Source organism: Arvicanthis niloticus, chromosome 5 (assembly GCF_011762505.2).
Source record: "Arvicanthis niloticus isolate mArvNil1 chromosome 5, mArvNil1.pat.X, whole genome shotgun sequence".
NCBI lineage: Eukaryota > Metazoa > Chordata > Mammalia > Rodentia > Muridae > Arvicanthis > Arvicanthis niloticus.
This window is the reverse complement of record NC_047662.1, coordinates 74,585,860-74,874,217: the sequence shown is the minus strand read 5'-3', so window position 1 is coordinate 74,874,217 and position 288,358 is coordinate 74,585,860. Positions and strand designations below refer to the sequence as shown.

The 288,358-nt window shown below is 37.7% G+C and overlaps 2 protein-coding genes, 1 long non-coding RNA gene and 1 pseudogene across 11 annotated transcripts; 1 reads left to right on the top strand and 3 right to left on the bottom strand.

The window, feature by feature from the left end:
* Positions 1 to 11,414: 11,414 nt before the first annotated feature.
* Positions 11,415 to 22,856, bottom strand: LOC117708750 (alpha-enolase pseudogene; annotated as a pseudogene). The gene is made up of 2 exons (XR_013110248.1): positions 22,805 to 22,856; positions 11,415 to 13,657 (listed from the first exon to the last, which is right to left on the bottom strand). The product of XR_013110248.1 is annotated as an alpha-enolase pseudogene (transcript).
* Positions 22,857 to 23,439: 583 nt separating this feature from the next.
* Positions 23,440 to 41,218, bottom strand: LOC117708906 (FERM domain-containing protein 3-like). 2 transcript variants are annotated; one of them, XM_034502891.2, is made up of 3 exons: positions 40,950 to 41,218; positions 26,705 to 27,160; positions 23,440 to 23,661 (listed from the first exon to the last, which is right to left on the bottom strand). In XM_034502891.2, the coding sequence occupies exons 1-3, from the start codon at positions 41,074 to 41,076 to the stop codon at positions 23,642 to 23,644; spliced, it is 603 nt and encodes a 200-aa protein (XP_034358782.1). In that variant the 5' UTR covers positions 41,077 to 41,218; the 3' UTR covers positions 23,440 to 23,641. The 2 variants fall into 2 exon arrangements, with proteins under 2 accessions (XP_034358782.1, XP_034358781.1); XM_034502890.2 differs by lacking the exon at positions 23,440 to 23,661 and having other exon boundaries at positions 25,505 to 27,160.
* Positions 41,219 to 80,406: 39,188 nt separating this feature from the next.
* Frmd3 (FERM domain containing 3) lies at positions 80,407 to 265,439 on the top strand. 7 transcript variants are annotated; one of them, XM_076934765.1, is made up of 16 exons: positions 80,407 to 80,987; positions 133,941 to 134,045; positions 148,174 to 148,216; positions 168,385 to 168,463; positions 173,668 to 173,765; positions 181,635 to 181,758; positions 199,431 to 199,518; positions 203,045 to 203,133; positions 207,881 to 207,944; positions 209,015 to 209,103; positions 217,587 to 217,661; positions 217,935 to 218,003; positions 226,249 to 226,373; positions 250,073 to 250,528; positions 255,321 to 255,409; positions 265,218 to 265,439. In XM_076934765.1, exons 1-16 carry the CDS (start codon positions 80,766 to 80,768, stop codon positions 265,383 to 265,385), a joined length of 1,983 nt encoding a protein of 660 aa, XP_076790880.1. In that variant the 5' UTR covers positions 80,407 to 80,765; the 3' UTR covers positions 265,386 to 265,439. The 7 variants fall into 7 exon arrangements, with proteins under 7 accessions (XP_076790880.1, XP_076790881.1, XP_076790882.1 ...); XM_076934766.1 differs by having other exon boundaries at positions 80,411 to 80,912; XM_034503056.2 differs by lacking the exon at positions 80,407 to 80,987 and adding an exon at positions 154,501 to 154,601 and having other exon boundaries at positions 133,950 to 134,045.
* LOC117709008 (uncharacterized) lies at positions 88,670 to 92,672 on the bottom strand. Its single transcript, XR_004606864.2, has 3 exons — positions 92,346 to 92,672; positions 91,215 to 91,369; positions 88,670 to 90,590 (listed from the first exon to the last, which is right to left on the bottom strand). It is a non-coding gene; the product is annotated as an uncharacterized LOC117709008 (long non-coding RNA).
* Positions 265,440 to 288,358: the final 22,919 nt, after the last annotated feature.

Genomic DNA, 288,358 nt, shown 5'->3' with positions numbered 1-288,358 from the left:
CATAAAGACGCATATACATCTTAATTAAAAACTTCCCATCTGTCAGAAGCTATCAGAAGAGATTTGAATATTTAATAAAAGTATCCAGCTTCCATTGGAATTCACAGATGAACAGTTTACAAGGACAGGGGCTATCTGTTCTCTGTTGACTTTCACAGGTCAATTGTTATGTAAATATTGAATTCTTGCCTACTCTGAGTCAAATGTAAACAAACCTACTCAGAAGAACAAAGTTATAAAATACTCAAGGTCTCTCTCTCTCTCTCTCTCTCTCTCTCTCTCTCTCTCTCTCTCTCTCTGTGTGTGTGTGTGTGTGTGTGTGTGTGTGTGTGTGTGTGTGTGTGTGTGTATGTCTTGGGTGTCTATGTGAAATGTTTTTACCCACAGAGATGTTGAAAAAAAAGCAGGGTCTCAGTTTTAAAAATGTACCTTGAATCCAGATAACAAATGCTTTTAAAGAGTTATTAAAGTTTTATATTTCCTTAACACCTAAATAATAAAATATTATTTTGTAGAATATTTGTAGAATATGTGTTATAATATATAGAAGCTGATCAATCTTTGTACTTATTTTTTATTACTTTTGTACTTATTTTGTTTTTATTACCTTTTTTTCCCTGTCTTTTCTTCTTTGCTTTTGCATTATTCAACTGGAAGCATTTTTTAGTTACATGAGATCATTTCCACATTGTTTAACAATCTTTCCTTGATACATTATTCATTGAATATTGTATTAGTTAAGTACTAGACAAATGTGACTTGGAAATTCTTCTGAGACACATTGAAATGAAAAAGTTTTTAGTTAGTCATAGTTATTTATCTAATAATGAAACAAATTGGAAGCTACAACAGAAAGGAAGACTACAAAATGTAGCATTTTCCTGAGCCCAGAAGTCTCTTAAACCAAATGTAAAACTTGTATTTTAATGCACTTTAGGAAATGTAAAATATCCTAACCAGTCATAGTAGCATAGACCATTACTCCAGCAACTGTAGAAGCTAATGCAGGAAGATCACAAGGTGAAGGACAGCTTGGGCTACAGAGTGAGTCTGAGGATAGTTTAAGCAATGTAGTGAGAGCACTGTGTCAAAATAAAAACCAAAAGGGTGGCAAGGGATGCACCTCAGTAGTAGAACTTGCTTACCATGCTCAGAGCCCTGGGTTCAGTTCTCAGACGCAATACTATTACTGCCACTAATAATAATAATTAATAGTGTCTTAAAATAGAATGTTAAGCACACAATTAATTTAAAATGCTGATAAGCAAGGCAGTATTACTGATGTGGATTATCAACACAGATATTATTTAGGTGTTAAGGTCATGGCATGACTTAGTCCAGGTATAATATTTGGTTTCATCTTCCTTTGAATTTTATAGTTCTTGTTAAAGACATCATTAGGATATACCTGTTGTGTGGCAATGTACTATAAGATAAAGCAGTTTACCTTGAATGGAGTTTCATTAAGATACAGGGTGTTACATAGGAGATGAAACAACAGGACCATCTAAAGCAGTGATTGTCCACTTTCCTAATGCTGGGACCCTTTAATATAGTACCTCATGTTGTAGTGACCCCCAACCATAAGATTATTTATGCTGCTACATCATATCTGTAATTTTGCTACTATTATAAGTTATAATATAATCATTCATATTTCTGATGGTCTTAGGTGACCCCTGTGAAAGTGTCTTTCAACATCCCCCCTCCCCCAAGAGGTTGTAAGCAATTAGTTGAGAACTACTAGCCTACGGGACAGTGAAGCATCCATACTTCATGGAAACTCATTAATCCTACAAGGTAAACAACACTAAATACCTTTAAGAAGTACTTGAAACTGACCAGATTATTTTAGGCTTTTCCCTTCCCATTCATATTAGCAGTAAGGACTGCTGAGAGACCCTCTCAAAGGAGCTGAGCTGCCTGGAAAAAGAAGAGATCAATTTTAGTGGTTTCAAATGAAAGTGGTCCCCATAGCCTCATATATTTGAGTGCTTGTTCCACAGTTCATAGAACTATTTAGGAAAGATAAGGGGATTCGGTTTTATTGGAGGAGGTGTGTCATTGTGAGGTTTCAAAATCCCAGGCCATCCCTAGTTATTTCTCTCTAAGCCTCACGCTTATTGGCTTAACATTTAAGCTTTCAGCTATTGTTTCAGCATCATGTATATCTGTCTGATGCAGTGAGTCTCATCATAATGGTCATAGTCTTACATTTCTGAAACTATGAGCAAACCAACAATTAACTATTTCTTTTATAAGCGGTCTTGGTTATAATGTTTCTTCATCGCAATAGTAAAGTAATTAAAACTTCAACCAAACTTCCTTGGAAGAAACAGAGAGCATCTGGACTTCCTGGACTGGACACTCTCAAATCCATTGATTTAACTGAAATCTTGTGTGAGCTTTCACCTACGTCTTAAGTGGGCTTTGGTGGGCAGCAATCTTTTATCACTTTTGCTCCATTGAATTACTCCAGTACAAGTCATTTGTTTACCAAGTGGGACATTGGTAGTAAGTGTACTTTGGCCTGTTGTCAATTTCCTTTCTAATGCTTTTAGATGTTCGTTTCCTGGAATAGTATTCCACAGTACTGACCAGTCTGTGGTTTAAACAGCCATTTAAGCTCCATGTTTTTTGTTTTTTGTTTTTTTTAAAAATAACTTTATTTTCTAGAAATCATAGGCCACCATTGTTCTCACTATTCACTATAGCTTCCCTGAGGCAGAAGCTGAGTAACATGAGTTGCATTAAGAATGAACAATGACAACTCATTTCAACAGAAACACACCTGAACTTCTTGCTTCTTCCTTAATTGGCCTGTTAATGAGGGCAACTGAATTGAGGGGACATACCATTGCAATTGTGTATCTCTGGATAATTCCAAGAAAAACTTTACAAGTCAAACGTCATGAAATCCATGTAGTTTTTTTTTTTTTTTAATTCAAAGATCCAACTGCCAGTGTAAACTAGCTATTGTGCACATCAAATCAGCACAATTGTTTATATGTCTAGAGCCGTGGAAAAAGCTACATCTTAATGCAGCATGGAACTTTGAGAGATCAATACATTCTATTAAATTTGTGTAAAAATTTCTTCCCCTTAGTGTTATGAGATTTACCTTTGGATAAGAAGGTTCAATGTATTTCTTTATTCTTTACAAGTAATCCACATGAATATGATTGTATGGCTTATAATACTGTCTACCCTGAAACAAAATTATTGCCAAAATAAGAGAATGAGCAACATTAAATTAATATTTTGTTAGGGACATGGTGAATTTATCAGTGCTGCATGTTCCAAATTTCTTTCATTCTAGAGGGTTTTTTTTTTTAATTTTTTATTTAATTAAAATATAATTACATATCTCTCTCCTTTCCTTTCTTCTACCCCTCACATATCCAGTGCTTCCTCCCTGTAAATTTATAGCCTTCTCCTTTTCAAAACAATTGTTGTTACATGTACATGTAAATGAATAACCTGCTAAGTCTCAGTAGTATTACCTGTACATATATGATTATAGGACTGATCACTCACTACTGAATAGTCAGTCAAGGATCTCATCCCTGGTGAAGACTAATTATCCCTTTCTCAGCAGGTTGTTAATTGCTAGTCACTATTCAATCAGCAGTGGGGTCCCTTGAGATTTCCCTCATCTGTATTGGGATGTTAGTTCTTTTTCAGTCAGACATACTGTTGGGATTTTATGAATGTAGCTTCCTTGCCATAGCTAAGAAAACCAGATTCCCTGGTTCTCTGGCTCTAATAACCATTCTGGCCTCTTTTCTGGAATGTTCCCTGAGCCTTGGATGCAGAAACTGTGCTTTAGATGTATCAGTTGAGGTTAAGTACCCGATAACCTGTTGTTTTCTGCAATTTGACTAGTTGTGGCATTTTGTAATATTCTCCTTGTACTACAAAAGATGATTTTTCTTTTGAGACTGGGTTTCTCTGTATAGCCCTAGCTATCCTGGAACTCACTCTGTAGACCAGGCTGGCCTCAAACTCAGAAATCAGCTTGCCTCTGCCTCCCAAGCACTGGGATTAGAGTGTGCCACCACTCCCCGGCACCGGTGGGCTATAATGAAAATCCAACAATGGATTTTGTGCATGCTAGGCCAGGCTCCCTTTATTGCTGATGCAAATTTTTATGAACTTCTTTTCACTTGGTTCTGGCAATTGACGACTTTAATATTATTCTTGCATTTCATATTAGCTGCACTTAAAAGACATTTTTCTTAATTTTTGGACGTCCTGCAGTTTTTGATAATAAAGTGCTTCTCAGTTTTTTTCTGATAACATCATATTAAGAATTATATTTTGTTTGCATAATGGAGTGATAAATATTTTACTTCTGAATACTGAATATACATAAAGTTTATGAATACTTCACCTTTTATAAGGAAGAGTGACATTTGCTAGCTCATAGGATCCATGTACTCTTGGACTCTCACTCTGTCTAGCAAAATATTATCAGAATTCAAGATAAAACCTGTAAGTGCAGTACATGTGCAGGTTCCCAGCTTTAAGTTATGTTTCAGAGACATTTTTCCAATTCAAAACTACTTTATTAAAAAAAAAAAAAACAAAAAAAAAAAAAAAAAAAAAACACTTGTCTGTCAGGTACTGTACTTAGAAGTATATGCTTTCAATTAGGATGTAACTCCCCCAGTGTGAGAAGCTGAGTGTGGGTCATGGCTGGCCCTAAAGGTCAGTGGTAGAGTATGGTGCTAATAGATATGAAACATAAAACTTGAAGAAAAAATCAAAACAAATTAACTATAGGAATAGAGCAGGTGTATATTTAAACTCTGAAGTATATTGTTTTCTGCTTCTGCTCTCCACTTGCAGATAACATGGTACTTGCCACTATTTCAGTATACAATGCTCTTGACTTCATGCTAAAGATCAGTGACTAGGTATTAAGGAACTCTGAAGAATTCTCAGGGTAAAAGAACACTGCAGGGGCAAATACTTAATGTCATACTACCTTCTTGTGGCTGTGTGGGTCTTAGATTCCCATAGATAGACTTGTTGACACACAAAAAAGATCCACAACTCAGTAAGTAACAATGAGGATAAGGCCTAGCTTATTCTGATGTCAGATATGAATGACCATGGCCCAGACATACAAATTCAAGTCAACCTCAAAATCAGGGTTTCAACATGATAACAGTTTGATGTTTTTAAAATGACAGAATGGAGAGGTCATAAGTTAAACACTGTAAAAATATGTTGATTGAAGCATAGTTGGATGAAAGCAAAGTAGAAGGCATTCTGCCATAGACCTCAGATGCCACCAGATACCATTCTTTCCCTTTGAATGGTGGAAGCTAGTGTTCTGTTAAATGACATCATCACAAAAGGTTTTATGTTTCAGCCACATAGATGTTAGTTTAGATACAGGGGTGAGCAAAGCATGGTTAATAGTGAGATGAAGGCAGACCAACATAAATTGAAATTAGATTGGACAATATTCCAACCTCTCCACTAACATTGATTTCTAATCATTTAATCATCAAGATATATTATATGAGAAAATTTTCTGTTTTTAATAAAAAGGGAAAAATGAGATGATGCAAATTTGGAAACATGTTTAATGCATAGTAACATTATATGAACATTATATGTTTAAAAAGAAATAAATTATATTTTTATCAAAACAAAAGTTCAGTGGAAAGTGCAGGATTTTGTATGAGGCATGGGCATAGGGAATTGATTCTAAAAGTGTGGTCACTGCTAATTATATGCCAATATGGCACAGTGGCATCAGAGTAAGACAGATATCTAAAAAGGTTAAAATAAATATGGGATCTAGAAAGAGAAGTAAAAGTGACCCGTCTTCAGGCCTGCTAACTAGAATTCAATTCCTGCAACCCATGCAAGAAGAGGAAAACCAACTTGTAAACATTGTCTTCTGGCCTCCCTACGCTGTACATATGTACATCACTCTTACATCCATCACATAAACATACACACAGAGACCTACACATTCACACACATATTAGGGAGATCGAGAAATCATTGATATAATTGACTTTCAGTCTTAGTTTCTATTGCTCCTTTGGTTTCTCCATTTATGGGCTTTAAAGTGGAAGGATGGAAATGACTCAATACTTTTCATATACATTTCAGAGAAGTCCACTTTCTACTCTGATTTGTATAAATAGAAATATTCTGGAATAATATGTGTTAGAGCTTTGATATCAATTTTTAGTGTATCATTTTTTTAGCTCCTCAAAGGTGAACAAATATCCCAGTGAGACTTCTAAAATGCATATACTGAATTTCTAGCAAGTTCCCAGGGATGATGACTGCTGTTATGAAGAGAGCAATGTTTGCAAAGGGTGTGTGCTGGTTCTATAAGTTGAAGTTCAGTTTGCTCTTTTTCTGATTGCTATTGAGAAAGCGTTAACGTAGTAACATGCTACAACACTGATGTTGCTTGGTACACTGAGAACCTTGTGCTTGTGAGGTCTGCCCTCAAAGCAGGAACTGTCACCCGGTGACTCTCTGGCAATAACTGTGTGTGACTTCATATTCAAATATGTATGGCTACTTTATCTAGGAGGATCTTGTTAGAGTAAGGAGGTGGCAACCATAGATAATGATAATGTTACAAACAGTTAAAACAAATGTTAGGGTCAAAACAGGGAGGTTAGGAACACTGAGTAAAGTAAGTAAGAAGGCTTCCAGCTGGGTATAAGATAACCAACCTGACCAGATAATGGCAAAGAGAGGGCATTGTGGTGACGAGGGGTCGGATGTGGGGGTGAGACAGCTGATATTAACAAGTAATAGCAGGTACCCAAGTATAATATATCATTGTCCTCCTTGACTGCCTGGACAGTTAAATCTTTATACATATGCTTGTATTTAATTGTAACAGACTATTTTGTAAATAAGGACAGATTCCATGAAATTCTCTTTGTCTTCCAGGAAGTAGATCACTCAGACAGACAGAGAAGATAAGTGGTAGACCAGACACTAGAGACAAGTCCCGCTGCTGCTCTTGAGTTTTATTCATCTTGCACTCGGGGGGTGGGGGGGTGTGGGGGGCTGTACTTCATTTTTTATTACTTCTTGATCAAAATGTACCTTGGTGTTCTGTCTGTTCTGCCTGTATCCTGCTGTGAATTCATCTCCTTCAGGAAGACAAAAACCAAAACTACTGCCAAGCTTGGAATCTGGTGGAAGAGAAGAAGAAGTGTCTTCTCATCCATTTCAATAAGACTTTCATCTCAGGACACAAGTCATAAAATAAGAGAGAAATGATTCTAAGGTTTGAAGTGAGGCTTGTAATTCAGATTATGTCTTAAATACCAAAAAGAGTGTTAAGACCGTGGATGTAGCAAGAGAGCAGAAAGCTTCACAACCAGATTTTTGAAAAGAGTGTTGTTTCACATTTTAAGAAAGCAGTCAAACTGATTAATACCAATAATCAGCCCTAAAATCATAATACAATAGCATTTTACAGAATGAGTATATTGTACTTAGGAATATGTGTGGACATACATGCATCCACTTATACAGCAAGTAATAGAAAAAAGCGGTCTTGAATTTGAAAGAGAACCAGGAAGAATATATGGGAAGGTTTTGAAAAAGAGAAAGAAAGGAGAAATGATTTAATTATACACATTTAACATTTTTTTGATTGTGAGTTTCATGTCATAAACCTCAGTCCCACTAGTTTCCCCATTTCCTTGTGCCTGTCCTCCACCCTTGTACCCTCTCTCCCAAATAAAAACCACACAAACAAAATAAAGAAAACAAAGCAAAACACAGAAAATGTCTCATCATGAAAGCTGTGGTATGTCACTGTGTGTCCCTCATATATGCCTTTTTCCCCATATCTTCACTTACAAATGCTCATTGCAATGAGTCATTGGTATGGCTTTTGGTCTCTGGTTTCTGTGACATCATCAATACTGGATCTTTAATGGGACTCCTCCCACTTATTCTGTTGTTGCCCTGTATCATGGAGATCCTGCAGCTTTGAAACAGCAGGACTGACTCTTTCACATGACCCAACAGTTCACAGATAATTTAGATTTTGGGGTGGGCCACCTTAGAGCCCTGGATCTGGGCACAGGTATTAGCTGAGCTGGTCAGCCAGTCAGCTCTCTCTTATCCTCACCACCAGGGCGAACTCTCCAACACTGTTCCAGCTAGGCTACCCAGATGCTACCACCACCATCAGGAGAAGGCAGGGTCAGCTCTCCTGATCTCACACCCTTGAGGCTGGCTCACCAGTGCCTCTCAATGTTAAGGCAAGCTGCAGTGTCTTGTCCAGACAAGGTACAGGGCACTTTCTCCCAGCCAGGGAGGGGTAGGGCTAGTTTTCTTGGTGTCACAACTTTGGGACCAGCTCTCCCAACTACTGCAGGCAGTGGGGGGTATGTGGGGATGGGGGAATCACCCCTCCTGCACCTACTCCACCTCACATCAGAAGAATGACAGGGCTAGCTCTCCCTCTCTCTTTCCCCCAGGACTGACTCCTCCACAGTCCCACCACTACTGTGCTGTCTAGGGAAAGTGTAGGGCCGAATGAGGCTTCAGGTGAGAGGTGGGATTCTGTGGCCAGTGAGGGAAGGTGCCAGTTCTGCTCATAATCTGGACACCCAAGTGGTCCCAGGTGGCTGCACATACCTGGGATGTCCCCATGGTCTCTAGTGGTAATAGGGGCTATGGATATTAACACCAACCACTGAGGCTGCATGACCACAGACCCAGACATGGCCCACTGACTAATTATTTTCTACTTCTGCACCAGTACCTCAATTATTTTAACACCCAGAATTGTCTTGAGAATTTCAGTTATCGATTCTCACAGATCTTCTGACCTCCACATGGTCACCATGTGTGTGAGGAAGGAGTATATGTACACACACACAAGCTCACAAGTATATTTAAAATTAAAAGAAAGGAAGAAAAAAAGAAAAGAGAGAGAGAGAGAGATAGATAGAGAGAGAGAGAGAGAGAGAGAGAGAGAGGAAGGAAGGAAGGAAGGAAGGAAGGAAGGAAGGAAGGAAGGAAGGAAGGAAGGAAGAAAAGAAGAAAGGTAAGTTGCCAGCATTGTTATAACAATAGATACAGGTAGCAGAAGAACATGCTAGAAAGCTTTACAAACTAGACATTTGAGGGAATATCCTACAAACTTACCCCACTTCTTTCCTACCATCTTCATTTGCATTAACTTCATGCATAGAAATCTGTATGGCTGACCACATTACCCAAACCTTCAGAAGTTGATTGGACTCAGCTTGTGTCTAAACAACCATTTTACAAAACAAAACAAAACAAAACAAAACAAAACCCTTTCAGTCCCATCCCTGACAAAGCTAATCCAGGTTCTAAGGTCAATAAACACACTTTTCAAAAACTTACTCCATCACTTTGACTCACTGATTTCCACTGAAAACATACTTGCTACTCTCTTACTTTTACTGGTTCTTAATCACTTTCTCAGATTTCTCTACTTTGCTGATTGCTGCTTAGTAATTATTTTCCACTATTACAGGATCTTTCTTTAATCTAATTTTAACCAGCAAAATTTTTCCAAGATTAATTTTTGATATTTCAAACAGTTGACTTCCTTTTCATCTTAATAATTTTAAGATAGTTTATTACATATTTATTGTCATATTATCCTATTTTGTCCTAAGGAACATATTCATCTACATATACAATTTTGATACAAAAGTATAATAACAACAATTTCTCAAAATTTACCTAAGCTTTTTCTATATATAATAAACTTGGCTACCTTAAGTCTTAAATTAACATAAACTAGCATTTCACATTTCTCATATTTATTTTTATTATTCTCTCATAAATTGCATCAAACCACAGTTTCCCTCCATCCCTTCCCCCAGTCTCTACCCCTTAACTTCCCTCTCCAGTAGATCCACCACCCTCAGATGGCCTTCCCTCACAAAAGAGCAGGCCTCCCAGTGACATCAACCAAACACAGCATAACAGGCTACAATATAACCAGGCAAATACCATCACATCAAGGATGGATAAGACAACTCTGTAGGAGGAAAAGAATCCCACAAGTAGGCAAAAAAGTCAGGAAGAGCCCTTACTTCCACTGTTAAGATCTCCACAAGGACACCAAGCTACACAAAATAACTTATATGTAGATGATCTAGGTCAGACCCCTACAGGCTCCCTGACCTCTGTGAGTCACATGAGTTCCTGATTGTTGAGTCTATGAGCCATGTTCTCCTGGTGTTCCTGATCTCTCTGGTTCCTCTGATCATTCCTACCCTACCCACAGCAAGACCCCAGAGAAAAATATACAATAAGAAAAAAGGCATAAAAAAAAAAAGAAAGAAAAAAGGCATCTGCAACAAATAGCTCTGATCTAACTGGAGGTACATATGTAGAAGAATGCAAATGGAGGATATCTATCACCTTGCACAAAAATCAAGTAGAAGTAGATCAATGACTTCAAGAGAAAAATGAGATGCACTTAACCGAAGAGAAAGTAGGAAATACCTTTGAACATGTTGGTGCAGTAAAACTTTCTGAAAAGAACACCAATAGTGTAGGCGTTAAGATAGACAATTAATAAATGGGACCTCATGAAACTTTAGAGCTTCAGTAAAAGGGAAAAAGGAAGCATACAGATTGGGAAAAGATTTTGGCCAACTCAACATCCAAGAAAGGGCTAATATCCAAAATATATAAACAACTCAAGACACTAGACATCAACAAACTAACTAATCCAATTAAAACATTGTGTACAGGTCTAAAGAGAATTCTCAACTGAGGGAATTTTACTGGCCAAGGAATTTTTTTTTTAATGATCAGTATGTTTAGCTATCAGGGAAATGCAAATCAAAACAACTTTGAACTTCTATTTTCTAACTGTCAGAATGGCTAAGGTCAAAAATACAAGTGACAGCTCATTTCAACAAGTATTTGGGGCAAGGGAACTTTCCTTCATTGGTGGGAGTGTAAATATGTACAACCACTTAAGAAGTCAATATGGCAGTTTTTCACAAAATTGAGAATTGATCTACCTCAAGACCCTAGACTGCTATACTACTCCTGGACATATACCCAAAGGATATTCTATTCTATCACAAAAACATTTGCTCAACTATGTTCACAGCATCTATATTCATAATAGCCAGACACTAGAAACAACCTTGATGTCACTCAATGGAAGAATGAATAAAGAAAATGTAGTACATTTTCACAATGTAGTATTACTCACCTGTTAAAAGAAATGACACAACTTAAACTTACTATTTTACAAACTTATTTTTAATTAACATAATTGAAAATGGAAACCCATCCTAAACAGTCAGCAATAACATTCAATTATGTTTAATTATGAGCATGATCATTCTACAAATATGACTGTTGTTGGAACGATTATGGTTTTGTATAGACTCCAGTGATATTAAGATAAATGTATGAAAATTATTTTGAACTATGAATTTTATTCCAACTAGAACTTGTGATTCTTATAGAATATTTTTTTCTTAAAAGGTCTAACATTATACATACAACTCAAATTTTAAATATTTGCTCATTTATTTTATGTATGTGAGAACACTGTCTCTTTCTTCAGACACACCAGGAGAGGGCATCATATCCCATTACAGATGGTTGTGAGCCACCATGTGGTTTCTGGGAATTGAACTCAGGACCTATGGAAGAGCAGACAGTGCTCTTAACTGCTGAGCCATCTCTCCAGCCCCACAACTCAAATCGTTATGTGTATGCATTTAGATTTAAATGTTCACCTATGTAAATGCAGCGTAGTATTTCCTTTGCCATTTTCTTGAAAGTTGTAAATGTTTGCAAAAAAGCTAATAATGGATGTTGAGAATACAGATCATTGGTATAATAACACTTACCATGTATGAGATCCTAAGTTCAAGTTCCAACAGCCTTCCTCTGAAAAACTTTTATAATTTGCATGTAATGTAAAATGTCTCTTTATGAGTTAATACCGTGACTTCAGGGTTTTTGTGTGTTTGTTTGTTGGGTTTTGTTGTTGTTGTTGTTGTTGTTGCTTTTTGGTTTTTGCGGCTTTTGTTTTTGCATGTAAACCACTGGGGGAGTCTTAATGTTGGGCACCCTAGAAGTTGATTGCACTGGAGTTCTGAGGGCTCCAGACACTAGCTGGGAAGTCAGGTGACAGAACAATGATTCAGACTAATCACATGATTACAAAGCTGGGGTCTCCAGCAGGGTTCTGATGGTCAGGTGTGGACGGCTAAGGAAGCAGTGACTTGGAAGGTGCAAGCACTGGGCCGGCCTTGAGCCACCTGATGACATCAGTGACCGAGGACCTAAGAACCTGGTGATTCCAGGGATCTCCAGTACATGCTTTCCTTGGCCAGGGTGGGTTCCTAAAGGACCTGCCAGCAAACTTGGCTTTGTTGCGCGGGTCCTCCTCGAGTCTAAGGATCTGATTGTGCTTGGCCAGCACTCAGATCGGCAAGGGACACCAGTCTTGATCTGCCCAGTGCAGAGACCCACCATCAGGATGTTGATGAAAGTGTCCTCAGTCTCCCCAGATCGATGGGACCCAGTGACTCCCCAGCCATTGCACTGGGCCAGCTTACATGCCTGCAGAGACTTGATCACTGAGCCGATCTGGTTCACTTTGAGCAGGACTTCTCCCCTGCAGCCTTTGGCAATCCGATTAGGGTTGGTCACTGTGAGGTCATCACATACCACCTGGATGCCTGCTCTAGCCACCTGGCTGCCTGGAAGCATCCCAGTCGTCCTGGTCAGAGGTCTTCAATAGACACCACTGGGTAGTCCTGGATGAAGGACTTGCACAGGTCAGCCAGCTGGTAGGCTGTGATGTACCTGTTGGGATCATCTGGAGACTTGAAGTCCAGGTCATACTTGCCAGACCTGCAGAACTCGGAGGCAACCACATCCATGCCGATGATAACCTGGTCAGTGTAGCTGGCCTTTGTAATTGCAGTCTTGAGCAGCTCCAGGGCTTCTTTGTTCTCCAGGATGTTAGGTGCAAATCCACCCTCATCACCCACATTGGTGACGTCCTGTCCTTCCCATTCTTCTTGATGGCGTTCTTCAGGTTGTGGTAAACCTCTGCTCCAATGCGCATGGCTTCCCGGAAAGAGGATACCCTCACAGGCAGGATCATGAACTCTTGCATGGCCAGCTTGTTGCCAGCATGAGAACCACTGTTGATCCCATTGAAAGCTGGGACAGGCAGGATAACTTCAGGGTTGCCGATCAAGTCAGCAATCTGACAATAAAGGGACACCCCCTTTTCCACAGCACCAGCTTTGCAGACAGCCAGGGACACTCCCAGGATGGCATTTGCACCAAATTTAGATTTATTCTCAGTGCTTTCCATATCAATCATCAGCTGGTCAATCTTCTCTTGCTCCACAACATTCACTTTCTTGCTAACCAGAGCAGGTGCAATAGTGTTATTGATGTTCGCAACAACCTGTGACTCACCCTTCCCCATGAAGCCGGGTCTTATTGTCTCGGAGTTTAGGGCTTCATAGACGCCAGTGGACGCACCGTTCGGCACTGCAGCTCAGAAGAGATATTTGCTGTGTACAGATCCACCTCAACAGTGGGATTCCCACGGGAGTCTGGCATGGATCTTGAGAATAGACATGATGAACTTCTGGCAGTCGGATAGCTGCGAAGGAAGGAAAGAGGGTTCTGTAGACACCGAAGAGAGCATTAAGGACAGACATGAGTGCGAAGCTGTACCGGAGCAACATTAGTGACTTCAGTTATAAGGAGAACATTTCATTTCAGAGGGATTCTCCTCTCACGGTACCACTAGCTATATGCTATTTAACTATAACTGTAAATGTAAATACAACTACTATAACAATAACCATAACTATGTATGTTGATAGCAATTGATTCACCCAGGTAATATTTTTTGCTCAAGGAAGAATTCACTGGGTACAGTTTTGGGTAAGATTTATAGTGCTCTTTTATCATGACATTCAAGGATTCAAAGTCCCGGTGTCTCTAACATCTTCAAATGGGTCTTACAGTTGCCTAAGGATGCTGTACTCAGTGATACTTGGTAGTTGATATCTAATACTGTATTTGGAAGCAATACATACAATTTGTCATTTAAATTAAATTAAACCATACCTCAATGATGTGACTACATGGAAACATGGAATCGTCATTGAATTGTGTACAAAATGAAGAAGAAATGGTTTGGATATTCATCTATAAGTTTCTACCTTAAAATAATATATTGTGACAATAGTAGATTTGGGACAAAGCATGTAAATTATGTCTCTAGCAATTCCTAGATGTAATTGTTTCTACAAACGGATAGCACTTGGTTAATTGCACCTTATATTTTGGGGAGGGAAATGTATGGAGCACCATAATTAAACTAGTGCCATCAAGCTTTGCAAGTCACGATACACATGATTAAGCTGATTTCTTATGAATATTAATCTAGGATGTCTTTATTATTAATCAGTTGTCCAAGGTTAAGCCAATCTATATAATTAATGTTGAATTTCAAACTATGGAGGTAAAGTCAGTCCTAAGCTCATTTTAATCCTCCCTCCTCATACTGAAGAAGAAATTAAGGAGCTAGAGATATGTCTCATCATATCTCCAATTTAAAGCATACACTACTATTGCAGAGGACCTGGGTTCACTTCTTAACACCCACTCCAGGATGTCTGTCACTCCAATATTAACTGCATACATTTGCACATACCTACACATAGAGAGAAACAAACATATAGTAATTGAAAATGAAAAGAAGGTAGCAGACCACTTGCTGCAGCCTATTCTTCCTCTCTGCCCCAGTTTGCAGTCCCTCTTTTGCAGCCTACCTTCCTTATCCTATCCCTTTGTCTCACCCAGCAACACCATAGACATTCTTCTCTTTAGCAACCCACTGGTCATATGGGCCAGCAAATCAAATCTTCATACTAAACTCAGCTTGCCATTTTAATGTGAACCCTCTTAGCTCCCTGTCCTTATCTATTCCCAATACCTAGAAAAAAATTTTACCCATTCTTCCAGAGTTTACAACTTGCAGGAATTAAAAAATGTTCTGTACCAGGGACCAAACCACTGCCTAAGATCCAGAAAGGGTAAAAAAAGGGGAGGGGGGAGAAAGAATAAAAAAAAAAACCACCATTTGGTAAAATTTAAAGAGATGACCACCTTTTGGCTGGGGCAGACACCTAGCTTGTCTGCTCCAGTGAAGACACCACATCCTGAGCCATCCTAGAGGAATCAGTGCACTCAGAGCAGCAGGATTTCAGGATCCCAGAGGCAGCCTGAGTCCCAGCAGTTCTTCTACCCAGGAGCTCAGGATCACAGAGACATCTGGACTCTGAGGAGTTCTGACATAAACAAGATAACTGGAAAGACAGTTTCTAGTCAGAGACAATGAGTGCAGGTAGCACTAGAGTTAACCAGATTGCAAAAGGCAAGCACAAGAACATAAGCAACAGAAACCAAAGTTACTTGGCATCATCAGAATCCAGTTCTCCCACCATAAAAAGCACTGGACACCCATCACACTGGAAAAGCAGGATTCAGATTTAAAATCACTTCTGATAATGATGATAGAGGACTTTAAGAGGGATGCAAATAAGTCCCTTAAAGAAGTACGGGAGAATACAGGTAAACAGGTAGAAGCCCTTAAAGAGGAAACACAAAAAAAAATCCCTTAAAGAACTCCAAGAAAACATAAACAGGTGAAAGAATTAAACAAAACCATCCAGGATCTAAAAATGGAAGTAGAAACAATAAAGAAATCTCAAAGGGATACTACCCTGGAGATAGAAAACCTAGGAAAGAAATCAGGAGTCATAGATGCAAGCATCGCCAACAGAATACAAGAGATAGAAGAGAAAATCTCAGGTGCAGAAGATACCATGGAAAACATTGACACAACTGTCAAAAAAAAAAAGGCAAAGTGAAAAAATCTCCTAACCCAAAACATCCAGGAAATCAAGAACATAATGAGAAGAACAAACCTAAGGATAATAGGAAAATGAGAGTGAAGATTCCAAACTTAAAGGTCCAGTAAACACTTTCAACAAAATTATAGAGGAAAATTTCCCTAACCTAAAGAAAGAGATGTCCATGGACATACAAGAAGCCTATAGAATGCCAAATAGACTAGACCAGAAAAGAAATTCCTCCCATCACATAATAATCAAAACATCAAATGCACAAAACAAAGAAAAGATACTAAAAGCAGTAAGGAAAAAAGGTCAAGTAACATATAAAGGCAGACCTATAGGAATTAGACCAGACTTCTCACCAGAGACTATAACAGCCAGAAGATCCTGGACTGATATCATACAGACCCTAAGAGAACACAAATACCAGCCCAGACTACTATACCCAGCAAAGCTCTCAATCATTATAGATGGAGAAACCAAGATATTCCATGACAAAACCAAATTTACACAATATCTTTCCACAAATCCAGAACTTCAAAGGATAATTTATGGAAAACTCCAACACAAGGAAGGAAACTAGAAAAGGCAAGAAAGTAATCTTCCAACAACCCTAAAAGAAGATAGATACACAAACATAATTCCACTTCTTATAACAAAAATAACAGAAAGCAACAATCATTTTTCTTTAATATCTCTTAACATCAATGGACTCAACTCCCCAGTAAAAAGACATAGACTATCAGACTGGATATATAAACAGGACCCAGAATTTTGCTGCATATAGGAAAGGCACCTCAGTGACAAAGACAGACACTACTTCACAGTAAAAGGATGGAAAACAATTTTTCAAGCAAATGGTCCCAAGAAACAAGCTGGAGTAGCCATTATAATATCAAATAAAATCTACTTTCAACCAAAAGTAATAAAAAAAGATAAGGAAGGACACTTTGTACTTATAAAAGGAAAAATCTACCAAGATGAACTCTCAATCTGAACATCTGTGCTCCAAATGCAAGGGCACCCATATACATAAAAGAAACTTTATTAAAGCTCAAAGCACACATTGCACCTCATACAATAATAGTGGAAGATTTCAACACTACACTCTCAACAATGGGCAAATCATGGAAACAGAAACTAAAGAGAGACACAATGATATTAACAGAACTTATGAAGCAAATGGATTTAACATATATCTATAGAATATTTCACCCTAAAACAAAAGAATATACCTTTTTCTCAGTACCTTATGGTACCTTCTCTGAAATTGACCATATAATTGGTCATAAAACAGGCCTCAACACATACAAAAAGATTGAAATAATCCCTTGCATTCCATCAGATCACCACAGACTAAGGCTGGTCTTTAATAATGACAAAAACAATGGGAAGCCCACATACACATGGAAACTGAACAATGTTCTACTCAATGATGACTTGGTCAAGAAAGAAATAAAGAAAGAAATTAAAGACTTTTTAGAATTTAATAAAAATGAGGACACATCCTACCAAAACTTGTGGGACTCCATGAAAGCAGTGCTAAGAGGAAAACTCATAGCTCTAAGTGCCTACAGAAAGAAACTGGAGAGAGCATACGCTAACAACTTGACAGCACACCTGAAAGCTCTAGAACAAAAAGAGGCAAATACATCCAAGAGGAGTAGATGGCAGGAAATAACCAAACTCAGGGCTGAAATCAACCAAGTAGAAAACAAAGAGAACTATACAAAATATCAACAAAATTACAGAAGACAAAATCACATTTTCTAGGTTGTGAATGTTATCTTCTTTCTCCAGTTTCAAGGAAACTATTCCAAACATAGACTGAGCACTTTCAGTAAGCAGGATTGTCACCATATACTGATATCAATTTGGTATATCCTTGCACAAATGTGATCTTTGATACACAATTGAGTTATAAAAATTGAATAATAAGAAATTGTAATAAAGTGAAGGTGGATTCTAATGAAGCTTGAGACCAAAACTAAGCTGTCCAAATCTATTGTTTATATGTGGACTTAATTTCACCAGGACTGCTTGCTCAGTTTAACATAAATCCAGGAGGGTAGAAAAGGCTACTTTCACATGAAGAAATATGAACTGAAATTCAGAGACACTGGAAGAAAAAGTATAACTCTAATGTTTCTACAAGAGAAAACTTATTTCATTAATGGTCTTTGTGATTCATAGCAACTACCCTGTGACAGGTTCAGGTGTAATATACAAAAGAATTTTCTTTATAGCAGAAGACGGCAAGAAAGTTGTTTTTTTTTTTTGTTTTTTTTTTTTTTTTTTGGTTTTGTTTTGTTTTTTCAGGCTGAAGAATGGCAACAGAATCACTGACATCTCCAAACATGGGATGCTACTGGGCTTGCAAGCATTCCTCCTGAATGTTCTTAGCACTCTGAGGCTGGAGGGTACAGTCACAGATTCAAAGTGTCCTCCAAAGACAGCAGGAGTGATGGGTTCTATGCTCTACTTTAGATCAATGGGTTCTCTGTTCACAGAGTACAAATGTGGCCTGGCGAGATAAGGCATTTGAAAAAGATACTGGGCATTATCTTCACAATGCCTGCCCTCCATTCTCCCCACCTATCTTTTCCTACTGCTCTAATGATTTGTAAAGATGAGAAAAACCTGGATCCATTCCTGGATCCTCTGTCAGTCCACACTGAACTACATACTTTTAGACCCTAACCAATTGTTTTGCAGTGTGTATGTTTCTTCTAGCTGTCAATAATCAGAATTCCAGAAGAACAGGATGGGAAAACATTATTTTCTCCTAATGCAGTCATTTCACTGGAATGTTCTACTGGAGCATCCTTCATTAGTGTGAGTTATAGCCTGCTTATAAGCTGGTGTCTAAGGAAAACCTTCACCCCCTACTGGTGAGTGTTTATCATATAGGTAGGTACTCTACATGCTACCAAAGGAGAAAGGTTAACAGCAACCCAGATACAAACCTTTTGATCTACGATGATGACCTGCATGTAAAATGTGCTAATGGAATAGAGGAATGAAGCTTTTGGTAGTGACCAAGCAAGATCTGGTTGGATTTAGTGTCCACTATGTAAGATGGAACCCAGCTCCTACACTGCTTGGATGGTAAAGATCCTGAGACTAGCTACAACAGGGACCAGAGGGAAAAACAAATATCACTGTTCTGATAAAATTCTGTAGTAATAAATTGGATCCCAATTCACATGTCACTGTCTTGCTTTGCCATCATCAGAGATGCTTCCTTCTGCAGAATAAGTACAGAGACTCACATCTGGACAATGTATACAGAGTGAGAAACCTTGAAATGCTTGGTCCTAAATGTGATGCCTGTCTGTTCATGGCTTAGGGAACTCTGTGAGAGAAGAGGCAGAGAATATAAGAGCGTGAGGAGATGAAGGACACTAAGAAATAAGGTCTTCTAGATACAACAGGACTGATGAAAATATGAACTCACAGAGTTTGTGATAGTATGCACAGGGCCTGCACAGGTCTAGAACAGATAGGCCAAAGCTGAGAGGGAAATAGACCCAAATCCCCATCTCTAGCCCAGAAGATATCTCCAACTGATAAAATCACTTGCAAATGAGAAGAGTCGCTCTTCCTCCATTCCCCTTTAGAAAAGAGTAGACCTCCAAAAGATAACAGCCAAACATGACGAAATAAGATACAGTAAGAGAAGGAAAAAATTCTCATATTGAGGCTGGACAAGGCAAACCCATAGAAGGAAGAGTCACAAAAGCAGATAAAATAGTCAAAAGACATACTTGTTCCCTTGGTAGGAGTCTCATGAAAACACCAAACTAACAATTTCAGCACATCCACAGAGGACCTAGCGCAGATCTTTACAGGCCTTGTTCTTGTTTTTTCAGTCTCCATGAGCCCATATGATCCCTGCATAGTTGATTCAAGCAGACATGTTCTCCTGCTATCCTCTATTCTCTCTGCCTCCTTCAGTCTCCCTGTCTTCATGAGTTTCCCTGAGCTCCAAGGAAAGGAACCCAATGGAGACCTCTAATGTAATTTCTTTCTGCATAATTTCTGGCTCTGGGTCTCTGCACCTGCTCCCATCTCCTACCTGAGGAAGCCTCTCTGGTGAGGACTGGACAAGCTATGATCTATAAATATAGCAGAATATCATTAGAAATAATTTCTTTTTCTTTTCCTTTTTTGTTTTTCTTCTCTTCCTTTTTTTGATTTTGATTTGTTTGATTCTGCCCTACATCTGTAGGTTATCTTGTTTCTAGTTCCTGGTCATGCAGGGAGCTTCCTTTCATGGTATGGGTCTCAAGTTAACCAAACATTGGTTGGCCACTCCCACAAGTTATATGTCACCATTGCCTCACCACAGCTTGCAAGAAGGACAGATTGCACACCAAATGTTGTGAGGCTGGGTTGTTGCCTGGGTTTCCTTGTCTGTAGCCTACAGAGTACCCTCCACACCAAAGAAACTAGAGTGGAGAATGAAAGAGTCCATGCATGATCCAGATCAACCTCTCTGTGTTCTATGGGCTACATGGATGTTGTGCTTGGCAATGGGGCCCAGCTGTGAGGTTTTGGAGAGGGACCTTCAGTTCTAACATCAGCTTGAGTTGTTTAGGGATCTTCACGGGACTCCCTCACCAACCATTCAAATGAATGCAACTGAGTCCCACCACTAGAAGCCCTACCAGGCTGCAAAAAAATATCCAGTTCAGAGTCTGCATCATCCATGACTAGCAGTCCTCACTAGAGTCATCATCACAGATTCCAGGCAGTTTCCACTGCACTAGATTTCCATACTGCATCCAAATGCTCACCAACTCCAGCACTCTCTCCCTGCATTCTTTCCCATCTTTCACCTGATCCCTCATCCCTATCCACCCCTAGTCCACCCATAAAATCTACTGTATTCCCCATTTCCTGGGAGATCCATGTTATCCAACCCAACTCCCTAGAGCCCTTTTCTTTACTTAACCTTTCTGGGTCTGTGGTTTGTAGCACGATTATCATTTAGTTAATAGCTACTATCCACGTATAAGTGAATACATATTATTATATCTGTTTTTTGGTGTCTGGGTTACCTCACCCAGGATAATTTTTTCTAGTTGCTTTTATTTGCCTACATATTTCTTGATGTAATTTTTTAACAGCTGAGTAATGCTCCACTGTATAAAAATACCATGTTTTCCTTATCCATTTTTTCACTTGAAGAACCACTGGGGGGTTTTTTCCAGTTAGTTTCTGGCTATTATGGGATGGAGGGGGTGGTTCTGATGCACTGATTGGAAATCTGCATGTGAATGCTGAAGGTCTTGTTCACCAATTGGTTCTTGATGGATCAATGAAGATTCCAGCAGCCAATGGCTGGGCAGAAGAAGCAGGACATCCAGATTCCTGTAAGCAGGCTAGGAGATATAGGAGGGGAAAGAGATTCTCTTGAGAGGGAGAGAGAGCCATCAGCCATTTGAGATCTTGGGTGGAGTGTCCATTGGTCACTTCCTCAGGTGGGCTATTAGAAACACAACTAGGCTGAGGGCAGATTTAGAGGTGTTAAGCTAAGAGTAAAGGTAACTGAGCAACTAAGCTGAGGGAAGAGTTAGAGGTGTGGATCTGGTAAGGGCATGTTAGCCATGGGAGGCTTAGAAGAGCCCAGCCACTGAGCCATAAGGCAAGTTTAAAATGAGCTCTCTCTCTCTCTCTCTATCTCTCTGTCTCTCTCTCTCTCTCTCTCTCTCTCTCTCTCTCTCTCTCTCTCTCTCTCTCTCTCATCTTTCATCTGGGTATCCAAGGGAATCAGGGCAGTGGTTGGTAACACACACTCCACTGGAGCTTAAAGTGGGGTAGTAGAAACCATACATTACAATGAATAAAGTTGCAATGAACATAGTTGAGCAAATGTCCTTGTGGTAGAATGAAACATTCTTTGGGTATATGTCCAAAAGCAGTACAGCTAAATCTTGAGGGGGATTGAGTTCTGATTTTTCTGAGGAACTGCCATGTTGCTTTCCATAGTGTTTGTACAGCACTCCCATCCGCAGTTTTCCCCTTATTTCACATCCTTGCCAGCATGAGCTATAACTTGTGTTACTGATCTTAGCCATACAAACAGGTATAGATGGAATTGGTTTGCTTTTATTTTTACAAGAGCCGATAGTTATGGGACCTTGGATATTTTAGAGTGTGTCAATTTTTAAACAGACTAAGTATTTTAAAGAGACTGAGCATTTGAAGACCTTGGATTTTTAAAGACTGGGATTTTTAAAAGCTGGAATGTGATATTATATAGTGATATTGACACTAATATGAAATCTTAGGGATAAACCAGAAAGAAAAGGCTATGTCTTAATAATATACTGGTGTGCCAAGTTGACAAAGGGTCAATTTTTCTAGTTAGTATTTTTGTTTTGGTCTGTTTTGGAGGGGGTTTGTTTGTTTGTTTGGTTTGGTTTTTTGTTTTGTTTTATCTTCTTGACATAAGCTAAAGTCATCTGAAAAGATGAAGCTTCAATTAAGGAAATAGGTCCACTGGCAAATCTGTCAGACATTTTCTTGATTAATAGTTAACATGAGAAGACATACCCCAGCATAGATGGTGCTCTCTCTGGGCAGGTGATGCTGGGTTGTATAACAAACCAGGCTGAGCAAGTTATGGGGAACAAGTCAATAAGCTACACTCCTCCATGGCCTCTGCATCTGTTCCTGTCTCCAGATGTCTGCTGTGATTTCTTGCATTGGCTCTCATGATGATGACTAAAGACAAATGAATCTTCCCCTCTCTAAGTTGTTTTTGTCCTACTGGTCTTAACACAATGAAAGAAACCCAAGTAGAACAAAAATGCTGTGTGTCAACTCTATGCCTAGATGCATTTACATGGGGAGACAGTGAACATTGGTCTTACCTGATTTGCCATTTGAAGAACCAGAAGGTCACCCATGCCAGGAAACTCAGGCTGACAAGGCAAGTTAGAGCTGTTTGATGTCAATAAAATTAGAGTAGAAAAGAACACAGAATATATTTAACTTCTGAAGAATGTAGCTGGCAAACATTTTTTTCTGATATTTTCTTTACTCTGAAAAGTTAATCTCTTAGGAAGTAAATGGTTAGAATCATAATTCTGTGGATAAGAAGAACCAATTTTATCTGGAGAAGGTGCTGGAACTTAAAAGACATGTTTTGATATGTACTAGCCACAGAAGATATCTTTTAATTCTATCAAGAATAGTTTTGTAAGCATAAAAATGGCTTTGGTGATCTTTCCAAAGAGATATTTGCAGTTACTAAAGGTGTAAAATTGAGTTGTACAGTTCCATTCAACATTCTATTATAAACTGATTCCTAGTTCCTTCTCTCATTGGTGGAGGCTGTGATGACTCTCGTGTATGACAAACAATTTTGATGTTCAAACCTCAGCAAAGATAAGCTTCTTTATTAGTTCTTTGTTATAAAATTGGAAGTTTAAAAACCTAAGTATTACCCAACATAAGGTCACCATTTCAATTGAGGTATATAAAAGACACACTACCAGAAGAGGATTCAAATTGGCTTTACTGAAGGATGGGTGAATATAGCTGAAGCCTGAGGCCCAAATGATGTTTCTTTCTTCCTCTCTGAAGTGATAACAATTGAGCTCCTCTGGGCTCACTCATGAACTTCTCTTTCCAGTCAGAGACTGAAGCTGGAATGTGGAAAACAAATCTTGGATGGGTCCAACATATGCAGGTCCTGCTGATTCTGGTTATGGCATAGAGACTGGAACTTCAAAAGCAGGTCCAAGACAGACAAGGAAAAAGAGAAGAAGCAAGAAGATAAGTAAGCAGAGACCTTCAGTAAGTATCATATCAAAGTCGAGAAAATTTCACCCAACGATGCTCAAGTCCCATCAGCTACAACAACCCCAGAAATCACTTCAGAGGTGAAAGCATTCAACTCAAAGGATAAAAAGAGAGGTTGCGTGAACAAAATGAGAGTTAACCGTCTGATAACTCATACTGACATAGAACGCCTCTGTTCTGCCTTACAGTGGTTTTATGTTTCTGTTTTATTTGTTTGTTGTAGTGGTAACTCCTGGCACTTGGAAATCATTTGACTACTTTTCTGCTTATTCTCTGCTTTTCTAAGTCTCTTGATATCATTAATTTGAACACACACTTTAATATTAGGATATTAGGATATATTTTTTTCTTTTCTTTGTGTGTGTGTGTGTGTGTGTGTGTGAGAGAGAGAGAGAGAGAGAGAGAGAGAACCACATGGGGGAGGGGGCAAGGTTTCTCCATATAGACCTGGCTTTTCAGTAACTTGCTTAGTAGACCAGGTTGGCCTCAAATGCTAAAATTAAAGGTATGTGCCACCATGCCTGGGCTGGAATATGTTTTGAATATTATAGTCAGTGCTCACAATTTTGGTTGTGCACAATTCAAAAACTCCCGACCTGACTGAACTAGACAGATTGAATTACCCACTTAGGAAATCAGTTACTGATATTGTCAGAACTTTATTAGAGGTATGGAACTATTATATAATTTTATAACTGAAGGCAATCAAATATTTTTGTATAGGTGAAAATCCTATATTCTTTAAACTCAGTATCTTTTCTTCCTCTGTTGGTAAGTACTCTTGACAGAAAGCACGAGGCCTTCTCATTCATGAATTAATGACACAGAGCAATGTACTGGAAGACTTCTTTCTTCACTTATCTTCTTTGCCTGAGCTGAATTTGCATCTGACGATCCTTTCACTCTTTTCTTTTTTTTTTTTTTGTTTTTTTGTTTTTTTTTTTTTTGTTTTTCGAGACAGGGTTTCTCTGTATAGCCTTGGCTGTCCTGGAACTCACTCTGTAGACCAGGCTGGCCTAGAACTCAGAAATCTGCCTGCCTCTGCCTCCCAAATGCTGGGATTAAAGGCGTGCGACATCACTGCCCGGCTCCTTTCACTCTTTTCAATAGAGGAACCAATTATAAATGCAATAAAATAAGATCTGAAGGAAACTCCAAAAGGTGGCATGTATTAGCCATCATAAAAGTCAAGAAAATAGCTTTTATTTCTCTCTCCCCTTCTACCTGTTTTTCTGTCTTGCTCCACCAACAGACACCCCCCCATACTCATATACACTGACACACAGACACAAACACACACATACACACATACATTCAAAGATATATACACATAATCAGGCACAGCATAAAAACATACAAAAACAAACATATCCATATATACATACACATATACATAGAGACATAGGTAGACACAGAGATATGTACATATGTACAGTTCCATATGCATATACACATACATACATACATACATAGATACATGTGCACACAAATACACATGCAGACATGCATAGCTATACACACACATACTCACAAACCACACAGATACACATATGTACAGACATGCATACACATAAGCACTGACATATATCCAAACACATACACTCAAAAATAAACACATAGAGATACACACATACCAACACTGACATGTATGCAAATATATACACTCATGGATATACACATACACATAAACATACATATAATAAACACATATCCACCAATACACACACACACACACACACACACATACTATTTTGAATTTTTTCACAGAATCACAACGAATGTTGCAAAGGATCAAAAATATTTTACTTTAAAATTTGTATACTGCCATTTAGAATCACTGAGGCGTGCTGCCATAGAGGTGAGGAGCAGGAGAGCAGCTCCTTACATTGTAGAATGTGCTGCATCACAATCATTTCCACATGAGAGGTCAACTGGCCACAGGTGTCATCAGAGTTCTTCTTTGGTACCTTCCATCTGTCCAACCTGTCATCTTTCACTCCAATTAGTGAACAATATGCAATTAACTAGTCTATCTTTCTTCAAATTTCACTTTATTGTCCAAACATTCTGCTTATCCAGGCTAAATATACGGACATAACAAAAATGAAAGTACTAGATTATCATGACTAAATGTTGAAAGATGGCCCTCACATGCCCACTAAGTGTTCTCTGTCTATACCTCCAATCCCAGCATCTGTTTGGACAACTTACTACAACTTGTTTCCACTAGGTTTACTATATCATTTGCAGATAGTTGTAAAGTTTAGATTTTTCAACCAAACATATATTTTATAAAAACTGGTGTCATAACATTAAAATAATTTCTGATACATCTTTGTGTATTAGTTTTACAATATGTATACTTTCAAAATTCAACAGGGCTTTTTTTGAAAGAAAAAGTTTACCAAAATTCTTCTAATATAAAAATATTCTTTAAAAACTGGAAAAAAAAACAGCATAAATTTAGTTGTATAAACATTTCTTAGAAAATACTTTTTTCACTAAGAATTATATTGAAATGTATTCCCTTGGACTCTGACTAAAATTCTAATCATTAAAATTCTCTTTCATAGTGATGACAATGACAAAGAAACAGGAAAAGTAAGTCACTTTGAGGTAAAATAAAAAGAAAGTCTACACTGCAATAAAAATAACATCTCTTTGGTTACTTAAATGCTGCATATAGCAAATAAAATTTGTTTTAAGCTGGTATTAAGTATATTAAAGCACAGAAAGCCAACTTTAGAGTTTGGCATATAGCTTTATGACCCAGGACCATTTGGAACATGGCATGTAATGAAAAAGATAATTTTAATATTGATCACAGCTCTTTTTCTTATCAGGGAAGCCCAACATGTAGAAAAAAAATGTTAACCTTCCCAGCCACCTACTCCTTTAGGGGACAGTAGCATTCATAATAAAACTGCTCAAATTCGTTTTTTTGAAAAAGAAGGAGACATCAATACCTGACTCCAAAAGAAGGAGGAGCAGGGGAAATACAAACAGAAGCAATCCCAGGCCCACCACAAGGAGCCGGGAGCAACGCTTGACCAGAGGGTTTAGCCAGATGCGGCCAGTCAGGATGGAATAGCTCCATGACAAAGCTTGGCGGGCTTCCTTCACCTTCTCTTCTTCAGCCATCAAAAAGGTATTTTCATCTGCTTCTAGTTCCTCAAATGAATCCGTGTCTTCTCTTTCTAACACAAACTTAGATGGACAGTCAAAGAGCATGTCTACTTCATCATCATCCTCTGGAGTAGGGAGCAGGCTGGCGCTGGGATTGTGTGCTAGTTCAGAGAGGGTTAAGGGGTCTTCTTTTACTCTATCTTCCTCTTCACTTGAACAATATTCACGCAGAGCTCCCTTCATTGGTGAGCTGCCAACCATGCCCTCAGAAACATCCACTTTAGACAATGGGGCACCTGGGAAGAAACATTATTTTATAAATTTTAAACTTCAGATTTTCTTCTTTCACATAAACCTGCATATATAAACAAATGGAATTCAAGGAATATGTAAAACTTTTCTAAAGAATATTGACATTAAGAAACAGCCATACACATTTGGATCAGGAATAGCATAAGGGCAAGATGTAGCTACTAGTGTCTCCCAGTTTCATGGTGGATCCGCCAGGATTCGTCACTGAAGGAATTAGATTTGTATGGATTACAAGTTTAGGATTCAGCTGTTGTGCCCATAAAGAGAGTTACCATTGTTTCTAAACTAAGTTTGTATGTTTTTCTTCTCCTCGTGACTCAACTGGATTCAAGAGAGAAAGGTATGGCAAAACATGTGTTTGCCTGATGTGCACCACAAAGGCCATGGGGGATTTGAAGCACAGACCAAGGGAAATTAGCCAGTCCAGTCGGGTGGAGATGTCTCGATGGCCCCAGGCCAAAGGGTCTGCCAAGATGAGAATACCCCATTGGAGCCATATGGCCTCACCGGTAATGGGCATAGCGCTGGAACAAGTCATTCTTTTTTATATTTCCCACAACAGGTGGAGAACCAACATGTTGGGGAAGAATCCACTAGAAATTTAAGATTTTTAGCCTGAGAGTTGGAGTTTTAATTTTTTTTTTTTTTTAAGTGAGTAGCTGGGTAGTGCTAAAACGAGTTGTCAAGGAACTGGAGTGCTAGAGTTGAAACAAAGAAAGCAGCTCTGAGGTCCCCTGCTGTGGGGAGCTGTGGGGAGTTGCAGGATGCTCTGAGTCAAGAGACAGGAGAATGAAAAAGCCTACTTCCTAGGGCAGATACTGATTTTTCTGTGAATTTATAATATTGGGATTATTTTGTATTAGGAAAGACTTATATAGAGATTTCAACAGAATCATGTGGGGAATTTCGCCACGGTATGGAACTAGGGGTAGGGAAAATGAGTCGCTGATTCCATTTAGAGAATGCAGTGATAATTATTGCCTGCTATGTACAGATATTAAATAAACGTCCGTGGCTCCAGGCCGACAGCCGAACAGATAGATGGTATAACAAGATGGTTGCTCTAGGCAGAGAGCCAAACAGTAAGATGATATGAAGATAGTTTGCTTTAATACGTCTTACAGGATGCTCAAATTTTGTCTAACATGGGCTCCATGGGAATTCTGGGTTTAAATCCTGCTTTGACAGACTGCCTGCTTATAAGCAGGTATAGATAGAAGTGTGAATCAATTGTCTGAAAGATGGTATAAAGATATATTGCTTTAATAAGCCTCACAGGATACTCAAATTCCATCTAACGTGGGCTCCACAGGAATCTTGAGTTTTTATCCTTCTTGGCAAAATAGACAAAGCCTAAGAATAGGCACATACAGTTAGCTTACTTCATTTGTTTTAGATTGTTCTAACTTTCAAAATGGGTGTAGTTTTTGAGCTTTGTGGTTTTATTATTCCTCTGGAAGAGAGAGCAAGATACAAGCTTTTCTGATTGCTGACTCAAGAATATGCTGATTAGGGAGAAAGAAAAAAAATTTGAAAAAAAGAGAAAAAAAAATTTGTCTTTGAGTTTTTACAAAAGGTGATTAATATATATGCACCTTCCATAGTTATATGGATCATATATGATGAAGGGAGACCCCCACTCCCAGAGGACTAGGTCCCAGAGAATCAAACAAAATATATATCTTGATAATACTAAAATTTTGAGATTTGTGTATTACAGAATATACAGCCTTGGTGACTATCCTCGTCAGACATGGTGAACTGACCTGCTTGATCTCCTGATGTCCTGGACTTTCAGCTGGATCCAGTCAAGACACAGACATCAGAGACTAAATCTTAAGTCTTCTTAAGGCCAATCAACTCCCCATTTTTCCTACCTTCCCTCCCTCTTCAAAAATATCTCAACGCCCATACTCAGCTTGATGAAGTTATGAAAAGTTGACATCCCAGTTTCCTTCGGGGCTGGAACTGGTTATTATAGGTTGTCTTTCTAGTGAATGTAGAAATGGGCATAATTGGAACAGGGAGGATATAGTTAGAATTGATTGCATAGCTGTAATCTCTTTTGGTAGAAATCTTTATAATTGCCACTAAGTTGAAGTCATAATTTCTTCCTTTGGTAAGGAATTTATTTTGATGCAAAATCTAGGTTTTCATTACTATAAATTTTTTCTATTGATACAAAAATTTTAAAACTACAGGACTTAGACCCAGTTTTCCTATAACTGTAATTATAAACTGATCTGAGACAATTAAACCTGTGAGTTAAGGGCCAAATAGAAAGTTCATGGCTCTGGGTTTATTGTTAGAGTGTTTTCAGATATTTTAATTAGAAATAGCTGAGAGTAGTTAACACAAAACAGTCCAGATTACTTTACATAGATAGTCAGTTTTCAAAAATATCAGAAATCCACAGAATGTGACATTTAATGTTATTTATTCACTTGTTGAGACAAGTCTGTTCCTGACAGCAATCCCTTTTTTGGATTCAAAGAAGAAATTGAGCATCAATGTTGCTCCTGTTGTGGCGAGACAGACAATTGGCAAGAATTGCCTCACTACATCTACAGACAAAATACTGTCCAGAAAAAGGACACAATTTACAGGTTAGGACAGCTTAGTTCTGCTGAGACAGAATAGGCTAGTCCTTAAAAACTCCTGTTTTTCAAAGGTCTGTCAGATGATCCTGGGCCAGAAGGCTGAAGACTGATGTTCCAACATCCTGACTTACTGGGCTTGTATAGGTAAGCAGCTATCTCTATAATTTATCTCAATTCTGCAAGCTATGTTAGGCTTCCTATATCTTCAGATATGTTGGTCATTCTTGGATTTCTGATGAGGTTGAAAAATTACTTATAGTCTCAGAGCCAACCCAGGCTATTTGGCATACAATCTAAAGCCAGGACATAAGTCAGGTGCAGGTATTTTAAGTTAGAATAGAGGACAGTGTTCTATTTTATTGACAAAATTGTTGGACTGCGTGTTAGGTCTATCTTGTACTCTATAAATTACAAAATGGTAATAGTTGTTCTCAATTTATATCTGAAATAAAAGTCTTTTAAGTGAACAGACAGGGGGAACCATTGTGAATGGGCCTGGTGCTATTTGTATTTTAATGTAAGTTCTGCTCTCATGGGAGGGGCTGCAGACAAGGAGTGAGTCACTTACTCAGGTGACTTGTGAACCATCCCCTAATCAATAAAGGAGCCAATCACTGGGCGAGTAGAGGGATTTCCGAGTTGGATACCGGATGGAAGGAAGACAAGAGAGATAGGCCATTTGGATTGGAGATAGTGTAAGGGCAAGATGTAGCTGATAGTGTCTCTCAGTTTCATAGCAGATCCACCAGAATTCTCCACTGCAGGATTTAGATTTATATAGTTTACAAGATTAGGATTCTAGTTGTTGTGCCCAGAGATTGAGTTACAATGTTTCAAAAAAAAAGAAAGAAAGAAAGAAAGAAAGAAAGAAAGAAAGAAAGAAAGAAAGGAAAAAAGAAAGAAAGAAAGGAAAGAAACAGCCATACATTATGAATATGAGTGAAGTCTTGTACTATTCAATACTATATAGCACAATAGAATATTTTAAAAGAGTACCCTAGTATTAATTTAACTATAGGATCTACTGCCTAAGAATAATCACATTATACTTCTGAGGCATATTTTATAGTCTTCATGCTAGACCCAATTTTATAATTTCTAGATGTTGTATCACAATTTTCTCCAAATTAAAACATTACGCATTGGAGAGAAGCTTATTAATGTTTATGGTGGTCTAAAGGGGTGCTCAGTAAGAATCAGTAACTAAGTCACTACAAACCTTCAGAAAGTGCCTGAAACTGACCAGGTCTGTGAATCCTCTCCTTCCCCAAGCCTATATGGCAGTAAAGACTGTTATAAGATGCTCCTGGTCAAGATGAGTTGCTTAGAAAAGTCTTAGACCAACTAAGTTTACTGGAAGAGAAGGATGAGTTAAGCTGTCTTGAAAAGACTCAGACTGAAGTAACTCAAAGAAATTTTTAATTTAACATTAAGTAGTTCTATATCCAAATTTCCAGTTACTTTTAACTAGTCCTATATTGAAATTTCCAATTGTATGTTAACTAATGCTGTATCAAAATTTCTAATTGAATATTAACTAGTCCAATATTGAAAATTCCAATTTAATATTAACTAGTCCTATAATAAAATCATTTTTGCTTTTTGCTTTCATCCTTCAAACACTAATAGATATTTTTGGTAGATCTGACATAAGAGGACCTCTCTATTAGTGAAATAAACCATTAGAAATAATACTTGAAAAATACATGTAAGTAATATTATACAGACTGAGTAGGAACACACATGCAGCAACAAACAAAGAAGTGGTCATAAATTTGAAAAAGATCAAGGGGTAGGTAGAAGATTTGGAGGGAGGAAATGGAAAGGATAAATGTTATAATTATATTATAATCTTAAAAATCTTAAAATCTTAAAATAGCACATATGCTAGTGACCACTAGGCATCAGAAAACATGTTCAACATCAGAAATCATCAGGGAATTACAAATCAAATCTACAACATTATAGAACACCAAGGTTACTAAGATAATAACATTTCTTAAAAAATACTTGTTGGTGATAATATAAAGAAATTAGAAATTTGTAAATTACAAAAAGGAATGTAATATGCTTAATCACTAGGAAGAAAATTTTGGTGATTTCTCAGAGTTAAATCTAAACTTATAAATCATATGGCCCAGTAATTCCACTCGTAAGTACATTCTCAAAACAAACAAAAATAACTGAAGTAAATACTGTAAAAATTCTTACAAACAAATGATTATAGAAATGCAATACAAATTTTTAAAAAGAAAAACTGCCCTAAATGATTTTCAGGGGATGCCTGTATGAAGAAAATGTGCTTTATCTAGTCAAAAAAAAAATATTATCAGACTTAGGAGAAAAGTGCTGATCAACAGTACAGCACAGAAGAACATCAGAACTATATGATAAGTGAAAGAAGCCATGTATAAAAGGTCACCTAGTGCATGTTTTTATTGAAATAGTGAATACATGAAAAGCCACAGAAACAGAAGACATTATGATGGGGAGTCAGCAGAAACTGTTGGAGAAAAGAAATGAACAGTAACTATAACAGTAACTGCTTAAGAGGTTCAGAATTTCCTTACAGGTGATGAAAATGTTGTGACCCTAGATAAAAGTATAAGTTGCCTGTCAGTGACTATGTCCTAAATAAGTGAATTGTTCTTTAAAATACTTCTAACCTTATTAAGTAAACTGCATCTTAGTGGAGAAAAAAGAAAGGATGTAAGTCATAAATTTTCTCCAAATTCATGATACATGGGATTAATTTTAAAATTCTCTTGAATGTCATTGACTTTCTCAATGAACATATTCACTTTCAATTGGACATTTCAGAATATATAATACTAGACATGCCTCCGAACATCCTCAAAATGTAGCTTGTTTATTCTAAGTTGAACCTACAAAAAATTATCCTTGTGGTTTCAAAAAGCATAAAAAATGGAAAGTTAGGCAAACGCCCTTCTTTGCACCCCCCAACCCCAATACACAAGAATATAGCAATCCTAGTCTTCCTTGTTTTGGTACCCACTGCTTCTTAGGAAGGTGGTGGTCTACTAATATCTCATCATTCTTTTTGTTCCCTCTCCAGTTCCAGGAAGCTTTACCTAGCAGAGATAGATCTCTTCTTGTGGCCACCACCTACCAACTGTATGGTTTCACCTGTGTTCTTACTACCCCCGCCCCCCACCTTTTTTTCTTTTTTAAGGGATTTTTTTTAAAGATTGTTGGATATTTTATTTATTTACATTTCAAATGTTATTCCCATTCCTAGATTCCCCACCTGAAACCCATAATCCCTTCCTATCTCCCCTTGCTTCTATGAGGGTGCCCCCCCACCCACTTACAAACTCCCACCTCTTTGCCCTGGCATTCCCCTAAATTGGGACATCAAACCTTCACAGGAATAAGGGCCTCTTTTCCCACTGAAGCCCAACAATGCTATCCTCTGTTACATATGCAGCTGGAGACATGGATTGTTCAATGTGTACTCTTCGGTGGGTGATATAGTTCATAGGAACTCTGGGGCATCTGGTTGGTTGATTCTGTTGTTCTTCCTAGAGGGTTGCAAATCCCTTCTGCTCCTTCAGTTCTTTCTCTAACTCCTCCAGTGGGAACCCCATGCTCAGTCCAATGGTTGGCTGCAATTATCCGCCTCTGTATTTGTCAGGCTCTGGCAGAGCCTCTCGGGAGACAGCTGTATCAGGCTCCTGTCAGCAAGCACTTCTTGGCATCCACAATAGTGTCTGGATTTGGTATCTGTTTATGGGATGAATCACCAGGTGGGGCAGACTCTGGATGGACCTTCCTTCAGTTTCTACTCCACACTTTGTCTCCCTACTTCCTCCCAAGAGTATTTTGTCCCCCCTTCTAAGAAGCACTGAAGCATCCACACTTTGGTCTTCTTCTTGATCTTCATGTGATCTATGAATTGTATCTTAGGTATTCTGAGCTTTTGGGATATTATCCACTTATCATTGAGTACATACCATGTATGTTCTATTGTGCCTGGGTTGCCTCACTCAGGATGATACTTTCTAGTTCCATTCATTTGCCAAAGAAATTCATAAAATCATTGTTTTTAATAGCTAAGTAGTACTCCATTGTATAAATTTACCACGTTTTCTGTATCTATTCCTCTGTTGAAGAACATCTGGGTTCTTTCCAGCTTCTGGCTATTAAAAATAAGGTTGCTATGAACATAATGGAGCATGTGTCCTTATATATTGGAGCATCTTTTTGGTATATGCCCAGGAGTGGTATAGCTGGGTCCTCAGGTAATACTATGTTCAATTTTCTGAGGAACTGACGAACTGATTTCCAGAGTGGTTGTACCAGTTTGCAATCCCACCATCAATGGAGGAGTGTTCCACTTTCTCCACATCCTCACCAACATCTGCTGTCACCCGAGTTTTTGATGTTAGCCATTCTGACTGGTGTGAGGTGGAATCTCAGGGTTGTTTTGATTTGCATTTCCCTGATGACTAAGGATGTTGAACATTTCTTTAGGTGCTTCTCAGCCATTCAGTATTTGTCAGTTGAGAATTCACTGTTTAGCTCTGAACCCCCTTTTAAATAGGGTTGTTTGTTTCTCTGGAGTCTAATTTCTTGAGTTCTTGGTATATATTGCATATTAGCCCTCTAAGATCTTTTCCCAATCTGTTGGTTGCTGTTTTGTCCTATTGACAGTGTCCTTTGCTTTACAGAAGCTTTGCAATTTTATGAGGTCCCATTTAACTATTGTTGATCTTAGAACATAAGCCTTTGGTGTTCTGTTCATGAAAGTTTCCCCATGTCCATGTGTTCAAGGCTCTTCCCCATTTTCTTTTCTATTAGATTCAGTGTATTTTTTTTTTATGTGAAGGTCCTTGATCTACTTGGACTTGAGCATTGTACCAGGAGATAAAAATGGATCGAGTTGCATTCTTCTACATGCTGACCTCCAGTTGAACCAGCACCATTTGCTGAAAATGCTGTCCTTTTTCCAATAGATGGTTTTAGCTCCTTTGTCAAAGATCAAGTGTCCATAGGTGTGTGGGTTCATTTCTGGGTCTTCAATTCTATTCCATTGATCTACTTACTTGTCTCTGTACCAATACCATTCCATTTTTTTTAATCACTATTGCTCTGTAATACAGCTTGAGGTCAGGGATAGTGATATCCCCGAGAAGGTCTTTTATTGTTGAGAATAGTTTTAACTGTCCTGGGTTTTTGTTATTGCAAACGAATTTGAAAATTGCTATTTTAAACTCTGTGAGGAATTGAGTTGGAATTTTTATGGTGATTGCATTGAATCTGTAGATTGCTTTCAGCAAGACAGCCATTTTTACTATAATAATCCTGTCAATCCATGAGCATGGGAGTTCTTTCCATCTTGAGATCTTCAATTTCTTTCTTCAGAGACTTGAAGTTCTTGTCATACAAATCTTTCACTTGCTTGGTTAGAGACACACCAAGGTATTTCATATTATTTGTGATTCACTGACTCTTCTAACACCTACAATAACACCATTTTTGTGACCAATGTCTAGAACTCATGAGGAGAACTCATGTAGTTCTTTCCCCTACAGTTCTCAATCTTTTTTCTGCACATTGCCTACTGAAATGACTGTCATCAAAGTTGCAATGACTACCAAATGGCTAAAGCCAATGTGAGTGTGTGTGTGTGTGTGTGTGTGTGTGTGTGTGTAAGTGTGTGTGTATGTGTGTGTGTTCATTCCTCTGTCCTTAACACTTAGCCTCTATGAACCCACAGTGATTTACTTTTCACTCACTGACTCCAGCTACCTTAGTACTCAGTCTTCTCAATCTTTGCTCTGTTCTTTTATGACCAATGTCTAGATCTCATATAATTCTTTTCCCTTCATTTCTCAATCATGTTTTCTGCATGTGGCCTAGTGAGATGGTTTTTAACAAAGTCTCCAGTGACTACCATATTGTTCAAGCCAGTGTGTGTGTGTGTGTGTCTGTGTGTGTGTGTGTGTGTTCATCCTCTCTCCCGATCACTCAGCCTCCATGAGTTCAAAGTTCCTTCCATTTCACTCACTTACTTAAGCTACCTCAGTCCCCACTCTATTCAATTTCAGGAATAACCTCAGTTCTCTTCTCTTTTCTCTCTACCTTCTTCCTGAAAGGCTCAACTGAATGTTTGGATCATTCTGGGGACAGCATACAATGACAGAGACTGCCTGCAGTAGGCCAAGATGGAGACATTTCAGTAGCCTGTGGCAGCTCTTGTTCCCATTCCTTCTAACCTTAGCTCTGGACAATGGCTGTTTAGATTTCATTTGTGTGTGACTGTTTTTCAGTTGGCCTTGGTGTGCATAATTATTCTATTATATCTGACTTTCCTACTTCTCCTTCTGCTCTGGTGAATTCTATGAAATTAGATGTTCCTTGATATAATGAATCTTAAACAATTAAAAATTGAGGCATGGGACACATAACACAGAACAGTCCTAATGGCCCAGGTACATCTATGTGTTCTCATCTTGGAAACAATGCAGTAACTGTACAATGATAGTTTCAGATTAATGCTTGACATGCAAAGAAAGTTTGAAGAAATTAGTTGAAACTGAAATAGAGCCAACATTGGACCCCAAGAAAGGAAAAAAAACTATTAAAGTTATCAAATAAGTTTTGCATAATATTTAAGAGTGGTTCCTGGATAAGCAAATATAGAATTCATAAAATTATATATTATTAAAACTAAGTAAAAAGCACTGGGACTCTTAGGAGAGTCATTGTATGCAATGTACAAAAGTAGAAAGCTAGCGGAACTACTGAGTTAAGGGTTAAAACTTGATTCTTTCTGGCCACAGCCTGGCAGCTTTGCCCATGTCATTTATCATTAGAGCTTCACAGGAAAATGCAAGTAGCTGACCTGGAAACTCTGAACTCTAAAGTACAATAAGTTAAAAGTTAAAGTTTAAACAATAAGTTCGCAATTATTATTATTTTGGTTACAGGCCTGGGAATAAGGAAGCTTGTAATTTAGGGGAACAACTGCAGTTCTTAACTCTTCGTGGGATGTGGTTCTTCTTTTCAATTTGATTTGGCAATGATTATACAATGTCCTTTTTTCTACCTGCTTTTGGAGTATCAGTAAAAGACCTGGGCAAGAGAAAGGCTAGTGAATGAGTAAGACAATGAATGAGAGGGTGAATGAAAGAGTATATGAGGTGAATGTGAAGAGCAAATGAGAGAGCAAGTGAGCAAGTAAGAGAGCATGAGAAAAAAGTGAGTGAAGAGAGCATGTGAAGAGTGAGTAGAGAGAGAATGTGAGGTGTGTATGGAGAGTGTGTGTGTGTGAGTAAAAGGAGAGTGCATGTGGTATGTTTGATGTGTATGTGAGATGTGTGTGAAGAGTGTGTGTGAGAGTGAAAGGGGAACACACAGAGGTGTGTAGGAGTGTGGGAGTTCAAGAAAGAAAAAGTGCACAGAAGAAAAGCAGAGCACGCAGGGGAATGCAGAGTGTGTGCAGCCTCAACTTGCGATCAAACAAGAGAGAGAGAAAGAAAGCAGAGAGTGAGAGAGAGAGAAACTTTAAGCCTTGAAGAACTGCCTGTCAGCTTGTACCCAAAAAAGTAGTCTGTGTATATTTATTATGCACCTTCCAGATATCCCTACTTCCGATTGAGAACTCAGATCCTGATTCCTGGACCCCAACAGGTTCCATTATGCTGATTAAGACTTTCTCAGCCTGGGACAACCAGTTACTAGTATCCTAGAAAATATTCCCAGCTTTTCTGCACAATGAAAGTTCTAGGTTTAAAAAGTTTGGAGTACTATGTACCCTTTACTACCCACTTTCATATTAACCTTGATTTTAAGCATACAAGTTCTGACATAACTTTGCTGGGCTCTTTTTGCTAACTTTAATGAACCAGTTCCATCAATTAATATGTTCTCACTTCGTATGGATATCAGATCATAATCAGAGAAACATATGTTAATGTACGTAAATTTCCTTTCATGTGGCAAGGACTAAATGCTATTACTATTAGCATATTAAAATACTTGAGAGGTCCATTTCCAGTCTCTGACTATATTTGTTTTGGAGAGAGATATTTAGTCGGCCCTAATAGAAATATAGAATTGTAGGACATCATGAAAACAGGGCATCTGAGAAAAGTGTTTTTCTTCTTAAAACATCCTGGAAAAATAGAAACTCTTACTAGCTAGGGCTTCTATTGTTTTGATAAAACACCAAGAGGAAAAGCACTTGGAAAGGAAAGGGTTTCTTTTGTTTTATAACTCTCAGATCACACTCTGTCACTGTGGGAACCCAGAATAGGAACTCAAGGCGGGAACTGAAGAAGAAACCAAGGGAAATTGCCAGTTAATGGCATATTACTCATTGCTTGCTCAGCCAGTGTACTTATACAACTCAGAATCACCAGCTCAGAGATAGAGGGCGCCACCTACAGGGTCTGGGTCCTCCCACATCAATCATTAATCAAGAAAATACCCAACAGTTACCTATTGGTCAATCTTCAAAAAAAAAAAATTTTTTTTTTTTTTTATGTTTATAGGTACTTTGCCTGAATGTATGTCTGTGTACCACATGCATGTCTGGGCTTACATAGACCAAAAGAGTGTCTTGGATTCCCTGGAACTGAAGTTATAGATGATAACGAGTGGTGTTAAGAGGTGAATCAGGGTCCTCTGGAAAACAAGGCGGTTCTCTTCAACAGCAAACCCCTACAGACCAGTCTTAAGAATATGTGTCCTAAATCGACCTGTCCTTCTAAAAGATCCTAGATGTGTCAAGTTTGCATAAAACTAACACAATTGACCCCTTGTCAAATTGGCACCCAAACACATCACTTCTAAATCATAAACTTTTCTTTTTCTTCCTAAGACGTCATATTAATATCATGATTATAATATGAAATATTTCAACTTTTAAACATGCCATAGTCTTTAAAAACTCAAACAGTTTTAAAGTTAAATCTCAATAAATAAAAGGTCTATTTAAAACTTCAGTCTCAATAATATCTAAAATCTCTCTAAATCTCCAAAGTCTCGTAAGTGTGAGCTTTTGGGTTCAGGGGGAAGAGGGAAGTCAAGCACTCTCATTTCAAAAGGACCAGGGAACAGTTATAATCAAATCAAATCAACAACAGCAAAAAGTTCAACAGTGCAAAGCTCAGTGTCAGATGTCTGTAACTTAGGATCCTCTGGTCTCCAAAAAGCCTGAGGATCTCTCCTCCTCTGGGTCTGCCACATAGCACAGGCACATGTCTAATAGGCTCAGGCCAGCTGCATGCCACATCTGCTATTGTCCTTGATGGTCATTCATGGTGTTAGTATGGAATGGTGATGATGGAAAAGTGACTACCAGTGTTTAGGAGAAAACGTTAATTGTAGAAGTAACAAAGAAGATTTTAGCTCAGTGAAATTTTTATTATGCAATACTGATACAAACTTGTTCAGATTCATAACATGTATCAGCTACACCAAGAGTGAACCCTCATATAAACTGTGGGTGTGAGGCAATCATTTTGTGTCATCTAAATAACATATCGCTCTGTCAAAAAATGCATACAGAAAATGACTGTACTCCTTTTGCTTTTAGGCAAAACAAAAAGCTGGAACATTTTTTATCCCTACATCATGGAAACTAGCACCTAGTACATAAGGAATGAGTCTACTACTGACCTACATCCACAGGCATTTTGCCTCCCAAATGCTAAGATCAGGATCCTAATAGATTTAGTAGTCATGTAGGGAGCAAACATTCTCATACTTATTTTGTTCATGTCTTTTAAAGATAATTGGACTATTTCCATAAAATTTGTATTGTATACCCTAACAAATATATTTTTAGGAATCATGAAGAAATAACTTATTTCTAAATTATTTTTATCACTATCCATTATGACCAAAACCCAAGAAATCCTGATTTACAATGATAATATTGTGATTTGTAATATATGAATTATTATTTCTCTACATTAAAATATATATTCTCTATATTATTGTCCAGTTTTGAAAAGATTTATATTAATATTTACTAATATAGAAATACCTTTGGTATAACTAGAACAATTCTTTTCATAAAAAAACTTTATATGGCATTTTTAGCTTTCCTAAACTTGTTACTGAGAGCATTAATGCACAAGAAAATTTTCTACACATTTGTGTTTTTAAAAATAAAATAAACATAATACTTGTATATATAAATCATACAAAATATGAGGGTACAGGAGGATTGTGACTTGCCAGCCACCTTTGTATGACACATTGACTTATAGGCTAGCCTAGTCATACAAGCCTTTCTCCAACAAAACAAAATATAATAATAAATGTCTAAGTTTTAAAACAATAACACATCACACATTACTCATATTATAATAAAAATTCTGAATTTCAACTAAGACATTAATTTTATGAATATTACTCAGCTATGACTAATTTTAGCTATTTTTTCAGAATAAATTTTGTTGTAACCAGTAGATATAAAACATACACAAACATAAGAACATATATAATTTCAGCAACATTGTGACTCATGATCTGACTTCAGAGTTGTGTATGCTACAACAGCATCATGACTGTGGCTGTGACTTTAAATTTCTAGTTCAGTTTCTATTTCAATTTCTCAAAACATAAAATACCATAAATATGATAATTGTTGGGAAGAGAAATGGGCTTAACATCAGCCTGACCGAAGTTATTTTTATTCCATTTTAATTTTACTAATGTGCATGTTTCTCTCTGTGTGTCATCCCTCTGAGACCAGAAGAAGGCCTAATATTTTAATAAAATTCTGCTTGGAAGATAAATAAGGGAGCTATGTCTCAGAAACAGACCTGAGATCAGAAACTCAGATAGTGAGAGGCAGAGTATTTTGATCGTGTTTGATCAACATCATCTCTCACTACTGAGCAATCTACACAACAGCCTTCCTCTTGTATCTGCTGAATAAAGAAGGTATCTTTATTATTTTATTGCACAATAGAACTCGGCTTCCCATTTCCCTTCTCACTTACTTGCTTACACTCCTCAGTACCCTTCTCTATTTCTCTCCTTCTCATTTTCTTCCTCTTTCTTCACTCTTTATACAAGAAACTGTATGCCACATTATCCTCAGCTTCTCTCTGGATCACCAATGGTAAACATGCAACTGGAAGCAATCACACTTAACTAGGCATAGAATGACAACCCGGGGAAAAGCACGTACCAGCATTTCGAGGTATGACCTTGGAGCCATGTTTCAGCAGTCGGACAAACACATTACTGCTGCAGTGGTTCAGCAGGTGCAAGTGGAGACTTCGTTGAGTCCTGATCTTGACCAAGCATTTTGCCATATTTAATATTGTGATCTTCCTAAGGGTCTCTTGTTAGCAGTGGCCCTGTACATATCCAACCAGCAACAACAGCTTTGACCTTTTGCTCACTGTCCATTCTGTTTCAAAGGACCAAGACAGGACACACTGTGAATGAATCAAATGTCAGGTTCTTAATGTAGCCAACAAAAATAACTCATGATGGATAGACATTGGGCAAGGAGGAGGGAGGGGATACTATTTATAAATTCTCACCCCTCCTCTGATGAACAATAAAATTTTACACGTAGTCCTCACTTAGTTTTTTTCTAGATCAGTGATCTCTAACAAATGTTAAAAGCCCTAGTATAAAAAGAAAAATTTTTTTCTTTTATGTTTTTTCAGACATGTTTACGAGGTCTCTGTTATGTTCTAGAGCAGATTTGCCAAATTAAAAATAATATAAGCCACAATCTTTTTAAGTGAAAAAATATTTAAGCAGTAAATCACAATTATTTTTAATAAGGTCTTCTATTTGAAAGTAGAATATTCTGGTCCTGATAGTATTGCTTCAACCTGAAGTGGTTTGTTAAGCAGTTCATATTTTTCAGTGATAATGGTGTGTGTTGCACGTGTATAGAAAGTTTCAATTGGGACAAGTAACACTGCTGGTGGTATTCAGCAGCCACATGGGGTAAGCATGTTGGACTGGACTGTTCTTACCAAAGTGATTTGCATGCTTCATCTCCATCCCCATCACAATAACAACACTTCATTTATTTTACAAGCAAAGCATATGGAGAATTGACCTAGACAAATTCATAAAATTAATAAATGGTAATCCATGCTGAACGTTGGCATTCAAATAATAACAGTTGACTAAAATATAAATGGCCATGTTGACAGCTGTTGGTGCTTGAATTGCAAGCTGTAATGTGTTTTAAATGCAGGAGTCAAGTATCACATTCTCTTTACACTTTGAAACCCTTGCACTTGTGCATCTGAAAGAAACATGCTTGGGATCTAGCATGCTCACTAAGTCTACAAACATTCTCATTTTTTAGTATATGCTATATAACTAAAATTTTTAGCTGATTAATAATAACACATAAAACACTTTTATTTATATGTTTTTGCTGGTATTTTTCATTCCCACCAATTTCAGAAGAAAATTCTGTGCATTATATCATCTTACATGAATACATTTTTTGGCTTTTAATAGGTATGTTACTTACAAAGATTTTATGATGACAGTAAATTTTCCTTTTCTTAGGAGACAAAGAGTTACATTTAAAACCATCATTTGTAACTCTGTATTGTTATATTTCTTTATGAGACTAAAATTAGCAGTGTTTACAAGAAGTTTAGCAAAACTTATGAAGTTTTACAGATATGGCATTCCTAAATACTAAAATTCATTTTTAGAAATTTGTGTTGAGAAGTACTGACAAAAAAATTTTCATCAAGGCATTGTTTATTACATCAATAAAAACATCAATCTAAATTTCCAATGAGAATATTACTCAATATATGTAACAATGTATAAACATTAAAATATATGTTTATAGGAACTTAATGATGTGAGAAAATGCCTGCAAAATACAAGTGAAGAAAACTGTGTTTATAACAGAAAAAAATCAACCATGTAATCATATAGTTCAGGATAAAATAAGAGGCAAGCATCAATCCTGAAAGAGAAGGCCACAGCACATTATAGTAGGAGGCAGAGGTGGTCACTCCTGCAAACATAGAAGAGATTCTATCTCATCGCATGAGTTGGTAGTTCCAGCCACAGCACAATATACCCATAGCGTGAGACAGTTTCAAACCATGAACCAAAATATTTTAAATTTTAAACCTAAAGTTGTCATACTATAAATGCATAAATCTTCCACCACTGTCAACTCCCCTTTAGATATAATTCCAAGTAAAATCCCCACATTCAAAATAGTCATATAACAAAAATGTAGGCTGTAAAACAGTGATGTAAATCCTCCCTCATTTATCATCAACAATAGTTCTTATAGATATCTTTTTAAAAATTACACACCATAAATAATTTTTGTTTACAATGTTTTATAATAAAATTTAATTTTAAAATAAAATGCATAATTAAAAAATTATAAGAAATATTTTAAAAATTAAAACTCAAGTTTGAAAACCAATTTTCAATGAATTTCTGGGTTTTGGTATAAGATATGAAGAATTTCAAAGGATTAATAAAGATTCAATTGAACAGTCATAGCTCAGTAATGAGAAATTATCCCGTTGACCTCTTTTGGTAAGAATTGATAAAGCAAAAACTGCATACATACATATTTTAAGTTGGGACTAAAATTCTGCTAAAAAGTGAGACCAAACTTGATAGTTTTTTGAAAACTCTTGAAAAAAGACTCGGGTCTCAGCAGATCACAAGCCAGCTGTTCCTTCCATGTTCAAATAAGACAGATATAAGCTGTAATCAGTCAAGTTGTCTCTATTCACTTCTATGTAGTGTATTCACTTCCTCTTCTGTACTGATAAAAATAGCCATCCTATGTAGTAAGCCAAAGAATTCTGAACTATTTTTGGTCCAGACTACCAGCTGATTATAGAGTCACAAAGCCAATTAAGATCTGCAAAACTAGCTTTGCTGTAATGTTGACTTATAATGTAGATTATTTATTTCTCATCCTATTAGAACAACATGTGGCCTGTTGGATCACATGAAAAAAGCAGAGTTTCCAAAAACAAAACCAGAAAGGAAGTAAAGAACCTAAAAAAAAAAATTGCCATACTTCTCTTTCCCCAATTCTCAAGCACAAAATCTCATCATAGTTTGCATATCTTGTCTCTTCATTATATTTGATTTTTTTATCATAAATTATGATTTTTAACTAAGGTGAATTACAATATTTACGACTCTCAAAATTGAAAAATCAATTCTCTGCTGTACTTTTTGGAGATTTTAAGTAGACTATTCTTAAGTAGAGTCCTCTGTGAAGCTTCTGCATCTATGGGGAAACGAACAAGGCTGACGTTCCACATTGTCCTTGCTACTTTTCTTCATCTTGTCTGACTCAAAGCAAATATGCAGCTGTCTTTTGGAGGAGGAAGAAAAGGGAGACAGAGATATGCAGCCCTTCCACAGACTCTGCACTCATCCTTGTTTGGAGTACAGTGCTTCAAAGAATAGTATAAATAGTAGAACACTCAGAGACCCTTGAAAAGAAAATTCCTATTTGATTCATTAATTTGAAAAATTTGGAATTCATGTTTAGACAGTGCAAAAATTCTGAGAGCAGTATGCTAATCTCTTCAGTGAGACAAAATATCCAACAAGAAGTAACTTGAGAGAAGAGAGTTTGTCTCATAGCTAAGAGAATACAGTCCATAATAGCTGGAGAAGGTGTGATGAGAAAGTACAGCAACTTATGCATATTTCTCAGTGAACCATGAAGCAGGATATGATGAGGCACTGGGAACGCCTTCCTCTTTCCACATAATTGTCCCATGAATCTTAATTACAACATTTTAGGTGTTGTATGGCTTCCTGAGGACACATGGAAAAAAACGTCTATTCATCAAGTCTACCTTTGTGAACTACTGAGTTTATTGGGATTGCTTGTAGTATGGTGATGAGTAACCTACAGAATGATATAAAGGACAGTTTCATCCCACTAAAGCACATCCGCACATCCTAGTGAGACAGTTGAAGGATTTTGATAAGGTACATCAACTCAGCCAGCTAAAGAACAAAAAGGCAGGAAAAAAAATCTCCAGTGCAACAGGAAGCAGCAGAGAGATTCCCCGGCACTGGAGACAGTAATAGGTGGAATTACCAGTTAGAGAAAGACTTTTCTTGGGGGTGAGGAAATACATATATGCTATAAGACACAGAGAAAAAATCTGCAAAGCAGAGGGAGACTCTGGAAGCCAAAACATCCAGTCTCTTCTCTTCTTGTTTGCTTGTTTTTCTATTTGGTTGGTTGGTTGGTTGGTTGGTTGGTTGGTTGGTTGATTGGTTGATTGGTTGGTTTTTGTTTTTCTTCCTCCTTTTTTTTTTTTTTTTTTTTATTTCAGGCTTTTGTCTCAGGTCAGTAGGTGAGGAAGAAGCTCATCAAGTCTTATCTAGCCATGGACTCTTTCCCTGTATATCTGCTTATCAGTGAACCTTTGTCTAGTCTTGATCTAGGAAGTATAATAACTCATAAAACTCAGCATTGCTGAAGATCCCTGCTGCTCAAAGATGCTTCTCTTTGAGAATTGTTACTGTTTATATAACATTGTGAAAAGGTCTTATGAATTTTGTAACTTTTAGGAGCCTCCTTGTAAATTTCATTTACTTCCTGAGTTCTGCATATTTTACTTAATTTCCAAGTCCTGTGAATGAATTTCCTTTGAGATGAAATAGCTCAAAGCAATAGCATTTGGCAAGTCCACAGCTCCAAACTCTTTCCTCACACAAAAGGGTTCCAAATGGTCATGTTTCTCACAGTGAAGCAAGAACTCGAATGTTTAGCAGCGATTTTGTGTTAGCTCTTTTTCATAGCATGGTGATTAACTACAGGCAAGAAACAATTTAAACAATTTAAAGAGTTTATGTTGATTAAGACTCAGGGAAAACAATCCCTCCAGGTTGGATATAGAGTCAGCTATAGAGTCAGTGATAGAAAGAAGTAACAGATTGCTCTCTTTTCAGTGGACAGTGAAGAAAAAAGATCAGAAAGGGAGCAAGTCAACCATCCATCCTTATATGCCTACATCCTGTAACTAGGCCTTCCTTTACCTTCATACAACGGTGTCACAATCTGATGCACCAAGGTGATGTACTCAAACACATGGGCTTATGAAGGACATTTTATATCCAAACCACATTGCAAAGGATATTCAAAAGAAAGAATCAATTTTTCCACAATATGAAGTAAAAAACACCTTTAAATAAGGAAGAAACAAAGAAGGAGGTATATAATCCAATGATGGGACTGAAAGTTGTTCATAGGCTGAATTCCATGTATACCTGAGCTATGAACTCTGTGATGTATACTTAGAGTAAGAATGTTTCTGCTCTGCTGATAACTCAAACTTACCAGGTACTTGGGAGTGCTGGTGCCTCCAATTAGAAAATGACAACTAAGGAGCCTTCTCCTGGTTTGTTAACAAGGAAATGAGGTAAATACTTTAGTGACAGTCATGTTGCTGCGTGATAAACCTTGCTAAATAGTTCTAGAAAATAATGCTTAAAGCACAGGCTCCAAAAACATTCTTGGCTGTCAATCTTGGCTTCTGGGGCATACTACATTTGTTTCCCTGTCAGCTTCTCTTTGCAATGCTGTAATATGAGCCTTAGACAAACAGTTTGTACCTCTAACGGTGGTTGTTAGGAATGAATAATATATGGGCATAATCTCTCAGATCACTATCAGACAGTAAATTATTAAATAAAGATAGAGATATTTTCTAAACACATTATTTATTTATCTCTTTTATTGACATAAGAGGAATATAGTGGTGATAAACAACTGTCTTCTTGTCCTGTTTTGGATGTTATTCTTTCTACCCAAATCATAGTGAAATAGTTTTCCTTATTTTTGTAGATTTACCTGACCTGTATGGTAACTTAGGAAATTTGTCTTATCTTGATTCTGTTCGCCAGTATTTTACCTGCAAATTGGTGCTGGTATTAGTACTTGCATTCATTGTATTAGGTATTCAGTAACTGATTTTGGAAGCTTAGTAGATTTATGCATTGATTAAAATAGTTATACTCACTGAAATTTTAACTTTGAATTATGAAATACTACATATATATATATACATATATATCATCTTCATTGCCACATATATTAAACAACAAAATGCTTTTTTATTTCTTCTTTACAAAACAAACAAAACACAAACAAAAATCCCACCTTCATAATATGCTAATAATTTACTCAAGAAGATAGGACCAAATAATCAAAGCTTTTTTGAGTGATTTAAATTACTAAGAGATAGAGCAAATATATGTAACATGTCATGTTATCAAATACCTTAGATAGACAGATGTTGCATCTATTGTAGGAATCTTAGAGTTTTGCATGAATACATAAGGAGACAGTTTTAATATTGTCAAATTCTCTAAGGAAGCAAAACAGAAAAATGAAATGAGGGATTAGATACTCATGGAATGCTTCCAAAGAGCTGAAGTTTGAGGAAGACTTAAAGAAAACAAAATAAACTACCAAAACCCTAGAGATAAAGCCTTCTAGTAAAGAAATAGTTTTTGCAAAGACCCTAAGGTATTACTTAGACTACTTAGACTACTCAAGGAAGATGGAGGAGGGAGAACACAGACTTAATCCAATTATGATTCAAAGATTTATTGGCTAGCTGCTAGTAAGATGGTAGCCATAAAGTTGAATCTCAGGCATGTTGTGAATGAGAGGTATGGGGAATGTTTTTGTTGTTGTTGTTGTTGTTGGTTTGTTTTGTTTTTAACATACACACACTCACAAACACACGAATGCCTTCAATGTCTATGAAATCAAGCAAAATTGTTTAATCTGACAAGTTTAAGTGGTTATAGGACTCAAAACAATCTTTGGGTATCTGCATAAGTTACAGAAGCTAAAAATGTGGTTAGTTTTATCATCTTACCATAATGGTTGTACACACCTGGGTAAAGGCCAATGAGTCAGCTTCATTTTCTATTAACTCATCTTTCTGAAACTGTTAGTCTAGGGCAAACAGTCAATAGGTACTGTGATGGAGGCCTAGAACAAAATTGAGTTTCTCTGGCCTGGCATTTTCAAGAATAGAAAAGCCATTTTGGGAGCAACCTTAAGAGCATATGACCAAATTACTTTATATCTGCAAAAATACAAAAACAAACAGTTAAATGAAATAAGGAGCACAATTTAAGACATAAACATAGAATTTCTCAAAGAGATAGTATCGCCAAAAAAAATTCAAACTGAAATAAAACAATGTCAGACAAAACCTCAACAGTAAGCCTCACAACAGATTATGAAACATGGAAGAAAGAATTTTAAGTATTGAAGACAAGGTAGAAAAAATAGATAACTCAAAGACAATATTAAATATAAAAATATCCAGTTCAGCCACAAAACACCGATGAAAAAATGAGGTATTATGAAAATTCCAGAGACAGGAAAAATAGCAGTAGAGGAAGGAAAACCCAGGGCAAAAAGGACAGAAATTATTTTTAACAAAATCAAAAAAGTAAAGTTTCCTAATCTAAGAAAGAAAACCAAATGGTTTCTATCAAAGTATAACAAATACACAGGACCAGAAATTCCCATGAACAATAATAATCAAAATAACAAATGTACAGAATAAAGACAGGATGTTAAGTGCTGCAAGGGAAAAAAAGAACAAGGCAAACTCATTAGAATAACACCCAACTTTTCAGTGCAGACTCTGAAACTGAGAACAGCCTGGAAGAATGTTCTACAGACTCTGAGAGATAACAAAATCAAGACCAGTCTACAGTACCCAAGAAAAATATCAATTTAAAATTAGCAGGAAAGAAAAATATTCTAGTATAAAACAAATTTGAATGATCTTTATCTACCAGTAAAGCTCTACAAACAGCACTGGATGGAAAAATTTGGTCTAAAAGGATAACCTCTAAAGAAGAAAGAAAGAAGAAATAATCCCAGATCAACAAACAAATGAAGGTAGGAAGCAAGTTCTCTGCCTTAGGTGATGTGGGTAAAGAAGGGATGTCCTCCGCCCACCCACCCCCAAACCGTGACCACCACCTCCAGCAGGAAGGAGAGCTGGCCCTAGGGTCATGAGAGCAGGAGAGAGAGAGGGGGGATGGAGGACACCAAGGAAACAAGGCCCTCTAAATAACAAGACTGAGATACATATAAACTCAGAGACTGATGAGCCATAAACAAGGCCTTTATGAATGTGCACCAGATAGAGTCCTAGAGCTGGTAGAAGATGTAGTCACATGCCTCCATCCCTAACCCAGAAGTTATCTCCAGTTGATAACTGCTTGTAAATAAAAATTTAGTTTTCTCCAAGGGTATCTCACTGGGAAAATGAACTACCCTTAAGGGTGGGATTCATGCCTAGCAGTCAATGGCCAACTGAAAATGAACTCAATGGGATCTTTGCAGGTTCTTGTCTCATAATGTTGTGTCTGGGCCTTTACTATTTTTTTTTTTTTTTTTACTTTTTGAATTTTTATTTATATTATTTTTCTCTTCTTTTACTCTCCAGTTTAGTGTTTTCCATAGATTCCTGAGTGTGCAGACAAGAGGTCTCTGCATCTATATCTGTTTCTTGTGCTTTTTTTTTGGACTCTTTTTCTTCTATTTATTTTTTTCCTTATTTCAATATTCTACTTTTTGTTTTATTTATTTTATTATTATCATCCATTAGAAGCCTGTTTGCTTTCGAATAAGAGGAGTCAATAAGGTGAAACTGGATTGGATGAGAGATAGGGGCAAATGGAAGGAGTGGATGGAGATGTAACTGTAATAGAAATATTTTATGTGAGGAAAAAAAAAACTATTGTCAATAAAACGGAAAAACAGACAACCAAAAAACCTCTCATATCAGGAATGGGATATATCTTGTTGAGTCATTGGACGTCTAAACTCACAGATTTCACAGGCTATTTCTAAAGGTTATCGGTTACTCTCCATAACTTGATGATAAAGCCCTATTGCTGAAGACAACACGTGCATCGTCGAACATGGATCAGTAAAAATGGTGTCCAAGTAGAAGCTTCACTACTACTGATGAATCTCATATTATTCAAAGGCACTCTTCACGTTACTGGAGGAGAAAGGTAATCATCAATATGTCCATGCTTCAAACCTTGGGACCTACCAGAGTGATCTGCCTGCAAGCTACACTGGTACAATAGTAGCACAAACGTTACAAGAGAAAACAAGTACTTTCTATTTGGACAGAGCCCATTCAAATGACTGGTAAAAGTGCCTGGTAAAATTCTCAACCTAAGAATTGATAGGTCATGGACCCTAGAAGAAAACCTATTACTATTACTATACTAAAATAACATAGCAATAAAATGATTCCTAATAATGTACTGATATACTCATAGATCAGAGCCTCAAGCAGCCCCAAGCAGAGAAGTTTCATTTTGCAGTAGAGAATAATTAACACACTGATAAACAATTGGACAATGTGCAAAGACGAAGAGACTTTGAAAAACTCATCCCTAAATGGAATTTTTTTTATCAAGTTCTTCTCTTCAGTGTTCAGAGGTCTAAGTGAAAGAGGAGGTAGAAATATTATAAGAGCAAGATATAGAGGCAATAGGGTGAATATACGTACAAACTCAAAGAAACTATGAACATATGCACAAAACCTGCACAGGTTGAAACCAGGTGAAGTCCTAGTACTGTGGAGGAAAAATAGACAGAATATCTCACCCATAACTAGGTTTTCTAAATAGAATATTACTGAACATACTAGCCACAATTAAGAACAGACTCCATGCCCAGGGTAGTTGGGTCAACACAAAATGAGCTCAATTTTATTTTTAAAGACTTTTTGTATCACTTTGCTTTGTTTTGTATTTTTTGTCATTTGCTTGCTTATTTTGGTTTCATTTTAGTGGTTTTGTGAGAGATTTTGTATGTATGTATGTATGTATGTATGTATGTGCTTATGTTTATTATTGGGGGGTTTAATTTGTTATTTTAAAAGATAAAGAAAACATAATACTGTGTAAGTAGGGAAATAGAACAGATCTAGAAAAAATTAGTATAAGGGAAAACATAATTAAAATATATTGTATATTTTTTCAATATTAAAATATATAAGAAATGGGCAAAGAAGATCAATGATTACAGTGACACATGAACCAAAATAAATAAATAATGTATTATTGTAGCTGGATCTGAGTTTCACTTGTAAAGAATCATCATGCTACTTTGTGTTAAATAATGGCCAGAAGAAAATGGGCACTATGCCAGTTGTAGAATCAGTTCTCATGATAGCAAAAGACAATAACTCAGGTAGGACGCAGCAACAGGGCAGGCTACTAAGTTAAATTATAACAAGCAATGAACCAACAATATACACTTTAGAACAAAAATGGGTTAAAAATTGCAGCAGTGGACCAATTCCAGAACCTTTGAAGCTAATATTTTTATTCTTCTCATTATCTTATCCATTATTTTTATGGGCATTTCCAAGTAAAGGAATGTGCTTTCTTGAAATCAGGTAGTCACATCCAGAGTCCAGAGTGGATAGAATGAATAAATGCTACTCGTATCTACATTTATATGATCCAAGATCCCCTATTGTTGGAATGGTGCCACTCCCAATGAACAAGGCTTCTCACTTCAACTAATACATTCAATATAGTCTTCCATAGATATACTCCCAGGCCAAAGTGATATTGACAATCACTTTCTGAAATTTCAGAGTTAACCTTACCATCACAGAGCTAAATGGTAAGTGCTTCTTGCTGAAGACATTACATGCACTTTGTAGTTGATGTAAATAGAGGTGTTATGCTGAAATTCATCTAAAATCTTCCTTCCTGGACATTAGCTTTCATAGTTCAGAAATATACTGTGTAGAATACTTAGGAAGAAAAGCCATCAACAGTTTAGTTTGACATAGATATGAATCATGTTACTTTCAAAACCAGCCTCTAAAGCAAGATGTGCTTAGAGGTGCTGTCAGGAATAGGACTTATGTCTTACTTCTTCTTATTATTTATTCATTCTCCATTTTTCCCAGGGTTGACCTTCCAGGAAGGAAGTATGCTTTTCTTCAAAGTCTATTCTGTGTAGAATTTTATTCTATGTTGATGTATAAGATCCAGGAATGTGCACAGGTATTTAACTATTCTTAATATTTAAAAGTGCAGTAGGGGAAATAACATACTGCATGTGCCCTTTAACAATGAAGTCTCTAAAGTTGGTTTGACACTCATAGTTAAAGTAACTACTTATATATTGTTTGTATTCTATTTGGGGAGCTCTGAACTGGCCCAGCTTGAAAGGCTACCACCACATTTTTTTTTTATTTGTTGTTTTGGAAGACTTGAGATGGCTTAGCCAAAAAGATGAGTACAACCACCTATTATGTACTATTCACAATCAACCCATTAGTCAGTCCTTGTTAGAATTGCTCTCCTGCCTCATACAGTTGGGTTGGCACAATGGTAGTGAACATGTGATAAATTTAGAAAACTAAAGTGAGTAGGATTTTGTGAATGAATTTGACAATTAAGCCCATAGCCAGTGGTCAATAAAAGGGCCTTAATCATGGGATTTCAAAATCTGAGTTCTCTTCATAATGGTCTGGACAGATTTGCTATATGAAGACAACATGCCCCTGAAAGACACAGAACAAAAGAGAGAGCTCGGTAAGCTATCTATCAATCACCAGAGAAGAGGCAAGTATCTGACAAAAGTTCAACATCAGGAGCAAAACCCAACCCAGGAACAAACAATTAGGTATTGGGACCCAGAACACCAGAGACCACAGATAAATTAGTTAGGAACAAAACTGGGGTGTTATGAGGGCTAGAAAACAGAACAGAGCAATAAGAAAAGCTTGACTGAGATCATAATCTAAAAAGGTTGGCTTGCCCAGTTTAGATCTTGACCTGTGAATGTATGATTCATTCACAGTTTGATGGTAGGCCAGATCTCTATTCAGAGAGCAAAAATAAATTCTACTACTGGTGATCTTTTTGTCACTAGACTTTTCTTGGTCACTGGCTAGTAAAGGACTCACGATATTCATAACTAATTTACTAAGATTTATGACTTTCTCACATAGATTATTTCGTATCACGAGGAAAAGCCAATTTATTTTCCCTTTAGGCAAAACAAAGATTTTAATAAAGTTGTCAACCAAATTTCATTTAAAAAGTTCCTTCAGATGTTAAAGCCAGAAAGTCATCAGTAGAACATCAGCCAGGCAGTAGAGCTGCTTTGATCAGTGTTTCAGTAATTATTATCCTCCACTAACACACTAGATACTATGCCACCAAACCCAGGCATCATTTGTCATTGTATAAAGGCACAAATCCAAACTATATATGTAGAGCACTTGTAGCCAAACCACACCATAACTATCATCTTGGATTTTCACTACATCAATATATTCTTTATTGGATCTACAAAATTCATGTCTTTATCAAATATGAATATACATCCATCCCATTAGCTCTAAAAGTTGTAGTTTATTCCAACATGAATTCAGAATATAAGAGTCTCACCTAAACATAATCTAAATGAGGTGTGTATGGAAAGCATACTTAAGGCAAATTCAACTTAAGGCAAACTGCTTTCTAGGTATAAGCATGTGAATCAGAACAAGTTTGTGCTCCTAAAGCAAACTGGTAGACCAGGCACAAAATGGTCTTCTCATGCCTGCTTCACATGAAGAAGAAAATAATCAATACCAAAGAAACTAAAACTCCAATATTAAATTTTGAGGCTCGTGATTAAGCTTCTTTGACTCCATGTACAGTCATCTAGATACACTAGCTGGCTTCAGGCAGCTTCAATGAATGGTCTTGTCGATATGTTAAATTAATGTGACAGTGACTCTTCCATGATATCAGTGCATATGCCAGTACAATTCCGACATTTCTGCATGGTCCCTCCTTGAGTTCAGTAGCTTTGTTCAAGTTCATTAGTACTACTTTGTGATTAGGATTTTCGATGGCATCTTTTAATACGTAGATGGAAGTATCCATGTGGTAAAATGTTCCCATAGAAATAGAACAATGTGAACACTGTCACACTGCCTATGCCCTCAGAAAAGTAAACTGAACTGCCCCTTGGCCCACTACCATTTTGTCAGAGGTGGCCAAGTAGTACTGTGTTGAATGAATAGAGCCAAGTTCTGATGTAGCACTGGCAGCAAACTCCAGAATGTTATGGAACCCTGCCCACGAAGCCTGGCATGTGAGTTGTCTGATGGAAGCAGAAGCTCCAAGGATCTCCAAATTGCTATTGGCATTAGTCTCTAACCATCTTGATAGATGATATGTTGCTTCTTTTTTTTTTTCATCTGATCTTGTCAAATGATTCTTGTCTCTGTCCTTAGTACTTTGTCAATTAGTTTAACACTGTCACATGACATTTTAACCATATCTAGTAACCTTTACATTTATTTTTCTTGTAGGTAAAATATTTAATATTTTCTACATGTCAAACCCCAGCTTTTTTTTTTCCATTCAGTGCCTCTTGGGTCAATAAACGTGTTCTTAATAAAGAATGACAAAGTTCCTTTCTTTTTCTCTTTATTTCCTCTCTGCAGAGATGACATACATGATAGAATGTCAAGATCTAAGCATGCCATACAAAACTTGCATTTGGCAAAGAAATCTCAGAATTTACTAGAAGTTCTCTACTGGCAATGTTTGATGAAGGAATTTGATGAGCTGTGTTTCAGAGATACCACCATCCTTATAGAGATTGTATGTTTATCTCTATTTGTGGGTTGCAATGACTTTAGTCATTCATTCTTCAGCTCCTTTTTTCAGGTAATCTCACAAGTGTTTTTCATTCTAAGATTCCTGCCTTATATGTGACAAATATTACACATAGAAAGCACTAGTGTGTCTCTTCATTCTTTCAGGTTCCAGAGAGGTGACAACTCATAGAGTATCCTGACTTCTGAGCTTGACTGAAGTCTTTCATTTTTAGACTTTTACACTATACTGAACTTCAATATGAGGTGGTTGACTTAATATAAGATCAATGCTTCCATCAAAGCAGCTGGTGTCTCCTTGGTCCACATCCTTGCCAGCATGTGCTGTCATTTTAGTTTTTGATTTCAGCCATTCTGATGGATGGAATCTCAGGCTCATTTTGATTTGTATATCCCTGATAACTAAGTATGTTAAACACATTTTCTCTTTTTTATTAATTTATATATTCACTTTACATCCCAATATCCATGCCTCCTTCTCTCAGTCCCCACCTCACACAGGTTTTCTCTCTATTGATTCTTGCCATTTGAGATTTCTTTGTTGAGAATTCTGTTTAGCTTTGTATCCCATTTTTAATTGGCTTATTTGGGTTGGTAGTGTCTAACTTCTTCAGTTCGTTATATATTTTTGATAGTAGCACTCTGTCAGATATTCCCTGCCATTGGATCCCCTTCCCTTTACCTGGACTGCCTGGTTGTACCTCAGTGGAAGAGGATGTGCCTTGTCCTGCCGGAACTAACTGTTCCAGAATGGGATGCTATCCTAGGGAGATGCTCCCTTCTCTAAGGAGAACAGGAGAGATTGGGGTGAGGAATTTGTAAAGGTGAGACTGGGAAGAAAAGAGGGAGGAGGGATGTAAAGTGAATTTAAAAATAAATTATTGGTTTAACAAGAAAAAGCAGCTGGTGTCCTGTTGAGTCTTTCTGGCCCAGATTGTTTGCAAAAGCTCTGGCTACTGTTAACATAAGGAGAGTCCTCTGCAGTGTAGGGACTGGTGGGTCCACTGTAGTAGCTGGAGCTCCAGCAGCAGGCAGTCCTGACTTTCTTTCTACTGCTGCTGCCCTACCTGAAGAGAAGAAATGTTAAAGCAAAGAATCTGAGGAGTCTGATGATGCTTCAGTCTTTTTTCATTAACCCCCACTTTACTAACATGTTAAATAAAAATGCCAAACCTGTTAGTCAGAGATAGACAGACAGACAGACAGACAGACAGACAGACAGACAGACAGACAATTTAGGGAAGAAAACTAAAGAGCAAACTCTAACAAAGAATCTGTTAACTATCTAAAACTAGTAAGAACAAGAATCAATTAAACCATGTCCTTAGCATTAGTAGTTATAACTTGAGAAAAATAGTAAAATACATGATCCTTTTGTAAAACAAACTATATACTAAAGTGCGTCTAGTGATGTTGATAGGAAAAAAGCATTTGAAAATTACTAGTTTTTTTTCTTAGTAATTCATTTTTTTTGTAATTAAAATATAGTTTCAGCATTTTGCCCCTTCACTTTCCTGCCTCTAAGACTTCCCAGGTCTTCTCCCTTAACCTTACCCATGTCCCAACAATTTTTTCTCAAATTCATGGCCTCTTTCCTTTGATTATTGTTACCTATATATGCATAAATATGTATATACAAGCTACTGAGTTCACTTAGTGTGGTTTGTGTGTGTTCAGTTGCAGGTCCGATAACTTGATATTGCAAAAACAATAAGAGGATCTTCATTACGGAAGACTATTTCTCCCTACCACAGCACTCATTAGTCAATTGTAGCTTTCTGACTATGGTTGGCTCGGGTATGATTTCGCCCTTCCATATTAGAACATCTATTACTGTTGTGACTGCTCAGATCCTGTTTAATCAGCCAAATCATTACAGTATTATGAGTATAGCTTGCCTGCAGTTTTTAGAAAACATGGTATCTCAATAGACTTCCTGGTCCTCTGTCATTTACAACTTTTCCACACATGACCCTGAGTTGTTCTCTGAGCCTTACAGACAGAAGCTGTGTTGTGCTGATTATGGTGTGCCCATTATGAGTGGGCATACCATAATCAGCTGTTCCGTGCTTGTTGACCAGTTATAGTTTTCTGTGATGGTCCCCATGTGGTGTGAGGTGGTAGCTTGAAGGAGCCCAATATAGGTAACTTTTCACCTTTTCTCACTCTTTTCTTTCAAGACTCGGTTGTGTCATGTGATATTTTCGTGGAAACTGTCTTATGTGAGGATGTTTTTGCTGAAGCAGACATGTGGGAGGATGTTTTGTTGAGAACAGACATATGATATTTTTCTAGAAGCTGCCTGGGAAAAAGCATGTGACTTTTTGCTAGAGTGAACGCTTGAAAGAACACAGGATGCTTGCAAAGGATATAAATATAACTGGTCAGGCAATAGATGATGCTGTGTGGTATTGGTACATCTTGCCATTCTTTGCTGGTCACCTTTGGGCTTTGCTGATGCTGGTCTTTGCTGACTACACTGTATTGTATTGCTTCACCTTGCCATTCCTTGCTGGTCATCATTTTTCATGACTTCATAGAAAGAAACACCACAAAACACTTCTGGTAGTGTTCTGACAGCCTCTTGTATCTTCCATAGACTTGGGATAATTGGCAGAGCCTCTTGTTTTCTTCTGGATAGAACTGCTGTTGGTGATTCGTGAATGCTGTTTAAGAGTGGATCTTAAGAGTGGATCGAGCTACCACTGCTGATTCGTGTGAACTGAATTGCTAATATCCTGACAATGCAGATTAGATACTCTGCAAAGGCCATTTGTAAACAAGTCCATTATCCTCCTTTGCCTTATTAACCTTTCCTTTCTACTACCTCTGGTGGTGATGCGCTAGAAGGGATGTTAAAACATTAAGTACCTTTATTAGGAGTAGGTTTTGAAAAATCAAGCCGACAGTTGTTGACCAGCATTGTCCAAGAAACTCCTAAAATATTATAAGCTATTGGTATTGCCCTTGCTTGGCCATCAGAGGTAGAAGATAAACCCCTATTTCTCAAGATACCATGTACTTCAGATACAGGGCCCATAAAGCCTCAGCTGTAACTTAACAAAACCTTTCTTCTGGAGTATTAGCTTTCCTGGTATCAAAAGGCACCATGAAACTCCTAAAGAACGAAAGAAGCCTACAGTTCTAGCCATCTATGAAGCACAACAATAACCTGCCCTGCACGATAACCCTAAGAATGCTGCAGTAGCATGCACACCATGGTGGAAAACAACTGTTCTTATTGGACTTAAGACCTGCTCAACAAGAGAGAAATTGTGGCTGGTACTGGAATCCTAGTCGACTAACCTGAACTAATGAAGTCATTGATCTTGGACTAAAGTCAGCAACTTTCACTTTACTAAACCAACACAATCCCCAAGTACATCCTGAATATTTATCTTTATATTCCCCACCCTGCATCATGGCACTTTATTTGAGGCAACTTGCTTTTGGTTCCAAGGCCACGTCAACTATCTTTGGCTCAAAATAAAATATCTTTTATTCCATTTGAGGTAAAGGCTTGCTTTGTATAAATACTTTGCATCCAGAGTGTGAAGCCATATGAATCATCCACTTAGACCAGGTGAGTTGCCTGGCACTAGTTAGTAGCACTAGTTAATTGGCTTTTTGCACCCAACCATTCGTGCTGCTTCCTTGGGTGTAAGTTGGTGAGTTTCTGCACGGAAGACAGGATACCATGCCTGTGTCTATATGTGTATTAAAAGTTGTATGTTTGCATAATATCACACTTTGGTGATATCCAAAGCATCATTTAATTAAATATTTCCTTTTATTTTAAGAACATTTGATTGTTTGGAAATATTTATTTATATACGTGAACATGTGTTTTTCAGACTGTATGGTTCATTTTTTTTTTTAATTTTCAAAGCATTCATGTATTTATGAAATAATATTAAATTGTTTTTCCTGCCTCATTCCCAGTGTGTAATTCTCCTTTCCTATTATTTCTCTGGCTATTTGAAACTGTTTCTCTTAGCTGTAAAACCTTTGAGTGGCTGGTCCTAAATATACTTAAAAAAAAATAAAGAAGACTTGTTCTCATCTGCCCAATAGAATGCCAGGATATGAAATGTTGTCATAAGAAAGTCCCCCAAAATAAAAATACTCCATTTATGAATTAAAGAGAAACTTATTGACTCATTAAGAAAGGTCACATACAAGGTTTGGTCAATGAATATCTTGAGATCCCACGACTTTCCACTTAGTAAGTAGAATAAACACAAAATACCAGAAAAGACCAAATTTCAAGTGTGGGTTTAGGGAGATATTCTTTCCCATTGGCAGCACACAAATGTGACTCGAAACATAAATCCCTAGGTATAATGAAGAAGCTTGATATTTTCAAGAGAAATAAGTAATAGAAATTCAAGTACAGATAAAATATTTGGGAGAAAATTTCATTTAGTACTCCAGATGGTTTTATAATTAATAATTACAACTTATTAACATTAAAGATGTTTAATGTCAAATATGTCCCATATATACACGTGTTTGAACAGATGGGCTACAGCTTGTATTGCTGTTTTGAAAAACATGGAAGTTTTAAGAGCTCGAGTTTTACTTGCTGAAAGAAGTGAGTCGATTGACATGACCCTGTTGGTTTGATAGCCTGGCACACTTTCTGTTCACTCTTTTTATGTATTGCATGGTAAAGCAATTTTCCTTGGCATGCCTAAATTAAGATGCATATGTAAATATATGTGAACATTTTACAAATTATTTTTGAATTTGTAATCATGGCGTCGTATACAGGAGCCTATCTTCCTACCTGGCCTTGCCATTGTCTTTTAGTAAAAAAACAAGTATTTAATGGTCCTTATCATAGGCAGGTCCTTTAAGGGTTGACCTTGGAATTTTGGACTAAAAGTGTTAAATTGGTTACATTTAGAAAAAAATGGTTATTATTACATGTTTTAATGCTTATAAAAGGCATCTTGAAGATTTCTCATGTAGACAGATAATTCTAGTACGTTGTCTGCAGAGGAGTCCAATGTTATGTTGTTGCCCATGTTCCAGTGGATGACCAACATCCATGCACATACAGGTAGCATTAATTGGACGGTACCAGTTAAAAATATAAATTTGAACAAAGGACCTGAAGTAAAGAAGATATGTTGAGAGAAGTTCTAATGAGATGAAAAGGGGTGGGGTGAGAGTTAAGTGTAGATATGACCAAGAAACATTGGTTACATGTGTGAAATTTTCAAAAAATTAGTTAAGAATAGTAATTTTATTATGGAGTAAATTTTAAAATGCAAAACTGAAGTGTCTACAGATTTTGTTACTCAGTTATTTTCAGGAATTACACAAGCATATTAAATCTTGGCTCAAGATGTTTGAGAGATATGGCCCATAAAAACAGTAAAACTATTTCAGAAAGGATTCAGTAGAAAGTAGGAATTTCTATATCTGAGACTTTCCTTAAATGAAAAAAGTAAGCATTTTAAATTATTCATAATTTATCTACTAAATGAGAAGAAATACAGAGACCCATACTAGATAACATGTCAAAAGTGAAATTTTTCAGACAACTCAATACTAAATATCTCCATCAAATCTCTTATGGAATCACAGAAATCTATAGAAAAGGAGACATGGGGAGACAACATGAAGAAAATAAGGCCTTCTAAAAACAACAGGACTGATGCAAATATGAATCACAGAGACTGTGGCAGCATGCATAAGAGGGTCATCATAGGTTTAAGCGAGATTGGGTTCCAGAGATGAGAGAGGAAGAAAATACAAGCTCCCTTCCCTGGCCCAGAGGCTGTCTCTTTCATCTTCCTAGTTCTCAGGGTAAAATATGTAAACTTGCAAGGGCCTCAGGTGTTATGGATTTTTTTTTATTTATCATCTTGACACAAAATAGATACTCTTGGAAAGGAATATCAAATGAAACAATATCAGCCCCATCAGATTGCAGGAAATTCTGCGAGACATTGTAGTGACAATTTTGAAATTAAAAAAAAAGAAGTATTATAAGAATATGTTTTTGTTTTAATCCCAGGTGTGGGATTAAAAACATATTCTTAAACCGGGCAGTGGTGGTGCACACCTTTAATCCCAGCACTTGGGAGGCAGAGGCAGGTAGATTTCTGAGTTCGAGGCCAGCCTGGTCTACAGAGTGAGTCCAGGACAGCCAGGACTACACAGAGAAACCCTGTCTCGAAACAAAACAAAACAAAACAAAACAAAACATATTTTTATATGCTTTTATTTATATTCTTATATGCTGGGGCTGCTCCAGCCACAGCAGCTATGATTTGACTTGTGCTCTGTTGAGGGCATGATTTTGGCAGCTGCAGACAGTTTCTGTGATTATATGATGTTTGGAATTCTGGGAACTCTTTAGAGGGTATATAAGTGATCAGACTTGCCAAGGAACTTGATGCTCCAGTCAGCAGTAAGTTGACTAATGATAAAGTTGCCTTCTTTTCTACCCATGACTTTATTCAGGGATGTCTTTCCTTTCTTCTCTATTCCCCCCTTATCTAGTTTTAGGGCTTTCAAAGGGTGGGAAAAGGGTGACAAAAAGAAAAATCCAAAAAGTAGCCAAAAATCTAGCTACAAGGTGTTTGTTTGTTTTTGTTATTTGAGACAGGGTTTCTCTGTGTGGTCCTGGCTGTCCTGGAACTCACTTTGTAGACCAGGTTGGCCTGGAACTCAGAAATCTGCCTGCCTCTGCCTCCCAACTGCTAGGATCAAAGGCGTGCATCAACATTGGCCAACAGGGCATTTTCTTAATGACAGTACCACACTTAGAAAAATGGCCCTGGAGATCTTGGGTGGCAGCTTTGCCCCCAACCTCCAAGAACCCAGAGGAAGCGGGGATCCCAGGTGCTCTAACTCAGGCAGTATCTTAGGTAAGCAGACAGCAGGGCCCGCTCTAAACAGGGAGAAACTAGGAACCAAAAGGACCCAGGAAGTCACTCCCGGACCTGAACACTGGTTCCTTCCAGTCTGGGCCAGAGCACTGAGCAGATCTTGGGGGGCAGCTCTGCCCCCCATCCTCCAAGAACCCAGAGGAAGCAGGGATCCCAGGCGTTCTAACTTGGACAGTGTCTTAGAAACTAGTTCTCAGATCTGAGGCCTGGATCAGAATTCTGCCGGGTCTGCTGTTGTGTGGACCCCAGATTCCACCTGAGACATACTGGAAGGTCCACGCAACCCAGAGCCACAGAGGAATGACTGAACTCAGAGCGTCAGATAACATATCCTGAGATATTCTGGAGGAGACACTGCACCCAGAACAGCAGACACCTAGCTGGACTGCTACCTTGGAGGCACCATATCCTGAGGTATGCTAGAGGTACCACTGTAATCAGTGCAGCTGGAAAAGATCACAGAGACATCTGGACCCCTAGGAGATCAGACACAAGCTAGATAACTGGAAAGACAGGCTTCGGTCAGAGACAGCAAGTACAGGCAGCACTAGAGTTAACCAGATGGCAAAAAGCAAGAGCAAGAACGTAAGCAACAGAAACCAAAGTTACATGGCATCATCAGAACCCAGCTCCCCCATCAGAGCAAGCCCGGAACACCCCATCACACCAGAAAAGCAGGAATCAGAATTAAAATCACTTCTCATGATGATGATAGAGGGCTTTAAGAAAGACATAAATAACACTCTCAAAGAACTTAAGGAGAGCACTGGTAGACAGATAGAAACCCTTAAAGAGGAAACACAAAAATCCCTTAAGGAATTGCAAGAAAATGCAACCAAATGGGAAAAGGAATTAAACAGAACCATGCAAAATCTAAAAATGGAAGTAGAAACAATAAAGAAATCACAAAGGGACAATACCCTGGAGATAGAAAACCAGAAGAAAAAAAAAAGATCAGGAGTCATAGACACAAGTATTACCAACAGAATACAAGAGATAGAAGAGAGAATCTCATGTGCAGAAGATACCATGGAAAACATTGACACAACTGTCAAAGAAAATACAAAATGCAAAAAGCTACTAACCCAAAATATACAAGAAATCCAAGACACAATGAGAAGGCCAAACCTAAGGATAATAGGTATAGATGAGGGGGAAGACACCCAACTTAAAGGCCCAGTAAATATCCTCAACAAAATTATAGAGGAAAACTTTCCTAACCTAAAGAAAGAGATGTCCATAAATATACAAGAAGCCTACAGAACTCCAAATAGTTTAGACCAGAAAAGAAATACTTCCCGCCATATAATAGTCAAAACATCAAATGTACAAAACAAAGAAAAAATACTAAAAGCAGTAACGGAAAAAGGCAAAGTAACATATAAAGGCAGACCTATAAGAATTACACCAGACTTCTCACCAGAGACCATAAAAGCCAGAAGATCCTGGACTGATATCATACAGACCCTAAGAGAACACAAATGCCAGCCCAGACTACTATACCCAGCAAAACTGTCAATCATTATTGATGGAGAAACCAAAATATTCCATGACAAATCCAAATTTACACAGTATCTCAACACAAATCCAGCACTTCAAAGAATAATTGGTGGAAAGCTCCAACACAAGGAGGGAAACTACAACCTAGAAAAAGCAAGAAAGTAATCTTCCAAAAACCCCAAAAGAAGATAGTTACACAAACATATCTCCAAGGATGTTAGCCCAAAAGCTAGGATTAGCGAAGACCCAACCAGCAGACCACATGAAGCTCATGAAGAAGGAAGACCAAGAGGGGATGCCTCAGTTCTACTTAGAACGAGAAACAAAAATGCTCAAGGGAGCACATAAGGAAACAAAACATGGAACAGAAACTGAAGGAGGGACCATCAGGAGACCATTCCACCTGGGTATTCACCCCATGTACAGCCACCTAAGCTAAACACTGTTGTGGATGGCTGGAAGTGCATAATGTGAGGAACATGATATAGCTGTCTCCTTAGAGGTCTGCCAAAGACTAAAACACTCAGAGGATGATGCTCACAGTTAACCACTGATAGGATCAGGGGTTTCCCAATGGATAACTTAGTGAGAGGACTGAAGGAGCAGAAAGGGTTAGTGACCCCAGGTGGAAAGCAACAATACCAAACAACCAGAGCCCCCCAGGGTCTAAACCACTAGCCTGGGAACACATAGGGAGGGACCCAAGACTCCAGAGGTATATGTAGGGGAGGATGGCCTTGTCAGACATAGGTGGGAGAGGAGTTTCTTGATCCCATAAAGAAAATGAACACACGGGGGGGGGGGAATGTGAGGGCGGGGAGGGGATAGTGAGGGTGGTAGGTGCAGTCACTGCCTCATAGAAGCATGAGGAGAGGGATGGGATAGGAGGTTTCTGGGTGGTGGGAGGAAGTAGGGTAAGGGGATAAAATCTGAAACGTAAATACTACAACCAATTTTAACAAGCGGAAAAAAAAGTTGTCAGAACCAACATCTTTAAAAAAAAAAAATGTCAGCCCCCTGGGGGTGGGAAATTTTTTTTTCTTGATACTAAAACTTGTTCTGAGAATTGTATATTGCAGAATGCACAGCCTTGGTGTATCTACTCATCAAGCATACTGAGCAGACCTGCCCAAACCTCTGATGTCCTGGAATTCCATCTGGATTCAGTGAAGACACAGCCTCAGAGGCTTATCAACTTACTCTTCCCCCCACCCCTCTTCTAAAATCTCAATGCCCTTAATCAGCTTGAAGAAGTTAAAGAAGAGTCAGTGCCCCTATTTCCTGAGCTTGGGGACTAATGTGGTTAATAATGGTCTGTCTTTCTAGAGAAAAGTAGTGGTTTTGTTGGAACAGGGGGGATTAGCTAGGACTTATTGCATAGCCATAACCTATTGGTAGAAATCTGTGTGAAGTTATACTTTCTTAAATGGTACAAAATTTACTTTGATTTCAAATTTAAGGTTTTCATTGGTATGAGCCTCTTATTAATATAAAAATGAGATGAATATTGATACTCTCATGGGCATTGTGCCTGTATAACACATTTAGGAATACAAGGCCTAGACCCAGCCCTTTTTTAACTGATTTGGGACGGTTAACCTATGAGTTAATGGACTATAGCAAATTCATGGTTTTGAGTTTATTGTTAGGGTGTTTTCCACATTTTATTTAGAAATAGCTGAGAGGAGTGAACAGACAACAGTCCAGGTTACCTTACATGGATAGTTGGTTTCAGAAGTCCATAGAACTGACACTACAAATATTTATATATTAATGTTCATTTTGATTAGAGACCTGTCTGCTCCTGACAGCTTCCTGTCATGGATTCTAAGAAGAAATTGAGCATCCTTGGAGATACTCCAGTTGTGTGGTGACAGCCACTAGGCAAGAATTGCCTCTCTCCATCTACAGACAAATTACTGTCCAGAAAAGGACACACATGCAGAATAGTCGACTGATTATATCTGCCTAGACAGAGTAATCAGCCCTTAATAATCCTGCATCACTAAGGTCTGTCAGATGATTCTGGCCCAGAAGGCTGAAGATTTGATGCTCCAACGTTCAGTAGTATAGGGGCTTTTCAGGTGTTCAGAGGTCTCTATAAATTGGCTAAGTTTTAGAAGCTATGCTTAGTGCTTCCCATAACTTCAGTTAACTCAGTCATTCTGGATTTCTGATGGGGTTGAAGACCTATAGTTTCATAACCAATCCTGGCTATTTACTTTGAGAGAAAAGATCTGAGTAGATGGTTTTCAGCTGACATTCATTCTAAAGCCAAAAAGCCAGGATCAAAAGTAAGTGTTTTAGTTAGAAGGGATGACAGAGGTTCTGGTTAGTCAACAGAATGATGGACTGGGTATTAGGACTATCTTGTACCTCACTGGTACAATTAGGAATAAGTATGCTCTAACTGTATTTTGAGAGAAAAGTTCTACTTAACAGGAAGAGTGATATGTAGGAGAAGCTAAGTGGGAAGGAGTACTGAGAGGAAGAGATGGAACAAGGAGAGAAGATGAAGAAGAGGAGAAGCTAGGTGATGAGAGAGAGAAAGAGAGAGGGGGCATGGAGGCAGATGTTCACATGTCTCCACCAGTCAAAGATAGTTTTTATATCTAGGTTGGGTATTGGGTTACGCTTCTGATTGAGCATTACCAAACTTATAAATCCTTTGATTAACATTTTTAAAAAATTGTATAAAAGCAAAAAGGAAAGGGGGCATGGGACAGGGGTGTTCTAGGGTGTAAATAAAATATAAAAGAAAAAAAGAAAAAAAGAAAAAGAAAGAAAGAAAGAAAAATGGCCCTGGTTTGTATATGAAACCATGTATAGCGTGTGTGTGTGTGTGTGTGTGTGTGTGTGTGTGTGTGTGTAGTCTATGGAGTCTACTTAGTGTTATTCTTTGTGTATGTGTTTAAGGGTGACCAGGGTTTGGATAACCTATCTGGGCAGCTCATCCCTAGAAATGACTGATTTTCCTTTTCTCGATGTCACAGATTACATGTAGCTCTTCATCTAGAGGCAGGGCACAATTTGGTCAAAACATTCTTGGTGATAATTAATTCAAATCTGGTCTGCACAATGAAATACACATAAGTCTTCTTGAGGAACAAAGTAAACTGAATGAAGATCAAATGTGACGACCTTGAAACTCTTTGTAAAGTACATATGGTACCTTCCATAAGACAGGTTCTATAGATTGAGGGGGAAAAGCTGATGATAAGCATCTGGGAGAAGATCCTGTGTGGCCTCAGCCACAGACTGAGCAAAGGTCACCAGGCTATTAACCAAGTTTCCTCACAGTCTTATGAGTAACAGGTTATACATCCTTTCCCTTGAAGGCAACACACTATGTGTTTAGCATTCCTGGTTCTCTTATTCTTACCTGTGAGCACAGAGACCCCTGTGCCTCTTAAATCACAGATATAAATTTCACTATTTCATTCTTGAGAATATCTTGCTATACTGGTCATTTTTGTGTTTCACAGATACTATAGTTATGTAGGACTACTCTTTGCTTTTTTTTTGTCTTGGCAGCTTGGATAGAATCTTTGGCCCAGGAATGATGGCACATACCTTTAATCCCAGCACTCACAAGAAAGAGGCAGGTAGTTGTCTGTGAGTTTGTGTCAAGCCTTATCTACATAGTAAATTGCAGGACAGACAAGGCGATGTAGAAAAACCCTGTCTCAAACAACAGAGTCTTTGGATACTATGAGAGCTAGCCCTCAGGAAGGAGTCTTCTACCTCAGTTCCAGCTCTAAGTCTTGTGTCCCAACTGTGTAATATCTTCAAAGCAACAGGGACTTACCTTCACATTGTGGAAGGGACCAAGAGAAACGGCTATAGTCTATATTATTTTTGGAGTGTCTTCAACTCCTCTGTAAAGTGGAAGTTTCTGGATATGTCAGGTGATACAGACTCACTCACATAGTGTTTTGCTGTGGACACTGATGTTTGGAGAGAGTATAAATAGAACTCAATGGACAGTGATGAAGCACTTGCATGCTGCCTTGCATAGGTAGCTTCATTGGTCTCTCATCTTTATCTTCACTGATCTTTACTTCACTGAGAGAGGCATGGCAGAAAACATCTCCTGGCATCCTGGCTGGTTCCAGTCACTTCCACTGACTTGTGCTGATTTGGCAGAGGCCTGGTGGTTACTGCTACATAGTGCCCCCCACTGCTGTTTCTCATGTTTGGTATCCTGACTAAACTGGACTGACTGCTGGTATTCTAAAAAAATGTAGATTGGACTCACCCCCCCCCCCAAATTACTTCTAAACAGGTCCACATACCCTTGTCATCTTTTCTTCCCTATCTTGTACAGTGGGCTAGAAGGGTGATTGAACCATTTGAGAACCCTTATTAAAAGTAGGTTTAAAAAAATCTAAGGCTACACCCCTGACCAACAATTCAAAGGGAAGTTTCCCTTGCCTGATAATGGGGCTTTTGTTACATTGTTTATGAGTTTTGGGGGAAGCATTATCACCTCAAGTAAAATAACTTCACACATGCATGTACATACACACATAATGTGTTTTTATGTTTTTTTTTAACTCACTTGGTATTATTTATGTTTTCTCACTTACGCACCTTCTGTGTTGGCTTCCCTCACCCTTCCTAGTTAAGTCCTCCTCATTTTTTCCATTTCCTCTTTAAACTCCTGTATTTTTCTAGGCCCTTCTCAGAAGCTGGTTCTAATCTAACCCATTCCCATAGAGTCTTCTTACTCTTCTGGTTCCTGTGATGATAAGAGTATATACATACATCTAGAGTTTCAAGGACAGGTTCTACATATAAGTGAGAATATCAAGTGCTTATCTTTCTAGGTCTGAATCACCTTCCTTCTTCTACATAGTATTTCCAAGTTCCACCATTAACCTATACATTTACATTTCATAATTTCATTCATCTTTGCAGCTGCATAGAATTCCATTGGATATGTGCAACATTCTCATTATCCGTTCATCATTGAAGGACATTTAAATTGTTTCTGTGTCCTAGATATTGTGAATAAGATAGCAAAAAACATGGTCAAACAGATATCTGTGAAGCAGGATGGCAAATCATTGGGGCATGTGTCGAGGAGAGGTATAGATGTGAATATGGTAGATATATTTGAGCTTTTGGGGAATTATCTGCACCAGTGACCAGAGTAGCTGCACCAATTTCCAACCCCACTAATAGTGAATAAGTATTCCTCTTTCTCCTCATCCTTACCAGCATATTTTGTCAGTTGTTTTCTTCATCTTAGCCTTTCTGAGTGGGACTAGATAGAACCAGCCCTGTGACAGCCCAGTCTTATCTCCAACACATGATCTCTGCCTCCTCCTTTTGGTGTTTGTGTTCATTTTTCTTTGTTTTCAGTTCAGGGGTCCAAACCCAATGTTGCACACAGATGAAGCACTCTCCACTGGCAACAGAGCCACATTCACTGCTTCAAACCTTGACCCAAGTTTGTTTGAGACAGTGTCTCACTGTACAGCATAGGATTGCCTTTATATTTGTAACACTCCTGCTTCATGTAATATGGATTGTAGAGCAACTCTTGTTCCCATGTTCTGGAACTACAGGTGTGTGTCACCTCACCCAGGTCAAGACCTTGACTTCTAATATTATCTGTCTGCATGTCACCATGTAGTTTTGAACTTAATATGGCATTTCATTTAGACTCAGTGTTTTTCCATTATAGTTCTTCAATCATGTTTCCATTCTGTTTTAATTAAAAAAAATACTTATCTTAGACCTCTTCTTGTATTTAGTAGTCAATTACCAAGCACAATTTTCAAGGGAAACTGTGTTGTGCCGAGACCAAAATATATTCCAGATTTCAAAAATGAAGGCATAGGTGCTATCCATAAATTTTTGTCAATTTCTAACTTTTATCACATCCATTATTGTTTGGAAATAGCAAAGATCATTTAGAGTCACATGGAGGAAGAGGACCAGCTACAGTAAATAACAGAAGCAAGTAGGTGACCAATCTATAGTGTACAGATTACATTTAGTATGCATTATGAGTTCTCACTAGAACCTGCTCAACAAACCCACTTTTATCTATTTCTCAGCTTATATACACCTCCTGCAACCCACTCATTCTATATCTATCATAGCAATAGCAAAATGTACTAATTTTTTACTAAAAGTAAGGTAGTTCAAAATAGCTATAATTTAGGTAGTGACTTGAATATTCCTTGTCTACACTATGAGGCAGAGGGGTAGAGTCTCTGTGTGAAACAAGTCCTCTAATGGTCAGGGTGTGTCTCTACAGTTTCCTGTATGAAATTCAAGCCATGCAAAAGTATACAGTCTATGTTATTGGTCTGTATACACTTGGTATAGTTTGTTGTAAGCTACTGTGTACAAAATTTTCAGTTGTACAATCTGTGACATGTAAACAAGAGCTATGAAAATTAGACTTATGCAAATTAGAGCATTCTAGGTCACAAGATAGGGTCATTGCACGCTAGGCTGCTGTTCAATGGTGTCAGATTGCAACATTCCAAGGTAGGCAGTTTGACATTATCAGTCTTGTGATGATTTCCCAATAGAGCATCATGACCACTTTCTGATCTTTAATTAATTAATGGTCACCTTTCTACAGATAGTTTTTGAAAAACCTCTCCAACTACTGAGAGACATCCTCAATCATCCAGTTTTTGTCATCAGTTCCTCAGATTTTCACCTCTGTCAGTTATCCATCTCCTTCTCCTAAGCATTGGCAACAATTTTGTACTCATTCAAAGGCAACCCAACTTAGAACCTATTTGCAAATGTTAACACTATAAACACTCTCAGTGAAATTTATGATTACTCCACCATGTGCATGTGTGCATGAATGTATGTGCCATGACATCTATTTACAGGTCAGAAGAACACTGTGTGGAGTCATTTTTCTTTATGTGGTTTTCTATGATCTAACCATAAGCCATGGCTAGGCTTACATGTCTAATCTCTTTACTCACTGAGATATCTTACCAAACCCCCATTTTCTCTTTGATGCTCCAGTAAAGAGAATTACTATAAGCAGTATTTATAATATTCACGAGACCTTATAGATATAAAATACTGAAGCAGAGTAGAATACAGAAGACTGACTACTCATAGTGATGGCAGAGAGAAATACCACTACATGGTAGATTGCGTACTTGTTTTAAAGCATATGCTGTCCCTCTTAGGGGTATAGATTATGTTTCTCAATTTCGTGGTTTAAATGAGAATGGCCTCCATAGGCTCATAGATTTGAAAACTTGGTTCCCAGTTGGTACTGTTTGGAAAGGACTGTGAGATGTGGCCTTGTTTGAAGAAACATGTAATTGGGAGTGCTTTTAAGATTTTAGAAGCCTCTCAATACTCCCAGGGCCCTCTCTTTGTGTTTTATAGATGTAAATTTTCAGCTATACATGCCACCAGGCCTTCACTGTGCCATTAAACTCTCTGAAACTCATAGCACAATTAAATGTTCTATTTTATAAGTTGCTTTGTTCATAATGATTTAACCCAGAAATGGAAAACTAAGACAAAAGTTGATACCAGGAAGTAGGCTATTTCTGGGAAGAAACTGACCATGTTGTATTTTGAATAACTATGAAAGATGTTGGGACTTTAGATTACAAAAGCAGTTTAATGTTGTAGAAAAAGCTTAATAAAGGCATCCTAACAGTAGGCTGAAAGGGAGTAATGCTGAGAGTTATGCAGACCTTGGAGGCCAAGCTCAAGAGGTTTCAAAAAAGAAGAATATTAGCGGTTGGCTGGAGAACATTTTTGTGTTTTGGAAAAGAAAAAAGAAAGAAAAAAAGGAGAGAGAGAGAGAGAGAGAGAGAGAGAGAGAGAGAGAGAGAGAAAAGAAAAAAGTGACTACTTTCTTCTGTTGTGCTGCCCTGTCATAGGAATTTATTTGAGGCAAAATTGAAAATTATTGAACTCATTTCTTTGGTGGAAGAGATGTCAAGGCAACATAATATTGACTCCATGGTGACTAGTAATCACGTTTATGTGGGTCTGCGATGTATGAAGCAAGTAGGGCAAAAAGAAATACAAATGTACTGCTTAAAGAGAAAAAAAGCACCAGGAAATTTAAAGTTGGAGATAAGGCTTGTTCTGAAAGAGATAAGGAGATGAAGGATAGGCCCGACCTTTATTGAAATAAAGGGAAGAGACAAAACCTAGCTAAGACTACAAGTTTTGAAAGAAAAAGGCCCAAGGAATTTTCTATTTCTTAAAAGCAGCAACAAATTAGTTGGCTACAAGTGTAATTCAATGAGACATGGTGTATCACGCATGTGGTGCTGGCTTCAGAGTCATGAAGGCTATACTAATAAAGGGATCATGGCATCTTTCTCCATGGTTACAGAGAACCACTGAGGCCAGGCCTGTGGCTGTGGAATCCCTGCATGGAGGCCACAAGAAGACATTATGTAAAGCTATGAAAGTGAAGCCTGGATTGGATTGGAGACCGGAAGCTTTTGGATATTCTAGAGTTGTGAACTATCTGCATCATACATAGAGTCGAACTAGCCCAAGGCAGGAAAAAAACGCCAGAAGAGTAAAGCTGTCTAAGCCCATTGACATTGAACATTGTCCAAAGTTCATTGACAAAGCCCTTTGGGATTTGGTGTTTGTTCTGCTGGTTTTCAGTACAGCTTTGATCCAGTATTTTCTTACTATGCCACCCCCGCCCCTTTTTCCCTTTTTGGAATGGTAAAGACTGTATGCTGGAAGTATATAATTTGCTCTTTGATTTTACAGGGGCTTGCAATAAAGGGACTACTTTGAGTCTCAGAAGAAACTTTGGACTTTTAAGCTGTGTTAAGAATGTGAGTGGCTGCCTTTTGGCCGGGGCAGACACCTAGCTGCTCTGCTCCTGTGAAGACACCATAACCTGAGCCATCCTAGAGGAACCACTGCACTCAGAGCAGCAGGACTTCAGGATTCCAGAAGCAGCCTGCATCGCAGGAGTTCTTCCACCCAGGAGCTCAGGATCACAGGATCACAGAGACATCTGGACTTTGAGGAGTTCTGACACAAGCAAAATAACTGGAAAGATAGGTTCCAGTCAGAGACAGTGAGTGCAGATAGCACTACAGTTAACCAGATAGTGAAAGGCAAGCACAAGAACATAAGCAACAGAAACCAAAGTTACTTGGCATCATCAGAACCCAGATCTCCCACCATAGCAAGCTCTGGACACCCCATCACAACAGAAAAGCAGGATTCAGTTTTAAAGTCACTTCTCATGACAATGATAGAGGACTTTAAGAAGGACATAAATAACACTTTCAAAGAATTTGAGGAGAATACAGGTAAACAGGTAGAAGCCCTTAAAGAGGAAACACAAAAATCCCTTAAAGAATTGCAAGAAAACACAACCAAACAAGTGAAGGAATTAAAAAAGAAAACCATCCAGGATCTAAAAATGGAAGTAGAAACAATAAAGGGAAACTACCCTGGAGATAGAAAGCCTAGGAAAAGATCAGGAGTCATAGATGCAAGCATCATCAACAGAATACAATAGAAGAGAATCTCATGTGCAGAAGAAACCATGGAAAACATTGACACAGCTGTTAAAGAAAATGCAAAATGCAAAAAGCTCCTAACCCAAAACATCCAGGAAACCCAGGTCACAATGAGAAGAACAAACCTAAGGATAACCTAAGGATAGGTATAAATGAGAGTGAAGATTCCCAACTTAAAGGGCCAGTAAATATCTTCAAAAAAAACTTATAGAGGAAAACTTCCCTAACCTAAAGAAAGAGATGTCCATGAATATACAAGAAGCATACAGAACCCCAAATAGACTCGACCAGAAAAAAATTCCTCCCGTCACATAATAATCAAAACATCAAATGCACAAAAAAAAAAAGAAAAGAAAACATACTAAAAGCAGTAAGTATAAGAATTACACCAGACTTATCATCAGAGACTATAAAAGCCAGAAGATGCTGGACTGATATCATACAGACCCTAAGAAAACACAAATGCCAGCCCAGACTACTATACCCAGCAAAACTCTCAATCACTATGGATGGAGAAACCAAGATATTCCATGAAAAAACCAAATTTACACAATATCTTTCCATAAGCACTTCAAAAGGTAATTGATAGAAAATTCAAGCACAAAGAAGGAAACTACAATCTAGAGAAAGCAAGAAAGTAATCTTTCAACAGCCCCCCAAAAAACATAGCTACACAAACATAATTTCATCTCTAATAACAAAAATAACAGGAAGCAAGATTCATTTTACCTTAATATCTCTTAACATAAATGGACTCAATTCCCCAATAAAAAGATGTAGACTAAGAGACTAGGTACATAAACAGGACCCAGGATTTTGCTGCATACAGGAAACGCACCTCAGTGACAAAGACAGACACTACCTCAGAGTAAAAGGATAAAAAACAATTTTTCAAACAAATGTTCCCAAGAAACAAGCTGAAGTAACCATTCTAATATTAAATAAAATCAACTTCCAACCAAAAGTAATCAAAAGAGATAAGGAAGGACGATTCATACTCATCAAAGGAAAAATCTACCAAGATAAACTCAATTCTGAACATCTGTGCTCCAAATGCAAGGGCACCCACATTCATAAAAGAAACTTTACTAAAGCTCAAAGCATACATTGCACCTCACATAATAATAGCGGGGCATTTCAACACCCCACTCTCAGCAGTGGACAGATCAAGGAAACAGAAACTAAACAGAGACACAGTGAACTTAACAGAAGTTATGAACCAAATGGATTTAACAGATATTTATAGACCATTTCAGACCATTTCAGACCATTTCATCCTAAAACAAAAAATATTTTTTTCTCAGCAACTCATGGTACCTTCTCCAAAATAGACCATATAATTGGTCGTAAAACAGGCCTCAATACATACAAAAAAATTGAAATAATCCCTTGCATCCTATCAGATCACCACAGACTAAGGCTGGTCTTTAATAATGACAAAAACAATGGAAAGCCCACATACATGTGGAAACTGAACAATGCTCTACTCAATAATGACTTGGTCAAGGAAAAAATAAAGAAAGAAATAAAGAAATATAAAGACTTTTTAGTATTTAATGAAAATGAGGACATATCATACCAAAACTTGTGGGACTCCATGAAAGCAGTGCTAAGAGGAAAACTCATAGCTCTAAGTGCCTACAAAAAGAAACTGGAGAGAGCATACACTAACAACTTGACAGCACACCTGAAAGCTCTAGAACAAAAAGAAGAAAATACACCCAAGAGGAGTAGATGGCAGGAAATAATCAACCTCAGGGTTGAAATCAACCAAGTAGAGACAGAAGGAACTATTCAAAATATCAATAAAACTAAGAGCTGGTTTTTTTGTTTTTTTTTTTTTTTTTTTTTAGAAAATCAATGAGATAGATAAACCCTTAGTCAGACTAACCAGAGGGCACAGAGACAGTATCCAAATTAATAAAAATCAAAACTGTAAAGGGAGACATAACAACAGAAACTGAGGAATTAAAAAAAAAAAATCATCAGATCCTACTACAAAGGCCTATACTCACCACAACTGAAAAATCTGGATGAAATAGACAATTTTCTAGACAGATACCAGGTACCAAAGTTAAATCAGGAGCAAATAAACCATCTAAACAGCCCCATAACCCCTAAAGAAATAGCAGCAGTCATTAAAAGTCTCCGTACCAAAAAAAGCCTAGAAACAGATGGTTTTAGTGCAGAATTCTATCAGACCTTCAAGGAAGACCTAATACCAATTCTCTTCAAACTATTTCACAAAATAGAAACTGAAGGAACACTACCCAAATCATTCTATGAATCTACAATCACACTCATACCTAAACCTCACAAAGACTCAAAAAGAACTTCAGCCAAATCTCCCTTATGAATATCTATGCAAAAATACTCAATAAAATTCTCACAAACCGAATCCAAGAGCACATCAAAACAATCATCCATCATGATCAAGTAGGCTTTATCAGGAATGCAGGAATGGTTCAATATTTGTAAATCCAGCAGTGTAATCCACTACATAAATAAACTCAAAGAAAAAAAAACCACATGAACATCTCCCTAAATGCTGAGAAAGCATTTGACAAAATCCAACATACCTTCATGATAAAAGTCTTGGAAAGATCAGGAATTCATGGATCATATCTAAACATAGTAAAAGCAATATACAGCAAACCAGTATATTGGTTTATTATCAAATTAACTGGAGAGAAACTTGAAACAATTCCACTAAGATCAGAGACTAGACAAGGCTGCCCACTCTCTCCCTACCTATTCAACATAGTACTGTAAGTCCTAGCCGAGCAATTAGACAACAAAAAGAAGCCAAGTGATACAAATAGGAAAGGAAGAAGTCAAAATTTCACTATTTGCAGATGATATGATAGTATACTTAAGTGACCCCAAAACTTCCACAAGAGAATTTCTAAACCGGATAAAAATCTACTTCAGCAAAGTGGCTGGTTATAAAATCAACTCAAACAAATCAGTAGCCTTCTTCTACTCAAAGGACAAACAGGCTGAGAAAAAAAAAATGGGAAAATGACACCCTTCACAATAGCCACAAATAATATAAAATACTTTGGTGTGAATCTAAGCAAGTGAAAGATTTGTATGACAAGAACTTCAAGTTCAAGTCTCTGAAGAAAAAAATCAAAGATCTCAGAAGATGAAAAGATCTCCCATACTCCTGGATTGGCAGGATTAATATAGTAAAAAATGGCCATCTTGCCAAAAGCAATCTACAGATTCAATGCAATCCCCATTAAAATCCCAACTCAATTCTTCACAGAATTAGAAAGAGCAATTTGCAAATTCATTTGGAGTAACAAAAAAACCAGGATAGTGAGAACTATTCTCAACCATAAAACAACTTCTGGAGGAATCACCATCCCTGACCTCAAGCTATACTACAGAGCAATAGTGATAAAAACTGCATGGAATTTATCATGACAGGCAGGAAGATCAATGGAATAGAACTGAAGATCCAGAAATGAACCCACATGCCTATGATCACTTGATGCTTGACAAAGGAGCTAAAACTCTCCAGTGGTAAAAGGACAGCATTTTCAACAAATGGTGCTGATTCAACTGGAGGACAACATATAGAAGAATGCAAATAGATTCATTCTTATCTCCTTGTACAAAGCTCAAGCCCAAGTGGATCAAGGACCTCTACATAAAACCACATACACTGAAACTAATAGAAGACAAAGTGGAGAAGAACCTTGAATACTTGGGCACAGTGGAAATGTTCTTGAACAGAACACCAATGGCTTATGCTCTAAGATCAAGAATTGACAAATGGGACCTCATAAAATTGTAAAGTTTCTGTAAGGCACAGGACACTGTCAATAGGACAAAACAGCAACCAACAAATTGGGAAAAGATCTTTGCTAATCCCACATCCAATAGAAGGCTAATATACAATATATACAAAGAACTGAAGAAATTAGACTCCAGACAACCAAATAACCCTATTAAAAAATGGGATATAGAGCTAAACAAAGAATTCTCAACTGAGGAAACTCGAATGGCTGAGAAGCACCTAAAGAAATGTTCAGCATCCTTAGTCATCAGGGAAATGCAAATCAAAACAACCCTGAGATTCTACCTCACACCAGTAAGAATGGCTGAGATCAAAAACTCAGGTGATAGTAGATGCTGGTGAGGATATGGAGAGAGAGAAACACTCTTCCATTGTTGATGGGATTGCACGCTGGTGCAACCACACTGGAAAATCAGTCTGGTGGTTCCTCAGAAAATTGGACATAGCATTACCTGAGGATCCAGCTATACCACTCCTGGGCATATACCAAGAAGATGCTCCAACATATAACAAGGACACATGCTCTACTATATTCATAGCAGCCTTATTTAAAATATCCAGAAGCCAGAAAGAACCCAGATGTCCTTCAACAGAGGAATGGATTCAAAAAATGTGGTACATTTTCACAATGGAGTATTACTCAGCTATTAAAAACAATGAATTTGAGAAATTCTTAGGTAAATGGATGGAACTAGCAAATATCATCCTGAGTGAGGTAACCCAATCACAAAAGAACACACATGGTATTCACTCACTGATTATTGGATTAGCCCAGAAGCTTGAATACCCAAGATTCAACTCACAGATCACATGAAGCTCATGAAGAAGGAAGACCAATTGTGGGTGTTACTCCTTCTTAGGAGTAACAAAATACTCAAGGGAGCAAATATGGAGACAAAGTGTGGGACAGAAACTGAAGGAGGGGCCATCTGGAGATCATTCCACCTGGGTATCCATCCCATGTGCAGTCACCAAAAGTAGCCACTGGTGGATATCAGGAAGTGCATTCTGACATGAGCCTGATTTAGCTGTCTCCTTAGAGGTCTGCCAGAGTCTGACATATTCAAAGGCAGATGCTCACAGCTAACCATTGAACTGATCAAGGGGTTCCCAATGGAGGAGTTAGAGAGAAGACTGGAGGAGCTGAAAGAGCTTGAGGCCCCATGAGGAGAACAACAACAATACCAACCAACCGGAGCTCCCAGAGTCTAAACCACCAGCCTGAAAGCACATAAAGAGAGATCCATGTCTCCAGCTGTACATGTAGGGGAGGATGGGCTTGTTTGTCATAGGTGGGAGAGGAGATCCTTGGTCCCATGAAGGCTGGAGGCCGAGTGTGGAGGAATTCGAGGGTGGGGAGGTGGGTGTGGGGGGGGGGGGGTAGGCAGGGATACACCCTCATAGAAGCAGAAGGCGGGGGGATGGATAAGGGGTTCCTAGGCGGTGGAGGGCAGGGGGAATTGGGTAAGGGGATAACATCTGAAATGTAAATAAAATATCCAATAAAAATTTTTAAAAACCCAAACAAACAAACAAAAAGAATGTGAACGGCTATAGGAACATTTGAAGTTGGACTGAATGCATTTTGCATTATGATGTGGCTGTGAGTCATCTGGAGGCCAGAGAGCTGTGAATGTGGTTGTTTGAGTGAGAATGCTCCCATAGGATCTTACGTTTGAATACTTGATTCCCTGATTGTGGATCTGTTAGTGAAGTTTCTTCCTTAGGGTTTCTACTGCTGTGAAACACCTTGTATGAAAAGAAGTTGGGAACAAAAGCATTTATTTCACTCAGAGTTCCATAGTTCATCAAAGGAAGTGAGGGCAGGAACTCAGGCAGGGCAGGAACCTGGAATCAGAGCTGATGCAGAGGCCATGAAAGAGTGCTTCTTACTGGCTTACTCACCATGGCTGGTTCAGCCTGCTTTTTTTTTTTTTTTTTTTTTTTTTTTTTTTTTTTTTTTTTTTTTTTTTGGTTTTTCGAGACAGGGTTTCTCTGTGTAGTCCTGGCTGTCCTGGAACTCACTCTGTAGACCAGGCTAGCCTCGAACTCAGAAATCCGCCTGCCTCTGCCTCCCAAGTGCTGGGATTAAAGGTGTGCGCCACCACCGCCCGGCATCAGCCTGCTTTCTTATATAACCAAGTACCAGATAAAACCACCCACAATGGGCTGGGCCATCCCAAATCACTAATTAAAAATTCCCTTCCACCAGAATCTTATGGAGAGATTTTCTCAATTGAAAGTCTCTTCCATCAGATAATTCTAGCTTCTGTCAAGTTGACATAAGACTAGCCAGCACAGGAAGGATTAAGATGTGTGACATTGTTAAAGGGGATGGAGACAGGCTTTGAGGTTTCAAAAGTCTGGTGCCCTTGCCAGTGTGCTTTCTGCTTCCCATCTGTGGTTCACAGATGTAAGACTTGAGCTCCTCCTCCTGCCGCCTTCACTCCGTCTTCCTGGACTCTAACCCTCTGAAACTGTAAACTCAATTAAACACTTTCTTTTAGTAGCTGTCTTGCTTGCAGTGTTTTATTACAGTAATAAAAAAAAATGTAGCTAATACACCATCTTCACATGACTAGATGTAGGAATGTGTCTTGGACTCATGCCCCACTGCACTGATATCTACGATTTATATCACCCCGTGACCCTCAAATCTGATCTATCAGATCCTTTTCACTGGTAGCCCATAATAATACTTCAGAGCCATAATTAAGTTGTGATAATTTGTGTTGAGGTTGATTAAGAATGGTGGCTATAGGGTCATTTGAATGCTCAGTCAACAAGGGGTAACAGGGAGGCACAGCATCTGTCTGTCTGTCTCTCTCTGTGTCTCTGTCTCTTTCTTGCTCTCTGCTACTTACAGATCAGGATGTAGTTTTCAACTGCTCCTACGCCATGCATGCTGTCAATGCTCCCCAAATGCTCCCACAATGAGGATCACAAACTACCCTCTGAAACTGCAAGCAAGCCCACAATTAAATGCTTCCTTTTATAAGAGTTGCCCTTCTCATGCTGTCTCTTTGTAGCAATAAAACAGTGACGAAGATGCAATGTTATACTAAATGCTCTCTGTCTTCCTTTTGTTATTTGATACAGTCTCACTAAGCAACCCAGGCTGGCCTCATACTCTCCATTCTCCTGCATCATCATCTCTAGTGCTAAGGTTTCAGACAAGGGGCAGTCTAGGTTGATAGCTGTTGCAGTTTAGAGGATTGAGAAGCAGATGCGTGCCTGTAGGGTGATTACTACTGCTGGAAGAGCAGAGGAAGTAAGGAACGGAAAGCGGGAGAACAACAACTGTATTGAGAGCCACAACCAATCCCTTCCCAGCCTTTTCCCCTCCATAACACGGGGTATGAAGTTCCCTGTGGATGAAGAGACTGCATATGTAGCAAACCATTAAAGAATTGACAGCTAGCAAGTCTTCCCGGTAGCAATCATTTTTTTTTTCCTGCTCACTGAAAAAAGAAACAACAGAGCAAAGCAGCTTTCATTTAATTTCTATTTTCTAACATCTCTCTCTCTCTCCGTCTCGAAGTTCTACCTACCTGTAACTACTGCAACCTCTCTGCCACCCCTTGAACCTAGAGCATTTCACACAGGGACAGGAGCGCGTTGGGATGACAATGAATTCCTGGAGAGCAACGGTGAATTCCAGGGTTTCCAGCACCCAGAGAGGAGACTAAAATAGGATGGGAGATGTCTTTGTCGTTAGACTCTCACTAGATTCCTATGCAGTTGGAAGTGGAGGCGGCTCTCTAAAGAGGGTGGAGCAGAATAGGGTTTCTAGTTGGGCTCTAAGGAGATAGTGTCATTTAAAAAAAAAAAAAAAAAAAGCACACTACTTAAGAAAGACAATTCCTAACTAAAGAAGAAAAGGGGGCTGATCTCAGGTAATACTAACTTTAAAATCTGGAAGGAATATCCGAGACTGTTACCATGGCCGTATGCAATGTTTGTGCCTCCTGCCATTGTTTGAGAAGCCCTACCAGCCCTACAGTCCTGTCCATCAGCGGAATTCCCTTGAGGATGTATAGCTTGTTCTCCACTCTTAGCTGGCAGCCAGGATCCGGGAATTCACAATGCAGGGCGCCTTTGAGTCCGAGGGAAACAAGGCAGGGACCATCTAGCCACCGCGATGGGAGGAGGGAGGAGGCGGCCAGCCAGAGGAAAGCATCAGGGCCTAGCCTGACGCAGCAGCAGCCCTGGAGGTGGCCCCCGCCAGAGCTGCTCGGCTTCGGGATACAGTTGGTGCTGCGCCTCCTCCAGCCGCGAACCTTAAGAGGGTCTCGGGCTCCCACAACCCTCAGCCTCGAGACCAAGGCAAGGGAGGTGCCCTCAGAGCAAGCTACGGAAGGAGGCGGGGATTGGAGCGTGTGAAGAGGAGAGGGAGGGACCGGCTCTCCTCGCCACTCGCCGCTGGTGGCCGCAGGCGCCCTGCGCTGCCACCGTCTCCGGGCGGAGCTGCACCCGGAGCCGCGACTGTGTTGAGAACGTGTGAATGTCCGCGTGGACCAGGGCCGCGCGGGCCCCGCGCCTCCTACGGCTGGCTCCCGCGTCCTGCTGTGTATGTTCGCTTCTTGTCACTGTGCGCCGAGAGGCAGAAGGACTATGAAAATGATTCACTTTCGGAGCTCCAGTATCAAATCGCTCAACCAGGAGATGAAATGCACCATTCGACTGCTGGACGACTCGGAGGTCTCCTGTCATATCCAGGTGCGGTGGCACGGGGGGAGGCTGCAGGGCGTGCGGTATTTGCAAGGTGCAGGAGTGAATGAGAGGGCTCTGAGGGTAAGCATGCGCTGGTGGGAAACCCATCTCAGCAGAGAAGCCAGGCTGGAATGCGGGATTTGCTTCAGTCTTCAAGAGAGGGGCTTTGGCCCTCTGTAGTCATCTGTAGTCCTTACCTCAGCCCCCTAACCTGACGTGTTGTTCCCTGGGCTCACTTCACGTTACTCCTAGTCTGAGACTGTAAGCAAATGTCTCTTGTTGGCGCTGTACTGGTTGGTCCCTTTGGAGCCTACCTCACCAGGGCATAGCATAGAAGCTACGGTGCCAAGGGACACCCCTTGCATGCTACCCCTTCGCCTTCTTTCTCATCCACCACGTGGAAAAGGACTCCACCTGACAGGGTTCGCTCCTGTTTCCCGCGCCCAGGCGGTTTGGGAACCTGCTTCTCATACCCTGATGTCTCTCTGACAGGAGTCTGACTTCTCTAGTGTGGTAATGGACTTCTCCAAGTTTCCTAGAAATCTTGGACTCCAGCCCTTGAGGGATGGGATGCACGTTGTATAGATTTGGAGATACCTCAAAAGAAACATGAAATTTGTGATTCCGAGAAAGGAAAAAGATTCATGAGGCTAGCAAACGGGTCCCGCAGAAAGCTGAGTCTTGGGTTAAAGAGCTTGGAATTTTGGTGATTATTCACTGTGGTCGAGTTGGAGGAGAAGGCGTGTTGCTTAGTGTTTTTATTGGCTGCTCCCTTTCTTGGGAGATAAGTGTCTTTGACCTTGCAAATACATGTGTAAGCTGCTGCTACTGATGCTCTTGCTTCAGATGTTGCTGCTGGTGGTAGTGGTGGTGGTGATGTAAGTGGTGTGTGGCTGTGTTTCTGTGCACTCCAACAGGCGTGAATGTGCTTAGCTGCACTTGTTCAGATAGGTAGGAGTGAGCTTCTCCCGTGACCTCATATGACATGCACGTTCAGTAAAGGTTGTATCAGAACTAAGCACTGTGAGCATCAGAGTTTAAAATCTAATTATTTCTAGGATTCCCTCTTCCATTCTACTTCATCTTGAGGTTCTAAGACCCATGACTGTGGGATATGAGTGGATTAGCACCTCCTAGAGGCAGGAATCCGTCTCTAGGTTGTGCCTGAATTTTTAAAATGACACTTTTAAATTAAAATATAATTACATGGCTTTCCTCCCTCCTTTTCCTCCCTCCAACCAATTCCCCAAGTCTCCACTCTCCAACTTTTTCCTTGTACCCCACCCACAATCTCAACTGATGCTTTTGTTCTTTTATCATTATAGTTACATATATATGTATATGATGCATAAGAATATACATACAACCTCTTGAGAATGTATTCGTGTGGATATGGTTTAAGGGTGGGTCACTCTCTATTGAATAACCAATAAGGGAACTCATCCCTGGGAAATGTTAATTCTCCTTCTTTTCCACAGTCATAATTGCCAGAAGTTCTTTATATAGGGGTAGGGTTCTGTAGAAATTTTCTCCTTCTCAGTTAGTATGCTTATTGATGTTGCCATTGTTTAGATCTTGTATGTGCCATTTCTATGAGAGATTGTTTCAGAGTAGACATTCTGGTATTCTGCATCATATAATCTTTCTGCAAGTTTTTACTCAGTATTTTACCCAATCATATCTTAGCAATAGATGCAGTAGCCCTTACGATGTACCCACTCGGGTTAGATTCCCCATGATCCTTGATCTCTGCATTGTGTTCAATTGTGATTTTCTATGAGGGTCTCCTTTTGCTTTAAAGAGATGTTTCTTTAATGAAGAATTGTAGCTACATTTTTCTGTGAGTATAAGGATAAATTTTAGAGTGTAGGTAGGAGTTTTATTGGTCTAGCAAAGTGGTAGTCATAGATTCTCGTCTAAGATCCATGACTTCATCAGCTCAGGGAAGTTGGCTAGGTTTATAGTACTGTTCATGATTTCATTCCTGTTGAGTGAACTTGATGTTCAACAAACAGCTGTTGTTGCACCTTTGTAGATGTCTGTCCTGCTGGTCATGGTTATAATTCCTAAGTGTTGCAGCTCATTGGGACCATTGAGCTCCTCCTGTACTCGTTAGCTTTTATGTCACACTTGAAACAAGATAGAATCATTTAGGAAGACAGAACCAAAATTGGGAAAATGCCTCATCTGATTGGCCTGTGAAAGAGCCTGTTGAGCATTTTCTTGATTGATGATTAATGTGGGAGGGCTTAGCTAGTTATGGGCAGTGCCACCCCTGGGCTGGTCCTAGGTGCTATAAGAAAGCAGGCTCAGAAAGCCATAAGGACCAAGCCAGTAAGCCCTGCTTTTCCACGGGCTCTGCTTCAGTTCATGCTTCCAGGTCCTTGGCCTGCTTTTTCTTCCCTCAGTGATACACCCTTACTTGGAAGTTTAAGAGATAAACCCTTTCCTCCCCAAGTCACTCTAGATCATGGTTTTACCATAGCATTAGAAAATTTTACTAAAATATTTCCCTAGAAATATTTTATAGTACTTTCTGGTATTATGGAATCTAGAACACAGGAAGGAGGATTTCGGGTCAGATCCAGTTTAAATAAAAGTAATCCGAGTTCCCTGTCATAAGTGTACAGTGTGTTTAGGAATAGAGTGTTACCTTCAACCTCTGAAAGGCAACAGTAGCAACAGCAGTATTCTGACCAACCGCTCAAAGGGAGATTTCTCATACTCAATAACATGATTTTTGTTAGTCTATAGCTTTTGTGGAGGCATTGTCCCACCCAAATGTGTGTGGGTGTGTGTGTGTGCGCGCCTGTGTGTGTGTGTGTGTGTGTGTGTTTGTGTTATGTACAATTGTATAATTCTAGGTAAATGAAAAGCAATAATGTTTCTTCAAGCTTTATCAAACAATCTTGGTATTGTCTGTCACCTCTTATTCCTTCTGCTTCTATAAAGACTTCCCTCTGCCCTTTCCAATTAGTTCTCCCCTCCCATTTTTTGTTTTGAGCTTTATTTTACCCATATACTGCTATTCACCTCTCAGCCCCTCCTACCCTATAGTAACATTATGTTTTCCTGGTTTCTATGTTTCATACTTGTTTCTGAAGATTTGGTGCTAGGGAGGGCAGATGAGAGAACATTTGTGATAACTTTCTTTCTTGAGCTAGGTTAAATCATTCAATATAATCTTTCCTGAATCCATCTACTTATCTTCAAATTTTATGACTTCATTTTTCTTTACAGCTGAATAATATTGTGTAGTATATGCATACTTCATTTTCATTATCCATTCATCTGTAAAAGTACAATTAAGTTGTTTTCATTTCTTAGCTATCACAAATAAGGAAACAGTAAACACAGCTGAGTAAGTATATGTGGAGTAGAATATCACGTCCTTTGAACATAAGGCAAGGAGTGATATAGCTTTATGGTATATAGCATATTGTGGGGTTCTAAGCTCATGCATGGGGGCAGGCGTGGATGTTGCTGGGCAGAGTTGTGGTCCCCGTGTGTCTGCCATGGCTTAGTCGGCTAGAACCACGGCTCAGAGTGGCAGAAGCAAGGGAATTTGACTGAGCCCCTTCCACGAGGCTCCCGGTGGGCACTGCAAAGCCCCAGCCGAGTGTGGGGCAAACTCAGTCTGAAGTCCCTCAGGGGTAGGGGTCTTGAGTGGACCCGAAGGCCTTTGGTCTCCATGTGGGGCTCCCAGATGCCGCTGGGAGAAATGAGGGATAGAGAAAGCCCCAACAGAGCCCCTCAGGAAAGAGACTCTTTGGTTACTGTACTTGCTTGGCTGATTCGGCGGCCAGCCCAGCTAGCTTGGTTGAATTAGTGGCTTTTGTGGATGGAACCCAGAAAAATACTTGACGGAAGATTAGACAACTGCTCGATAGTTGAGACCTTCTTCTGGTTTGCCACTTCGGGCCCCAAAGACACAAGGAAGTCCCTGTTTTTTAAGGGTTTAATATCATTGAGGAAAGTATATGGATCTGGCTGCACCCCTGCACCCCCAGGGCTGGCCTTTGGTTAAATACCCTTTGTAAGGAGAAGGATCTGGGAATGAATACTTAATTGGCAACGCCCTCTGGCCTTTAGGTATCTCATTAATATGGAACTCTCTCAAGGCCTGAGGCCTGTAGTCACCCCCTCTCCCTGTAGAGGGGCACAAACCTCCCTTTGGGAGGGGCTGTATTGCCCTACATGACCATTATTTAGAAGTTATTAAATTATGAAAAGGTGTATGTAGATTGCATTTTTGAAGGTTTTGTGTTTTTAGTTTTTCTTTCTCTTTCACAAAATTTAAGCTTCATTTATTTTCTTTCTAGAATTTCTTGAGTGTGTATATTTGTTTCTTCAGGTCTAAGTATTGCTTTCAGGGTTCTACTTTCTTTGTTTTATATGAGGTGTTTTAACATTGTGAAAAGTTTTGTTCTTTCCTTCAAATATGGCAGACACTTTTGTTGAGTATAGTAGTGTAGGTTGGCAGTCATGGTCATTTTGAACTTATAGTACACGTTCCCAGGCACTTAAAGCTTTCAAAGTTCCCATTGAGAAATCAGCTGTTGAGAGGGGTCTAATGGTGCATTCTTATAATTCTAGCACTCAGGAGTCAGGGACAGGTGAATGAATATTTGTGAGTTGGAGACCAGACTGGTCTACATAATAAGACCAATAATAATAACCAAAACAATAATAATAACCAAAAAAGGAATAGAAGGAGGAGGAAGAAGAAAAAGGAAAGAAAGAAAGAAAGAGAAATAAAGATAAATTAGCTGCTATTCTGATGGGTTTTCATTTAGACATGACTTGACTTATGCTTTTTTTCTCTTGTAGCTTTCAATATTTTTCTTTGTTCTATTTCAAGTATGATTTGTTGTGAGGTGTTTCTTTTTTGGTCTTGTTTAGTAGGGGTTCTGTTTGCTTCTAAAAACCTATGTAAGTATGTCTTTCCTTAGTTTAAGAAATTTTTTACTATGATCTTGTTATAAATCTGGTCTCTGCCATTCATGTGTGTTCAGTTCATCTCACTCATATATGCCTATAATTCAAAGAAAGTTACCAGTGTTGGCTAGTCTTGTGTCAACTTATCACACAAACTAGAGTTGTCTGAAACAAGTAAACCTTAATTGAGAAAATGCTTCCATAAGATCTGACTGTAAGGTGTTTTCTTAATTAGTGATAGATGAGTTGGGAGGGATCACTCATTCTGGGAGGGTTTTCAGTTTTATAAAAAAGCAGACTGAGCAAGCCATGGTGAGCAAGCCAGTAAGAAGTACCCTACCTATGGCTACTGTCTCTAGGTTCCTGCCCTATTTGAGTTCCTGTCCTGAATTCCTTTAGTAATAAACAACAATGTTGTTGTTCTTCAGGTATAAACTGAATAAACTCTTTTCTGTCCAATTTGCTTTTTGGTTATAGTGTTTTATTGCAGCAAGAGAAACCCTAACTAAGGCCCATATTTCCCACATGTTCCTTTCCTGTGCTTTAAAAACAATTCATATTCTTTTTTATTTCACTTCCATCCTTTATTATTGAGTCTTGATAAGCTACCTTCTCTTTGATTCATTTTACTTGAAAGAAATTCATCTGTGTTTTCTAATTGAGATACTGCAGTTTTCAATTTCATCTTCATTTTAGCTTGGGATCTCCTTAACGTTTCTATCTCTTTTTTGAATCCAGGTTTCAAAGCCCAAATTATCTTTTTCATTTCATTCAGTAGGTTTTTTTGTTTGTTTGTAACAAAACTCAAGTATTTGTTGTTTTCCTCTTGGAGTACAATGAAGTCTTTGCTCATATTTCTTTAATTCTTTGAATTCTTTGGTTCATTCTATGGTTGTTCTTTTGAAACTCTGTTACTTGGGAACAGAGTTTAAAGTTTTATCCAGGTAGTTGTTTTGTGCTTTAACCTGAAAATATAGATTTCTTGGATTATCTGTCTGACATGATAATCTGGCCTTCCTTAAATTGAATCAGTGTAGGAACTGAATGGCTTGAACTGAGACAAGTAAAGCTGATGGACAGGGTGTTTAACTAGACTAGGCAAAGATGCCTCCCAAACCGCAGATCTGGAGCTAGGTCTATCAGTATAGAGATGACAATGGGTAACCAGAAAGATGGGAGAGAAAAAGAAGCATCTCATCAGTTGAAGGTGGCTCTTGAACAAATCAGTTTCAAAGACCACTGACCTAGACCTATGTCTATGAGTGTGGAGATACCCACAAAGTGTTTTGGGAGAAGGAATGAGACAGGCAAGAACCAATTTACCCAGAAAAGAGGCTCAGAGTTATCATGGGGTACATACCTAGAGCAAGGCGTGTGTGTGTGTGTGTGTGTGTGTGTGTGTGTGTGTGTGTGTGTGTTTATATTTGTAAGGGACAAAGATAACAAAGAGAAGATCAACTTATAAGGTAAAGATGTCTGGAGAACATGACTGGTAGGTGTGAAACTAAGCTTGTGAGAGTAGAGATCATTCGTGATGGGTCTGGAACTAGGTTTCTTGAACTTTTTGTTTCCTTATTTATTGGGGGTGTTTATGACCAGAGATCAGTGAAAATTTTGTAAATTGACATCTGGGTAAGTGCCTATGCAGGGCTATGCTTCCCCATTATGTGCCAGGAAAGGTTGTAGCAGCAACAGTGGCTTTTGAATGTTCACCAACATATACAGAGTGCTGTCTCCAGAATAAGTGGAAACACTCAGGTTACAAATTCTTGAGTTGCTCATTAGTCTGCTTTTCTTAGTAATCATTTCCAGAGAGAGAATAATATATAAGCTCTGTGAAAGGTTTCACTGCAAGGAGCCCTTGGGACTGTTCTGTAAAATCATGTGAATGAATCCCCATACCATTTGTTAGTATCTTCTATAAGTTATCTCGTTTTAACCTATGACAGCTAGTACATAATATAAATCTCTCAGGTAAACATTATCTTGATTTTATGAGTAAGAAAACTGAGACACTGAAATATTAATTTATTTGTCTGAAAGAATTTGAGCTGTTGGCACGAAGATTGTCTGGATCCAAAACTTGAAGTAAGCCTTTGGCTTACTACTTCATATCCAAAATAGTTAGACTTCAGTGAGATTTCCAGCACAGAAGCAGATGAATTCCATGGAATGTTGCCTGAACTGACTTGAAGACCAGTAGGGATTCTTGTCTCGCTAATTTGCATATGGATCAAGTTCAGGATTTGGCAGGAAATCTGGCATTCCAGAGCTGACTAGAATGCCTCAGTCTAAATGCCACTAGGAAATATTTCCATTCCCAGAAAACACTGTATTTTTTCCTCAAGAAAACTATGCTTACATGTAGTTAGGTTCTACAAGCTATATTTTTATGTTTCAGATCAAATAATTTTCAAATTATCTCTGTGAATCAAAAGATGAACTGTGAACTAAGTTACCAAAGAGATTTCTTGCCTGTGCTGTGATTACAGACTGTGATGGTCAAGGGGCATGTGGGGTCCAAAATGTTCTCACATGTAGTATTCATTGCCTTTGGAGGGCACTACACAGTGTGTTTTTGTTGTAATGTGATCTTTGGAGCTCATAACATTGGTGACATAAAGACATAGGACAAAAGGAGAGGAAAATGTCAGAAAAAGTGTAGCTCATTCATGAGATCATGAATTTTTGTGTAGTTCAAAAAATTGCATTTTCAAAGATGAATCATTTTTAAAAATCATTTTAATTTTATGCTAAAATTTTTTCATATTTCAAGAACAGAGCTAGAACTAAAGATTTTTAAAAATTAAGTTAGAGGTCCTTGATCAGATTGAGACAGAGAGACATAAATTTTTATTTGAAAAACATGACATATAGACATGTTATAAAGACAGCTATATGCAGGTATAATAATACCAAGAGAATGTACCTATACAAGGCTGGAAAATTACTCGGAATGTCTGGTTATATATGAATTTGGTGAATAACTGAATGATCATTCACCTGGAAGCCAGTTAGATAGGCAAATCTAAACTTCTTTTTGATTATCTGTTTTAGAATCTTCATTTGAATGGTGTAGGCATTGGTCTATATTATTGGGTTCTTATATTTTCCACCCTTCTCGATGCCAAACCCTTCCAAACCCCAGCACTAGGTAGGATAAAAAGAAGCTTAGAGAGAAAGGGGGCACAGATCTTTTTAGACTATTTCCTGCTGATTATGGGTGTTGACTTCCTTGGGATAAGTCCTATCTTTGTTGGCAGAATATCCAATTTTTTATTCTCTGTTCACTACCATTTGACAAACAACAGCAGCAGAAACCAGCAGCAGGAGAAGCCGCCTCCTTAGAGCAGCCTCCAGCCCTGACTAGTCTCAGGGCTCTGGCATTTATTCTCTCTCAAAAGTTCCCAGAATTCCAAATATCACACACTCTCAGAAACTATTTGCAGCTGGTAAAACCACACCTCTAGAGCATGAGGCAAAACATAATCACCTGCAGTGATTATGCTCTCTTTTATCTCACACATGGCATTAAAACAAAAATGCATTCACATAACCTAACTGGGTTTTTTAAGAAACCAAAATCCTCACTACAGAATGGGAACATAAAAGATTGCCAGTTGACTTCTAGTTATCTTTTTATATGTTTTTCCTTGACACAGTACTATCTTAGGATTTCATTGCCATGAAAAAACACAATGGCCAAGACAACTCTTATAAAGAAAAAAAAATTTAACTGGGGCTGGCTTACATTTTCAGAGGTTTAGTCCATTATTGTCATGGGGGAAAACATGGCAGCATACAGGCAGACGTGGTGCTGAACACAGACCTGAGATGTCTACGTCTTGATCCATAAGCAGCAAGGAGAGACTGTGTACCATTATGGGTGTAGCTTGAAAATATATGACCTCAAAGTCCTTCTCCACAATGACACACTTCCTCCAACAAGGCCATACCTACTCCAATAAGGGCACATCTCCTAATACTGTCGCTCCCCACAATTTAATCATTCAAATACATATGTCTATGAGAGCCATTCCTATTCAAACCACCACAAGTACCATAGGCATAAATAGTATAATTGGATGTGGAAACGAAGGCTGAATTTGAATCCAAAATTGTTAAATTTAGAGACTAAAATATTGATAAAGCCCTTTCAAGGACTACTCAGATAATGTTTTGTGGCCTAGTACTCATGCTATAGTTTGGAGTATGATTACTTGAGGGCAGGGAAGATAATTAGCATGTTAACTGATCATGGCTAGGTTAATTAACTCTTATTCTAAAAGTACAAATTGCTGCATTAAGAGAAAAATATAGAGGTATCAATACATTTTCTCTAAAATGCTTTAATTTGTAGACTTAAGAATAATCCTATAAGTCAGGTCAGTTCTTGCAATAATGTCCTGGTATTTAGTGTCCTCTAGAAAATTATGATAACATAATGTTTTGAGGCTGAACATGAGCTACAACTTAGCTTGACTTTTTTTTTTTAAGGCTCGGGAAGAAGAGTAATAAAGTCACAGAATCACTGGAGTTGAAAAACAAAACAACCAAAAAAACCTTCATGTTCTTTTATACCACCTGGAACTTTATCTGGGGTAGCTTCATCTTTTGAATTCCCAAACCTCAAGGGAGATGTGTTTCTCCAGATGGGTGTCCTGCCACATGGTTGAGGGGCACCTTGAGCTTGCAGATTTGAAAAGCGTTTTTCCACCAGGTGTAGATAGCACTTCTTGTTCAGTTCTGATAAAGAAGGGTAAGAAAAGGAAAAGTTAGACTGTAATTCAAGGGCCACTACAGAAGCTGAGTTTGCAGCTCCAGCTGCAATATAGCCACCTGAGAACAGTAAATTAGAAGAACAAAGCAAATTTAAACATATGCCACAAAGAGGATGGCTCAGGTTTCTCTCCAAATTGTAACTTCATTAGATAGAGTGTGTCTTTTTATGCTAGTATCCAATCTATATATATATTTTTTAAAAATCCTCACCAGGCTTTCTTGAATACAGGATGTCCTGCCTCGGTATGTTAAGTAAATATTAAATATGAACTTTTTTTGGTGTTACTTGAAATAAAATGGGAGAGGAGGCAGAATTTAGATTTGTACCTTTGAGGCATTCCATGAAGGCAAAATTCAATACTTAAGAAATACCTTCATTTATCCATGCATCCATCTTTCCCAAAATCAAACACCCCACCCCACCCCACCCCACCCCCAGGGTGGGGGAACATTGAACTTTATAAGTTCTCAGAAAATTTCTATGTGCTGTTGGGAGTAGAGATGGTTCCAAAACTTGTGATTGCTGCAAAAGCAATCATTTTCAAATTGCAAATCAGAAAATTGGGAAGCCTCATTATGGTTACATACCTCTTTTATCTATTAGGGAGGACCTGAGGATGGCGAGAAGGTAGAAGTTTCAAGAAATGTGTGTTGAACAGAGGTACAAAACCCTGAAAGGTCTGTTGGACTTTTTCTGGGCATCAGAGACACAAGAAGATATTTTGAATGTGTTCCATTCCATTCTAATAGAGAATACAGACATATAAACAAATTCAACATAGTAATATTGTGATAGAAAAAACCCAGAATGCTACTGGTATGGGGTGGAAGTGAGGCTAGTGAAGGTGTGAGTTGGAGACCACAAGGGCTTTCCATCAAATACTGTTCCTTTCGTCCAAAGCTACCACTTCTTAAAGGGAATTTTTGAAATAGATCACTGACATTTCTCACTGACATGTCCTTACATCTAACTTTGCTGTTTTTCTTGCAGATGTCAAAACTTTTAAGTTATTACTATGAGGACATCTTTAGTTTTTTCTGGTTTTCACCTCAGCCTTAGTTTTTACTATTGTGTCTTTGAAAGAGAAATGGTCCTAGAAGTTTAATTAAAACAAGCAAGAAGCATGAATGTCTTTTTAGAAAAACAAAGGGCTAAGCAAAGTCAAAACCTCTGGGCCCTAGCAAACATGAGGGTTTATAGTTCTCCTCTTTCTGTTATACCTTCCCCCTGCCTCTCCCAAGATGGGCACTTCCAGGAAAGTGATCAGGATTTTTTTTTTTTTTTTTTTTTTTTGAGCCAATTATACCCAGAATTTAGTTTGCTATAAGTAGATGTGTAGCCGGAAAGAACGAGCGCTTGTTCACCCCACCCCCACCCCCTTGCTATTCCCAGCACCAGGGGGCCAGATAGCCCCAGAGGGGTGTTCTCATGGTAGACCCTCTGGCTCACCCTCCCCCAGATGTCTCCACCTGCATTGCTAATTTCCCTTGTCGTGGTCGCTGCCATGCCAAGAGGGACTGACAGGCTTCCTGCTCTACTGCCGCCAACTCTCTACCCCCACGATTAGATATAACAATACCCAGTAACCCGGTAAAATCAAAACTCTTGAAGCTTATAATTAACCAGTCAGATTTATATAGCAATAAATTCTCAATTCACAAGATGCCCACACAGATTAGACAAGTTACCCCCGTTATTATCTCTATATGAAAACATACCTGTGGCTATTTAAAGCCATGCTGGTTCTGAATCATCCTGTTGGGTCTGCCTCCATCTTGGTTCCTCCTCTCTTCTGAGAAGCTCTGCCTCTCTTTTCCTTGTCGAATCACAGGCCTCATGCGGCGCTAATATATTAATGTAATTGGTCAGGGAAAATCCTGCCACATATATGTCTAAAATATGAGAATGTTAATCTGGGTTTTTAAGTACATCTAAAGTTGAAAGTTCATTACCCAAAGGCTACAAATATCTTCCATGGTCAATTTGAGGTTACCAAACTAGAGTTGACCATTACCACTTATTGTTTTTATTGTGCCCTTTTGAGAAACCTGAGTTGGCCATCTGAAGGGATTACCATTACCACTGTAGACCACCTCTATTCTTATGGCCATCTGGAATCATCCATACCATCTGTCGTACTGTTTATCTAATTTTAGGCATACAGTACTTCCTAGACCTAAGCTCTTGCCTCACATTATAAAATGTAATTTTAAGATAAATCCCATGTATCACTTTCTGCCAGATTTTCACCCTGCTGTCATTACTAGAGCAGTGACTAGAATATATGCTTTTATGCGACATGGAAAAGGACAAGGTAACTTTTGGCAGGGATGACATGTGATATACATTTTAAAGAAAAAGTAGTCATTGTCCGAAACCTGGAGAATGAGCAAGGTGAAGTTGGGATGACATTCTGGTAGAAGGCTGAGCATAAGGAAAAACATAGGATTTGTGGGGAATTGAAAGAATTGTACTGCAATTTTATAAAATAGTGTAGTCTTAATGATTCACTGCATAAGTAGATAGTGCAATATATAATTAAAATCTTGAAAACATTATTGGTCATTTTTACTAGGAAAAAATTTAGACTATTCATCAAGGTTTGGTTTGTTTGGGCCAAAGGGAACTGAAGAAGAGTTTCTTCTGAGTATTTGTTAGATGCCATACACCTGGGGAGATGGGAACAAATGTTTGTTTACCACAGATAGGACCAAGAGACAGAGCACAGGATGTTACAGAAGTCCTACTTGGTGAACCAGTCAGTTTTATTGTGGCTACTTACAGGAGCAGGAATGACTACAGGCTTCATTGTAAGATTTCACCTTCCTTTAGAACATCCTATGTCTAACAAACTGCCCTCCAATATGTGGGGTGTTTTATCTCAGAAGATAGTGCTACACAACAGCTATGTAGCTCATATTTTTATAGCTACAGGTAAGACTTGCTAAGTGTGTTGTCTCAGAATTTGGATGTCTTAATGGTTTTTGAAAAGAATAATCTCAGGGCCACTAGAGTTTGTAAATTCTTAGCTAATATTTTATTTTATTTTATTTTATTTTATTTCATTTTATTTTTTGCCTCCACTGTCAGTGAACCTATCGGTGAAGCAAGTCATTCTTAATTACTGATCAAGAAATTAAAAGATCTTGCTATGGTGACTTACCCCTCTCACCTATCAAGGTAACACTGATATATGCAATTGTAAGGGCTCCAGGAAATAAGTATCAAAGAGGCAGAAGTATAAGAACTTCAAAAGGATCTCATTATGCACACTGTACAGTTTTTCAACAGATAATTTGTGAAGATGGTTTTGTACTCTTTCTTCCCTGGCTGGTAGGTACTAACTCATATGGGAACTGGGAACTGGTATGAGTCTGGAGCTGAAATTTCAATATTCATCTGAAGTTCCCTGTGGTTTAAGTAGCACCTGGTCAGTCCCACAACAGCAATTAGCTTTGGAAGTGAAGAGAAGTAACAGTTCCTAGACTTATGTTATTTGGCTGTTCTGAGCCTTGGTCACATTTAAAAACCATAGGAAAACTTGTAATGGATATTTTTGTTCTTCTGAGAATTTGGAGGATCAGATATGATTTTAGATTTTCCAGTCCAGTCAGTGTCTATCTTTTTTAAAGTCTGAGAAGGAACAGATCCACTTAGCATGTGAATAACAAAGAATTCTAGGACCTTGCTCTCCTTTTCATTGTTCTTTCTCCTTTGTGATAAGTTATTGTTCATGCAGGCTTAAATAATGTGCTATATTTTCTCTTTGTACCTAAATATAAATGACCTACAATGATTAAGCAAAAGAAAATTCACCCTTGTAAATACTGAAGAATAAACAGCATGTCTCAAATTAGTTTTTCTTCTCCTATTGATTTTGTAGAGAATATCTCTTATCATTAATTATGAAAGAACAGAGTGAAAATTCAAATAAACACAGGAGATTATCCAGTGAAAAATGGATTCTCCTTCCGTATATGACAGTTGTTGTACTCCTCAGAGGCCCCAATTCCCAGAGAAATGTTTCACAGGACTCAACAACTTAGCACCTGAAGATCCAAATGTGAAATATTTTTGGGTTTTTTTCTTCAAAACCTTCAGTATTTTGGTGCCCATATACGTGTAGATATTTTTTTGTGGATTTATCTTCGTGCTAGTTGCTAATAGTCATGTTCTGCTTTGCTGGGTAATCTCTACTGCTTCAATTATTTCATTTTATTTCCCTCCTTTTTAGTATAACTGGAGTAGATACATAGTCTTTCATTTTCTTCTTCTCTTCTCATCTTCCTGTCCTAAGGCCCTTATATAACTTTTAAAAAGACTGCCTACCACCAATGGGCCCTGAATAAAATTCCACTTTATCTGTGAAGTGTGGACTATTGTAAAAGATGACTATCTGGTATGTGAGTATCTTCCCAAGGCAGAATAATTAGTTCCTGGATGACCTGGGAGTGATGGGGAAAGGAATATAAGCCTGACATCCAGAAGAAGGAGGACAGAAAGGAACGTCCTGGAGATGTGTACCAGTGTGCTGGATGTACACGTCACTCTGGCAGATCCTGTGGCCTGGTTTGTAATCAATTAACTGATCAACCAGTAAACATTTACTGAAGGAATAATGCTTTTACATTTTTATTTGTTTGTCTGTCTATGTGGGCTAGTGCTTTGTCTGAGTGTATATATTTGGACCATGCACATGCCTAGTACTCACAGATGCCATAAAATGGTATTGGATTCTCTAGAACTGGAGTTACAGATGACTGTAAGCTGATCTGTGGGCCTGGCACCCGAACACAGGTTTTGTAAGAGCAAGTACTCTTACCCACCCCAGCTCCCAAACTAATAATTTGCTATTAGGGTTTGCTCCTTGCGAATACTGTGTATTTTCTCTTGCCACATATTCATAGCACTCTTTGTGTTTGTTAACCTGCCTCTTTTGTGGCCATGCTCATTATCTCTAATCTACATTGATTAGCAGTTCCATGAAGGTTGCAATAGAGCACTGTAGGGCTTGATACAAATACTGGTTAAACGAAAGAATAAATGAATTGCTTGCCAAAATGTAACAACCAAAATAATAAGCACTCTACATGCAACAAACCGTAAAGAACACCTTCCATCTCACTAAACCTCAAAAGCGGCCTTGGGAAGGAGGAATTAATATTCATACTTTGCAAGTGTGAAAGTGAGCCAGGAAAAATGTTGGATCTTTTGTCCCAAGACACACAGACAGTGGTAGACTGAGGTTTGAACCAGGCTTGACCTTGGACCTGAAGTTTAAAAAATTATAGTATGAGTCCTAGTGATACCAGCTACTCAGAAAGTAGCTCTGCAGGGAAAGCGGGGTTTTCTGAGATGTCTGTAGCTGAGGGTAGACTAGGCTGCTGTTCTCAAAGAGCTTAGGTGGAATCACCCAGCCCATCAGTGTGCAGTGCAAAGCAGCTTTGTCCATGACCTGGGTGGGTATTTTAGCAGTTGTGAATTATTCAGGTGCTGAGGCAGAGTGATTTCTTGCACTGAATCCTAAATGCAAACTGGGATGAAATTCAAGCCCAGAGGTTCTGCCACTGTTGAGCACTTTCTTTCATTTTCCCCCTATTAATAGAAAGAAGGAAGAGAAAGAGATAACCTTGAAGCTTCTATGTTCTCTTTGCTTATTATTCCTTCTTCCCTCACTCCCGTTTTGTGGTGGGAAGAACTGAAACCCTATTGTGCATACTAAGCACTTTCTTTACCCCTGAGCCATGTCCTTAGTCCTTCTAAGTGCTTCTTAAGAAGTTGGTGCTGAGGGAACTCTTTCCATATCTTTAAAAATAGTTTATTGGTATAGAATACAAGTAAACCACAAGCTCTCATTTGGTGTATACAATTACATCGCTTTTAATTTTATTACATTTATTTATTTATTTATTTATTTAATATGCATGCTTCTATGTGCATGTGTGAGTGGGTGCATAAATGTTGGGGGGTGGATATGTGTAGATGTGGGTGTGTATTCATGCCATGGCATACATGTGGAGTTCACAGGGCAACTTATGAGAGCTAATTTGCTCCTTCTATCAATTTGGACTTGAGGGCTCACCTCAATGTGATGACACACATTTTTATCTACTAATTCAGCCCATGTGCTCCAGTTGCTTGTTTTGAGGACACAGAACTATTTGTCCATGACCATAATCCATTTTAGAATTTTTTATCACTACAAAGAATACTGGAAGGCACTCTGCACACTACTGGAAGAAGAAGATAATCATACATATCTCCTAGTTACAAATTCTGCAACCTGCATCAGTGATCTTCCTGAAAGATATACTAAAGCAATTAGTGTACAAATTTATAAAAATAACCAACTAGTTTTTTATTGAACTTCAATCACATTCCATAAGATGGAACTCATGCCTGACATTGCTAACATGTCTAAGAACCTAAGACTAGATAGGTCATGGGCCCAGGAGAAATGCTACTACCACTACTACTATTCTGATAAAGGAACATAGCAATAAAATGTCTCCTATTGGGATACTAGTATACCCATAGAGCAGTGTCTCAGTCAGCCTTCTTCAAAAAAAATAATAACACAAAAACTCAGAACTGGATGATTTGCTGAGAGTGAGACACACTGGAATACTCAGCCACAGATGGTATATCTTTTTCAAAGCTTTCTCTTTAAGGCTCAGAGATATTTACAGAAGAATACGTGAAAAAAAATTGTAAGAGCCAAGTGTGACACAGGACTCCAGTGCAAATTATTATTGGGACATAACAAGTCTGATGAACAAATGAACTCAGAGAGACTGGCACAAGGACAGGCCTTCACTGGTTCAGGATGGATGGGGTTACATCACTGAGAGAAGGAAGTGGACATGGACTTCCATCCATAACCTATCTGCAACTGATACCCACTGGCAAAGAATAAATTAGGATTCTCCAATGAAGTCTTACTGGGAATCTTATCCACACCTCTGGATAGGCCCCATGTCTGTGAGTCATTTAGCCAAGAACATAATCGTACTTTTGTAGACTTTTGGTCATGTTTTGTTTTGTTTTGGCATTTTTGTCTTGATTTGTTTTATCGGTCATTTTCTCATTTATTTTGATGTTTGGGGTTTTTATAAGCATTTTTGTTTTAAGATAGAGAAGTGAAGGACAGAGAAAGAGAGAGAGAGAGAGAGAGACAGAGAGAGAGAGAGAGAGAGAGAGGGAGAGAACATAAAGTTATATGGGTAGGATCTGGGAAGAGTTGTAGAAGGGAAAGTATGATCAAAATATATTGTATGAAAAATTTGTTTTTTAATAAAATGAAATAGAAGAAACACATTTCCTGTAGCTTTGTGGGGCAGGTGTTTAGTGCTCTCAGGTTAATGGCAGTTATGTATTAGATTACTTATACCTTAGTGCCTATAAAACATTTAACATTTGGGCACTTATTATGCGATACTTGTTAAAGCCTTTTCCCTGTATTTTACCAGTGTGTATGTTGCACCCTATCTTTCAGTATGAAACCATGTCTCATTAACAGTTTCTATACAATACTATATCAGCAATGGACTTAATTTCCATAATGGGAATTGTCTAGAGAGACCATGTATTGACAGCCTTGGTTCTCCAGCTTAGGTGGATAAGGTGTCTCTAGACACCTTAGAATATAATTCTACTAGTGCCTAAACAAGACCCAGATTTTGTTGCAACATTTGTCTTGGAACCAAATCAATGGCTCACAACTACCTGTAATTAAAGCTCCAGGGGATTTGATGCCTTTCTATGACCTTTGCAGACCACCACACATATGCAGCACCAATTCTCACAGACACACATATACTCATAAGCAAAACAAATCTTAACGAACTTTGTCAGTTGAGTAACTACAGGGCTTTATTACAGTGATTCTGTAAATATTTTCTAAGTTTCAAAACTAACTTTTTTGTTGGCTCCTTCCTGGCAATTTCAGGCAAGAGGAGAGAGTTTCTGGGGCTGAGCAGGATGGTGGGTGTCCGCAGCCCAAAGAAACACACGGGCTGGGAGTCTTGTTGAAGCAGGAACTCAACTTTAATGTAACAACCTCTTGTTTATATAAACTTGGAGCATATGAAGGAAGAGTTTTGGTGGGGTGAAATAACATAAGGGGAGAGGAAAGGTAATGGAGGGTACGGGGTGACTGACAGGGCCAATTATAAAACTCTACATCAGCAACAGATGAGCAGAGGCAGGGCCAAACAGGTTCTGTTGAGTCACTCAAGTATAGAAGTGACTAAGACAGGTCTCAAACTCAAGCCAGGCTTAGGATTTCCCACAAGGCTGCAGAAACTTGAGCCAGGCTTGGGTTTGTCCACAAGGCCCAAAGCAGGGCCAAAATGGGGCCCAACAACTTTTTATCATTAGCTTCTTATATATTCAGGATGAGGCCCCTTACCTTCTTGCTGAATATTTTGACTACTACCCCTAATTCCTAGCAATATCAAGACAGGTTCCTTAGTGACTTACCTCAAGAAATATTATTTTTTTTCTGGTATTCATATTGCTTGCATAGTTCAGTTAGGCTTTTTGTATTCAATAAAATTTGTTTCATGCATATTAAGACCTGGGGCCCTTTTTGCCACATCACAGTGAGCTGAACAAGGCTCCAAGGATGATCAGGAAGTGGGAAGAAATGATTTTATCTAGACATAATCTTCTTTAACTTCTTGTATTTTTGGTTGTATGCTTAGCCTTTAACAACTGAGCCATCTCTCCAGCCCTTTCTTTTATTTCTTGTAGCTCTACCAATAAAGCTAAAGAAAATTTGAAGGAGAAGCTGTTAGTGCTTGCTGAAAATACACACACACACACACACACACACACACACACACACACACGGGGTTGGGGGAGAGATCAAGAAAGATGGTAATTCAAAGTTAGGATTATTTAAGTCATGTTAGCCAAAGGAAACTTGAAAATCGGAACTGATTCAAGCACTGTTTCATCATCTTGGCAAGTGACTGGAGAGTGGCTCAAAGGCCTTGGTTTAAATTGAGTAATTGTTAATATTTGAAGATGTTATGGGGCTTTCAGAATGTGACTTGCTGACTGTGTGGCTACTACACTGGTACACCACCTTGCCAAATCTACCTGGCACCATTTGAAGACCTAGAATTTAATTCCACACCCAAAGGTATATCCACTGGAACAGTAAGGTAGTTGGTTGCTATAGATTTATAGATGTTAAATTTGGATGGGGCCGTGTGTACTTATGTACCTCCCTTTCTTGTCTTGATTCTCTGCCTTCAGCTTGCTCTTAATCTTAAGTGTAGGAGTCACAGGCTAAGCTTTACACATGGCCAATTAGGACGCATGTTATAGAGACAAGGCAAGAGTGAAAACACAGTGGAAGGCTGCAGGGGATGTGGACAGTTGTTATTTTCAGCTATGTAATAATTCTCTTAAACAATAATTCTCTTAAACAAGTAAGTTTAGAATCATGTACAAAAAGATTATAAGAAAGAATGATTACAGAAGAAGAAACACTGAAATTAGATTCCTTTGCCCTCCTAAGAACCAATCATTACAAATTCAAACAAAAAGTAAACGAGGTAAAAAACAAAATCCAAAAAAAGAAGTCTGTACCTGCAATTTATATTTAGCTTGAATATAGGGAATTTACAATTTCTGAGACAATGTAAAAAGGAAAAGATATATGTGTCTTTTAAGTGCAAGGTGATGTATTGACCATTTCATAACTATTCTGAGATACAGATATTTTGTGAAGTAGGTCTCACGTGGCTCATTTTTGGTCACAGAGAGGACAAATGGTTTTCTTATCAGCCAGAATGTGGTGGCATCAGAAACTGACACCTTGACTTTTGTCCCTTAGTCCAGAAGCTGACTCAGTGTCACTGGATTTTGTACTCATTGCCCAACCTCTGTTCTCCTGCACTGCTAGTCTGAACGGTTGCCTTCACTGGAGCCAGCTGTTAGTTTTTATCCATCTCACAACTTCTGGAGGTTCAGCTGCCTAGGCCCCTGCCAGTTCTGACTACAGGTCTCTTTGCTGCTTTCAGGATAGGTCTCCCCTGACCCTGGTGCTTATTCTTCTTGGCTCCACCTTCAGGTTTGGTGACATTTCAGGATGGAGTAGGTGATGGCTAGGCGTATGGTCAGATCCTTGTTGACTGAGCAACAGTGGCCTGACTGTAGCTTGAGTAGCTGTCTTCATTTTCATTTACTTCTAACTTCCCTGACATGTGGGAAGCAGAACTATATGGTTTGGAAGCTAAACTGTCTTAGGAGACAGAGGTGACATTTGCTATATAAAGTTGTATTTTTTCCTCTTGATTATAAATAAATCAGAACATTTGGAATATATTAAATTAATACCCTATACTCATGGCACCCAGAAATGCTGCTAGATATACAGGAGAAAAGAAGAATAAATATCCACCCACCAAGGACTTTCCTAGTCTTCAGGTGATCTGCACTACAGATATTTGTGAAGGAGATTAATTAATTTATTTATGTTTATCTGTGACAGGATATGCTGGATAACTTTTTAACAACTTGACACAACTCAGAATTATATGGGAAGAGGAAACTTCAACTGAGAAAAATGCTGGTATCAGATTGGCCTATATTCAAGTTTGTGAGGCATTTTCTTGGTTAGTTATTGATGTGGGAGGGCCCAATCTACTGTTGGAAGTGCCACTTCTGAGCAGGTGTCCTGGGTTTTATTAATAGCAGGCCATAAAGAACATTCCAGTAAGCAGGTCTCCACTTCAGCTCCGACCTCTAGGTTCCTGCCTTGAGTTCATACTTTTACTTTACTTGATGATAGACTCATGGAAATGTTAAGATAAAATGAGCTCTTTACCCCAGAGTTGCTTTTGGTTATGGTGTTTATTACAACAATATAAGGGAAACTAAGATACAGGGTCTCATCTAAGTATATATTCCAGCATATTCTCTGTTTCTCTAGAGAAACAGAACTGATAACATGAATCTCTCCTCTCTCACTCTCTCCTTCCTACCTCCATTTATCCTACCCCATCAATCATCTGTCTATCATCTATATATCTACTTATCTACCTGTCATTCTATTTATCTATTATCTACCTTCTATCTATTCATCTATTATCATCTAATATTTATTTGTGTATCTTACAAACAGTGTCTCATTATTCTAACAATGGCTGTCTCCCAGAAGAAAGTCCAAGAATTCAATAGTTGTTTGGTCCAAGGCTGGATGTCTTAGGTGGTCTTCAGTATACACTAGAATTCTGAAGAAGTAGGCTTCTAATGCCAGTAAAGATTGAGTACAATCAGGCAAAGAAAAAGAACTTCCTTATTTCATGTCCTTTATATAGACTGCCATCAAGAGTTGCCCAGGTTTAAGGGTCTTCCTAACTCTAATGACCTAGATTTAGGATGGCTCTTCCCACCTCAAATGATCCAATCAAATAAAAAAAATCCCTCAAAGGTCTTAGAATTTAGTTAATTTTAGATGTAGTCAAAATGACAGCCAAGACGAACTGTCACACCCAGACTGGTGTCTTCAGCTCAAGATCATGTAGCCTCCCTACTACTGGCTTCATAGACCTCTTCTTCCATGCAGGCTAATCTTTGAAGGAACATCATAAGAGATTTTATAATATTGACCTTGGGAAAAATAACAATGAGAGGATTTATTTTACTCAGGTTTAAAGTTTTCAGTCATCCACCACTGATTCAGCAATGTGTAAGCTATGTTATGTAAGAGCTACGAGAAGTAGTCCTTGACTGTTTGGGATGAGCTTAGAAAAACCCAGTCATCTGCTTGAGGTCCAGACTCCTGACCTAATATATTCTGAATATTTACTATCCAAAAGAAATAAAATAGCATAGATAATGACAGAAAAAATGAAAAGAAGAACAACTACTAGGCATGTGTTAGCTTTCTATCAGGACAGCAAGGGTGGTGGTAGTTGTTCTATACACTGTGACTTCTGCTACCCAAGAGGAGATATACATCTTCAGAGATACAAAGTAGGTTATATTTATGAATACACACACACACACACACACACACACACACACACACACACACACACACACATATATATATATATATATATATATATATATATATATGGAGAGAGAGAGAGAGAGAGAGAGAGAGAGAGAGAGAGAGAGAGAGAGAGAGAGAGAGGCATGCATTTAAAAGATAGTATTGAGGGGAATATGGGAAGGATTTGAAGAGAAAAAGAAAAGGAAATTACTTCAATGTGTTATATTCTCAAAAATAAAAGAAAAAATGAATTTAGGCTTAATGCAACAGGTGATATACAACCTTTAATTTCAGCACTCGGGGGACAGAGACAGGTCATTTTGTCCATACAAGGCCAGTGTGATCCACACAGCAAGTTTCAGGTGTGTTTTCTGTCTACAAACACACACACACACACACACACACACACAGAGGGTGGGTGGGAAGAGATTTAGACTAGAGTTATAAAAATCTAAATTTGTGTCTTGGACTTGGGTTTTACTGGATGAGAGTCTCACTTTCCCTAAGACCTGCAAAAATACTATATATTAGAGTTATTGGGAATATGGAAAGATTTAATGTACGTAAAGCTTTATTCTTGGTAAATGGATGCTCACAAATAGACTCTCTTGTCATTAATCTTAATATGAGAAAGCTCAGTTTCAAAGAAGATGATTAAGGTTCCTCACTTGTTGAGGTGTAAGCATAGGATTTGAACTCGGATACACTGGAATGTGGAGCTCATGTTTTCTGTATTTGGTTAGGTCTGACTAAGACTGTTGTTTTGTTTTTTGGCTGTCTGTTTTGTTTTCTTTTCTTTTCAGTCCAGTGCCTTTTATTTCTTCTGTGCTAGATGTCTATAAAGAAGTGGATGTTCACACTTTGGAATTGATGCTGGCCTTTTGGGAATGTGGCACAGTATCCTGGAGAGTGAAGCATTCTGCTTTTTCTGGATGGAAAATGAAAAACATCACGCATCCTGTGGTGGCTTCTACAGCTGAGACATCAACAGAAAAGGACAGTTTAATATATTTGTTTGATTTGGCTATGAAAAAAACAGGTTATTTTTGAGGTTTCTCACCACTGTTTAGTAACATGGCTTTATGCTCTAGAACAGGAAACAGATGTTTTCTCATCTATTGATGGCTTTTAAAGGCTGCACATACTTAAATTCTATTTTTTTTTTCAGGGCTGTTGACCTTGATTCTTTGGTTAAGATTAATCTGGCTGATGTTCAGAACTCATAAGCTTTTAATCTATAGATTATTTTGTGTTTATCCCATGAAGCTTAATGTGAACATTTAAACCCTCACTTTACAGAGGCACAGCACAGAAACAGGAACTAGGATTATTTTCTTTTTGTCTTTTTAGTCCATGAAACTCACATACCAAGGTCCTTCCTTTGTGAACTACCTTGGAGTTGAATACCATAGTCACAAAAACTCAGAGTCAGTTATTATCCTTTCAGCAATGGTGGTCTACACCATGCAATTATATAATATCCTTTCTTCTAAATATCAGTGACTCAATACAACATTTCTCTTTCTGTTAATACCTTGTGTCCCATGACAGTTGCAGGCATATTTTGATCATCATATCACACAGTGCCCAAGTCTGACTGGAGGCTTCATCTCAAGTAGTATCACAGTAATTGAAAGATATTGTCAGGATCCCTCAGTGGCCTGTTAGCATAAACAAATCATACCTTAAGACACAAGGTTCAGTCATTTGCTTAAAAGAAAAGAAAAACTAGAATATATAAGTCTATAATCACCTTAATAATCCTTAATAATCACCATACACCCTGAGACCAGACTCAGTATTCACTGCCTTGATGCACCATTTATAAACTCTACCCAAGGCCAAGTTTATATATATATATATATATATATATATATATATATATATATATAAAATATATATTTTATATATATATTTTATATTATATATATATTTATTTATTTATATATATATATATATTTGGTCTTTTGAGACAAGGTTTCTCTGTGTAGTCCTGGCTGTCCTGGAACTCACTCTGTAGACCAGGCTGGCCTTGAACTCAGAAACCCGCCTGCCTCTGCTTCCCAAGTGCTGGGATTAAAGGTGTGCACCACCACTGCCCAGCTCTTATTTGTATATTAAAGGGAGATTTGTACAGGTAAGCTAACTACTCAAGAACCCACAGGCTTAAAGCTGTATCTGTTCTCTATGATACCTTACGTGAGTTAATTTTCCGCTATTATGCAGCCTGAAAAAGTTTAGATTTTTATCTTCTCCCCCAGTCTACGATAAAGTTCTATGCACTATAAACATCATTAAGCACACCACATACACACATGCACACCCACGTACAGAGTTCAAGTTTGAGTTCTTATTATGTTGTCTTAACTTTATTGAAATGCATTATGTAGACCACGCTGCCCTAGTATTTGCAGAGATCTTCCTGGCTCTGCATTCTGAGTACATGGGCTGGGCTGCCACACTGTATATATGTTTTATTCCTTAAACATGGCAACATCTGGGTCAGTAGCACTGTCTTACAGATACTTTTCCTGAGGAAGTCTATGTGCATCTTGAGTCTCAGGCTTGCAGATATTCCCTGGCTTCCTTTCAAGTATTTCTTTTCTGGGGAGGTACCTATGGAGTCATATACTGTGTAAGAGGAAAACAGGGCTGAGGTAGAGCTGAATCTTTGAACAACATTTTATGGCTCTCCCAACTGTGGCAGACAGTGAAGATACAGAACGAGAAGACTGTTTCTTTCTTTTGTCCCCAGTGTGGTTGTTTGACCTACTTAGGGGCTGTGCTGTACTTGCACATGATAATGGATGCTCACATTTGTGAAGAAAACAGTCCTGTCTGAAAATCACAGAATAAGCATAGGGAAATTACTCATATTCCTTACTAAACACTCACTTGTATGGTCCTTTTAGGATGTCATCTGTCAGTGACAAGCATAGCTATCTAACAAATAGAACTTATTTTATCAATTTAAAAATAGAACTTTTAGGGTTTACCTCTTTGGAGCTATGTTATGTGTACTTATCTATCCCATACTCTGTAGCTTGCTCTAGAAAATATATTTGCTTTTCTTTTTTTGGAAAATTCTGTCAGGTTGTTTCTTGATTCAGGCATTTTCTTAGTATGGTTACTAGTAATTTAGAAAGAATTTTTAGACTTTTCCTGGCACTTCCAGCCTCTCTGTGAGTTTGCTTATAGTATCAGAACAGGCAGTGTGTGGGAGGTGAAGCTGAAAGTAGAGGCTGATGCTGAAAAATAAAGCACGATTCCCTGTGCCCTCACATGCCCTCCTTATCTTTTTTCCTCCCACACTGCCTTTTGTGTTCTTGAGGATACCCTTTGCTTCACTTATTTAGTTTTGTTCAGTGACATAAATACTTGTTTAAATTTAAAAATATGACACAAACTTAATTTCTTGTAGCAATTTATCAATAGGAATAGGACACTCGGCCGAATAAGATAAGATGAAAATGTAACCTGACTCTTCTTTCTGCTTTGTTTTGTTTTGTTTTTACTTATATTGAAGGCTCAGTTCGTTGTATCTGGGTTACATGCCTGAGTTTCAGGCAGGTCAGAGTGGGTTAGGACTCCATAAGAGAAACTGATACCCAGGAAGATCCCAATGGCTGTTGTCAGCAATGAGGGTCTTAGGAAACTTACATGGGCTAAATGGAACTAGGTTGAAAATTTTTGGAAATAATTTTTGAGCTCAGAATCTCATGATATCTCAGAATTGGCATTCATTACAGGACAGAGAGATGACTGGGTCAAATGACAAGTAAAATCTCAATGAAGAATTTTCAGTAAATGAAAATACTATGTTAAGATTCCAAAAGTTTATCAAGTTGTTAAAAGTTTGTTGCTATTGGCCATGGTCACAGGAGCTCTTCAGTCAGCCAGTACCAAGCATCTTCTCCTGTACAGATGCAATTTGAATGCACCAAGAATTTGTTTAGCCCATTAATGAGGGAACTAGAGGATGTCAAAACTAGTTCAAAGAAACATAGTAAGCATACGTATTCTCTGAAAGAGAATGATGCGAACACAAGATGTACCATGGAATAGCTGTGATAGATCTCAGTGAGGTGATAAAATAATAAACTTTGAGTTGCTTCTCCTTAGAAGCAGAAATTATTCATGGCTTATAAATCTTCAATAAGTAAGCATCAAATTTCATAGTACTTATCTTAAAGGGTAGTTAACATGACGTTTAACCAAGTGTATATTTCTAAAGGATGAGGTGGCCCTTGTATGGCTACATTGGAAGAATGATTTATGTGTCATTTGAATGTCCCTTCATCATCTCATGCCTGGTTTTCAAGGCTTAGATATTATTCTTGACAACATGAGGTGATTATTACAGAAACTGGTCTTGTATGCAACATTAAAACAGCCTTGTGATTTCTTGTTTGATATTTATTCTTTTATTGAAAATTTTTTCATATACTATTTTCCTCCCCCAACTCTCCTATCTAGCTCTACAATATTTTCCCCTCTTTAAAAAATAAACAATAAAACAAACCATAGTAAAAACAACAAAGAAGAAACACATACCCATACAAACCCAAATTCATAAAAACACAAAATTAAAAACCCTCTAGGTTCAAGCCAAATGGTGCACTGAGACAAGGAAAAGGACAAAGGCTCCCATCACCAACCAAGAAGCTATCTCCCTTTGACATCTGTTTGCAAAGGAAAAGTTCATTTTCTTACTAAGCGTATTAACCACATTTAAGGGTAGGCTTCATGTTCCATAATAGATACTCAACACAAAATAAATTGAATTGTACTTTTTGTTTCTATATTGTATTGTTGGGTGTTTTGATTTTATTTTTGTTTATTATTATATCTTTTTGTCTTACTGGCCTTTCAAAGATAAACTATTTAGAAATACCTGTAGCCTTAGACATGTCTCTTTTACCTTGTAAGTATAAGTATAAGCTTTTAGTATAGTGTATTCTATTTTCAGAGTTCTTGGCTCCTACATAAATCCATCAGAACAAGCTGCAAATCTTAAATCCACCAACAATACTACTGCAGCTGAAGAGATGGCTAACAGGGGTGGGGGTGGGGGTGGGGGTGGGGGTGGGGGTGGGGGTGGGGGTGGGGGTGGGGGGGGGGGGGGGGTGGGGGGTGGGGGTGGGGAGGCTGGAGTGATGGCTCAGCAGTTAAGAGCACTAACTGTTTTTTCAGAGGTCCGCAGTTCAATTCCCAACAACCACATGATAACTCACAACCATCTGTAATGGAATCTGATGTCCTCTTCTGGTGTATCAGAATACACCTACAGTATACTCAAATAAAATAAATAAATGTTTTTAAAAAAGAAAATTTTCAGACACAGAATAAACAGTACACACCTACCTTGAAATGGCATGGCTATTGTGAAGAAGGGAAAAAATGTGGTTTTTTTCTCTTTCTTTCTTTTCTTTGTTTTGTTTTGTTTTTTCAACAACTGTGGACCATTTGGCTTGAACCTAGATGTTTTTCAATTTTGTGTTTTTATGAATTTGGGTTTGTATGGGTATGTGCTTCTTGTTGTTTGTACCAGAGCAACTTGAATGGATCATATGAATATTAAAAATGGCTATTTTATAAGCATTATTATTTTTCTTTTTTTATGGCTATTTTGTTTATTTACATTTCAGATGTCATCCTGCTTCCCCATTTCCCTTCCCTCGAAACCCCCTATTTCATCCCCTTTCTCCTTTTTGCTTTTATACCATTTTAATTACATGCAAGTACTAAGGTCAATTCTAGGTTGAGGAACTAGCAATATAATAGATGTAAATAGTCAAGGAAGAAGCAAGATGATAAATACAAATAGTCAAAGAACAAGAAAGGCAATAAACAAAGTTCCATGAACACTCCCATGGTCACAATTTCTAAGGGCTTATCAAGATGACCAAAATATCTCACCCTACTTCCCTGTCCTAGCCCAAAGTCATTTTCATGTCTGAAGCCTACTTCCTTGTTCTAGCCTAAAATTTAGATTCCTGCTTGAAATTACTTCTTTGTTCTAACCTAATATCAGATTCCTACCTGAAGCCCACTTCATTATCCTTGGCCAATGTCATAGTCTTGCCAAGCAGCTCATTTCGTTGTCCTTGGCCCATGTCAGATTCTTGTCAAGCAGCACCCAAAGCTCTCTGCCTCTCCCCATTTTTTATTTCATAAACAAGACTGAGCCTTTCTTAGGTTGTTCTAACAAGAATGCCTTCCTTACCAGTCATGGAATATACATTATCAAAACCAAAGCACTTATGTCTTAGGTTGGTAAGGCTCTGTGCACAATCTTACCTGTCCTTGGCTTGCCAGCCTGTTAGTGTAATAACTCTATCTTGAGGGGTGGGGGTTCATTTTAAGTTTCAAGCCATGTACTTTGGCTGCCAACATGTTGATGTTGTTAATGACAAGCTTTAACATGGGGCAGGAATAAAAGTATTCCCAGGACAAAAAGGGCTAACATGGTCAAGCTATATATGCCATTCTTGAAACTTGATCAAAATGCACTGACCTCAGGCCATAGGTAATTTTATCAACAGTATCTGAAGCATTAGCACTCAACAAAGCAGCATTCTTTAAGATTATGCGCTTACTATGCAAAGTTAAAACATCCAAAGAGGTGTTAAAATTATGCCAAATACACTGCAAGTGTCTTTAAACTCTCTCCTAATTATAAGGACTATCATTGTAAATTTTAGAAGTAACACAACTCCATTGGTATTTGGCATGACACTCTAGATGGCTCCTTACTCTTAAACTCTGAGCCTCCTTCCAATAATTTGAATAGGATAAAGAGCATCAATCTGATGTTCCAAATGCCTATCTAAATCCTGTTGTATATTCAACACATTAGTAATATTTTTGGCTAAATGATTAACAAAAGTAGCTCTCTTATCTTCTTGTGTCAAAGCAATTGCAGAAGCAATTAATGTAATTAAAGCTTTTATACTAGCAATAATCAAGTCCACTACCCTTTTCCTTCTGCTTAAAGCCTGACTCACTTGTTCTAGTACTTGCAAGTTTTTTCCAGAATACCAAGGTTCTGTGACACTCAGAGCAATAAAACAACAGTTGGTTGATAGACCTCCATAACTGACATGCCAGGTTTCAACACACTAACACAGTTAGAAAGTGTACAATCAGTGCAATTTACAGTGAATACTGTACATGAAACAAAACTAATTTTAATTTGACAATTAAAAGAGCCTTAACGTAAGTACTAACACTTGTTTGAAATTCAGATCCTGTCCTAACTTTATCTCTTGCTAACATAACATCATAGAGAACTGCAGCTAACTTCCAAATGTCTCTGAATATGTCCAGAACCAGACTTCCAAATGAAGACTGTTATTTCCAGTATTTAATTGATTTCTAGATCAGTCCATGATTGAGTCTGAATAACTGCTCACATTTAATTAAAAAACAAGAATCATTATAACTTTTCTTTATGATTCTCTGTGCCACAAGGTCTAAAAAATTGAGACAAGGCAGCTTGTCCCATCTGGGGTATAGGTAAGCAAAGATGGGTCGGGATCACATGTCCAATACAGCTTCCCAGTCACTATTGTCAGGGCTCTCAGCAAGCTCACATGTCAGCATCATTCTTTGTCCTAGCATCAGCATGTCTCACCTGTTGCTCTGGCAGTCACCATGCTCCTTGAACATCCTGCAGAAAAAACACATACATGCCCTCTTCCCCATATTAAATACCTGATCAGGTCATGCCATATGCCAATAAGTGGATCCTTCCCTTTCACCTATGCACAAGTATGCATAGTTATAGTGCCATTGACACTCAGCAGAAAGTTTCTTGGCATCCAATTTAAAAATTTTTTAAATAAAAGAACATGATTTAAATAAATTTGTGGTGTACTGAGATATACCTCCCCTTTTTTATTTTATGAAGATATTGTTTTAAAGTTCTATGGGCCCCTTGCACATTCCCTTGTCCTTGACAATTATAAGAAATCCCTGTAATATGGGTAGTATTAAATTGATGACAAAAAGTCTCAAATGCTTGACTGCAACAGCCAGTTCCATTATCTGTATTATTATTATTGAATAATTTATTTATCTACATTTCAGATATAAAGAGTATTTTTAATTAAGAAATTCAGATCTCTTTATTGCCACTTGAAACAAAGTTTTTCTTTTTTGAATGAGTTGATATAGTCTTCATATGCCCTCTTCCATCCACCAAATCTTGTTACATTACTTTACACTAGAGAAAACTGTGATTATCCTGTACATGTTCTTATTTACTAATAATCTAAATATATTGACGCCCTTTAAATCTTTTGTCATCCCTGCTGTGAAGATAGTTCTGTCAACTACTTCATTTAACTATAAATTATTCCCCAATGCCACAGACCAACAAATTGTTTTGAAAATAGTGAATGGATTGTTCTCAAGGAAGAGAATGTAAAGTCAAAGCAAAGACAAGATTTTTAAGGGGATGGACAGCTGTGTTGAGGACCAAGTAAGCTGGACAAGTGAGGTTGGAACAGTAAGAAAGGAATTCACATGTACAGAGCTTCCAGAAAGACATTTGTGAATTCTTTACACGTTTCTTGAGGATGCCTGTCACTTTCTTTCCATGGAATTACATTCTGGGAATAATACATAAGTTTTGTCTCAAGCCAGGTTCTAGAGAGTTTTGAGCAGAAAGTCCATTCATGCCCTGTCTGAAAATCTTATTAAAATCAATGATGTAAATGAATATTCAAAAGTAGGTTTAAGAATTTATGTTTAAGATTTACTGAATCAGGATCTAAGGATGAAGTAAGGAAACTCCCCTTGGAATCCTTTGCAGGACATCTTTTTTTGAAAATTGAGAATCATTCAAATAGATGTTATATTATTTCTACACTTCTCCTACACTACGTCCTGAATGAAAACATAGTAAAATATGTTAGAACAAATTTTTTCAGTGTAGTCATTTTGTCTTCTTGTTAAGCTATCTAGACAGACAGACAGACAGACAGACAGACAGACACACACACACACACACACACACACACACATTTCATCTTAAGCATAGATGTTTAAAAGATAACCCTGTTAACAATGATGTTCATGGTTTCATAGTTTTAGGAAGGACTCTTATTTCCTTCATGACTTTACAGTAAAACTGTTGTCAGTAGGATACTTTTGTCCTAGACTGCACAACCTTCTCATTGATTTTTTTTTTTAGTTTGGAGTGGACTCTCACCTGACTTTAAAGAGGCACAAACTTGTTTTGTACAAAAACTACTTGAATTTCTCAGAATCTGACATTTCCAAATAGACTAGACCAAAAGCTTTTCAGGATTGACTTTCATTTAGAAGGTTCTGAAAAAAATAGTGTGGAAGTCTTTGTGTATATCACTGTTTCTCTAACATCTTTTTAGCTATAAAATTGAGAAGCTCTGACTAAGCAATCTTAACTAAAAAATTCAGATGTTAGCATCTCAGTTGAATTATGCTAATCTGTTCTAAGGAGAAGCTGTAGACTTCTGACCATACTGTATAGCTTATATTCTTCCACACCTACTTCCTATTCCCTACTGTAAAAATCTCTACATTGTAAGTCTATGACATTGGAGGAGAACAATTGATTATCATTGCTTTATTTGATATTGTTTTTGGACAATTGTTTAGGACAGAGGCAGAGCTCCACATATTTTGGACAGTCATCTTGAAAGTTTCCTTTCACCTTAGAAATTCCCATTCAGGTAAAATCAGGATTTCTTACTTCCAGGAAGAAAAGATGTGAACCTCTATCAAATATACTTGGGGATTTATTGAGAGATGCTTTTAACTTTGATGTTAAGAATAAAAGTTAAGAATAAAAGTTAATTGAAAGACACGCTGGGAAAGAAAAAGACATCCAAGCCTGAGTATAGGCTTCTTAATGGACAGCCAGTTATATTGCTCTGTAATTAGTGAAGTATACTGTAACCTTTGTGGCTTTCGAAGTTGCTAAGAACAGCTCTTCTTTTGATTCTACCATTGTCCAAAACATGTAGTTTATAAGATAACTGTAGTGTAGAAAGGACAATGTTTAGGTTTAGGAAAGAGGTGGAAATGTTCAAGGTTGTGTAACATTTGGCCCTAGGAAGCACAGTTCATTGGCTGTCTTTGACATCTCTGTCATCCTCTTCTGACCTCTCATAGCCAGCATTACTTTTGAGCACCCAGGCTTTGACAATGTGGCTAAGGGTAACTACTACCAAGCCCTTTATTAATAAACTTCTTTCATGTAGGACCCCTTCATTTGTTAGCATTCTGTAGTGTTTTAAAAATAATCATTTTATTAAAAATATTCCTTTCATATTATGCTTTATGTTCTTGTTATATTGAACTTGCAAACAAATATTTCATTAGGCTTTGGGTGGGTGTTCTCTGACCTTTGTTTTCAATATTTCTCTTTTGGCCTTTGAAATTCCAGAGGGCTTGGCGTTGTGGGCAGTACTTTCCATGGTATGGCAGTGGGTTTTACTGTAGTTCACACAGACAATCTTGGAATGAGAGTGGGCTTTGGGATAATAAAGGCAGGCAGGCTGTGGGAAGAGAATGACATAAAAGACACATAGTCATATTCTTTTTGGACCCTGGGGTTATCCTGGTGGGTCCTTGCCATGTGGCAGCTCTTCAGTGTTCTCACAAAATTGATTGCTGAGTGTTGGAGTAACTCATTGTCTGGGATGATGCAAATGTAGCTTGAGGGGAAGAGATTGTACCAAATGTCTAAATTCAGCTCATTGTTCACAGCCAGTAAGTTAGCCAGCTTCTTGTGGAGGGATTAGACATGAGTCAGAAAAGTATTACCCATATGATTTTTTAAAATATTTCACTGGTTTATTTGTTTGCTTGTTTATTGTATGTATATATGCCATGGTACACATGTGGCTGTAAGAAGGTGACTTATGGGAGACAATTCTATCAGCTATGTGAGTCTCCAGAATTTAGCTGAGGTACTCATACTTGGCAGCATCTACTTTGCCTGCTGAGCCATGTCACCAGGCTTATGTGTTTTCTTTCCAATGCAATGTTTATAACTATAATACATTCATGTACATAGAAAATCATCTATGTAAACACATGAATACATATTTTATATACACTAAAGTTCAAAATCGTTCATTGTAATGTAAACTGTTACCTGTATTCCTCAGACATTTCATGTTTCCTGCCCATTTAAGAAGGAATCTGAGCCCAGTAAACACTTGCTGATGTTTTCAAGAGGAAGTGTCCAGGTGTTCAGAGGTCTCTATAAATTGGCTAAGTTTTAGAAGCTATGCTTTGTGCTTCCCACAATTATAGTTAACTCAGTCATTCTGGATTTCTGATGGGGTTGAAAACTTATAGCCTCATAGCCAATCCTGGCTACTTACCTTGAGAGAAAAGATTTGAGTGGATGGTCATCAGCTGACATTCATCCTAAAGCCAGGTTCAGAACTAAATTTTTTAGTTAGGATAGACGACAGAGGTTCTGGTTAGTCAACAAAATGATAGACTGGGTATTAGGACTATCTTGTACCTCACTGGTACAAATTGGCATAATTATGCTATAATTGTATTTTGAGAGAAAAGTTTCATTTTAACAGGAAGGGTGATATGTAGGAGGAGCTAAGGTGGGAGGAGTACTGAGAGGAAGAGAAGGAGTAAGAAGAGGAGGAGGAGGAGGAGAGGAGAAGCTAGGTGATGAAAGAGAGAAAGAGGAGGGAGACAGGGAGGCAGATGTTCATGTATCTCCACCAGTCAAAGATAGTTGATATATCTAGGTTGGGTAGTGGGTTAGACCTCTGATTGAGCAATACCAAACTTATAAAGCCTTTGATTAACATTTTAAAAAAATGTATAAGTGCAAAAAGGAAAGGGGGGCATGGGATAGGGATTTTCTAAGGTGGGGATGGGGATAGGGGATGGCATCTGAAGTGTAAATAAAATATCCAATAAAAAATGGAAAAAAAGAGAGAAAAAAAGAGGAGAGGCAAGATAATGATTTTCACTGTAAACAGATTTAGAGTCTGGAATCAACATTATGACTGTGATACTGTTAAGTTCCCTAAGGCTACGCTGAAAGAGTCCAAAATTAAATTTTTGAAAAGTAGACTTAACTTTCACATCAAGTTTCCATTGCAGGATTGATTAGAAATTTTTATATGTCTCTCCTGAGCTTTCATTCGTATTAGTCATGTGGAGACATGGTTTTCTCCACCTGCAAATGTGCATACACATGTGCCCACATACACACGTACACAGAGGAGGTGGAATATGCACGGCCACCAGAATGATTTGTTACATGGATTTAAAAACTAGAAGACTAGACTCCTCGATTATACCTCCTCCTCATTCCAAGGCATTAGTCATGGACAAAGAAAAACATCTTGATTATACTTGTATCTGTTTTGACAACACAGCAACCAAAGCCAAGTTGTTTTGTTTTTCATAAACTAAAAATATGCAGTGCCTGGTAGCACTTTAGTCATCGCTATCAGCTGTTACAAATCCTTTTTTGTTCATTAAGCCTCCTCTGCCTTTTTCACTCAGTGGCAGATGGGAGGTTCCTGGAAAAAGGAAAATATATCCACTCTGCCAGCTTTGTGTTCTCGAAGATCATGCTTGCTTGTGTTTCAGCAAAGCTCCAATGCCAAACCTACCAGACTACATGAATACGGAAAGCACGTTGGGTTCTTTTGCCTGATAATAACTGAGGTTGGTCAATATATCAAAAGCAGGAAAGATTTAGTTCAGTGGTCAGCTCGTGTATCCCTTATTTTGGATCAAATAATTTTTTTATGGACCACTTACCTAAAAATCAAATGTGTGAAGCGTCTCAGTTTTAGAAATATAGTTGTTTCAATTCAGTGTTCATTGTCTAGGCTATTTTAAAGTTTGATGATTGAGTGTTTGCGGTACGTGGAATATCTATTATTAATTGTCTAGTTTTCTTTGAGTCTGTGAAATTTCCATGTTCCTGTAGGTCTGAGCTAGTAAATCTTCACTTCATCTGGGCAATTTTGATTTAAATTAAAATTCTCTTTGATGAAGACGTTGAATGAGGAAAAAGTGAAGATCTTCCTCTTAAGATTCAATCTTCAGAAGGCATTCACAGATATGTATTCAAAATGTACAAATATAGGTAAAAAAATCAACTGATCCTAATGTCCATGATTTCCTACCTCTACCAACCACTGACCTGGAAAATTAACAACATTTTGTGGCTCCCAAGCGCCCACATCCACACCAATAGACCTCGATTGATGCAGGTGAAGGACCATCCCTGACAAAAGCTTTAGAATCTCTGTGTTTTCTCAATACTTCTTTAGCCTTGGTGTTCACTCACTTCTGAATGCAGTTGGCTGGATTCACAAATTTAAAAGAAAATTTGGAGAGTTTGCCTTGAGGGATGACTAAAAATGGTTTTTGAAATGTCTATCCTTCCTCCACCTAGAGTCCTGGGGCAAAGGTAGACCAGAGTCGGCAGAGATTTTAGCTTGGCATGTTTATTAGAATGGGCACATCTGGTTTTTAGTTTATATTTTTGCTTCAAATGAAAATATTATTACTTGATAGACATGAAATCAAACACCAAATTATGTTTCACTGCACACAAACAACTTATTTTCTTTTCCAGCAATTCTATCAAATTTTCCCCATAAATACTATACTATGTAAAAATTCTGTGAATGTAACATTAAAACTAATGCAGAGCTGTATGGTCATGAGCTAAGCATAAGAAAGCAAAAGTACTGTTAACTGATTGGCTCTTTAGGCTTTCTTGACAACAGACACACACATACACACACACACACACACACACACACACACACACACACACATACACACACACCTGCCTCCATTGCCAACAGTTCATCTTGCTTCCTCACTTCTCATAAAGGGCTTCCCAATCCTTGTTCTCCATCCAAAGTTGTAATATCAGAAAGAAACAAGTCAAAGATCATCAAAACCAAAACTCAGTCCACATTTTGAAGGACACCTATGTAAGAATTACTACACTGCAGTTTATGCACATATGATTTATGCAGACAAGAAGGGTAGCCGTAGATTCTCTCTGGTCTCTTAGATGAGAGGGAAGTCTGCATGAGCTACAGGTGTTGATGGGTTTTCCAGGGCACAGAAAGAAAGAGAGATGATATCAATCATCTCTTGCAAACGAAGAAACCCTCCCTCGGCCTTCACTACACCTCCCCCAAGTTAAATGCTACTCTTCTGAAAGTTGGTTGTTTGGAGTTTAAGATACTGCCTAAGGGTCTTTATATGGAGGTGTATTAATGTCATCCAATGTCTGTGAGAACACAAGCCACTAAAGAAGGTAGGCATATTCTTAATGTGACTAAATCTAATGCCTAACTTTCTGAGTTTCATTCTTCTGCTATTCTAGCTTTGTTGTTTAATTTTGTTGAGTTTATTGTTAGTCTTTCTTTATTCTCTATAGTTTCTTGCAGTCACTCAAAATACTCCACAAAATTTCCCACCATACTTTTTATTTATACACTGCCTTTTGGGAACAAAACCTTTTTCTTCCGGTCACAACTGTGCAATTGATATGTTAAGAATACACAACTACAGGCTAGGCATGGTGGCTCAGGCCTTTAATTCCAGCACTTGTGAGGCAGGGATCTCCGTGAGCTCAAGGCTAGCTTGATTTACAAAGAGACTTCCAGGATGGCTGGTGCTACATAGAAAAACCCTGACTGGAAAAATAACAACAGCAGCAGCAGCAACAACAACAACAAAATATACAACTTCTACAGGACCTGCTCCCATAGCAGAGAGCCCATGTCCAGAGGTTAAGGGTCTTCACTGGCAGTTGATGAGCCATCATGCCCAGCTTTCATATTGTTCTGAAATGTTCTGATCTCTTGAACAGAGGCTTATCTTTCTGTTTAGTGAACATAGCATAGCAAATATAATATGAAAAAGCAATGGGAAACTTTTCATTTTTTTATTTTATAAGAGTCTCACAAAGGAAGAAATAGTTTTTCTGACCATGCTGACCTAGAGCAGCACATAAAGCCACAGTCACACATCATCCATCTATACTCACATTTTGTTCTCAACACTTTTTGTGAGGTGTTGCTTTTAACACTTCACTGTTTCCAGCAAATGATCATACATCTATTCATCTTAGGCACACATAAGTTCCTCTGAGTCAGGGTATGAATGGGTAACAAAGAAAACTAAGGGACAGGGGTATAAACTCAAACCCCAGCATCCAGCTTAAGACTTAATTATCTTTTTCTAAGAAAGACCTAGGCATCCTCACTTGTTCTTTCTTCTTCATGAGCTTCATGTAGTCTGGTAGTTGAATCTTTGTTGTTTCAAATTTTTGGGCTAATCTCCGCTTATCAGTGAGTAAATACCATGTGTGTTCTTTTGTGATTGGGTTACCTCATTCAGGATGATATGTTTTATTTAGAAATAGCTGAGTGGAGTTAACAGGCAACAGTCCAGATTACTTTACATGGATAGCTGGTTTTCAAAACATCAGAAATCCTTAGAATTGACATGACAAACATTTCAGTATTAATGTTCATTTTCATTAGAGACCTGTCTGCTCCAGACAGCTTCCTATATTGAATTCTAAGAAGAAATTGAGCATCCTTGGAGTTACTCCAGTTGTGGTGAGACAGCCACTAGGCAAGAATTGCCACTTTCCTTCTACAGACAAATTACTGTCCAGAAAAGGACACACTTGCAGAATAGTCGACTGATTATATCTGCCTAGACAGAGTAATCAGCCCTTAATAATTCTGCAGCACTAAGGTCTGTCAGAAGATCCTGGGCCAGAAGGCAGAAGAACAGGTACTCCAACGTTTTGAAGTAGAGCGAGTGTCCAGGTGGTCAGAGGTCTCTATAAATTGGCTAAGTTTTAGAAACTACGATTTGTGCTTCCCACAATTATAGTTAACTCAGTCATTCTGGATTTCTGATGGAGTTGAAAACATATAGCTATTGACCTTAAGAGAAAAGATTTGAGTGGATGGTCGTCAGCTGACATTCATCCTAAAGCCAGGTTCAGAACTAAATGTTCTAGTTAGAATAGATGACAGAGGAGCTGGTTAGTCAACAAAAGGATGGACTGGGTATTAGGACTATCCTGTACCTCACTGGTACAAATTGGCATAATTATGCTCTAATTGTATTTTGAGAGAAAAGTTTCATTTTAACAGGAAGGGTGATGTGTAGGAGGAGCTAAGGTAGGAGGAGTACTGAGAGGAAGAAAAGGAGTAAGAAGAGGAAAAGAAGGAGAGAAGAAGCTAGGTGATGAAAGAGAGAAAGAGGGGGGAGACAGGGAGGCAGATATTCATGTATCTCCACCAGTCAAAGATAGTTGTTATATCTAGGTCGGTCAGTGGGTTACACCTCTGATTGAACAATTCCAAACTTATAAAGCCTATGATTAACATTTTTTTTAAAAAATGTATAAATGCAAAAAGGAAAAGGAGGCATGGGATAGGGGTTTCCTAAGGGGGATGGGGGGGAATGGGGATAGGGGATGCCATCTGAAGTGTAAATAAAATATCTAATAAAAAAAGACTTAATTATCTCAGGAATCCAAATTTTGTTAAGACTGATTACATTTTTATCTTCAAAGATCAATAAATTCTGAACAGTTTGGATACACAGAATGAAACGTTGATTTCAGGTGACTCTTACACTTAGTCTTTTCAACAGCAGCCAACAGCCAGCAGCCAGGTTGTTATAAGAGTTTTCTAACCCCAAAGTATCAGTGTTTTGTTGACAAAACAGAACATATTGGTAAATTTGTTTTTAGCAAATTTACCATCAGTTTGACTGGTCCACTGGCCACATATACCTGTGTGCTATCCCAGCCTGATTGGTTACTAATCAACTGTATTTGGCTTGTGGCTTTCTTTCATTGTTTGCCTTAAGTAAGAAGTTTAGTACAATAAACAGAAAAGCAAATTTGCGTAGCTTCAATAATAGATGGACATCATGACATCTGTTTACATTCATATACATAGTTTAACGATGTGAATACAAAGCCTTCATTTCTCTGGACATTAGGTTCTATCCAATGGGTTTCATGCCGTGGCAGTATTTATAGGCTATATGCCCTTGTCTATTACATAGAGGCAAAAGAAAGCCTTTTCTTGAAACTCTTTTAGAAAAGTAAACAAAACCCATCTTAAAATTCCTAATAAATGGCTTCTTATGCTATGTTGTATGTGCTTTCTAGACCCAATAAGATGAGAAGATACATTATCTTTAGATGAACCCAGCCTGAGCCCTGGATATAGGTATGGGTCATAGTTCTTTTAGACTATAATGTGAGTTTGTGTATCAATAATCATGCATATAATTCTACAATATTGGTATGCCATAAGCAGAGACAGAGGAGTATTGGGATCCTGGGCAGTCATCCAATACCTTCTCTACACTATACTTAGCATTTTCTGAAAACACAAGGCTTGCCTTTACTAGATATTATATTCTGTTTTGTAACCCATTGTTCATTCCTATCTGGGTCAAAATTCTAATATCTACCATGGGATGAATATTAACTAAATCGGTGGATCATTAGGAGATTATAGGTGTAGTCTGTAAAAGAAGTTCATGGCATACACTAAGTGTTTAATTAAGTGCAGTTTTCTATTATGTTTTTTAGCCTTCATTTCTGATGATAACTATTCCAAACTCTAAGCTTTGGCTTAGAATCATCATTTTGAGTGGTTTCCCTTTTTAGATTTAACCAACATTTGAGATGTATCAAAATGCCTTAGATTGGAGCTTTAGGAATTTAAAATTGTTTGTATGACTTTTTCATGGAAAAAATTGTTGAGAAAGGCCATTTATTTTTGCATTTTTATGTCATATATGAATTATGGTTTTATTTTGCCACTGATCCAAAGAATTAAAGTAAATACATTATCAGCAACTGGCTGTTATGAAAAGACTTGAAACCCTTTTTCTGTTCACTCCTCTTCCTGAATAAAGAAAAATTCTAGGAGGGAAGTACTGTTCTAAGCCACCTCTTTGAATGCAAAATGACCTATGACACTGGAAACCACAAATTATCTTTAAGTTTATTCTTAATTTTAGTAATAACATATCATTTGTGCTCTGCCATTTCTAAGATGGCTCACAGTTTCAAACCAAGGGGACTTTTAAGGCCCATGGGTTTACAAGTAATTGCTTACTGTATTTCCTTCACCGTGTCGTCTCAGTAATTGCTATCCCAGTGTATGGTTGGTGTTGACCAAATATGTAAATGAGCCTTAAAATAACCTGTTGGGTGTAGATCTGTAAATTATTATAATTGCTACCCATTTACCGAGGAAAAACTCAGCTGCAAAATTTCATGACTTGCTGAAGGCCTCTCAGCTGATAAACAGCATAAACAAGACTTGACTGAAGTGGTTTGTTCTGTTTGTTTGGTTGGTTTGTGTTTTGTTTTGTTTCTTGATGTCTTTTTTGGAATGGTGAGGTGATATGGAATTTTTGAGAAATAATCTAGTTTGTGTTCATAAAACTCATCTTCTTTGAGGCATAAGGAAGTGAAACTTATCCCATGAAAGAATAACAAGTTCTGTAATCAATCTGTATTTAATAGGAGTTCCTGCTAACTCTAGTCCATGTGACACTCTTCAAACCAGGACTATGGCATCATAAGAAAAATATCTTTCTCTTACATTATACTGTAGTTGTTTTAATGATCTATATGCTTCTTCCTCCTGAGTCCTAAGATTACAGGCATTTGCCACCACTCTTGAGTATAGTTTTTATTTACTGAACATCTACTTGTTACCATCTTTAAATTTATTATTATTATTATTATTATTATTATTAATTATTTGACTTCTGAATCAGAGACTTTGTATATAATAGAATCTATCCTAGAGCTATGTAGTTCTGAAGTTTCACTAGGTATCCCATATTGGGCTAGAATTTATGATCTCTTTTGAGAAAGAATTTTAATCCAGCAACATGACTGCACTGGCAAGGGATCACATACAAAGATATGATCCAGCTGGAATGCACACAGGTCACATACCTTTTATCCCAGACAATACATTTAATTGAGGGGCAGACAAATTAATGAATAAAAGAAAGATTTGAAAAATAAGATTTGAAAGAAAGAAAAATGAGTCTGAGATAGGTTATGCCCAGCTCTCATGAGTAAAGAGAGGCTACTTAAATAGCAGTGATAGAGAGAGAATTCAATTCAGTTCTGATCAATTCAGTTTAGAAAGTTAAGCTCAGTGCAGTTGAGTACAATTCAGAGCAGAGCAGTTGAGTTCAGAGGCAATCTTTCCAAGCAGAGCAATTCAGTTAGAAGCCAAGAGAAGACAATTTGAATCAGTTGGCTTGGAGAGGAGTTTGAGCCAGAACAGCTGAGTTGAACCAGCCAGTCAAAAATTCACAAAGAGCTAGAAAGAGTGAGATTATTCGGCAGTAAGCCTCAGAGGCTGAAACATTCTAGGCCTAGATTAGCAGATGGAGGGTACAGAAGCTAGAAATTTCCAGTCCTAGATCCTAGCAATAGTGAGATGGAAACCATCTGGGTTCAGGCCAAGACATGTAGTCTCACAGCTTGGGCAAAGTTCTCATCTCATCGCATCATCTGACAAACATATACATTTACATTTCTGCCTGAGCATCTGCCTCCTAACCATTGGAATTACAGGTAAGTCCACCATGGCTAACAAACATCTTTAAAATTACCATTAAATAGGAAATAACTTACCAAACAGACTAGGTAAAAGAAATTCAGAGAAACTAAAATTCATTCTCTCACAATGATTACCTAAAGAATCCAACTGGAATATTGTTGCCATGTTAGAATGGGCTAGAAAAGGGAGCTAACTCATTGGCAGCAATTCTAAGATAAGTGAGATGCCTGATCACATATCATTGGCCACTGAGCTATTATTTACCACTCTTGAACTGCAGAAAGGGATTCTGTTTGGCACTCTGGTGCAAGGGCAACAGAATTAGGCCTTTTATTAACAAATGTTCCCTGTTTCTCTGTTTAAACACATAGTCGTTTTATACAAAGACTAATGAAATGGCATTTAAACACCACACAGATCAAATTCTGCCCCACTTAAATTTGTCTTTTAAGATACCTCAAATTGGAAAAAAAAAAAAAAAATACCCCAAATTGGTAGCACTGGGTCTGGAATCCAAAGAGGCTACCCCACCTCCTGGTGTGTGTGGCAGGTATCACTATGATGAACAACTATGTGATGGAAAGATGGAAAAGATAAAAAAACAGAGTGGAACATGCATAAGGGAGATAAGCAGAATTGGAGACTGAGGATCAGACTGATATGAATGGATTGTGCTGCCTCCTTAGTCCACAGTGATGTCTGTATCCATGCTGCCACAAAGGCCATGTCTGACTCCAAGGTCCTACTGCAGCCAGGGTCCATGTTCACAGTCTGTGCTGTCACCAGAAACCATGTAAAAGCCCATGATCCATGCTCCCACTAACTGTAACAAACAAATATGTTACTTTTGCTGTGATGATCGCAGACACATAGTTGAGAAAAGGAGACATGAAAGGCTTCTGTGATAATGTCTACCTATCTGCCCTCTCACCAAAAAAAGGAGCAGCCTAAACAGGAAGCTATCGAAGAGAACTCCTTAAAAAGTGTAATAAGGATGCTGAGTTAGCTCTCCACAATTGATGGTTTCCAGCAGGAGTGCAGGAAGGGAAGGACTCAGTTCTACTTAAGGAGCAGGCCACTGAGAGTTTGACTATGCTCTAGTGAGTGTACTGATAACACAAATTGAACTTTTTTGTTTCTTAAATTTAAACCTAAGTTTTAAAAATTTATTTTAATGGGGGAAGGTTATTAGCATTCAGGCAATTCTGCATGCCTGAATAGCAATTGCTTACATCATAAGTTGCCACAACCACCAGGTTCTCTAGGCATATGTAGAGAGATAAAAGTTGCTTGACACCCCAGCTGTCCTTGCTCCCAGTGTTCTCTCCCCCCACTTCTGTCCTTCTCAGCATCCACCTCCTTCTCTGCTCTCATGCTTTTGCCCCCCCAATTATCTGCCTATCTACATGTCCACTGGTCTGCCCCTACCCTTTCCTAGGTGCTCACTCCTCTTCCTTCCCCCAATAAACCTACAAAAGCTGTTGCACTGCATAATTATTCAGTGGAATACCATAGCATGGGCCCACCAGGTATTCCACACAACATTATATTTCATAACAGAGGTCATAAGGAAGTCAGGGTATGGACATAGACTGCGAAATGAGTATGAACAGGCTGTGCAATGTGAAACTCTGAAAGAATAAAGATGTTGAAAAAGGATACTCCAACTTATGCCAAGTACCCTCTCATATTCAATGTAGCATAGTGTGGTCTTTGCAGGTTATAGATCTGCATATACACACAGACAACTATCCCACCAATCAGGGAGAAAATGTGGAGAAAGTGCCTAGTTCATTCACATTTTGAGGCTTCTGAATTAAAGTCCCCACAGGAAACCAAATATGGTGCCACTTTGGATCAGAGTAAGCATTTTCTGGAATGGGTTCTGGAATGGTTTCCCCCATCTGTTGTGAAGCAATCACAATAGAAAACACATTAAAAATAAATGTCTATTCTTATTGAGGACTGTAACAACCAATTTGTATTACAACATAGTCCATGGGAAACCCATATAACAGCATTGCTTAAAGATTTTTTTAAACAATATTTCACTTGTATTTATATTTTTTTGGTACAATATAAACCTCTTAAGGGCCTTCATTCCCATTGGCCTGATCTGCCTTTATAGAAATTACTTTATTTAAACTATGTATGCATATTTATTAACTAACTTATGTGCAGTATATGTATATTAGGCAGTAAATAATAGTATAGCTTATTATGAATTTTTCAGGTATTCTTACGTTTTTTTACCCTCACCTCACACCTTTCTGTATTTATCTATCTCTCCTTCCATATTTAGAGAGACCACCCATTTTTCCCATTTCCCCTGTCACACCACTTGTACCCTGCTAGTCCCCTTTTTCTTACTCATCTATCTTCCCTCCAGCAATGGTCCATTTTTATTTACCTGGCTTTTGTGGTTACTCCAGAATACACATTCACATGTGAAGAGCTTGAGCTCTAAACCTCAGGTGAAAGGAAAATGAAAAGCTTGTATTTCCAAGGTCTGGGTTCTATCACTTAATACATCACTCAATAATTTCCTGATTTCAGTAGGATTGCTTCAAGTTTCCCTCCATTTAGGTTAATGTTAGCTATTGGTTCACATATTTTGTGTAGGGCTAAATTTTTCAAAACCTACTTTTACGAAGTAAATGCTTTACCCGCCCTTCCAGCACGCCACCCACCAGAGGGAATGGAAAACAAAGGCCTCTAGGACTCAGAGGAAGTGAATCTCTTTAGAAGTAGTTTTTGGAGCAAATCTAATCTGCATTGTCAGGAGATCGGCAGTTCAGTTCACCAGCAGCAGCAGCTTGATCCACTCACTAACACTATCAGGATACCAGCAGTCCAGGTCAGTACTGTCAGGATAACAAACACGACTTAGCAGTGGTGGCATGACCCAGCAGAAGCAGTCAGCTTCAGCCGAATCAGCAGGAGCAACCAGGACTAGCAGGAACCCCATGAGAGGTTCTCTGCTGTGCCTCTCTCAGTGGAGTGAAGATCAGTGAAGACAAAGAGAAGAGACCAAGGAAGCATTGCAAAACTAGCTATGCAAGACTCCTCCCCCCATCACTGTCCGTTGAGTTTTATTTATAATCTCTCCAAACATCACATTCCTTGCTTCAGCATAACTACTAAGTGAATCTCTCCTTAGCAAAACTCCATGTGGGTCTGTATCAACTGACATATCCAGAAACTTCCACTTCACTCTGCCAACTGGCCCACATCTGCAGATGTGATGAGAAGCCGCTAGAACACCATCAGAAGTTTTCTGTTGTGTTTCTTTCTATGAAATCATAACAAATAATGACCATTAAGGAATGGCAAGGCATACCGATACCATCTAGCATCATCCACTGTCTGCTGGGTTATGTTTCTATTCCTTCTTAACATCATGTGTCCTTTCACATGTTTGCTTTAGCAAAATATTCTTTTACCTGTGTCTGCTTCAGGAAAACTTTTTTTTTTTTTTTATGTGTCTGCTTTGGCAAAACATCTTTTCACCTGTGTGCCCCAGCAAAACATCATTTGACATAACTGACTTTCCAAAGAAATGAGAAGTTTTCACTTCAATATTGTTCATATTACATTGAATTGTGTTACCTCTAGTCCTCTCTCAAGAACTTTGCTCAGAACAATACCAACCAACCAGAGCTCCCCAGGGTCTAAACCACCAGCCTGGGAGCATATAGGGAGGGAACCATGACTCCTGCTGTATATATAGGGGAGGATGGCCTTGTCCGGCATAGGTGGAAGAGGAGATTCTTGGTCCCATGAAAGATGAACACCGGATGGGGGGGAATGTGAGGGTAGGGAAGTGGAAGTGGGGGGGGTAGGTGGGGGCACAGCCTCATAGAAGCATGAGGAGGGGGGATGGTGGGAAGTAGAGTAAGGGGATAAAATCTGAAATGTAAATATAATACCCCCCCCCCCAAAAAAAAAAGGAAAAAAAAGAACTTTGCTCAGGAAAGCATGTTGGATTCTCTCAAAGGTTTTTTTTCCTACATAAATCTTTATGTAGATTATTGATGCATTCATGGTAACCCACTCCTTAATTTCAGGACAACTTGGTCATGGTAAATAATCTTTTTTATGTATGTCTCTATTTGAAAAGCAAATATTTTATAAATAATCTCTGTTCATAAGTCTATAGTGTCTTATTTGTTGTACTTTTATTAGCTTTTTATATTAGACTTTTATAATCTTCTAACTTAATAGAAGACTTTTATGAGTCCCCTCTCCCCTCTCTCCCCTCTCCCCTCTCTCCTCTCCCCTCTCTCCCCTCTCCCCTCTCCCCTCTCTCCCCTCTCCCCTCTCCCCTCTCTCCCCTCTCCCCTCTCTCCCCTCTCCCCTCTCCCCTCTCCCTCTCTCCCCTCTCCCCTCTCCCCTCTCTCCACTCTCCCCTCTCCCCTCTCCCCTCTCCCCTCTCCCCTCTCCCCTCTCCCCTCTCCCCTCTCCCCCCTCTCCCCTCTCCCCTCTCTCCCCTCTCCCCTCTCCCCTCTCCCCTCTCCCCTCTCCCCTCTCCCCTCTCCCCTCTCCCCTCTCCCCTCTCCCCTCTCCCCTCTCCCCTCTCCCCTCTCCCCTCTCCCCTCTCCCCTCTCCCCTCTCCCCTCTCCCCCCTCTCCCCTCTCCCCCCCTCCCCTCTCTCCCCTCTCCCCTCTCCCCTCTCCCCTCTCCCCTCTCCCCTCTCCCCTCTCCCCTCTCCCCTCTCCCCTCTCCCCTCTCCCCTCTTTCCCCTCTCCCCTCTCCCCTCTCTCCCCTCTCCCCTCTCTCCCCTCTCCCCTCTCCCCTCTCCCCTCTCCCCTCTCTCCCCTCTTTCCCCTCTCCCCTCTCCCCTGTCTCCCCTCTCCCCTCTCCCCTCTCCCCTCTCTCCCCTCTCCCCTCTCTCCCCTCTCCCCTCTCCCCTCTCCCCCCTCCCCCCTCTCCCCTCTCCCCTCTCTCCCCTCTCCCGTCTCTCCCCTCTCTCACCTTTCCCCTCTCTCACCTCTTCCCTCTCCCCTCTCCCCTCTCCCTTCTTCTTCCTTTCCTTTTCTTTTTCTCTACAGAATTGGCTGTAGATATTCTTTGAAAGTTTGGTAGAATTCTTCTGTAAAATCATCTGGACCTAAGGCTTGTTTTGTAGCTGGAAAGGTTCTTAATTATTGTTTCAATCTCCAAATTTGTTATAGGTATGTTTAAGTTATGTACTTCTTGGTTTAATTATAGTGATTTGGCTGAATTTAAAAATTTATTCTCTTTTATTGCTTTTTAGCTTCATAGAGTACATTTTGATAAAGTATTCCATGATAATGTTCTGAGTTTCTTTTTTGTCTCTTGTAATGTTTTCCTATTTAGTTCTAGTTCTGGTCATTTGGTTCCTGTCTTCCATTCTCTCAGTTAGTTCCTCCGAAAGTCTGTTAATCTTAAAGAAATGGATTGTAGATTCATTAGTTTTTTTTTTTTGTTTTCTTTATTCCTTTTTCACTAACTTCTACTCAATTTTATTATTTAAGCAATTTGGCTAAGATTTCTCTTCATTTTATGAATTACATCATTAAGTCATCTATTTGTGCTCTGTCTGATTGTTGTTGTTGTTTTGTTTATTTTAGGTAATTGGGGCTACAAACATCCTGTTTAGGGCTACTTTTAATGTGTTCCATGCAGGGGTTGTTGTGCTGTGTTTTCATTTTCATTTAGTTCCAGGAAAATTTTTCTTTTTTCGTTTCTTCTTTGAGCTCTTCATCATTCAGTACTGAATTATTTAATCTCATAAAGCTATGTATTTACAAAAGATTCTATACTGCTGATTTTGAGGGTTTGTTTGCATTACATTCAGATATAATACAGAATTACTTCAATTTTTATTTTTAAAGATTTATTTCATGTCCCAATGTGTAGTCTATTTTAGAGTAGCTTCAGTGTGTTTGAGTGGAAGGTTCCACATCTTACTGTTAAGTCCATTTGATGTAAGAAGTCATTTAATTTCAAAGTTTTGTGTAATTTTTGTCCAGATGACATCTGTTGGGAAAAGTTGGGTATTGAAATCACTTACTATTCATGGTTGATGTTACTCTGTGTTTTTAAATAGGATGCAACAGAGTTTAGTTCATGTTTAGGTTCATGGTAGGATAGTAATGTTGTCTTCATTAACTGTTTCCTTGTTTAGAATGGATTTCTTCATCTATTCTGATTAGGGTGAAGTCTCTTTTGTGAATCATTAAGATAGTGATTTCTGTTTGCTGTCTGGTTCCATTTTTTAAAAAGTCTATTGTCCATTCTTCACCTCCAAGATGGTCCTTATTTTTGAAGCTAAGATGTTTTTCTTATAGAAAATAGAGTAGATTTGTCTTTGATTCATTTAGCTAAACTGGTCCTTTCACTGAAGAATTGAGGCAATTGATATTTAATGTTGTTATTAAAATGTGTGTATTAATTGTTGTTATTGTGATATTGTTATTCTCAGTGGTGCCTACATTTAGAAATTATACCTTAGTGCTTCTTTATTCAATTTCTTGGTTATATGTATCTCATTTTTCATCCAAAAATATTACTTCCAGCATTTTTTAATTTTTTTTGTCAAATATAAATTCTTTTAAGGAATTTTTATAATGGAAGGTTTTTGTTTTCCTCCTTCAATGATGTGGAATGGTTTCACTAGTTAGTCTAGGTTGGCAATCATGCTCTTATAGAACTTAGAATCAAGTGCTTTATGCTTGAATAAGTTTCATAGTTTTCACTGAGAAATCAGTAGTTATTCTAATGACTTTTTCTCTACTTCTTATTCATGTCATTTCTCTTGTAGCTTACAATATGCTTTTTTTGTATACTTAGTCTTTTAACTATGATATGCCATGGGGTTTTTCATTTCTGGTCTTGTCCATTTGGTATTTTGTTTGTATCTTGTATCTGTATGAGTGTGTATATATTTTGGTTGTGAATGTTTTCTTCTATGATCCTGTGAAAGATCTGGTCCTATTCATGAACTAGAGATTCTTGTCTCTCATCTATACAAATAATTTACAAGTTTGGTCTTTTCATGATGTTCTTCTTTTCTGGTATATTCATTTTATTGTTTTTCCATATTCTTTGCTTATTTGGTATACATCTTCTACTTCTTTGAGTCTGGATATTTTATCTACTGCTTAATTAATTTTACTTGTAAGGCTTTCTTTTGAGGATTACAGTAGAATTACTGGGTTTTTAAATCCCATCTTCATTTGAGCTTGAATCATTTTCTATATTTCTATGTCTTCAATAAATTCCATTTTCAAACCCTGGATTACTTTTGTCATTTCTGTTACTCTTATACTTGTGTTTTCCTGAACACTGCCCAGATATTTTTTCTCTTTAAGTATTCTTTAATTTCAATGACCTGTTTCTTTGTTTCTTCTTTAAACTCTGAAATCCCTGATGAAGTTTATGTTTGCTCTCCTAAATTCTGTGTCCTGTGGTTCATGTAGATAATTCTCACTAGTAGAAATTTCTACAGGACTGACGGTCTTTTGGGTTGGTTGGTTGGTTGGTTGGTTGGTTGGTTGGCTAGTTGGCTTATATTTTGTGTGTAGATTGGGGCATTACTCCTGTAATCATTTATGTCACTTGTAGTTTTGCAATGGGAACTATGCATGTAAATTCCTTGTGTAGTTTTGTGTCTGACATGAAAGCAGGTTGGGGTATAATAGAGGATGTGCAGAATGAGTTTGGCCTAAAGGTTAGATATATCTTAGCTGGAATGAAATAAGATAGTCACAGGTATCTGGGCTTATATGCAGAATGTGCATCCCAGTCTAAGCTTGTAGTATGAAGACAGATATGGGGCTTGGGGAGGGTGTATTGTTTTGAAGAACACAGGGACTTGCATGGTTAGACTCTAGAGTAACATTTAGCTGTATGACAGGGTGGATGTGGTATAAAAAGGACTTGTTCAAGAGAAGCCTATAGTTTGCTTGCAGTCTAGTCAAAGGTGACTTTACTAATCTGGGATACTGAATGTATGACCTTATCTATCTGGGGGGCTTATGTGTGTGTTTGGAAGAGGGGGTCAAAATGATTTATCAGCTAGATCTTGGAGAAAGATATGCTGAATGTGGTTGCGTGGAGATGTTAGAAGTGGTATGGGAACTGCCTATATATCAGGGAAGTCAGTGTAGGAGGACAGGTTCTGGCCAAAGCCTAGAGGTTGGTTGTCTCAGGGTTAGTGAGAAAAAGGCTGGGGCACTAGATGTAGGAAATGAGCTGCCTCTTGGAGTATGGGATGGGTAGGGCATTTAGAGAAGAGGAATAAAAAGGTTTACCCAGCTTGATCCTGATGAATGATATAAAGAATCTGCATTCCTTTTGACATCTCAGTATGTCACGCTAGCTGGCCTAGATATGTACACCAGGCTGCCCTTGAACTAACAGAAATCATCTTGCTTTGGTCCATAGATTACTGTGATTAAAGAAACATGTCGAGGCTGGAGTGAAAATGGAACCCAAAGATTAATAAATTTGAATGTTTGGTTCCTAGTTGGGGATCTGCTTAAGGAAGAATTAGGAGGTGTGTCCTTGTTGGAAGAGATAACAAATACAGGGTGGGTTTTGAGGTTTCAAAAGTCCTTAACATGCCAAGTCTCAAGTCTCAATCTCTCTTTCTCTCTGTCTCTCTCTTTCTCTGTGTGTGTATGTGTGTGTGTTTGTGTGTGTATGTGTGTGTGTGCACACACATGCACGCACACTGTGTTTGTGTCTGTCTGTCTATTTCTCTCTCTCTCTCTCTCTCTCTCTCTCTCTCTCTCTCTCTCTCTCTCTTTGTCTGCTCCCCCCCGCTTACTGTTGATAAGATATAAGCTCTCAGATACTGCTTCCATGACTGCTTGTTTGCTGTCTTGATCCCTGCCATGATGTTCATGTACTCACTCTCTGAAACTAAACAAGTTTTCTATTGAGTGCTTTCTTTTAGAAGTTTCCTTGATCACTGTTTCTCTACACAACAATAAAAAAGGAACTAAGATAACATGTGTCATCATGTTCAACTTAAAACTAATTATTACTATCTTGGAACAATGACTCATTTATCAAATTTTACAATTTCTATTTGTAGGTCACATGGCACCCCTAAAGTATTCCATAGATCGGTCAGCAACTAAGACAAATAATAATTTTATTATTTTTTATATTTTTATATTTACTTATTTATACATCATATATATGAATATTATAGAAGAAACAAAGAAACAGCTCAATGAAATATATATTATATATGTAATTATATATATTTATTGTTATTATTAAATTTATTTTTATTTTATTTTATATATATGACATGTGCTTTGTCTGTCTTGGTATCACATTCATCTGACTGCCAAAAGAAATCAATGAGACCAAAGAGGACAATGAATTGCTTGGAATTGAAATTAAAGATAGTGATGAGCTACCATGTGGGTGCTGGGAGCCAACTCTGGGACCTTTACATGAGCAACAATCTTTATTGCTGAGGAATAAAGAAATATCCCTTATGAGTTAGATTGATTGAAGCATACCCTTCTTTCTTGATTTATCATTCTTCTCAAACCAAATACATTGATTTTCACAACATTATTAGTGGGAGCTAGGATATTCCATTGCCTTTCACTGTGCATCCATCTCATTCAAACCATGAGTAGTCTCAAAATATTCTAGAAAGACCAGAAAGCCATATTCCAAATCCAAGTATTGTTACTGAAATTCTACCTTGATCCATGCAAGTTGAGTGATCTTTTTTTTTAATTAGTTCTTTTTTTTATCTTTTTTTTTCTTTTTTTTAATTAGATATTTTATTTATACTTCAGATGGCATCCCCTATCCCCATTTCCCACCCCCCCCAACTCCCCTTAGGAAACCCCTATGCCATGCCCCCTTTTCCTTTTTGCATTTATACATTTTTTTAAAAAAAAAATATTAATCATGGGCTTTATAAGTTGACATGACAAACATCTCAGTATTAATGTTCATTTTCATTAGAGACCTGTCTGCTCCAGACAGCTTCCTATATTGAATTCTAAGAAGAAATTGAGCATCCTTGGAGTTACTCCAGTTGTGGTGAGACAGCCACTAGGCAAGAATTGCCACTTTCCTTCTACAGACAAATTACTGTCCAGAAAAGGACACACTTGCAGAATAGTCGACTGATTATATCTGCCTAGACAGAGTAATCAGCCCTTAATAATTCTGCAGCACTAAGGTCTGTCAGAAGATCCTGGGCCAGAAGGCAGAAGAACAGATGCTCCAATGTTTTGTAGTAGAGGGAGTGTCCAGGTGTTCAGCAGTCTCTATAAATTGGCTAAGTTTTAGAAGCTATGCTTTGTGCTTCCCACAATTATAGTCAACTCAGTCATTCTGGATTTCTGATGGGGTTGAAAACATATAGCTATTGACCTTAAGAGAAAAGATTTGAGTGGATGGTCATCAACTGACATTCATCCTAAAGCCAGGTTCAGAACTAAATGTTCTAGTTAGAATAGATGACAGAGGAGCTGGTTAGTCAACAAAAGGATGGACTGGGTATTAGGACTATCCTGTACCTCACTGGTACAAATTGGCATAATTATGCTCTAATTGTATTTTGAGAGAAAAGTTTCATTTTAACAGGAAGGGTGATGTGTAGGAGGAGCTAAGGTAGGAGGAGTACTGAGTGGAAGAAAAGGAGTAAGAAGAGGAGAAGAAAAAAGAGAGAAGAAGCTAGGTGATGAAAGTTGAGTGATCTTAAACAAGTCAATGAATACTTTTGTTGCTCAGTTGTCTCAGAAACCTGAATCAGTAAATAACTTAGACCATTTAGAGCAAAGAGTCAAAGGCATTGTAAATTTGCATACTGTGGGTTTCCATATGGTAGTGAAGTATGAAATGTTTTCTCAGTTGTAAATATCATAGAGAAAATTAAATGACTTATGATAGAATAAAGCAGAACACACAAGGACACATTGTACCAATGCGGGACATTGATGTGTAGCCTATTTTTTCCAATTTTGTGTATTCTTGTGATTTCAAGTCTGTGTATATATGTGCACAGGTGCAAGCACACACATGCATTTTTATTGGTTCATTCTTATGGTTTGCATGTCAGATGTTCCCTGTGTTTGAACATTTGCCTTCCAGATAGTAGTGCTATTTGGAGAGTTTTGAAACCTTTAGAATTTTGGACTTTATTGGCAGAAGTGAGTTTTTGTATTTGGGATTTGAGGTAGTTTTAATATGTCTTTGTTTTCTGTGGCTGGTTTTGATTTTGTTGTTCTTGTTGTTGTTGGAAGAGGGGTAGTGATAGTGGTGGTTTTGTTTCCTGGCTATGTTTTATTTCACCCTTTCATTTCCTCATCTGCTTGCTAGTGTACAAGCAGTCTCACATTTACATTGCCATGCCTTCCTTGCCAGAATGCACTAAATCCCATCTAACCATGATGAAAAATAAGTCTTTCCTACTTGAAGTTGCTTCTTGTCACTTTAGTGGTCACAACAAACTAAAAGTTACTAAGCTGCTCACTTTGTAAAATGTGTTGCTTGCTGAGGTTGTAATTAATGATATTAGAAACATTTATGCTAATGTTTGAAGGGACCAAACCCATTGTTCTAAACACAGATCTGACTGGGAATAGACAGAGAGTGTGCATGTGAGCTCTAGCTGTAACTTAAATGTGCTTCCTTTACAGAGGGAAACGAAAGGGCAGTTTCTTATTGAATACATCTGCAACTACTATAGCTTGCTGGAGAAGGACTACTTTGGAATTCGCTATGTGGACCCAGAGAAGCAAAGGGTAAGAACCAATCTTGATCTTCGGCCTATGGGGTTAAGGAAAGGCCCAGAATGCTGGGCACTGTTGGATTCTTTCCAGAAAACTTATGGTACCTTTATTCTAATGGATTATTGAACTGAGAAATGAAACAGCTGGTGGGTGTGTGACAGGAAGGAATAGGAAAACGAAAAGCCTTTAGAAAGCTGGGCTCACATGAAGAAAAGTGGGTATGGCCCCATGCTCTTTGAATGTAGACTTTGTAAACCTTCTCAGAGTAGTTGCATAGAATCCAATTATAAAGAAACACCACCACCATCATTCGAACCTACTGGCAGGGGTATGGGATGGATTTGGTAGAGGTTGGGTTTCCTTACAGCATGATGAAAATGTTTAGAATCTGTTTGGAAAGGTGAGGCTTATTCAACACAGTGCCACTGAAATGCACTTTTTAAAATGGTTCATTTCACATTATTTTGAAGAGACTTTTGAAGAAGGTGGTGAATCTCTATTTGGAGGCAGGCAAGAGAAGTTTAAATGTTTCTTATCAGCAATACCTGAGTTTATGGGGCCACTAGAAACCACAAAGTGTTTTTCTTCACTCCCAGTGGCATTGCCTGAATAGGAAGCTTAACTGTTGTGAACTAATGAACTGGGTACATAGCTATGGATAACAAATAACAGCAGAAGGTATTGAAATAGAGTATAGGTTGAATGGTATGTGTCAGTTTGAGAGGGACTGATGGGGCAGAAAATATGATAAGGGCTAGAGAAAGCAAATGGAAGATGGGAAGTGATGTAATTATTTTTTAATTTAAAAAACAGGATTAATCTAATTTTTCCAATAAATGTGTATCACTATCAAAACTAATCCTAAATTTCAGATAGAAGACCACAAAATGTATGTTGAGGAATTAGAACTAAAACAGAAAAAGGAGTTGCTGTTCCAATAACTGAAAAAAAAAATATTTCAAATAAAAGTTAGTCAGAAGAGATAAAGAAGATCTCTTGATGACTTTGTATGGATGAAGAGGTCAGTCTGCATTACAGATTGCAATTCTAAACATAGATACCCTAAACACAGTTCTGAGAACAGAATCAGGAGAAGTTTGCACAGGAGGAAAATGTAGTCCACGAGTGAAGAATGGGATAGGTCAAAAAAATCAACCCAGAATATAGCCTGGGGTAGGACCAAGGAGACTATACACTACCAAGAAGGTGAAAAAAACATTCAGGTCAGTGATTGTATTCTTATATCACTCGCCACCCATCTCCCCTTTCTTCCACTCGACAGCTATGCCTTACCTGCCAGTGTGTTTCTGTTCTTATATCTCCACTCAACTCCTCTCCCCCACCCCACCAATTGTTTCTTATTTATTTAGTAAATCAGATCAACATAAGGGGATGACATTATAGCCTGCTGTCCATGCCTGTGAAGGTTTTCTTTTATCTTTTTTTTTCTTTTCTTATTTTTACCATATGCATTCCTCTTACTGTTACATGGCCAAAGCCCAGAGGTGGACCTTATTACAATATCTGAGTACATTTATTCATTCACCCTTTTAAATCTACCATTAACCAAAACTTCTACATCTCTCCCCACTTTGCCCTCTGTTTTCACCCTTATGTCTTTCTTTCATCTAACAAAAAAAAAAAAAATACTAATCATTAGTATCGTTGATATAGCTTATTTCTGCTTCTCTTTAGTTTTCCACTTGTACAAGTAATAACTAAAATGTTAATATATACAATATTTCCAGGGTCTCTTTACTTCTAAAGTTAATTTGTACTTTACAAGTGTTGTTTTATAGTCACCTGCTACTGTTTTATGTGAGTGGGTTAACTAATGGATAGTATTGCAGGAAATAGTAATCGACCCACAAAATATTGAAGGAAATAGTACAACACACAGGGGATAGACTGGGGATAAAGCCATTTGCCTGGAAAACAGGACTGACAGGAAAAATATTACAACCATGTTGTTTCTCTCAATATTAATAAGCTGCTGCAGCCTTGTAAACCTGCATCAGTTGCAATGTTATTGCTGAAAATATTTTATTTTAATTTGAGCCAGGTTCTTGAATTTACCTTAGACTGGCCTCAAACTCATCTACATCCTTTGGCTTTTGCCTTGTAGGCTTTAAAATTATAGGCACGTGGCTCTGTGGGACCTTACCTGTGAGGTTTTGATTTGACTTGATCTTCCCATTTCGGTGGATCAGACTATGATCCTTTTACATGCTTGGCAAGTATTCGACTATTGAGTACCAACCAAACCTCTTCAGATTGCATAGCTTTTGGAATCAGAAAGATGTGGTTGAGAAACCTTGCCTCTTCTGGTTAGTAAGCTGTTTGACCCAGCAGGTTATTTTGCTTAGTACTTTGTTCCAATGGAAACAATAAATAAAATAATTTCATTTATGACTCTTAGAAGAATTAGAGTAGGTATATAAATGCTTGACACATGGCATATATTGATTCTGAGGTATATGTTGTTCTCACTGTAAATTGATGCTATTGCTTTTACAATTACTATGATCTGGCTAGGTCCAGGTGAGTAGTTAGAGGCACGCTTAGTGGCCTGCATAACATACAAATATTTGTAACTTCTGTTAAAGGCTACTGTTAACAGTCTTTGATGAATTACTTATTTACAGAAGCTAGCAAATTAAGCGAACTAGCTAAGCTAGAGAAGCAGAGTGTAACTATTCTTATTGTGTACTTAGTAGGAGGTTACCTGTACTTCTCAGTCTCATTGATAGGAAAACATTATGGAATGTTATTTAATCATCTTAATTTCATCATTTTTCTCAGATAATGAGGGTAAGTTACTTTTGGAATACCTTTTTTAAATAAGTAGCTAAATTTCATAACTCAAAGTTCTATTATTATGGTTTCATGTGTAAACTGTACTGGATCTCCCTTCATATTTTTGTACCCCACCATCTTTTCCAAATCTAAGCAAAGAATCCTGATATTAGTCATTGGAGTTAATGCAAACTCTAGTCACCAGCCCAACCAGAGAAGAATTAGCCCACACCTAGGTTGTATATTTGTTTATATTCTGGGTACTTGTACCTCCCCTTAAGGTAAGTTAACACAGCACTGAGCTTTTCATATAGCAAAACATATAGTGAACCTATTGCTGTCTTATTAATAATGGGAAAAGGTCTTGTCTGTATCAAAACAATTTGCATTTTTTACAAGCACCTTCAGGAGGACACAAAATGGGATAAACTATTAGGATAGTGGCAGGAAGCCAGATGGTATTATGTGCCACCACCTGCTCCTGCTATTGAAAGACTGCTTCCTGCTGCTCTCCTCCGGATAATTGTTTCCCAGATGCTCATCACTGAGAACAGGAAAGGAACCAAAGATTTAGGACAGCCCTGAACAGAACAAGATTCACTGTAAGCATAAGTCCCTGCTTATGGATTTGCCTGCTTATTACATTTTTAAAGGTCATCAAGTATTAAATATCACAATTTCAGAAGCTGGAGGTTCAGTGGTTTCAAGTGCTTGCTACCCTTACAGAGAACCTGGGTTTATTTTCAACTCCCATATTCGGCAGATTACAACCAAACTTAAGTCCATCCTGAGGACATCCTAGGCTCTTTTATTGGCTATATAGACACGTACACTTACATAAACATACACACAGAGACATATGCACATAAACATAATTTAAGTTAAAAAGAACTATTTAAGAAATTACAGTGTCTTGGATGCCTTATGGGATACAGATAACTTGTTCTCCTAAGAAGTCTTAGTCACTGGAGCCACATAGCATAGAGCACTGTCATCAACTCTTTAAAGCTGGATGTTACTAAGAGGTCTAGGTGTGGCTCAAAGAACTAACATTGCCACATTTTAGGAAATGATGAGAATACTTCAGCAGACAGAAGAACTTCAAGTTTTACCATTATTGTACACAATGTAGATATTGGAACACTTGTTAGTATAGTTAAAGAGGGGAGACTGTGAATGTTTGAAAATTTGAATCAGGAGCTGAATAAACAGTTTAGGCCTCTGATATAATTGTTTACAACCTATAAGACATTTTATTTCTTCAAACTCTGAGATGCAATTGTAGAGCTAAGGACGAGACTTTAGATGGAAGCTAAGCAACACTCATATTTTAAGATATAGTCTAGAAAACAAAACCAGGAAGCCCTAATTAAAACAGACAAAAAAATGAGGAATACACAGTTTCTATAGGCTCAGCCCCTAAGAAGACTTGACAGTTTCAAGGTCAATGGCTAGAAAATTTACCAGGTGATACTAGAAAGACTCGGTGAGTACTTACTTGTCCAGGCCATTTGCCTCTGTGCAGCATTCTATCCCACGTTTTCTTATCTATAGAACAAAGAGTACCTCTGTTCTTTCAATTAATCATTCATATTATCAAACTTATATAATTGATTTTATAGTCCATGTTTTAAAGAGTTTAAACAGATCCTTGGGGATACCTGGCCTTAGAACACATCAGCAAATCTTATTAAATTTATATGTTATAACATCTTATGTGTTGCACTGATAAAACATAAACTTGAATGATTTCCACAACTTCCTTTATTTTTAAATTTTAATTTATTTTTATTTATGTGTATGTATGTTTCCCTGTATGTACATGTTTGTACTACTAATATACTTGTTGTTCAATGAAACCTAAAGGTTTCAGATTCCATAGAACTGGAGTTATAAGTAGTTGTGCAATACCATGTGGGTCCTGGGAAGCAGACCTGGGTTAGAGCAGCAAGTGCCTTATACATGAAATCATCTGTTCAGCTCCCGTATTTCCATTTTGACTGCTTGTTATTATCCCAATATAGTTTATAATAATAACAGATAATTCTTTTACAAGGTATTATATTCATATTATGAGTTTAATTTTTTAATGTATACTGACTTGTTGAGTGTAAAATGGGAGCTAGAATGAAAGTATGTTTTCACAAGTTATATTTTAATTGAATACAATTATGACTACATATTGATTTGGCTGACTTTATACTTGAAAAAAACAGTTAGTAGTGTTACAAAGACCATATTGGCCACAAAGCCTAAAATACCCACTTCTTCTAAGGCGGATTAGAAGGATGTAGGGATGTATAGAGTATTCTGAGCATTGTAGGGAGCCCCATAAAGATGGAATACAGAGTTATCTTATAGTGAATATTTAAATGGAGGTTTATGCTTTCTTTGCTTACCCACCTCCTCCTTCATTTTGTACATTTTTTCTTAATTGCCACTCCTTTTTAAGCTATCCAAGACTGTATGGCTACAAAAATAAAAACCACTGCCCCAAAGCAATTAAGTTTTCTTTCTGTGGAGGACTCCAAACAAATGGATAATAAGTACCTTATCATTTGTTCTTGTTTTACATTTGTTCTCATATGTTTTACAGAAATAACTGCAGTACATTTTACTTGCTGGGAAACGACGGGACATTCTCTATTGCTTTACCATCCAGAATTCTGTTAAGTCCATATTCACTCAGATAGTCTTGCCTTTGCAGCAGAAAGCAAAGGGCCCATAAATAGTATAATTTATCTGTATAACACCAGGACTTAGTTGCTTTGGGCTTTGTCCTGGTGGATATGAGAATCAGGTAACATTTTTCAGGGCCATAGTGGGAGCTGTTTAGACATTTGGATCCTGGTACTATTAAGGGGAAAGATTTATGGATTGTTGGATATGTCTCTGGGTTATACAGTTTTCTACTTTACAGCATTAAGATGTTTGAGAAACAAAATAGATAGAAGTGTAACTTATTCTGTAATCATGAGCTAAATCCATGTCAACAGAAACCAAACATTTGAGGATAAATATGTGTTATAATATTTACTTTAGGAGCTGTTTTTAAAATTTTTGGTTTTAACAATTACTAAATTAAAAATCAAACTGCTTATAAATTAGTTGCTCCTTCACATACTATCTTCCCACCAAATATTCCAGATTAAAATGTGAGATAAGTAGAGAAGAAATTATCTTGATATGTACAATTGGTGTTGAAAGTTATAAAGAAAGAAATATAGAAAGATTTGGTGACACACTTATACTCCTGGGTCAGAGTATGGACTGCAGTAGCAAACTCAATCTCCTACTCCCAATCCTGCATCCCTTCCTTCTGTCAGTGCAGATGAGAAAATTACAATGTAGAAAGTTTTTGGATTCTATCTGTATTTTCTTTATTCAGTTTCTTTCTATTCTTTCTCTTTTTATTTAATCTACTCTCGGTTAAAATGAATGTGTTCTAAGAAAGGGTTTATGATATTTTCAGGGTCAATTTTGTTGGTTTTAAAGTATCTTTTATATTGGGCCTCTCAGCAGGGCTTTTGTGTGTGTGTGTGTGTGGCCTTAAAAGAAGGAAGTAAAGTAATATCTTAATATCATAATATTGGACAAAATCCTTTCTTTTATCTCACAAGGGAGCTAAGGAATCAGAGATCATGCAACGGTATATATATATATATATATATATATATATATATATATATATATATATCCTGCCTCAGTCAATGACTATTTTAAAAAAGAAAACTGGCTTTTGAAAGGAAGGGTGAATTATAGAGGTTACCCTACAGTAGATTCCAATAGCTTAAAGAGCCACTTTCCTAAAAAGAGAAACACTATTGTCTTAGTTAGATATCTGTAATGTTGTAACACTGTTATTAAAAGCCACTTGGTGTGGAAAGTGTTTATTTTAACTTATACTTGTAGTCCATCATGAAGGGAATTCAGGGCAGGAACTCAAGGAAGTAACCTGGAGGCAGGAATTGATGCAGAAGCCATGGAGGAGTACTACTAACTGACTTGCTGTCTAGGCTTATGTTCAGCTACATGACTTATACTTCTGAGGACCACTTACCCAGAAATAGCAATGTCCACGGGATGTGGACCCTCCTACATCACTCAGTAATAAAGAAATACCATATAGACTTGCCTTCAGGCCAATCTGATGGAAGCGTTTTATGACCTGAGGGTCCTCTTCCCAAGTAACTCTACCTAGTGTCAATGTTAAAAAAAAAAAAAAAAAAAAAAAAAAAAAAAAAAAAAAAGAGGTCAACTGCTTAAACCTGATCTCATCTGTTGCTGATGCTCTCCTGGTACTTTCAAGTAACATTAATCAATAATCCTCTGTTTTCACGTTTTACCTCAGTTCATCCTGTAAGCCTGTGGAGGGAATTTAGCTTCTGTGTGTTTTGTGACTTTTTTTTCTGTAAGAGCATTAAAGAAATGAAGACTTCACTAGCCATGAATTCATATAAGTTTGCAGCTCTTTCTTTCTGCCTTTCTTAAGAAATACCAGTTTTTAGTTATAAAACAGAATTATTTATTTTTAAAATCAAAGTGTCATCAATGCCAGTTAGCAAATGAACTTAAACAAAATAGGAAAAGTACCTTGGCCCATATCTACCTTCGAAGCAGATCCCATAATGCAATATAGTTTTACACATCTAGACCTCTAGTAAAAATAGAAGTTGCTGATATCATTGGCCAGCTCTTAACTCAATTGGAAAGAACAAGCAACTGAAGGAAACAAAAGAAGAGAATGGAGAGGCAAATGGCTGGAAGCTGCCTGGCAAATGCATAAATAATGCCCTTAGGTGGAGGAGAATGAAAAGTGAGACAGGAAGAGGAAAGGGATCAATAACAAATGGATTCACTGAAAGCTACCACTGTACCAGCCAAGGAGAGACTGTGACCCTGAGTGCTGAGATGAGCTTTACATTTCTATTATGAGGAAAATTCTTCATGCAGAGTAAAAAATCACATGAAATTTACTTTCATCCTCTTAGTAGATCTTAGTTTTCTTTTTTTTACATCTTATTTTTAATTTTTCATGGGATATGCCCATACATGGAAAAACATTAGAATTGAACTATCTCAGATAAAATGCCACACAAAAGAATGAAGCTCTAAATTTCTTTAACCAACACCATTAAATTTTTGTACCTCACTCAAACTATTTACTCTTCCACTGATATTACTTTAGTGTGTTGCTTCTAAACTTAAAAACTAGATTTAGATGTATATATATTTTCAAATATTATAGTGTTTTGTACTTTTATTTTAAAAAAAATCATGTTATTTATATGATAGATTATTTAAAAATTTCCAAAGTTTTCTCAATGTATCCTTCTCTTAGTATCTTAGTCATTATATCATTGTTGCCAAAGGCTGAAGAACACTTCCATATAAGTAATCAAATCTAAACAACATAATAATCACATACTTACTAACAATATAGTTGCACCTTGAAACATTTTTCACATGTCTCAAGAAAAACACTCATTTCATTTCGTTCTAAATAAGGACAATTACTTCATAATGGCAGGTTTGTACCTCCTGAGTTATTTCAGGATCTTTACCAACATAATCAAGTTTTCTGTATGTTCCGTGCATAATTTTGGATATTAACTGCCTTTGATCGTGACATGCAAACTAAATTGACAAAGGAAAGTGATATCAAAAGGAGTCAAATGCAAACTAATGTTAGCACTATAAGCTCTCTGGAATGGTGGCTGTAGTACTGACACATTTGTTATGACTATATTCCCTTGGGTTGCTAACAGCTGCTACAGTTATAAATTTTGCAGTTATAATGTTAGGCCCTTGAGCTGAATCCCAATTTAGTCCTATCACTGGACTTCCTTTTCCTCAGGCTTTTCTCCATTTTTGTCCCTGCAGTTCTTTTAGACAGGAACAATTCTGGGTCAGAATTTTTGACTGTGGGATGGCAACACCATCACTCCACTTGGAAGTGGGACTGTACAAATTCCCTCTCCCAACTGTAGGAGCCTATCATGTCTGCCCATGAAAAGACCCAACAAGCAGCTGAAACAGTCAGATGCAGATATTTGCACCCAACCAATGGACAGAAGCTGGTGACCCCTGAGGTTGAATTAGGAAAAACCTGGAAGAAGCTGAGGAGGAGTGCAACCCTATAGGAAGACCAACAGTTTCAACTAACCTGGCCTCCCCCTGAGATCTCAGACACTGAGCCACCAACCAGGCAGCATACACCAGCTGATATGAGGCCCCCAACACATATAGAGTAGAGGACTACTGGGTCTGGACTCAGTAAAAGAAGATGCACCTAACCCTCAAGAGAGTTGAGGCTCCAGGGAAAGGGGAGGCCTGGTGGGGTGGGAGTGTGAGGGTGGAAACATCCTTTTGGAGACAGAGGTGGGAAGGAGAGGAGGTAAGGGATGTGGAACAGTCAGAGGGTGGTCTGAGAGGGGTATAAAATCTGGACTGTAAAAAATGATCAAAGAATAAATAAAAAGTTAAAAGAATAAATTTTGCAGTTTGCAGTTTCATCCTGCACCATGTCTAAAATTTTTATATATGTTAGACATAAGATTTTATCTCATATCAACACTCTTTTGGAATCATCCAGAATATTAGCAAACTACAGCTTACTTATCTATTTTCCTAATGATTGCCTTTGGTGTTATTTGTAACCTTTTATTATTTCATATAAAATTGCAACAAAAATCCTTGCTATGTACTTTTTTGTCTACATGCATAAACTAGAGAATAATGAAATTGCTTAACTATTGTTTTAACCACTATTAACAGACTGAGCTTAGCTCTCTTTGAAAACATGGTTTCCTAGAATCCCTTGAAACATGATGATGAGGTTAACATGAGGTTAGTTTTCCTAAATCACTCTACCTTATGATCACCCTTTTGGGAAAGAATAGTTGCCGTAAAAAAGTAAATATCGGTCACACTATATAAGTAAGTGTAATACACAGAACCTGAAAAGAAAGAAAATAGGAACTGATAAGAAACTGTGAGGTGTATTTCTTAAAGCAATGAAGAAACCAGCTCATTTAGAATAAATAATTTATTTAGGGCACAGATGGTAAGGACCTTGAAGGCATTCCTTAAATATTTCTTCTCCCTATCCTTGGCATACATAGCCAATCCCAGATGACATTCATTCTCTTTGAGCCTTCAATGAGTACTAGCAGCAACTTCACAGTACATGAAAGGCAACGATTTGTCAATTCCCTGAGTAAGAGAGACATAGAGCAGTGGGTTCAAATTCAGAAAGGGTAGTCTGGGACTTCAAAGGATACTAAGCAAAGAGAGCTTGGAAATGTTATTTATATATTTCAGGCTGGCAAAATGACTAGTGGTTGTCATTATGAAACAATAATATGGGCAGGCCTCTGATTGTTTTTATTTTTCTCCTGACCACAATTCTAAATTAATCTGCTTATTTCTCCCAAAGTGATTTAATCACAGTCTGTTTATTATTCACTTCCATGCAGCCCAGTGAAAGATGGTGCCTACCAACTAAATTATGCATATATAATGAAAACAAGGGCAACAGCACCAAACCTTTGGTAGTGTTTTTTCACTGCAGCTGTGAGATGCACATTTATGATTTTGATAACAATTTTAAGACATTGATGCTAGGTGGATTTTCACCTTAGATTTGTGGAGTCTGAGATGCAGAGAATATTTTTGCACAAAGTTACATAGATGCTAAATGATAAGATGAATTATATTTCCAGATGTTTTATTATGTGGTAGTAAGGGTTTCAAAAAAAAAAAAAAAAAAAAACAAGCTGATATAATTTTGGTTAGAAGTGAAGAAACTTGCTCTTTTGAAGAAGCTTGACTATATATGAGTAAATACATGGCCTGTTCTCTTGAAGAATTATCCCATAATATTGAAAGAGTTGAACAAATCTCCTTACTGCTTTAGAAGACTTTACAGATCTGACATATTAGATTGAAAACTACTTATTTAGCCATTCAGTTTTTCAGTTCCTGAAAAAATAACAAATATTCATCAAAGTGAATATTTCTTGTTATGCATACTGATCAGTAGGGTGCTAATGACCCTCTCTCTCTCTGGAATTCCATTATGATTTAGCTAGGTAACATGAGACAAATCTTTTCAGATTAAGAGTCACAGATTTCTGATTAGCAAATAAGTAGTTGTGAGAACAGAATAAGACTCCCTATATAAGGAGAAATTCTGGAAGGGCACTTGGTGTCTCAATCAATGCTTTTATTTAATTTTCTGAGCATGAATTTACATTAAACAATGAAGATAATGCAAAGCACAGATGTTTACTGGAAGACAGAAAGTATTATAGGGAGTCCACCAAAAACTGACCACTCAGACACAGTTTGTAGACAGTTGAAAGTCTTTATTCCCCAGCCATTTTGGACTACACTCAGTAGTTTGGATCCCAATGAATCCTGAGCATTTAGAGCAAGGGGCTTTTAAAGGCAAAATCCATATCCTGGTATGTCAGTTAGCAGTTGCACCAGGAGGTTTTGAGCATGCAAACAGTTTAAATGAGCTAAGATAAGTTATCAAGGACATCTTGATCCCAGATTCCTAGAATAGAGTTAGTTTTCCATAACATTCTTCATCAAGGAGATCAAATTCCAGCTAAACTTATGTGGCCTCAGCAAGAATACAAGCAAGAAGAACCACTGCACTGGGAAAAGGGGCTAGAATGAAGTGTTAAACCTTGGTAAATTTTCTCTGTTTTTTTTCTTACTAATATAGTGTGGGCAGATGCCCATAAAAGAGACTTTCCTGTACTCAAGATGTTTTTGACATGGAAACACAACTCTCACCACAAAAGGAATAGAAGTATTTAGGACTATCTTCATAAGTTAACTTGGTACTGAGTTATTATTATTATCATTTTTCATTATTATTATAATTGCTTTTATTAATTTTAGTTTTACTATGAAAAAAAAATGAAGTGGAGCCACGTTAACAACTAACAAATGTTAGTTTACATGAACATTCATTTATAAGTCAATTTTGTGCTAAGGACATGATGTGAAAGAACAAACCATAGTTGCATGTGGACAGTACATATATAAAATATTTAATACATGCATAAATATATATAATATTTATACATGTATTAATAAGCCAATATATGAACATTATTTTGTTTGTTCCAATTGTGTTTTCTACAATCCTCATGTGAAAGGAGGCTTAACACAAATATCTTTGGCAAACATATTGTTAGATTGGTCAGAACCAAAAGTAAACACGTAAGCAACAAAGGAGAACTGGGGGACCTTTTACTTCAGAGTATAATGAGTCCAGAGACCCCAAGAAGAAATGGCAAGCATTAACACCCAGCAGAGCATATTGTAGTGGCTCTTCATTGACAGCTTCTTGTCCCTGTTAGGATTATGAATCTTTGTTTCTAGGGCTGGCTCATTTCCTTTTCTGGGTCACAGAATCAAAAGACTAGCCTGACCCAGGACAGAGATTTGACCCAGGAGGCCATTCTAAGAAAAACATGCTTGGAGTCTGAAGTGGGAAGGCCAGTCCCATAGACAAGGGCCAGCTTCTCAGATTCAACAGCACAAGACAATTTGACCATAGTGGCTGCTCTACTTTGATAGAGAGAGGCCCAGTAGCCAGATTAGCATCCGAGAAATGGTTTGGAGAATTAGGTTTAGAAGTTTACACTGGTAAACTGTGGAAATGGTGAAATAGCAAAGGATCAGAGTGAAGATGTAAAACAGACTTGAAAGTGGAACTCTTCCCACCTTTTGTCATTCTGTCACCTGAAGTTGTCTGAGTCAGTGAGACACAGAAACACAAAAGTATTATCCAAGATGTATTAAGTTCAGATCTCAGTACAGTAACATCTTGAGGTTTGTTTTCAGACAACCCAAAGTGTCTGGGACAATGGTTATCTTGGACCTCATTATAGGCAAGATAACAGTGAGGCTTCTTTCTGGTAATAAGTTATCACCTACCGCCAGAAAGTGCAAATGAGTGACGAGGGAGCTGGAATGAGTATTCAGTTTTTAAAACTTGGAAGACAAAGCCAAATGTGGGAATCTGAAAGCACCCATGAGGTTCAAAATTCTACTGACCTGGAGGGCAAAGCCAGAGGGCCACATGGGCCAAGATATGGTGTGTGTCCAGAGCACCTATCCTGAACCTGAACCTTACCTTGTTATTTGGATGGGGAATGGATTCAGTGTGGTTAAATGGTACAAAAGCTTCTACTCTGGAAGTGAGAGGGACAACAGAATTAGATCAATAGTGGAAAGGAAGAAAAGGAGCCAAAACCCGACTTTAACCCGTGAATCAATAAAGGCTCCCAAACCAGGAAATTATTACAGCATTAGAATTTAGACTGCTCATATAGAGGGAGGCCAAAGGAGTTGTTCCATTGGAATTTTAGCCCATAGTGAGTTTGGAGTGCTGAGGAGATTGGGACAAGGAGAGAATTAAGATAAAGAAAGCAGTCAACTTGGGAAGGAGCCATTGAAACCCCTCATTGTTTCCCAAAGTATTAGGTTGGAATGGACTTACCAACTGGGGAAGAAATGGGAGCACAAGTCCAACCTTAACAGAAGCCGACTGTACGTTAATTAGAACAACAAAGGACAACATCCACTGGGCTGTAATGGAGGTTAAGCCCTCAAGGCATCTTTGCAGCAGTCTTATATGAGAGGGTTGAGGGTATGGAACTTGTAGATGTTAACTGTGGGCTATTTATTATTTTTCTGAGAATATGTAGGGGCTATGAGTTCTAGTAGTGTCTAACCAAGTGGAATATCCTTGGCTGGGGTTTGGAAAGTGGAGTCTAACATCTCTGGGTCAAATTAAGCTTTTCCCAATGTACAGTTTTAAAGTTGTAGATAACAAGGTGAGGCTGGGTGGTTGGACTGTTGATTTCAACAGAAACATCTACAGGGGTTATCAGTCAAGCATTCCTGTCCAGTTTCTCTGTCATCCTGGGGTTTTTAGGTCACTAGCTCTTCAAAAATATGTCAGTGAGTACACCAGAGAGTCAGGTACAATGAGGTGAGGCAAGCTTTTCTAGTGGCCCAAGATGTGATCTGATGACCTTCTTAGCTTTTGGATTGGAGAAAGATAATTGTCTGCTAAGTTAATAGATTCTAAAAGGTTTCTACTACACTCCAGATGTTAGCTCAGACTCAGAGGTGGGCAAGAAATGGCTGTTCTGGGGGGCTAGAACTAACCCAGTGTAAGGTACTTAGCATCTAGACTTACAACATTCCAGTCTCCCGAGTTCTAATCTATCAGTCTCTGAAGGTAGCTTTTTTTTTTTTTCAGGAGTTTCCATTCACACCAACAATCTCTGTTTTGTTTTTGTTTTCTCTCTAGCACTGGCTTGAGCCTAACAAGTCCATCTTCAAGCAAATGAAATGTAAGTGTCAAGCTATGGTTTTACTTCTGCTACAAAAGATTCAAAAATAATTGTGTTTCCTAACAAAGCTGCACATCTCTGGAGATAAGGGTAGTGAGGAATATATGGGAATGGCAGCTTCTGTCCCTGAGAACTACAAATCATTTCCCCTTTTCTCTGACCTTGGCTCCCATACACTCATATATTCAACTGCTGGCAGAGACTCTCTCCATCTGCCCTGCTTGCTCTCATGTTTCTTGTTGGAATAAGAGCTTTGAAATCATGTGGTTAAATGTCTGTTAACCTTAAATGCTTGCCTCTGGATTGTAGGGGTTGGTAGTATAGTTTAAGGAGTTGTCTGTAGTCTCAAGTGGGGATGAGAGAAATGGGTGTGTTTGGAAACTGAAATTACACTAACAACTTCACTGGATAGTACTAATTTTTTTCTTTTACCCAAACTCAAAAAGAAAAAGTAATAATGTTTTCAATCTGGTAATTACTTTAAAACCTGATGTTGTGAGCATCACTTCTTTCTAGAATCCCTTGTCACTCGCTATAGGCATTGTGAGGAAGATATTGAATTTCATAAGAGACATGATTCTTTGTCTAATTCATCTCTTCCAGAATGTATCCAACACACACACACACACACACACACACACACGGGGGTGGGCACACATGTGCAATTTTTTAACAGGTACCTCAGAAAATTATAGCCTGCTATTAAAATCTATCCCACCCTGTGCTGGCTGTTTTATTGTTAATGTTGTTTGTTTGTTTGTTTGTTTGTTTGTCTGTCTGTTGTTTTTTTCAAATTAACACAAGCTAGGATTATCCAGAAAGGTGAAATTGCAAATGAGAAAAATGCTTCTATCAGATTGGGCTATAACAAAATCTGTGGGAGTTTTTTGTTGTTGTTGTTTGTTTGTTTGTTTGTTTGTTTGAATGACTGATGAGGGAAGACCTAGCTGACTGTGTTCAGTACCATCTTTGGCAGGTGGTCCTAAGGTGTATGAGAAATCAAATGGGGGAAGTCATTGAGATCAAGGCAGTAAGTAGAGTGCCTCCATGGCCTCAACTTTAGTTTTCCCTTGAGTTCTTGCCCTCACTTCCCTTCAATAGAGACTATAAGCTGTAAGCTGAAAGAAGCCCTTTTCTCCTCAAATTCCCTTTGATCATAATGTTTTGTCATAGGAATAAAAAATTTAACTAAAGCAAAAAATCAGGACAAGGATAACATGATAATGCTTTGAAGACTTAGCCATGTTGTTTTTTGTAGGATTGTGGGATTGTTTAGAAGTTTGAGGCACTGAGAGCTTAACAGATTGCTGTGGGAACTTAGAAGACAATGCTGAGACTAATGCACATGAAGGAAGACCTGGTTTGTGAAGTTTCAGGGGAAAATTTGAGAGTCTTTAAAGACTATACTAACACTATTCATATGATATTTTGAATGAAGAGTCTATGGTTTCCTGGTTAGCAAGAGCTAAAGAATCACTTGTGTTTAAGAAAAGGCTAAGACTACTGATGTGAAAATATTGCTTTACTGGGACATTGAAGGCTGATTAAATGGCACTGAAAAATTAGCTATGATTAAAGAGAAACCAGCAACACTGAGATGAAATCTAGTGTTTGTCTTCATGGTCAGCACAAAGACTTATGTTCCAAATGGTGCAAAGGTTGCATCTCATACTAACAGATAATCTTGGTAATGTGTGAGAGTATCCTTTGTGTTACTGGTTTTGGTGGCATGAGCGTTTCCAGACTGAGGTAAATCATGGGGAGCAGTTGTGACATGGTAACAAGAGAGGCCATTGGTACAGCTATAGTTGCAATAGAGATCTCATGATTGAAAGAATCATGGAAAGAAGCTGAGGCATGGCACTATAAAAGAGACCAAAAGAGGTCATAGTAAAGGTATGGTCCTGGTTGCCATGGAAACCCCAGTATTGAAAAGATAATGGAGAGAAATGGATGCTTGGAACCATGTGGCAAGCCACAATCTCTGATGAAGGACAAGAAGGGCATTTGGGAATGTACAGCTTGTATGGACTTGAGAATATTAATAATGCTATATTGTAAGATGACCACTTAAGCACACCAGCAAGTATGGAGTGGAGACAGCCTGAGCATATGATCAACATGTCTGTTTTTATGCCAATGCCATGTGATTTTTTTTTTTAATTACTAGAGTTCTATAGTACAACTTGAAATCAGGGAATGTAACACCTCCAGAAATTTTTTTACAGTACAGGATTGTTTTAGCTATCTTGGCTTTTTGTTCTTTCTATATGAACTTGAGAATTGTCCTTTCAAGTTCTGTAAAGAATTGGGTTGGAACTTTGATTGGGATGTCATTGAATCTGCAGATTGTGTTTGGTAGGATGGCCATTTTTACTATGTTAATCCTACCAAAACATGAGTATAGATAATCTTTCCATCATCTGATATTTTCTTCAGTTTCCTTTTTTCAAAGACTTGGAGTTTTAGTTATTCAAGTCTTTCACTTGCTTAGTTAGAATTACCTCAAGATATTTTATATTATTTGAAGCTATTGTGAAGAACGTTGTTTTGTTGATTTTTTCCCACTTCACTTATTATTTATATATAGGAGGGCTACTGAATTTTTTAAAAAGTTAATCTTGTATCCAGACACTTTGCTGAAAGTGTTTATTCATCAACTTCCTAGCAACACTTTCAGGGTCATTTGTGTAGGCTATCATTTCTTCTGAAAATAATAATACTAGAACTTCCTTGTTTCTTATTTATAACCCCCTGATCTCTTTTAGTTGTCTTATTGCCCTGACTAAACCATCAATTAATTACTATATTGAGTAGATATGGAGAGAGTGGACACCCTTGTCTTGTTTCTGATTTTAATGAAATTGCTTTGAGTTTTTCTCCAATTAATTTAATATAGGCTATAAAGCTCACTGTAAGTGGCTTTATTAAGTTTAGGTATGTCCCTTTTATTCATAATCTCTTTTACATTTTTTTATTATGTAGGGATGTTGGATTTTGTCAAAGAATTTTCAACATCTAGTGAGATGATAATGTGTTTTTTTCCTTTCATTTTCTTTATGTGGTTGGTGTCATTGATTGATTTTCATATGTTGAACCATCCCTGAATCTCTGGGACGAAGTCTACTTTATCATGGTAGATGATTTTTTTTTAATGTATTCTTAGATTTGGTTTGTGAGTATTTTATTCAGTATCATTGCATCAATATAAGTCTTGAAGCAAATTGGTCTGTAATTTTCTTTGTTGAGTCTTCATGCAGTTTATGTGGCCTCATAAAATGAATTGGGTATAACCTTTTAGTTACTATTTTTGGAATAATTTGAGAAGTATTGACATTAGCTCTTCTTTGAAAGCCTGGTAAAATTATTCACCACAACCTTTTGGCCCTAGGCTTCTGTTAATTGGAACACTTCTAATGACTGCTTCTATTTCACTAGTTGTTATAGGTCTGTTTATGTTGTTTATCTGATATTGATTTAACATTGGTAAGTTGTATCTATCAAGAAAATTATTTCTATTCCATTTAGATTTCCCAATTTTGTAGAGTATAGGATATTTTATTATTTATTTGCATCCCAAATGCTGCCTCCTCTCTGTCCCCTTTCACAGAGTTCCTCCCCCACTCCACTTCTGAGAGGGTGCCCCCCAGTATCCCTCTACCCTAGGGCATCAAGACTCTACAGAATTAAGTACATCTTCTCCCACTTAGGCTAGACAAGGTACTCCTCTGCAACATTTGTGCTGGGGACCTCAGAGAGCCCATGTATGCTCTTTGCTTGGTGGGTCAGTCTCTGTGAGCTCCCAGAGGTCCAGGTGAGTTGACATTGTTAATATTCCTGTGGGGTTGCTATCCCCATCAGGGATTCACTCTTCCCCTAACTCTTCCATCAACCTCCACCCAATGTTTGGCTGTGAGTATCTGCATCTGTCTCAGTTAGCTGCTGGGTAAGGCCTCTCAGAGGACAGCTATTCTAGGGTCCCATCTGCAAACACAACATAGTATCAGCAATAGTGTAACAGATAAATGCTTGGCTGTGGAATGGGTCTCAAGTTGGGCTAGTCACTAATCCGTCATCCCTTCCATTTCTATTCCATATTTGTCACTGTATTTCTTTTAGACAGGACCAATTTGGGGTCAAAAGTTTTGAAGGTGGATTTATGTCTGCATCTATCCACTGGGGATACTGTATAGCTACTGGAGGTTGTCTATTGAGGTTTCATACCCCCACTGTTGGGTATTTTGGCTAATATCATGTGCAATGACTCCTGGGTGCCACCCTCATCCCAAGTTTCTGAAACTTCCTGTAGATTCCTATATCCCCCACAATGGACAGCTACTTGTTTCTATTCATTCCCTTGGACTTTGGGGCCTCTCATCTGGCTCTCCCCATACCTGCCCCTGCCCCTCTTTCTTTCTCCTCCCTTCTCCCACACTCACTCCCTCTGCCTCTGGTGACTATTTTGTTCCCCTCTCTGGGTGGGATGCAAGCATCCTCACTTGGGCCTTCCTTCTTGTTTAACTTCTTTGGGTCAGTGCAGAGTATCATGGGTATTCTATAATTTTGTCTAATATCTACTTATCAGTGAATATGTACCATACTGGTTCTTTTGGCTCTGAATTATCTCACTTGGATGATATTTTCTACTTCCACCCATTCACCTGCAAAATTCATGATGTCCTAGTTATTAAGAGCTAAATAATGTTCCATTATATAAACAAACCACATTTTCTGTATCCATTCTTTGCTTGAGGGACATCTGGGTTGCTTCCAGGTTCTGGCTATTACATATAAAGCTGCTATGAACATAGTGGAGAACATGTATTTGTACTGTGATAAGAATCATTTGGGAATGTGCCCAGAATCCTATATCTGGGTCTTCAGATACAACTATTTCCAGTTTTCTGAAAAACTACCAAATTGATTTCAAGGATGGTTGTACAGGCTTACAATCCTATAAACAATGGAAGAGTGTTCCCCTTTCTCTGTATCCTTGCCCCATGTACTGTTGCTTGAGAGTTTTTTTAAATTAATTTTTATTGGATATATTGTTTATATTTCAGATGTTATCCCCTTTCCCCATTTTCCCCTACCCAGAAACTCCCTATTCCATCGCTCCTCCTCCTGCTTCTATGAGGATCTGCCTCTACCTCTGTATATGTCAGGTGCTGGCAGACCTCTAAGGGGACCCTATATCAGGCTCTTGTCAGCATGCCCCTCCTGGCATCCACATCAGCTTCTGCCTTTGGTGACTGCACATGGGATGGATACCCAGGTGGAACAGTCTCCAGGCAGCAGTTCTTTCCGTTTCTGTCCCACATTTTATCTCCATATTTGCTACCATGAGTATTTTGTTACTCCTTTTAAGAAGGACCAAAGCACCCACACTTTGGTCTTCCTTGCTCATGAGCTTCATGTGGGCTGTGAGTTGTGTCTTGGGTACTGAGAGCTTTTGGGCTAATATCCAATTATCAGTGAGTGTATACCATGTGTGTTCTTTTGTGATTGGGTAACCTCACTCAGGATGATATTTTCTAGTTTCATCCATTTGCCTAAGAATTTCTCAAATTCATTGTTTTTCATAGCTGAGTAATACTCCATTGTGTAAATGCACCACATTTTCTGTATCCATTCCTCTGTTGAAGGACATCTGGGTTCTTTCCAGCTTCTAGCTACTATAACTAAGGCTACTATGAACATAGTGGAGCATGTGTCCTTGATATATGTTGGAGCATCTTTTGGGTATATGCCCAAGAGTGGTATAGCTGGGTCCTCAGGTAATGCTATGTCCAATTTTCTGAGAAACCACCAGACTGATTTCCAGAATGGTTGAATCAGCTGTTTCTTCAGTTTTTTATCTTACCAATTCTGATTGGCGGAATCACAATGTCATTTTGATTTGGATTTCCCTGATATTGAATATTTCCTTAAGTGCTTCTTGGCCATTCAATATTCCAATATTGAAAATTCCCAATTGAGCTCTGTACTACCCCATTTTTAATTGGGTTATCTGTTTTTTTAGAGTCTAACATCTTGAGTTTTTTTTTATATGGTTTATATATTAGTCCTCTGTTGGATGTAGGATTAGTAAAGATCTCTTCCCAATCTGTAGTCTGCCATTTTGTCCTATTGACAGTGTCTTTTGCCTTATAGAAGCTTTTTGGTTTCATGAGATCCCATTTACCAATTATTGATCTTATAGCCTGAGCCATTGGTGTTTTGTTAAGAAAATTTTTTCCTGTGTCAATATATTCAAGGCTATTTCCCACTTTCTCTTCTATTAGATTCCAGTTTTATGCTGAAGTCCCTTATCCAATTGGACATGAGATTTGTGCATAGTCATAAATATGGATCTATTTGCATTCTTCTACATGTAGATCGCCAGGTAAACCAGCACCATTTCTTGAAGATGCTTCCTTTCTTCCATTGTATGGGTCTGGCTTATTTGTCAAAAAAAAAAGTGTACATAGGTGTATGGGCTTATTTCTTTTTGTCTTTTCTTCTGTTCCAATCATCAACCTATTTGTTTCTGTACCAGTACCCTGAGATTTTTATCATTATTGCTCTGTAGTTCAGCTTATGGTCACAGACGGTGATTTCTCCAGAAGTTCTTTTAGTTTTCAAGATTTTGGGGGTTATTCTGTTTTTTTTTTCCCCATATGAATTTGAGAATTTCTCTTTCCATGACTTTAAAGAATTGTGTTGAAATTTTGATAAGGATTGCACTGAATCTGTAGATTGCTTTTGGTAAGATGGCCATTTTTTCTGTTAATCCTACCAATCCATGAGCATGGGAGACCTCTCCATTTTCTAAGGGCTTCTTCAATTTCTTTTTTGAGAGACTTGAAGTTCTTGTCACTTGTTTGGTTAGAGTTATACCAAGGTATTTTATATTATTTGCGACTATTGTGAAAGGTGTTATTTCCCTATTTTCTTTCTTAGCCCATGAATCATTTGTATAAGTAATTTCTTTGAATTAATTTTATATTCAGCTACTTTGTAGAAGTTGTTTATCAGCTGTAGGAGTTCTCTGGTAGAATTTTTGGGGTCACATAAGTATACCATCATAGTAATATTTTGACTTCTTCCTTTCATTATTTTGAGGCTTTTTGCATCTATGTTCATCAGGGATATTGTACTATACTTTTTATTGTGTCTTTACGAGAGTTGATGTAAGGATCATTGTTCTCTCTGCTTCTATTCATTTTAATTTCTTTAAATAATTAGAATGGGCTGGTTGTAGATCTTCTATAAAACACCCATAGAATTCTGCTGTGAATCGGTCTGCAAATGGAATTTTATTTTATGACCAAACAATTTTTCTTACTATGTTGTTGTCATCATCACTGTTGTTATTGTTGTTTCTATTTAATTAATTTCTTCTCTGATTTTTCATATTTTTATAGTGTAATAGTCTGAATTTGTTTGCTTTTGAGTCTCCAAATTATTAATTTATATTATCAACTCAATTAAAATTTTCTTTTTTAATGCAGCCATTTAGAGGTATAAACTTTTTCTCATGTAAAAGTTTTTTATTCATTTTTTTAATTTAGGGATTATAATTACTTCTATCTTTTCCCTACCCAAACTTCCTCCAAACCATTCTACATGTTCCTCCTTGCTCTCATTCAAATTCATGGACTCCTTTTAAAAAAAACTTACTACATGTGTATATGTATATACATATATATTCCTAAATATAACTTACCTAGATTAATTAATGTTACTTATATGTATGTTTTCAGGACTGACTATTTAGTAGTTGCTATTCCCTGGAGACAATAATTTCTCTCACTGGTAGTATTCTTTACTTGGTTATAGTTCTTTAGGTAGGGTTGAGGCCTCGTGGGATTTCCCTCATCCAAGTTGGCATATCTATTGCTGCTTTTGTTAGGTTGATGTTAAGGCAGTCGTTTTGGAAGACATTATGGATAGTTTATATTATTAAGAACACATTCTCACAGCAAATCTCCTGATCCTATGGCACTTATAATCTTTCCACACAATGTTCCTTGGCCTTAGATGCAGCTGTTGTTTTGGAGATACATCCATTAGGACTGGGCTCCACAAATTGGCATGTTGATCAATTGTGGTTTTCTATAATCAACTCCATTCGTTTCAAAGATTTGTTTCATTAATGATGGATGAGGTCTACATTATCTGTGGGTATAAGAACAAATACTTAGAGTATATCTAGGGATCATGCTTGTTTAGTAAATTAGCAGATCTATCACTTTAATCGCACTCAGTTGTTAGCTGGGTTTTGATGACCAAATATGATTTCTCTCTTCCTGGTCATTGTTATGGTTCATAGGCACCATAGATGGGTTGCACTGTTTGTAGCTTTCCACCTATAGAAGGTTCCATAATGCTTTCGGTACCATGAAAGCTAGTCCTGAGGGAAGGAACTTTGAGGTCAGTTTTAGTTGAGGGGTATCTGGACACTGTATCTGAAGTGCATGGTGTCATCAGCAGTATGGACTTTTCTTCCACCTTTGCTGGAAGAGAGCAACCAAAAGTAATAACAATAGCTTCAAATATTTTCAGAATTTCTCAGACAACCTTGACCAACAATTCAAAAAACTACTTGTTTTGCTTAGTGCTGGGATCTTTGTTAGGTTGCTTTTGGCTCTTGGAAGCATCATTGTTGGCCTAGTTGGGAAATGTTCATGAAATAACACACATACTACACACACACACACACACACACACACACACACACACATACACACACACACACACACACACACACACACACCTAATATTTTTAATTGTTTAGGTAGATAACCAATATTATGATTCCTTGTAATTCTTTCAAACATTTTAACTGCTATTTTACCCTCCCTATTTCTTTTTCTGTGTTTATATTCTTCCCCTATCCTTAGTGAAACCATTTCTGTTTTTCCTATTTCCCTAATCAGACCCTTTTGTTCCCCTCATTTTTATATCCAACTATTCACCTCTGCCATGTTTTTTTTTTTTTTGCATTTCTGGTTTTAGCAATTAATCCATAATATATGCTTACATCTGAAAATTTAGAGGTAGGAGCCTCCAGTGAGAGAGAATATGAGATGTTTGGTTTTCTCAGTCTGAGTTACCTCACTTAGTATGATCTTTTGTAGGTCTGTTCATTTGTCTTCAAAGTTCATGATTTCATTTTTCTTTTATAGTTTATTATAGTATTCTGTGGTATTTATGTACTATATTTTCATTATTCATTCATCAGTTAAAGGATATTTAGTTTGTTTTTATTTTCTCGTTATTATGAATAGAGCAGCAATAAAAAAGGCTAACAAAGTATCTGAAGTGTTGGATGTCAAATTCCTTAGAAATAAGTCAAGGAGTGGTATGTCTAGGTTCTGTGGTAGGTTTGTTTGTTTGCTTGTTTGCTTGCTTGTTTTTGAGGATTGTACATGCTGATGAGATTTTAGAATAAGTGCACAAATTTACAATTCTACAGTGTCTTTGATTTCTCTTTTCCCCACACCCTGCCCAGCAATTATTTTTGGTTCTTTTGTTCATAGCCATTCTACCAGAGGTAAGATTTAATTTCAAATCTGCTTTGATTTGCGTTTTCCTGATTGCACATTCTGAACATTACTTTTAAAGTATTATGAGTCCTCAGAGAAACTTGCTCATTTCTCCTTCCATTGCTGAAGCCCCAGAATTGGATTGGCAACAAGGTCTCTAATTACCACTTAGAGCCAAGTATTTCCCTTTGGAAATTACATTCCACTCATTTGCCCCCATAAAGCTGGAGTCCATTTCTCTGATAAGTAGAGAGTAAATGGGACAGTATGAAAGTAGGATGTAGCTATGTGGAGTGGAAGAGGACAATTCATTTGAATCCTGTTGCCCATTGTATAACAGAGCTCATTCAAGATCTTACAAATTCTACTTTCTTATATGCTCCCTATCATGATATATGAATATGAAGGCTTTCAGATCATTTCTCCTTCATTCTTATGACATAAATCCAGCTGAAGGATGATGTTATGGTCTATGCTTACAGCTGTTGACCAGACTACTTCCCCCAGTTGTTTTTGAGACTAGATAGAGTTACAGTATAGTAGCCTGTTTTTCTTAAGGTTCTCAAGATGAAATTTCTAACTCTTGAGTCTGCATCATCCAGAGATTCAAGGATATTATACATGTGTTTCTTGGTTTGCCTTGCTACACATCACTAGTTTTCGCTGACAACACTCTGGCTTTGGTTGGCTTTGCCCCGTGTTATAAGTCTTCACTAGTTACTTCACTGAGAGTAACTTGCTAAAAAGTTTCTTGTGATACTTCAATGACTTTTTGCTGCATCCATGGAGCCTCACATATAGTTTCTTTCAGCTGCTGACTAGTGTTGTTGTTTTGATAGAGGACTGGACTGCTGGTCTATTTCTAAACAGGTCCATAATCCCCATTTCCTATTCACTCTTTTTTTCTACTTCCTCTTGTAGGTGATGGGCTAGAAAGAAGGATAAAGCATTAAAGAACCCTTATTAAAGTAGGTTTTGAAAATCTAAGCCTACAGATTATTCTAGGCCATCCAAATTGTTAGAGTATACATTTATGCATCACACTATACAGATATTTCTGGGAAAATTATTGTAGCCTTAGTATAGTTAGAAATTAATCTGTGGAAAGCTTTCTTACTGTGGTGTGATTCTATCACTTACATTCTATCTTCTGTGAGACTTACAAATTGGGATCCACATTTCTGAGGTTATTTTTTTTAACTTCAGTGAAACAATCCCTCAAAGAAAATCTAAAGATTTATTAATCAAATAATTAATCAGTAAATCAATCAAGAGGTGCTCAGCAGTTAAGAGTACCTACTGCTCTTCCAAAGGACTCTGCTACTGATTATAACTCAAGTGTCAGGGGATTCAACATTCTCCTCTGGCTTCTGCAGTACCTAAATACAGTAAGTAAACTTGGTTAAAAAGAAAAATTCATGTTGTAGTTCTGCCATGTTCAGAGAAAAGGGTTGTTTGTAGGGGTATCTCTGGATTTTGTTGTAGATTGCCATTCAAATTAAAAATAAAAATTGTTGGTTATTTTTTTTTCTGACCACATACTCAAAGAAACATCTTATTACCTCAGAAAACAAACCTTCACTGTTAGCAATAGGACATGGAAGTTTAATAAGCTGAGAGTTTTCAGTTTGTCTATAACAATTTGTACAAGTGAGAACTTGAGATGAGGAATGCTAGGCCCCCAAAATCTCATTCAGAGGCCTGACAAAGTAGAGGTGGTTGGAGAACTCAGGGCTTAAGTATTTAGGAAGCAACTCCTCAGCAACCTTGTTTCTTCTAAATGAGTTAGTTCATAGAACAAGTGCAGTCAAAGCACACAGGTAAATAAATGGCTGTACCTGAGTTTGATAAAAGCCTAAGAGAGAATCAATGAGAAGAAAACAACCTCAACATGACTTAAGATGCCCAAACCAACCAGCCACCACATAAGCAAAATGCGGAGAAAGCAGCATTTGTGCTTTCAAAGAAGAAATAATGCAGTAGTTATTTCTACAGGCGTGAATGGATCACTGCTGTTGAGTATGCCAGTAATAATGATAATGATTTTTAACTAGAATAAAGCATGCAGTGATGAAGCCTCTGCTCCCTGAGATTGCTTAATTCCCATATATTTTAGGAGTACCTTTATGTTGAATGAATAAGTGATTTTCCACCATGTGCTCAAGTGTTATCATGCACATATACAAATATCTCTGCATTCATGTCATTTCTATATGGCATCCAGCAAGAATGACTTTATTATGCCATTGTTCATGTCAGATGCACAGAGGACAGGAACAGTCACTCTGAAATTTCCCATAAAAACAAATGCCCGAGAGAGTCATTTGTTTCAGATAAAAAGAATCAGTTCTATAGAAAACACTGGGATCACTCAACACTTAGCTGGGCTCTCCTAGAAAGCCAGTGTCACTATAGGCATTAAAGTTTTATAATACTGAGTCCTTTGTAATGTTTTTGAAGGGCCTGACAAATCAATTACACTTATTTTTCTTTCTTCAAAGAGTTCCAGATAAAAGCAGTACAGAACTTATTCCAGGTATAAGACGTGTCCTACAAAATTTCAGAGCTATGAGCTCTAAGCATGAACTTAGTTTATAGATTGGAGGAGGGACTTTTTTCTAACTAAGTCAAAATTATATGATACTGATCATGAATTTATATGTGTTTTCCTGAGATGATGTTTTTTATTTTTAATAATATTTTTCATTTTTCAATGAAGTAATTATAGAAAATTATTTTCCTTTTAAGAATTAAGTAACTAGGCTAAGTGATGTTTATATATCAAAAAAGTATTTTTTGTACTGTTCCCTACCAGAAACCCACAGTGACCACACTTGACTGGGACTCAGCTAGTGATCTATGCCTTCTTTCGCCTCATCCATTCTGATCTCTCCAGAGTACTTTCAGACTTGCCACTCAGACCTGACTCAGCCTGTTTTCTCAGCCCACTCCCATCCACTTCAGACTCAGCCAGAGTACCACTAGTTCTATCTCTTTCATCTTTTGAGGGGCCAAATAGAAAGTTATATTTAAGAAAATCTGAGTGTCATCTCTCCTGCTACCTGCAAACCTAAACTTACCCTACTTACTGCACTGACCTGGGGTTCCCTGAAGTCTGAACTCTAAAATACAGAGTGTTCTTCATTCTTCTGATCAACACCCTGTCAGACTGAGGCAACAGCAACCAAAGAAACAAACACCCATCCAATAAAGGCAAGACCAGATTTTTACACCAAAAAATACTACAAACACTGTAACTCTGGATGCTGGTCCCTGCAAGAAAACACAAATACGAACAAGACGATTTGCTTTTGTAATATGTTTAAGCACATGAAAAGGACTTCAAAATAGCAATTATTAATATGTTTGAGGACCTTAAAATTTATATTAATATATGCCTTTATGAAAACACAGTTGAATGAAATGACAAAAACAATTCAAGATAACAAAGTAAAATTCAACAACAAAATATGATTGATAAGGAAAAGCCAAACTGAAATAAAAATGTAGTTGCAAAGCTCAGGAAAAAAATAATAAAGCTCAGACTTAAGCCTTGATAGCAGATTAAAATAAGTTGAAGAGCTAGTATCAGGTGTTAATAACAAGGTATAAGAAATGGATAGCTAAGTCAAAGAAAAAATAGTAAATCTAGAAAAAAAAACAAACAAATAAACAAAATTAGGCACAAAACACCCAGGGAAGAGGGGACACTATAAAAAGACCACACCCACTAATAATAGGAATAGAGGAAGTAGAAGAAACCCAAGTCAAAGGCACAGATAATATTGGTAACACAATCATTAAATAAAAGTTTCCCAATCTAATAAAAGAGATGTTTATCAATGTGCAAGATGAAAAAGAAAACCAAATAGATCAGACTGGCAAATCCTACAACACAAACTAATCACAATTCTGAATGTACTGAACAAAAAAGGATACTAAAAGATGCAAGTGAAAACCACAAAGTAATGGATGAAGACAAGCCCAGTGGAATAACACCTCGTTTTTTTAATGGAGACTGTGGAAACCAGAATGTCAAGAATGGAAGTCCTACAAACTCTGAAAGACCAAAAATACTATTTAGGCTTCTTTTCTATTTTACACATCAGCTTTCTTGCATACCTGCTATGTAATATATGAAAATAGAAATAGAATTACTAAATAAAAAACAAAACTGAGATCTCTCTATTGCACACACACACACACACACACACACACACACACACACACACCCTAACAATGGTCCATATTTTTTACTGTCCTGGTTTCTATAATTATTCCAGCATATACACTTACATCTGAAGATTTGGGGCTAGGAGCCAAATGAAAGAGAGCATGAAACAATTGTTTTCTTAAGTGTGATTTACCACACCCAATATGATCCTTTCTCATTCCATCAATTACATGCAAAAACCATTATTCCATTTTTCTTCACAACTTCATAGTATGCTGATGTGCATAGGTACCACTTTTTCACTATCCATTTAATTGGTGGAGATGATGTTCTTTTCATTCCCCACAGCAATGAATATGGCTGAGCTTGTATTTGTGTAGTAGAATGTCAAGCCTTTTGGGCATATAACAATGAAAGATATACCTGGGTTATATGGTGGGATATTTTTTAGGTTTTTGAGGATTCTTCCTACTGATCCCTAGAGTGAATGGAGTTGTTTTCAGTCTGGCAAACAGGGAATGTGTGTTTACTTTTGCCCACCTCCCATTGAGCACTTGTTTTCAGTTGGTTTGCTGATCTTTACCATTCGGGTTAGAGTAAGATGAATTCTCAAAGTTCTTATAATTTATGTTTTCATAATTCCTAGGAACAGTGAATATTTTTCAAGATACTTTTAGTCATTTTTTTCTGTTTTAAAAATCCTCTATTCTAATACCAGACCTATTTTTTAATTGATTGTTTTGTTTTGTTTTGTTTTGTTTTGTTTGACTTGTGTTTTGAGTTCTTTATATATTCTGGGTATAATCCACAGTGTGATCCATAGAAGACAAAGATTCTAATTCTGTGGAATTTCAATTCACCCATTTGACTTACTTGCTTGTTTCCTTAGATATGCAGAAGCTTTTTAATGTTATTAAATTACACTTGTCAACTGGTAACCTTAAATCTTGGGCAAATTGAGTCCTGGTCAGAAAATCCTGTTCTGTATTTCCTGCAAACATTGTCTCTGTCCCCTTGTAACACTTTCAAGTCTCACATTTATGTGTTTAATCCACTTGGAGTTAGTTTTTGTGCAAGGTGATAAAACTCCAGTCTAATTTTATCTTTATCCCTGTGGGTACACATTTTTCCCAGGGAAGATGCCTTTGTTTCTAGCATAAGTTTTGAAATCTATGTCTTATATTAGGGGCTGAAGTTGTATGTTCTTATGATAGAAGCTCTTACCAATCCATTAGCATGGGCTATTTTTCAATTTGCTAGTGTCTTGTTTTTCTTCAGAGCTTTAAAGTTGTGTCTTTACCTAGGTTCACTTCTAGATAATCTTTGATGGTATTCTGAGTAGAAGTGTTGATGACTTCTTTCTAAGTATGTTTATTGCTGTTGTATAGAAAAACTATTGAGCCGGGCAGTGGTGGCTCATGCCTTTAATCCCAGCACTTGGGAGCCAGAGGTGAATTTCTGAGTTCAAGGCCAGCTTGGTCTACAGAGTGAGTTCCAGGACAGCCAGGACTACACAGAGAAACCCTGTCTCAAAAAACAAAACAAAACAAAACAAAACAAACAAACAAAAAAAACTCACCAAAAACAAAACAACCAAAAAAAACCCCTATTGATTGAAACATTGGTGAATTTGGTTATTATTTCTATATGTTTTCTGACAGAATTTAGGGGTGTCTTATAAGAATTTCATGTATTCTGCAAATAGAAATAGATTAGCTTATATTTTTCCTGTTTGTGATCCCTTAATTCCCCATATTTGCTTTATTGTTTTAGACAGTACTTTGTGTGCAGTATTAAAGGGGGTGTAGAGAATAGAAAGCCCCCTCTTCCTTCACATTTCAGTGGAATGGTTTCAAGAATACAATCAAACTGCATTGAATACATTTTTTTTTAAGAAAGCGAAAATATATAACAAAAGTCCTATTCATTCCTGAAAAGAATGATTTCCAAAAGAAAAGTTTTTGGTGCAAAAGTGGCCACTGATCTGCCTTAAGGAGACACTTGACCTGTCATCAGTCTTTGCATCAGTTTGTCAGCCAGTATTGCCCAGACCATTTGCCTGACCCAGGCATTTAAATTGGTGTTTCAGATTCTTCCCTTCACTGCTTCTTCTCAGTGGTAATGACCACAACCAACAGTCCCCAGTGTTGGTTTTAATAACACACACACACACACACACACACACACACACACACACACACACTATTGCATGGCTTAGAATATATTTTTCAGCTTATGAAGTGAGCAAAATTTATTCTTCCCCTTCTTTTAACTCTCATTTTTACCTCCTGTTTTGTTTCTTCTTAGATGAGTATTTTTCCTAACAAGGAAACCTTAGATTTAGCTAATGCCCCCATGTAAATGTGCCAAAAGCTCACTAGATCAATCCAAGTACTTCTGGGTTCAACATGCTGGCTAACATTGTTCCATCATTCAAAACAGGAAGCAGAAAAGTTAGGTGGCTTGTCAAGGACAGTATTTAACAGGAGAAATATTTATTTAGATGGAAATTGAAGTCTTTGGACATGTTCCAAGCAGTAAGTGCCAGATGCCATTTGACACCTAGAAAGATTATGTTCATCAGTAATACAGCTGGTATACACAGACAGCTCAAGTGCTACCTTCCCACCCTAAGCCAGTGCCCAAGACACTTGAAAATATAAGTGGCTCCACTTTATCTCCTTGTTGAATAAAAAAAATGTTAAATAGCTATATTTTTTAATCTCATTTTATTTCTCTAGTAAAGTGAATTGCAGAAACTCTATTTTAATAGTCAACTACATGGGACAGATGATATTGGTCCAAAACTAGTAACATATGACAGGTTACATGACAATTGAAGAAAATTTTAAAAATGCATGTTGAAAAGTAGTTCCTACTCTTTTTTTTTTCCTATTGCCAAGTGTCATCTCATCTATGATAACGGGTGTAGCAAAAATCATCAGTACAATGTTAGGTTTTTTCTGTGTTCACATCCACAAAATGTAGGAAGATATCAGAACATAGGAGAGTCTTTTTGTTTGCAACAAGCTATAACACATATGAAAATAATTAATATTTACATGTAAAAAGTACAAAGAAATCATCAAGACCCAGAGTTTAAGGTAGCACAGAGCCACTGTGAAAAGACTTTGTTTGAAGCACTTGCAAATGGATCTTAGTAGAAGGAGATTTAAAAAAAAAATGGGTATTTGTTTTAGAAAAGGCTCAAGTCTTTTCAGGGCTCAAGTCTTTTCATCACTACAGTGATGGCTCAGTAGTTCACATCACTTTTTGCTCTTGCTGCTTTTTTCGAAGACCTAAGTTAGTTTCCTAGCATCCACATACCAGCAAAAATAGTCTGTGACTCCAGGTCCAGAGCATTCTATGTCCTCTTCTGGCCTGTGCAAGCACCAGCACAGAAGAGATGCACATACATATATAAAGGCTAGTCATGCACATAAAATAAATAATTTTTTTAAAAAAATTCAAAAGAGAAAAGACCATAATACTGGGAGCACTGTTTTCTAATAAAGCAGAATTCTTAGGTGACAGAGGCAGCCTTTGGGTTAGAGTAAGGGTGACTGAGTGGAGGTGTTCCTCTACTCAGATGTTTACTACGGAGCTATGTGTCTCTTTGTAAGATCACTGTAGGCTTAGACTTTTCAAAGCTTATCTTATTTAAGTTTCCTAAACGTTTCAACCTCCCTTTAGCCCACTGAACAAAGGTAAAGAAGAGTGAAGGTTAATAAGACAAGGAGATGTGAACCTGTTAAGAAGTAGTTCTGTGGGGAGATTCCAATCTCTGTTGTCAGGAATTCCTTAGCAATAGCTCGATCCAGCAGAAACCTCAAGGCTTCACCAAATTGGCACAGGTTAGTAGAAGTGGCAAGAATCAGCCAGAATACCACGAGAAATTTTTTGGTGAGTTTCTCTCTATGAAGTGAAGACTAGTGAGGACCAGAGACGACTCAGCAAAGACCAACAAAGACTAAGAAAGTCCATCGAAAGGTTGCATAGCTAATGAATACCAGTGAAGCATTGCAAGGGGTAACAATGCAAAAGCATCCTTTCACTGTCTGTAGGGTTCTATTTGCACTCTTTCCAAACATCATGCTCTCTCTCAAGCATCTGCTTCAGCAAACATCACAAGCCCTCTTGTGTGTCTCTTTCAACAAAACATCCTCTCACATGGCTAGTTCAGCAAAACATCCTCTCTCAAGACAGTTTCCAGAAAAATATCACATGCCCTCTCACAAGATAGCTTCCATAAAAACATAACATGACACAACTTAGTCTCCAAAGAAATTTCCACTTCAGATTACTAGTTTTGATTTGTGTGTGTGATGTACTTAGATGTGTGTTACACCCAATTATAGGGCATGATAAGTTCAGATCATAGAAGATTATGGCCCTACTTTAAAAAAAAAAAAAAAAAAAAAAAAAAAAGCATTTGTGATCACCTTTTCTGCAGTTGGCTTCCAGTCTGATAACTTGATTTTCTCTATCTTTGAAGACATTTTCCAGTTCATATTGGCCCAGCCATTCCACTTTTGAAGTATATCATGACTTATATAAAATAATACATACCACAAAATATTTTAATTGTAAAAATTTGAAAATAACATAAGTGAAAATTGAATACAAATATCTGAGTAAATTTGGATTTACACATAACATGAGTTATTGATGTTTATGGGAAGTTGTATAAATATTATATACACCCTACTAGAGAGAGGGACAAATACAGCCTTACATAATAAAAATAAAAGAAACATGCACAGTTTGATTTAACTTTGACAGAATAAATAAAAGATATTTTATTATCCACAAATAAAATATGAGACTATATGCATATATATATACATATATAGTCATAAAAGCTGAAGAAGAATGTAAAAAATTGCTGATAGTGAGAGAAGAGGTGGCATTTGGTAATATCTTAAATAGTAAAAGGTCAGGAGCAAAGACAAACTAAAGGAGGATGGCCAATCTATCATTCTGTTTATTGGATACCATTCTATGTATTTATCTAAATTTTTAGAAAACATTAATAAAAGATAATAAGGAAGAAATATAGAAAATTATCCTTTGGTTTAATTGTTCTTCTTTAGTAAAAATGGTTTTCTGTTTATAAATTGTTTGGATAGAAAAGAATGGAAAGGGAAAATTTATATAATTATAACCTCAAAATAAAATTAAAAATAAAACAACAAATGTTTTATAATAAAAAGAGTTTCATAATTTAAATATGATTTCAAATAATCAAATAGTGATAATGTTCAATGATAAATATTTTATGTTCTAGATATGAACGCTGAATAACTTGAGGCCCACTTGTACTTTTCTAAGCTTCACTATTGCCATATGAGAAGTGTCCATTTTTCCTAGTTCTTAAGAAAATATACTATCTATTATGGTATTTATTTGTGGTTGTGGTATGTATAGTAAGTGCACATGGATGTGTATATGCATGACTTTTGATTGCAGAGGAGAACATTGTCTTCTGTCATTGTTTTCTACCTTTTTGGGAGTTGGGAGTTATACTCACCTTCTGAACCTGAAGCATGCTATTTGGCTGTGCTGACTAGGCAGAAACTTTAGGAACCTCTAGTATCTGCCCATCAGTACAAGGTTACAGATTTGCCCTGCCATGCTTACATGTGTGTGTGTGTGTGTGTGTGTGTGTGTGTGTGTATGTGTGTGTGTGTGTACTAAGGTCATCAGACTCAGGGACCAGCTTCTTCACTTGCCAAGCCATCCCACCAGCCCAACTATAAAATCATGGCAATAATTATTTTCTATATGAATTTTCTTCATTATATAGTCAGACTTAAAACTGGTGCTTCTTTCTATGACACAGATTTGTTTTACATCCTGAATAGTTCAACTACTGTCAGCCGCTTGGTGATGATTAACTCCTACTTGTCTTGAAGGAAGAATTAGAAACTATAATTTCATCTAACCTCATATATAGGTAATAATAAAAAAAAAAAACCCTTCAAGTGTATATATGGTTGACTTCTTAATAATCTCAATTGTACTTCAAAGACATCATCTTTTTTATTTAAAAACACACATATAAAGCAATTCTTCACCTCATACAATAAAAATTCTTCCATGTATCCAAAACCTGAATGGGGCCTTTGGCAGGTAGCTTTTACATGAGAGTGGGAAGCATCAGAGGAGAAAATATTCCTTTGGAGCTGTGATCTTGAGAGATGAAAGGGGAAAGGTGAGTCGTGATGTAGAATGATGGACTTCTTGCCTTGGGTGCTTGTATTGTACATTTGCCCTGGGTATCCTGTTAAACATTTTCTTTGTTTTTGTCACCATCATGGTATTTTCTTGGGCATTCTATTGGCTTCTTTCCTACAACATGCCTCCCTTCCCTGCTAGATTCTTTCATGGCTGACGCTCCTGTGTGTGTTTGAGTCTGTGACCTTTTGCCGCTTATCTCATGCCTTTTCTTTATGACGTTTCAGCTCATCCACCATACACCATGTGCTTTAGAGTGAAATTCTACCCACATGAACCCCTGAAGATAAAAGAAGAGCTCACAAGGTATTTTTCTTTTTTGCATATTTACTCTACCACTTGCATTCAGGCAGAGCCTCTGCTATCTTATAGGTTAGACATTCCTATTACTGAGATCAGAACACATCCAGGAAGCAGGCTTTGGAGTCAGCACTGTGCTCCTCATATTCTTGATGGTCTTGGGATACTTTATAGATAACCACTGTCATTGAGAAAGTAATGTTTGTACAAGAAAGCGATGGTTATGAAAGGGAAGCTCCCTGGGAACATTTGGCGGTGGAGTGCTAACCGTAAGCAGAAGATGACTGTCTTCTGGGTGTGGGCAAATGCGGAAAGCAGCTGTAGTCTGACTTTTGGATCTAATATTTTCTGGAAGGACAAGATTTCTTGGCAGAGAGAGCAGTTAGCTGTTTTGCTTTCCACTTGCTAGATGACAACTATCAAGCAGACTTTGTTTCACTTGTACACTCTTCTTAGCTCAAATCTGTGACCTCTCAAACTTTTATTTTTCCTCTCTAGCTCTCTCTCTCCCTTCTTCCCTCTCCTCCTCTCTGCTGAGTTTATATTCAGTTAATCCTAGAGTTTTGTTTCCCTGACAAACATGGTAAAAATTGCTGAGCAGGACTGCAGGTGGCTGCCTCCTGGATTGATAGGTCAAAAAGCTGTCATGCACCTTGATCTTGATGAGGTTCTAAATTGGTAGCATGCAGATTGTCATGTGTAATTATAATTGACAATAATCTGCTTAGGTCTGGATCCTAAAGAAAGGCAAATACATGTCATTCTGACTGTTGACATGTGGAAAGTGAAGGTCTTGGCAGATTTTGTATGTGCAAATGCATGTGTGAATGTATATGAGTGTGTATATATGTATGTGTAAATGTATAGGTGTGTTCCTATGTTAAATGTGGAGAAAAATAGGTAACAGATAATTAGACAATGTTATTTTTAAATCTTTATTCTCCTCATTGGATAAATTTAATAAACATCAATTTCACTGACATATTCATAATGTTAGAAAACTATTGACATTGTTGAATTTCAAAATATTTCACCATCACATTAAACACACACACACACACACACACAATATTCAAGAACAGTCACAATCTGTCTCTCTATAGTAGTCCCTGACAACTATTAGTCTATTTTCTGTATCTATAGATTCATATATTCCAGATATCGCATGTCAGTGAAATCATGGGAGAGTATGTAGCTCTAACCTGACTTAGACTGAAAATTTGAATTTTATTTATAATTTATTTGATCAATTTTTTTCTTAGCTCAAATTATCGACCCAAGTGTAAAAATACAATGAGTTAGAGAAAAATAAAAGTAAAACAAAAACCAAAACAAGATAATATCTTTTGACACTACTCCAAACCACAAATAACAATAATTGAAAAATAGACTCACTCACAAAAAAAAGCACAACACCAACAATGAAAAAAGGATACACCAAAATTTCAAGACAATTTTTTTAGTTGAAAGACTCCTTAAATGTACTAACAGCATACTTAGAAAAATACATACATAAATATATACATACATACATATTATTATTGTATGTATGCATGTATGTGTGTAACAATAATAATAAAAGAAAAATACTATTATGGTAAGAATAGGAGGGCTATGGGAGATCATGGAGAAAAGGTATCAGGGAGGGGCAGAAAGGAGATGGAAAGGGGAAAGTAAGATAATTGTATTTCAATTAAAAACATAAAAATTTAATGAGTTATTTTTGTCATATATATATATGAGACTTTTTGTCTTTTATTTTGTTTTGCTTTTGAGATTGTACTGTACTGACATTTTTCCCTTCTTTTTTCTTCACCTAAGCCATTCTCTACACCCTTTCTTGGTACTCTCACTCAGACCCATGACCTCTTTTTTTCACGAATTGTTATATACGCATGCATATATCTATATGTCTGTACATATATCCTCCTAAATATAGTACGCTCAGCTCATATAATGTTAATTGTATATATATTTTCAGTACTGACCACTTGATACTGAGTAAATAATTGTTGAAGAAACTTTGAACATATGTCACAATCTTAAATAAATAAATCTGTTGTTATTGAGAAAGTCTCATGAAATAATAAAATAATACAAAACCATAGTAAATTGCATCTACATACCACATTAGTTTTACCCATTCATTATTTAGTGAACATTTGAATTGTTAATACTTTTCATTTATAGTGAATAATGCCACCATGAACATTTATATACAATTTTGATGGTGGCCCAGATGCTGATGAGTTGAATTCAGGCTACCATTTAGAAACATATAGAATTTGTACTTTCTTTAATTTTATTTTTTAATTCTTTGATAAATTTGTAAATGAATTTTCATCACATCCAACCTTCCTTCTCTAACTATTCCCAAAGCTCCTCCACTTCTCTCTCACACAATTTTGCGGTTTTTTCTCCCTGTTGAGACCAATTGTGCTTCCCAAATATGCTATGAAATATGGACTTTCACTAAAGCATGATGAATTATCAGGGGCTACCTTCTTAGAAAAAAAATAATAATAACCCTTTCCCAGCAGATAACAATTGTCAATAGCTCTTTGCCTGGTGATTGTTCTTCATATCAATGTCCCCTTTCTGTCCTGGAATTGACAGTTGTTTGGACCTAACAAGTCTTATGCATCTTCTCAAAATGACTTTGAGTTCTTATATATAGTTTTTCTACTGTGTCCAAAGACAGTGTTTCTTTGTAGTCTTCCACCAAATCTGGCTCTTACATTCTCTGTCATCTTTGGAAGAGAGAGGAGTGATATACACAGTCCATTTAGAAGTGAATAGTCTACAGTCTCTTATTCTTTTCACCTTTGCCAAATAAGGATCATGGTGATGTTCATTATCTACTGAATAAAAGAGATTTTTCTCTGATGAAAGTTGAGAGGTACTTAAAATTGTGGGTGTAATGATAAATCAACAGGAGCTTGTTTAATATAATATATATTTAGCAGTGTAGGAGTAGTGGTTTCTCTCTTAGGGACTGTAATCTGTCCAGTGCTAGTTTCTCTGTCCCATAATGGTACCTAGTATGTGTTCATCTTGGGTAGCAGACATTAAATATAATCATAAAATAGTTCCTTGTACATTGTTTAAGCCACTATCTCTACAGTAGGCATGTCTTGCTAGGCCAGTTAGTCTTACTCAGTGCATAGCTGGCTATAATTAATGTTTATTCTGACCTCTGGTAGATTACACAACTCTTCCAAGAATTTTAAAAGGTAGCTAGTAGAAAAGTTTCCAGATAGGTAACAGTTTGATTTCCCGATATTCTAAAACTCATGTACATGGTGTCATCAGCAGCAGATTCTTACTATCATATTCTGGAGCATATCCAAGAGCATTGGCAACAGCATTTTAGGGGTTCTTTGTGACCTCTCTTGTCACTTCTGAGAATGAAGTTTGTATTTGTTAGCCTGTAGTGTTAGTAAGCGCGGTGTTGACTTGTTACAGGATACCTACACTTTAACTCTTTTTATGTGTGTGTATAGATGTACTATATGAAGCTTCCACAATAGTACTTTTCCATATAATATTTTGAGGAAGTCATACTCTTCCTTCCCCTTCCTCAGGCCTCTTTATCCCTTCTCGTTCCATAATTCCCCTTCAGCTCTTCATACCAATGATTTTATCACAACTCCCTTGAAAGTCCCTTTCTATGAGCACTTTAATTTTCTAACTGCTGTGGATTACTCCCACTAATAAAAGAAAAAATATATATATCTAAAGATTCTAGGCTAATGTCTACATGTGGAAAAAAATGTGATCTTTTTGGGCTAGCCACATCCATTTACTTGTGAATATCATAATAAAGGATTAATATTCCATTATGTAAATACACCATCTTTTTATTGTTCATTCATCATAAACATCTAGGCTGTTTCCATTCCTGGCTATTGTGAACAGTATAGCAATAGATAAATTTATGAAAGTATCTCTGTAGTAGGATATTAGGTCTTTGGAGTATATATCCAAGAGAGCTGTAGTGTACCATGTATTAGATGTATTTAGTTCTTTAGGAGCCTCCACAGATTTCTGTAGTGACTGTGCCAGTTTGCTGCCATCACCAGTGAATAAGTAGTCCTCATTTTCCACATTAAACCTAGCATCATTACTTTTTTGTACCTTATCTATTCTGACTGGGATAAAATTAAATCTCAAAGTACCTTTAATTTGCACTTGTGTGGTGGTTTATGATGAGTGCCCCCTCCAGGTGATTTTCATGTTCACTCCAGATTATTTATAGTATGGCTCATGACAGCATCACCAGGTAGCTACTGAAAACACAAGTATCCTGCCTAGCTACTGAATCAGCATAATATTTTAATTTAACATTTAATATCTTTGGTTAGCAAATGTGCTCATTAAAGTTTGCAGGCTTTAATGCAGGGATCCATTCTAGGCTGTCAATTCAAACTGGGCAATAAACTTACTAGGAACTTTACGTCTTCAGTACAATTATGTACTAAAATGGAAAGAGGTTGGTTTTTGTACCTGTCTTGTGTCCCTACGACCTTGATGGCTAGCACAATGTATAGTGAATCTTTTACTGTATCCCTGTAGTTTCAGTGAAGTAGCCCCCAACACTGGATGCTCCCATGTTCTGGACCAAGCAAAACATTTATGACATTAGCACACAAATCTTCCTCTCTGCGTTTCCATTTCTTTTCTCTGTCTTTAAAATGAGTAAGTAAGAGTGAGTAAAAAGCAAATTACTGAGCACTGAAGGTATTAGTCAGGGTTTTTCTGAGAAACACACAGAAAAACCCTGACTCTGTTCTCTGTTCTTCGGGAACAATGAGTGTCCTTCTTAAACTAATTGACCCCAGTTCCTCATTACAAGTTTCAAAAAGAACTTGGAATATGAATGATAAGTTATAATTTTCCTTATGTGGGAATGATGACTGCTAGGCAGTGGGGGGGGTTGTTTTGTTTTGTTTTGGGGTTTTTTTGTTGTTGTTTTTGTTTCTGCAAAAGGTGAAAACTATTTACATTTAAAAATTCATATACACTTCTGGTTTCTAAATTCTGAAACTTTTCCACTTCTTTCTACATGTCTTAACATAAGGGAAGCCTGGTGTGTCTTAGATACTGTGTTGAGCTAGGTGTGACATTAGTGGTTCGTTAAACAGAGTACATTCTTACTTCCAAGCTTAAACTAAAACTTAGGATGCTTTTTTTCTCCATTTGTGTTGCAGGTATCTTTTATATTTGCAAATTAAAAGAGACATTTTTCATGGTCGACTGCTGTGTTCCTTTTCTGATGCTGCCTATCTGGGTGCTTGTATCGTTCAAGGTGAGTCTAGCCCACCACACTCACCCCTACCACTGCAATGGGTTATAGATCTATATTCTGTGCCTCACCTCTGTGCTACCTACAACTATCCTGTCTTTGTCTATGGGAAAATAGACAAAATAACCAATTTATTTCTTTACTTTCCAAGCCATTCTTCCTTGCAGATGACTGAGGTCCAGTGTTCACAGTGCTTCTGTTCACATGTGAAGACTTCCAAAACCCCAAAAAGTAGAGTATCGAGTTTTTTTTTTTTTTTTTTCAAGGAGACAGATGGTCATTTAACGATACTTTCTTCAGTGACATAGGCTTCCTATGTTCTGAGTTCCAGTTGTTAACAATGAGGCCTGATACACATGTCAAGGGGGAAAACTATATCAAGGAAGTAGATTTTAAATAATTATGGTCACTCAAATCACATATGGATATATTTCCTATAAATTCCTCAGCTTTTCTAGCCATAGAAGATGGAAAGACCACCAAATTCACAAATCTATTCACTGAATCTTTATTCAATTTTCCTAGCTATTTTCTCAAACATGAATATCATGAGTTCTTTAAGCTTCTGGGTTCTACTGTATAAGTTGTAGTACTTTTTAAAACTTTAAAACTTCAAGTATTTAAAAGTTCAGTTTCCACAGGAGTCTCCCCCTTCTCAGAGAACAGGATGAGGAAGGGGGAAGGATCTGTGGAGGGAGGTACTAGGAGGGAAGGCTCATATTAGGACGTTAAGCAAAAGACTCAATTTATTAATTAATTAATTTTAAAAGCTGTTTTATTTATTTACACTCCAGATTTTATTCCTCCCCCCACCCCCATCAACCCTGGAACTGTTCCACATCCCCTTACTCAAACCCATGCCCCTGTCTCCACTAGGCTGTTCCCACCCCTAACCCTCCACCCCACCTGACATCTATACTCCCTGAGGCCTGGTCTCTTGAGGGTTAGATGTATCATCTCTGATTGAACACAGACCCACAGTCCTCTGCTATATATATATATGTTGGGGCCCTCATATCAGCTAGTATATGCTGCCTTTTTGGTAATCCAGTGTTTGAGAGATTTTGGGGGTCCAGATTATTTGAGACTGCTGGTCCTCTTACAGGGTCACCCTCCTCCTCAGCTTCTTTTAGCTTTCCCCTAATTCAACCACAGGGGTCAGCAGCTTCTGTCCATTGGTTGGGTGAAAATATCTGCATCTGACTCTTTCAGCTGCTTGTTGGGTCTTTCAGAAGACAGTCATGATAGGTCCATTTTTAGGAGCTCTCCATAGCCTCAGTAACAGTGTCAGGCCTTGGGGCCTCCCCTTGAGCTGGATCCCACTTTAGGCCTGTCGCTGGACCTTCTTTTCCTCAGGTCCTCTCCATTTCCATCCCTGCAGTTCTTTCAAGCAGGAACAATTATGGGTCAGAGTTTTGATTGTAGGATGGCAACCCCCTCCCTCATTTGATGCCCTGTCTTCCTGCTGGAGGCGGGCTCTACTGTCTACTCCCTTCTGTCAGGCATTTCATCTAACGCCCCTACCTTTGAGTCTTGAGAGTCTATCAACTCCCAGGTCTCAGTTGCTTTAAAACATTCAAAGTTTCTTTTAAAGTTGAAAGTCTCTCTTAAATATCTAAAATCTCTAAATTATCCAGCCTCTGTAAAAACTCCAATTAAAATTTCCAATTAAAATTTCCAATTAAAATTTCTCTTTAAAATTTCCAATTCTCTTGACTATAGGCTCCTATAAAACACAATTTTAAAAAGTACTGAAATACATTAACATAAGAAGGAACATTCATGGTACAGCAAAGCCAAATCAAAACTCGACAATATAAAAGGTGAGTGCTCACTCACAGGGATCCACTCACTATCTTTTCGGCTACAAAGGCTTTGGAATTCTATTTCTATAGTGCCGCCATCTACAGCACACATAGATTGTCTTTATACTCAGGGTGGCTCTACAGAGATGCCACTGCCCGTGATACTGACATCTCCAAAATGCCCGCGTCTCTGCTAGGATTGGGCTGTACCTTCAGCAACAATTTCTCCTCAACTCTCTTCTGAGACTGTAAGTATGTCACATGATGCCAAGCCTTCCATGACCTCTTCAATCCTGGAGATTCTACTGCAAGTGACACATAAAACCTATAGTCTCTCCTGTCCTTTCACTGTGCCAACCCTCAGACTTACTCCAGGATCCTTTCATGTCTTGAAAACAAGTACCATCTGGATGTAACCAGCAGGAGGTTCAACAGTGATTGCTTTATGACCCAATTCTGTGTGATGACCCTGGGGGAAATTTTCGAAAAAGATTTCACCTGAATAATGATGGTCTTTTCTCAATCATAGCTGATTATTCAAATTCTTAATTCAAAATTCCATTCGAATGTCCATAATTGCTAAAAGGCCTCTGAAACTCCACCAGATAGACCTCCGTCCTCTACATTGTTCTCAACATTCTTACTTTCCTCAGAAAATCCCACCGGGCTCTGAGCACTCAGTTGTTTTTCCAACCTAAAGACCAAATGCCACCACATGTTTCCCAAAATCACATGGTCAGGTCTCAATAGCATTACTCATGACCTGGTATCAATTTCTTAGATAGCATTTCTATTGTTATGATAAAAGACCCGGACTATCAGCTACTTGGGGATGAACATGTTTATTTAGCTTACACTTCCATGTCAGTTTCAAGAAAGAGGGGAGAGTGAAGACATGTAACAAAGCAGAAACCATGGAGGAGTGCTACTTACTTGCTTGAGTAAGGCCTGACAGGAAGGATGGAACTCCTTCCCTGTTCCTGGGAACTCGCGGCCACCCCAATAACTGCAAAGACACCAAACTTGATGTAACTGCAAGAGGTATATTTCAAATCAATGCGTTGAGGTTGCACTTCCAGCCTGTCCTACGCAGAGGCAAGCAATGAAGTACGACCCCTTCCGGAAAGAGGAAGGGCTTTTTATAGGGAAAAGCCACAGCCCAGGGGGAATGAGGGGGGAGTCATGATTAAGTATCTATAGAAAGTACCTGTCTAGTGTTCAGTTCCCGTGACAGGTTCAACAAATGGTCAGGGGGAATATCTTTTTGTTCTCTTAAGACCCTATTCAATTTTTCTCTGGTATCCAGGGTACACGGGCGCGTTGACCTGAACTCTTCTCAAACTCTATCTAATCCATTTCTAGTTCTTGGTACCCACAGCGCTTGGTCACGCTACCCTGATCTCTCATCATATCTATCTTGTGGATAGGTAGTTTCCTAGGACCCGAAGCGCAGAACAAGCTGAGCTGCATTTTGACTCCATCTTTAACTCTTTAACTTGCTCCTCTTAGCTTACTCAGCCTGCTTTATGATACCTCTTGCCTAGACATAGCATTACCCCCTACCCCAGTGAGCTAAGGCCACCTACATCAGTCATTAGTAAAGAAAATACACTATGGACTTGACTAACAGAAAATTATACAAGGAAATTTTCCCAATTGAGTCCTTTTTTCCAAACATCTCTAGCCTGTGTCAAATTGACATAAAACTAATGAAGACATGTACTGGAGGTGATCCAGTTTTATATTAGTGATATACTGTCCAACCATTTATGGTAAATATAGGTAACGGGTTACACCACTTCCCACTGCTAGGGACCATGCCCAGCTGCTGGTAATGCCTAAAGGTGAAGGGCCTATTAAGTGTACTTCTGAAAACTAGTTATCCATCATTCCGTAGCCCATATTTTAGCTTACATGTTTTTTATTGATTTTTGTTGTTTTCACTATTCTCTATTTTATTACCTAAAGACAACTAGATTTTTTTGCCTATAGTTTCATAACCATTTTTCTACATTTCATAAGCATTTTTCTACTGATCATCCTACCCATTTTCTTACCATTTTCTTACCTGTTGATATGACTTCATGCTGTACCCTGTTACACTTCATAAATTAAATAGGACTATAGAACTCATTTAATTTCTTTATTTTATGCCCAAAATACTGTTTGAGGCGATTGCTTCTAACCCAAAAGAGTGTTTTACAGGCTGCATCTGTGTTTTACTCAGGATTCACACCAATAGTGGACATCCAAGTTGCTTCTCAATTTTCATAATCACGGTTGACATTATAAATGCCAATGCAAACAACAGATACCATTCTGATATATGTCTAGAGTGTATACCTAGAAAAGGGATATATTAATCATAATATTTACCTAAATACTCCCATATTGCTTTCTAAACCTACGTGTCAATAATCTATAGAAGTACATACATGTTCCTATCTTCTCACCTCACTGCCATCTTCCACTTTTTAGAAGTTTATACACATAAAGTGGTATTTTTAATTTGCTTATGTATTTTAGTTATTAGAAGTTTGAACATCTCTTCCTATTCATTTGGGGATTTGTAGGTGGTGTGTTTATATATATATTGAGCATTTTTCTACTGATCATCCTACCCATTTTCTTACCAATTTGTGGGGATTCTATATATCAGCCCCATAAGCTTCAGATTTTGCAACTATGTTCCTTAAATTTGACATGTTTTATATTATTTTTATTGGATATTTTCTTTACATTTCAGATGTTATTCTCTTTCCCCATTCCCCACCCACCCAGAAACCCCATATCTCATCCCCCATCCTCCTGTTTCTATGAGGATATGCCCCCCACCCACGCACCTACCCACTCTCACCTCCCTACCCTTGAATTCCCCCATACTGGGGCATCCAGCTTTCATGGAGACCAAGGATCTCCTCTCCCACCTATGACCTACAAGGTCATGCTCCCCTACATATACATCTGGAGCCATGGGTCCCTCCCTATATGCTCCCAGGCTGGTGGTTAAACTCTGGGAGCTCTGGTTGGTTGGTATTGTTGCTCTCCTCATGGGGCTACAAACCCTTTCAGCTCCTTCAGTCTTCTCTCTAACTCCTCCATTGGGATCCCCATATTCTGCAAATATGTTCCTTAAATTTGACATGTTTTTACTTTGGCTAAAATGCCACTTAATAAAGGGTAATATTTTAATTTTAATATAATCAAGTTAATCCAGTTTTATCTATTTGACCAATTATATTTTCAGCAATAGATTCTTACTGCTCACTTCTGGAGATAACCAATACCTTATAATGTTTGTGGAGAGGTTTGTGAGACACCTTTAGCCAATATCGTAAAGAAGAGATAACCCATATCTGGTACTGGGAGTTTTATTTCATAGCATATAATGTCTAGTTGTAATCTTCCACCAATATAGAACATATATATTAGGAGATACAGAAGTAATGTTTCCCAATGGTGTTTTCAAAATGACGTCTACTGAACTGATCTTTCTCATTTTCTCACTACTCTGCCCTCCAACCCCTACCCTACTTAATCCTTCCTATTTCATTTTTGCCCTATGTCCCTTTTGTGCATTATATTCTATTTTACAATCCTTGAACAATCTCCTTCTCCCCCAGAACCTCATATTATTTGTCTAAATCTATGAATATTCCAAATGAAACACACATACTAAACCTAAAAGCTAACATCTATGTGTTAGGGTAAGCATGCAAATTTGGCCTTTGTGAGTCAGGATTGTCACACTCCAAGTTACTCTTTCCAGTTCAATCCATTTACGCATTTACATACAAATTTCATTTTGCTTAACAGCTCGAATAATTTTCTATTTTGTATCTGAAACACATTTTCATTATTTATTCATTAGTTGACTGGGATCTAGCCTATTTCCATTGCCTGAATATTATGAATAAGGCAGAGATGAACATGGATGTGTGATCTTCTATGCAGTAGGATACAGAGTCTAATTGGATATATGCTCAAGGGTGGTTATAGCCAGACTTCAAAAAAGAGCTAATAATAATTCTACTCAAAGTAGTCTGGAAAATGGAAACTTTAGAATCATTTGCAAATTATTTTATAAAGCCAATATTACCTTAATACCAAACCCGGCAAAGACTCAACAAAAAGAGAAAATGTAGACCAATATCTGTTGATGAATATAACACAAATATTCTGAATGAAATGCTCCCAACATAATTCAAAAATATGTCAAAAGAAAATACACCGTGATCAAGTCATCTTGATCCAAGTCCTTTGAGTATTGTTCAACAGAGTAAATAAATTTTAATAATATCAAAGAAGTAAATACACTAACAGACATCTCACTAGATCCAGAAAAGTTCTTTGACAAATCCAATGTCTCTTCATGATAAGAAAATAAGGAACATCTTAACATTATAAAGGCAATTTATAATAATACCAGGGCTAACATCATTCTACATGAAGAGCACTGCAAATGATTTCCACTAAAATCAGAAACAAGATGTCTTAGTTAGGGTTTTATTGCTGTGAAAAGGCACCATGACCATGCCAGCTTTTATAAAGGAAAACATTTAATTGGGGATGGCTTACAGTTTCAGAGGTTCAGTCCATTATCATCCTAGTAGGAAACACGCCAACCTGCAGGAAAACATGGTGCTGGCGGAGCTGAGAGTTCTACATCTTGATACAAAGGCAACTTACCTTCTGTAGTCAGCTAGGAGGAGGGTCTCTTCCACACAGGACAGAGACTGAACATAGGAGCTCTCAAAGCCTACCTACTAGGAAATTAAAAAAAAAAAAAAAAAAAAAAATCCAACAGAGGAGAAAGTATGGAATGTGTTTGAATTTACAGGCACAAACACAGGAAAGCCTTTTAAATTAAGTATCTTCTTTATTACAATGGAAATCATTATTTCAATGAAGAGGCAGCCAACAGAACAGAAGAAAATATGTTTAGCAATTACATACTTAACCAAGTGTTGTATCCACACTATACAAAGAACTAAAAAAAAAACAAAACATAATGAAAACTAATAAACCAATTTTAAATATGGTATGGAACTAAATAAAGAGTTTGGAGAATATGAAATGCAAATGGCTGGTGGTACTGTGTGACTAACCAGACCTTGATCATGTTTTTCAATGCTTACTAAACATTAGAATCACCAGGGGGAGCTCTCATCCCTATTCAGCAGGGAAATTTAAATGACAAATACTTTGAGATGTCATTTTAACATGATTAGAATGGCTAAGATTTAAAAAAAAAAAAAAAAAGTGGTGATTGCAAATTCTAGAGAAGGGGGAACAGGGGGAACACTTAACTCACTGCTAGTGGGAGTGTAAATTGCTGCAGCCACTATGGAAATCAGAGTGGAGGTTCCTCAAAGAGCTGTAAAAGGTCTATGATAAAGCCTTGAATAATATACAACATGGGGTTTTGATGTTTGGATTTTATGGTTACCAAATTAGAATATGAATATATATATACATATGTGTGTGTGTGTGTGTGTGTGTCTGTGTGTTATGAGCTCCTTTGTATATAATTTTATGTGAACACAAAATCTATTCTACTGAGTTTTAAAAATAGTATACATTCTTCTAATAAGTATACTCACAATGTAGCATAACAGATCTCTTTAGTGTATCTCTTGTACATAACTGAAATTTTGTAACCTTTGACTAACTCTGGAGGATGTTATTATTAACAATAACAGTGATTTAACTACTAACATTTAGTGGCTAAAAAGTTCTGTGAATGTTAGGAAATCTGAAAGAATAAAATTATTCAGCATCCTAAGTGCCAAGAGTGCCCTACTGAAAAACAACAATGATTTAAATAATTTTATGATACAGAAAATGAGGCACAAAAGGGGTTAACCAGCACCCACACTCATATAGCGAGATGTGAACATAAATATGTTTCTGGAAAATGAGACTGGTCATTTCCCCATAAGTACAAATGTATTACATTGTGTAAATTCAATGTATTATCTTAATTTGAATGGTGGAAGACAGTGTATATGTGCTCTGGTTGTATTGTTTTAAATTTCTCTTTTTCTCCATTTTTTGATGGTTACAGCTGAGTTTGGTGACTACTATCCTGATGAGCATCCTGAGAATTACATCAGTGAGTTTGAGATTTTTCCCAAGCAGTCACAGAAGTTGGAAAGAAAAATCATGGAAATTCATAACAATGAACTCAGGTAATTTGAGGGAAAATCTAAAGATGAAAAGCATCCGTAGTTTGTAGAAAAGAAAAATCACATGAAGCCCAAGTATTGAAATGTAAATAGGCAGCTTGAGCTTACAGAGAAACATTTCTGGGTTCCACAAATGATGACTTAGCATCTCAGTAGTATAGATTTTTCCAAGATAGCTATCTATGAATGATCAGAAGTTAGAAAAATTATTTGTTTTATTATGCAAATACAGTCCTAACCCTTATGAGTTTTTGAAAATAAATTTGGGGTTAATAAGCTATTTTTTTTTATTTTTGCTTTTTGTTTTCTTACGGATCTTGCTTGAAGTATTGATTCTACATATAATGAAATTTATTGAAAAGATTCCTTTTTCTGACTTCAAGATGATGAAACTCAATGTATGTTACTCCTTTGTTTGTCCCAACACTTCAGAATAATATCTTTACTGTAATAATTATCAAAGAACCAAACTGAAATAGAATAACACTGTACCAGACACTGTGCTATTTATACATTGCACACACTGACCAAATTAATCTTCCCAACAATATAGGAAGGAGATATGGTTTTCCCTTTATGTGTGTAGGAACGGGGTCCAAAGAGGTTAAGTGACTTACACATTTCTGGGATTTGAATTGAAGCATAAATAAATGGATCAAAGGTAAACATGATTGGAAATCATTGCCAACTTGAAATTCAGGTAACTCAGGTGTGCTAATCTACAATTAGGTGGAATTTAGATCTCGTACAAATCATAGAGATATTAGGTGATAATAGCATGGATAGCCAGTGCTATGATCATTATGAAGAACTACATAATGCTCTCTCTCTCTCTCTCTCTCTCTCTCTCTCTCTCTCTCTCTCTCTCTTTCTCTCTCTTGGTCTGGGTCTCTAGTAATAAGGTAATACCTGAAACAATTTTTCCTTTTTTGTTTTTTTATTATGATTTTCACAGTACATGTTTGTTTACTTAAAGTGGCAGCATATTTCAGTTTTAAAAATGATAACCTGGGGCCAGAAGGCTGAAGATTGGATGCTCCAACATTTTGTAGTATAGGGACTGTCCAAGTGTTCAGCGGTCTCTATAAATTGGCTAAGTTTTAGAAGCTATGCTTTGTGCTTCTCATAATTTCAGTTAACTCAGTCATTCTGGATTTCTGATGGGGTTGAAAACTTATAGTCTCATAGCCAATCCCAGCTATTTACTTTGAGAGAAAAGATTTGAGAGGATGGTTTTCAGCTGACATTCATTCTAAAGCCAAGAAAAAAGCCAGGTTCAGAACTAAGTCTTTTAGTTAGGAGAGATGACAGAGGTTCTGGTTAGTCAACAAAATGACAGACTGGGTATTAGGTCTATCTTGTAACTTACTGACACAAATTGGTATAGTTATGCTTTAACTGTATTTTGAGAGAAAAGTTTTATTTTAACAGGAAGGGTATATGTAGGAGGAGATAAGGTGGAAGGAGTAAGGAGAGGAAGAGGAGGAGTAAGGAGAGGAGGAAGAGAAAGAGAGGAGAGGCTAGGTGATGGGGGGGGTGGCATGGAGGTAGATGTTCACGTGTCTCTGCCAGTCAAAGATAGTTGATATATCTAGGTTGGGTATTGGGTTACACTTCTGATTATATGGGCATCTTGTTATTGAGTATTACCAAACTTATAAAGCTTTTGACATATACAGAGGTGGATGCTCACAGCTAACCATTGAACTGATCATGGGGCTCCCATTGGAAGAGTTAGAAAGAAAACTGAAGTAGCTGAAAGGGTTTGCAGCCCTATGGGGAGAGCAACAATACCAACCAACCAGAGCTCCCAGGGTCTAAACCACCAGCCTGGGAGCCATAGGGAGGGATGGCTCCAGCTGTATATGTACGGGACGATGGTCTTGTAGGGCATAGGTGGGAGAGAAGATCCTTGGTCCCATGAAGGCTGGATGTCCTAGTGTAGAGGAATTCGAGGGTTGGGAGGTAGGAGTGGGTGGGGGCACATCCTCATAGAAGCAGGAGGAGGGAGAATGGGTTATGGGGTTTCTGAGAGAGGCAATGGGGAAAGAGGATAACATCTGAAATGTAAATAAAATATGCAATAAAAAATTCTGATAAAAAAGATAACCTTTATTTTCAGAATACTTACACATCACAGCACTGTGCCTATTTCAGAAGCATAACACACCACTTCTATGGCTTATCCTAAAGAATTTTCTTCTAAAGGAAATGTGTTGGAAATATATATAGAATATTCACTAATCTCTCTATATTTTGGAAGTAAATGTACTAGAAGGAACAATGAATTATAATATTCTAGTTGGTGAAACTAAAGTATACAATTAGTCTTCTTAGGAACCAAATGATAAAAGTTGCTAGACGTGTAAGTTGAATTCATTTCAGGAATGAGTAAGAAAGGGAGATCTTCTGTGGCAAGAATTTGCAGGACCTTAAATTTGGTGAATATAATGACAAACATTTATTAAGCATTTTCAGAATGCCAAATATAATGCAAAGAGGTTTCTGAGTGGTGTTCCAATTCATTCTTCCAAATTACAGGAGACAGGCACTATTTGTGTGAAGAAAAATGAAGATACATCTTAAAGAGGATAAAGAATGATTCCTGTTAACATTCATGTCAGGACTTGAACCTATGGCTACCAGACACTAATGCTCACACATTACTTCTGTGTTGGGCAGGTCTAGGAAGGAGATAGTCATCTAGGTGTTACAATAGCAATGAGGTCTAAGAAAGGTTAAGAAAAAAAGGCTTAGTTTCTCTCTGTCCCGGGAACCCTTACTGTCTAGGCTAGAAGTTTGGAGTTTGTAAACTCTTCATGAGGCAAAGAGATAAGAAAGAGAAGAAAGGGAGAACTCAAGCACACACATAGATATGCAAAGACACATACACCATACATCCATACATAAACACATACACACACAGGCACAACAACCTGACTCAGCAACTCCACACAAGTATTCATGCATATTTATATACATACACATATACCTACATATATATATGTATATATATGTAGGTATATATTTATGTACATACATATAGAGAAACATACAAATGTGTATATTTAATAAATCAGGCTATGCCCCAAGCCACATTTTATTTCTTCTTTCAGGTTGTTTTATATTTTCTGAGCCAAATTTATTTTTTATAAAATTACCTCATAGATCAAATGTTACACAAAAGATTTATAGAAAGATGTTAATAGTAAATTCAAAGCAATGTTTCATTGTGTGAGTTCAGTTCTAAGTTTTACATGGCCTTACTTTATCATAGTACATACCTGTGAATTCATTCTTGGACCTGATCTAGAATGAATGTTTTTTCCTTGATCATAAATTCATCGTGAGCCTATTTATCTTATTAGCATAATTATAAAAGCTTATCATATTCCCTATTATGCAGCCTTTACTTACTGTTTTATAAGGAGGGAGCTCATTCTCTTCTTGATTCTAATGTTATTATATCTCTCTGGCAAAACAACTAAAACCACCTTCTTAAATGTTCTTCCTAATTTATTTGAATCAAATCAGTAATGCTATAAAGTCATTAATTCATCTAAACAGCATTAATTCATAAAAGTTCATCTTCCTGTTGATCTATAGGAAATTTGCCCAATGGGCTGATGCCAAGAAATCATTAGTATATGAAATAATGTCAGGAAAAAGCATATCAGCAGCAAGAAGCAATCCTGGGATGAAGTCTCTGGGGATAACGCCTCTCCAGAATGCACCATCACACTCATACAAAATGTTGGGCCACTGGAATGCAGAGATTGTTCAAAATATGAAAATTCATCATGTAATCCACTCTATAAATAAACTGAAACAAATAACATGACCATCTCATTAGGTGTTGAAAAATCCAACACCCCTTCATGTTAAAAGTTTTGGAAAGATCAGTGATTCAAGGCACACAGCTAAACATAATAAAAGCAATATACAGCAAGTCAATAGCCAACATCAAATTAAATGGAGACAAACTTGAAGCAAAATTAAAATTGTCCCATTAAAATTAAGGACAAGACAAAGCTGCCCACTCTCTCCCTGTCTATTCAATACAGCACTAGTTAGAACAATAAGAAAACAAAAGGAGGTCAAGAGAATATAAATTGTACAGGAAGAAGGCAAGATATCACTATTCACAGATGATATGGATAGTATATATGAAAGAGCCCCAAAATTTGACCAAGAAACTCTACAGCTAATAAACAGCTTCAGCAAAGTTGCTGGATACAAAATTATCTCAAAGAAATCAGTAGACTTCCCTTTATATAAATGATAAACAGACAAATTAACAAAACAACATCTTGTACAATAGCCATAAACAATATAAAATATCTCAGTGTAACTCTAACCAAGCAAGTAAAAGAGCTGTATGACAAGACCTACAAGACCCTGAAGAAAAAAATTAAAGACCTCCAAAGGTGGAGGATGTCCCATGCTCCAGGATTAGTAGGATTAATTAGTGAAAATGACCATTTTACCAAAAGTAATCTACAAATTTATTGCAATCCCCATCAAGATCCCAACAGTTTTTTTTTTACAGACTTTGAAAGAGCAATTCTCAACTTTGTATGGAAAAACAAAAAACCCAGGATAACCAATACAATCCTGAACAATAAAAGAACCTCCGGAGGAATCACAATCCCTGTCCTCAAGTGTACTATAGAACAATAATGAGAGAAACTACATGGTGATGGTACAGAAACAGACACCTTGATCAATGGAATCAAATTGAAGACCCAGAAATAAACCCAAAAATGTATAGATACTTGATTTTTGGCAAAGAAAGTGAAAACCATACAATGAAAAAGGGAGACCATCTTCAATAAATGGTGCTAGGCTAACTGGATGTCTGAATGTAAAAGAATGCAAATAGATCCATATTTCATCACACTGCACAAAACTCAAGTCCAAGTGGATGAAGGACCTCAACATAAAATCAGATACACTAAATCTCATAGAAGAGAAAGTGGGAAATAGCCTTAAATACATTAGTAAAGGACCAAAAACTTGGTTGTGTTTCTGAACAGAACACAAATGACTCAGGCTTTAAGATAAAAAATTGATAAATGTGATCTCTTGAAACTGAAAAACTTCTGTAAGGCAAAAGATACTGTCAATAGCACAAAATGGCAGCCAGCAAATAGGAAAAGATTTTCACTTGTACTATATCCAACAGAGGGCGAATATTTAAATATATATATAAAGAACACACAAAGTTAACCTCCAACAAACTAAGTAACTCAATTTACAAATGGTGTACAGAACTAAACAAAGAATTCTCAACAGAAGAATCTCGAACGGCCAAGAAGCACTTAAAAAAAAAATTCTAAACATCCTTAGTCATCATGGAAAGGCAAATCAAAAAGACCCCCGAAAGTCCACCTTACACCAATTAGAATGGCTAAGACCAAAATCTCAAGGGACAGCACATGCAGGTGATGATGTGAAGAAAAGGGAACACTCTTCCACTGTTGATGGAATTGCAAACTTATGCAACCACTCTGGAAATCAATCTGGCAGTTTCTCAGAAAATTGAAAATACTTCTACCTGAACACCAAGCTATACTACTCTTGAGCATATACCCAAAAGATGCTCTACTATATGCCAAGAACACATGTCCCACTACATGTTTATAGCAGTTTTATTCATAATAGCTAGAAACTGGAATCAACCCAGATGTCCCTCATCCAAAGAATGGATACAGAAAATGCGATTCATTTATACAATGGAATACTATAAACCTATTTTTTAAAGGCCATCATGAATTTTGTTGGCTAATGGACCAAATTAAAAATATCATCCTGAGTGAGGTAACCAAGACCCATAAGGACATGCACGGTATGTACTCACTGATAAGTGGATATTAGACATAGAGTACAGAATACCCATGATACATACCACAGACCAAAAGAAGTTAGACAAGAAGGAAGAAACAATTAGAGGGAGAAACAAAATAGTCATAGGAGGCAAAGAGAGAGAGGGGAGTAGGTGAGAGAGGGGAGGCAGAGTGAAATGGGGAGGCAGAATCAGGTTCATGGAGAAACAAAAGAGAGGCACAGAAGGCCAGAAGAATATATGGAAATCTTCAGCTGCTAGTGGGAGGGGCAGGGAAGAGGAGAGAATATCTATGAAGTCCCATAGACCTGGGATAGCAAAAGCTCCCGGGAATCAATGAAGGTAACCTTAGTTAGCCAACATGCCTGACACTGGGCCATGGAACATTTGTAGCCAGCCAGGACCCCCAGTGGAAGGATAAGGATACCAACCAAACTATAGAACTTTTGACCCAAAATTTGTCCTGTCTAAAAGAAATGGACTAATGGAGCAGAGACTGACGGAAAGGGCTAACAATAACCAGCCCAACTCAAAACCCAGCCCATGGGCAAGCACTAATTTCTCACATTATTAATGATACTCTTATGCTTACAGACAGGAGCCTAGCATAACGACCTTCTGGGAGCCTTTACCAGCAGCAGATTGAAACAGATCTAGAAAACTTTATGGTAGTGTTGGGGGAAGGATTGAAGGCCCTGAAGGGTATGGGAAACCCATAGGCAGACCAACAAAGTCAACTAATAGGGACCCTTGGAAGCTCTGAGTCTGAGCCACCAACCAAACAAATATATACAAGCTAGAACAAGGCCCCTGGCACATATGTAGCAAACAGGCTGCTCAGTCTTCATGATTGCCTTGTCTGACCTCAATGGGATAGGGTGCACCTAATCTGGCAAAGGCTTGTGCCAGAGTGAAGTAGCCAATGGACCCCACCCTCTCAGAGATGGACAGGTAGGGAGAAGGGACTCTCAGAGGAAGTAAGCAAGAATGAGAGCAGCATTTATGATGTAAATTAATTAAATAATTAAATAATTAAATTTTAAATGTAAAATTAATAGATGAAAGAAAGAGAAGAGAGCTGGGCAGTGGTGGTGCAGGCCTTTAATCCCAGCACTTGGGAGGCAGAGGCAGGCAGATTTCTGAGTTTGAGGCCAGCCTGGTCTACAGAGTGAGTTCCAGGACAGCCAGGGCTACAGAGAGAAACCCTGTCTCAAAAAAAAAGAGCCTTTGACAAGATCTGAAATGCCTTCATAATAAAAGTCCTAAACATAGTAGGACTAGAACTAACGGTTATATAATACAAATCCATATGCAACATTTTATATAAAGAAAAAATTGATGAAAGACTTTCCATTGAAATATTTTTTAAAGCTTGGAGTTTGAAATTTAGAGGGGGATGAAAATCAGGAATTAGAGATGAGAGGAGGTTCATATTTGATTAAAATGCATTTTATGCATATATGAAATCATCAAACAATTAAAAACTGAGATATGAAAATACTTTTCAAATCATATGCAAGTCAGATATGCCCACTATCTCCACTCTTTTCTCTTTTCCAGTATAGTCATTGAAGTACTAGATAAGCAGAAAGGCACGTGGGGAGGGGGGAAGAGAAAGTTAGGGAGAGGGAAAGAGGGAGGTTTATTTTCTTTGTATTTTGATACTGGGCATTAAACCTAAATCATCAAGGGGAATAGGCAAGGGTTCTACCATGAAGCTGCATCTAAAGCACTCTTTTAACTTTTCATTTTGACTGAGAATATTACTAAATTGCACAATATGATCTAGAACTCATTCTATAGTCCTTATAGACACTGAACTTGTACTATCTTGCTCAGCTTCCAGCATAATTGAGATTTTAGATCTGTACCACAAGACTTAGATTCTGTTATTTTATTCTCTCTCTCTCTCTCTCTCTCTCTCTCTCTCTCTCTCTCTCTCTCTCCCTTCCCCCTTTCTTCTTAGTACAGAATAGATTTTAGAGACATTTAGGAACATATCAAAATTAAAATGAATATAGAGTAATTGCTCTGCCCACTCTCTGTCCCAATACATGGTTATCCGTTTATACTATTAATATTAGTATCCCTAACTGAAGTATAAAGCTAATTACAATTAAGGAACCTAAGTGGAAAGAATGGACATATTCTTTCACACTATCATTTACATTAGGACTCACTAGCCCTAGACAAAGTATTTCAATGTATGAGGTAGCATCTCAATAGGTTCAGGAACTTGCTGTTAAACCTGACAACCTGAATTCACTCCCTGCAACTACATAGTGCAAGGAAAGAACAAACTCCTGTAAGTTGCCTTCTGCCCTTTACACATGCTGTAACATTCTCATGTCCACATATTACATACATGCATACATACACATAATGCAAGAATTTATCTAAGTGATAATATCCATTAGGCAACAATTAATTCACTTGCTACATTTTCTTAGTGAAAGAAGCCATACCTACCATTCAGTGCCCTTAGCTATCAAGAGGTCACCAGCTATAAACCAAGTTCAGTACTAACCTGTTACTATATTTTAGAGACTTAGAGTCCATAGTAATGGTCCTTAGCATTATAGTTCTTAGGCTGTACTTTAACCCAGATATAGATATTCTGGGTCAAATGATAATTTTGTTATTTTAAACTAATGTCACTTCCCGTAACATTCAAGCTTCCCTTGTAGCTTGGTGATTTGGTTAAACTAAAGGAGGCCTGACATCTCTGTAGCATCATTTAATAGTAACAGTCTCTTGAAAAGATTATTTATACTCTGACTTCTCACCACTCCTGCTTAGCCAATTCACCTTTGTGCTTCCACTGGTAATAACTATCACCTTCCATGTTTGACAGATAAGGAATCAGAGCTCAGAGAAATTAACTGATTTGTGTAAGGGTATATAATTATAGAGCTAAAAACTGTAGCAGAAGATCTGTGGTTTTCGGGTAGTATAGTAACATTTTTCTATGTTACTGCTTTCCCAAAGCCTTGGTCCTTTATAGCCTCAGTTTGTCTTTACTCTTTTCTCAGACCAATGCCTCTGGCCACATTTGTCATGTTGTATCTAATGTTGGCCATGAAGAAATGTGCTTTCAAAATATATCAGATCTCTCTCTAAGTCAAGGATTGGAAAAGACAGGCTGAAGACTCATTCCAAGTTCAGATACAGAAAGATGCCACATTGAGCTCTTCTAACTCTAAATAAACAAAGCAAACATCAAAATGATAGTGTTTAGCTCATCTGAGATCTGAATACAGATACACTGCAGCATGTTCTTCCAAGAGAAACGTAGTATCAGTCATTCTTGTTTATCGTTGTTGCTGCTGCTGGTATTGCTGGTGCTGTTGTTATTTTCAAACTTCTCAAAGAATAAAGAAATGTAGAAAGGAGAGGAGCATGCCATAAATAGGAATGAGTAACATCAAATCTTTAACCTGCTGAATGATTCTCCTCGGAGATACCAACCAGGGCAAGGCGACTTCTATCCATGGTGAGGCTGGAACAATAGGAAAAGAATGATTTATAATTCTCAAAGGGCCAGTGATGGGCTTAAATGATACAGGAGTTTTCCTACTAACCTCAGAGTCTACAGGCATGCTGTAAATCATATAGTCATGAATGATAAGACACAGCATCCCACTGAAAGGCAAATCTTAAAAGAATGCTCAAACAGCTGAAGCCAGATATAAGAAATATTTAAAATAGCAGTGAAGACTAAAGTCCCAACCAAGTTATACCAAAGTCTAACTCAAATGGATAGTCCCACTGCTCAAAATGAGCATGCTCTGTTGGTCTTCTCCCTCTGAATCCAATTATGGAGCTTCTGTATCCAAATGTGTCAGGCAGAGGCAAACCCATGCTTTTCTCTGCTTGTGGTTCTTTACAATCAGTTCAAATAAGGCTGGCAATGGTCTATATCCAATTATAAATTAGTAGTCAGTAATAAACATTTATTGTGGGGCTTGTGTGTTTTTGTTGATGGCTGTATGCTTTTATATTGTCTGTGAAGGTATACTAATAGAAGGTCAATATGAGAGTTTGTTTCTTTTTAGCTAAAGTAACCAGAACATGCAATATAAGAGAGGAAAATATAGCTAAACACATGATTATTCAACCTCAGCAAACTTAGTAAAATCTTAAGAGAATTGTATCTTAGAATTGCTTTGCTTTTTCTCTCAAAAAAAAAAAAAAAAAAAAAAAAAAAAAAACAACTAATCTCCGGTCCTTTCTTTTCAGTGTCTCATTAAGAAATTTCATTTTGCAGATTTCTGTCTGTGAACTTGAAGCTTTTCTATATATAAAAAAAAAAATGTTCAATGTGAGATGAAAGAAAAAAATTAAGTACATACCTTGCAAGCAAATTATTAAATGACTTTTTCCTCAATGATTTGGGGGTGTCAGGAGCTGAGTGATCTGAATCCCTGCCTTTGCTGCTATGGCTCTCTCCTCATGTCTTCTCTGACATTTGCACTGAACCTTTTTTATATATATAAATTTTTCAACTAATTCATCCAAATGTTTAGTCAGGAGAAATCTGCCCACAAACCAAAGCAAGCAAAAGTGACATAAGGATTTCTATCCTAACGATGAGCTTGTGCTTTGCTGCTTCTGCACATTCTAACCAACACTTCCCCTCAGTAGGTTTTCTAATTTCAGTCATGTTTAGGGGTAATAATAGAGCAAATGCTAAAACTAAGGGGAAGAAAATGGGGGAAAAAAATAAACCTGAACTCTTATGAAACTACAAAAGACCCTAGCTAATCGGAGCAATTGAGCACCATGAAGAAGGCTAAGAACATTCCACTACATGACTCCAGAATATACAATCAAGTAACAGTCACTAAGGCAGACACAAAACAATGATACAGTACAGGAAGCTCAAAAATGATTTGATGTACTTACAGCCAATGATAATGCTGCAAAAAGCCAAAAACACATGGAAGGAAGAAAAATTGTCTTCTCAACCAGTGCTGGAAAAGCAGTTGTCATCATGCAAAAGAATAAAGTTAGATGCACATGTTTCACTATTGTCCTACGTAGGGTTACTATTGCTATAATGAAACACCATGATCAAAATCAAGTTGGAGAGGAAGAGTTTATTTGGATTGCCCTTTATCATTACTCTTTGTCACCAATGGAAGCCAGGACAGAACCTTAAACAGAACAAAACCTAGAGGCAAGAGCTGATGGAGAGGCCTTGGAGGAGTGCTGTTTACTGGCTTGTAACTTGTTACTTTCTCAGTGTGTTTTCTTATAGAACATACAGCTACTAGCCCATGGATGGCCCCACCTGGATAGTTTGATCCCTCCCCAATTGATCACTAATTATAAAAATTCCACACAGTCTTACCTACAGCCTAATCACGGAGGTACTTTCTTAATCGAAGCTTCCTCCTTTCTGCTGACACTAGCTTGTGCCAACTTGACATAAAACTAGCCAGAATAACTATTTAAAGTCAACTCAAGCTTTCTGCCCCCTCTGCCTGGCCCTTCTCACTGAGGCAGACCCATAGTGCACCCAGGAAGACACCATATTCAGACCCATTCCAGAAGATTTGCTGCATTCAGAGCAGTTGGTAAGAACCCTCCCCCATGACCCAAAGTCCCAGAGCTGCAGCTGGGAGACCAGTGGAGCACTAGGGACCCATCACCCACCAAAACCCCAACCTCCTAAATACCACTCCCCTTCTGCCCCCTCTGTCTGGCCCTTCTCACTGGGGCAGACTCATAGCTGGTCTGCTCCTAGGAAGACACTATATTCAAACCCATCACAGAGAATCTGAGCTGGTGCACTGAGCAGACCATGGGTGCTACCTCTGCAACCAATCACACAATACCCAGAGGAAGCTGGACTCCTAGGAGATCTAACACCCCCAGGATCATAGAGGAAGCTGGACTCCCAGGAGCTCAAGCTGAATTCCCAGGAGCTCTAACACCCAGGATCACTGAATGACAGAGACAACTGGACTCTGAGGAGCTCGGACACAACCAAGATAAGAGGAGAGACAGGCTCCAGTCAAAGACAGTGAGTGCAAATAGCACTAGAAATAACCAGATGGCAAAAGGCAAGTGCAAGAATGTAAGCAACAGAAAGAAGGTTACTTGGCATCATCAGAATCTAATTCTTCTACCGTAGCAGGTTCTGGATACCCCATTCCTTCTTATGATGATGATTGAGGACTTTCAGAGGAACATAAATAATTCCCTTAAGTAAATACAGGATAGCACAGGTAAACAGATACAAGCCCTTAAAGAGGAAACACAAAAATCCCTTAAGAATTACAGGAAAACACAACCAAACAGGTGAAGAAATTGAACAAAACAGTCCAGGATCTGAAAAGTGGCTGGATATAAAATTAACTCAAACAAATCAATAGCCTTCCTCTATTCAGAGGATAAACAAGATGAAAAAGAAATTAAGGAAATGACACCATTCACAACCCTCACAAATAATATAAAATACCTTGGGGTGAATCTAAACAAACAAGTAAAAGATCTGTATGACAAGAACTTCAAGTCCCTAAAGAATGAATTCAAAGAAGATTTCAGAAGATGGAAAGATCTCCCATGCTCATAGATTGGCAGGATTAATATAGTAAAAATGGCCATCTTGCCAAAAGCAATCTACAGATTCAATGCAATCCCCATCAAAATTTCAACTCAATTCTTCATAGAGTTAGAAAGATCAATTTGCAAATTCATTTGAAATAACAAAAAAACCAGGATATCGCAAACTATTTTCAACAATAAAAGAACATCTTGGGGAAGCACCTTCCCTAACCTCAAGCTGTACTACAGAGAAGTACTGATACAAAGTACATGGTATTGGTACAGAGACAGGCAGGTAGATCAATAGAATAGAATTGAAGACCCAGAAATAAAACTACACACCTATGGTCACTTGATCTTTGACAAAGGTGCTAAAACCATCCAGTGAAAAAAACACAGCATTTTCAACAAATGGTGCTGATTCAACTGTAGGTCAACATGTAGAAGAATGCAAATCAATCCATTCTTATCTCCTTGTACAAAGCTGAAGTCCAAGCGGATCAAGGACCTTCACATAAAACCAGATACACTGAAACTAATAGAAGAAATGGTGGTAAAGAGCCTTGAACACATGGGCACAGGAAAAAAGTTTCTGAACAGAACACCAATGGCTTATGCTCTAAGATCAAGAATTGACAAATGGGACCTCATAATACTGCAAAGCTTCTGTAAGGCAAAAGACACTGTCAATAGGACAAAATGGCAACCAAAAGATTGGGAAAAGATCTTTACCAATCCTACATCCAATAGAGAGCTAATATCCAAAGTATACAAAGAACTTAAGAAATTAGACTCCAGACAATCAAATAACCCTATTAAAATGGAGTACGGAGCTAAACAAAGAATTCTCAACTGAGGAAAGTCAAATGGTTGAAAAGCTCCTAAAGAAATGTTCAATATTCTTACTCATCAAGGAAATGCAAATCAAAACAACCCTGAGATTCTACCTCATACCAATCAGAATGGCTAAGATCAAAAACTCAAGGTATAGCAGATGCTGGTAAGGATGTGGAGAAAGAGGAACACTCCTCCATTTTTGGTGGGATTTTAAGCTGGTACAACCACTCTGGAAATCAGTCTGGCAGTTCCTCAGAAAATTGGACATAGTATTACCTGAGGACCCAGATTTACCACTCCTGGGCATATACCCAAAAGATGCTCCAACATATAACCAGGACACATTCTCTACTATGTTCATAGCAGCATTGTTTATAATAGCCAGAAGCTGGAAAGAATCCATATGTCCTTCAACAGAGGAATGGATGCAGAAAAGGTGGTACATTTACACAATAGAGTACTACTCAGCTATTAAAACAATGAATTCATGAAATTCTTAGGCAAATGGATGGAACTAGAAAATATCATCCTGACTGAGGTAACCCAATCACAAAAGAACACACATGGTATGCACTCACTGATAAGTGGATATTAGCCCAAAAAGCTCACAATACCGAAGATACAACTCACAGACCACAAGACGCTCAATAAGAAGGAAGACCAACCTCTATAAATTGGCTAAGTTTTAGAAGCTACGCTTTGTGCTTCCCACAATTATAGTTAACTCAGTCATTCTGGATTTCTGACGGGGTTGAAAACTTATAACTATTTACCGTAAGAGAAAAGATTTGAGTGGATGGTCGTCAGCTGACATTCATCCTAAAGCCAGGTTCAGAACTAAATGTTTTAGTTAGGATAGATGACAGAGGTGCTGGTTAGTCAACAAAATGATGGACTGGGTATTAGGACTATCTTATACCTCACTGGTACAAATTGGCATAATTATGCTCTAATTGTATTTTGAGAGAAAAGTTTCATTTTAACAGGAAGGGTGATGTGTAGGAGGAGCTAAGGTAGGAGGAGTACTGAGAGGAAGAAAAGGAGTAAGAAAAGGAGGAGAAGAAGGATAGGAGAAGCTAGGTGATGAAAGAGAGAAAGAGGGGGGAGACAGGGAGGCAGATATTCATGTATCTCCACCAGTCAAAGATAGTTGATATATCTAGGTTGGTCAGTGGGTTACACCTCTGATTGAACAATTCCAAACTTATAACGCTTATGATTAACATTATTTAAAAAAAATGTATAAATGCAAAAAGGAAAAGGGGGCATGGGATAGGGGTTTTCTAAGGGGGGGGGGGGGAATGGGGAAAGGGGATGGCATCTGAAGTGTAAATAAAATATCTTAAAAAAAAAAAAAAGGGAAGACCAACATGTTGGTGCTTTGGTTCTTCTTAGAAGGAGTAACAAAATACTCACAGGAGCAAGTATGAAGACAAAGTTTGGAGCAAAGACTGGAAAAGAGGCCATATGGAGACTGCCCTACCTTGGGATCCATTACATGTACAGTCACTAAATGCAGGCACTATTGTGGATTCCAGGAAGTGCATGCTGACCAGAGCCTGATACACCTGTCTCCTGAGAGGCTCTGCCAGAGCCTGTCAAATACAGAGGTATTTTGCTCGCAGCCAACCATTGGAGTGAGCCTGGGAGGCCCCAATGGAGGGGAAAGGACTGAAGGAGCTGAAGAGGTTTGAAGCTCCATAGGAAGAACAACAATATCAACCAACCAGACCCGCCAGAGCTCCCAGGGGATAAACCACCAACCAAGGAGTACACCTGGAGGGAACCATGGCTCCAGCCACATATGTAGCAGAGAATAGTCTTATTGGGCATTGGTGGGAGAGGAGGTCCTTGGTCCTGTGAAGGCTGGATGCCCCAGTGTGGGGGAATTCAAGGGCAGAGAGGGGGGAGTGGGTTGATGGGTGGGGACACACTCTCATATAAGTAACAGAAGTGAGGACAGGATAAGAAATTTCTGGGGGGTGGGGTGGGGAAAGGGGATAACATCTGAAATGTAAATAAATAAAATATCCGATAAAAAAGAAAATGAAAGAAAACCAACTCAAATCATGTTAAATTTAAATTTAAGACCTGAGACCTTATAATGCAAATGAACTTTTATACTTTAATTTTATCTTCAGTTTTCTTTCTTTTTAAACTTATGGAAACAGAGGCATTCAGTACTTATAGGTGTGTCTAGGTTCTTGATTCTTTATACTTGTGATATTAACTCATTTTTTGTATGTCGGTTCTTTTATTTATTTTTTACAGCTGTACAGAATTACATCTTATATCTACTCTACTGTTAATAGATGTACATTCATATTTCTTTCTGTTTTTCTATTACAAATACTACTACATGAAACTTACATAGTTCTTGGAATAATTCATACAGTTGTGTTGCATGTAGAATGATGTGTGGAATTACTATAATTTATCATAAATATATTTTAGCAAATTGTGCCAGAATTGTTTACTATATTAGTTATACCAACTTGCTTTTCCTAATCAGCACATGGAATTTGTTCTTGTTGTGCACCTTCATCAGTGCTAGATTTTTTCAGCCTTTTTAGTTTCACTGTGCCCAGATATGTTAATGGTTTCTTATAGTTTTAAGCTATGTTTTGTTTGTGGTAAAGGGACTCAGCATATTTTTATGTTGTTGTTGACAGTTTATACTGCCTACTTCTTAATGTCTGTTAAGACATTGCTCCATTTTTTCTTGGTTATCTGTATTTTCTTTTAATACTATTTGCTCATTATTAGGAGTTTTTAAGGTATTTTAGATACTAGTACTTTTTTGGTTGACCACATTGTTGATATTTTCTCCCATTCATACCTTGGATAGCAACCTCTAATTAGTAGAAATCCATGAGTTTAATATTCTGTGTGGTCAGGGAGTCCTGGAACTCACTGTCGTCTGATATTAAGTTTGGTGATTAGAAATCCATGAGACATAAAATGTGGGGAGACATAGTCACAAAAATACCATCTAGGAAAGGGAAAGTTAATCACCTTCCATTTTATTCTATTTTATTTCCTATTGTTATTACAAAACACTAGAGGATGCATGCTGTATTTAGAAATAGATCTACTTAGCTCTCAGTATTGTAGATTCAAGAGCATGGCATGATCATGTTTAGTTCTTGCTGTGTTGTCCCATTAGAGATGGTTATGTGCCCAGCACCTGTGTGGGAGTGCAAAGCAGCATAACAAGAGGCAAGTCATTCGGTGGTAGGCTCTCTGTCTCTGTCTCTGTCTCTGTCTCTGTCTCTGTTTCTGTCTCTGTCTCTGTCTCTCTCCCTCCTCCCCCTCTCTCTGTGTGTGAGTTTCTTTGTGTGAGTATATATATGCTTGCAGTATGGCACAGAAGAGTGAAGAGACAACATTGGGTATCTCTACTTGCTTTCCACCTTATTTGAGGAAGAGTCTTACATTTCGCTGCTTTGTACACCATACTAACTGCTCTGGGAGATTTTGCAGGGATTTTTCTCTCTCTACCACCCATGTTGCAATAAAGGCATACTATTATATCTGTCTTTTACATGAGTTCTATTAATTCAAACTCAAGTCCTCATTCTTAAACAACAAGAACATTACACACTAAGCCAATCGTGCTTAGTGATAGGAGTTGCTTAGATTCTCTGTAATACATGTGAGGCGTTCACATGAGTCAGAGTTGGATCTTTGAGACAGAACATAGTCTCAGTGCACAAGCCAGTTCTTCTTGAATCTGTATTTACTAACCCCCCTATCTCTGCAGCTTATTTTCCAAAATAAGGGACAGTTCTAGAATTAATATTTGAAATTTTTTCTGATGATTTATAGTTTTTGTACCCAGAAAGTTCTGTTTAGGATTGTTGACAAAAGAACAAGATTACCGACTTTTTGGTCTGAGTAAGGAATATTCATCATTGCCTTTAATCCCAGCACTTGGTAGGCAGAGGCAGGTGGATTTTTGAGTTCGAAAAAAGGTGGATTTTGAGCCAGCCTGGTCTACAAAGTGAGTCCAGGACAGCCAGGACTACACAGAGAAACCCTGTCTCAAAAAACAAAAACAAAAAAAAAAATTCATCCTAAATAGTCTTTTAAAATATATAGTAAAGAAGAGATTTTACATTTTGTTTTATAATAATATTTAATGCATTTGGGATATGTTTACTGGTAACTTGATAACTTTGACTAACTCTATATTCACTGGAGTGTGAAAAATAAATAGCAGTATATTTTTGTACAATTAGCTACAAAATATGACACTCATAAAGTGTTCTACATGGTGAGAAATACTGATAGATATACCCAGTGCTATTGATGTAAGGTTCTTTAATCTGTATTTAACATAGAAAATAACATTTGATTGACACTAAAGGGACTACTTGTTTTTATTGATTGTATTATACTTGAATTCTCTAATTTGTTTTGTGTGTGTGTATCATTTTAGAGGTCAGAGCCCAGCGATGGCTGAATTCAACTTACTCTTGAAAGCTCATACATTGGAAACTTATGGGGTGGATCCTCACCCATGCAAGGTAACTGCATCACACAACAGCTCACCATATAATTGTCATTTTGTCCAAACAGAAATTATTGGCATGTAGGCCTGGCAGAACACACTTAGGAGATTTATACAGCCATATCACAACAATAAAAATTAGACTGTGGTCACATGTTTTTGACATGATTGGAGTCTATGCCAGAGACCTAGAAATGTCCACTGATTGTATTAGAGTATCCATATTTTTCAAAATATATACTCATTTATTCATCTAATTGATGATTACCATCATAACGTGAGCATATTCAAACAAGTTTACTTTTAAGGTCTTTACCAACGAAAAGCATATTCTTGAAATCACTCTTTACAGCCTTTCCATCAAGCCCATCTCCATTCTTTTTTGTGCCCGCCTACTCACAATATCATTCTGTATCATAGGCCCCAGTGTCGAGGCTAGGCTAGACTAGTACTCAGGTAGGCAAACGTTATTTTAACTCCTGTCTTCCATTCTAGATCCTCCAGATTTCTCTTAATACTACAACAGATTGCACACAGGAGTTCCAAATCCTCCAATCTCACCTTCATTCCATGCAAACTTTGCCTCTTAATGCAGACCCAGGCTATTCCTAATTCATTCCTACAGCCTTTTCACCTTTTCTTCTAGCCTGTCTCCATTTCTTTGTGATACCTACCTATGCACAGAAACATTCTCTACCATGGATTCCATAGCCAATGCATGTGGTTAGCATCCTGAGTGAAAAACTGCACACACAGAATGAAACACCTATTCAACAAAGACAGGACTATCTCTGCCAGGACCACTTCAATATTATAACTCCAGACGTCTAGATCTCAACACCAAGACACAAACATGAACAGACAACGTAATGTGCCTCTTCCAGAAGCCACCAAACTCAATTGTGTTGGGTCCAGGAAGATCAATTTAGCTGAAACATATGACATAAAACTCAAAATATCAATTATATAAATACCTTAATAAAGATTATGAAAACACAGAGGAATAAAATAATGAAAAAACTCAAGAAATAAAAGTAGAATTTAACAAAGAAATAGAAACACACACACATACACACAAAAAAGAAAAAGAAATAAAAAAGAGGCAGTAAAAAATTTATTAAGTCAAACATGAAGCTCAGAGGTAATGCTTACCAATAGATGAAAAAAAAAACGCATAAGAGAGACTCTCAGATCTGAAGATAAGATACAAGAAATATTGGTAACTCAGTCAAAGAAAACATGAAATCTAGAAAATAAAAATAATCTTGGTACAAAATATCCAGAAAATCTGGGACAATACAAATAACAAGTTCACAGAAAGGGAAACAAACCCAGGGAAGAGGCAAAGAAAAGACTTTTCGTACAATTTTTGAGAAAAATTACCCCAAGCTAAAGAAAGAGATTCCTATCAATATACAAGAAGCATCCAGAACACCAAAATAGACAGCACTAGAAAATAAATTTCCCATGACAAATAATAATCAAAACACTAAATGTATACAACAAAAGAAAAGGATGTTAGAATCTGAAAGAGACAGAGAGAGAGAGAGAGAGAGAGAGAGAGAGAGAGAGGAAGAGGAAGAGAGGGGAGGGGAGGAAGACAGGGAGAGGAGAGGAGAGGGGAGGGGAGGGGAGGGGAGGGGGGAGGGGAGGGGAGGGGAGAGGGGAGGGGAGGGGAGGGGGAGGGGGAGGGGGAGGGGGGAGGGGAGGAGGGGGAGGAGGAGGAGGAGGAGGGGAGGGGAGGGGAGGGGAGGAGAGGGGAGGGGAGGGGAGGGGAGGGGAGGGGAGGGGAGGGGAGAGGAGAGGAGAGGAGAGGAGAGGAGGAGAGGGAGAAAAGAAGAGAAAGAAAGATGTAGTGGAAAGTTACCCTAATTGATTAAGTAAAGGTGAAAAAGAAGCCAATCACTGGGCAAGGAGGAGGCGGGACTTTCGGTCCGGAGGGGATGAGGGAATGCAGGAGAGAGAAACTTGCTTTTGGACTGAGGGAGCAAGACAGACACACTGTAGAAGGCTGGAGGCTGTTAGTTCGGGTGGGGGTTGCACATCTGCCACCGGAGAATTTCTAACATAGAATAGTTGATGAGTTTAGGATGCTAGGTTCTGCGCCCAGCAATTGTGTTATGTGTTGATGCTAAGATTGTCTGGTGTCTTCCTTCTCACAGTAATTCAGCTGAGCTCCAGAGAAAAGCTAACTGCGGCAGAGCATGGGTTTGCAAGAGTGCATCCCAGCTAGCGAGCAGGGAAAATTTGGGAGAGCTGAGCAGGTTTGGCAGCAGCCAGCCGCGGGGTGGAGAGAGCTCCAGAGAGGCAGGCAGAGCCAGCCTTAGCGGGACAGGCTTTGACAAAAGGGAAAACATGCGATCTTGGGATCAGTACCCAGCTAGGCTGATATTCTTAAATAATCCTTCATTCCATAACCAAGGCTAGGGTTACAGGTACAAATTGTTATGTCTAGATAATTTTAAGTGTGGATTTTAATCAGGTCTTTATACGAGGATGGTACTTTGCCAATTTAGCTATCTTGCATCAATTTTATAAGGTAGTGTTTTGTCCATATTCTTAAAAAATATTCATGTAATCGATATTTCCTTCTGTGAACTTTAACTATGGATCAACCAAATAATAGCACTAATTCTATACTAAGAGTTTATGTCAATCAAGATATGAAAAATTAAGTTTTGGAGTTACTCTTTGAGCATATGCATTTTCCAAGACCAAGACAGCTTGTTTGCTAAGTTCTAGATCTATAGTATTCCGCTTAGTCTGCTCATCATAAGCACCTGGGAACTTCATAAATACCTGCTTTCCCAGATCTTACCCCACTCCGATTACCTCAGGCACTGTGAGCATGGAGGTGAGGCTGCCAAGTGACTCTGCTGTGCGAGGGTGCTTCTACTTGTCTGTATTGACACATGCATCATCTTTTTCTGCCTCTACAATTGTTTTACGATATTTTTCAGATGCATCTTGTAATGATATAAATATGTTTATTTCTTTTAGTGGCATGAATTCTTTCCAGAAGTGTAATTACCTCTGTTTATTTTCTTGTTTGGAAAATGACTGGATTTTTCTGTTATGTTTTGACCTTACGTTATCCACGAGTTGCTTAGAATTTCAGGTTTAGTCAGGAGATAAGTAGGCTTTTTCTGGTTATTTTTATATGGATATTCTGCATATGGTTGAATCGGGTGAACAAAATGCTCAAGGCATTGGTTTCATTGTATTAGAGGGCTAATGGCAACCAAACAGCAGTTTGCTGGCAGTACACAGAAGATGCAGAGCACAGGCAACTCAAGAACTCTGGACACTAGAGAGTTCCTGCTAGGGTAAGATATTGATTTCTGGAAGAGAAACAATACATCACCCTAGATTTGTCCAGAGTTTAGAAGTCATGTTCTTTGGGATTCCATCTTAAACATTTCATTTGTGGCTTAAATTAGTTGCTGGCCTTGATTCAAATTAGCCCAAGATGAAGGACAAAGAGCATGTCATTTATCATTATACTTCTCAATCCAAATACTTCTTTATTTTTATTTCTTCAGGATTCAAGAGGTGCTACGGCATTTTTAGGATTCACTGCTGCCGGTTTTGTCGTATTCCAGGGAAATAAAAGAATCCATTTGAGAAAATGGTAAGTACATCCTTCAAAAAAAAAAAAAAAAAAAAAAAAAAAAAAAAAAAAAAGACTTATCTTTTTCTTAATCGTCTTCCTCTTTTTCTTTAGCATTATTTTTCCTTCTAAAACTGTCAGGTAGTTTCCTAGTTAGCTTTAAATGTCAACTTGATACAACTTAGAAAAGTATCTAGTGTGCTTGTTAGCTTTTGTCAACTAGACAGAAATCCTAGGCATACCTGAGAAGAGTGACTCTCAATTAAGGAACTTCATCAATAAAAACTTCATTAAACCACAAGCATATCTGTGGGTCATTTTCTTGATAGCTAATTGATGTAACATGGCCCATGCCCACTCTGGTTTGTAGTATCCCTGAGCAGGCGTGCTTGGGCTTCATAAAAAAGGTAGCAGAACAAGCCATTGGGACAAGCAATGTCCTTCAGTTCCTACCTCAAAAGAAGCATACCATATTTTAAAAATATTGGTACCAGAAGTAGGATCTTGCTGTGACACACCTGAACATGATGGTTTTCAGAGAAGATTGTTTCAAGATTTTGGAGCTTTCGGCCACAAAAGAGATTGAGTGTTTAAAGCTTAATGGGCTATTCTGTGGAAAATTGGAAAATAATTCTGAAAGCAATGTAAACAATGAGGGCTTGGCTTGTGAAGTTTTTGAAGGAAGAAAAGGTTTTATCAGAGTTGTTTGTGTGATACTCTGTAAAAGAGAAACCTTGTTTGCTTTAGTGGAACAATTAATAATGTTATCTGGGACAGAAAAATCATTTGTTATTAATAAGACCACCATCACTGAGGTGAAATCTTCTGGGAAATATTTTCTTAGGATCAGCACACAGACGCTGTGGTCCAGAGAGAATCAAAACTCCATCTCATCCTGAAAGCCCAAACATGGTAATATGTAAGAGTCTCCAAAATCATACTGTTTTTAATGTCATGAAAATGTCATGAAGAACAGCTGAGGCTTGACACAATAGGGCAGGTTCAAAGTCCCTGAAGAACATCTAGGAGTAGCCATTTGTGATGATACAGCCTCAGTTGCAGTAGAAACCCCAGGATTAAAAATGTCATAGAAAAAAAGTTGAAAATTGGAGGCTCATGATAGGACCAGGGTTCCTGGAGAGAATCTAGGAAGCTACTAATGTAGATGTAGTCTCAGCTGTAGACCATGGGATGAGCACCCATGAGCAGTGGTACTGTAGAGTGGGGCATGCCGAGCCTTCGGGGTACTGTTGATGATGAAGTTGCAATGATGGAGTTGTTTAAGTCCTTTGGAGCCAAAAGATAGTGAGTGCATCCCTGACATTGGACAGTGAGCTATTTTCAGTTTGGTTTTGATTTGATATGATTGTCCCTGTGCCCTGAGTGGTTTTATTTTTTAAGAAATATTATTATACCATGACATATTTTGGATTTTACAGAAACCAACAGTAAAATTACTGGATTTATGAAGAGAATGCTGACTTTTAAACTACTGCAATTTTTAAAGACCATATGGGTTTATTTTATTAAAAGTGGGATTGTGTTTTATATTGTGATGTGAACATGAGATATTGTGCACAAAGTAAAAAAAAAAAAAGAAAAACAGTTATTGCTTAACAATAATAATAATATGTTTGTTGTCAAGTTAACCAAGGGTAGATTCTACTACATAGCTTTTGTCACTTGACCCAAAATTTTAGACATACACAAAAAGAAAAAAATGACTTGAGGAATTTTTTGTCTCAAATTGTCCTCTGATCATGTCTATGGGGGCATTTTTCTTGATTATTAACCAATGTAGAAGGGACCAGCTTATTCTTAGTGGTGCCATCTCTGAATGATGGACTGGAACTATATAAGAAACATAACTGAGCAAACCAGAAGAGTAGACAAGGAAGCAGCATGCCTGTTTTTTCTGCTTTAGTTTCTGCCTCCAGGTTCATGCCTTAAGTTCCTTTTGATCAGAGTATTTTTCATACCAATAAAAATGAAAGGAAAACAAGTAGCAACCATTTATCTGGTTGCTTCATGATTTGTATATTTATGACCTGTGAAGGAAAAAGCAGAATTCTAATAGGCTTCCAAAGAAGGTCTATAACCAATAGTCCTTAAATTATTCCAAAAATAGAAACATAAAATATTTCCAAACCCCTCCTATAAAGCTCTTATTACTCAAATAGCAAAAACAGGTAACTACATATGTTCACTCTCGTGTGTGTGTGTGTGTGTGTGCCAGTATCACTGAAAAACATAGATTCAAAAACCCCCAATAAAATACTTACAAATTGAATAATTGAATGCAGGCATGTATCAAAGGGAGCATTTCTCATGATCAAGTTGGTCTTATTCCAGTGACACGAGTTCAACATATATAAGAAATAAATGTAATAAACCAAATAAATGGACAAAGAATACAAGAATCATATGATCATCTCAATAAAAGCAAAAAAAGAAAAAATACTTTGATAAGATTCAACATGCCTTCATAATAAAAGCCCTAGAACAAGTAGGAATATAGGAAACATATTCCAAAATAATAAAAGTTATGTATGACAAACCTATGGCCAACATCATCCTAAATAAATAAAACCATTAATCAACCCCATTAAAATCAGGAATGCAAGAGGACTGCCCACTATCACTACTCCTCATCCATAATGTGATTGAAGCATTAGCCAGAGCAATAAGGCAAGAGAAGAAAGGAAAGGGATATAAATAGAAAAATACTAAGTCAAATTATTCCCAATTGAAGATTATATTATTTTATGCCCGATGGTCCCAAAATTTGTAGAAACTATCACTAATTTCAGCAAAGTATTAAGATATATAATTGACTTACAAAATTCGCCAGTCTTTGTACATACCAGTAACAAGAATGCTGAGAAAGAGATCATGAACACACTGCTCTTAATAATTTCTCAAATAAAATAAAGTATTTAGAATATACATAATCAACCAGGTGAAAAAACTTTACAATGAAAACTTTAAATGTGTGAAGAAAGAGAATAAGGAACATACTAGAATTTACAGATTTCCCAAGCTTATAGCTTGGTAGAATTAACATTGTGAAAAAAGACCTTCCTACCAAAAACAATTTACTGAGTCACTGCAATCCCAATCAACATCCTCATCTCGTCTTTCACATAAATAGAAAAAAATCCTCAAATTGATATGGAACAACGAAAGACCCAGCATAGACAATTAGTCCTAGATAAGTATCTATTTCTATGCATTCTATTCTTCTTAAGTGCTAGGTGCATCTGTCTAAGACCCCACTTTTTTACATCTGTTTCTATTGTATCATTGATTTTTTTTAGTCCATCATACTTTCAATCCTCCTTTGTACCCATTTGTTCTCTTCTTCCACAGTTGGAAATATCAGAACTCACCCTTAAGTTCACTGATTCATCCATGGAATGTATTCATCCATGGAATGGATATTGGTTGTATATGATTGTCTTAGAAAGGGTGAAGCATTTGAAGGAGAAACAAATGCAATGTTTATAAGAATGCTTTGGAAAAATCTATAATTTGATAACTATAAATTGTTATATGATGTTACTATTTGGTTTTCTTCTCTAGATTTTCAGCATCTGACAAAGAATCTCCAATGTGTTTACTTCAGTCAATTCCAGGGTAGATATCATAGATATTCCAACTTAGTTTGGAAAGCATGGGTAACTTGAAGATTGCCCTCATTCCATCCCAGGACTGCAAAAGTCTTGGAGGATAATATATACTCAGGTTTTCAAAATTACTTGAGAACTGGAATGTTTTGATTAGAAGCTGCTGCACCTAAATGCAGATTGATATCATGTCTTTTGCACTTGAACATCATTTTGTGGAGTGGTCATTTGACACCCTGAGGTGAATAGTCTCTGGAGTATTTGGTTCTATTTTCATTTCTTCAGGTTGCCTATGTTACTGGTATTGTATTCATGTGGATCCCATCCTTCCTGGCTTCTTCTTAAACATATTTATTTGTTATAACTATGCATCTCTTGCTAAATCAAAATTTCTTCTCATGTAAATCATAGTTGTGTGTGTTTTTTTAAATCCACCTTTGTTATCATTTCAAATTTCTCTCCCTACATTGAAACAGATGAAGTATCACTGTTTATTTTCTCATGGGAAAAAATATACATGCAATACAACTATTCTAAAAATTAAATAAAAGGGATATTTAAATTTTTTCTTTTCACTCATCAAGGAAATGACCATGGATCTATATTCAAAGCAGGTTTACATCAAATAGCCTTTTAAAATAAAAATCAAAGTTGTCTTTGACCATACAGTTTTTAAGAATTTCAATGTGGACAGGAATGATTCTTTTGAAAATCTGTGATGTGGTATATGTTCTTCCTAAAGGTGGTTGAAGAGTAATGGAAAAAAATAGATACTTTGAATATTATCCTACTAACATCCTTTTTACTTTGCAAAATGTGCTCACCAATTGATTTTTCAGTTGCTAATGTTTAGAAATAAACATTACCTCTTAATAAACAGAACCTCTTAAATGAAAGATGTATCCTAATTGTATAAAAATAAAATAATTCTGAGTTTGCAGTGCATCAACTCTTGGGAAGAAAATTGCTACATAACTGACTTCCATTCTCAACAGACCATCACTGATGATAACAAATATATTTTTTTAAATTCATTGTAGTTTTCTTGGCATTTGTGAGACAGACATTTATAAGGAAAAGTCAGGAATCTTGTTTAGCTGTAAAGTTTTTTGTCTTTTCACACAGAGACTTTCTTTTCTTAGGTCAGAAGTCTGCAAATTGAAGTTTGAAGGGAAGACATTTTATGTTATTGGCTCCCAGAAAGAGGTCAGATACTGATTTTCTAATTAGTTGTGTGTGCATGTGCAAGTATGTATGTGCTTAAGAGAGATCCAAGAATCAAATTGCTTTTAGTATGGTGGATCCCAAAGAGAGTGACTTTGAAGAGTGGGGATAATGGAAGCTATTTGCAGAAAACAGCATAGAGCTAGAGAATTTCCTGGCAATCCACCATAAAAATAAAGTAAGTGAGCAATGTTAACTGGATAGAGCTAATTTTATTCATTAAATATAAAACATAAATTCTATGTCATTGTCTAAGTTATGGATAAATGAAACAAAAGAAAAATACTTATAAAACTAGACATAAATCAACACTAGATAAAGTGTTATGACAACATTATATAATCCCAAGTGGTTATTCCCCAATAGTTTTGGGTTTACCAGGGTGTCGACTTGGTGGCAGGCTATTACCAAAATATTGAACCTTAAAGCTAGACCTGAAGGTTGCTGATTTTCTTGACCTTTGACATTTGACTCGAATGTTCTTCCAGTGTAGTAATTTTCAAATTGATCAAAAATTGATAGAGAGGTGGATGATACCTGGAGTACTGGAAAGGAATTATGACTCAGTCAGCTTTTTATTGCATTTCAATAGATTAGTGATATCTGACGAGTAAGAAAAAAAAACCATACCATTTCAGCTTTAATGAACTTAATAATATTGGAGGGGTTTCTAGAGAGAAGGCTCAGTGAGTAAAGTGCTTACTGTGCAACCACAGTGATTTAGTTTGGGTCCCCAGTTCCCACATACAACCCTTGCCCGCAGCTGTGTGTGAAGGAAAGCTATCCCTAGAGTTTGCTGGCCTGCTACTCTAGAATGGTGCATGCCAGGTTCAGTAAGAAACTGTCACAAAAAATAAGTTAAAGAGTGGTAAAGAAAGACACCCAACATCAATCTCTTGCCTCCATGCAGGAATGTATAGAGACCCATATGCATAAGGCATTATTGTACACCCATGTACAATAAAAAATGTAGTACAATACAAATACCTAATGACAAGCATAAGTAATATAAACTGTGTTTAACATACCATTTCTTGTTATTTTTTTAATAGAAAAACGCTGTTTTGGCATTCCATACTTCAACACCAGCTGCCTGCAAACATTTATGGAAATGTGGGGTAGAAAACCAAGCCTTTTATAAGTAAGACTCTTGTGTTTTTTTGATTATAGATTTATAAAGTACTGATGGACCCCTTTATGCCTCGCCATTGACTACATATTTATTTTGTAATATATTTCTGTAAATTCTATTTAAATGCAATAGGAGATCACATTTAAATGAGGGACATAATTATTTACCACACATACATCTGATAGAGTATTAGTGTCTAGAACATCCAAAGAACTGCAAAAATAAATGAAAGAAAATGAACAACCCAATTAAAACTGTGCTACCAAACCAAACAAAGAAGGCTCAAAAGAAAAATTCAAAGACTAAGAAAACTTTTTTCTTCTTTTTAAATAATGTATTTTTCTCTCATATACTACAGCCCTTCTACAGCCTTCCCTTCCTTCATTCCTCCCAGTCTTCACCCCTTCCTTCTCTATCAGATTGACTAAACCACAATTTTCCTTCATCAAAGAACAAGCCTTCCGGGAATAGTAACTGAACACTGCATATAACATGATGAAAGAATCCAAAGCACAAAGCCTCATTAAGTTTGGATGAGACAACCCAGTAGGAGAAAAAGGGTCCTAAAAGCAGGCAAGAGTCAGAAAGACACCCCACTCTCACTGATAGGAGTCACACAAACACTCTAAGCTAAAACTCCACATGTATGCAGAGAACCTAGTAGAGATCCATTCCAGCTCTGTGATTGCTGCTTCAGACCTATGTGAACCCTGATGACTCCTAATTCTGTGCCCCATGTTCTTCTGGTGTCGTTAACCCCTCTGGCTTCTACAGTTCTTCCTCCCACTCTTCTGAGCTACACCTAATATTTGGCTGTGGGTATGTGCATCTGCTCCCCTCAGATGTTGGAAGAAATCTCTCTGATGACAGTTGTGCTACCCTTTATATCAGGGCCTTCTAGCTTCTGATTCATGGCCATCAAGACAGTAGGAACATGGGCTACCTCTTGTGGCCTAGTCTTTAAGTTAGACTAGACATTTGTTGGCCATTTCTCCAAGCTCTGATCTACCACTGCTCCAGCACATATTGTACTCATGATAGATTGTAGATTAAAGATTTTATGGCTAGGTTGGTGTCCCAGTCCTGTCACTGGAAGCCTTATATGGTCATAGACGAGCTAAGAATTAAGTGCTCAAACATCCATAACCTGTAGAAAAATGAAAATGAAAACTACTTTGGTATTTCATCTCACCCCTGTCAGAATGGCTAAGATCACAAAAACAAAGACAAAAAATTCTAGAGAGGATATAGAGTAAGAATAACCCTTAATCAGTCTTAGTGGGAGTGCAACCTCATGCAGCCACTGTGGAGACAGATGTGTGCTCCATTGAAAACTTGCATGCCATCTTTGGTACCATGAAAGCTAGGCCTCAGTGAGAAAGCATTCAGGTCTATTCTGGCTCAGGGTCCTCTCGATACTTCATCTGAAGGGCATAATATTTTAAGAAGTAGGAACTTAACTTCTACTTCTGAGGGGCAACCAAGGACAATAGCAGGAGTCTGTAACATATGGGGAGTCTCTTGGACAATCCTGACCAACAACTCAAAAGAGAGCTTCACATGCCTCATCTTGGAGATTTTGATATGTAGGCTTTAACTCTAGGAGGGAACATTGTCAGCTTAGGTGAGAAAATTTTCATTTTTACTATACATGTATGTATACATGTATACACTAATAGACTAATGTAATACACTAATGAGTATTACAGAGTTTTTAAGGTAGATAGTAGGATGGTTCCTGATAATTTTTTCAAATATCCTTACTGCTATTTTACCCTCTTCTCTCCTGTATCTATCTCTCTCTCCCTCATAATTAGAGCACCATCCTTATTTTTCCCATTTTCTCAAATAACGTTCACTTGTACCCTGCTATGCTTATTACTTCCCAACACCTCCTCACTGCAGCCATGGTCTGTTTTTACTTTCCTGATTTACGCTATGCACTTACTCCAGGAAATGTATACACATCTGAAAATTTAGAGCTAGAACCTCCGATGAAAGAGAACATGTAACATTTGTCTTTATGGGTCTGCTCCCCTCACTTAATATGAGTATTTCTAGTTTCATCCATTTACCTGCAAACTTCATGATTTCCTTATCTTTGTAACTAAATGGTATCCCATAGTGTGTATGTGTTGGGGTTTTCACTGTTCATTCATTAGTTGAAGGATTGCTTCCATTTCTAGCTACTACAATAGAGGAACAATGAACATGGCTGAACAAATATCTCTGAAGTAGGACATTGAATTTTGGGGGCATATGCTAAGGAATGATATAGCTGGATCATATGGTAGAATTATTTTTAGCTCTCTGAAAATTCTACACACTGATTTTCGTAATAGCTATACCAGTTTGTAATCCCACTAGCTGTAAATGAATGTCTCCTTTTCCCTACTGGCATTTGTTGTCTTTTGTTGATCTTTGCCGTTCTGATAGAGGTGATATGAAATGTCAACGTCCTTTTAATTTGCATTTCCTTAATTGCTAGGATGATAAACCTTTTTAAAGATATTTTTTAGTCTTTTTTTTTCTTCTTTTGAGGACTCTGTATTCAAATCCTGGACTCATTTCTAATGGGTCATTTTAATTTGTTTCTTTGTATGTGTTTAGTTTTGTTTTTGGGGCCCTGTTTTTGATTTTTTAATATATTCTAAGTGTTATTCCACTGTCAGATGCATAACTTCGAAAGATCCTCTCCCATTGTGGGCTTCCCTTTGAGCTAGTTGATTGTTTCTTTAGCTATGAGTAGCTTTTATTTTATGAAGTTTCATTTTCAATTGTTGGCCTAATTCCTGGGGTAATAGAGTCCTATTCAGAAAGTCCTTTCTTATACATACATTATGTAGGATAGTGCCTATGTTTTCTTCTAATGGTTTCAGTGATTTTAATGCTTAGGTATTTGCTTAATTTAAAATTAGTTTACAATGTGATAGATACATTTCTAATTTAGTTTTAAATTATTTTTTTAAATTGAAAACTACCAGTTATGCACAACAACAAGGTGGGCTCATTTGAACTAATAGACTTCTGCCTTTTTTTTTTAGTTTTGCTCATTCACAAGTTTATTTTACTTTTACTTTGTTTCAAAACATGATTTGAGCCAGTGGACCATGATTCTTTAAAACCCCCAGAAGTAAAATGCCAGTAAAGACCAAGGGATGAAGAGCATTGAGTAATTTTGCCCAAGAACCAAGCTGAAGAAAAACCTTCCCACCTTGCCCTCACCAAGTCAGGGTTTCACTATGTAGCCTTGGAAGAGATTCTGTATCTTTGAGGATTTGAGTGTTTGTTGAGCTGATTAACAATCTTTGAGGTTTTGACTCACTGAAGAGAGAGCTGGACAGAAAGTTGTGGTCTAGATATGCCTCTTCCCTGCCCCAGAAGTCATCATGATCCATATCTGAACTTCCAAACACAGCCTAAATTTTCTATAGATATGTGTGTCTGTGCAATGACTAGAATTTACTAAATAGACCAGACTGGCCTCAGACTAGAGTTAGTCCCACCCCTTGCCGCCCAAGTGCTGGGACTAACGGTGTATACACCATAACCAGTGAAAATGTCTGCTTTTCCTTGTAGCCAGACCCCAGAATGGATAAAGCTGGGGTCACACAGGTTCTCACTCCTAACATGAACATGAAAAAAATATATATCAGACCAATGTCTTCTTGGAGTTTAACCCTAAGGAAGACAAATGTAAATTTTCAGCAGTGTTAGCCAAGAAAATGGCCAACAAAATAAGGTGTTCTTTTTTACCATCTAAACACATTTTTGGTAGAAAATGAAGGCACAGTATTAAAATATACTTTCTGGAGACATTTCTTTTTCCGCTCCAAGTTTGTGACCTACCACGGCTGTACAGAATCGGAGAGTTCTACCCTAGGGCAGATTCCTCAGGACCATAATAATGTTTCCTATGCCCTGATCACAAAATATCAACAAGAATTAGAATAATCAATACTAGCATCATTTATTGGATGCTGACTATTGACGAAAGCCCATCACTATGAAAACAAACATGTAGATCAATTGCATAGAATAGGAATAAACCAATGTATTTACAGCTACATAATTTTTGACACTGTAAAGAATAAAAAATAAAAAACAGTGGAGAAGATACAGTCTACTCAGCAATTGATGGTGAGAAAAATAGACATTCATGTGTCAAAAAACAAAACTAGACCCTGGTTTCTCACCTAGTACAAAAATCAATTCAAAATTGGTCAATTACTACTGTCATTGAGGTTATAGATTCATTTAAAAGTCATTAAAATTTCTCTTTAACAATTTCATGCGCAAATACAATGGATTCTGAATACTCTCACCCCTACCCTTTCTTGTCTCCTTCCTAGCTCCCTCAAACTCCCTGCCCTCAAAGATCTTAAAATTCTGAAAATGCCTTGTTGTTGAAATTTTTGATCCCAATCCAGGGTTTCAGCCCCACCTTTGACACACAACCTTTATATTTACAATAAGCCTTAAACAGTAAAAGAACTGCACAGGTATCTACCATCTATGTTATTATTTCTTATCAATAACCCTGAGTTATCACTTACTATATTCCATCTGGGCTGTTCTTTTTTTTTTTTTATTCAATATTTTACTTATTCACATTTCAGATGCCATCTCCCTTCCCCATCCCCCCTACCTATTAATCCCCTATCCCATCCATCCTCCTCCTTTTTTGCCTTTATACTGTTTAAATTACATGCAAGTATTAAGGTCAGTTCTAGGTTGAGGAACTAGCAACATAATAGATGCAAATAGTCCAGGAACAAGAAAGACAATAAACCCAGATAATCAAAGAACATGATCAGAGTCCTGTGATCACTCCTGTGATCACTATTTCTAAAGGCTTATCAGGATGATCAAAATATCTGAGCATACTTCCCTGTCTTAGTCCAAAGTCATTTTCATGCCTGAAGCCTACTTCTTTGTTCTAGCTTAAGATTTAGATTTCTGCCTATAATTACTTCTTTGTTCTAGCCTAAGATTTGGATTCCTGCCTGAAATTTCTTCTTTGTTCTAGCCTAGGATTTATATTTCTGCCTGAAATTACTTATTTGTTCCAGCCTAGTGTCAGATTCCTGTCTGCAGTCTCGTTCCTTGTCCTTGGCTTATGTCAGATTCCTTCCAAGCACCCTATTTCCTTGTCCTTGGCCAATGACAGATTCCTGCCAGGCAGCCTCAAAAGCACTCCACATCTCTCCCTTTTTATTGCATAAACCAGACTGAGACTGTCTTAGGCTGTTCTGACAAGAAAGCCTTTCTTACCCATCGTGAAATATGTGTTATCATAAGCAATGTACTTCTGTCTTAGGTTGGCAAGGCTCTGTGCAGAATTTTGCCTGTCCTTGGCTTGCCAGCCTGCTAAATTAATAACTCTGTCTGGGGGTTCATTATCAGTTTCAAATCATGTATTTTGGCTGCCAGCCTGTTTATGTAGTTAGAGACAAGCTTTAACATGATGAGCAGGAATAAAAGTATTCCCAGGACAAAAAGGGCTAGCCTGATCAAGCTATTTATGCCATTCCTGAGGTTTTACTAAAATAGAAATATTGACCTCAGACCATGGACAATTTTATCGGCATTATCTGCAGCATCAAAAGTCAACAGAGCAGCATTTTTTTAAATTCATAATCTCACTATGCAAAGTTAACACACCCAGAGAGGTGTTAGGATTATGCCAAATACCCTGCGGGTGTCTTTAAACTTTTTTCTAATTGCAATGACAATCATTGTAAATTTTAGAAGTAACACTACTCCAATGATATTTGTCATGACACTTGGGATAACTCCTAACTCTTGAACCCTGAACCTCCTTCAGATAATTTGAATAGGTTATAGAGCATCATCCTTTGTTCCAGATACCTATATAAATCCTTTTGTATACTCAATACATTAGTAACATTTTTTTTGTTAGATGGTTAACAAAAATAGTTGTCTTAACTCCTTGTGTCAATGCTATTGCAGAAGCAGTGGTGCTAGCAATTAATGGAATTAAAGCTGTTATACCAGCAATAATCAAGCCCACTACTCTCTTGCTTCTACTTAAAGCCTAACTCACTTCTTAGGTTAGAGCTCCTGGGAGCCGCACCTCCTCTGGGTTTTGTGGGATTGGGTGCAGAGCTGAAGCCCAAGATCTGCTCAGTGCCCAGGCGCAGACCTGAAGGAATCAGTGCCTCTGGCCAGGAGTAAATTCCTGTGTCCTAGTGGGTCCCAGTTACTCCCTGTGTTGGGGTGGGTGTTGCTGTCTCCTTACCTAAGATACTGCCAGGGTTTGAGTTTCTGGGAGTCCCACCTCCTCTGCAGACTTCTGCCTTATTGCCTGTGCTGTTAATGTGTTCATATTAGGCAAATATTCATTGTCTATCAGAGAAATCTTTCTTTATATTACAGAGCCCTCTCTTAGTCTCTCCTCTGCTTACTTATGCTGCTTTTACTTTATCTGTTCAGGAACCATTTCTTGGGCACCACTTCTGTGTCACCCACAGTGGGCTGTGTCTTCATATATCAATAAAAAAGACAGTCCCACACAGGCATGACCACAAACCACTCATATCTAGAGAATTTCTCACTAATACTCCTTCCAGGTTATTCTAGGTTATGTCGAATTGACAGGTAATGTCCTAATGGAAGTCTATCTTCCAATTGCATTGAAAGTATGGAAAGTACTAAGATCTCAGAGCACTGCTTTCATTCTTACAAAATCTCCTTACCATTAAACATCCTGTTGAAGGGATGCAGTTATAAGTAGTGAGTACAGATTTGTATCTTTTAGTTCTGTTCCACAGCAGTGAATAGCAGAAATGTGATTCTAGATGTTGATCTACTTTCTGTCATCAGGCTGCAAGTTATTTGATGCCAACATTGTTCTCAGTTGAGGAGCACTGCTCCTGGCCACTATGAGTAGGTCTCTCATTATAAGTCTCCCTGCCAGAGCCAGGCTATAGGCCATCTGCACCCTGTGGCCTTTTGATGTCTGCCCCTCCTGTTCTCCATAACTCTTCTGAGCTTTACCTTACCCTAGTACTATGCTGAGCAAAATTATAATTTTCTAATCTGTGCTTGGTCCCCATTCTCAGTTTATCTCAAGTATCTGTTTTCTTCAATATTCTGTTTCTCTAGATAGATCCTAATTATGGCCTTCCAAGTTGTCTACAGTTACACAGTGGGATTTCTTTATACCTCTGACCCATCCACCTGAGAAATCCTATAAGATTTAAGTCAGAAACTCGATTGGAGGCTAGTCAGGGCTGTGAGCTTGCTCTGAAAGTAGGAATGCCAGTTTCTTGTTTGATTTGGGAAGCAGCATGTTTTTCTCCCTGCACCATGAAGCTATAGTGCTGAAGCTGATTTGTATGTCTTATTTTTCTTAATTTTATATATACATAATGTACATATTAAATATATACATAAAATCGTCTTGTCTCACTCTTCTTTCAAACTCTTGTTTCCCATCCACTCTCTCAAATTCAAAAGTCATGGCATCTTGTCAATTAATTTATATGATTAAATATATAATCTGATGTGCATATATACATATGCACACACGTGTATACTTTTTTAGGGCTGACCACTTGGTATTGGATAACTCACTAGGCAGATTATTCATTGGGAAAGACTGATTTTCTCTCAGCTGTCATTAATTGCCTATACTTCTTTATCTATACATGAGCCTGCTCTGGGGCAATTTTTTTTTATTATCAGTATTTTAAACCATTCTGAAATGTGAAACACTAGTTCTCTCTAATTTCTTTTTATGTAATTGAATAAAACTCAGAAGCATAGAGACCTATACTCTACTCTGAGGCAGCCCATGATCTTGAGTTCTTTCCAGAGTATTATTAGTCATGTTCATGCTTATGTGTAAGGGTTGAATCAGTGCTAGGCTGAGCTTCTCATCCTTATGTATCCCAGTCACCTGTCTTTTCAAGGGCACATAGAAGCTAGCATCCATGCTGTGGTGTAATGGACCCATTTCCCTTGATAAAGTAGCACATGATGAGTTGTTTGTAAAACAAAGAGTTACATTTCTGGCTAAAAAGCTGTTTTTTTCTTCTAGCATTTACATAGGTTCAGCTTACAAAGGGTCTTCATCACTAATAAACTTGACTATGATTTTATATAATCTTTATATCTCTCAATTATGAATGAGAGAACAATTTCCTCTATTCATCAACATGCCTGAAACTTTTTGCAGGCCTGACCTAGAAATAGAGTATAAAATCAAATGTGTGGGTTATGACCAGTGGCTCACAAACAATGAAAGAAAACAGCATTGATCAGTGAACATGTCAAATTATAATGTACATAAAATTTCTATTTTTGAGAAACTCCTCCAGATCATATTGTGCAAGCTTAGTCATCATGTAAAATTAATTTCTTTGTAGAAATTAAAATGGGTAATTACCACAGTTCTACTTGCATGTCCTGCTTGAATTTTGAATTTTTCAATGTCACTACCACCTCTGCTATGCTTTTCCTTAAAGGTATGCAAAATCCAGTCAGATCAAGACTGTGTCAAGCAGCAAGATATTTTTTAAAGGAAGTAGATTTCGATACAGGTGGGTAACAATGGGTCCATTGCAGTGGTGGGGCAGGGTGGGGCACTCATTTACATTTGAATTTTTGTTTATAGTTATTGTGCTATTACCCTCTCAGTCTTCTTCCCATTCCACCAAGTAATACTCCTGTCAGGCACCCTCAACCTCCACATACATTTTTCTCATGGAAGAGGGGAAATGATAGACTCCTAAAGCCACCTTGAGATCATGTATACACCCTTCCCTGTTATTTGGAGTGCTTACTTACATACATTGTGTTTGTGTATTTTATAGTGGTAAAGTTGCTAAAGAGGTTGTAGAGGCAAGCTCCAAAATCCAGAGGGATCCTCCTGAGGTGCACAGGTGAGTAGGGTGATCTCTTTTGGCTTGTGGGGATGGTGCTTCATTGACAGACAGAGGCACTTACAAGCCAGATTACCACACATGAGGCTCTAGGTTCATCCTTCAACAACAACAACAAAAATAACTATTATCCTAACTTTTGATACCTCTCATATGTCTCTATGTATAGGAGCATGCAGCATGAAATCAAGTGATTCACTTTTCTAGAAATCTCCCTCACATTTGTCAGGGCTGTGGCAACTTGGATCCCTCCTACATCACATAGTATGCAGATAGGTATTGGGTTAGAATGCTGCATAACTAAGCAAGACATATGCTATTGGATGGCTCCTGCTAGCTCTGTCTGCTTCATCACCCTGTCACACTTCACTCATAGACCAACCCTAACCATACCTTGCTCATCATATATGGTCAGGCTTACTTCTCAGAGTCTTTATGACTCAACAGCTGATTGATTTGAGGTACCATGAATACAGCTGAAGATGTGTTCTGGGTTCTTCTGTATCTGGGAAGTGAATTGACCAGAGGCGTGCAGTTATAGTGAAGCAGTGAAAATTTACTAACCAATGATATAGAGCTCCAAGGGAAGAAGGAGGGTGGAGAAACAAAAGGGGATAGCAGTTCTAAAAGGCAACATTATATAAACGATTGAGGGGTTTGTATCATTTGAGTAATCTTTTAGTCTTTTTTGTATACCAGAAGCTTTCTCACACATGGCTGTGCTGCATGCAGTTCTACACACAACCTCATGCATTTCATATCTCATTAGGCTCCTAAGTTTCCAATCAGGAGTGTGTGTTCTCATATTATAAAGAACCATGAGTTACCTCAGATACTTTGAGGTGCCTCTGTACCTGATCAAAGGGTTGAATTATTTGGCCTTATGGAGAAGTGAAGGATTATTTCAGTCCTTTTTGGCAGTTTTCTTTTCCATTTGGTAATTCTATAACACTTATATGGCCTCTATAGTCCAAATGTCAAACCATAGAATGATAGGCATGACTATTCTTAGATTCATATTACACATTGTTCTTGAGACAAGGTCTTCTGCAACCCAGGATAACCTTAAAATTCTCATTCTCCTGCCTATGTCTTGCATATCTTTTTTAAAATAAGAATCTATAATTTGTTCTTAGGAATTAAGTCTTTTCATTGCCAAACTGACTTTATATGACTACAAACTACAAAAACAAATATATATCCCAAAGTTCAAACACTCTCATCATAACACCACACCTTTTAAGATAAAATCATCATAATCTAAATTATTTTATAATTTTATTTTAAAGTTATCATATGACATAATGACCTTTATTATAGCATTTACACACACACACACACACACATATATATATATATATATATATATATATATATATATATATATATATATCATTCTATTTAATTCTTATTCACCTTTACCTTCCACTGCCCTTTCACGTCCTACGCCCAAAACGTTCTTTTTTAGCCCCATAAGGCCTCCACTTCTAATGAATTAAATTATTTAGGGAATTTCTCACACGATAATTCACACCTGCCCTTCCTTCTTCAACTTTGGAACCCAAATGTTCTTTTATGTTCAGATTTGCTGAGGTTCCTCCATTTTCAAATCTTTGATGAGCTCAGTGGTACTCTACCTTATTTCAGGGGTTATAAGAAGGAGATAACTGTGATCTCTCAGAATGTAGGCTAAGACAGACATTCAAGGGCATCCTGATACCACCAGTCTCCTAAAAAGCTGAGTATAGCTAAGCTCTTCAGAAGAACTGATGCACATATATACAGCTTATGATTCATCCCTGCTTTCGGGTAGTCCTAAGGGAAGTTCTCATATGCAGATCTGTAGAAGCTGTCTCTCTAGCTTTAAAAAGTAGGAGAAACCTGTGGGTTAAGAGAGTGTAGGAGCTATTGATTGAAAGTGCCTTGATGCAATATCTAGATGTGTGGCAATATCTAAACTGTTCAAAGATCAGAAGACAATTTATAACACTTTTCCTTCTCATTAGCTGTAAATGTTTAGCATAGCAGAAATGAAGACAAGGATGATAAAGTATACCATTTTCTCTTTATCGGAAACTTTGGATAGGAAATAGACTTAAGGATGAACTTGTTCCTTCTATTTAACTGATATGAGATTTAATCATTTTCATAGACATGCCTTGAGTCCAAGATGCTAGTCTGAAAGCCCTTAACCTCTCCGAGGCAGCACATTGGTTAGAGAAGTAGTAGTCTGTGACACTTTCATGTAATTTTTACTTTCTTAGAATTCATATTACATGGAAAAACATGTTTCTTTTCTACCATTATCTTACTTTTAATATATATCTATGCTTCTTTTATGTAGCTATCAAAAATTAAAATGCAGCAATGAGGTTACACTTTGTGGGGACTCCAGGAAAAATGTTAGTCTATAATGGCAAAGATAAGGTATTAATTTATCATCTGTCCTCACACCTGAGACTCCTCAAAAAAAAAAAATGACAGGCTAATAGAGTCTTGCTTCTGAAAAAAAAAATGTGTATGTATAAAGAGACAGAAACCAACAGACTGAGAATATTTTAGGATTATTCTTTCCTTCAGAAAGAGAAGCTCATTCTGACGTTAGTTCACTGGCCTTTATTGATGCCATGGGAAGATCCTGGGGAAAGCTCTCCTGGGCTGGTTGCTGGGGAAGAATCCCTGAGCCTAGCCAAGGGCCACAGCAGATGGAGGGCTGCAGCTCGGAGCATAGCATCCACCACCAGGGGACACACAGAACACCCAGAACCAGCAAGATACAAGAATGTTCTGATACACAAATGAATAGATTTTAATCTTTGCTACATTGCCTGCCAGCTCTGTGGCCTTGGGTAAGTCACTGAATTTCCTAGTTTATTGGTTTACCCATCTATGAAATGAGATTCTTATATTGCATTAACATACTTCTAAATCTTGTTGGGGGCTTTTTAAAAAGTATTTTAAGATATAAAGTGGCATACACATACATGTAAGAGCAATTTTATCATTATTATCATTAATTTAGAACAGAGTAGCTGGATCTGGGCATTAGGTCAATAGAGTACACTTGCTCAGCCTTGTAAGGCCTGTGGTTCAAACCAGAACACTGTAAAAATGGGAAGGTAGAATCTAAAGGATACATTTGTATTGAAATCCATGTGGATTATATGCCAACACTACTTCCTCCGATTACAGAGTAGTGAATGACTGTCTTAAATGTCATTGTACTCATTCTGTTTTGTCACCATTTTCATGTCCTACATTTACCTGTCATCAGTTTACTATCGGGTTCTGTAATTTCACTTTGCTCATCTTTGAATACAAGCTTCTATCATGGAAAAAATCAGTACACTAAAGTCCACATAAATTCTAATGTTAAAACCTACTTTAATTTGCCACAACAAACCTTCCTCCTGCAGCAGAATTTTTAGCGATAGTTTTATTCAGATACAGTTGAACAGTAGTGGCTTGTGAAACCATGTAGGCATTTGTACAGACAGTTACTGGGCAAGATCTGTATGTGTAGAAACGTAGCACATGTTCTAGAGTGGCATAGGAATCAGTTGCTTCATGACAAGGTTTGTGGTGTCCACCAAGAACCTTGATTCTGATAGAGAAATTGTGAGGAGGTGAAAAAATTAAGAGTAAGGCTAAATGAAATGTTTGGATCATGGAGGCACTGCCTTCATGGGTGGAGTCTATCTCTTGATGATACTGAGTTCTTCTGTAAGAACCAATTTGTTAATTTTCCTTAGGATGCTGCTGCCTCACATTTGCCTTTTTTAACACTCCAGTTTGTCTTTCCACATTGTCTGCCATGAGATAAGCCAACATATGGCTTTTACCAAGAGCTAAGACAATGACTACACAATGCTTTCAGGATTTTTCCAGTATCTAGACAGTAATCTAAATAATTCATTTTACTTGTACACTACAATCATTCCAAATTTCTTATAGCATCACAGAATTGACTAAAACACCTCAGGATATGAGAAGAAAGGACAGAGGTGAAATCAATTTGAACCCTGTCAATTCTCAGTAAAGTGTTTGGCACAGTAAGAACTTCTTGTATTGCCTCAACCTTGAAAAATTACTTGGAAAACAAATCCCTTTGTTATGCTGTACATTGACTATTGTAAAAAGTGTAGCAGAAAAGAAAACTCCTAGACAAGGGTTTGACTCCTGGGTTTACCTTTTTGTTTTTATTTAATTTTACTTTTTGGACATTTCATACTTGAGTATATTAAATCATTTTTGCTCCTCTCTCCACTACAACTCCTTTCATGACCCCCAACTCTGTCATTTGCATATATATATATACATATGTATATATGTATATATATATTGGTGTGTATAAATCTACATAAATTTATGTGTTGTAGATACATACACACATCTATACATATATACTCACACATACATATCAGGGCATATGTTTTTCTTAGTTCATTTAATGTTACTTTGTATGTACATGTGTTTGGGGCTGACTATTTAGTATTAGATAGCCTATCATTGTTGGAGGAACTCCCTAGAGAAAATTGATTCTCCCTCTTTCAGCAGCCATAGATTGCCAGTATCTCTCATATAGAAGTATGGCCTTGTGAAATTTCCCTTATGCACACTGGCATTTCAGCTGATACTATGCATATGCAGATTGCTCAGACAATCATATTGCTGAGATTTTATAGACACAACTTCCTATTAATGACTGGAAGACACTATCTTCTTGCAGCAGGCACTCAGATCTTCTGCCTCTTACAATCTTTCCAGGGACACCTTTACAATCTTCTCCATGCCTTAGGTGTTGAGGCTGTATTGTAGATGTACTAATTAGAGCTGGGCATACCATGGTAAATTGTTTTCTGCATTTTGACCAGTTGTTGATCACTATAATAGACACCACCTGCTATTAAAAAAAAAAAAAAAAGTAAAGCAAGCCAGCAGCGGCGCACGCCTTGGGTGTCCGCCTCCAGAGGACAACCGTGCCCTTCTTCTCAAGTTTGAATCCCGCTGTCTTTCCCTCTTCCTGTGTGATTCATGGGGGGGAAAAAAGTAAATGTTTTTGATTAGGCGTAAGAACTATACTTATCTGTAGGTAAAATTGTTTTTAAAACTGGTGAAAATTATACCATTTGGGAATGGTATAAAATGTCATTTAGGAAAATGGTAATAATAGTTTCTCATCTAGGATATGTTACATCACTAGCCATGGGTAGCTGGCTAGGTTTACATAAATTCCCTCCTGTTAATCAATACTTAAGTATAATTACACAGTTGTGTACCCCTAAGATAAAAATGCTAGAGTTGCCCAATTAGGAATATCTCACTAGATTATTTTCCTTGTTCACAGGCTTTAAAGCTGTAGGACCATTGGTTTTTTTTTTTTTTCCTCCTTGGCATTTCCTTTTCCCTTCTGATACTTTGACAGCTAGTCTTCTGGGAGGAGGCTTCCAGGTCAATTTCAAGTCAATCCCTCCAAATCTTGTATCTGAAGTATGTTTGTCTGCTGCACTGGGATCTTGTGTTCAAGTTTTAGGACACAACCGAGGGCAGTGTATTAACCTATATTTTTTGTGAGTCTCATGAACTTTCCCACACAGAGTTATTGATCACACCTCCGATCAACAACTAGAAGGAAGACAGTCTATGCCTGGTTCTAGGGTTTTGTCAGATAGTCTAGGACCTTTATAGGGGAGAGAAAATTACTCCTTTTAATCAAGTTATATGATATCACTGAATCCCAATTTCTCTCATCAGTACAAATATAATATTTATGCTACCTGACTTATAGGCACACTGTGAAAACCAAAAGATGAGCAGTGTGTATAAGGCAGTATGTAAATTGAACTGGCCATTCAGATTTTGTTCTATTATATACTCATCTTTAGCCATTGTGCCAATGAGCATTTGCTTCAAATGAACGTTTGTCAGTGTTCTTCTTTGCAACCTTTCTAAATAGGAAGAAGGAGACAATTTTTAGTCTAAAGGAAATAGAAGATACAGTGTATTTAAGTTTCTATAGCAAAATACCACAGCATTCTGGGTATTTGTATTTGGGTAGTTTGTATACAACATAATTTTATTCTTCACAGTTGTAGAGGATGGAAAGCCCATGACTGAAACACTGAAAGACATGATGTCTTGCAATGATTTCCCCATAAGCAGAAATGTCTTGCTTGTCTGACACTGAAGGAGGGGAAAAACAGACTGCCCTGGAGTTCTATTTGTTTTTCATGCATTTAGAGAGTGTGGGAGGCAAGTGCAAGTGTGCACTCATTATGGGATATATTGCAATATGAGACACAACTTAAGAAGCAGTTTTTTCCATTCTCTATGGGGCCATGAGATTAAAAAAAAAAAAATCAGGCCATCAGGTATAGCGTTTTTGCCTACTGAGCCAACCCACTGGCCCTCAGAGTACATTGATAATAACTCTAGACTATTCATGAGGGCTCTCATGACTGAATCATATCCAGATGCCCTGCCTCTTAGGTATCACCGCAATAGAAATTATATTTTTGTCTCTTTTTCCTGAAAATGTTTTCAGTAAATGAGATTTAAAACAAAACATTAATTTTAAACCATAGATATTTAAAAATAGGTGGGAGATCTCCATTTATCCCATTAACTTTCTTAGCTCTTTCTCACATGTTATCAAGTTATCCTAGGGCTTAGAGCTCTGGAATTTTGCAGAAAATTCTTTTGGGTTTATCTGAGTTTTGTAGTTACTGGAAAAATTGTGACCTCTGTCATGTTACTTAAAATTTGAGGTTTGTAGTGCCCTCAAGAGTCATCTACCTAACACTAGGCATGTCCATCAGCCATAGACCTCTACTACAATAAAGCAGCATGAATCTGTATATAGGGGCCAAATTGTCCCACTTTTATCTAGTACTAAAATAGACTTATACTTGGGAAGGCAACCCTAGAAACCGCAGTCTGACCCAGAACCAAGCAGTTGTTGTACAATTCAGTCATGAATGGATCATCAGTATGTTCATCATCTTCAAATGAAAACTGTTGAGAGAAAAATAGATGGCACAGAATGTATTTCATAATACGTGTCTCATATTTTTTTAAAAAAGTGAAATTTTTACTTCTGGACTTAATCACTTAAGTGATTTACTTAATGGGAGAGCTACCTATCATCAAAACAAACACATCATGTAATATATAATCATCAGTTCCAACATTCATTTCTAGAATGATAAAGGAAGAAATGGCTCTATGGTAAGGCACAAGGCACGTCCCAATAATTTTCCGATGGAGCCAGCGTCAGCTGTGAGTTTCCAATTCAAGATGCTAATAGACATCTACTCTTTGTCTTCCCGTGAAAGTCCTAACAGAAATGACCAGCCTGAAAAAATCCTTGGCAATCTGAAATTCCAGGTTATATCAAGCTAAAATTGTACTCAGTCTACTTCAGATTAGGACCTGAAAAGCCTATAAGATGATATAGAGTCTGACACTGAGACACTTAAGAATGGCCAGTACTCTCATCACAGTGGGGCTGATTAGTACAAAAAATTGCTGACTGAAAAAGTAATGAACGTGATGAGTTATGAAAGAAGAGAGAGCAGTATGTGAAAAGGGGGGAATAAAAGGAACAAACTGGGAAGGCTTCGAGGAAGAGACATTTGACACCGGTGAAAATGGACTTCCAACTGCCCATCCATAGTTTTAATAAAACACCAACAGGTACCTCGTCATCTGGTACTTGTCATAGCTCCTGCTGTGTACATGCCTTTCCAAGGGAGAACCAGAACTGGGTTTCATAGCTGTCTGAGGAGGGGGGCACAAATGGAAATCTTAAACACTAAACATCTGACAACATGAAAACAGCTCACAGTTGCAGATCATCTGTGTCCTCTGTCCAAGCAGGATTTGTGGTGGTGGTCCAACGACTCTGAGATACTGCCACTTGCCTTTTTATCTGTCTGATTCCATGCTAGCAGACTTCGTGGTGTGTTTCCTGTGTCTATGTAAAAATTTTATGTTGTCACCCAGCATATCTTCATCTGATGACACCTGGGGACGTTTATTTTACAGAGTTGAATAGCCATTATAGACTCTTGTCAGAAATTTAATGACAAGGAGAGCCTGGTATCTAAACTGTCGTGACATTTTGACTAATGGCATCAATCTCTTTATGTGTCCAGAGGTAGTTCTCATTTTAGGTAGCCACTGAGAAGGAGGGGCCAGCCTTTGTAGCAGACACGACATTTATTTGGCTTCTGTCTGTTTTTAGAGTCAACATTACTCAGAGTCGCAGCTTTCACTCCTTGAACAAACAGCTCATCATCAACATGGAACCTTTGCAGCCTCTGCTTCCTTCCCCCATTGAACAAGAAGAAGACGTTCCTATGGGTGAGGGTAAGTCCACCACTTCATTCCAGAAGCTAGCTTGCTGAGGAATGTGGACATTTTGTGAATTCAAAATATTTATAAAATTATTTATGAAAGATGTAATAGTAAAACACATGTACACTTAAGCAAGGTAATTGCTTTTAGTGGCTATTTGAAAGTCACTTATAATTCATTAAAATTAATACTCAACCTCCCAGTCATGATAGCTAGATTCTAGTACTCAGTAGCCAGCAGGGGCTGGTGGCCACTGTATCCATCCAAACTAAAAACACTTTCATCATTACCGAACTACCTGATGGAAAGAATGGTTTTTATACTACTTAAAATTAAATTAATGATTATAAATGATTCTTCCAAAGTACATCTACACGGATCCTCCTTTTTGGGTCTCTTAATTCCCACACCTGTTGTTTCTACATGCATTTTGACAGCTCTCTAATCAGTTTGATTCATTTGGCTTGGTTTAGCTTTGAGACAAGATCACACGTATGCCAAGTTACTTTCAGATGCTGTATGCACCAGGAATGGCTTTGAACATCTCTTCTTCCTGCCTCCAGCTCCTGAACACTGGAATGACTGGCATGCACCACAATAGTGTTTTATGCTGTGATTGGGATCTAACCAATACATGATAGGCTAGCACTCAACATGCATGATAGTTTTGATGAAGGCTAAGTATTCTCCTTCAGCCCAAAAGTTTTTGTGTTTTTAAGTGATGGTAAATGTTTGAGCATCACCACTAAGGCTAACATTGCTGTTGCCATTTCTCCTCCTTTCTTTTTTACTCCTGACTTCCTTTTCATGTGTCTTCTTCATATATTCTCACTTTATAAACACTTGCTTCAAGGAAGAATCTTACCACACTGCTTGTTTAAGACACCAAGTGAGGCAAATTCACACACTACTTCTATCAAAGTAATTGTAATGTGTGTAAATTATGTTATTGAAACCCTGAATTCAAAGAAGTTTCTCCTTAAGATTTTTTTATGTGAGATGCGGTTGCTCTCAGAAACTCTAGATATCAGACAATGTCAAGAGGGCAGATGTCCCTGTCAGTTTAACCTCAACCTCAAGCTAATAATTTCTTCCATAGAAAGAAGTTTTCTTCCTTTCATTGATCAGAGGAAGTTTTCTTCCTTTCATTGATCAGACTATTCAAATAATAGACTATGTGTAGTTGGAATTTATCCAGGAATCTCATGCTGGAAGAAAGAAACATCTGAAGGCTGTTTCCAGCAGAGGGAAAGTTTATTTCTCTGAAAGAGATTTTGTATACTGCTATCAACTTGTTGACCATTTTGCTCAAAAGACTGAAGACGAGGCAATGATGATGCATGGCACCATATACTAAGACTACTTAATTGCTTCACTTTGTGGTCTACTAGGTAAAAACCTCATGGTAGAGACACAATAGTCGACCTGTGTACTAGGTCTTCTTATTTCTCTTTCCAATGTGGCATTATTGAATAATTCCCCTTGTAGTTTTTAACTATTATTTGTTTGACTAATTGACCTACTGAGGATGTGTGGCTGAATATGGCTTATTAAGAGCTGTGGGGTCCCAGACTCTGACCCTAAAAACTCTACTAATAGGGTCCCAATTATATTCTGGTTGAAGAATGTCCCAAAGCAATAATGACCTCATGAACTGCTCAGCCTGTCTGTTGAAGTAATTATTTAAATCGCTGGCATTCAAACTGGCTTTTCTTAATCAGCCTCCATGTTCCCGACTGGCCTAGGCCTGCAGCCACAAGCAGAGGTGGCTTATCACCGCTGCTTAGCTCAGGCCATCTGCTCAGGTGATCAGAGACACTGGCCCTGCCACTCACAAGATGCCAGCGTGAGAGATGGCTCTGCCAATTTTCACAAAGCTGGGCTGTGCCCAGACCATCCCGCCATCCATGCAGGCCTGGTAGAAAATGAGACTCTAATGCTTAAAGATTAAACAAAGGCTTTATATGCTTGGTAATGCTCAATAACAATACGCCCATACAATTAGAGGTGTTTCCCAGTTAGCCAACCTAAATATAAGTTGTTACCTGGGACTGGTATCCATACCTGTGTGGCTCTTCATCCTCCTACTTTGCTGCCCTCTCTCCTAGCTCCTCCTCTTCCTTCTTCTCTTCCTCTCCTTACTCCTCCTCATCCTCTCCTTAAGCCTCCCACCTTAGCTCCTCCCAACTTGCAGGGAAAATATGCCACAACATGTCTGGATCTTAGGTTTGTTTTTTCCATCTGGGTTCCATCTATAGAGAAATCTAGAGTCACAATCCCAGGTGTAATGTGTCTTTTCTCCACAAGTCAGTCACATCTTTCTCACTCTACTTCAGTCAAACTTAGATAACCACAACCATTACAAAAATTTAATTTCACTCAAAGAAGTATCCAGGCACATGAAATAAAGCTGATAAGTGAGCCATGGAAGGTGTGTGTGTGTGTGTGTGTGTGTGTGTGTGTGTGTGTGTGTGTGTTGGAGGGGGGAGAGTGAGAGAGAGAGAGAGAGAGAGAGAGAGAGAGAGAGAGAGAGAGAGAGAGAGAATCAATCATTCCTGGAAATGGGGCTGACTCTGGAGTGCAATTGATGTACCCAGTGACACTGCACTAGAATTAGAGAAAACTGGTTTTTCATTGCCAATAGATAGCAGCTGTAAATACCTTCTTGTTTAGAGGTGAGACCCTGTGTCCACTTCTCCCTCTCAGTGCTGAGACTCTAGCTTAAACCACACAGGCCCTATGCTTACTCTCATAATTTCTATGAGTCTATATATGCATGAGTCCTGTTGTGTCTGGAGGATAGTGTTTCTTTGGAATCATTCATCATCTCTACCTCTTACAATCTTCCTAATTTTTTTCATATAGATTCCTGAGCCTTAAAGGGAATGGTTTGATAAAGACATTTTACTTAAGACTGAGTTCTCCAAAGTCCCACACTCTCTTTCATTGTCCAGTTGTAGGTTTCTGTGCTTATTATCATCTACTTTAAGAAGAAATTTCTGTGATGAGAGTTGAGCAATGCACTGATCTATGAGTATAAATGGATGGAGGTGAGGATGGAAATGAACTAATCAGTTTAGTTGGCCCATCTGAGGTATGCAGATATCTCTTATGTTTGATAATGTCCTTGTTGTTATGTAGGTCTAGGTCTTAATCTTATTCATTTTCTGAGCCAGTTAAAGAATTAAAAGACAAGAAGAATCTCAGAATCTCAGACACAGCAAGGGACAACAGATAACAACCTTTGTGATAATTAAAGAAGCACACACATAAACACACACACAGGGGAAGTGGGGATATGTACAGTACAGATGAGAGGATGGAACAAAAATCACTTTTACATAGAGGGTAAGGGGTTGTAAGTGGTTTTAGCAAGCTGAGATGGGTCCCATTTCCTTTTATTTAGGTTTATCTGCATAAACAAAGAAAGGAAAACTGGTATGTCAACAGTGTTATAAAAGCACATGTTTCTGGTAGTATAAGTCAGGTCTCCCTTCCCAATTTTAGATTGGTCATTTAAACACTGGACAGCTGATGGGACCACAGCTTCAGGTAAATATGTTCAGAACATGCCTTGAGCATATCTAAGCAGCCTGGACCTGTCATCTGGAAAAGAAGGGTCCTGCTAGCTGAAGAAAAAGCCCTCCAGGCCTCTGTCTCAGGTCCGGGTGTTGAGGAAGATGCTGGACATTTGCCATGCTTAGTATCTAGCTATGGTACTTTTCCTTATCTGGGATTCATCCGGGATCTAACTAGTTCCTAGAGTCTGGGCCTAGACCCTCATCCTCATAGAGTTTCCATGGTGGGGTGCCCATTTAGCAGAATAGAATTAAGAAGAAAGACCTTTTTGACATTTCTTACCTCTGGTAAGAACAGAATTCCTAACAGGGTCAGGGCCATTTCAAGCATTAGCCATGAAAAAAAAATTAGTGATTCTATTTGGGGGCAGGGGGATCTCCAACACTAACCTCACTGATCAGTTTCTATATAATATTCTTATGAATTCTCTCCACAAAAGGCAACCATATTATTAAAGAATTTTAAAAATGACTAATCTCTATGTACTGAGGTGAATTGATTCATTAGATGTGACAGTTGGAACACCACTCCATTGAGTGTTTCTGAGGAAACTAACACTCTGTCAGTGGTTCTATTTGTGTCATAACTAACTATGGCAAGAACAGGGGGTCTTTGGTACCTTCATAAAAGTCTAAGGGAGAAAGAATAAAAGCATTAGAAGTCAGATTAATGAGCATCAAATAATCTGAGCACAGAGTGGTTTTAGGGTTTCTGTTCAAGCCTTGAAGAATGATCAAGGAGACATAGATAGAATTAAATTGTCAAAGAACCATCTGTGTGTAGATTGACTCTAAATACCAGGAGATAAAAATTAAAACAGCTCTTTAGTATAAAAGATGCAGAGATTACTAGAATCACGACTAACACTATAATACAGGATAACCCCTTTCCACCATGAACAGCAAGAGCTCTATCTCAAGAGATTTTCACCTAATTGCGTGATGATTTCTGACACGTTCTGAATCTTATTCTTGTAGATTTTATAGATCAGATGAAACATTAACAGAATTTTTAGGAATTGCATCTGGATGACAGCACAAGTACTGGCTTAAGTTTCTGTAGGAATATCTAAACCCATGAGCTTTTAAATCCTTTTGAGTATTTTAGTGAGCTTTTTATTAAGTCAAATGATACCCTTTAGACCTAGAAATGAAATAAAAAATGGAAGGTATATAATCATATTGCTGGACAACATTTCAGGTCCAGCAATGTCACAATGTAAGAGGGGCAGGGTAATCTAGAGGTTTTATTTGTCACCCCTACAACTAAGAAAATTCTTATATGTGTCTGTTAATCTGTTCTTAGGGTAGTCTGAGCCAAAGGTTAGTGCCACAGAATCCTAGATGTCATTATATGAATCCAAGTTTGAAAATACCCATCCTAATATCCATGATTGCTTCTACCTGTGAAGCCAGGAATACTAGAAAGAGAAAGCTTAAGATACTTCTGTAAGGCTTTATCAGTCCTACTGTGTCCCTTCTGACTCCATGTAACAATCAATGTAAAGTAGGGAAGTTAACTCTGGCCTAGTTAATATACTAATGCAATTGATTACAACAATCCCTTTGATGAAGAAATAACACTGTGGAAATTTACAATAAAAATGGGAAACAACCATTTTTTATTGGATATTTTATTTATTTTCAATACATATGTCATCCCCTTTCCTCATTTCCCCTCCCTATAACTCCCTATCACATCCCCCCTCCTCCTTTGTGCTTTTATATCATTTTAATTATATGCATGTATTAAGGTCAGTTCTACGTTAAGGGTCTAGCAATACAATAAATGCAAATAGTCAAGGAACAAGCAAGACAATAAATGCAAACAGTCAAAGAAAAAGCAAGGCATTAAAAACAAGTATGTGAATATTCCTGTGATCCCTGTTTCTAAGGGCTTATCAGGATGACCAAAGTATCTGAGCCTACTTCCCTGTCCTAGCCCAAATTCATTTTCATGTCTGAAGCCTACTTCCTTGTTCTAGCCTAAAATTTAGAATCGTGTCTGAAATTACTTCTTTTTCTAGCCTAATATATAGATTCCTACCTGAAATTTACTTATTTGTTCTAGCCGAATGTCCAAATCCTGCCTACTTCCTGAAACAACCATTTTTCCTTTCTGCTGGGTTCTTAGCCCATTACTGTAAGTCACAAGGGCTATCTTTTTCTGTTTTTTTTTTTTTCACTGCTTTCTAAATATTGCTCATGGTTATAACAGATTTTAGTAGTAGCTTTAAGGAGATAGTCTAGAGTGTGTTCAAAGTACAAAGGAATCCTTTTCACTTTCTGCCTGTTTGGAGTAGATTGAGTTATAAAGCAATCTCAGAACAAGAGGTCTATGTTCCTATATTTAATCAAATCACTCTCAGTCTTTCTACAAGGGTTGCCATGACTCCTTAAGAGCCTCACAGTAACCTGAGAAGAATTAGAATAATTTAAGGGTGTATAGTGAGTTCTCTTGTCCTCTCTAAAAGATAAAAAAAAAGTCTGTCTTCCGTCCCCCACAAGCCAGTTAAGGTCCCAGTGAAGATCATCCTATGTGACTGCTTCTGTCCCAATTGAGAAATTATTTTCTACTTTTGATTTGAACCTCACCCGATACAGGGCTTCTCTTTCTACTCATTTCATCTATCTGGCCTGTATGGCTATAAAAATCGTTTCAGTGAGGATCAGCATCTGATTTGGGAGTAATATCACATTCTTTTAGACTATGTCAGAGGATTGAATGAGTCCCTAGAAGATCTAAATGTATTTCTCAGGGTATTCAGAAATTTGTCCAAGATTACCATTTCTCTGTCTCAGATCTTAGAAAGAACAAGAAGTATACACCATGTCTGGTCTCCATGTCTGGTCAATACCTGTCTCCTGCAATGGCAGAAAGGAAAGATATACTTGAGGGAGCCCTGGTATCCTGAGGCTGAGACCTTTTCTTATCATTATGCATGAGTAATGGCCTCTAAGAGGCCATTAGCATCTTAGGAGTGTCCCTGGAATAGAGGCATGCTGAAATGCTGGGTCAATAAAGAACTCCCATATATGTCTAGGTTGAGCAAATGATACACAAAGAACCTCAATCCATTTGCTGGGTTTTGTCCCTTGCAAAACATAGATTATAAAATGATATTAAAAGTAATACTTCCATCTACTGTCCATTTTTCTCTTTTGCCTGATTTATATTCAGGCCATGCTCCAGTGTGAAACGATCTCAGGCACTTCTTTTCTAACATATGTGGATTTAAGTGCTACCAGTGCACAAGAATTCAGTCTGAAGGAATCTTCGTTAAAGATGAACAGCTACCTATCTATAGGACAAAAAAAAAAAAAGATATATTACACAGTTCTTATCTTCTTTGCCTTCTTTTCCAAAGCATTATCTGGCAAGTTTCCATGTTTTTCCTTGTTTCTTAAGCAACCATGAGGAGAAACCTGTCAAGCTAGCTAGCTAGCTGCTCTCAGTGATAAGACTTTTAATCCTGTATCTTCTTTTCTTTCATGTGCCATCATGAAAAAAAGAAGCCTAGCAGACTACCAACATCAGTCTAATCAACTCTAACCATGCTCATCAACATCACTCTGAGTCTGATACTGGATCTACCATAAATTGTTAAATGTCTGGAGTAAACGTTGAATCTTGAGAGCTGGGAAGAAACCAATTTCTGAAGATTATCTAACATGTGGGGAATCTTGACTGTGTTGTACCTCTAATATTGTCTTTAGACATTCATTCTTGACCTCTTTTTTTCCCAAAGTTTTAATCAGCTAATTCATTTGATATTCCTCAGTCTAGATAAGCAGAAAGCATCATAGTGCTAAGGGTATATTTCTTAAAGAGAGCACCTTGATTTTTTAAAAGTCACACTTTTATTTATCACATGTTACTTAAACTTGATTGCCGATAATCTAGAAAATACAGAACACAGCAGGGAAAGACGTCTAAATGAACATAGAGATGGTATGCAGATGCTCTTTTCCCTGACCCTGTCCATGTCACAGCAACTGGAAAGCGAAAGCAAACACAGGGGACAACCAGAGCACTGTGTGGCAGAAGAAAAGTAAGCAAAAAGTATGGAACAATTTTGAGAGTACAAATAGCACTCTGTCCCAGCCAAAGAATAAAACCAGCCTAGAGATGTTAGACAGAACAGGCACTAGGATGCTGCAGAACCAGAGTTCCCAGCACTTGCCCCTACAGCATTCCAGATGACCTCCACAGTTAGGTGATTTCTATACAGCTACAACAGCCTCCTTCCCTTTTCTGGTTACTTCTGGTTACTGTTGGCCCAACACATAGCAACTTATTGTTTGGCTCCTGGTGGATCTATGTAATGGCTCCAGGAAATGGTAGGCTGCCATGGATTCACATGGTCTAGCCATCTGAAAGTGCTAGCCCCCTTTGGAAGCTGGTCATTTCCTGAGTCTTTACCTAGGCACAAATTCAGAGTCCCATGGTACAGAAAGAGTGTTCCAGCACATACTTCATCCTGGACTCACAAAAAGTGGAAAGGGGCAAAAAGGAATGATGAGGCTTAAGTTAAAGGAAAGTACAAAGGGAAACAAGAACTATACTTAAGTTTGGATCTGAATTTGGAAGGCAGATTCTGGCCTAACACACCAATGATGTGAGGAAAGTTGGGCATCCTTGAGAATGACTGTTTCTATAACTTAGGGAAGGGAAGGTTTGGATCCTGCAAACTCAATGACTAGCAAAGCCATCTCATGACATTGTCTCTAGATATTTGATTTATAAATTTAAAAAGTGAATTCATAGACCAAAGGGAGGATAGGTTTCCAAAGAAGTTTTATAGAGTTTAAGAGAAAGAAGGCAGTATGCCCGTCTACCAGGAGTAGAGTAGATTCCTGGAACTGTTGTACCATTTATGTTCATCACAAGGCTTTGTTACGTGACGGCACAGAGAACAGAGACAGAATCAGTTCAGTTGGCATGTCCATAAGGTGTTCATATACCCCTCAGTTTTATCTACATCCTCATATATAGCTTCCTGGCACAGGTTCTCATTTACAGGAAGAGAGATAATGAAAAACCTGACCTCTCTTTGGGCATTTATGAGACAGGAGACAGAAATTGGCTAGATGTGTTTATAATAATGTCTCCAAAACAGTGATCTGTTTTTCTCTTAGACAAAAGCCAGAAAAAGTATGATTTTGAAAGACCCCCAAAGGGAGACCCCCACTCAAGTCTCAGGATGACACGCACCCAAGGACTCACGAGAGACCAGCTTGATGCAAGCACATGAGGCAGTTTAATGGCAGGGCTCCAAGTTGACCCGTATCTCTCACAGGAGACAGACGAGTCAACCTCGAAGCTCAGAAACTTGGGGTTTTTATAGGAAAGGGTTGTGGGGAGCGGAAGATTTTTGCATGGTTACATGTTTTACATTTTTGAACATCAGCAGGCTGTGTAAGCAGGGCAGGGCAGAGTACAGCTTCTGTGGACGGATGCTTATCTAGGCTATCAGAACATCTGGTAAAACCTGAACTATGACTTTTTTGGAACACCATGGGCCCCAAAAAAAGGGGAAGGGTGGAAGAACACCAGATGGTCCATTACTCATTTGGACATGCCTGAGCCATATCTCTGTTCTTTCAAGGATGTCCTTGCATACTTTTTTTTTATCTTTCATGGCCAGCCAGTTCCTAGGATGATTTAACAGGCCTTTGTCCTGTAACTCCACATCCTCTGTGACTGATTAACTGCGCCCTGGCCTAACAGACCTGCTGACTGGCATTTTTAACTACTTAGGCCAGGGAATCAGAGGGCCCTGTTATCCTTATTAGTCTTGGGCCTATTTTAAATTTTTCTTTTAATTTCAGGATTAAGCCATACCATACCCATATATTTGCTATAATTTGATGAAATTCTTTCTAGAATTGTTTTCTGCTTTTATTCTTGTAGTGAAACATTGCATAATCTCAAATGGTGGTTTTGAATGTAACCCCTTGTGTCACCAAAAAAGAAAAAGTATTTTAATTACAAAATTATCTTTTGTCAGTAATTTACCAGATAAAGTAGAAAAATACATGCATGCAAAACTTTGAAATTTTTTTCTCTGAAATCAGTGTGTTTGAAATATACTAGCAGTGTGTGTGTGTGTGTGTGTGTGTGTGTGTGTGTGTGTGTGTGGTGTGTGCATGCACAGACAAGCATGCATGTGTAAAACACAGGTGAGGAACACATTTGTTAGCCAGTTAAGTTTTTTTTCAGCTGCAGAATTTTTCTAATCTCATTTCTGTTGTTATGATAAAATATCCTGAAAAGGATAATTTAGGAATGAAAGGGTTTATCTTATCTTACAGTTCCAGGTTTATCTTATCTTACAAATCTATAATTGTGGGGAAGTCACAGTGTCCAGAGCTTGAAGCAGAAAACACATCATATCTATAGTCATGAGAAGTAAACAAAATGTATACATATTTCCTGCTTGCTTACCTTTACTCTGCTTGGTCACTCTCCACTCATACAGTTCAAGATTCCCTGCCTGCGGGATAGTACCTCCCACAATGGACTTTTCTTCACAAATCAGTTAACTTAATTAAGATACCCCTCCATGTGTCCACAAGCTAACTCACTATAGACAATTCCTCTCCATTGAGATTCTAGGTTCTAGATTCTGTGTCGAGCTAACAAATAGAGCTCTCAAAAGCATGTGCTGAAAATTGAAATAAGTTTGATCCTTTAAAAAATCCACTATAGAATTCAATCAGTTATGCTGCAGATGTACAAGTGCAGTGCTTTCAAATGTCTAACAGAATGTTATGTTTAACTCTTTAATTTAAAATCCATTTGACTACAGATAAAAGCAGTATCTGTTGTTATTCTAAGAGCTAGACCTACTCACCTGATGTTAGTTAAATTAGAAAGTGTACCATGACCTTAAACAAATTTTATTAATTGATTCAATTTAATTCTTCTCCCAAGTGTTATGTATAAAGTGAAGGAAATGTCATCGTGATGATGGAGATGAAGATGAAACATGCAAAAAAACCTCACCACTTATGGTGAGAGCTATGCAGTCCAGCATGCTTGCATCATATAGCTGCTAAACTCCAGCAGCAGCATGGCTGGTCCAAACTGAAACTTTCTATACATGTGCAGCACACATAAGTCTCAAATTTGTGGTTTCATTGAAGAAGGTGAACTAATTATTTCTTGTAGCTGTATGTTAAACAGATGCTATTTTGGATACCTGGCTTTCATTACTTAAATTTTTTCTAATACAGTTTATTGTTTAAAAGCTTTGATAAAACTATGGGTTATACATGGGTTATTTCAAACTCTTTTATTTGGAATCAATGTTCTAAAATATAATAAAGGCTCAGTAAATATCTTTAAATAAAATGAAGTTGAGTTATTTCTCCATTCTGAAAATAGATGCTATCTTTTGATAAAGCCTTCACTGCAGTAGAATTATGTTGTTCTGTCTGCTGAGATAAGGCTGAAGGTCACAGTTCGAAATTCTGGTATGTGCTGTGCCCTTAGCTGTCATCCTGTGCCTAAAGAAATGGGATTGATTCCAGTTGTGCACTCTGACTAAAACGTTAGAGAACAGCTAAGGATGAATATGGCATTCATTTTTTTATATGAAGGAGGGAAGAGCAAGAAGGATAGCAGAAAAGTAGAGAATCAAAACTAAGTGAAAAAGAAAAGGTACATCCCTTATAGAATAATATAGCATCTTGTTATGTGAAGTAAACGTTTTACTCTATATTCAGAAGAGGTAGAATAAGGCAGAATGGTTTGTTCCTCCAGATTTCTTCATAGTGAGAGAAGATGAAAGCATTTCTCATCTTCAGATTATTTAAAAAATTTAGAGATAGCAGGTCTAGAGAGCCATGACTATACTCCAATATAAGATTATAACATACTTAAAACATTATGAGATATTTTATGATATTTTTTAAATTAGATTATAGGGTTTTTTGGGGGGGGAGGTGTCAAGACAGGGTTTCTCTGTGTATCCCTGGCTGTCCTGGAACTCACTCTGTAGACCAGGCTGGCCTCGAACTCAGAAGACCGCCTGCCTCTGTCCCCCAAATGGTGGGATTAAAGACATGCGCCACCACCACCTGGCTAAGATTATAGTTTCTTGAATGAGAACTTTATAGATGACATTATGCCTTGTAATGCAAACTAAATATATTCGTATTTTTACTATTTGTATATACACATGGTATCAGTTTTATGGTAGACTTTGACATAAAGTATGTTATATTCCAAGGGCAGGTAGTAGAGTTGGTATCATGTGACACTACATGTAGTATGGCTGATTCAGCAAGAAAAACATGATGGTTATTGAATATGTTTGAACATAGCATTGCAAATGATAGAAATTTTTTTTCTTATTTAGAAGACAGTTAAATACTACTTAGTTATTAAGGATTTTTCCATACCTTGGCACACCTCTGCATTGCCTCTGTATTTTACAATCAGTCCTCCAGTTCCAACTACATCAGCAACTCATATATGCAAGGGACCAAACCTCCATTTCTCCTTTCCTGCCAATTGATTTCATAACAAATGTAAAAATAGCCTCTTATTTATTTTTTTAATCACAGCAAAATTTCCACAATGTCTCAAAATAAAAATGTCTCCAGCTCTGCTAAAGAAAATAGTATACAGGTTGGAAGTTTTTTTTTTTTTAAAGAAAAGTATGTAGATGACTGCTTTTCCTTATTTTTTGGCAAGGAATATTATAAAAAACTGATTAATTTATGTGGAATTCTCTAGTACCAATAAAAGAAGCAGAAAGAATCAAGATGCTTATACAATGTTGTGAAAAACAGATGAGATCAATTTTTTTGTCCATTGTCAACATAACTGTTGTAGTTAATGATGCCTGCAAGTAGCAGGTAAACTAGAAGCATTTGTAATTCCCACCCAAAATTCATGTTTAATGAAGTAAAGCTACATGGTACCTCAAGAAAACCCATACAGAAAAGCATTAAAGATGGATGAAATTGTGTAAATCATCATCAAGGCTGTGAACTTCCTAAGGTGCAAAAGATGAAATCATAACCAAATCCAGGAATTCCTTAGGATTGTTGATGTTAACTGTTCTGACTTTACTTACTTTTCAGAAGTAAGATAGTTGTATCAAGACCAAATGCTGAAAAGAATTTATAATTTGTAACACATGACCAAATTATTTATGGTGTAAAATACAAAATTTGTGCCAGGAATAGATACTGAAAATTGGCTTGCAGATATAACATTTTTAGAAAATTTAAATTAGTTAAAAATATGTCTTCAACTGCCCAAACCTCCGATGTCCTGGAATTCCATCTGGATGCAGTGAAGACACAGCGTCAGAGGCTTATCAATTTACTTTTTCCCCCACCCCTCTTCTAATATCTCAATGCCCGTAGTCAGCGCCCCTATTCCCTGGGCTTGGGGACTAAGGGGGTTAATATTGGTCTGTTTTTCTAGGGAAAAAAATATGTCTTCAAGTTGAAAACTCAAGTATCAATAAAATATTTCAAATAATAAATGTTCTGGCTAAAACTGAAATTACAGAAAACTCAAAGACAAGCCATTTTATGCATCTCCAAATGTAAGCAAAATAATATTCTGTGAGCAGGTAAAGTTTAGTACCATTTTGTTATTGTTGTTTATTCTGGGGTATATTTGCAGTTCTATTTTCTTAATATATTTTATTCATTTTTTTAAAAGACTAGAAATGTCAACATAAAATAATAAATAGATCCAAAGGAAAATAAGAAAGGCAAAATAGGGAAAAATCAAAGATAGGACACATATTAATTTCAGGTTTTTTTCATTTTCATAGATGATTTTATTTCCCTTTAAGTTGTTCTGTCTTTGGCTGTCATAAAGACCATGACCGAAACCACTTCAGGGGAGGAAAGCCATTATTTGGCTTACTTTTCCAGATCATAATCCATCCTTGAGGGAAGTCTGGACAGGAACTCAAGGCAGTAACATGGAGACAGGAAACACCTTGCAGTGCTCACCAGCTTCTTCACTGGCTCACCTTTAGTGACTTTCTTATGCAATGGCTTTCTTATAGACCATCTGCCTAGTGATTGTGTTGTCACCTGTGGGATGGACTCGCCTACATTAATTTTCAAGGAATACAATGCCAATGCACATTCTTAGAAAAATATGTTAATATACTTCTGTGCAGACTTGATAGAATAATTTAAAGAATATTATACAGGTTAGTTTTTATTGTCAACTTAGCTTAACCTAGAGTTGTCACCTGGTAAGAAAAATGATCCTCAACTGCAGTTAGAATTTCATTTAGAATTTCAGGTGCTTCTGTAAAATCAAGAGCATCATTTTTCTCAAATACAGTGTCAGCTATGTCACTGGTTTCATGAAGCCCTCTTTTCTACTAAAATAATAAAATAGAAATTTCATTACATATAGGTTTATTACATGAATATATATTATTTCATGCATTATTCACATGGACTTGATATTTTTGAAAAACTCTCCAGTAATCCCCATAACCAGGATTACTATGTAAAGACTACTTACTTGTCTTTGGTGGCAGATAACACAAAAATTAAACATGGGCCCCTTTTTTCTTTCACTTTTTTGGGGAAAGTGACAATTTAGTGTTTTTATGTTGAAAGCGTAGCTTAAGACAATTCTTTGCTGTCCAATGTAGCTTTGCAAAGTCAAAAATTTAGACAACCATGGTTTAAAGATTTAAAGTATTAGATTATCCTGTAGAGTCAAAATAAAACCCACTGTGTCCACAAAGACTATTTTTACTAAAGTAGTATATTAGCTATCAGACTGCAACCAAAATTTTTATGCCAATTTTCTTTGCCTTGTAAATATGAGCTGTTCTTTTTTACTACTTTGACTACAAAAAGGTATATCCTAGAAAATGATTAGAATTAGATGTACCTGGTATTTTGCAACTTACTTCTAAGTTCAGATATAATTAGCTGTATTTGTATGATGGGATCTGTATTGTGTGCTACTTATAAATGTACATGTTTGGTTTGTTCTAAGATGTGGTTTATAGTGTTAGGGTCCGTGAATCAATGAAGAATGATACCCCAGTCTCAAATAATATACAAAAGTAAAGAATATTTATTGAACAAATTCCTGCATGCACGGGCCCAATTTTATCAAGATGTTAGGACCCTGACTGAATTCACAGGTTCGGTTTTAAAGCCAAAAAGAGGAACATTAGGGAGGGGTGGTAATTAATATCTTGATTGAAGAGTTTTATCTCTGGGAGTCAGGGTGATGCTATGATTGGTTAGGGCTTTGCTTCAAGCATTCTTGACTGTTTTTGCTTCATGCCAAGGAGGAGTAGCTCCTGACCTCTCGGCCTCAAGCTTGGCTAACTGTCCTTTTAGCAAGCTGGTGAGGGGACGGTCCCTTTTACACAGCCTGTGGTTGTTCCAGTGACTGACTTGCCCAGTTCTGGGAAGTAGAAAGTCATGCCTGATCTCCTGAACTGATAGTTTGTAACCTGTCGTGGAGTCAGCCTGTCTTGGGCCAATTTCAATACCTAGGCTGACCTATAACAAATTTTGTACCCCAGAATTGCCTTTAACTCACATCCTCCTACCTCAGCTCTATAAGTTCTTTGATTAGAGATGTGTGCCACTGCTCCAGCCCATTTGTAAAAGCACAAAAATGTACAATTTTTTCTGTTACCTTAATACTCTCAGTAGCTAGCCTATCAATGTTAACACTTATGGTAGAGGTTATTTTTACTTAGATGGAATTATTCTACATGTATTACTTTACAATTTATTTTTACATACTTATATGTCTTGAATGTCTTAATATATATCAGTGCATAATAATATACACATTTTCATGGCCACATAATATAATGATATAATAATTCACTTATCTAATTATCTAAATTATTGTTAAAAATTCACATTTTTTACCCTAGCAGTCATTCATGCAAAGAACTTATAAATGGGGATTTCTTTAGGATAGACTCTTAAGGATATAAATTATTATGAAAAAGGTTATACAAAATGTAATAGAATTTCTCTAAATAATTTCTAAAATATACCAATCAGTATGACAGAAAGTTTGACTCCTAATCAAAAAGTTTTATTTTCTGGGAGTTGGAAAATCTGTCTTCTCTAATCAAGTGCCACTGAATATATCAACCATATTCATAGGTAAGCCTCTTACACAGGAGTAATTGGGCAACACTAAATGGGCTCATGGTTTCTTGCTTGTTTGCTTGCTTGCTTGCTTGTTTTTGAGAGCTTTTATTTCATTTTGTTTTTATACTTTTTTGTCTAATGTGTTTTTACTTGCATGTTATGAGTTTCATTTTTGTGGGAGAAAGAAGAAAGAGAACATGAAACTGAATGTGTGGAGAAGATCTGAGAAATGTTAAGGGAAAGACTATGGTCAAAATATTCTCTATGGAGAAAAAAATTAAAGGAAAAACTACTCACAAAGAAATAAAAAAAAACCTGAAAATTATTCAGAAGTACACACACACAGGAGAATAAATTAAGGAAGTCAGGTGTGAATGTGATTGAGCATACCTTTAATTCCAGATCTTGGGAGACAAAGGCAGGAAGATTTCTTGGGTTAAAGATCACCCTGAACTGCATAAAGTTCCAGGACAGACAGTGAAATTCTGTCTCAAAGAAAATAAAGAGGTCAATACAATATATAAATGTGGAATTCAATAAAGATATAGAAATGCTACAAGCTGAGATACTGGAAATGAAAAAATTAGTAACACAAAAAGCTCTGTGGATGGGCTAGAGAGAAGAATCAAGAGATAAGGGTATTAGCTGCTTTTCGAGTTGCAGAAGATATAATAGTCTTTTTGGCATCCCCAGGCACCAAGCATGCACTTAGTGCACAGACATATATATACACATAAAACATGCATTCACATAAAATAAATAAATTTATTAATATTAAGACAAAAATCTCTGAAAAGCCTCATACATTGAATGGATAAAGAACAAAATATTGTGGCGTTAATCATAAGGTAGAGGAATCACACAATCAGATATGGTAATAATGAAATATAAACAGAACATTCAAAGTCTGTGGGATGCCATGACATGATCAAAGCTATGAATGGTAGATACAGAAGCATGGCAAAACTTCATGGTACAGGTATAGAAAGCATGTTCAAGAAAATAATTGTGGAATACTGGAAAACCTAGGGAAAGAAATACCCATTCAGATATAGGAGATAGTTAAATCACTGAATGTATAGAACAAAAAAAATATTGAAATCTGTCTTAAGACATACATATATTCATACATACATGCATGCATGCAATGCATACATACATACATAAATAAATGTGAGTAGACCCCTCAGAATAACAATGAAATTCTCCAAAGAAACACTAAAAGCAAGAAAGGTTTCAAATTATTCATTTCATATGCATAATCACATTTGATGCCAGCCTGTTTTATTGTTGTTGCTGTATCAAAATACTGATTAAAGAACTTAAGACAATAAGAGATTATTTCAATACAAAGGTTGATGGTATAATCAGTCTATCATGATAGGGAAGTCATAATATCAGGAACCTGAGACAGACAGCATGTCACTTTGTCAGTAGTCAGCAAAGGAAGAGATGAATGCTGATATTCAACTCATTTTTTTTCTTAATATTCAGTCTGGATAAATGGAATGATGTCTAAAATGAGGATGCTTTTTATCTTAATTAACATTAGGTAGAAACTTCACCCCTGAAATACCAAGTGGTGTGTTTAATAGGTCCTTATAGATCCTTCTAGTCGACCACCATTGTTAGTAACACACCCACCTACCCACCTCCAAAATGTCAAATTCAAGAAAAAGGAAAAAAAAACATTATTTTTAATAGCTGAGTAATACTCCATTGTGTAAATGTACCACATTTTTTGTATTTATTCCTATGTTGAAGGACATCTGGGTTTTTTCCCAGTTTCTGGCTATTATAAATAAGGCTGCTATGAACTTAGTGGAGCATATGTCCTTGTTATATGTTGGAGCATCTTCTGAGTATATGCCCAGGAGTGGTATAGCTGGATCCTCAGGTAATGCTATGTTCAATTTTCTGAGGAACTGCCATACTGATTCCCAGAGTGGTTGTACCAGCTTGCAATCCCACCAACAATGGAGGAGTGTTCCTCTTTCTCCACATCCTCGCCAGCATCTACTATCACCTGAGTTTTTTATCTTAGCCATTCTGACTGGTGTGAGGTGGTATCTCAGGGTTGTTTTGATTTGCATTTCCCTGATGACTAAGGATGTTGAGCAATTTCTTATAAATTTAAGAAATTCTTAGGTAAATAGATGGAAATTTACCTAGAAATTACCTAGAAATGAAATAGAAATTATCATCCTGAGTGAGTTAACCCAATCACAAAAGAACACACATGGTATTTACTCACTGATAAGCGGATGTTAGCCCAAAAGCTTGGAATAGCCAAGACTCAACACACAGACCACATAAAGCTCATGAAGAAGAAGGACCAAGTGTGGATGCCTCAGTCCTACTTAGAAGGAGTAATAAAAATACTCAAGGGAGCAAATGTGAAAACTAAGTGTGGGACAGAAACTGAAGGAGGAGCCACCTGGAGACCATTCTACCTGGGTCTCCATCCCAGGTACAGTCACCAAAGGTAGACACTGATGTGGATGGCAGAAAGTGCATGCTGACAAGAGCTTGATATAGCTGTCTCCTTAGATGTCTGCCAAAGGCTGACACATGTTTTTGCAGGGTAAAGTAGTCTGGACTCCACATACATTTTTTCAGGATTTGAATCATAATTTTCCACAATCTTCTGGATGTTAAGTATTCCATTGAGAACTTACTGATGGGCCTTTATTTAGACTCAACTCCCTGTGCAGCTTTAAATACTATTAATTTGTTCTGTATATTTATTGTTTTAACTGCAAAATGATGTGGAAAGTTTCTCTTCTGATACCACTGTTGATGTGGTGTTCTGTGGGCCTAATATCTGGATAACGAATTTGTGTGTGTGTGTGATTTTGTTTTATGTAACTTTGACCTAGAATTCTCCTTTTTCTATGTTCATTATTTTTTATTTGGTCTTATTATTGTGTTCCAAAGACCTTGTTTATTTTTTAATCTGCAAGTTTTCATGAACCAATTTATCTAACTACTCATGAAGCTCTGATATTCTAGCTTCTTTACTGATTATGTTGTTGAGGTTTTCCATTGAACTGTGTATTTGACTTGCTAAATGTTTCATTTCCAGCTTCATTTTAGTTTTGGGTTTCCTCAATATTTCTCTGTCTTAAATTCTATTTTTGTATCATACAGTGTCCTCCTTATTTCATTCAGTTATTTGTATTTTCCAGGGCTTTGATCAATTGATTCCTTTCCTATTTAAGTTTATTCAAATGTTTGTCACTTCTTTAAATCCTTTGAACTCTTTGAACATGTTGATAATTATTCTTGTGAACTATGTTCACTTAAGTCTTTTTTATTAGGGACTATTACTATTGAATTGGTGATTCATGGGAAAACAATAAATTCACGGAGCTATTGTTTTGTTTTGTATTCAATTCTGGCTTTTCTTCCCATATTTCTTGTGTTCTTAAAAATCTGATAATAACAGATGCAGAGAACCACAGCCAAACATCAGGCAGAGATCACGAGTCTTGTGAGGACAGGATTAAGAGAGCCAGAGGGGTCAAGGGCAGTACAAGGACCAACCTGGGCCCATGGGGGCTCACAGAGAGTGAACTACTAACCAAAGAGCATGCAGGTGCTGGAACTAGGCCCTCTACACATTTGTAGTAGACAAGCACCTTGGGCTTTATGTGGGTTCCCTAACAATTGGAATGGGCCTATCTCTGTCCTGCTGCCTGGCATTAGATCCATTTCACCTAGCCAGATGGCCTTATTTTGCCTCAGTAGGAGAAGATGTGCCTAGCCCTTCTGAGATTTGCTGTCCCAGGACATAGTGGTAACTTCTCTGAGGAAAAAGGGAGACATTAATAGAAATTGGGGCTTTTGAGTGTGGGACTGGGAAGAGAGGAGCCAGGGCAAGCTGCAATCAGAATATAAAGAGAATAAATAAATTAATTAATGAAAAACTAGGCCTTAGAGGGGAACCTATTATTATCATGTTAAATGGTCATAATGCTAAAGTAGTAGCTACTGATATCTAATTAAACCTACATATGAATGCATCTCTCAGTCCTCATCAGAAAAGTTTCTATTTGCAGTAGATGATGATTAACACAGACACCAACAACTGTATGTAGGGTTTTTTGCATGATATTTTCCATTTAAACTATTTTCTGCTCTTAGGATCGAGCTACCAGAAGATATTGAGTGATTTTTTTTTTGAATGATAAAAAAGTGGGGGAATTATGAATAGTATTTTGTTTTACATTTGACACATTAATTTACCTAGTTGCACTTTTTTTTCGTAGTTAAGTTATTTTATTGGATATTTCATTTACATTTCAGATGCCATCCCCTTTCCTCTCCCTAAAAAACTCCTATCCCTTGCTCCCTTCTCCTTTTTGCTTTTACACAATTTTTTAATGTTAATCAAAGGTTTTATAAGTTTGGTAATGCTCAATAACAAGATGCCCATACAACCCGAAGTGTAACTCAATACCCAACCTACATATATCAACTATCTTTGACTGGCAGAGACACTCGAACATCTGCCTCCATGTTCCCCCTCCCGCCAGCTCTGGTCACCTAGCTCCTCCTCTCCTTATTCCTCCCACCTTAGCTACTGCTACATATCACCCTTACTGTTAAAATAAAACTTTTCTCTTAAAATAAAATTAGAGCATAACTATACCAATTTGTGTCAGTAAGGTACAAGATAGACCTAATACCCAGTCCATCATTTTGTTGACTAAGCAGAGCCTCTGTCATCTCTCCTAACTAAAAGACTTAGTTTTGAACCAGGCTTTTTTTTCTTGGCTTTAGAATGAATGTCAGCTGAAAACCATCCTCTCAAATCTTTTCTCTCAAAGTAAATAGCTGGGATTGGCTATGAGATTATAAGTCTTCAACCCCATCAGAAATCCAGAATGACTGAGTTAACTGAAATTATGGGAAGTACAAAGCATAGCCTCTAAAACTTAGCCAATTTCTAGAGACCGCTGTGTTGAGAACTGCACTACCCCATGCTTGTGGTCAAACATTGGAACCCTCACTGCCAAAAGGCTTGGTGGCTAAATTGTTAAAGCTTGCATTGCCCCAAGCTGCTCCAGTCGGCGGGTCGGGGTTCAGCAAGAGAGAGAATGAGGACTGACATGAGGAATGGAGACCAGACAGGGTGTGATTCAATCCCCTTTATTCTTTAGTCTCTCTTCCTAGTCCAAGTCCCAAGTCTTGAGTTCCTAGTCCCTAGTTCCTAGTTCTAAGTCTTTCCCAGTTCCAAGTTCTTTTTCCAAGTCTCAGTCTCGAGTACTAGTGTCTAATTCCTAGTTGCCTCTCTCAAGTCTCAAGTGCCTACTACTTCCAAGTTCTTCCTCCAAATGCCAAGTACCTAATACCTAATAATAATTTCTTCAGTCTGCCTCTCACCTTTTATATGTCTCACTTCTAAGCCATGCCTTTAAGTCACACCTTTAAGTCATGCCCTTAGGTCTTGTCTCTAAATCTGATCTCTAAGTCACACCCTTAAGTCACACACCTTTAAGTCTCACACACCCAAGGGAAAATCCTAGGTATCTAAAACAAGATGTTATCAGAGTGTGCTCAGCTGTTGTAGGCTATTGTAATCAAGTCTCTTGTCAGGGTATATGGCTCAAGATGGCTTCTTTGACAGTTGTGTCAATATTTTCTATGGTATCTTCTGTACCTGAGATTCTCTCTTCTATCTCTTGTATTCTGTTGGTGATGTTTCAGTCTATGGCTCCTGATCTCTTTCCTAGGTTTTCTATCTCCAGGGTAGTCTCCCTTTGTGATTTCATTATTGTTTCTACTTCCATTTTTATGTCCTAGATGGTTTTTTTCAATTCCTTCACCTGTTTGGTTGTGTTCTCTTGTAATTCTTTAAGGGATTTTTGTGCTTCCTCTTTAAGGGCTGCTACCTGTTTACCTATGTTCTTCTCAAATTCTTTGAGGGTGTTATTTATGTCCTTCTTAAAGTCCTGTATCATCATCATTAGAAGTGATTTTAAATCTGAATCTTGCTTTCCTAGTGATATGGGGAATTCAGGACTTTCTTTGTATGGGATAACTAGGTTCTAATGATGCAAAGTACCCTGGGTTGCTGATGCTTATGTTCTTGCACTTGCCTTTTACCATCTGGATCTCCTTAGTTCTACCTTCCCTGTCTCTGACTGGAGCCTGTCTTTCCTATTATTGTGGTTGTATCAGAACTGTGTGGGGTGGGTGTTACTACTGGGGTTAAAGCTGGGGCCCAAGATCTGCTCAGTGTTCAGGTGCAGACAGGAAGGATTCAGTGCTCCAGGCCAAGAGTGACTTCCTGGGTCCTAGTGGGTCCCGGTTACTCCCTGTTTGAGGCAGGTGTTGCTGTCTCCTTACCTAAGATGCCTGGGTTAGAGCTTCTGGGAGACTCGCTTCCTCTGGCTTCTGTGAGATTGGGGGCAGAGCTGCTGCCTGGGATCTTCTCAGAGCTCTTGCCTCCTGGTTGCAAATTTTATGTTGTATTTATTATCTATGCTTCATCATAGAGAACACTTCTTTGATGTTTTTATCACTTTGCATTGTTCACCTGAGACTCATAATTAACAGACACAGTTTTTAGCATAGATAAAATGGGGCAGGGGTGGAGAGTTGTCTCAGTGGTTAAGAGCACTGACTACTCTTCCAGAGGTCCTGAATTCCATTCCCAGCAACCACATGGTGGCTCATAACCATCTGTAATGGGATCTGATGCCCTTTTCTGGTGTTTCTGAAGACAACTACAGTGTAGTCATCATATATAGAGAATAAATAAATAAAATCTTTTAAAAAGAAAGGTGGCTAGATATCACATATGTAAAAAAAGGTTAATATTAAGAAAGACATATTTCACAATAATCGTTTTTAGAATTCCAAACACTTTAATCAATTTTATCAATTTGCCTTCTGAACATGTAGCTGTAGAAATGAACAGATAAGAATGGGATTAAAAAGCTGTAGATGTAAAAGCAACACTTAATAAATGTCTTCATTCTTCCAAAAATTTTACCAATAGATAAGTAAAGTTTCTTGGAAAATTTGGCCTAATTTATAAATAATAGCAAAGAAAATACTCTATCTGAAGGTAAAAAATATGTATTAAGCCAGGCGGTGGTGGCGCATGCCTTTAATCCCAGCACTTGGGAGGCAGAGGCAGACGGATTTCTGAGTTTGAGGCCAGCCTGGTCTACAGAGTGAGTTCCAGGACAGCCAGGGCTACACAGAGAAACCCTGTCTCAAAAAACCAGAAGAAAAATATGTATTAAAATGTTAAAAAGAGAAAATGCAAGTTTGTACACATCACATGGTTGCAATTGCAGGTAAGGATTATCTACTCCAAATGCTTTAAACCAAAATATATCAGATTTCATATTTTTTCTTCTGATTTTGGAACATTTGAGTATACTTTAATGCTTGAGTATTACTAACCTCAAGGTCTGAAATTCCAATGTTCATGGACTGAACTCTTTAATTTTTCTTTGCTTTAAATGTTCTGAATATCAGAACATTTCATACTTTGGACTTGTGAATTAGATAATAATTCAGTATACTAATAACAGAAATCCCAAAACTGTGCCTGGAAGGAAGAAGAGAGAGCAATACTTCACAATGACTACTCAATTGTCCCTGTTAGGCAAATTTACATAATACTCAATTGTGTCATTATGTTAACTCTAAAAGACCTTATTTGCAATTTTCATGTAATCCTGGGTCATTTTCACATGTTAAAGGCCTGACATTAGTTAGAGGTTTCCAGACCAGAATAATATGCTTAAATTTTGTATATACTTCAAAACTTTAAACAGTGTTGTTTATATTAGGCTTATTGTATTGAGCTGAGAACTTATGATGTAGCATCTGTTACTAAAATGATTACTTTTTTTCTAGTAACAGAATGCTACTGAACAATTTCACATATTCCTTGAACTTTATTTGATTCTACATACAGACTTTTGTGAAAGAAGAATATCTGAAATTTAAGCTTTATAAAATGATGTTTCTTTCCAGGTACCACATTGCCTAAAATGGATGTGTCTGAGCCCCTAATTGCCAGCTCACCAGTGAAGGGAGCTCAGTGTGCAGATCCTCCAGATGAAGACGAAGATAGAGTAAAAGAAGACCCCTTGACCATCTCGGAACTAGCATACAATCCCAGCGCCAGCCTGCTGCCTACCCCAGTGGATGATGATGAAATCAACATGCTCTTTGACTGTCCGTCCCGGCTTGAATTCGAAAGAGAAGACACGGATTCATTTGAGGAACTAGAGGCAGATGAAAATGCCTTTTTGATGGCTGAAGAGGAGGAGCTGAAGGAAGCTCGCCAAGCTTTGTCATGGAGCTATTCCATCCTGACCGGCCGTATCTGGGTCAACCCTCTAGTCAAGAGTTTCTCCAGGCTCCTTGTGGTGGGCCTGGGACTGCTGCTGTTTGTATTTCCCCTGCTCCTCCTCCTTTTGGAGTCAGGTATTGATCTCTCCTTCTTATGCGAAATCCGTCAGACACCAGAATTTGAGCAGTTTCACTATGAATACTATTGTCCCCTGAAGGAGTGGGTGGCTGGGAAGGTCAACATCGTCCTCTACATGCTGGGTTGTTCATAAAATTCATATCCTATAAGACAAAGGGCTATCTTCAATACTAGTATCATTTTCGATAGATGCTAGGTTTTGAATGGCCTTCAGTTGTCAAGAGGTACTCTTAGCTCTTGACTCTTAACTCTCTTAACTGACTGCTCAAACATTGAAATAAGTTTTCTGTACTTCGTTGAATTTAAGTCAATTTAAATCAAATACAGTACTTTGAGTTATCCTTCAAAAATGCAATCATGAAGTTAAAAAACAAAAAACCTTATCATACCATAATAATTTAACACATTGGAGTTAGGTATTTCTGTTTCTTTATTGTGAAGTATAATTAAAATCAGAATTTTAGGAAAAATACGAGGGGAATCTTTTTAATATAACCTTTGGTGAAAATAATGTCCTCTTACTAATGCCTATACGAATAAGTTGATGCTGAGTTTTTCTTTTAGTTTTTTTTTTAAAGAAAATATTTTTACGCGTTCTAACTATTTTGGTAAATTTTTAGCAAAAAAGAAGCTTTCTGGAATTATTTAAGTATACCTACTGTAAAACCAATGCACATGGAATTTTTTAATGTTTTGGCACCTGATTTTTTTAAAGATATTTTTTGGCTAACTAATCCATAATTTATTACCTGCATATGACTTTGAAAAAAATGACAGTAAAAAAGTATAGTAAATTCTCAAAACAGATGATTGAACTAGAAGATGTGAGCATGAAGAATATTGAGTTGACATTGTGTGGTCTAGTTTTCAGAGTTTGGACATGATAATCTTATAATTTCATTTGTGTCTGGTCCATATATTTGGACTGGGGAAGCAGAGTGTTTTTAAAAGAAATTAAAACTAATTGTAACAGTAAAATTGTAAAAAAAAAAAAAATAATAATAATAATAATAATAATCAACTAGTTAATTGTTATTGTTCACTAATCTGAATGAAAGCAAGCAGGAGTTTGGGAAATAAAAGGAAGCAAAGGAGTTCTGAGGAGCCTGCTAGGCAAGTGATGCTGAGCATATGGTTACCTTTATGGAAGTGATGCTGCTACATGGCACTCAATGTAAAGAGCTGTGCACTCGCTTTCTGAGTTCACAACATCATGTTTAGTTAATAAAAGTGGAGACATTTTTAAGGTGAATTTTTGGGACCCCTCATGCTTTTCATTGTAATTCTCTGGGTAAAATTTCAATGGGTGTGTGCATCTGTCTGTCTGTGGGTGTGTCTGTGTGTGTGTGTGTGTGTGTGTGTGTGTGTGTGTGTGTGTGTGTATGTGTGTGTATAAGACAGTGAAAGTATGTGAGGAAAGACAGATAGAAAGACAGAGATGGACAGAGAGACAGAGAATGAAGAGAGAGAAAGAGAGAGAGAGAAAGAGAGAGAGAGAGAATGAATGAATTTCCTTTATGGATTTCTTTAAGTTCTGAACTCTTGTGTAATTGAGGCTTCTATTGAAACAATGAATCACCAATAATTCACCAATTGTGTTTGGGTAAAGTCGACAACAGAAGATTAAAAAGAGACAAAAGAAATACATTTCTGAGATACATTTCTTCATGTCAGTGAACCCAAGACAGAAAAATGTCTGGTGTTTTCCATTCCTGGCCACTCACCAATACTGTGTTATAAGTAAGAAGCAAAGGAGCATGGATGGAGTTCACAACACAGTTTGTCCTATGATGAAAACATCTAATGCCTTTGGTTATAGAAACTGGGCGCACAGGCTCACTACAGCCTCGTCTACTCAGCACAGCTCTGAGTGTTTTATTAGGTATTATTTTGGAAAGTAAGCATTGAAAGTTAGCTCTGGGGACTTTGAGTTGAAGGCATCATAATATATACTTGCTATTGCATCCATGATTTATATTACTTAGAAATGAAACCACTTATCTTAGAAGTTTGCTTACTAATCAGCATCTTAATTGAAGTTTTAACTTTGAACTTTGAAGTCATACTCTCTGGCTTGGGTGTACTCCAGTGCAGTTGATTGAAAATTATTCACCCTTTTAATTGACCTTCATATTTCCCTTGAAGTGCTGACAGTTCATCCAGCTTATATCTTTCAAAAATAATGTTTAAGTTAAATAATATTTTTAAAATTATTGGGATAGCATATTTATATTATAAAATATAAAATGAAAATAAGAGATATAGCATGTAATTCATGTGTGCAGATTTGTAATGAGGAGCAAGATACAGATGGTTTTATCATTTATATCTTGCATCACCCTCCTCTTGAAGAACAATCCATTGCGAAGTCAAAATGCTTTTAGAGAAAGAGAGAATAGAGACTGTTAAATTCAAAGAATAACCATAAAACCTAACACTGGGTTCTTATTTTTAAACATGTTTTAGATTTGGTTTTATTTGGTTTTTGTTTATTTTGTGTATTTCTTTTCTCGGTAAGTGCTCTGCTGCATGTGTACCTGCCTGTCAGAAGAGGGTATTGGATCCCTTTATAGATGGCCTTGAACTATTATGTGGGCTCTGGGAATTGAACTCAGGACCTCTGGAACAACAGCTGGTAATGCTTAACTGTTGAGCCATCTCTCCAGCCTCACAAATATATATTTTAAAAACTAGAAGTTTGGCTAAAAAAGGATGAAGTTATAGACAAGAAGGGCATGCTTGTGAAAGAAATTGGGGCCTTTAAAAGGAAACCAATGAATTTTCATTGAGGTAATAGAAAAGAGCAAGCTCCTGGTATCAAAGAGAAAAAGATTGTGAGCAGAGAGATCTGGTGGACCCTGCTTTTCTCACGGTTTAGTCACTCAGGCATTCAGAGGCAACTCCAGTCAAAGTCCAAAAGAAGACTGGCAGACTGTCATATCATCCATATAAAAAAAATTTGTGAACTATGGAGATTTTACGTCTATTTCAGAGGAAGCACTGGAGGTCATACAGCAAGTGACAGAGTCAGGATCATACAGGCAGTCCCCAAAAGAAGATAAAGTAAAGCAGCAGATGTGAAGCCTTAGCTTAAATGGAGACTTAGTTCCCATTATATTCACACACCCTTATTTTTTTGAGGCAGGGTCTCTCAATGAACCTCAAATTAAATTAGCAAGTCCAGAATTACTTTCCTAAGCAGCCCCAGCACTGATGCAACCATACCTGGCTTTCTACATGGACACTGGAGATTTGAATTCAGGTCCTCATGCTTATGCAGCCACCAAGCCTTCTCTGTCCCCAACAAAAAATTTTGAATGAAGTTCTTTTTATTTTCTTCTGTTGTTTGTGAATTCTGTCATCATATTAAAACTATCTCCTAATTCAAAGTCACAAATATTTATTTCTATAAGTTTTGTAAGAGTTTATTATCATACTCTTACAAGTCGACTTATGGTTATGGTGACAGGGTGTACTGTGATTTAGTTGTTCTCAGAGCTGGTAAACAAAGTCCTCTATTGAAAATGTAGAAGAGATGTGGCATACATGAGGAGAGGATGGGAGCAGAGGGGAGGGGAGGGGAGAAAAGAGGAGGGATGGGGAGGGGAGGGGAGAAGAGAGGAGAGGTGGGGAGAGGAGAGGAGAGGAGAGGAGAGGAGAGGAGAGGAGAGGAGAGGAGGGTCTTGGGAGGGCAGAAATATAATGGATCAGAGAAATTCTGTGTAACTTGTTTATGAATTGTATCAAAGACTGGACATAATCCCAAATCAAAAGCTTAAAGGAGATAGGTGAGTATAGAGTTATGGTCCCCTAACTGCAGGCAACTTGCCTAATAGTATGAGACAAGCATTGGGCATGTTTCCTTAGGGCTGGCTATTTGCCCATGAAATAAGCCATAAAACAAAGCAAATTAGGATAGCATACTTGGGAATATGAAGAAATGAAGGCATGAGGTGGGTGACTGTCTACAGAAGGATAAGTTTAGGTCCTACTGGGTCTGAGATGGTTGGTATTGGTAAAAGTGTCTATAGCTTCCTGTGGTGACCTCAAGGTGGAGAGGGAGGCCAACAGTGGGTAAGGGTGCTTGCTCCACACACATGAGAGCTTGAGCTTGAATCCTCAGCATTCGTGTAAAACACCCAACATAACTGTGTATCCCAGTAACCTTAGGGAAGTGGAGATAGACAGATATCAATGAGGCCCACACCAGCCAGCCTAACTGACACAATAGCCTTTTGGTTCAGTGAGAGACCATATCAAGGCTATAATCTGGAGAATGACAAAGGAGGGCATCCAATGTCCTGCTCTGGTTCTGTATGCATATACAACACTCACATGTACCACACACATACATCATGTACACAACACACACATTAAAAAGTAAAGAAAGTCAAAGCTGTGAGCTGGAGGGTGGGGAGCAGGAGAGTAAGCAGGTTAAAAGCTCTCCTCGATGAGAATGTAGAAGCAAATGTTTAGCTGTAACATGAATGGTTCAATACTTCACTCCTGGCTCTCCAAACATCATTCCCCACAAAAATGGTTCTTGACACCCTCATCCACTTTGTTTTCTCTTTCTTTTTTTCTTTTGCCATGCTTTTTAAAAAATTTTTACTGATTGATACTTTTAAGAAGGGATATACCTTTTTCTAACTCAGAACTCAGATCTGAGGGGCCTCCTGTCTTCATAATTTTCCTAAAGGGTCTAGTTAACCTTCCAAGTGACGACCAACAAAGATAGTTAAAGTGGCTGAATTTGTGAATGACAAGCATGCATTATGTTTACACCAGGGCAGATTCAGGATCTCCCAAAAGAAGAGAGGAAAAAAAGGAAGGTGGGAATAAGAGACAAAAGGAGGAAGAGACATCAAGAGCTAAAAGTGAGTGTGAATGGCTCACTGGGTTTTATTTTGTTCCTTGGGAAATGTCAAGGGGCCATTTATTGGATATTTCTACATTCTGTGACCAAACTGCCCAATATAAACAATTTAAGGGGAGGGGACAGATCTTATTTTGATTTATAGTTTCAGTGGTGGAACGGAGAAGCATATATCACAGCATTTCCCCTGATTTTCTGCATATTTTTCAAGATACTCAGGCTGACAGTAAGATCAACCACCACTGGTCCTTTTATGAGTTTAACATCCAAGTGTAACACTGGGATCTTATAGTGTCATTTATTTACTACAAAATTAAAGCCTTTAAGAAATATCCATTTTTATTAGAAAACTTCATCAGTTGTTTGAATCAAATGAGGAATGAATTTGTCAACACACAGTATATAAAATAGAGAGATTGAGGTTTCAAAGCAAGTACACAAGTATGTGAATATTGCATATTATTGGTATACGTATATTTATAAAAGCTATGTATGTGTGTGTTTGTATAGATATAGCCCACATGCCTTTCACACATACTTATTTGTACTTATTTTGCCCCAGGTGAGGAATTTGTGGAACCCTATTTTTTTCTCTCTCTCTCGGATATCATGACTCTCCAGTTATTATTTTATGAAAGTATTTTGTGTATATTTGTGAATTTGTGAATACCCAGAGAGAGAGAGAGAGAGAGAGAGAGAGAGAGAGAGAGAGAGCAAGTGTACACACACTTGTCTTTAGTGTTAATATGAGCTTTATAATGAGAATGATATAGGTAAAGGATCATATATTTCTATCTGAGTTTGAAACATGTGTGTTATGTATTTACAGTATATTATATAGTTTGTCTAATATTTATGAACATAACTCTGAAAAGAATTTACAATGAGTTAATTTCTTTGAAATATCAAGAGATATGGGGGCTATACTACTACAATTTACAATGAGTTAATTTCTTTGAAATATCAAGAGATATGGGGGCTATACTATAGTTATTGGAGCTGTATCTTTGTATAGTGAAATTCTATGTCAACATCCAGATTGTTTGTCTGTTAATATGATAGCAGGAATCTCTAATAAAAATATTCTGGGGCAAATTTTTTCAATCACTCAGTTTTATTTTATGTAAAGTAATGGTTGGAAATTATAGGAGGATGTGTGATAGGTAATGGAGAATATTACCTAATATTCTACTAAAGTTACTAAGGCCCAAGCAGAAATATAAGCACTAGAAACTCACTTCAGTATAAAAGAAATCATTGGTAAAATTAAAGTATTAAGAAAGAGATATCTATGCTTTGGATGCAACTATTTTGTGCAGATTCATGATCTAAGCCCTACTTAGTCCATCACCACTATCTTTTTCAGCCATTTCTTCTAAGCAATCTCCATTTCTTTGTGACTCCTAGTTGACACACAGAATATGTTTTTACCAAAGACCCAGAGTCACCACATTTGCCTTGTCTGAAAAATCATTAAACTCAAAAAACAGATTAAAGACCACACGCTTCCTCCTTCCTATTCTGGTTTCATATCTCTCCAGACTTGTTCTTAAGCCTGTCGCTGTCTACTTACCTCAACCCCTCCTCCAAAACTACTTCTGCCCCTTTAGGAATTGGTCAAATCCAGGATCCAATGGATCCCTAGTCCTTCCCTGCTACACTTTCAGCCATTCCTTCAAGGTCAATTGCATTGCATTGTGACTCCCCATGGGCATATAGAATGCCTATCAGGACTCTCACAATCAACACACTAGGGTAGCAATCAGGGACGTCACAGCACCACATTTGGCTAGGATTCAGATGGGGCAACAGTAACCAAAGAAAAGAACACCCACACAGCAAAGGTAAGACATCATTCCAAATGTCATGATGCCTGGATCCCAGAAAAAATAAAAACACAGGTATTAAAGAAAATATTTATTGAATATGTTCTGAGGGAAGAAACTTAGCTGAAATACAAGTCTTCAAAATAGCAGAAAGTTTCTTATATGTTCAAGGACCTTAAAGATGATATAAATAAATATGTCAATGAAGATCATGGAAATACAAACAACTGAATGGAAAAGATGAAAATAATTCCAGACATGAAAATAGAGAAAGTAGAATCACTAGAAAAAAAAAACGCAAACTGAAATAAACCTTGAGATGAAAAACTCAGGATGTTAAAGAAAAAGCTCACGAGTAAGCCTCGGCAACAGATTAAAGAAGGGAGAAGTGCAGAGCTCAGTTAAAGAAAATGTTAAATCTTTTTTAAAAATTCAAACATAGAAACCAAGAAATGGGGAACAATATGAAAAGACTAAAATTAAAAATAATAGATACACAGAAATGTGAAGAAACCCAAGTCAAAGCCACAGATAATGCTTTAAACAGAAGAAAAATTCCCAATCTAAAGAAAGATATCAAAGTACAATACGCACAGAGAATATTAAATAAACAAGAACAGAAAAAAAAATCCCCATTGACACATACTATTCAAAACACTAAATGTACAGAACAAAGGATATTGAAAGCTGCAAGGGGAAAAAAGTAATATAACATATAAAGGAAGAACCATTAGAATAATAACACTGATTTTTCAATGAAGACTCTGAAAATTAAAAGGGCCAGATGGATGTTATGCAAACTCTGAGTGACCACAGATGACAGTCCAGACTATTATACCCAGAACAACTATCATTTACAACCAACAGAGAAAGAAAATCATTCAATGCTGGAAGCACATTTAAGCTATGCCTACTAATATAGCTCTATAGAAAGCAATAGAAGGAAAACTTCAGTCTGAAAGCTAACTGCACGCAAGGCAACACAAGTAATAACTAATCCCATAACAATCAAAAAGGAGAGGCAATGAACATACCATAACAAAATAGTAGAAATTAATAAATATTGTTTATTAATAATTCAATAGTAATGTTCTCAGTTCCCCAATTAAAAGATACAGTAACAGTATATTTTCAATGTATATAAAAATGTGCATAAAAATGCCAGAGTAAATTAACATCATAAACCAAATGATTGTAGCAGACATCTATAGAGCATTCTACTCAAAAACTGAAACAAATCACTTGCCAGAACTCATGGAACTTTCTCCAAAACAAAGCAAGTTTAAACAAATATTTAAAAATTGAAATTCCACATATCAGTGTAACTCACATCTACAAACTAAAGCTAGCTATCTACAATAGGAATGAGTATACAATAGGAATAAGCATGCAATAGGAATATCTACAATAGGAATAAGGATACAATAGGAATAAGGCTACAGCCTGGCGGTGGTGGCACACGCCTTTAATCCCAGCACTTGGGAGGCAGAGGCAGGCAAATTTCTGAGTTCGAGGCCAGCCTGGTCTACAGAGTGAGTTCCAGGATAGCCAGGACTACACAGAGAAACCCTGTCTCGAAAAAAACAAACAAACAAAAAAAAAAAAGGAATAAGGCTACAATAGGAATATCTACAATAGGAATAAGAATACAATAGGAATAAGGATACAATAGGAATATCTACAATAGTAATAAAGATACAATAGGAATATCTACAATAGGAATCAGTATATAAACTCATGGAAATTGAATAACTCTTCTTCTGAATAAAAAATAGGTCTAGAAAGAAATCTAGAAGGAAATTAAAAACTTTACAAACTGAGTGAATATGAAAACACACCATAACAAAACCTAAGGGACACAAAGAAGGCAGTTCTACTCTTAGACAAGCTCTTAACAATAAATCCCTACATAAAACTATTAGAGAAATCTTATATTACTAATTCAATCACATGTCTAAAATCTTTATAAAAACAAGAAAAAATAATACGCAAAAAGAGTAGATGGGAAGAAATAATCAAATTCAGCACTGAAATCATAAAATAGAAACAAATAAGCAATCAAAAACAATGCAAAAAAATCAATGAAAGAATTGCTTCACAAAACAAAAATCAAACAAACAAAAAAAATCAACAAGATTGACATACCCTCAGCCCAATTATCAAAAAGATGGAGAAAGAAGATCCAAATGTATAAAATTCAAGGTGAAAATTGAGACATGATAACTGTTACCAAGGAACTTTAGAAGATCAATGACATATTTTAAATTTCTTAATGTATATGACCTACAAAAGTTAAATCAAGGTAAAATAAATGATTTAAATAATCCCCAAACCCTAGTGAAATGTAAGCGCAATTAAAATCTCCCACCCAAAAAAGCTCAGGGCCAGAAGTATTCAGTACAGAATCTACCTAGTGTAGACATTCAAAGAAATAATGTCAATGGTTCCCAAATTATTCCACAAAATAGGAACTGAAAGAACATTTACAAATTCTTTTTATGAAAGAATCCTAATCACTGATACTGAAAACGCAAAGTCCCAACAAATAAAAAGAAAATTACAGAATAATATTCCTTGTGAAGATATGTTTTTGTTTCTATATTTTGCTCCTATTCTGTTTCTAGAAAAGTTTCTACCTTTTCTATGAAGAGACACCATGAACAAGGCAACTTATAAAACAAAACATTTAATTGGTGGCTTGATGGCTATTTCAGAGAATGAGTTTGTAATCATTATTATGGTGGGAAGTAGGCAATATACAGATAGGCATGGTGTTACTGCTCAAGAGCTTATATCTTATCTGAAATTTAGAAAGAGACAGACAGACAGACAGACAGACAGACAGACAGAACCACAGACACTGGGTCTGCCATAAACATTTGAAACCTCAAAGACCATCACCAGTGACACACCTCTCTAATCAAGGCCACATCTTGTAAGACTTCTTGTGGTAGTCTGAGTAAGAATGTCTCCTATAGGTTTATATAGTTGAATGTTTAGTCACTAAGGATGGAAATATTTGAAAAGATGACAAGGATTAGAAGGTGTGGCATTGTTGATGTAGGTGTAGTCTTTTGGGGGAGAAATGTGTCATGGAGATGGGTTTGAGGTTTCAAAAGCCCATGATAGGTCTAGCTCTCTCACTCTATCTCTATCTCTATCTCTATCTCTATCTCTATCTCTATCTCTATCTCTATCTCTATCTCTATCTCTATCTCTATCTCTCTGTTTCTCTCTATCTCCCTCCCTCTCTCCATAATGATAATGGACAGCCTGTGAAATTTTTAAAAGGCTCCCAATTAAATACTTTCTAAGAGTTGACATAGTCATGGTGTTTCTTCACAGCAATAGAACAGCAGTAGACTAAGAAATTTTCCAAAACAGTTCTATCAGTTAGGAACCAAGCATTCAAATGTATGAGTATATGGGAGCTATTTGTAGTCAAACTGTCACATTGTAAGGGCAAAAATGTTTTTAAAATACCTGCAAACAAAATTACAGAACACATGAAAGAATTATACATCATGATCTAGCTGAGTTCATTCAGATATGCATGGATAGTTCATCATATGTAAATCAATAAATGTAACCCATCATGTAAAAAAAAAAAACTGAAAGACAAAAACCACATGATCATAGAAGTAAAGACCTTTGATTCCATGCAACATCCCTTAATAATCAAAATCTTTGGAGAAAGAGGCATACGAAAGATATATCACAGCATAATTTACAAGCTTGTAGATAACATGAGTTGAAATGAGAGAGAAATTCAAAACATTTCCACCAAAATCAAGAAAATGTCAAGAATGTCCACTGTCTTTATACATATTCAGTGTAGTATTTGAAGTCTTAGGAAGAGCACTAAGACAACTGAAGGAGATCTCGGAATATACAGAAGAAGGGTTTCTTTCACCAGAAAACTCCTACAGCTAATAAACACCTTCAGCAAAGTACTGGGATACAAAATTAACAAACACACATATAGATAGATAATAGAAAGAAAGTAGATAGATACATAGACAGAGAGAGAGAGAGAGAGAGATAGAGAGAGAGAGAGAGAGAGAGAGAGAGAGAGAAAGAAAGAAAGAAAGAAAGAAAGAAAGAATATCAATCTCCAATTTTTGACAATGCGGCCAGAAATATATGCTGGAAAAAAAGAAAGCATCTTCAACAGATGGCACTGGTCAAATTGGATGACTGCATGTAGAAGAATAAAAAATAAGTTTGAGTTTATCTTCTTACACTAAACTCAACTCCAAGTGGATAAAGGACCTAAACAGAAGACCAGATAATCTAAATATTATATAAGATAAAGTGGAGGATAGGCTTGAATTCATTGACACAGGGAAGGATTTTCTTAGCAGAACAACAGTAGTATAAGCACTAAGACCAAAAATTAATGCATAGAGCCTAATGAAGCTAAAAATAAATAAATAACTTCTGTGCAGCAAAGGATACCATCGTGTGTGCAAAAATGTCAGCATATAGAGTTGGGAGAAATCTTCATCAATTGTACATGTAATCAAGGTATCTAGAATATATTTTAAAACTAAACATTAAGAAAACAAATATTCCAATTAAAAATGAAGTATAAAGTTAAACAGGGAGTTCTCAAAAGATGAAAGACTGAGAAGTATTTAAACAAATGTTCAACATTCTTAGCGATCAAAAAATGAAAATTAAAAGTACTTTGAGATTTAATTTTGTGCTAGAGAGATGGCACAGCTATTAAAGGATGGGCTCACAGCAAAAATATGAGATCTCATCTTATTTCAGTCAAAATGGCCAACATCAATAAAGCAGATGACAGTATTTGCTGACAAGAATGTGAGGAAAGGAGAAAATGTTCATTTCTGGTAAGAATTCAAACTGGTACAGATACTATGGACATCAGTGTGGAAGTTCTTCAAAAAGCCAAAAATTGATCTACCACAAGCTCCAGCTATACTGCTATTGGGCATACACCCAGAGGACTCTACATCATACCACAGAGGTGCTTACTTCTCCATATTTATCACAGCTCTATTACTAATAGCCAAGAAATGGAAACAGCCTATAAGTCCATCAACTGATAAATGAATAATGAAAATGCAGTACATTAAAATAACACTATTATTTAGCTGTTAACCAAGAAGAAATTATGAAATTTTCAGGGTTTCAGAATTAAATGAATAGAGCTAGAAAAATGTTATCTTCATGGAGGTAACCCAAACCCAAAAAGAAAAATATTACATGTATTCTCTTATATGTGAATGTTAGCTTTTAAACTTTATCTATTTTTGTTTAAATCAAAAATAAATACAAAGGTTAGACACCTAGTAAGAGACCAGTAGGGGAAAAGAAGGTCTCCTAAGGAAAGGAAAATAGAATAGTGTGTTATAAAGAGATAAAGGGGGTGACTAGAAAAGGAGGATTAAATGAGGCAGAGAATAGGATGGCAAGATAAAGAAGAGAATATAGGAAGGGAAAACAAATATACTGAAAACCTTTTGAAAAGCCATACAGAAACCTACAACTGTAGATGCTTCCTAAAAATATATACATATATGAAACGAATTGAAATAGAGTCACCATATAATTAGAGAAAGCTATGCCAGCAGGTTAAACTCCCAGTGCTTGGGATTGATTACATCTTATAGTTTCACTGGACAAGGGGTTCATATAGACACCCCTACAAAACATCACAAGCCAAGACTGTTTGTTAACTTTCACAACCACTTGAACACGAAGAAATTGAGCTGGTGCCCAACTAGAAGTTTCACACTACTGACTAGCATCATGGTACAAAAATGTACTTTGTGCACTGCTGACAAAGAAAGTTAATCATCAATATTGCCCAGCTACAAACCCGTAACCTATAATAGTATACTGGTATGATAGTGGCACAAACGTTATGGGACAAACCAAACGGAGATAGAACCAGGATATCCAGGAGATAGAACCTATCACTGATATTGCTATGTGGTCAACATCCTGAAACTAGATAGGCTACAGGCCCTAAGAAAAAAACTTCTACTAAAGGAACATAAAATAAAATCACTCCTAGTGGCATACTACTACACATTTAGATCAATGCACTGCTCAATCCTCATTGGAGAAACTTTTTGTAATTCATGGTAATTGACTCAGAGACCTACAACTGGACTTATGCAGATAGTGAGAGAGTTTGGGGGCATTTAGACTTTAATGAGATGTCATTATTAAATCCTGTCTCTCAAGGCGCAGGGATATATACAGAAAGGGAGGTGTCAAGAGCCAGAGGTGGTGTGTGACTCCAAGGAAACAGTATCTACAAAGCACAACAGGCTGAATACTCACTTACTCATAGAAACTGGGAGGCATCCACAAAACTTGCAGAGATTCAAAACAAACAAGATCTTAAAGCTAAGAAGTGAACACAAAGTCCTAGCCCTAACCAAGAAGGTATTTGATACCCACTAGGAAATGGAAAACCAGTTTTCTACAGTGGAGTGTCACTAGGTAAATGAACCAAACTCCAGCGAAGACCCCATGCCCAGGAGTAGTTGAATAAACACAAAATGAATTCATCTTTTTTTTTTTTTTTGGTTTGGTTTGGTTTGATTTGGTATGTGTTTTTTCTTTATCTTGTTTGTTGTGACCTTTGTTTTTGTTTTGTGTGTGTGTGTGTGTGTGAGAGAGAGAGAGACAGAGAGAGAGAGCGAGCGAGAGAGAGAGAGAGAGAGAGAGACACAGAGGTGAAAGAGTGGGAGAGAAAATTGAGAAAGAAAAAAAAAACATGGGTGGCTAGGGAGGTGAAGAAGGTTTGTGAAAAGTTAGAGGAAGAGAAAGAATATAATCAACATATATTGTACATAAAAATAACAAAAAAAGACAGAAAATAAACAGAAAAATAGGAAAGATGATTGGTTTTTAGAGTGCTAGAAATTAGAAGTTACACCACTGTCTAGAAGGAGTTCCTTTTCCAGAAACAATTGTTATCAAACTCTTCAGTGTTGTGCTTGCTATGAAACTCCTCTATCAGTCACAAGCTTGAAAGAATTTTACTATTGTACTTTGGCTGCCCCTCTAATGTGTACTCTACAGCTGTAGCAGATCTTCAGATGGGTTCTGGCGTGAGCAACACCACTCTTCACACAGCTACAGAAGGAAGACTGTATAATGTGAACTAGGAACAGTCCCTTGTTGTAGTTGTTTCCTGGATGTGTTGGGTTTTTCTTACTCAGATCTCCTTATAAAAACAGAGTCCAGAGTAGAAGACATAAAAAGAGGTCAGAGCTTAATGCTTAATGGTCAGATGACTTAGGAGCTTACACTCCTGTGAAGGTATTGACACTCACTGACATTTAGAGATTCATATGTAGCCTAAGGCTTAGAAACAATTAGTGCCTTTTCCTGTTTAAATTATATCGTGCATTATTTAGTGATGTGGTCACATGAGGACAGAGAAATATGTTTTTCTTTGGCTGAATAAAGCGGAAATCATTTTTGATAATCAGTCCTAAGCCTCGAATCAACCTTTGATTTCCTAAGGGACATATGCAATAAAATGTGTATACATTGTGTCTAGAGTTCCAAAGATACAAGTAAATGTGGAGAAATTGGGTACATAGGGCATTTTTTTCAGAGGCAGGTTGAGTAACTGTCCATAGAGCCTAAGGGATCCAAGAGCCTAAGATCCAAGAAGGGATCCATTTACTTACTAAGCAGTATATTGAGTTTCTGACCCAAGTTGACATCTACTTTTCATTTTTACCTTATATTTTCTGCTGAGTCAAATAGAAGAAGGCTCTCTCACAACATTCCCAACCTAACATGCAAGTACTGGTGAGATGCTTTTACATATGGTGTGCCTTCAGGGATGGTTGTAGTTGATGGGACTTGAGCATCTTTGGGCTGACTTTCTCTACTTGAGGGAGATAATGTGCTGGTGGTCCCTTCTTACTTATCCTCCTACTTCTCTCTCTTTTCCTGTCTGTCTTGGACCTGCTTTTGGACTTCCAGTCTCTATGCCATAAAAAGACTCAACAGGACCTGCAAATGGTGGACCCATCCAATACCAGTTCTCCACATTTCAACCTCTCTCTCTCTGACTGGGTGGATAAATTTGTGAGCCAACCAAGAAGGCTCAGCTGTCATCACTTCAGAGAGGAAGAAGGAAACTTCACTTAGCCTCAGACTTCAGGTGCATTGACCCATCCATTAGTAAAGCTGATTTGAACCATCTTCTGGCCATTGTGTCTTTTATCTGCTGGGAATTTGGAATGGTTGGTGGTCGTGGGTAATACTTATGACTCTCAATTTCTAATGTCACAAAAACAAAAGTTTACAGAAGGTTGGTCTTGGCTAAGCCTTAGGCATCAGAGGATGTTTGTCACCAACATGGGTCCTCACAACCTTCATGAATGAGAGAAGGAACTAGAAATCAGTAACTAATAAAGAGTTGGTTCGAACCATATTTCCCTATTCTACACCATTAGTTACCACAAATATCTTTTTAGAAAGGGTGCCAAAGTCATTTTCATGGTTACAGAAATATACTCTTAATAGATATTTTCTGTAGATACTACATATTGAAACATACCTTGCAAATTCTAGTAGTTTCTTCAGCTATCATCCATCACCATCTGTAACAGAATTGTTGTTCTGATCATTAAATTTCAAAGGAGAATATTTTAAAAGAAGTAAGAAAAAATGTTAGTTTACATGAACTATGACAGATGCATTTTTCAGAAGCAGTTAACATTTCAATGTTCTTGTTTAGGTCTCCTGTAATTTTTTCAGGGTGAATCAACTCTAGCCTCTGTTTAGTCAATTGAAATTTCATAACATGATTTGAGGGTAAAGTTCTGTAAACAGTAATACAGGCTATTATTACAGTAGTGGTCATGTAATTACAGTGCTTATTGGTCAAGTGGTTACTACATACTTCATATTTTTTTTAAAAAGTCTTTGACAGTAAAATAGGATATGTTAACAGAAGCATGTTGTAGCAACAGAACTCATCTATCACTGTTCAAGGCACTCTGATGCCCTCTTTTAGCTGTTTTTCTAGAGTGTTTTTTTTTTGTATCCTTGACTAATTGAAACAGAGTAGAATTACTTCTTTACACCCATAGCTCTCCCATATATCAACACTCAGAGGATGAGAGTACTATTCAGTGGTAAAGCACTTATGTAGCATGGGTGAAGCCCTAGGTACAGAATTTATTTTCAGCACTAAAATGACAAAAGAAAAGAAGAATCAAGTACAATTCAAGAATTCACTATGATGACATGTGTCATATATTCTGATGCCAAATTAAAAATTACAAAGAAGAAAATTTTAAATTAAACTTTACAATTGAATTATCATTCATTGGATACCAAAGAGGCACTTCTCTAATTATAGTGATGTTCTTAACAATTAGTATGGCCCTACACTTAAACATAAATATATGCTTATGCTAACCCTAAATTTAACTCTTATGCTAGCCTTAAACCCAATCCTAATCTTAAATCTAAACATAGCCCATTGCTAATCCTAAAACTAACAATATTCCTATTCCTACTATCAATTAGAGCCTTAACTCTATCCCTTATTCTAACCATAAATCCTAATACTAGCAAAATTTTAATATTAGCCTTGCCTATATCTGTAATAAGAACCCTTTATTACCTCAAACACTAGAGTTAGATCCAACACTAACCCTAACTACAAAATGAACATATCAATGACACCAACCCCACCTCTAAGTTCATATTAAAATCATAATCCTAACACTCCTAATACTAATTCTAATGATAACTCTGTATTTCAAATTTTCTCTATCAAAAACTTTAACCCTAATCTTAAAATGAACCTATTTATAACCACACAATACCCCAACTTAATACTAATTCAAATAATAGCCATAAGCCAAAAACTATCCTAACCATAACATTGCACTAACCATAACATTAACCATAACTCTAAGTCTAACCCTAACCTATCCTAACTTCTAACCTTAACACCAATAACACTTACCCTAACATCTATCTTGATCATAAAAATAACCTAGCCCTAACTCTAGTTCTAAAACTAACCCTAAATGTAATCCAACCATTGACATTAACACTAGACTCTAAACCTAACCTAATACTAATCCTATTTCTAATATAATATAAACCACTTCATAGCATTAACCCTAACCATAATCCTAACCCAAACCCTACTTCTAACTCAAAACTCAATCTTAAATTTAACTTTAACCCTAAACCTAACCATAGGCTAAATTATTGCAATAGCCTAATGCTAAGCTTTTTAGAACCTTTTTCTAAAACTTATTCTTTTTTTTTTTTTTTTTTTTTTTTTTTTTTTTTTTTTTTGTTTTTCGAGACAGGGTTTCTCTGTGTAGCCCTGGCTGTCCTGGAACTCACTCCGTAGATCAGGCTGGCCTCAAACTCAGAAATCTGCCTGCCTCTGCCTCCCAAGTGCTGGGATTAAAGGAGTGTGCCACCACCGCCTGGCAACCTAAAACTTATTCTTAAAACTAACACTAAACATGACCAAACACAGACAGTACACACACACACACACACACACACACACACACACACCACAGACATGCACAGTGTCAAAGAATCACATACATTTATCCAGTTTCTCTTTCTCTCTCTCCCTCTCTCTCTCTCCGTCTCCTTCTATCATGCATGCGTGCGCATGTGTGTATACACACACACACACACACAAATCATGAATCTCACCATAACTCTAACCCAATTCATAACCCTAACTGTATCCCTAATTATAATCTTAACTCTTTTCCCAACCTTAATATTTGAAACCTAACTCAGGCCTAACAATACTACTAAGCTTAACCCTAACCTTAATTCTAGACCTAAATCTGACCCTGACCCTGACCCTAGCCCTAATAGTACCTTTTCTCATTACCCTAATTTTTCCAACCCTAATCATGTCCCTATTTTGTTTGTTTTAAGATTTATTTTATGTATATGAGTATACTGTTCCTATTTTCAGAGGACATCAGATCTCATTACAGATGGTTGTGAGCCACCATGTGGTTGCTGGGAATTAAACTCAGGACCTCTAGAAGAGCAAACAGTGCTCTTAACCTCTAAGCTGTCTCTCCAGCCTTGTTCCTATTGCTAAACCTAGCCATAACCCTAAAGTTAGCCTTATAGCTTACCATAAACATACATCTAACTATAAACCTGACCTCTAACACTAACCAACCCCTAACACTAATGAGAATCCTACCCTTCACTCATCTATACACAAACATTCAGACACAAACTCTCACAAGTCTCTCTAAACCTACTTTTAATAAGGGTTCTCTAATACTTCGACTTTCCCTTCTAGCCCATCATCTAAATATAGGGAGAAAAGATAGTAAAGAGGACAAGGGGACCTGTTTAGAAGGAGTTCTTTGGGATGATTCCAATCTCTGTTGTCAGGATGCCAGAAGTCCAGTTCAGTGTGGTGTCAGGATACCAAACACGAATCAGCAGCAGTGGCACAATAAAGCAGAGACAACCAGACCTCCACCGAATTGGCACTAGTCAGCAGGAGCAACCGGAACCAGCTGGGATGCCACAAGAAGTTCTCTGCTATGTCACAATGAAGTGAAGATCAGTGAAGCCCAATGACCAACAAAGCATTGCAAGGCTTTGCACTGTCATTGTCCCTTGAATCATATTTATGCTCTCTACAAACATTATGTGAGCTTCCATGGGTCTTGCCTCAGCAAAACACCACATGAGTCTGCATCACATGACATATCCAGAAACTTCTACTTCATATCCCCCTTTTTGTTTAAAAATTGTCTCTTTACCTAAGATTAACAATCTACATAAAATAAAAATAATTATAAGAACCATAAAACTAGAACTTTACATCATATTTTAAATAAACAGCTTATATAGAATATAGTCTAAGAAAATAACCTTAAACTTCTATTAATATACAATAATTCAGATAAAACAATCTTAAATTTTTATCAACATACAATAATTTAAACTTACTACCCTAGATGATAAAAACCATAAGATATCAGACAACCAAAAAGATTCATTCCAACTTAAGGGATCTGGATGATAGTCTTCTTACAATTGCTTCTTGATGAATTGGGGTGAAGATTTTTTTTTTTTTTTTTTTTTTTTTTTTTTGGTTTTTCGAGACAGGGTTTCTCTGTGTAGTCCTGGCTGTCCTGCAACTCACTCTGTAGACCAGGTTGGCCTAGAACTCAGAAATCCGCCTACCTCTGCCTCCCAAGTGCTGAGATTAAAGGCGTGTGCCACCACTGCCCGGCTAAGACACTGATCTTGATGCAATCAGCAAGAGGTATATTTCGGGATTAACCGACTAATGGTCAACTCATAACTCTGGCAGGAGCAGAGGAATCAACAAAACAGCCTGGCTAGGGGAGGTCTTATATAGGGGAACCCACAAATCGTGGGTTGGGGGTATGAAGGAGTAACTAAGGAAACATAACATAAAAACAGTGGAAAGTCCCAAGAAGTCCCAACCCATAATTTAATCAGGGTCATGCAGAAAACATCGTGTACACTTATCTTTTGCAAGAATGTAACCTTGCCCAACCATTTATGTTGTGGTCAGCTAGTTCCTGGGACCACCCAGATGACTTGCATCTTTCTTTGTGGTCAGGAATGTGTCACCGGGCTTTGGGCCTTCCCCACCCACAGGCGAGTTCTCTTCCCTGAGGTCTGAGGAATGTTAATCAGCCTCTCCCTTCTTCTCCTGAATGTTAATCCAACAAGTGTCCTCTGACTCAGGAATCACGTGCTCCTCCCGGAATGTAGAATGTATCCCAGGGCAGTGAAGACCTAAAATCTGACATTTAGTTCTGCTTTCTTTGTGGAACTAGTGAACCAGCTGGCCTGCATTTTTTTTTTTTTTTTTGGCTCAGGTCTAGGGGTCATAAAAATTTTCTATACTTTTCATATGTTTTCTATATCTTTCGGAATCACCCAGATTTATTTGCTTTGTGAAGACATTCATGTCTCAGCTCATAAGAGATTTCCTTGGTCATATCTAAACTTTATACATTTTGTTGTTAACCATAAACTTTCTATATCAACACCATTTATTTGCACCATTAATTTGAGTCTCTGATCATAAACCACTGTTTGCCAGAACACAGTTTTCCAGTCCCCCCAAGAGCTCCTATCCTTTCTACTAGAGCAACCTAGCCCTTAATGTAAGGAAACAACAACAGTTGAACAATTCTATCCCCTGCATCAATTTTTATCTCCTTTCTCTCATATACCATGATTCTAATTGCTTCCTTGCTATTCCCACCTACTATACCAGTATGCACAATAAATCCTTGAGAAATTAACCCACTTCTTCTCAAGATTATCCCCACTGTTCCTAATGGTAAAGGACCATACACATCAGTGGTCAACTTATAACATTTAGATTTTGGGAGTAGGGTAAAAGGCATATCTGTTGCCAGATCCAATGCTGCAGTCCCTTCTGTAGTGTGTATAAGGTCAGAAGTACTTAGTTTTGATTTTCTTGCCTGCTTGGTACTTTCTGGTTGATCAATGGAAGACAGCTTGTATTGTTTACTAGAGGGCCTCGAGGACACAGACCTCTCTGTTCCTTTACTGAGGGCAAGAGGTTGCCTCATATATCCTTTTTGGACCTGCAATCCTTGGCCAATGTTTACTCTTTCCACGCCTGCTACAATACCTGGGAAATCTTGTGGTTCATAGCAGCCAGAACCCGCTTGTTCTCCTCTACAAATGCCATATTCTCTAGAGTCAATGTGCTGCTTTTGAGCTCTGAATCTTCTAGCTCTGAATCTTTTTGGAAATGGCCAAATTCACCATAATTAAAACATTGGGCACTTTGATTTCTAAGACTTATAGCTATGGTTTGCCCTATCCTGTTAGCATGATGCTCCTGAAAAACAGCACCAGTTATCTCTCTTAGCCATTTGTCTACTGCGAGCCTGGTAGTTTCAATGGTCAGACTGCTCTCTTACACTCAGGATTCACATTTTCACACATGATCTTAGCCAAAATGTCAAGAAACGATTCAGTAGCCACATTTTCAAATGCCAATATTTCTATCAATGGCTGTTTATTGTCATTTTCAGGGTCTCATATGGCTCTATTTATAGCTGAACCCAATCTATGTACAAAATTGGTGAATGTTTCTGTAGGTCCCTATATTACTTTCATAAATGAGGCAGAATTACTTACTGGCTCCCTAATCATATCCTAGGCTCTTAAAGCCACAACATGACATTGTTCCATTATGCCATTCAGATCAGATTTGTTACCCTTCACCAAGCAGTTGGTCTTTAGTAACATTTAACCCCCCTGCTATATTCAATTGTTCTAATTTTGTGGCTTCATGCCTCCACCACAAGTTGTTGTCTAGCTTCTAAAACAGCTGACACCAATCCTTTTCAACCTTGGGGGATAATCATATTCTGTCTAGTCCAAGTATTTAACATTTCTTCATCAAATGGAGAGTGCAAGCCATGCATTTCCATGGCCTCTTTAAAATGCATTAGATCTAACATTTCTATCAGATGCAATTCAGCTCATTATAGGCAGGAATACTGTCATTACGAGTTATATGTTACACAAAGACTGGGAAGGCTGAAGATGCCTGTGTAGGCTCAAGCAAATCCTCTGGTGGTGTGCTCAGTTGAACACTATCTGACTGTTGCTGTACTCTAAGGCCCCCACGAATAGAGGACCTCACCTAAGTCTCGGGAATTCATGGCTACCCATTTAACTCACAAGACACTGAACTTGATGTAATCAGCAAGAGGTATATTTTAATCAGTATACTGAGGTCAAGACCTATGACCCACGCAGGGGCAGTGAGGTCTGACCCCGGGGCTTTGGAGACAGAGAGAATTTAAAGCCAAAAACCACAACTCAGGGGGGAAACCACAACCCAGGGGGAGTGAAAGAGGGTTACTGGAGAGCATCTGTGGAAAATCCCAGTCCATTATTCAGTTTATGACAAAGTACAAGGAAGAGTCATCATGGGGAACATTCTGTATGGGCTATTCTCTAAGAACCTGTACGTAATCAGCCATCTATCTTGTGGTCAGCCAAGTTCCTGAAACACAGAGCTCACGACCAAGCTGACCTGCACTCTTGGTTCTGCTTGCCTGTTAGGAGTTTTTGAAAATTCTTAACCCTTTCAGTACCATCGCCTACACTTCCTGGTCCCTAGCTTCACGAGGGTGCTCTAGGCACCGGGCAGAGAAAGTGTATGGAGTAGTGTGAAGTGGCAGTTTACTATCCAGCCCATTTTGCTTCTCTTTTTCATTGCTCAGTACTTTCTCAATCTCAGACATCAAGCCTGAACTCCAACCAAAGAGTACACATGGAGGGACCTATGGCTCCAGCTACATATGTAGCAGAGGATTGCCCTATCTGCCATCAATGAAAGGGAAGGCCCGTTGTCCTATGGAGGTTTGATACCTCATTGTAAGGGAACACTAGAGTGGTGAGGTAGGAATGGGAAGGTGGGTAGGGGAGCACTCTCATAGAAGCAAAGAAGGGGGAGTGGATGGGGGTTGGGGAGGAAAAACTGGAAAGGGTAAAAAATTTGAAATGTAAATAAATATAACCAATTTTTTAAAAAGCATCTTCAACTAATGATGCCAATCAATTTGAGTAGCTGCATGTAGAAGAATTAAAGTAGATCTTCTTTCATCCTACACAAAACTCAACTCCAGATGGATCAAGAACTTCAACATTATGCTCAAAACAATGAATCTGGTAGACATATGGAAGAACTAAAGTAAAGAATATACTTGAACTCATGGACAATGGAAGGACTTTATTAACAGGACCCTAGTAATTAACAAGTAGAATGTTATGAAGCTGAAAGACTTCTGTACAACCAATTACACCATCATTTGAGTAAAGAGAAGGCCTATAGACAGGGAAAGAAATCCTTATCAGGTATACATTTGACACAGGCTGAGTATCTAGAATATAAATGAAAAGAGTCTCACAAACCTCAAACATCAAGAAAACATCCCAAGTTAAAAAAAAAAATAGGGCATAGAACTAACAGGGTTTTTGTTGTTGTTGTTGTTTTGTTTTTTGTTTTTAGGGATTTTGTTATGAAACACACACAGCTAAAAAAAAAAAAAAAAAAACATTTTTAAATGTTCAATATCATTAGCCATCAGGGAAATACAAGTTAAAACTACCTTGAAATTTTATATTACCCCAGCCAGAATGGCTAACATTAGAAAAAAAATTACCACAAACACTGCATAGATGCGAGCAAAGGAAAGCACAGGGAACACTTCCCTACTGTTGGATGGAAAGGGTGCAAACTAGTGTGACCACTATGGAAATACATGCTGATGTTTCTCAAAAAAAAAAAAAAAAAAAAGACAGAAATACATCTAGCGCATGATTAACCAATAGCACTCTTGGGCATATATTCAAAGCACTCTCTATCCTTATATAAAGATAACTGCCCATCAGTCATCATTACTGATCCATTAATAGTATCTAGGAGATGGAAACAGCCTAAAATGTTCATCAACTGATTAATGGATAAAGAAAATATAGTATATTTGCACAATTGAATTTCCTTCAGCTAGTAAGAAAAACAAAATTATGTAATGCACAGGTAAATGGGTGGAGCTAAAAACATTCCTTCTGAGTGACATAACACAAAGATCCGGGAGATAGTATGTAATGGTATAATGTGATAAATGGCTACAATGGAACAAGAAGGATTAAATGAGATACAAGATTAGAGGGAATGACAGAGAAGTGGAAAGATGTACTGATCAATAACACTAAAGACCTCTTGAAAAAGACATATGAAAATCTACTACAGTAGAAGCTTCCTAAAATTTACATAAACATACATAAAACAAGTTTAAAGGGGTATCCTATAAAGGGATGATAATACCTCTAATTAGGCTAACAAATAAAAAGCCCAGTGCCAGAACCTGTCTTTGGAGTTTTTGGCCAATGAGGTTCCATAGATATCAAACCACTACAGGATGTGACCAGTGCTCTGGGTTACAACCCAGAACTTGACGGTAAGACCCTACACACTCAAGTCATAGAACATGAAGGAATCAATCTGATGCTTGAACTGGAAGCTTTATCCCTCCTAGGTAACTTTCATAGTGTTCGAATGTGCTATGCACACTACTAGGGGAGAAAAGTAATCTCTATACTTACCTAGATGTGAACCCTGAAAGCTAATGTCTAGCCTGGAAACACACCCCCACTGGTGCAATAGTGACATAAATGTCATAGTAGATACCATCCAAATAATTGACTCTGGCATGGGGTTTGAGAGGCCTTCACAGGTAACAATCTAATGAATTCTGCAATGTGACAGATGTACACCTATAGTAAATGATGAATAAATAAATATGCCCTTCATTCCTAGACAGAGAGCTTAGCTGTGCTTTATAACAATCATCACAGAAAAGTGAAAAGCCAAGAAAGAATAAAGATCATTTTTTCTAAAAAAAAAAAAGAAAGAAAGAAAGCTACAGTTTTAAGATGAAAATATTAGTTCATTGATAAAGCTAAAACAGTAAAAAACTTATTCCTAAATAACATACTCTAGTGTTAAAAAATTAATCTCAATATAGAAATATGAACAAGTAATAAATTTATACAAAATAAGACTTATGTTACTTAAAGACTTGTTGTCTTATTTTATAATTCTGTGGATATGTGTTGAGAAATGTTATGTGCATGCTGATGAAGCATCTGGAGAGGCCAGAAGTCATCAGAGCTGCTGAAATTGTTGTTACAGGTAATTATGAGCAGCTCCACATCCATGTTGGGAACTAAATTTTGGTCTTTCACCAAAGTAGTGAAGCTTTTAACTGCTGGACCATTTATCTAGGCCAAGACTTATATTCTTAAATTAGATATTTGAAATTTGGATAGTATATTAAAGTTGTTTAATAAATAAGGTAGAGCTATAAAGAAAATATTTATACACATATGCCATAGGACTTGTATGTGTGTTATATAAAGAACTGCTATAATAGTTAAGAATTATTATTAATTATTATTATTATAAATATTTAAAAGTAAAACCAAGAGTTGGAAGCCTCATAATCCATTAATATTTTAAAAATTCTTCATGCCCTTGCCAGGGAGATTCATGCACTCCCATAGAGCCTTTACTTTGACCTAACTTCTCTAAAGTTGTGGATTGTGGCTTGATTATCATTTACTTAACAGCCAATATCCATTTATACTTGAATGCATATTTGTCATTTCAGGGTTACCTCACTCGGAATGATTTTTTTCTAGTTGCATCCAGTTGACTGCAAATTGTATGCTGCCATTTTTTAACACCTGAGTAATTCTCCATTGTGTAAATGTAACACATTTTCTTTTTTTTCTTTTTTTTTTTTTTGTTTTGTTTTTGTTTTTGTTTTTCTAGACAAAGTTTCTCTGTGTAGCCCTGGCTGTCCTGAAACTCACTCTGTAGACCAGGCTGGCCTCGAACTCAGGAATCTGCCTTCGTCTGCCTCCCTAATGCTGGGATTAAAGGCGTGAGCCACCACTGTCCGGCCCAATGTATTGATTGATTTTTTGTAATGTATGGACCTGAATGCCAGAGGAAGGCATCAGACCCCATTATAGATGGTTGTGAGCCACCAAGCAGTTTCTGGGAATTGAACTCAGGACCTCTGGAAGAGCAGCCAGTGCTCTTAACCACTAAGCCGTGTCTCCAGCGGCACATTTTTTTTGTTTTTTTGTTTTTTTGTTTTTTGTTGTTGTTGTTGTTGTTGTTGTTGTTGTTGTTGTTGTTGTTTTTCGAGACAGGGTTTCTCTGTGTAACCCTGGCTGTCCTGGAACTCACGCTGTAGACCAGGCTGGCCTCGAACTCAGAAATCTGCCTGCCTCTGCCTCCCAAGTGCTGGGATTAAAGGCATGAGCCAACCACTGCCTGGCGGCACATTTTCTTTATTTAGTCTCCAGTTGAGAGAGATCTATGTTGTTTCCACTTTCTGACTATTATGAATAAAGTCACAATGAACATAGTTGAGCAAGTGTCCTTGTAAAAGTAACAGGTTGGAGTATCCTTTGGGTATATGCCCAAGCTGGGTCAATTTTCTGAGAAACTGCCATATTGACTTCGAAAGTGATTCTAGAAGTTTGCATTACTACCACCAATGTAGGAGTGTTCCCCTTGCTCAAGAGGAGCTGTCACAAGGTGGTTTCGATCTTATCTAGTCTTTTTTTTTTTTTTTTTTTGTCAATAAGAAATTTGATTATTTTTAAAAAATCCAAATGTTGGCATTGCCCAGAAATTTTTAACAGGTTTATTTATAATTGTTATAAAGTTGAACTGTTGAAATGTGTTCACTGAAACATTTTGCTTGCGTTAATGCTTTACATCTTGCATTTATATTAAAAATTTACACACAAATGAACGTGGAGAAACTGCCAATACCTGATTCTGTCCCCTATGTTTCCACTCGCAATCATATGCTCAGGTATCTTTGACCTCATGGGAAAAATATCTAACATTCAGAACTACTGATAACAGGAAGAAGAGGAAAAAAAATTTTGAGAATGAAATGTTTCCCTTCATACTGGACTCTTAAGCACGTTCTCTGCGTATGAGGCGAGCTTCCTTGGTATCTTTTGGCATAATTGTTACACGTTTGGCATGGATAGTACACTGGTTGGTATCTTCAAAAGGGACAGATATGCTTCACTTGCCTCCTGCAAAGCACCAATAGCTGCACTCTAGAAGCGCACAGCTGTTTTGAAATCCTGAGCGATTTCTCGCACCGGAGGAGTGCCACAGTACCAGGCCGGTAATGATGAGGTTTCTTCGCCCGTCCAGTAGAGGGCGCACTCTTGCGAGTGGCTTTTGTAGCCAGTTGTTTCCTGGGTGCTTTACCACTGGTGGATTTGTGGGCAGTCTGCTTTGAATGAGCTATGGTATGGGCACCTCCTTACTTATCCCCAACTTCGGCTGGAGCATAGCAGTGAGAGACGGCTCTGGCATTAGAGAGTGGCAGCAGATCTTAGCTTATTGGTTAACCTAATTGATGGTGTTCTTTGCCTTACAGAAACTTATCAGGTTCATGGAGTGCCATTTATTAATTGTTGATAGAATAGATTTTGTGAGTAAACTGGGAACAGGTGGGGTCAGGGGTGGGAGGAATTATGTTTGCGGACGAGAAGAAAAGAATGCAGGGAAAGACATCTGGAATTAGGGGCATGCATTTGGGGAAATATGTGGATCCCTAGTGGAGTGGAAAATTCCTAGAATCTGTGAGGGTGGCCTTGCTGAAAAGTATTAATAATGGAGGGCACAAATCTGAGCTGGCCATCTTGTGTAGTCAGTCAAGGCTTCCAGTAGAAGGACTAGATTACATTTGGTAGAGTTATTGGTCGAGAGGATCCCATGGAGATCTCTAAACAACCCAGGCTGATGCTAGGACAGAGGGTTGCTCTCTGAAAACTGACAGTGGGTGTCCCACTGCCAAGAACAACATCCACGCAGCTCATTGAACATAGAGATGTAGAGCTGGTGCCTGTATGGAAACTTTACCCCTGTGTTCTAGTCTCTTTGATGCAAGAAAGTACTCTGCAGTGAATGCAGCTATACGGCTATACAAAGAGAAACCTGAACACCAACCCAGCCATAAGACCCTCGACCTACAAATCTGTTCTACCTGCAAGGTGAGCTGGAACAATGGCGGGCCAGAACTTGATGGAATGGCTAACCAATGTCTCTGGTTTAACTTGAGGCTTATGCCACAAGAGGGAGCCCATACCCTACAATGCATGGATAACCAAGAATAGGAGACTGGACAGCCCAGAGACCTGAGATAAAATCAAACACAACTGGAAAAAAAATCAGTGAAATGATTCCTAATGATATATTCATAGATTATGTCTTGTCCAGAGATGTTTCCTCTAGCCACAGGTGGAAGTGGCTGCAGAGACCCATAGCCAGCCATTCTGCAGAATCTAAGTTATAGATCTTCATCATACCCCCCCCCCCACACACACACACCTTGGAGCACAGGGAACCCTATGGAAGAAGCGGAGAAAGATTACAGGAGTCAGAGGAGGTGGAAAACACCAGGAAATTTGGTCTACTGAATCAATTAAGCAGGACTCACATGATTCCTTGTTAGTTTCACACCACTCCTCCAGTCCCACTTATCTTTCTGTCCTCTTATATCTGCCCTCTGCTCTTGCAACCTCCTTCCCAAAATAGAGAACATACAAATAAACAAAAGAAAGCATAGAAAATATTGGCAGGGAGCAGGGTCAACTCTTTGGCTCTCATGCCATTGGAGCTGAAGTGTGTCCCACAGTATACACCTCTGTCCACACATCTTCACTTGCAAATGTTTATTGTAATGAGTCATAGGTTGCGTTCAAGGTCGCTGGCATCTACATCATCATTAATTTTGGATCCTCACCGGGACTCCTCCAGGTTATCCTGTTGTTGTCCTGTGTCATGAAGACCTGCCATTTTACACACTCCGCCTGTACACAGATGATGGTGTGGGCAAACTCACAGTCCTCAATCTGGGTCTGGTCAGCCAACAGCTCTCCCTTATAGTCCCACCAGAGTGAGCTCTCCAGCACTACTCCAGCTAGGCTACCCAATGCTGCTACTGGCAGGAAGCAGGGTCAGCTTTCTGGCTCTCATGCCCTTGGAGCAGACTCACCAGCAAGAACATCTCCAGAGCCAGCTCCATTGTGCTTCTCAGTCACTCTCCCAAGTAGTGCATATGATGAGGATCTAAGTCAGCTCTTCTACTCTCACACCCTCAAAGCTGACTCACTCATGCCTTCTACATCAGGGCCAGCTCTCTTGACTACCACAAATGGTGAGGAGTGAGGGAGAGAGGAGGGAAGGAAGGAAAGAGGGCATCTCCTCTACAGCGGAGTGACCCCAGGGCTGATGAATGTTGGGGCCAGCTCTCCTATTCTCACACCCTCGGGGCCAGCTCACCCACACCCCACCCCTGAGTGCTGCAGGCAGTGAGGGGCAGTGCCAGCTCTTCCACTCTCGTGACTTTGTGGTCAGCTCTGTCAAGTGCCACAGGTGGTGAAAGACAAACACGGGAGAGTATCATCTCCAAGTCCATACCACTTCACAGAAGGGGAGTATCAGGGTCAGCACTCTTTCACCCTTGGGGCCAGCTCACCTGTGTCCCCACCACCAGTGCCAGCTCTGCTGTACAAGGCAAGGCACAGGTTCCAAAAGGAGTAGGGAGAGCTCTCTGGCTCTTGTGGCTCCAGGGCCAGCTTTCTCAATTGCTGGAAATAGCAAGGAGTGATGTAGGGGAGGGCATCTCCTCAGCACCCATGGTTTCCCATGCTCTCACCTTCGGGGTTGACTCACTAGTGTCCCCTAGAGCCAGCTCTACTGTGCTTCCTAGGCCAAGTGCAAGGCCCTCTCTCTCAAGTGCTACCACAGACAGTGAGGGACGGGCCCAGTCCTTCACAATCCCTGGTTATCCAAATGGTTCCTGGCAGCAGCCCAGACTAGAGATGCCTCCTGTTCTCTATGGTAATATAAGCCATGGACATCAACACCTGCCCCTGCATAGCCATGGACCCAAACATGGCCTTTAGCAGGGGTTGGTACTTCACCATGGCCTTAAGTGGCAGTACTCACAACAGGTTACTCGTCTCCACCCTCCAGTCTCTAGTTCCGTCTCTCTTCATAATGTCCAAACTGGTCCACTTCTCTCTCTCTCCCATCTATCCACCGCATACTTGCACATTGTAGTAGCTCGCACTGCAGCCAGGCCATGAGACTGGTGGGACTCTGGGTGACCTCTGTCAGTGCTGCCTGGCGTAGCATCAAGCCAACCTCTATATGTCCACAGCCTACCAGTGTAGCATAGTGCTGGCAGGCCTGTCAACATCTTCCCCTTTCCGTACCATATGGCTTGAAGGTCTCTGTTTGTCTACGGCATACCTGAGACATGCAGCAGCTGGCAAGTCTCTGGGCATCTCTCCCCACTCTCATCCTGTGGCAAGCCTCTGGCTGTCTTCCTCCTCCCATGCTGTGCTGTGTGGTGGTAGGTGAGTTCTGTGTGTCTCTTTTTTTATGTAGGTATTTGTTGCTATGATCTTGCCTTTTAGAGTCACTTTCATATTGTCTCATGGTTTTCGACATATTGTGTTTTCATTTACATTCAGTTCTAAAACGTTTTAACTTTTTAAATTTCTGTCTTGACCCATTTTCCATTCAAAAGTGAGTCTCCATGAATTTGTAAGCATTCGGTTGTTTCTGTTGTTGATATGCAGCTTTAATCTGTGTTAGTCGAATAGGATAGAGGGTATTATTCAGTTTCTTGTACCCGTTGAAACTTGCTTTGCACCCAAGTATGTTTTCGAGAAAGTTCCTTGAGGTGCAGAGAAAAAATATATATTCCTTTGTTCTGGGGAGAAATTTTCTGTAAATATCTCTCAGGTCCATTTCATGTATAAAGTCAATTGGCTTCAGCATTTCTTTGTTTAGTCTTTGTCTGGATGACCATCCATTGACAAGAGCGAGATATTGAAGTCACCCACTGTCACTGAATAAGGATCAATATATGCTTTTAACTGTATTAGTATTTCCTTTATCAACTCGAATGCTTAATTGAAGGCCCCCTTTGCTTGATACATAAAAGTATAGAATTGCAGTGTCTCCTAATAGCTTTTTTCCTTTGATGAATAGGTAGCATCCTTCCCCATCTCTTTTGATTAGTTTTGGTTTGAAGTCAATTTTGTCAGGTCTTAAAATAAATTTTAATCCTGCACTGGTTGTTTCTTGGATTCTGGAATATCTATTTTTTCATCCTTTTACCCTGAGAGGGTGTCTATTCTTAATAATACGGTGTTTCTTAGATGCAGCAGAAGAAAGGATTCTATTTTCTAATTCACTCATGAGTCTGTGTCTTTTTATTGAGTAATTGAGACGATTGATGTTGAAAGTTATCAGTTGTCAGGAGCCATCTAGGATAGGCTAAAGGCATGCAGGTGACTTTCCTGAAGACGGCCCACCCTTTTTGCATGAATGCAATGGGTAAACTCAAAATTGCAGGGACTTCAGAGATCTCATCTTATGATTGATTCTGATTGCTGATATGATTTTCCTGTCATTATTACATATTCTAATGAATCTTTGCATTAGCCTACCCTATTGTGCAGATTTTCTGGAGATAAATGAAGATGTACTCTCCTGTAGCAATGCTATGTAGATGAACTGATGGTTTCATAATTTCCAATAATGATTCTATAAAATTTCTAAATTTATACAAGTAATTTTAAGCCCTCTATAGTATGAAAACTGCAATTTGAGCTCTGTAAACCTCTGTGTGTCATGGGCTAACTGCACTAGGATAGAAGGCAGGCTTGGAACTACTTTACAATTAGGGAAAACTTTCCTCTAGGTTAGCTGTGAAGCCATTATCTGATAACTAAAGGAAATAAACTGGATATAGACAATTTATTGAAGTTACAAGGACAGAAGATAAAATATTGACAGGATTTACCTACTTAAAACTTTAAAACTAATGAGACACAAGGCAGATGATTCGTCTCTAAACAAAACTGTGCTAACTTATGACATAAAAATTGTTTTAAGCTGTGGAACTAGGGACAAATAATGAATATTCAGTTAGATACTAGTCCTGATGAAAACGCATGTAAACATTTTCATTATAACTTCTTATTCAATTTATTGACTTGAATTAATGTCTTGAACTTGATATGGACTATTTTTGGAATGTAAAATCACTTGGAAAACTATGTGATCTATTCTCCTGAGAAAGTACAAGATCTGAGAATGAAGACAATAAAATACAGGGCTTCTGTCATTCAGCAATAAAAAAGAAAAGTCTTTTTTTTCACCAATAAAGAGATAAAGCTTTTTTCTTCCGGTAACAAAGAGGATGATGTTTTTTCTTTCTCTGAGCAATAAAGGTTATTTTTCATCCAGAATGAATGAGGTCTTTCTGCACTGGTGCTTGCTCAATGGAACTTGCTCATGGGGGCTTTTGCCCCATCCACCAAATATATATATGTGTGTGTGTGTGTGTGTGTGTGTGTGTGTGTGTGTGTGTGTATACATATATATATGCATATGTAAGTATAGATGTATGTTTTTAAGTATGCAAAAACACTTGTGGAATTGATGGAACAAGTGGTTGGGCACAACCAGAATGTATGTGTCCCTCTGAGTGTGTGTGTGTGTGAGTGTGTGTGTGTGTGTCTGTGTCTGTGTGTGTGTCTGTGTGCATATTGCTTGTATAAATAATTTTCTTTCTGAATGTGTGACTTTCTTGATTCTCAAGGAGTTAATGAACTTGAGAAAAAAAGTTAAAAAAAAAAAAAGCCAGAGTAATTGCTTGTTTACTCAATCCCACCCCAACACACACACACTGTTAAACAGTGAGTTTTAATCAGCAGAAGCTAGCCAGTTGTTTCTGGCCCCAGAATAATGAAGATTTTAAAAAGATAAATATTATGAAAAGTAAGCCACAATCACACATTTTGCCACTGCAGTTGCCAACATTCCATTGCTGCCTCCCTGGGCAACCCTGTGATGCTGGGAAGCTTTCCAGCAATCAGTGAGCAGTGTTTATTGATTCCTGATATTTTGTTGTTATTCCATGGGGTTCCCCCTCCCCCCTTTTTTTTTTCGAGACAGGGTTTCTCTGTGTAGCCCTGGCTGCACTGATACACACTCTGTAGACCAGGATGGCCTCGAACTCAGAAATCCACCTGCCTCTGCCTCCCAAGTTCTGGGATTAAAGGTGAGTGCCACCACTGCTCAGCCCATTTGTACTTCTTTTGAGAACAATCAAGACATTTATTAATATTATTATTCTTTTGGTGTTTAATAGAATTTCTTGTCTTTTTTATATACAAAGATGTTGGGGAAATAACTGGCAGAGTGTCTCCCCATTCTTAGGTTACCTCTTCATTCTGATGGCTCTAGACTTTACTGGGCAGAGCTTTCAATGCTATGCAATGGCAGTTGTGAAATTTTGCTATTATTTTCCGAGCTGTTAGAGACATGTTCAGAAAGTCATTATCTATTCTTCTGTTTTGTGGTTTCTTTTATGTTTTCCTCTAATACTTTAAGAGTTTCAGGTTACTCTATTTTCAGGTGATTTTTATGAGGGTGAGGGCTGGGAATCTCTTTTCAGTTTTTGACGTGTGTGGATCCAGTTTTCTAGCACCCTTTGCTCAAGAAGCTGTCTTTTCTCCAATGTTTTGTCATCTGATGGCTGTGGCTATGTGAGTTTATTTCTGGATTCAGTGCAGCAGTTCAACACAACATATTGTCTTCTGTCCATAGGGTGGCTAGTTATTGAGCCAAATGGTTTCTATGCATAGATAATGTGCCCCACACATACTGTGTGTCTTACAGCTACCTTTGGTATTTTACAGGAGTACATGTAGTGTTTTCCTTCCAAAAATTACTCTCAAGTATGCAAAACAAAAGGAAAACATGAACAGTTTGAAAATAAGTCTGAACCTGGAACACAGTTAGGCATTTATATGAAAGATGCAGTAAGTACTTTGCTTTTGACATGGTTCATATTTTCGGTTGTTGAATGTACCTTCAGTGTTATCACTTCTTGTGGAGTGCATTAAGATATGCATTTGGCATCTTCAGACAGAACAAACTACAGTAGTTATAAAGTAATATGATCCCATGGTATCCATGTGAGACCAAAATACACATTAGTTAGGAACCTCAAATGTGAGTGAACAATTTGGTACATTTTTATTTTAAAGTTTAAAACAAGTGCTATTTTCATGGATGTAGAGTTCTTTTATGGTTACATTTCAGTTCCCCGTGTTGTTTCTAATAATTACACACACACACACACACACACACACACACACACACACACACACACACACACGATAGGAACTCAACCAGTGCTGGAACCTGGAGGCAAAAGCTTATGTAGAGGCCATGGAAGGGTATTGTTTACTGGCTTACGCTTAATGGCTTCCTTAGCCTGTATTCTTATAGAACCCAGGACCACCAGCCTAGGAGTGACCTCATCTACAATGAGCTGGTCTCTCTCCCATCAATCATCAATTAAGAAAATACTCTCCTTACAGGTTTGCCTACAACCTAACTCTATGAGGCATTATCTCAAGTGAGGGTCCATCTTCTTTGATGACTCCATCTTGTTTCAAGTTGACATAAAACTATCAAGCATAACTATCATGTCTTTCAGAAAACATTTATCACTTAATTATTGTGTTACTTTCTTTACATATGTTATAACCTGAAATTTATAGTCTGTATCTTCACTGATATATATACTACATGAGAAAAAGAACCTAATAATTTTAGGCCACCTTTTTAGTATATTGGACAATACACAACAATGTGTCAGTGCATGGGTGCAGGCGTGTGTGTGTGTGTGTGTGTGTGTGTGTGTTATTCAAACTGAGATCTTGCTGTACAGCCCAGGCTGGCCTTGACATTTCAGTAACTCTCCTGCCTCATCTACTGAGTACTAGGATTACATACTTTTTTTTTTAATGTCTGGAATGTCATACAGTGCTGTTTTTGTAATATTATGGACTAAGGAAATGTTGCGGGGGGGGGGGGGGAAGCAGCTTTTTCTCCATTGTGTAGCTCATAGCTCACCACTAGGTGGCAGTCATGTCTCCATAAGTGATATATATGATGCCTAAGTATTAGGCATTTGGGGGAAAAAAATATTTCGTAGAGAATTTGCGGTTAAAGTAGAAAAGCTTACTTGGTGAGAATAATGAGTGGGGATTATTAAACCAGCATAGAGATAACTGTGCTGGACCAACAGTACTAAGGATGGTAAACTACACTTAACATGGCTGTGAAAATGGACTTTGGGATTTTACATGTCTGTCCTACAATCATATTCCCTTGATACCAGGATCTCAATAATAAACAACTTTAGAAAAGTAAACAGAGCCTTAACTACATATTTATATGTACAAGTTCTCTGGAATATAAAATGTTTGCTGTTATAGTATGTTTTGTTGCATATTCAGAACATGACATCTTTGTATAGTTATAAATTTAGAAAGTAACTAGTTGTGAACTGGATTCTTTACCTGGCAGAAGAACTTGTTCTCGACTACCAGTAGAATTAAAGACAATTTAAGCATAATATCAAATAATAATACAATACAAATTTTTCCAGATGAACGTTACTCTACAGCTTTGAAGGTGAACCCTCAACTCTCCAGTCACCTGCAGTAACTTGGTGTTTATAGTTGCTGTTTCTGTGTTCGTCATCTTTTTCCCCTTCTTCTTCCATGATAGTAGCTTTCCTCACTAGGAGCAAAAGAAACACAACTGCAGTCTGTATAAATTCCTTCATATAGTTAGTCATTTTTCAGTTCATGGGCTGTACTTAAAATATTTATGGGGAGTGAAGTGTAGCTCAGGGTTTGAGTGTTTCCTGAACACAGAAGGCCCAGGATTCAACCTTAAGCACCACGAATGAAGAAAAAGAAAAAAAGAAAAAAAAAAAAAACAGAGGGAGAAGAGAGAGATATAGATCTGTTACCGGCTCTGCTGAGCTGTTGTGCCAGCCCTATGTGGTCTTTTTATTTAAATGGTACTTAGTCATTAAGTTAATGTGAGTTGAATAATTTGAGTTATTTAAATGTTATGTATTTGTTCCACCAAATAGATTTGTCTCCCTCTGTCTTGTCTGCTGGTCTAAAATGTGTATCACAATACAAATGTTTATCATCATATTACCAGTATTGAGAAAGTGCCTGGCCATAGTGAGTGGTCATACAAATATTTGTTTAAAAAAATTGCAATCTATTTAATGGTACCATTTCTTACAATCAACATGTTCGTCAAAATTTTATTCCTGTGAAATTCTTTATTTAAAAAATGATGGATCAATTAATATTAGGAGGCAGAGGCAGGTGTATCCTTGAATTACTGGACAGTCTGGTATTCGTTCATAACGAGTCCAAGTCAGATACAGCTTCGTTGTTTTACCCTGACTCAAAAGCAAACAAGCTCAAAGCATGTGCAGAACACCACAGCGAACAAACAACAGAAACTTTAATCAGAGAGAGAGAGAGAGAGAGAGAGAGAGAAAATAAGAACACACACACACATTCCCCATAAGCTAGTGTGAGGAAACAGTTTCTGCTCTGATACTCATGAGCATCTCCTTTTCCTCCTTTCCTTTTCTTTTCATTTCTCCTTTCCTTTTTCTCCTCTTCTTCCTCCTCCTATCCCTCTTCCTCTTCCTCCTCCTCTTCCTCCTCTTATTTCTTCCTCTCTGTTCTCTCCTTTTCCCCCATCTCCCTTAAAAAAAAAAAAAAATCCTTGTCTTCTCAATGCTGGAGATGGAGCCTCAGTCCCTGCAACTGCCTAATCTGAACTACATCTGGTTCTGGGATGCAGAAAGCTTACAAACAGTTGTGCTCATGCCACCAAGTGGTGGTGCTGGAAATAGCAGGCATTGGAACAGCCATGTGGCCACCACAATGTGCCCTTGATCAGACATGTCAAGGGTGTAAATGGGAATACCAGTGGGGGCCATATGATGGTGCTGGCATACAGCAGGTATCCAAATTTGCATGCGCAGGCAATAAGTAGTGAACCTGGACACTTCAGACATACAAATAGACATGTCCGTGCTATCATGTGGCAGTGCTAGGAGACAGCTTGTCTGCAACCAGGTATGCCCAGGCTGCATTATGGCAGTGTTAGGACACAAAGGTATGCATGCAGGCATACTAAGGCCATCATATGGCAACATTGGGATTTAGTAGGCATGTGAAGAGGTGTGCCTAAGGCTGCTACTTGTGCCAGGTTGCTGGGACAAACAGCAGTTGTACAAGCAGGTGAGCTTGGGTAGGCAAGTCAGTCCTGCAACTTGTCAGCACTAGGACATGTCACGATGATGAACAGGCTTACCCACGTGCCTCATGGCAGAGCTGGGACACAACTCAAATGCTAAAAGGTAGCTTGTCCAGTCATGGTGTGATACTGGGACACAGTAGGCAGGCGAACACAGTAGGCAGGCATTCCCAGGCTGCCACATGATGGTACTGGGACATTCAAACAAGCAAGCCCCGACACCATGCTCTGGTACTAGTATACAGCAAGCATGCTCAGGCTTGCTCAGGCTGCCTTATGGCTACTATGAGACATGGCAGGTGTATACAGAGGCATGCTTAAGGACATAGCAGCATGGTGCCTGCAGTACCACACTGTGACACAGGGACATAGCACACCTGCAGACAATTACTTGGTACAGTTTCAAACAGGCAAGCCCAGAGCACCACATGGCATTGCTGAAATATGGCAGGCATGTGAAGAGATGAGCCTCTGTGCCGGCACATGGCTTGCTAGTGACCAGGCAAGCCCATGCCACCCAAAGTGGTGCTGGTATACACCACACATGAAAATGTGAATCAAGGCTGCCATATGGCAGTCCTGGGACATAGCAGGTGTGCAAATAAACAAGCTACCACATGGCGACATTAGGACTCCCCAGGTATGCAAAAGTGAGTAGCCGCCGGGCAGTGGTGGCACACACCTTTAATCCCAGCACTTGGGAGGCAGAGGTAGGTGGATTTCTGAGTTCAAGGCCAGCCTGGTCTACAGAGTGAGTTCCAGGTCAGCCAGGGCTTCACAGAGAAACCCTGTCTCAAGAAACCAAAACAAAACAAAAGTGAGTGGCCACATTGCCATGTGGTGTTGCCAGGACACAGCATACACACAAGCAGCTATGACCAAAGTGTTACATGACAGTATTGGGACATGGCAGGCATTTGAAGACTCGAGTCTATACTACCATATTGCTTGTATGTAAACAAGAATGCCTTGGTCACCGTGTGATGGCACTGGGACAGGTCAGCTGTGCAAACAGGTGTGTTCAGACTACGACATGAAAGTGCTGGCCCATGGTAGGCATGTAAACAGGCATGCCGGCACTGCCATATGGCTCTTCTGGCAAATGGCACGGGTGGAAACAGGTATGCCTATGGTACCACACGGTGGCACTGGAACACAAGTAACCTGTGAAGAGGCTGCCTATGTGGTGGCAATGAGTCATGGCACAATTGTGAAAAGGCATTCCCTGGCTGCCACATGGCAGTACTGGTACATAGCAGGTATACAAACAGGC

Coding starts and splice junctions, on each gene's coding strand:
- LOC117708906 (XM_034502890.2), bottom strand. CDS start 41,076: ATGGCAAAATGCTTGGTCAAGATCAGGACTCAACGAAGTCTCCACTTG. Junction 27,161..40,949: donor GGTCATACCTCGAAATGCTG/GTACGTGCTTTT, acceptor GTTTCTTCCCAG/GTGCCCCATTGTCTAAAGTG.
- Frmd3 (XM_076934765.1), top strand. CDS start 80,766: ATGTTCGCTTCTTGTCACTGTGCGCCGAGAGGCAGAAGGACTATGAAA. Junction 173,766..181,634: donor GGGTGCTTGTATCGTTCAAG/GTGAGTCTAGCC, acceptor TGATGGTTACAG/CTGAGTTTGGTGACTACTAT. Junction 209,104..217,586: donor GAAAACCAAGCCTTTTATAA/GTAAGACTCTTG, acceptor TTTTCCTTAAAG/GTATGCAAAATCCAGTCAGA.